At 47.3% G+C, this 288,358-nt stretch overlaps 1 protein-coding gene, 1 long non-coding RNA gene and 1 pseudogene across 6 annotated transcripts; 2 read left to right on the top strand and 1 right to left on the bottom strand.

The window, feature by feature from the left end:
• The first annotated feature begins 23,364 nt into the window (after window positions 1–23,364).
• LOC134928591 (uncharacterized) lies at window positions 23,365–205,151 on the top strand. Its single transcript, XR_010177953.1, has 3 exons — window positions 23,365–23,459; window positions 101,237–101,509; window positions 202,585–205,151. It is a non-coding gene; the product is annotated as an uncharacterized LOC134928591 (long non-coding RNA).
• LOC134930186 (5S ribosomal RNA) lies at window positions 166,943–167,061 on the bottom strand (annotated as a pseudogene).
• Window positions 205,152–221,924: 16,773 nt separating the features above from the next.
• SYBU (syntabulin) lies at window positions 221,925–275,646 on the top strand. Of its 5 annotated transcripts, none has more exons than XM_063924492.1 (9): window positions 221,925–221,977; window positions 222,736–222,797; window positions 239,860–240,040; window positions 245,078–245,275; window positions 261,596–261,701; window positions 264,420–264,473; window positions 268,733–268,930; window positions 271,895–272,044; window positions 272,767–275,646. In XM_063924492.1, exons 2-9 carry the CDS (start codon window positions 222,774–222,776, stop codon window positions 273,860–273,862), a joined length of 2,007 nt encoding a protein of 668 aa, XP_063780562.1. In that variant the 5' UTR covers window positions 221,925–221,977; window positions 222,736–222,773; the 3' UTR covers window positions 273,863–275,646. The 5 variants fall into 5 exon arrangements, with proteins under 5 accessions (XP_063780562.1, XP_063780564.1, XP_063780565.1 ...); XM_063924494.1 differs by lacking the exon at window positions 221,925–221,977 and adding an exon at window positions 221,988–222,042; XM_063924495.1 differs by lacking the exon at window positions 221,925–221,977 and adding an exon at window positions 222,313–222,390.
• The last annotated feature ends 12,712 nt before the right edge of the window (window positions 275,647–288,358 follow it).

Genomic DNA, 288,358 nt, shown 5'->3' on the forward strand with positions numbered 1-288,358 from the left:
TATATCGTTGGTGTAAAGAGAAGGGAGTAGATCCCTTGTGCAGTTTTGGGTTAGGAGGAAATTTAATTGCCGTTCGGGATGAACTGGTATTAAAGGAAATAAAAAAACTATATGATGTGATACAACCATACATTGTGGATCGGTGGAGGGGACAAGTTGGGGATACCTTTGCTTTTCTCATCAGCAATAATGCATTATTAGATCCCATACTACTTCCTGGCATGATCGTCGTGGAGAATGTCCCCGGAAGAAAATTTCAACTGCTGTGGCCCGATGATAGTAAGGATGATGGGGAGGAAGGGGCTACCCCAGTTGATAGCAATGATAACCGACCACCCTTTTCTGGGGGAGATTCCCACAATAACCATTTAGGACAAGAGCCACCCTGTGATAAAGAACCCACAATAGCTTCACATGCCGAAGCAGTAGTAGATAAAGTTGTAAGTCATTTGGAGAGGTGGCACTTTGAAGGAGGATACCGTCAACTACGGATATTCTCAGGAATAACACCTGTTCCGGCGGGAGAGGAGACCTATGAATTATGGAGGGAGGCTGCCATCCAGCATTCGGAAGAATGGCAGTGTCCTGAGCACATAAAACGGCAACGTGTTGTGGAAAGTTTGAGGGGTCCAGCCATGGGAGTGATACAAGCCACCAGGAGGAGCAATACCCAGGCCACTCTAACCGACTACATAGATGCTCTAGACTTCTCGTATGGAACATTGGAAGATGTGGGAGACCTGTTAGCTAGACTAAATAGCACGTATCAGGAGTATGGAGAAACACTAACGCACTACATTTACCGAGTAGATAGATTAATATACAAGATTGTCGATAAAGGGAGTATTGATAAAGAGCAAGTGGATGAGAGACGGATTAAACAAGTGCTCAAAGGGGCCCTTACTAATAGCCCTATTGCGCAGAAGTTACGATGCATCTTGTCAAAGACTACCCCACCGACTTTAAATGAACTAGTAAGGGAGGTTAAACTGGAGGAAGTACAGATTGAAAATCGTGAGAAGACCATAAAAAGGGTAAAGGTGGTGTTACCTGCTACTGATAAAACCACCCTGGATGAAAGGTTATTAAAGTTATTAGAAGAACAAAATAAAAAAATCGACCAGCTGATAGCTCTTCAGGAGGATCGTAGTAGTGGTATTAGGTCAGATCTGCCTTCAGGTATGGGACGGGGAGTGAATCGACGAGTGGGAAATAGGTCTCCTATTATCTGCTATTCGTGTGGACAGCCCGGTCATCACTCTTTTGAATGTCCAGTAAATAGTAATAGTCGAGGAGGGAATTATACTTATACTCGCTGGAGAACAGAACCGGTGGAAAACTCCCAACGGGAGCGCAGTGACCCCCTCACAGGCTCCCCAATCATAAATGTCCATGCTATGGGGAGTGCTCTGTGGTCTGATAACATTCCAGGCAGTCTAATGGGTCCCGCCCCATTGGTATAAGCCCTGGTTAACGGGCATGAATGTACAGTACTGATAGATAGTGGATCTCAGGTGTCTATTATCTTTGAATCCTGGTACCAATCCCGTCTGACTGATGTTCCTATCCAACCCCTCAGTGGACTCACCATCTGGGGTCTCAGTGAGCAGAAGTATCCCTATTTGGGGTATGTAGTTACCCGAATAACATTCGAACCTGGGTTGATCACTCCGAATGAGACTGTTCTTTTGGTTGCCCTCGTTTGTCCTGATTCCCCTGGGGACAATGGCAAGTTACCAGTGATAGTAGGTACTAACACCAATATGTTTAAAAATCTCAGTAATTGGTGTGATAAGCAGGGTGTGGACAAAGGCCATGGGAACTCCTTCAACGGTGATTACATATGCCAGAAAATTGATAGTATACTAGAAGCATCGGGGAGTGAGGCAACCCCTGGCGAGGGTATAGATCAAGGATCCCCTGCTCTGGACACATGCTTTCATGGTAGTGACATTTGACCATGATAGTAAAATAAAGTTGCTTGCCCAGCTACAAGTACGAGAATCGGTATTCTCTAAAGGAGACTGGGACCTAGGAACAGCCTCGGGGGTGGAACATAATATTAAACTGATGGATGATACCCCTTTTAGAGAAAGGTCGAGACGGCTAGCTCCTGCTGATTTTGAAGATGTGAGGAAACATCTAAAGGGCTTGCTAGAGAATCATGTAATTGCGGATTCAGAAAGCCCCTATGCATCCCCTATTGCAGTCGCTCGGAAGAAGAATGGAGAGATCAGGCTTTGTATTGACTATTGGACCTTGAATAACCGTACAATACCTGATCAGTATACAGTGCCCAAAATTGATGAAGCTCTGGATTGTCTGCAGGGAAGCCAGTGGTTTTCTGTGTTAGACTTAAGAAGCGGATATTACCAAATACCCATGAGTGCTGATGATAGAGCCAAGACCGCTTTCATCTGTCCGATAGGATTTTTTGAATTCCTCAAGATGCCCCAAGGTATAAAAGGAGCTCCAGCTACTTTTGAGAGAATGATGGAGAAAACCGTGGGGGACATGTGTTACCGCGAGGTACTTGTATATCTTGATGATATAATTGTATTTGGAAACACCCTGGAAGAACATAATAAGAGGTTATTAAAGGTATTAGATCGTCTTCAAGCCAGAGGGTTGAAATTGTCGGTGGAGAAATGTCAGTTGTGTCAATCCGTTGTGAAGTATTTGGGACACATTGTTAGTAGGCAAGGAATTTCTACAGATCCAGACAAGGTTACTGCTGTAGTGAACTTGCCTCGACCCAACAGCTTGAAAGATCTGAGGTCTTTCCTAGGGTTTTGCGGCTATTACCGAAAATTTGTTCCACTCTTCTCTAAGATTGTTCAGCCTCTGACCGAACTGACTAAGGGTTATCCACCCAATAATAATAAGATAACATCAAAGCAGATGGGTGAGCACAGATATTTTAGGCCACATGAACCCTTTGGAGAAAGATGGAATATCCAATGTGAAGACGCTTTCCAAAAATTAAAACAGAGTTTAACTGAAGCCCCTGTACTAGCATATGCCGACCCATCGCTCCCATATACCGTTCATATAGATGCGTCCTATGAGTTCTTTATCAAGCCCCGGATAATAGGTTGAAGCCTATCTCCTATGTCAGCCGTGGATTATCTGGCAGTGAAAAGAACTACCCTGTCCATAAACTTGAGTTTTTGGCATTAAAGTGGGCCATTGTGGACAAATTTCATGATTACTTGTATGGTGTTCCTTTTACTGTTCATACGGACAATAACCCATTGACCTATATTCAGACAACAGCTAAGCTTGATGCTACTGGGCACTGTTGGCTGGCAGCCCTGTCAAATTACAACTTTACCATTAAATACAAGCCGGGGGTCAGTAACCAGGATGCCGATGCGTTATCCCGAATGCCACACCGGGAAGTGCATATCGTCAGTGAGGAATGGGTTGAAGTTCCTGCAGCTACTGTCAAGGGGTTATGCAATCAGATCAATATCATTCATGGTTCATCAACTCCCGCCATTGTGACTATGGGAGTGTCAAATGCCACACTCCCTAACATGTACTGCTGGTTGAATAAATCTGCCTTTGGAGGTTTAGAGATAGTGGATCCCGAACAAATGATCCGGGAACAGCAGGCTGATAATGATATATTTCCAATTATTCGGATGTTGGGGCATCCTCATCTGCCTGTTTCGAAAGATGAATTGTCCACTAAGTCTAAGGTCTTATCCAAGCAAGTAAAGAAATTGATCATACATAAGGGGATATTGTACAGGAGGTCGAGACGAATGGATGGCACTTATAAGATACAATTGGTTCTGCCAGAAAAGTACAAATTAATGGTATTACAAGCCCTACACGATGGGCATGGACACTTGGGGTATGATAAAACCCAGGGATTGGTCTCTGAAAGATTCTATTGGCCTTTCATGAATAAAGAAATAGATCAATACTGTAAAACGTGTGGAAATTGTATAGTTCGAAAAAAATTGCCTGAGAAGTCGGCTCCGTTAGTGAACATTACCAGTACGGGTCCCATGGAATAAGTTTGTATCGACTTTCTGGCCCTTGAGGATCCTGGAGGACGACATAGTAATATATTGGTTGTAACCGACCACTTTACTCGATACGCACAGGCCTATGTGACGAGTAATCAAAGGGCAGTGACCGTAGCAAAGACTCTATGGGATAGGTTTTTCATACATTATGGCCTCCCAGCAAGGATACATTCCGATCAGGGACGGGATTTTGAGGGTCGATTAATTCGGGAACTGTGCAACTGCTGTGGTATCAAGAAATCCAGAACAACACCATACCATCCTCAGGGAGACCCTCAGCCTGAACGTTTCAACCGAACACTTTTAAATATGTTAGGTACATTGAGTCTTAGAAGAAAACCTTGTTGGAAACAATACATATCACACTTAGTGCATGCGTACAATTGCATGAAGAATGAAGCTACTGGATACACACCCTATTTACTAATGTTTGGGCGAGAAGCTCGATTACCCATAGACGTGAGCTTAGGAACACAGGTTAGCTCGTCATCTGGAACTTCACACAGTCAATATATCAAGCAATTACGACAGCAGCTGAACGAGGCATTTCAACTGGCTCAACGTGAAGCTAAGAAATTAGGGGAGCGGAACAAATTGCGGTATGATAGTCACGTAAAGGAACATCGATTACTTCCTGGGGATAAGGTACTAGTTAAACTTCTAGGATTACCCCGTCGTCAGAAATTAAATAACCGATGGAAGTCCAAACCTTACATTGTCGTAAAACAACTTAATGACCTTCCAGTATATCAGCTGATACCAGAGAATGAACAAGGGCCTTTAGTAACTTATCATCGGCACCATCTGTTGCCAATAGCACAAGATATTAGGTGGGAAGAAACAGAAGAAGAAGTGAAGGAAGATAGCCAATTGGTAATGCTACCAAAAGATGCTCCTTCCCATCTAGATGATGACAGGAGAGGAGGAGAGATGGATATGGAACTCGATGAGCAATATGGTTCAGGGAGTTATTATAAAGACTCTAACCTGTTAGGACCTGTCAGCGAAATGGTTACTCCCGTGAATCCCCCAGAGCCGTCATTAAATAACCCTAATGATGAGTGGGGGAGGGGAGATAGTAGCGTATTTTCTGAGAGAGGATGGGACCATTCTTGTGATCCTCCCTTGGGAGGGAGTGTCATCGATGAGTATAATGTCGAGGAAGCCGCACATGCGGCCCTCCCAAGGCCCCAACGGATTCGTAGGCCCCCACAAATATTCACATATGATACGCTAGGGACCCCTACTGAAGTTCCGTTGGTATTACACCCCTATGCACTGATGCCTTGGCCTTATTTTAACCATGACTAGTAAGTTTGACTAATATAAAGTTATAGTTGTAATAGCTATGTTCATGTAATGGTGATCTCCACCTTCTATGAAGTTGGAATCCCCAGGGGGAGAATGTAATCCATGGTTACTATTAGGGAGCTATATTAGTATATGTGTATGTGTAATGTTAATAATGCTCATTTGTATGCTATAATACAGTGGAGGGGGAAGAAGCTGCTAGACTGTCCCCACGGATGCAATAGCCGGGGAGCAGGAGTCACGAGCAGTTAGAGAGGAGGTTATAAAAGGGGCTGCTGGTGCGGCAGTTGAAAAAGAGCCGGTAGCCTGTGAAACAGTGAGGAGCAGTGACGGAGGACAGGGGGATCTCTTACCAGTAAAGGAGGTGACCCCCGTCGAAATCAGTTCGGTGAAGTGTGGGAATCGCTGACACCGGGAGCTGCCGCGGTGGTAGACGCGTGAGTAAGGAGAGACTACAGTCCAGGATGGACAGCGCCTTACCTCTCTCTGCCAGTACTGATTGCATAGGAGGCCAGGAGAGTGAAAGTGTGGAGGGCTGGAGCACTGGTCAGGCAAGTCGATCCTCCAAATTCAGCGGCTGGTAGAAGTAGGGACAGCCTCCCTGAGGAATCGAAGGGGCTAGGCTACAGCACAGACCCATAGACCCAAATTCGGTGTGGTATGATTGGGTGAGTGACCATCCCTCTGGAGCAGCCATTCAGCATAGAGTTGGGGGAGTGGCCTAGTCACAGAGGGAGCACAGCAGCTGAGAAGTGGGGTTAAGTAAACTCCCACTATGCACTATACAACCCCAGCTGCATGACATTTATCAATGTAGCTACAGGAGTTGGACATATAACCTTAGCTACAGGCATTGCTTATAGCAGGATCAGTTATATAGCTGCTGAATTCAATTATACAGTATTATGAAATGATGCTGATATTTAGTGAAAGGATTGAATACATTAATAGTAACCGTTATATAGCATATTGGCCGAGATACCATACAAGGGACTGCTGAAGCCTTTGCTATACGTGACATACTGGACAATTGTAAGACATATTAAAGGTTACAGCTTCCCATATAGATACTACTGCATATGTTATTTATATCATCTGTTGGAGGCTGCATAGTACAGAAAAGGACATCTGCTGCAGTCACCAGTCTGTGAGAAACAATTTGGTTACTAGTTAGACAGAAGACTTTGTTACATATGAAAAAACTTCCCTTTGGACAGCTAGAAAGGAAACATAAGTAGCAGTCGCAGTCTAGCAGACACTGAATTCTACATAGCTGCAAGTCATAATTTATTGGACACAAAATGCTACAACAGTAAACAAAGGCTCGTATTATCCTTTCTGTACCAGAGAAAACTGATACTTCAAAGACAGTGCCGGAAATTATTAAGGGGAAGTATCTACAGATTATTCAGTCCACAGTTAGAGCAACAGATGGGAATATCGGCCCCATGGACCCCATTAATATTCAGTAGAGACTACCTGATTTGCTATTTATATCAGGATTGCAACATTGTAATAAAAATATATCCTTCCAGATACTACTATAACTCTAACTCAGGAACCCCAGGGCCCCAACGAGTGCACTAACAGGACAAGGGTACCCGGGTTATTTGTTGCCTAAGAGAAGGCGGAGAGTTTTTTTTTTTTTTGTGGTGCATGCATTTATAATTGTATAGGCACACTAAGGCAAATAGTTTAGAAAAGGAAAAAGGAGTATATTAAGAAATATATTTATATATTCATATATGGCTATGTAATCTTATTAAATATTTATTACTGTGACATTAAAATTACTATACTTACCATTCTTCCTGGTGTTGCTGGAAGTCGTACAGAGAGAGCTGGAAAAGAGAACAGGTATATTAAAGTCAAAGGGAAGTTGTATTTACATGCAGATGAATATATATTGAAGAATCACCTTATAAGGGGATAGGGTTTACCCAAGCAAGCCCAACCAAAATAATCTCATAGCTTGGGTGGAGGCACATTTAGGGTAATCAATCAATAGATTAGTGTGAAAAGAGGGTTACAATACATACATACATACATCTATTCCACACACTGCCTCTCATACATACTGTATATACATACATCTATTCCACACACTGCCTCTCATACATACTGTACATACATACATCTATTCCACACACTGCCTCTCATACACACTGTACATACATACATCTATTCCACACACTGCCTCTCATACATACTTTACATACATACATCTATTCCACACACTGCCTCTCATACATACTGTACATACATACATACATACATACATACATCTATTCCACACACTGCCTATCATACATACTTTACATACATACATCTATTCCACACACTGTCTCTTATACACACTGTACATACATACATACATACATACATACATACATACATCTATTCCACACACTGCCTATCATACATACTGTACATACATACATACATACATACATCTATTCCACACACTGCCTCTCATACATACTGTACATACATACATACATACATACATACATACATACATCTATTCCACACACTGCCTCTCATACACACTGTACGTACATACATACATACATACATACATACATACATACATCTATTCCACACACTGCCTCTCATACATACTGTACATACATACATCTATTCCACACACTGCCTCTCATACACACTGTTCATACATACATCTATTCCACACACTGCCTCTCATACATACTCTACATACATACATACATACATACATACATACATACATACATCTATTCCACATGCTGCCTCTCATACACACTGTACATACATACATACATACATACATCTATTCCACACACTGCCTCTCATACACACTGTACGTACGTACGTACGTACATACATACATACATACATACATCTATTCCACACACTGCCTCTCATACATACTGTACATACATACATACATACATACATCTATTCCACACACTGCCTCTCATACATACTGTACATACATACATACATCTATTCCACACATTGTCTTTCATACATACTGTACATACATACATCTATTCCACACACTGCCTCTCATACATACTCTGCATACATACATACATACATACATTCCACACACTGCCTCTCATACATACATCTATTCCACACACTGCCTCTCATACATACTGTACATACATACACCTATTCCACACACTGCCTCTCATACATACTGTACATACATACATCTATTCCACACACTGCCTCTCATACATACTGTACATACATCTATTCCACACACTGCCTCTCATACATACTGTACATACATACATCTATTCCACACACTGCCTCTCATACATACTGTATATACATCTATTCCACACACTGCCTCTTATACATACTGTACATACATACATCTATTCCACACACTGCCTCTCATACATACTGTATATACATCTATTCCACACACTGCCTCTCATACATACTGTACATACATACATCTATTCCACACACTGCCTCTCATACATACTGTATATACATCTATTCCTCACACTGCCTCTCATACATACTGTACATACATACATCTATTCCACACACTGCCTCTCATACATACTGTACATACATACATACATACATACATACATACATATATTCCACACACTGCCTCTCATACATACTGTACATACATACATCTATTCCACACACTGCCTCTCATACATACTGTACATACTGTACATACATCTATTCCACACACTGCCTCTCATACACACTGTACATACATACATCTATTCCACACACTTCCTCTCATACATACTCTACATACATATATCTATTCCACACACTGCCTCTCATACATACTGTACATACATCTATTCCACACACTACCTCTCATACATACTGTACATACATACATATATTCCACACACTGCCTCTCATACATACTGTACATACTGTACATACATACATCTATTCCACACACTGCCTCTCATACATACTGTACATACATCTATTCCACACACTGCCTCTCATACATACTGTACATACATACATCTATTCCACACACTACCTCTCATACATACTGTACATACATACATCTATTCCACACACTGCCTCTCATACATACTGTACATACGTACGTACGTACGTACGTACGTACGTACGTACGTACATACATCTATTCCACACGCTGCCTCTCATACATACTGTACATACATCTATTCCACACACTGCCTCTCATACATACTGTACATACATACATCTATTCCACACACTGCCTCTCATACATACTGTACATACATACATCTATTCCACACACTGCCTCTCATACATACTGTACATACATCTATTCCACACACTGCCTCTCATACATACTGTACATACATACATATATTCCACACACTGCCTCTCATACATACTGTACATACATACATCTATTCCACACACTGCCTCTCATACATACGGTACATACTGTACATACATCTATTCCACACACTGCCTCTCATACACACTATACATACATACATCTATTCCACACACTTCCTCTCATACATATTCTACATACATACATCTATTCCACACACTGCCTCTCATACATACTGTACATACTGTACATACATCTATTCCACACACTGCCTCTCATACACACTATACATACATACATCTATTCCACACACTTCCTCTCATACATATTCTACATACATACATCTATTCCACACACTGCCTCTCATACATACTGTACATACATCTATTCCACACACTGCCTCTCATACACACTATACATACATACATCTATTCCACACACTTCCTCTCATACATATTCTACATACATACATCTATTCCACACACTGCCTCTCATACATACTGTACATACATACATCTATTCCACACACTGCCTCTCATACATACTGTACATACATACATCTATTCCACACACTGCCTCTCATACATACTGTACATACTATACATACATCTATTCCACACACTGCCTCTCATACACACTATACATACATACATCTATTCCACACACTTCCTCTCATACATACTCTACATACATACATCTATTCCACACACTGCCTCTCATACATACTGTACATACATACATCTATTCCACACACTGCCTCTCATACATACTGTACATCAGTGATGTGCGGTTAGGTGAGGCAGGTGAGGCAGATCCTTTCCTGTCATACTAATGTATTCGCTAAAGTTTTGACTATATAAAGTATATGAAAAATACAAAGAATATATTAAAAATATCAACTTTGTATTATTCTAATCATTTTTATAGTCAAAACTCTGGAGTAAAAAGTCTGACAGGTGAGGCAGTTTCACCCCTAAATACCTTTTTTGTACATCTCTGATCAAACCTCATCAGATTTCCAGGAGTTTATACTGCTGCACCTGTGTATAATGCCCACAAGTATATGTTGCTGCACCTGTGTATAATGCCCACATGTATATACTGCTGCTCCTGTGTATAATGCCCACATGTATATATACTGCTGCACCTGTGTGTAATACCCACATGTATTTACTGCTGCACCTGTGTAAAATGCTCACATGTATATACTGCTGCACCGGTGTATAATGGGCACATGTATATACTGCTGCACCTGTGTATAATGCCCACATGTGTATACTGCAGCACCTGTGTATAATGCCCACATGTATATACTGCTGCACCTGTGTATAATGCCCACATGTATATAGTGCTGCACCTGTGTATAATGCCCACATGTATATAGTGCTGCACCTGTGTATAATGCCCACATCAACCCTCAGGCTCATTTATTGTGTGTATATATACATGAGCCTGAGCACCGAAAAAGAGGCGTGACCAATCCAAAGGGGAGAGTGCTGGGTTCTCTGTATATGTGTATATACAGTGGTCGAAGTGGGAATTTTGAAGTGGGGGTATAGAAAATTTAAAGGGCTGTAGTGTCCACTCCAGGGCGTACTGTTGCGCAGGCCTCTGGCCTGCGCACCGAAAAAGAGGTGTGGCCAATCACAAGGGGCGTTTCCTTAAGAGGCACTGGATGAGAGAGGACACATGGTGGAGGAAGTACTGAGAGGGATGGGGGCATTGGGTGAGAGGGGGATGCAGGATGGCAGGAGGACATGATGGGGAGAGGGACAGAGGAACGGGGGATGATAAATGGGAGAGGATGCATGGTTGGAGAGGACATATTGGGGATTGGGATACTGGATGGGAGAGGGAGAGGGTTGCAGGGTGGGAGAGGGGCACCAGGTGAGAGAGAGGATGCAGGGTGAGAGTAGGACATGTTGGGTAGAGGGACAGAGGAAGAGGGGGGATGCATGATGGGAGAGGGGCACCAGGTGAGAGAGGGGATGCATGGTGGGATGAGGATATATTGAGGGGAGAAGTAGAGGGGGATGCTGGGTGGGAGAGGACGCAGTGTGAGAGAGGATGTCTGCAGGGAGGGAGAGGACGCAGGGTGGGAGAGGATGCAGGGTGAGAGAGGGGGTGTGCAGGGTGGGAGAGGATGCAGGAAGAGAGGAGATTGTTCAAGGTGGGAGAGGACGCAGGGTGAGAGAGGGGTTGTGCCGGGTGGGACAGGACGCAGGAAGAGAGGGGAGTGTTCAGGGCGGGAGAGGACGCAGGGTGAGAGAGGGGGTGTGCAGGGTGGGAGAGGATGCAGGGTAAGAGGGGGGTGTGCAGGGTGGGAGAGGACGCAGGGTGAGAGAAAGGGTGTTCAGGGTGGGAAAGGACGCAGGGTGAGAGTGGGGGTGTGCAGGGTGGGAGAGGACACAGGAAGAGAGGGGGGTGTTCAGGGTGGGAGAGGATGCAGGAAGAGAGGAGGGTGTTCAGGGTGGGAGAGGGCACAGGGTGAGAGTTGGGGTGTGCAGGGTGGGAGAGGACACAGGAAGAGAGAAGGGTGTTCAGGGTGGGAGAGGACACAGGGTGCGAGTGGGGGTGTGCAGGGTGGGAGAGGACACAGGAAGAGAGAAGGGTGTTCAGGGTGGCAGAGGACACAGGGTGAGAGGGGGGTATGCAGGGTGGGAGAGGACGCAGGGTGAGAGAAGGGGTCTGCAGGGTGGGAGAGGACGCAGAAAGAGTTTATGCAGGGTGGGAGCGGACGCAGGGTTTGAGGGGGGGGTGCAGGGTGGGAGAGGATGCAGGGTGAGAGAGGGGGTGTGCAGGGTGGGAGAGGACGCAGGGTGAGAGAGGGGGGTGTTCAGGGTGGGAGAGGACGCAGGGTGAGAGAGGGGGTGTGCAGGGAGGGAGAAGATGCAGGAAGAGAGGGGGTGTTGAGGGTGGGAGAGGACGCAGGGTGAGAGAGGGGGTGTGCAGGGTGGGAGAGGATGCAGGGTGAGAGATGGGGTGTGCAGGGTGGGAGAGGACGCATGGTGAGAGAAGGGGTGTGCAGGGTGGGAGAGGACGCAGGGTGAGAGAAAGGGTGTTCAGGGTGGGAAAGGACGCAGGGTGAGAGTGGGGGTGTGCAGGGTGGGAGAGGACACAGGAAGAGAGGGGGTTGTTCAGGGTGGGAGAGGATGCAGGAAGAGAGGAGGGTGTTCAGGGTGGGAGAGGGCACAGGGTGAGAGTTGGGGTGTGCAGGGTGGGAGAGGACACAGGAAGAGAGAAGGGTGTTCAGGGTGGCAGAGGACACAGGGTGAGAGGGGGGTATGCAGGGTGGGAGAGGACGCAGGGTGAGAGAAGGGGTCTGCAGGGTGGGAGAGGACGCAGAAAGAGTTTATGCAGGGTGGGAGCGGACGCAGGGTTTGAGGGGGGGGTGCAGGGTGGGAGAGGATGCAGGGTGAGAGAGGGGGTGTGCAGGGTGGGAGAGGACGCAGGGTGAGAAAGGGGGGTGTTCAGGGTGAGAGAGGGGGTGTGCAGGGAGGGAGAAGATGCAGGAAGAGAGGGGGTGTTGAGGGTGGGAGAGGACGCAGGGTGAGAGAGGGGGTGTGCAGGGTGGGAGAGGATGCAGGGTGAGAGATGGGGTGTGCAGGGTGGGAGAGGACGCATGGTGAGAGAAGGGGTGTGCAGGGTGGGAGAGGACGCAGGGTGAGAGAGGGGGTGTGCAGGGTGGGAGAGGACGCAGGGTGAGAGAGGGGGTGTCCAGGGTGGGAGAGGACGCAGGGTGAGAGAGGGGGTGTGCAGGGTGGGAGAGGACGCAGGGTGAGATAGGGGGTGAGCAGGGTAGGAGAGGACGCAGGGTGAGAGAAGGGGTGTGCAGGGTTGGAGAGGACGCAGGGTGAGAGAGGGGGTGTGCAGGGTGGGAGAGGACGCAGGGTGAGAGGGGGTGTGCAGGGTGGGAGAGGACGCAGGGTATGCAGGGTGGGAGAGGACACAGGGTGAGATAGGGGATGTGCAGGGTGGGAGAGGACGCAGGGTGAGAGAGGGGGTGTGCAGGGTGAGAGAGAGGGTGTGCAGGGTGGGAGAGGACGCAGGGTGGGAGAGGACGCAGAAAGTGTGTGCAGGGTGAGAGGGGGTGTGCAGGGTGGGAGAGGACGCAGGGTGAGATAGGGGGTGTGCAGGGTGGGAGAGGACGCAGGGTGAGAGAAGGGGTGTGCAGGGTTGGAGAGGACGCAGGGTGAGATAGGGGTGTGCAGGGTGGGAGAGGACGATGGGTGAGAGAAGGGGTGTGCAGGGTGGGAGAGGACGCAGGGTGAGAGAGGGGGTGTGCAGGGTGGGAGAGGACGCAGGGTGAGAGAGGGGGTGTGCAGGGTGAGAGAGAGGGTGTGCAGGGTGGGAGAGGACGCAGGGTGGGAGAGGACGCAGGGTGGGAGAGGACGCAGAAAGTGTGTGCAGGGTGAGAGAGGGACATATTGGGGATTTTGATTATATATTAAAGCCTACCGGTGGGCACACTGCGTGGCTCCAGCGGCTGCAGTTACAGGAAGAGGGCGCACCTCACGTGGGCGACCGATGGGGCTCCGGCAGCGCCAGGGATGAGAGCCAGGTGCATTACACGTGGGCACCTGGTGGGGCTCCGACAGGGACGGGATCCGCATCCTGTAAGTGCAGCAGGCTGGCCACTTCGTCCACCACCTGCTGCACTCTTTTTTATTCAATAAAAACTAGAGATGAGCTGGTTTGGTTCTCAGAGACCCGAATGCTACCGGACTTTGCCTTCCAAATTCGGTTACGAGTCAGGCTCGGGTTTTCCCGCCTGACTCGGAAACCCGAACGCGGCATAACGTCATCATCCCGCTGTCGGATTCTCGCAGGGTTTGGATTCCTTATAAGGAGCCGCGCGTCGCGGCCATTTTCACTCCAGTCTCGGAGAGTGTATAGAGAGGACATGTCCTCAGTGTTCAGTGTCTGTGTGGGGGCGGGAAAGTGGGGTGGCGAGTCTTGTGCTGTGTTGTGCTGCTCAGTCCAGTCCAGTGTAGTCAGTGTATTGTGCTGCATCAGTCCAGCCAGTCACAGTGTTGGTGTCCTCTGCTGCTCTATGTCCCCAGTGCTGCTGGCTGCTGTATAAGTCCCTTGCATTTTTGCTGTGTTGTCTTGCATCAGACCAGGAGTAGTGTCTTGTGCAGCATCAGTCCAGTGACCAGTCACAGTGTTGGTGTCCTCTGTTGCCATATATCCAGTGTAGCTGTATAAAATGGTGTTGTGTTGTGCTGCATCAGACCAGTGGTAGTGTCCTGTCCATCAGTCATTCCAGTCACGATATACGCTGCTGCTATATGTCCACTGCTACCATATAACAATTATAACAACAACCACAAGTCCCTTACAGTGTTGTTGTGTTGTGCTGCATCAGACCAGTGGTAGTGTCCTGTCCATCAGTCATTCCAGTGACGAGGCAGACACAGTGGTATACGCTGCTACTATATGTCCACTGCTACCATATAACAATTATAACAACAACCACAAGTCCCTTACAGTGTTGTTGTGTTGTGCTGCATCAGACCAGTGGTAGTGTCCTGTCCATCAGTCATTCCAGTGACGAGGCAGACACAGTGGTATACGCTGCTGCTATATGTCCACTGCTGCCGTATAATAATAATAACAAGTCCCTTACAGTGTTGCTGTGTTGTGCTGCATCAGACCAGTGGTAGTGTCCTGTCTCATTAGTCATTCCAGTGATCAGGCAGTCACAGTGGTATACACTGCTGCTATATGTCCACTGCTGCCGTATTATAATAATAATAATAATAATAATAATAACAACAAGTTGCCTTACGTATGTCAGGCAATTCAGGGCTGCATGTGACAGGGGCAGTGACATGATGTGAGGAGGGGAATGGAGGTAGCACAAACCTACACACTGATAGTTATATAGTGGAAGTAGCAGGGTCCCCCAGCAGCACAGAGTATATCAGGAGATAGATAATGTGCTGCACTATATATGAAACTGTAAATAAATTGATAATTTCACAGGGGCACTGACATGATGAGAGGAGAGGAATGGAGGCAGCAGGAAGCCACAGACTGAGAGTTATATAGTGAAAGGAGCAGTGTCCCCAGCAGCACAGAGTATATCAGGAGATGAGTGATGTGTCAGTGAGGACAGGGCTGCATGTGACAGGGGCAGTGACATGATGTGAGGAGGGGAATGGAGGCAGCAGGAAGCCACAGACTGAGGTTATATAGTGGAAGGAGCAGGGTCCCCAGCAGCACAGAGTATATCAGGAGATGAGTGATGTGTCAGTGAGGACAGGGCTGCATGTGACAGGGGCAGTGATATGATGTGAGGAGGGGAATGGAGGCAGCAGGAAGCCACAGACTGAGAGTTATATAGTGGGAGGAGCAGGGTCCCCAGCAGCACAGAGTATATCAGGAGATGAGTGATGTGTCAGTGAGGACAGGGCTGCATGTGACAGGGGCAGTGACATGATGTGAGGAGGGGAATGGAGGCAGCAGGAAGCCACAGACTGAGAGTTATATAGTGGGAGGAGCAGGGACCCCAGCAGCACAGAGTATATCAGGAGATGAGTGATGTGTCAGTGAGGACAGGGCTGCATGTGACAGGGGCAGTGACATGATGAGAGGAGGGGAATGGAGGCAGCAGGAAGCCACAGACTGAGAGTTATATAGTGGAAGGAGCAGGATCCCCAGCAGCACAGAGTATATCAGGAGATGAGTGATGTGTCAGTGAGGACAGGACTGCATGTGGCAGGGGCAGTGACATGATGTGGGGAGGGGAATGGAGGCAGCAGGAAGCCACAGACTGAGAGTTATATAGTGGGAGGAGCAGTGTCCCCAGCAGCACAGAGTATATCAGGAGATGAGTGATGTGTCAGTGAGGACAGGGCTGCATGTGACAGGGGCAGTGACATGATGTGAGGAAGGGAATAGAGGCAGCAGGAAGCCACAGACTGAGAGTTATATAGTGGAAGGAGCAGGGTCCCCAACAGCACAGAGTATATCAGGAGATGAGTGATGTGTCAGTGAGGACAGGGCTGCATGTGACAGGGGCAGTGACATGATGTGAGGAGGGGAATGGAGGCAGCAGAAAGCCACAGACTGAGAGTTATATAGTGGGAGGAGCAGGGTCCCTTGGGGGACCAAAAAGTGTTGTGGTCACTACACTGCGTCAGGGAAGGAAGATATGCCTATATACTAGATCTCCAACCAACGTAAATTAACGAACAACTATAATTCTAATTTACCATCCTCATCCCGTAACGAAGCACGGATATTCAGCTAGTTACTTATATATTTCTCTATCGTCCTAGTGGATGCTGGGGTTCCTGAAAGGACCATGGGGAATAGCGGCTCCGCAGGAGACAGGGCACAAAAAGTAAAGCTTTAGGATCAGGTGGTGTGCACTGGCTCCTCCCCCTATGACCCTCCTCCAAGCCAGTTAGATTTTTGTGCCCGGCCGAGAAGGGTGCAATCTAGGTGGCTCTCCTAAAGAGCTGCTTAGAAAAGTTTAGCTTAGGTTTTTTATTTTACAGTGAGTCCTGCTGGCAACAGGATCACTGCAACGAGGGACTTAGGGGAGAAGAAGTGAACTCACCTGCGTGCAGGATGGATTGGCTTCTTGGCTACTGGACATCAGCTCCAGAGGGACGATCACAGGTACAGCCTGGATGGTCACCGGAGCCTTGCCGCCGGCCCCCTTGCAGATGCTTAAGTAAGAAGAGGTCCAGAATCGGCGGCAGAAGACTCCTCAGTCTTCTAAAGGTAGCGCACAGCACTGCAGCTGTGCGCCATTTTCCTCTCAGCACACTTCACACGGCAGTCACTGAGGGTGCAGGGCGCTGGGAGGGGGGCGCCCTGGGAGGCAAATGAAAACCTATTTTGGCTAAAAATACCTCACATATAGCCTCCGGAGGCTATATGGAGATATTTAACCCCTGCCAGAATCCGTTAAAAGCGGGAGACGAGGCCGCCGAAAAAGGGGCGGGGCCTATCTCCTCAGCACACAGCGCCATTTTCCCTCACAGAAAGGCTGGAGGGAAGGCTCCCAGGCTCTCCCCTGCACTGCACTACAGAAACAGGGTTAAAACAGAGAGGGGGGGCACTAATTTGGCGTTAGAAATATATAAAACAGATGCTATAAGGGAAAACACTTATATAAGGTTGTCCCTATATAATTATAGCGTTTTTGGTGTGTGCTGGCAAACTCTCCCTCTGTCTCTCCAAAGGGCTAGTGGGTCCTGTCCTCTATCAGAGCATTCCCTGTGTGTGTGCTGTGTGTCGGTACGTGTGTGTCGACATGTATGAGGACGATGTTGGTGAGGAGGCGGAGCAATTGCCTGTAATGGTGATGTCACTCTCTAGGGAGTCGACACCGGAATGGATGGCTTATTTAGGGAATTACGTGATAATGTCAACACGCTGCAAGGTCGGTTGACGACATGAGACGGCCGACAAACAATTAGTACCGGTCCAGACGTCTCAAAAACACCGTCAGGGGTTTTAAAACGCCCGTTTACTTTAGTCGGTCGACACAGACACAGACAGGGACACTGAATCCAGTGTCGACGGTAAATAAACAAACGTATTCCTTATTAGGGCCACACGTTAAAGGCAATGAAGGAGGTGTTACATATTTCTGATACTACAAGTACCACAAAAGAGGGTATTATGTGGGATGTGAAAAAACTACAGTAGTTTTTCCTGAATCAGATAAATTAAATAAAGTGTGTGATGATGCGTGGGTTCCCCCCCGATAGAAAATTATGGGCGGTATACCCTTTCCCGCCAGAAGTTAGGGCGCGTTGGGAAACACCCCTTAGGGTGGATAAGGCGCTCACACGCTTATCAAAACAAGTGGCGGTACCGTCTATAGATAGGGCCGTCCTCAAGGACCAGCTGACAGGAGGCTGGAAAATATCATAAAAAGTATATACACACATACTGGTGTTATACTGCGACCAGCGATCGCCTCAGCCTGGATGTGCAGAGCTGGGGTGGCTTGGTCGGATTCCCTGACTAAAAATATTGATACCCTTGACAGGGACAGTATTTTATTGACTATAGAGCATTTAAAGGATGCATTTCTATATATGCGAGATGCACAGAGGGATATTTGCACTCTGGCATCAAGAGTAAATGCGATGTCCATATCTGCCAGAAGATGTTATGGACACGACAGTGGTCAGGTGATGCAGATTCCAAACGGCAAAAAAGGTGTATTGCCGTATAAAGGAAGAGGAGTTTTTTGGGGTCGGTCCATCGGACCTGGTGGCCACGGCAACTGCTGGAAAATCCACCGTTTTTACCCTAAGTCACATCTCTGCAGAAAAAGACACCGTCTTTTCAACCTCAGTCTTTTCGTCCCTATAAGATCATATCTGCCCAGGGATAGAGGAAAGGGAAGAAGACTGCAGCAGGCAGCCCATTCCCAGGAACAGAAGCGCTCCACCGCTTCTGACAAGTTCTCAGCATGGCGCTGAGACCGTACAGGACCCCTGGATCCTACAAGTAGTATCCCAGGGGTACAGATTGGAATGTAGAGACGTTTCCTCTTCGCAGGCTCCTGAAGTCTGCTTTACCAAGGTCTCCCTCCGACAAGGAGGCAGTATGGGAAAATATTCACAAGCTGTATTCCCAGCAGGTGATAATTAAATTACCCCTTCTACTACAAGGAAAAGGGGTATTATTCCACACTATATTGTGGTACTGAAGCCAGAAGGCTAGGTGAGACTTATTCTAAAAAAAAAAAATTTTTTGAACACTTACAAAGGTTCAAATCAAGATGGAGTCACTCAGAGCAGTGATAACGAACCAGGAAGAAGGGGACTATATAGTGTCCGGGGACATCAGGGATGCTTACCTCTATGTCCCAAATTTGCCCTTCTCACTAAGGGTACCTCAGGTTCGTGGTGCAGAACTGTCACTATCAGTTTTAGACGCTGCCGTTTGGATTGTCCACGGCACCCCGGGTCTTTACCAAGGTAATGGCCGAAATGATGATTCTTCTTCGAAGAAAAGGCGTCTTAATTATCCCTTACTTGGACGATCTCCTGATAAGGGCATAGTCCAGGGAACAGTTGGAGGTCGGAGTAGCACTATCTCGGATACTGCTACAACAGCACGGGTGGATTCTAAATATTCCAAAATCGCAGCTGATCCCGACGACACGTCTGCTGTGCCTAGGGATGATTCTGGACACAGTCCAGAAAAAGGTGTTTCTCCCGGAAGAGAAAAACAGGGAGTTATCCGAGCTAGTCAGGAACCTCCTAAAAACAGTGCATCATTGCACAAGGGTCCTGGTAAAAATGGTGGCTTCCTACGAAGCAATTCCATTCGGCAGATTTCACGCAAGAACTTTTCAGTGGGATCTGCTGGACAAATGGTCCGGATCGCATCTTCAGATGCATCAGCGGATAACCCTATATCCAAGGACAAGGGTGTCTCTCCTGTGGTGGTTATGGAGTGCCCATCTTCTAGAGGGCCGCAGATTTGGCATTCAGGATTGGATGCTGGTGACCACGGAGCCCAGCCCGAGAGGCTGGGGAGCAGTCACACAAGGAAAAAATTTCCAGGGAGTGTGATCAAGTCTGGAGACTTTTCTCCACATAAATATACTGGAGCTAAGGGTAAATTTATAATACTCTAAGCTTAGCAAGACCTCTGCTTCAAGGTCAGCCGGTATTGATCCAGTGGGAAAAACATCACGGCAGTCGCCCACGTAAACAGACAGGGCGACACAAGAAGCAGGAGGGCAATGGCAAAAACTGCAAGGACTTTTCGCTGGGCGGAAAATCATGTGATAGCACTGTCAGCAGTGTTTCATCCCGGGAATGGAAACTGGGAAGCAGACTTCCTCAGCAGGCACGACCTCCACCCGGGAGAGTGGAAACTTCATCGGGAAGTTTTTTCCACATGATTGTAAACCGTTGGGAAATACCAAAGGTGGACATGATGGCGTCCCGTCTGAACAAAAAACGGGACAGGTATTGCGCCAGGTCAAGAGACCCTCAGGCAATAGCTGTGGACGTTCTGGTAACACCGTGGGTGTACCAGTCGGTGTATGTGTTCCCTCCTCTGCTTCTCATACCTAAGGTGCTGAGAATTATAAGACGTAGAGGAGTAAGAACTATACTCATGGCTCCGGATTGGCCAAGAAGGACTTGGTACCCGGAACTTCAAGAGATGCTTACAGAGGTTTTATGGCCTCTGCCGCTAAGAAGGGACTTGCTTCAGCAAGTACCATGTCTGTTCCAAGACTTACCGCAGCTGCGTTTGTCGGCATGGCGGTGGAACGCCGGATCCTAAGGGAAAAAGGCATTCCGGAAGAGGTCATTCCTACCCTGGTCAAAGCCAGAAAGGAGGTGACCGCACAACATTATCACCACATGTGGCGAAAATATGTTGCGTGGTGTGAGGCCAGGAAGGCCCCACAAAGAAATTTCAACTCGGTCGTTTCCTGCATTTCCTGAAAACAGGAGTGTCTATGGGCCTCAAATTGGGGTCCATTAAGGTTCAAATTTCGGCCCTGTCGATTTTCTTCCAGAAAGAATTGGCTTCAGTTCCTGAAGTCCAGAATTTTGGCAAGGGAGTATTGCATATACAACCCCCTTTTGTGCCTCCAGTGGCACTGTGGGATCTCAACGTAGTTCTGGGATTCCTCAAATCACATTGGTTTAAAACCAGTCAAATCTGTGGATTTGAAGCATCTCACATGAAAAGTGACCATGATCTTGGCCCTGGCCTGGACCAGGCGAGTGTCAAATTGGTGGTTTTTTCTCAAAAAAGCCCATATCTGTTTGTCCATTCGGACAGGGCAGAGCTGCGGACTCGTCCCCAGTTCTCTCCCTAAGGTGGTGTCAGTGTTTCACCTGAACCAGCTTATTGTGGTGCCTTGCACCTACTAGGGACTTGGAGGACTCCAAGTTGCTAGATGTTGTCAGGGCCCTGAAAATATATTCCAGGACGGCTGGAGTCAGGAAAACTGACTTGCTGTTATCCTGTATGCACCCAACAAACTGGGTGCTTTTGCTTCTAAGCAGACTATTGCTAGTTGGATGTGTAATACAATTCAGCTTGCACATTCTGTGGCAGGCCTGCCACAGCCAAAATATGTAAATGCCCATTCCACAAGGAAGGTGGGCTCATCTTGGGCGGCTGCCCGAGGGGTCTCGGCTTTTACAACTTTGCCGAGCGGTTATTTAGTCAGGGGCAAACACGTTTGTAAAATCCTACAAATTTGATACCCTGGCTAAGGAGGACCTGGAGTTCTCTCATTCGGTGCTGCAGAGTCATCCGCACTCTCCCGCCCGTTTGGGAGCTTTGGTATTATCCCCATGGTCCTTTCAGGAACCCCAGCATCCACTAGGACGATAGAGAAAATAAGAATTTACTTACCGATAATTCTATTTCTCGGAGTCCGTAGTGGATGCTGGGCGCCCATCCCAAGTGCGGATTATCTGCAATACTTGTACATAGTTACAAAAATCGGGTTATTATTGTTGTGAGCCATCTTTTCAGAGGCTCCGCTGTTATCATACTGTTAACTGGGTTCAGATCACAGGTTGTACAGTGTGATTGGTGTGGCTGGTATGAGTCTTACCCGGGATTCAAAATCCTTCCTTATTATGTACGCTCGTCCGGGCACAGTATCTAACTGGCTTGGAGGAGGGTCATAGGGGGAGGAGCCAGTGCACACCACCTGATCCTAAAGCTTTACTTTTTGTGCCCTGTCTCCTGCGGAGCCGCTATTCCCCATGGTCCTTTCAGGAACCCCAGCATCCACTACGGACTCCGAGAAATAGAATTATCGGTAAGTAAATTCTTATTTTTAGTACATTTTAGTTTAATCGCATAAATCTCATCTTGTTGCCGGTAGAATGATTGTAATGACTGTTTGCTGCAATATTCTGCAGTTTTGTTTTGTTTGTTTTTTGTTCTTTTACAGGGACATTAAAATATAATAACTTTTACAAGGACATTTTTATATGAAAACATTGGTTTCCTGTTTGTTGCTATAGCTACATGTTCAAGAGCATTTGATCATTCCCTTGTGCTGCATTGTTAAATGAAATATGCAATGATTATAATCTTCTAAGGATAATATACCATAATTATAAGAAGGATCTAATTCCCTTTTATTTACTTTGTTTAAATGTTGATTACAAAGTACTTTGCTGAAAGTAACACTCTGCAGCGTTCTACGGTTCTGCACATTATCCAGGTGTAACATTTCAATTTACTCTGTCACGATTTCTCTATAATTAGTATATTCTAGTCTATGAATTAGGATTAATGTTACCTGTGACAGGTGCGTAGGGTCTAACGGTCTCATCAGGGACCCTGCAATTATGTTTGGGCTTAGCTGTGCCCAATGGGTTGGGACCCCAACTGCCCTGGTTGGTAATGTGATACGTGATGCAAGGAGCGGTCAGCAATCTGAGGTCTGGCGCACGAGTTAGTAAAGGCTTATTAGAATCTTTGAAGAAGTAATCCCAGGATGAACAGTGCCATGCGCCCACCCTTATAGGACAGGATGCCAGCACATAGGGTGCATGGTGTTATCTATTGGGTGGCATATAGTATTGGAATTAGGGTGGGCAATACCGGCATCCCAGCCTAAAATTGTCCGGGATTTAATTCCGAGATTGGAGCTTCCAAACGCTTCTTGGCTGCCTCTGCTCACCTCTCCCGGCTCCGGCGGTGAGATCTGGTGGCTGCGCTGCGTGACCTCTGACTTTTAGTCACACTTTGCAGCTGCAGGACCTCACCACCGCAATGTCCGCCCAGCCGCCAGAACGCGACGGAAGTGTCCAGCCCGTCCGGTGAGATTGTTGTGATTTATCTGACCTGGGCAGGGCGGAGGTGGGAGTGGGACACTAAAATGCAGCCAATCCCGGGGTATCCCGGGAACCCTGGGATTGAACATTTTTAAATCCCGATTCTCGGGATTGAAAAAATGCCCCTTGATTGGCCACCCTAATTGGAATGCCCAGGCCTGGCGACAGGGGGGGGGGGGGGTACAACGGGTACACCTGTGCCAGGTCCTGAGGATCTGAGGGGCTCCAAAGCTGTGAGGGGTACTAAATATGGTTGCGACGCCTGTTAGTGCATAAAATAACAGAACGGCGGGCATCCGCGTCCAGTGCTGCAACAGTTAGGCAATCACATTGTTAATAAGGCGCACCCACCCTCCGGTAAGGGAAACCCCACGGTCACCTGGTCCGGTCCCCGTACTGTGTGTATGTGGGAATGACGTCAAGAAGCGCTGCGCCCGTCCATCCGCCCACCCTTCCCTGTTCTGTCCCTGCAGTCTAAGAGAGGAGCAGGGGAACAGGCCTGACTGCCTGGAGCCGGTGGCGGCAGCATATCGGCGCTACCAGGCTGCTGATGGTAACAACTTGGTACAGTGTGTTATATTATATTTAATTATATAGTCATTTTAAAATATATTTTTTATAGCTATTAAATAGATAATTAAATCATATATTAGTATTTATTGGCACATTCATGGGGAATTTGTGGGACTGGGGTCATGGGGTCAAGAGGATGGGGTCAAGAGGGAGAGGGGAGGGGGCCAGACGTGTCAGTGTGCCGTGCCCCAAGATTTCTGTTGCCGGCCCTGGGAATGCCAAGACCAGTAGCAGCGCAGCAGCCTCTGGCATCTGCCATGTCTACTGTACCAGGGGAGTTCAGGAGGCGCAAAGAGAAGACCAGGGACAAACACAGTAAGCGCGGGTTGAGCCCCAATGTATTGGGATACCCCCTTTCTCGTTGACCACTAGACCTCATATTATGGCTACAGCCAGATCATTTCGAATCATAGTAATTAATTGTTACTGTTTTGAGTTATCATCTTACTCAGCCAGTTGGCGGATTAATTTATGGAACCACAGGGGCTGTGGCTCCAAAAATATTTCTGGAATGACATCTTGTGAGTACAATGAGTGTAATTGCTGCATTCACAATAGATTTTAGGGGTGAAAAGTCTGTTTAGGGGAAGACCAGAATGACGGCTATAGCATTAGTCACTGCAGAAGATAATGACTTAATGAAGAAGATGTTTTGCAGTGTCTTGTGTGAGATACTTTATGGGTGTATTCACCCTCCTGAGATACGAATAGAAAGCCACAGGGCAGGATGCATGACGCATCGCATTTTGCATACGTTGACAGTCATCACAAGCATTTATTAACGCCGCATGCTTGAAGAAAATCACACAGGACGGCTCTCGCGGTAAGAGATATCCTCTCCAGTTTAGGACCCGGAAGTCCTTCCGCGCATGCGTCAGGTGACGCACGCGCTGTGGAGGGTGTTGGGAGGGATCCCTCTCAAGGGGTTATGCGATAGAAGCCACTATGCTTCTATAAGGTAACACCATCTAAAGATGGCGTTGCCCACTGCATCCAAACCCTGGAATGTATCCGAGCTTGGTGCACATGAGAAAAATGGCCAAACCTCAAGAAACTGCATTTTTGCAGGTTTTAGCATTGCTGCATCCTGCCCATAGTGAGTACAGCTGTCGAAGCTTACCGCCAGTGGTGAATTTGCCATTAGGCACGTGAGGCACATGCCTAGGGGCAGCAATTAAAGAGGGGGGGGGGGGGGTGGCACTTGGATGCTTGTGTTGGTGCTGTCAGCCCAAAAGGTACCAGACCAGTAAATGCTAAATATTTCCACTGTACTGTAAGGTACCAAGGCCCTCATTCCGAGTTGTTCGCTCGCTAGCTGCTTTTAGCAGCACTGCAAACGCTAAGCCGTATCTTAGCTTAGCAGAAGTGTGAATGAAAGGTTAGCAGTTCTGCTACTAAATATTTTCCTGCAGTTTCAGAGTAGCTCGAAACTTACTCCTACCTTGCGATCACTGCAGACTGTTTAGTTCCTGGTTTGACGTCACAAACACGCCCTGCGTTCGTCCAGCCACTCCCCCGTTTTTCCAGGCATGCCTGCGTTATCTGCTGACACGCCTGCGTTTTTTAGCACACTCCCGGAAAACGCTCAGTTACCACCCAGAAACACCCACTTCCTGTCAATCATTCTCCGATCACTGGAGCGATGGAAAAGAGTCATTCGGCATTGCAACTATTATGCAGTGTTTACTGTTGCTGGGCAACATACTAGAAGCACTGATTTCCGGATATGACATTACGGCATGGCTGGTTACCATGGTAGCGTCGGAAGGTAAGCCTGGGTTACTAGACTTACGGCTGCTTTTCCACCTCCGGAAGTGCCCCCATGGTAAGGAATGTGCCGTAGTTATATCGTTACGGTACGAGCAATCACCATGGTAACGTCGGAAGGGGTATGAGGATGAGCGGATACGCCGCTGCTCATGACCCCCGGAAGTGATGTCGCGGCACAGGTCGTTGCCGTGACAACGATAAAGGAGAGGCCAGCTAAGGAATTACCATTATCTGCCGCCCCCGGATATGACGTCGCGGCGCTAATGGTTGCCATGGAGATGGAGGAGCACTGTGATCAGCGGGTCTCCGCTGACGTATTTATTAGTTTTATTTTTATCAATTCAGAGTTAATTACTGAAGAGGTCTCCATCAGTGTTGGGGTAACTGGAATTTGACTAGAGTTTGGGTCTGTTCTTAGCACTGGTAAAACATGGTTACTATGGTAACAGGTATCAACATATAGGAGCAGCCATGTTTACACAGGTGTTGTTAATTGAGGATTTGTTTTTTTATTGGTGTATATAAGGGTATTTAAGGCCCCTTTGGAACACAAGAAAGCACACTTACCTTGAAAAAGAACCTGGAATAGGTTTGAAACGCGTTGGTATGGTACAGAGATCTCCGGTGCGGCGTGTGAGTGACCTGTTTACCTTCGGCAGGGCTGTGCCTCCCGGGTGGCCAACTGACTGCATAAACATCTATTTGAAAACGAATGTTCTCGAATGAGCTGGTAATTATTTCATTCACACTAAGTCTGGATTTTTCTCTACCCAAAAGTGTGCTAGTTTGGAATTTTATGTATGTTTTATATATTGGATTTTTAATATACAAAGATTAAAGACGTATTGCATGAGATATTGGCACTCCTTTCTTTTGCATGAAAATCTCTATTGGATACCGAGAGGAGAACTACTGTGAGGAGGAGAAGAGAGGAAAAGACATTATTGCATGCAAGCTGACAAGTTTAGTACAGGAACGTAACTATGATATCATCATCCCTATGAACTTGTGACTATTTGAGTTTCCTATTGTTACTGCCCTAGCGCTTTTACGTGATCTGTATCTTTTTCTTGCAAATTTGTTCTATTGTGGGTGTGGGGACACCCTATATATTGTACAGATCTGTGTAGGCAGCTTTGGTATTGATTGCGCACTTGGAACGAACCCATAATTTTCTTGTAAAGACTGTCTATGTATACATTGGGACCCCTTTAATTACATCTGCTCTTTATAGCCACCAACTCATCACGTCAGAAGTATTTAAACACTGTTGCCCTTATTTATCAATGAGTGATACATTTCACTGTGAGTGATAAATTGCACCAACCAATCAGCTCCTAACTTCCATGTCACAGGCTAGGTTTGAAAAATGACAGTTAGGAACTGATTGGCTGGTGCAATTTTTCACTCAGTAAAATGTATCACTCATTGATAAATAAGGGCATATATCTGAAGAAATTTAAATCGGCTCATTAGCTAACTAATTGCGGTGATGTGGTAATGGATGCGGCTTTCACAAGCACAGCTGGGAAATACTGTATGAGAAATGATGGTGATTCCGTCTCAGTCACTGTAATTAGCTTTCTTTGTTAGGGAAATAAAACCTGGAAACAAAGAGGAAATAGTAACTCAGTTCTCATAAATCATTTCACTTTAATCATTAAGCAATTTCCCAATATAAATCTTTATTGCTATGGGCAAAACCCATCTTAAATAGAACTCCCATCTTAGTAAATTTACCCCAATGAATTACTGTAAGAATCTAATTTATGTTCTTAAAATTATTCTATTGCAATACATGATTATATGTTACTTGTGGTCCCCTTCTGACATGCAGTAAAACTATATTGTCCACACGGAATACATACCATATCCCGGCGGACTGAGATGCCAGCGGTCACATGCAGTGTCGGACTGGGACATGAAGGGCCCACCGGGGGAATGCAGTGATAGGGACCCATACTTAGGGGAGTGGCCAACCTACAAAGGGGGTGTGGCCAGCCTCCACAGATGCTTGAAATACACAATAGTTTCGTGCACTGTAATGCAACATATCTACCATGTATAATACAAGTGCACAGTCTGGAACCTGATCCCTAGAGGAAGGATTGGTCCCTCAGGCAGTGGGGCCTACCGGTGGTTTCCTTGGTACCACTGTGGGCCAGTCCGACCCTGGTCACATCATTGACCGCAGCATCCCGATTTTGAAGATCCCGACATCAGGGGGGGTAAGTATCTCCCCTGTCCCCTACCCTAACCCCTGGGTTGTGGCAGGTAGGGCTAACCCCCCCCCACCCCAGTGCCTAACACTAACCCCCTCCCCAGGCCCTAACCTATACCCTGATACTCACCTTCAGAGTGTCAGCTCTCAGTGATCCGACGCCGGGGTCCTGAGTGGTGTCGGGATTCGCATCCCACCCACACACTGTATAATCATATCATTAACATTAAAGTTAAATTATACCTATTAGCTGTAATTATCAGGGCACATTGGGAGGAGTTTCACTGTAAATCTTTAACTGAGAATGTTTTTTGTTTATCCTAGACACTAGATGTATCTATATTTAAGTTACTGTATATAAAAAAACTACCAACAGTATTTACAAATAAATATATATATATATATATATATATAGAAACTCGGCGGCGCGGCACTCAGCAGAATCAGAAAGAAAAACACGGAAAGCTTCTTGCTTATCAACGTTTCAATGTATTTTTCATGAAAAATACATTGAAACGTTGATAAGCAAGAAGCTTTCCGTGTTTTTCTTTCTGATTCTGCTGAGTGCCGCGCCGCCGAGTTTCTACATGCATTTACCTTTGCGAGGGCACCAGCGACTATTGTATTGACCTAAAGGGAGTGCCAGACCCCGGAGCATACTATATATATATATATATATATATATATATATTTCTCTGACGTCCTAGTGGATGCTGGGACTCCGTAAGGACCATGGGGATATAGCGGCTCCGCAGGAGACAGGGCACAATAATAAAAGCTTTAGGATCAGGTGGTGTGCACTGGCTCCTCCCCCCATGACCCTCCTCCAAGCCTCAGTTAGATTTTTGTGCCCGACGAGAAGGGTGCAATCTAGGTGGCTCTCCTGAGCTGCTTAGAATAAAAGTTTAAGTTAGGTTTTTTATTTTCAGTGAGTCCTGCTGGCAACAGGCTCACTGCTACGAGGGACTTAGGGGAGAGAAGTAAACTCACCTGCGTGCAGGATGGATTTGCTTCTTAGGCTACTGGACACCATTAGCTCCAGAGGGATCGAACACAGGCCCAGCCATGGAGTCCGGTCCCGGAGCCGTGCCGCCGACCCCCCTTGCAGATGCCGAAGTTGAAGAGGTCCAGAGGTCCAGAAACAGGCGGCAGAAGACTTTCAGTCTTCATAAGGTAGCGCACAGCACTGCAGCTGTGCGCCATTGTTGTCAGCACACTTCACCAACAGTCACCAACTGTCACTGAGGGTGCAGGGCGCTGGGGGGGGCGCCCTGGGCAGCAATGTATAATACCTTTTATGGCTAAAATACATCACATGTAGCCCTTGAGGCTATATGGATGTATTTAACCCCTGCCAGATCTCACAAACTCCGGGAGAAGAGCCCGCCGAAAAGGGGGCGGGGCCTATTCTCCTCAGCACACGGCGCCATTTTCCTGCTCAGCTCTGCTGTGAGGAAGGCTCCCAGGCTCTCCCCTGCACTGCACTACAGAAACAGGGTTAAAACAGAGAGGGGGGGCACTTATTTGGCGATATGATTACATATATAAAAATGCTATAAGGGAAAACACTTGTATAAGGGGTTGTCCCTGTATAATTATAGCGTTTTTGGTGTGTGCTGGCAAACTCTCCCTCTGTCTCCCCAAAGGGCTAGTGGGGTCCTGTCCTCTATCAGAGCATTCGATGTGTGTCGGTACGTGTGTGTCGACATGTAGGAGGACGATGTTGGTGAGGAGGCGGAGCAAATTGCCTGTATTGGTGATGTCACTCTCTAGGGAGTCGACACTGGAATGGATGGCTTATTTAGGAATTACGTGATAATGTCAACACGCTGCAAGGTCGGTTGACGACATGAGACGGCCGGCAAACAAATTAGTACCTGTCCAGGCGTCTCAGACACCGTCAGGGGCTTGTAAAAACGCCCATTTACCTCAGTCGGTCGACACAGACACAGACACGGACACTGACTCCAGTGTCGACGGTGAAGAAACAAACGTATTTTCCTTTAGGGCCACACGTTTCATGTTAAGGGCAATGAAGGAGGTGTTACATATTTCTGATACTACAAGTACCACAAATAAGGGTATTATGTAGGGTGTGAATAAACTACTTGTAGTTTTTCCTGAATCAGATAAATTAAATGAAGTGAGTGATGATACGTGGGTTTCCTCCGATAGAAAATTATTGGCGGTATACCCTTTCCCGCCAGAAGTTAGGGCGAGTTGGGAAACACACCTTAGGGTGGATAAGGCGCTCACACGCTTATAAAAACAAGGGGCGTTACCGTCTCCAGATACGGCAGCCCTCAAGGAGCCAGCTGATAGAAAGCTGAAAAATATCCTAAAAGTATATACACACATACTGGTGTTATACTACGACCAGCAATCGCCTCAGCCTGGATGTGCAGCGCTGAGGGGGCTTGGTCGGATTTCCTGACTGAAAATATTGATACCCTTGACAGGGACAAGATTTTATTGACTATAGATGCATTTCTATATATGCGAGATGCGCAGAGGGATATTTGCATTCTGGCATCAAGAGTAAATGTGATGTCCATATCTGCCAGACGAAGACACGACAGTGGTCAGGTGATGCAGATTCCAGACGGCACATGGAAGTATTGCCGTATAAAGGGGCGGTCCATCGGACCTGGTGACCATGGCAACAGCTGAAAAATCCACCTTTTGTTACCCCAAGTCACATCTCAGCAGAAAAGGACACAGTCTTTTCAGTCTCAGTCCTTTCGTCCCCATAAGGGCAGGCGGGCAAAAGGGCCAGTCATATCTGCCCAGGGGTAGAGGAAAGGGAAGAAGACTGCAGCAGGCAGCCCATTCCCAGGAACAGAAGCCCTCCACAGCTTCTGCCAAGTCCGCAGCATGACGCTGGGGCCGTACAAGCGGACTCAGGTGCGGTAGGGGGTCATCTCAAGAGTTTCAGCACGCAGGGGGCTCACTCACAAGTGGACTCCTGGATCCTACACGTAGTATCCCAGGTGTACATTGGAAATTCGAGACGTCTCCCCCTCACAAGTTCCTGAAGTCTGCTTTACCAACGTCTCCCTCCGACAGGGAGGCAGTATTGGGAACAATTCACAGGCTGTATTCCCAGCAGGTGATAATCAAAGTACCCCTTCTACAACAAGGGAAGGGGTATTATTCCACACTATATTGTGGTACTGAAGCCAGACGGCTCGGTGAGATCTGAAATATTTGAACACTTACATACAAGCGTTCAAATCAAGATGGAGTCACTCAGAGTAGTGATAGCGAACCAGGAAGAAGGGGACGATATGGTGTCACTGGATATCAGGGACGCTTACCTACATGTCCAAATTTGCCTTCTCACCAAGGGTACCTCAGGTTCGTGGTACAGAACTGTCACTATCAGTTCAGACGCTGCCGTTTGGATTGTCCACGGCACCCCGGGTCTTTACCAAGGTAATGGCCGAAATGATGATTCTTCTTAAAAGAAATATGGACGCTTTCCTGATAAGGGCAAGGTCCAGAGAACAGTTGGAGGTCGGAGTAGCACTATCTTAAGTAGTTCTACGACAGCACGAGTGGATTCTAAATATTCCAAAATCGCAGTTTTTTCCGACGACACGTCTACTGTTCCTAGGGATGATTCTGGACACAGTCCAGAAAAGGATGTTTTCTCCCGGAGAAGAAAGCCAGGGAGTTATCCGAGCTAGTCAGGAACCTCCTAAAACCAGGAAAAGTATCAGTGCATCATTGCACAAGGATCCTGTGAAAAATGGTGGTTTCTTACAAAGCGATCCCATTCGGTAGATTTCACGCAAGAACCTTTCCGTGGGATCTGCTGGAAAAATGGTCCGGATCGCATCTTCAGATGCATCAGCGGATAACCCTGTCTCCAAGGACAAGGGTGTTTCTTCTGCGGTGGCTGCAGAGTGCTCATCTATGAAAGGGCCGCAGATTCGGCATTCAGGACTGGGTCCTGGTGACCACGGATGCCAGCCTGAGTGGCTGGGGAGCAGTCACACAAGGAAAAAATTTCCAGAGAGTGTGATCAAGTCTGGAGACTTCTCTCCACATAAATATACTGGAGCTAAGGGCAATTTACAATGCTCTAAGCTTAGCAAGACCTCTGCTTCAAGGTCAGCCGGTATTGATCCAGTGGGACAACATCACGGCAGTCGCCCACGTAAACAGACAGGGCGGCACAAGAAGCAGGAGGGAAATGGCAGAAACTACAAGGATTCTTCGCTGGGCGAAAAATCATGTGATAACACTCTCAGCAGTGTTCATTCCGGGAGTGGAAAACTGGGAAGCAGACTTCCTCAGCAGGCATGACCTCCACCCGGGAGAGTGGGGACTTCATCGGGAAGTCTTCCACATGATTGTAAACCGTTGGGAAAAACCAAAGGTGGACATGATGGCGTCCCGCCTGAACAAAAAACTAGACCGATATTGCGCCAGGTCAAGGGACCCTCAGGCAATAGCGGTGGACGCTCTGGTAACACTGTGGGTGTACCAGTCAGAGTATGTGTTCCCTCCTATGCCTCTCATACCAAAAGTACTGAGAATCATAAGAGGGAGATGAGTAAGAACGATACTCGTGGTTCCGGATTGGCCAAGAAGGACTTGGTACCCGAAACTTCAAGAGATGTTCACGGAAGACCCGTGGCCTCTACCTTTAAGAAAGGACCTGCTCCAGCAGGGGCCTTGTCTGTTCCAAGACTTACCGCGGCCGCGTTTGACGGCATGGCGGTTGAACGCCGGATCCTGAAAGGGCATTCCAGATGAAGTCATCCCTACCCTGGTCGAAGACAGGAAGGATGTAACCGCAAAACATTTTCACCGCATTTGGTGAAGATATGTTGCGTGGTGTGAGGCCAAGAAGGCCCCTACAGAGGAATTCCAACTGGGTCGTTTTCCTACATTTCCTGAAAACAGGACTGTCTATGGGCCTAAAATTAGGGTCCATTAAGGTTCAAATTTCGGCCCTGTCGAATTTCTTCCAGAAAGAACTGGCTTTAGTGCCTGACGTTCAGATGTTGGTAAAAGGGGTACTGCATATACAGCCTCCTTTTGTGCCCCAGTGGCACCTTGGGATCTCAATGTTGTTTTGAGTTTCCTAAAGTCACATTGGTTTGAACCACTCACCACTGTGGACTTAGCATCGTCACCTTCCATGTGAGATATTTTATTAGCCCTGGCTTCAGCCAGGCGTGTGTCAGAATTGGCGGCTTTATCATATATAAAGCCCTTACTTAATTTTTCATTCTCACAGGGCAGAATTGAGGACTCGTCCTCAATTTCTCCTTAAGGTGTTTTCTGTTTTTCACATGAACCAACCTATTGTGGTACCTGCGGGTACTAGGGACTTGGAGGACTCCAAGTTACTTGACGTTGTCAGGGCCCTGAAAAATATGTTTCCAGGACGGCTGGAGTCAGAAAATCTGACTCGCTGTTTAGCCTGTATGCACCCATCAAGATGGGTGCTCCTGCTTCTAAGCAGACGATTGCTCGCTGGATTTGTAATACAATTCAGTTTACACATTCTGTGGCAGGCCTGCCACAGCCAAAATCTGTAAAAGCCCATTCCAAAAGGAAGGGGGCTCATCTTGGGCGACTGCCCGAGGGGTCTCGGCTTTACAACTTTGCCGAGCAGTTACTTGGTCAGGGGCAAACACGTTTGCTAAATTCTACAAATTTGATACCCTGGCTGAGGAGGACATGGAGTTCTCTCATTCGGTGCTGCAGGGTCATCCGCACTCTCCCGCCCGTTTGGGAGCTTTGGTATAATCCCCATGGTCCTTACGGAGTCCCAGCATCCACTAGGACGTCAGAGAAAATAAGATTTTACTTACCGATAAATCTATTTCTCGTAGTCCGTAGTGGATGCTGGGCGCCCATCCCAAGTGCGGATTGTCTGCAATACTTGTACATAGTTATTGTTACAAAAATCGGGTTATTCTTGTTGTGAGCCGTCTTTTCAGAGGCTCCTTCGTTGTTATCATACTGTTAACTGGGTTCAGATCACAGGTTGTACGGTGTGATTGGTGTGGCTGGTATGAGTCTTACCCGGGATTCAATATCCTTCCTTATTATGCACGCTCGTCCGGGCACAGTATCCTAACTGAGGCTTGGAGGAGGGTCATGGGGGGAGGAGCCAGTGCACACCACCTGATCCTAAAGCTTTTATTATTGTGCCCTGTCTCCTGCGGAGCCGCTATATCCCCATGGTCCTTACGGAGTCCCAGCATCCACTACGGACTACGAGAAATAGATTTATCGGTAAGTAAAATCTTATTATATAGTGAACATGGAGACTGCGGCACTCGGTTTTCAAAAGTAGAAAAGTTTTTACTGAAGCATGTTTAAGAAATTATATTTGCTGTACTGTGCAGTAAAAGTACTTGCTATCACATCAGTTAAATTTGCAAAAAGTTGGTTAAAAGAAGGTGATTGCAGTGTCCTTGGTTGAGATTACTGACTTCTGACTTTGGATAAAATCCTGAAACTTGAAATACATATTTGTTGGGGTTTTTTTTTTTTTTTTTGCGTCCTTCACAAAGTTATAAAATGTAAAATCAAATTCTAAGTTGGGAGTAAAGCAAAACAAGAGTAGGTACAGGCAACATATTGCCGCTATTTGTCCAATCCGGGCATCGGGGGATCGGCAATCTGGACTATAAAACATGTTTAAAAATCCTGATTCCCTGATCCCAACTGAAAACGGTCTGGATTGGCAAATCAGAGATTTTTAATTTGTTCAATTTCCCAGAATCCCCAACAGACTGCCGTTCATCAATGGATCCAGTCAGTGGATCAGCGGTGCCGTCGGATGGGGGAATTGGGAAAAAGGCTTCCTGATGTACTGCAGCTGGGGGGGGGGGGGGGGATGTAGAATGTTCATGTGATTTAGAGTGATTTAAATGTGAGAGGACCATGTCCTACCGGGATGCAGTTAAAATACCTGCTCCCGGTATACCATCGTTCAGGAGACCGACGCCCGGAATCCCGACTGCTGCAGGTTTTTCCCATTTGGTTGGTAAGGGGGGCTGTGGCACTTAAGGCAAGTCAATTTAATGGTGTTGACCTATTGACTGTCAACCTAATTACTAAGAGTAATAAAGTCAAGCCGTAAGTATAAGTATACACACCTGCTGCCTGATTTATACATAGCATAAACACTAATGTTTCTTAGCCGGATGCATCTTGAGATGAGTCCGACACAATACATGAAGACATAGCGATTATTTATTGGCAGTTTTCCTACGTACGATTGAAGCATAAACGCATTCACTTGTAATTATATCCCAATGTGTGTACAAATATGAAATATACTATTTTTTCCAGTGACGGGCATGCATGATATGTGCCATCATAGGTGCTGGAATGGGGGGAGCAAGGGAGCGACTTGCCTCTTCCCCCAAACATTTAGAGGCGGCAGTCAATGTACTGGGTGCAGGCACGGTGCAGGCAACATCTAGGGTTTCCATGGGGAACATTTAGGAGGGAGATAAACCTTTTTACGTCTGCTCTTCTCCTCCCTCCCCACAGCCCCTCTCCACCCGCCTCCAGGGCCCTCCTGCCCCCTGTACCCAACTCCAGCCCCAACAGTGTATGGCTAGTTACTGTGGGCTGGTCACTTCTCTAGGACCAGATCTGCGCCCTACCCACCTCCCACATCATATGTTCTCCCCTCATCCCCTTTGGCTCCACCCTCCATCGTTTCTCTCCCATCCTTGGACCCAAACCACCCTCATCCCCCACCCCAACCCAAATTCACCCCTGATCACTCCCTCACGGTATTCAGCAATTTAGGTGCACCAAAATGAAATTATACCTTTGTACACCCCCCCCCCCCCCCTCTTCCCCCAACCTAAAAACATTGTGGTGCCCCCAGGTGCCCTGACATCTCCAGTCTAGTGATATTATTATTCATGACGAATAGTGATGTCAGAGGTTTATAAAGATACTGTACCAGAAATATATTTGGCAGCTGTTAGTATTCTGCAAACAAAAAAGTATAGAGTAGATTATTTTAAAAAATCCATTGGATTTTTTAATGAGTTCTACTGGATTGGTGCTCACATTACAAATATATGAAAATTCTGTATAAGGCGTTAGGCAGAACCAGTCAGGTGTACTCATCTCATCAAATACTGAGGGCCTAATATATCAGCCTGGGATTTACTGCAATGCTATTATGTGCTGTGTAATTGGAATTTTAAAGTTAGGATTCTGCATTACCTGCTCATAGCTATGAGAGAAATCCATTTAATGATCAGAATGTATAATATACACAATTTGCATGCAGTGCCATTTACACTTAGAAATGATATAAATACTTGAGTAATATAATTCCATGCCAGTCTCTTTTATATCACAGAACCTCTTCTTATTGTGGTTCAGAAATTGATTCCGAGGTACCAGGATGGGTTTGTGATCTGCAGAAAATGATATTTGTGCTGTAGATTTAGAAGTGTGCTCTTCCGTTCTCTCCTGGTTCTGTATTTCCCTTTAAATATCTTTTATGCTTCATCTCTACAAAATATGACATTTTATCTACAAGATAGAGCTGACAACCAAACAATTCTAATTGTACAATTAATTAAATGTCAGATCTAACATGCTTTTAATCTGGAAAATATCATGTAAACAATGACTCTCTTTCAGTCTCTGCACTTAAGCTCTAGATGGACATTAATTGTGTAGATGTAGCGTTTCCACTGATTGATTATAAAGATAATCGCTACTCTGAAACTTAAAAGTGCACTCCCCCCCCCCCCACTCCCCCAGCGCAACATAACACTTTTTTGTAAATGTTAAAGCTCTTTTCTTACTGTCTGTTGTCACTAGGGGTCATTCCGAATTGATCGCTCGCTAGCTACTTTTTGCAGCGCTGCAATCAGATAGTCGCCGCCTATGGGGGAGTGTATTTTAGCTGTGCAAGTGTGCGAACGCTTTTGCAGCCGAGCGCTACAAAAAAGTTTTGTGCTGTTTCTGAGTAGCTCAGAACTTACTCAGCCGCTGCTATCACTTCATCTTGTCCGGTCCCGGAATTGATGTCAGACACCCGTCCTGCAAACGCTCGGACACGCCTGCATTTTTCCAACCACTCCCTGAAAACAGTCACACACCCACAAACGCCTTCTTCCTGTCAATCTTCTTGCAATCGGCTGTGCAAATGGATTCTTCGTTAAATCCATCGCCCAGCACCGATCCATTTTGTACCCGTACGACGCGCCTGCGCATTGCAGTGCATACGCATGCGCAGTTTTGCCTAGTTTTGACCTGATTACACACTAGCAATTTTTTGCAGCACTGCAATCAGGTCGGAATGACCCCCACTGTCCCCTACTGAAACACAAATATGCACGTAATTAACTCTTTCTAATCATGCAGGATTTTATTGCAGGGATGCAGTCAGCATACCGACGGACCGGATCCCGCCGCTCAAAATACCGACGCCGGAATCCCGTCCGCACCAAGAACACCGGCGTCAAAATCCAGAAAGGACTCAGGATCCAGGTGTCTAAATAGGTTGTGGTTGGGCACCTAGCAGGAAGGGTTAGGTTTAGGCAGCAGGGGAGGGAGGGTTAGGGTTATGCACCAAGCGGGGAGGGTTACGGTTAGGCACCCACAAAGGAGGGTTAGGGTAGGGAAAAGGTGAGGGTTAGCCGGGCTTAATGGGGGGCTGGCGGGATTCTGATGGACGGGATGCAGCTGTCTGTATACTGACAGCCAGCAATCCGTTTATCGGCAAATCATACTGAACCCCCAACTTCTTCTTCGGCCTGATCACAATTAACCATGGTCCATCAATATCCACCGACAGTTCATGCTTGCCTTCATTAAGGTAATTGACCGACCTTTGTGAACGCAACCTAAGGCATAAACCAGCTCAACAAAAATTATATAATTTAGTAATTTTATAAAGACGAGATAAGTGCAGTAAGGGTTCATTATGATCAGGCCGAAGCAGTAGTAGAGAGGCCTCCACCAACCAGGGCCATTGAGACAGCCACAGGGCCGGGACACGGGAGGAAGCATGGCCATATTTGGGATGCCTGGCCACGTCCCTTCAAGGAAAGGAAAATCAATGTAAAAAAAAAATATGCGTCACAACTTTCACGGTGCCGTCAGCTGCAAAGGGGTACATTTGCCAGGGCCGAAACTAGGGGTTTTGACACCCAGGGCAAGGTAGTGACGTCCGACCTACATTGTATGTGTACACACATATATATATATATATAGTAACTAACATATACACTTTTTATACGAGTAAAAGCTCACATACATCTTAATAAAAGATCACCGGCTCAGTGTTCTCCGTTAATGCTGCCTCCGGACAACGCACATCAACAGGTCACAGTGCCACATGTATCAGGTGCCGATGGTCAAAACTCCCGGGCACAGGGACAAACAGATTGACCTTCACCGCAAATGCTGCTTCACTGCCCTCCTACTCACATCTGGCCTGGCCACTGTGGCACCAGGTGTCACATCATGCTTTGTTTACTTGATATAAATTTTTATTATTTTATATATATATATATATATATATATATATCAGGGGGCCGGGCAGCCAGTGCTTGCTTACACTTCCTACCTCACACAAATACAGACTGGGTCCCTAGCTCCTCAATGCAATCCTCACTCATGGCACACGTAAGTCTGTACAGTGCAGGGTGAGAAGATAGAGCCACTAACCAGTGCCGCTCACGTCCACCCCACTCGCAATGATCGCTTTAACTAAAGTAACTGTTGCAGCCCTGTCTCTTAATCTCCCCTCCTCCTGTCTCCACTCTCTTCCGTAACGTTTGGGCACTGCTGCTGCCTATGGGTTAAAACACACTACCCGGCTTATGTGGATCTCCTCCTCCCGGCTCCCACACAATCCACCTGTTTTGGCGGCTCTACAATCCAAAGTAGCAGGGGCCGGTCACCAGGGGCAGTGACGATGCTGCAGGTACCGGGACAGGGGGGGAGAGGCCACACAACAGCCGCACAGTCTCCTCTAGCATTGCGGGACCCGTCGGGGGACACATAAAAAAAAAAAACTTCATTGGTGAGCCATATGTGTACTTTGGCCGGGGGCCCCCCTGGTAGGGGGGCCCGGGGTACTGAACCCCCGAGCCCCCCCCCCCATAATCCGGCTCTGCCTGTCCCTCCATCTTACATCTTGGCGATACTAAATATTGACTGGGTACCCCCAAAAATGGGTGTTTTGGGGGGTTATGGTGTAATTATTCTTTAATAAATAGACCCCTTAGTGAGGTGAGAGATTGGAGTGATCAGTTGTCTGTACGAGTTTAGGACAGACGTAACTGATTTCCCTTTCATCAGCACAATGTAACATAGGGGTAAATTTTGGTTGCTATGGACAACATCCCATCTTAAATATAACTCCCATCTTAGTAAATATACCCCCTAGAATCCAGACAAAATCTACATTTAAACACATTTTTATGTTTTGGGTGTAATGCAGGATGTGTGATTTTGTAAAGGTGTCGCTGGTTTATGTACAAGGTTTATTGCAAGGCGTTCCGATCACAGTGAAATACTGGATATACTGACTGCAGAAAAAATGGATCTCTAGGTAAGGATAAAATAACATAATAGGACGCTACTCTGGTTTCTTTCACATCACGTCCTTGCTCAGTAAGAGGGAACACAGAGCACTGCTGCAGCATCAGGCATTACAATGGCACAACAGCTGCTTAGGGATGAACTTGAACACACTTGAAGTCTCCCATGGTTTCCTTGTAGCTATATGAAGTGTGTTAAGTCACAGAGGCCAGAGCCATGTAATTTATATCGGGCATGCTAATGGCAGTTGTACAGGAGGATGGATGACATTCTGTCCTATGCTTAAGGGGTTTTGTCTGTGTGTAAAGGACGATCCGTTCAGTGTCTCACGGTCCGTCTTATGTAAGACGCGTGGACTTGAAGAATACTTATATTTATTGATTCTGTTTAGGTGCTTTTGTCATCAGAAACATGGATATAAAATCTTACCCTATGGGGTAGATTTACCAAAGTTTCTAAAAATGAAAAGTGGTGGGTGTTGTCGCCCCTAAACTTGTGACATCATGATGTCACACCTAAGGGGCCTGGTCAGTCAGCTCTGGGGAGTAGAATACTGTCTGGGCGCTCCAAGTGTCTCTGCAGTAGCGCTACTGGCTGCACAGTGCTTCCCCCATAGTAGGGATGAACATCAGTGGGTTATCCATCAATGGTCACCATTGATGGTAACATTGATGGATAACCACTGATGGTCACCCCTGCTTTAGTGTTCAATGAACTGCAGGCCAATAAGAGCCAGGGGACGGGGCTTTGCAGGTGTCAGGGGGTGGAGCTTGGCTCCATGTCCCGGCATCCTGGAGTAGAAAATAAAAAATCGGTAGCTCTGCATCATCGATGGCAGGAAACCATCTGGTTCTTCCCCATCGATGGTAAAAGTAGTCACCATTGGTCACAGATTGTTGATGATTTCAAATCATTGATGATCGATTATCATCCCTACCCCATAGCACTAGTCCTTGTGTGACAGCACGGCTTGCACACCCCTAGTTACGACCTTGTATGGTGGCCCTGCTCTTTGCTTCTCTGACCCTTAAAACTCAGAATAAAATACCACTGGAAATTATTTTGTAGATTGCACTAAACAAAAAAAACAATATGATTGGTCAGTCTGTATGATGCAGTACCTGCTTAAAAAAGATTTTAAAAGACTTAATTAAAACAGTATTTGTTTAGAATAAATAATACAAGGGGGAGGCTGGCCAGCTGGGGCCAGGGAGCTCTGTAGCGATAAAGGACAAGAAATTCAGGTTAAGGGGGCAAAAATAAATGACTATGTAGGACATCAACCATCTATACCGGTAGGGTCTGACTCTTAACAGAAAATAGTCCGCATTTCTCAGCCTGTCTGCTTCAGGTCTGGTGTCATTGGAGATGACACAACGATAGACAACTCCGACCTAGAAATCTAGAACATTAACACGTCCTGGCTACTGAGTTCTGGGGACATGCTGAAGCACTTATTGGGTGTTTGATATTACAAGGCTGTTGTTGAAGTTGGTAATATAAAAACCAGTATATTGTGACATATATCAGACATATTTCTCCGTTTGACCTGACCGAGTGAAAACGGTCAGGAAATAATCTGCTGGATGCATTTCTCTTCTTGATGACTGTTCTTATAGGAGGAAAACTTCTGAAGGCAGCAAATGATTCTTCAAGCCCTTCATAAGCAGAGGGACAGGTCAGACTAGAAATCAGAGAAGTCGCTCTATTACCTGTCTGCAGAGCCGGCCCTGGGCATAGGCAAACTAGGCAATTGCCTAGGGCATTTGGTATGCCTAGGGGCACCAACAGCTTCTGCTGATTAAAATGATATGTGGCATGCCTATATTCTGTGTGTAGCATTTTGTATGCAGATACAGCCACAGTTGCACACAGAATATAGACATGATGCATATAATTTCAATTAGCAAAAGCTGCTTGTGCGTCCTAGTCACACAGTAATACAAATAAGATGCATTTTCATAAAAAAAGGTGCCCAACATAATAAGAGCTGCAAGCTGACTCACGCCAGGCATCTCCTGCTGCATGGCGTATTGAGGCAAGATGTATGAGGACGCATCTGTATCCAAGCAGAGGCAGAGGTCACAGTGCAAGAAATGTAAGCCCTTTCTACACACTCAGCGCAACATAAAAATATATAAATATATATATATGTCCCTTTATTTTCTTCCTTGGACGTCAGTGTTTCTTCTTGCAAATCTTCTGACAGCTAGTCTCTAGTCCGTTGACTCCAGAATGTGAAAATAAAAACAGAAATAACAACCACCAATGTGTAGTTCTTTCTTATTTGTAAATAGTCTCTATATCAGTTGTCTCTATATCGAGATTAACTCCAGCGTACCAAGACTCACACAAAATAAGGTTAATATGTGCTCATAAAGGTATCTTTATCCTCTCTTTCCAATCATCCAGTGCTCCTTTCACCAAAGAATGTGGAAGTAAAAATAAAATGTTTAGGTGAAGGGTAGTCTGATTGGGAGCGTACCCTGTGGCTCACACAGAGGATGCAAGCTGTAAACACATCTAGGTATCTTTGGGGTATAGCACACTGCGTACCCAAACTCACAATGCACGACGTAAGATGACTCCTATAAAGGTATCTTTCAGGAGTTGTGATTCGTCGGTCCTTTCTCCAACCAGATGTCTTGTGTTCAGTGTTAACGTGAAAAACAAAATATACAATAATGTGTGGTACACTCTCATAGGTCAATTCATATATTAAACAAATAGGATTTAGACCAACTCGTACCTATACACAGCAAACATAACATGTGCCAAAAAATGTGTCCTAAGCCTTTCCCTTTAACTCCTTTGTGTAATAGAAATACACCACAGAGTGTAGAGGGGAGAAAGAAGGGAGTTTTGTCAGAAATAGAGAGAGAGCTGCATGGAATGCGTACCCTAAAACTCACAGAAAAAATGCAGATAGTAAGCACATCTAGGTATCTTTGGGGTAAATTGTACAGCGTACCCGAACTCACACTAGAGGATGTGTGGTAACTCCTGTAAAGGTATCTTTTAAACTGTTTATTCTCATCCATACGTCTCCGACCATACAGCTTTGTAAGCTCAGAAAGGAGATAGGAAAAAAAGTAGAAAAAAATGTGTAGTAGGTTCTGAAGTAAGCTGGTAAACTTAACAACAATATTCAGGTCGAAGCGTACCCCCACTCACACAGATAGGGAATAGTGTACATATATCAAGGTATCTTTAGATGTTCTCGTATTAGCAGATGTATAGACAGAAATAAGGGCCCAAGAAGAAAACTGATCACTGAAGGATGCGTACCACAACACTCACAGGAACGGTGCAGAGATCAAACACATCACGGTATCTTTAACATGTGCAATATCCACATATATCTCGTACCCTGACTCACACTCTGAAATGGAATGCCGCTCCCATCAAGGTATCTTTTCTAGGCGCTCAGTGAAATGTCCCTTTCTCCAACTTATATCCACCAAAATCGCATGTGTCCACAGGTTTTTTCCATAAAAAACGAATTTATTTGTACACAGCAGTTAAAAACCGTCCATATTAAAAAAACATCCACATGGGAAAAATGACAAAAAGTGTCCACAAGAAAAAAAGTATATACAGAGGTAAAAACTTTCACAGATGAAAAAAATAATGTTGACTACTCACAATCCTGATGGCAATATCAACGCGTTTCGGTCATGTGACCTTTATCAAGATAATGTTGAGTGTGCAGGAGCAAGATATTTAAAGAAGGAGTAGCCAATGAAATTACAACAGGAAATGACATCATGCAATTAGTGAAAAACATACAGGTATCACTTATACAGAACCAAAAAGTAGATTTATTACAAACTTCAGTAGTTGAATTCAAGGTGTTAACCGTCCTAATATCAGTAGCGCTTTTAGGCAGCTTTCCGTACTTAAAATACAGCCTAATAACAAAATCGCGCTGGCCGGAAGTGCCCGGCCACCGAGACTGCTGGGAAATGTAGTTTATTTCTGAATTTTCAATGTAGTCCAAGAGATGCTATGCCCGGAAGTGACATCGTGCAGATGGATGGAAATGACCGACTCCCGGGGCTGATGGGAAGTGTAGTTCGTTCCTTGCTTTCCTGTGTAGTTCCATAAACATGATGTCCGGAAGTGATGTCGCGCATATCAGCGGAAATGACGATCATCAGACTTGTGGGAAATGTAGTGCGGACCATGCAGAAGATGTAGTTCAAACAAAACAGGCTAAATGACCCGTTCTGATCACATGACATTTTGTGGGCCTGAACGGGAAGCATCATGGGATGTGTAGTTTATTAGCATTTTCTAAAAATGAAACAAACCATCAGTGTCATGCCAAACTACTGTTTTAGGATAAAATACTACTCCTCCCATTAGTTACATAGCCTATATCGTTACCGGAATTACTAGAGATGCTGTCCATCTTAATATTTTAAAGCAATGCAATATTCCAATATATTAGATGGTAAATAGACCTAGATTCCAATACTGAATACAAACTTATATGGAGACAAGCCTAAACAAGTATATGTCAGATATGGATATCAATACAAGATACAAACACACATCTAGAAATACAGGACCAGGTATATCTTATAGGTACCACTTTAGTTCAAAGTCACTGTTTAGTCCATTTGGACTAAGGGTATTATAATTGAATATACAGTTCATTTCCATTTTCGCTAGACTGCTTGCTGTATCTCTATTTCTCAATGTGTTTTGAACATGTCTTATGCCGTAAAAACCAGTAATGCCCGAAATTAATGAGTCATGTTTATTTTTGAAGTGGAGAGACAAAGAATATGTCTCCAGCCCTTTCTTTACATTCCTAATGTGTTCTCCCATTCGTACCTTAAGGGGACGGGATGTCCTCCCAATGTAGAATAGGTTACACTTGCATCTTATGGCGTAAATTACATTTTTGGTGTCACATGTGATAAAAATTTTAATATCCACATCTATACCATTAATGGAAACTTTTTTGATGTTACTAATGCCATCCCCTTTCACGTTCCTGCATCCAATACAGCACCCACATCTAAAAAAAAACCTTGCGAGGTGATTCTTATCGGTGGGAGAGATGGTTGAAAGACACTGGAAACTAGCTTAGTTTTTAGATTGGGGGCTTTACGATAAATATGGACCGGATTATTAGGTATCAGGGTACCAATCACTGGATCTTTTTTCAAAAGTTCCCAGTGCTTTTTTAAGACCCGTTCGATTGATTTATGTTGTACATTGTATTCCGTAATGAAAGCCCATTCAAATTTTTTGTCTTTCTTTTTATGTTGTCCTGTTTTTGATAATAAATCCTTACGTTCTAACGCACTACTATTGTCCATTGCCTGGTTCACTCTATCTATGTTGTAACCACATACCTCAAATTTCTTAGACAATTCTACCGCCTGAATGCGGAAGGTTTCATCTTTACTGCAATTCCTTTTAAGCCTAGTGAATTGGCTCACCGGAATCGAGTTTAGCCAATTCCCATGGTGACAGCTTGTGGCCATGATGTAAGTGCCACAATCCGTAGGTTTGGAAAAGGTTTTAGTATTGATCCTTTGGTCCTCTACATATACTGTGATGTCCAAAACATCAACAGTTTGTTTATCACTGACAAAGATAAGTTTTATATTCCTATTGCTGGTATTCAAAAGTGTACAAAAACTTTTTAACGAGTCGTCATCGCCTCTCCAAATAAAGAAGATATCGTCTATATAACGGGCATATGACACCAATTAGACAAAGTGGGTTCAGTGGGATTATTCCTCAACTTTCTATATGTTACGGGGTCATTTAATTGTCGCATTACTTCACTTTCATATTTATCCTGGTCCATCACCACCACTCGCCCGCATTTATCGGCTGGTTTGATTGTGATGGTTTTATTCTTTTTTAATTCCCCCAAAGCCTTCCTTTCCTTTGATGTCATATTGAACTTCTTTTTTGTATTTGATTGTAATGATTTTAGATCATCTAGCACCAATGCTGAGAAAGATTCAATGAAAGGGCCTTGTATGTGTTTGGGGAAGAAAATGGATTTGGGTCTAAATGGAGTTATGGAATTGCATTCTGGTTGTTCCTGATCCGTTTGATTAGCAATTAATTTTTTTATGGTGAGTTTTCTTGTAAATCTCTGTATGTCTAGGTACAGTTGGAATGGGTTAATGAAATTCGTGGGCGCATATTTTAAACCCTTTTGTAGAACCGAAATTTCACTTATGGACAGGTTATGGGAGCTAAGGTTGAATATTTTCACCTCTCCTGATAAATTTTTGTTGGCCTCTTTTTGTGGGTCAGGGAGTTTGATGTTTCCATCACCCTCTATAGCTGCCATAGAATTTGTCCGAATAGACTTCCTTGTTTTTTTTGTTTTCTTTACAAGTCTTTTTCTAATTTTAGGTCTGCCTCCCCTCTTCCCTCTTTTGGTCTTATGTACATTTATCTGTAATTTGTCCGGTGTGTATGATCGTCTAAAAAACACGGTGTCCTCTCTACATTTCTGAGTGGTAAAAATCTATTTGCGATAGCCAGGGGATCCCTCCTTATTTGGTACCTGTCTCGGGGGGACTTCTCTCCATTCTGGGGTCCTATCCCTATAGTTGTCATTCTCAAAGTACCTTCTACCTGGAATTCTCTGATTGGATCTCGGAGTAAAAGGTGTTACTGATCTCCGACGGGGGCTATTCCTTTTCAATTTCCTGCCATTATGGCCCCAGTAACCTTGTGTCCTTATTTGTCCCAATTCCTGGGGTTTTCTATTGTATGTTCTGGGTTTATTTCTATATCTCCCTCTCATATTCTCATCCCTTTCTATTTCTGGGGGACTTTCAGAGTCAGATTTGTCTCTATTAAACTTCTTTCAATTTTTTTCCATTAATTGTCTCTGTGTTCTTTTTAGTCTCACCTCAATGTCTTTTTCTAAATCCTTGTACTCCTCCGAATTTACGTATGGAGATACTAGGGATTTGTACACTGATATTTCCTCGTCTAATTTGGTTAATTCTCTTCTTTCCTTAATGATCAGACGCATTAGGGAAAAAGAACAGGCATCAATAATTGTCTCCCATTCCTTTTTGAAATCCTCCCTTGAGGTTTCAAATGTTGAGGTTTTTAGGCTTTTTAGGCCCCGTGGGATCATCTCATGAGTTAGCTCATGTGACCTCCTACCATAGCTTATTTTCCTTAGTGAGTGTGGATTCTAGTTTATCCATCATACCCTGTAGATCTCCATCTAATAGTTCTGTCTGATCAGTGTCCCCTCTAAAATGCTTCTCAAACATAGAATGTCTTTGTTCCCAACAAGCAAACATTTTAGCTGCCCTACTGGTCCTCTCTCCACTGGTGAAAAAATACGTGCAAATTTGGTTGGGTCTGGAGAGCTGACCAAACAGGCGCAATGCAGCTAAGGTGTTAAAGGCTTGGATAAATGTCACCACATTTAAAACAAGAAATACAATACAAGAAATGTAAGCCCTTTCTACACACTCAGCGCAACATAAAAATATATAAATATATATATATACGTCCCTTTATTTTCTTCCTTGGACGTCAGTGTTTCTACTTGCAAATCTTCTGACAGCTAGTCTCTAGTCCGTTGACTCCAGAATGTGAAAATAAAAACAGAAATAACAACCACCAATGTGTAGTTCTTTCTTATTTGTAAATAGTCTCTATATCAGTAGTCTCTATATCGAGATTAACTCCAGCGTACCAAGACTCACACAAAATAAGGTTAATATGTGCTCATAAAGGTATCTTTATCCTCTCTTTACAATCATCCAGTGCTCCATTCACCAAAGAATGTGGAAGTAGAAATAAAATGTTTAGGTGAAGGGTAGTCTGATTGGAAGCGTACCCTGGGACTCACACAGGGAATGCAAGCTGTAAACACATCTAGGTATCTTTGGGGTATAGCACACTGCGTACCCAAACTCACAATGTCCATAAGTGAAATTTCGGTACTACAAAAGGGTTTAAAATATGCGCCCATGAATTTCATTAACCCATTCCAACTGTACCTAGACGTACAGAGATTTACAAGAAAACTCACCATAAAAAAATTCTTTGCTAATCAAACGGATCAGGAACAACCAGAATGCAATTCCATAACTCCATTTAGACCCAAATCCATTTTCTTCCCCAAACACATACAAGGCCCTTTCATTGAATCTTTCTCAGCATTGGTGCTAGATGATCTAAAATCATTACAGTCAAATACAAAAAAGAAGTTCAATATGACATCAAAGGAAAGGAAGGCTTTGGGGGAATTAAAAAAGAATAAAACCATCACAATCAAACCAGACGATAAAGGCGGGGGAGTGGTGGTGATGGACCAGGATAAATATGAAAGTGAAGTAATGCGACAATTAAATGACCCCGTAACATATAGAAAGTTGAGGAATAATCCCACTGAACCCACTTTGTCTAAATTAAAAAACCTGATAGAGAAGTATGAGAAAAAGGGGACGATAAGTGAAAAGGAAGCAAAATTCATTATAACTGAAAATCCGACAGTCCCGGTCATTTACGTGCATCCTAAAGTGTATAAGAGTCTCACCGATCCTCCCGGGAGACCAATAATATCGGGAGTAGGTTCGATTACAGCTAACCTTTCACAGTTTATAGATTTCATCTTACAGCCTATGGTACTAACGAATAGATCACACCTAAAGGACACAAAAGAATTCCTCCTGATATTAGAGACAGTGAAATGGGAGGAGGGTCACTGGTTAGTAACTGCCGATGTGAGCTCCCTTTATACAATAATTGATCACAAACAGGGGTTGGATGCCATTCGATATTTTCTCAATCAATCAGGGATGCCAGGAGATATGAAAGATCTGGTTATTGATGGGATACAGTTTATCCTTGAAAATAACTTTTTTCTGTTTAAAGAACAGTTCTACGTACAAAAGACGGGCACTGCTATGGGCACCAGGTTCGCTCCAAGCTACGCAAATGGGGTTGTGGGAGGCCGAAACTATCTGGTCCAATGATGGGCTCGGAGCGAGCCTGGTGTCATATGCCCGTTATATAGACGATATCTTCTTTATTTGGAGAGGCGATGATGACTCGTTAAAAAGTTTTTGTACACTTTTGAATACCAACAATAGGAATATAAAACTTATCTTTGTCAGTGATAAGCAAACTGTTGATTTTTTGGACATCACAGTATATGTAGAGGACCAAAGGATCAATACTAAAACCTTTTCCAAACCTACGGATTGTGGGACTTACATCATGGCCACAAGCTGTCACCATGGGAATTGGCTAAACTCGATTCCGGTGAGCCAATTCACTAGGCTTAAAAGGAATTGCAGTAAAGATGAAACCTTCCGCATTCAGGCGGTAGAATTGTCTAAGAAATTTGAGGTATGTGGTTACAACATAGATAGAGTGAACCAGGCAATGGACAATAGTAGTGCGTTACAACGAAAGGATTTATTATCAAAAACAGGACAACATAAAAAGAAAGACAAAAAATTTGAATGGGCTTTCATTACAGAATACAATGTACAACATAAATCAATCGAACGGATCTTAAAAAAGCACTGGGAACTTTTGAAAAAAGATCCAGTGATTGGTACCCTGATACCTAATAATCCGGTCCATATTTATCGTAAAGCCCCCAATCTAAAAACTAAGCTAGTTTCCAGTGTCTTTCAACCATCTCTCCCACCGATAAGAATCACCTCGCAAGGTTTTTTTTAGATGTGGGTGCTGTATTGGATGCAGGAACGTGAAAGGGGATGGCATTAGTAACATCAAAAAAGTTTCCATTAATGGTATAGATGTGGATATTAAAAACTTTATCACATGTGACACCAAAAATGTCATTTACGCCATAAGATGCAAGTGTAACCTATTCTACATTGGGAGGACATCCCGTCCCCTTAAGGTACGAATGGGAGAACACATTAGGAATGTAAAGAAAGGGCTGGAGACACATTCTTTGTCTCTCCACTTCAAAAATAAACATGACTCATTAATTTCGGGCATTACTGGTTTTTACGGCATAAGACATGTTCAAAACACATTGAGAAATAGAGATACAGCAAGCAGTCTAGTGAAAATGGAAATGAACTGTATATTCAATTATAATACCCTTAGTCCAAATGGACTAAACAGTGACTTTGAACTAAAGTGGTACCTATAAGATATACCTGGTCCTGTATTTCTAGATGTGTGTTTGTATCTTGTATTGATATCCATATCTGACATATACTTGTTTAGGCTTGTCTCCATATAAGTTTGTATTCAGTATTGGAATCTAGGTCTATTTACCATCTAATATATTGGAATATTGCATTGCTTTAAAATATTAAGATGGACAGCATCTCTAGTAATTCCGGTAACGATATAGGCTATGTAACTAATGGGAGGTGTAGTATTTTATCCTAAAACAGTAGTTTGGCATGACACTGATGGTTTGTTTCATTTTTAGAAAATGCTAATAAACTACACATCCCATGATGCTTCCCGTTCAGGCCCACAAAATGTCATGTGATCAGAACGGGTCATCTAGCCTGTTTTGTTTGAACTACATCTTCTGCATGGTCCGCACTACATTTCCCACAAGTCTGATGATCGTCATTTCCGCTGATATGCGCGACATCACTTCCGGACATCATGTTTATGGAACTACACAGGAAAGCAAGGAACGAAAATGAAAAATATCATGCTACACGTTGCCATATATTCACCTCATGCGCGTGCCTGCTGCACGTGCACATTCTCTCCCGTGCGTGCGGATATACGCAGCCGCGTGATGGCGCCTCGGCCATGCGCTCGAGCGCGTGGTATGTGCATTTACGGTAGAGTTTGTGTGCGTCTAGCGGGCGACTCAATCGTTTAATAATAGAACCAAATAGCATGTTTTATAGATAATGTTCCCCTTAATAGTGACTGTAAGTTTGTTTAATGTAAATGGTCGCTGGACAGAGGAATTCCTCTTTGTATGGTACGAAGGGTCAGACAGGGTTTGAACAGCTGTGTCTGGTACCTAACTAAAGAACATTTTAATAGCAACAATCCGGTGTTGGTTAGGTAAAGATTAATCGCTCCTGCGTATAGTTATGGCCATTAGTAGATTCTGGACATTTCATATATTTGCGATTCATTACCCATGCGGCGGGAATCTTCAGATTCCCACCCACCTGAGCAATTTGATATAGTCACAGCCCACCTGTTCAAACTAACCTATGACCTTTTGTTATGATGCGAGGAGACATTCCTGTGTCCTGTCAAAGTCAGAAAAATATCACGATGCACACTGCCATATTTGCACCTCATACAGGTCCGCGCTGCGCATGCGTGCGCTCTCCCGTGCGTGCGCATACTCGCTGTTGCGGGCACCCGCGGGCGCGCAGTATGTGCATTTACGGTAGAGTTCATGTGTTCGTAGCGTGCAACTCAATCGTTACATATTTTCACTATATAATGTATTTTGTAGATTATGGTCCCTTTGATAGAATCTGAAAGTTTAGTTAATGTAGCATGTTCATAGACAGAGAAATCCCTCTTTGTTTGATACGAAGGGTCAGACAGGAGTAATACAGTGGTGTTTAGTATCCATCGGAAGAGTATTTAATTAGCAATATTCCGGTGTTGGTTTGAAGCGGATTAATCGCTCGTGCGAATAGTTATGGACATAAGAAGTTTATGTCCATTTACTATTATTTGCACTTACTTATCCATGCGGCGGGAAACCCAGTTTCCCACCCACCTGAGCAGTTGGAAATCGTCACAGTCCACCTGTATGAATCAACCTATGACCTTTTGTTATAATGCGAGGAGGAATTCCTGTGTCCAATGAACAATGAGATTGTAGGGACCATTGAATTGTATTGTGTGTGGGGCATAAATAGACAAGCCGATCACATCCAGCTCACTCTTCAACGGTTCTCATTGCTGAAAATCGGGAGCTGGATGTCCAGAGGCGCATGCGATCGTTCCCCTTGTGCGTAAGTTTTCTCCGCAATCATATTGATCTTACTGTTATTGTGAGCCATTTCTCTCTCTCTCTTCTCCTCTTTCTCTCTTATTTTCCCTTAAAACGTAATTGTATTGTATTGTATTTCCTGTGTAGTTATCTGGTTAGTTAGTCTATGTTATATTGTAGTGTATGACTTGTATTGTATTAATTCTTTTGCAAGTATAACATTCATAATATATATATAAGGCGTTGGACCCTAAGCACGGTATCTGTGTATTTCTTATAGTGTTAAGTATTCTCAGAGCGTCGGTGACGCTCGAACAGCTTTTAAGTTAATAAGGTTATACTGTGCTGCATTTACACTCTATCACTACACTAAGGTCTTACTGCATAATACACTGTTTATGGTTTAGATATAAAGGTTTAACATTGTGAGCGTCAGCGCCGCTGGTGATCTCCTCGTGGTCCCGAGCATCCGCTACGCTATAGCGAATCATTACGTTAGTCGGCAGCCAATAGCGTGCCTGCCTGCCTGTGATCTCTTGGCCGTGAGCGAACGTGACGCTTGAGCGTCTCGACTACGGCTAAACGATTGTTACGCAACGTGCGTACCCTTACGGTACTCCATACGTAAATAGCGTACAGTGTTCTTAGACCTCATAAAGGGTATTATATAAGATAAATATTTAGCTTTATCAATTGGCTGTTCGTCCAGTCCTTCACATATCTCTGCTAGGTAATTTCAGCAGACATTATCCATCAGCAAAGGGCGGGAGATCATATTCTTCGCAGTGCTGACGGGATAAGCGTCTGCTTCGCTTAGTAAAGGGTGCTGAAGGAATCCGGGAACCGGAGGTAAGAACAACACACTAGTGTCTTTTAAAAATGTTTATTTCTGTTTTGTATACACACGCATATATCTGCATTCCTTTTTCGTGTATATTCATATCACTCTCCTGTTTGCCATTGTATAATTGATAAACGTGCTAAGAGAGATTTGTCGCTATTTAAATAGTTAAAGTGTAAAAGTTATACACTAAGGGGTAATTTGTAAAATACACACACAGCTTTACCTGAGATACAAGAAAGACCTGTGTGGGGCTTGGTAGATGATTACAGTTAAAAGATTCATCTACGTTAATAAACGTGCTAATTGTATTTTGTGGCCAGCGTACACGTGTCTCTAACAAAAGGCTGAGACTCGCGAACACAACCCAAAGGCCGACGCACGCAGCGTATATTACGCAACGGAGCGTCTGGGTACGCCCACCGAAACTCAAATCGCACAATAGCATTGTTTTAGTGGGGGCGGTATAGCATAGCCACGTGATAATAGCACAAATTGATTTCAGTTTTTCCAAAACTTAGTTTAAATACCTTACTTTACTGTAATGCCTCTGGGGACAGCTATCAGACTACGGGAAATGATTTTTCTGATCAGAAAACTATAAGAATGATAGTGGGTTGAAAACGGTATGAGTGTATTGAATCCCGCTTTGTGAACTGAGTGATCTGGGTGATCTTTGGTGGAACGCGATGAGCACGGTCTGAGTGAAAACGTGCAACAGAGTGTGATAAAGTTTTCGTTGTATTACGCTCTGGCTGTTTTGGAGCACAGTAGGGAGACTCCAATGATCCTACCATTTATGGGCAACAAGTGTTTATAAGTGGTACGATTGGACCGCACGGTTGTAGGTGTGACCAAAAACGCAACGTGATACGAGGTAAATTGCCCTCATACGTGTTGTGGGAAGCACATGCAAGCGTTATTTGTGTAAAGAAAAAGGAAGGGAATTTTCACTGGTCACAGGAAAATCTCTAGAGATAGGGCCTGCAACGGTTACACGTGTCTGCTAGAAGGCGGACCGGAGATACCCGGAGCAGAAGAAGCTGGTGGAAGAGCTTGGAAAACTCCCACCGTAGACTGTGTTTGGTGCATTTTAGGAAGTTTTTCTGTGTAAGGTCCACAATGGAAGCCAAGTGCACAACACAGGGACGTTCAGCAGTCAGGGTTCAGACTGCAGAGGCTTGCAGACCCCGAGGGTCTGCTCGGTTAGTAATGTGGAGGAGGTATGGTCCCCACACTGAGACCTTTTGTGATGAATGGACACGAATGACTGCGGGGGATAAGGCACCATTTCCCGGGATAGGTAGTTTTGACTTAGAGGTATTGCATAATTTAAGGCAAAGGATCTGTCTCATAAAATCCTGGAAACAACGAGTTAAACATGATGATTGTTTGCAGATATGGCTACAGGAAAGTGACATGCAAAGAAATGTAACTTACATACCTAACTTTCATCTTGAGAGGAGAGACATGGCAATGGAGAGGATTATGGTTGCGGAGAAAGGCACAATGGGGTGCGATAAAAGTGCACTTAGTAACTATATTAAGAATGAATGTAACAAACGTAATAAGGTTTATAAAAATGAAAGTGTTAAATGGACAACTATTAACCCATGCAAGTCGCACCCCTTGTTAAACTTTCCTCAGGAACACCAACAAGAAAGTGAGCCCAGCACAATGTCGGAGCCTTTTCCAGCAGCCATCACACAAGACATCCAGGTGGACGCGACCAAATCGGTAAAGACTGTAATCAAACCCCCTAACGGAGGGTCAGGTGAGGTCGTGTCCACAGGTACGTATGGTATTATACATCACGCACAAACAAATGTACCTCATATCGTGGAATCAATTCAGAATGACGTTACTGGACTTAATCCTGTCAGGGTAATTGCAGTACCAAATGGGAAAACTGACTCTTCAGGAGTCACTCCTGTCAGGAACATCGCCATGTACTGCCCCTTTTCCCGAACAGAATAAAGAACAATTCTGTCTGAATTTCCTGATCCCAGGAAAGACTTAGTTGCTTGTCAAAAATACATTAGAGTGCTAGGAAACACTGCAGAGCCAAATAACAAAGATTGGAGGACAGTTTTGAGGGCATGTTTACCCCCCGATGTTGATTCATTGAAATTTATCGCTGATTGTAAGCTAGATGAGGAAGTACCACTAACAGACAAGTATAACCAAGATAATGTAAAAAGAATCAATCTACAGTTGAAAGAATATTTTCCTGCAGTAGTAAAGTGGAATAAAATCTTTACAATAAAACAAAAAGAAGGTGAATCCGCATCAGAGTATTTTCACCGGGCTCTGCAGGATATGGCTAGGTACACTGGTATAGATGACATTGAAACTAACGTACACCACAGAGAGGTAGCTGTGTCTGTATTAATGGACAGCTTAAAAGACACACTAAAAATTAGGGTACAAACCTCTATACCTCATTGGAGAGGTATCTCGGTGGCTGCATTAAGAGAGTCCGCTATCGAGCATGACCAAAATATCCAAAGAACCAGGGAAGCACACGGAGAGCGGTTGATGGTACTGAGCATCCAAGCACTAGAGGAGGCATCAAGTCGACCGGAACCCCAGGCCCCTAGCACATGGAGAAAGCCAAGGATTTGTTATCATTGTAGAAGAGAAGGGCATTATGCCAGCAACTGTAATAACCCACATAAAGTCAGACCCCCTAGACCAAGAAATGAGCAAAATTATAACACACACAATTATAATCAGGGATCTTTTAGGAAGAATTTTGGGCCACACCCATGATATGTAGTCAGGAAAGGTGATCATTAGGACTGATGGTAAGCCTGAGGTAACGGTTAATAAATTGGGAGGTCATTCACTGAAGACACAGGAATGACAAGGTGAAACGTTGTAAATGTATTTGTGAAAAATGTTTTTTTTTTCTCTCTCTCTCCCCATCTCTGACGATTATTGATAGGACTCAAACATTGCATATCTACTTGGTCTTTGCAGAAGTCTACCAAACCCCAGCATGACCTATCCGCATCAATGTATCCTGGCCAGATACAGACAGTGGAGTAATGCAGGTGCTGGTGGGGAGGGACTGCGCAAGGAAACCATTGGACATGTAGATATGACAGCCTGATGATCTGACAATGTTTTAAAAAAAAAATGTTCGAAAAATGTTTTTTTCTCTTTTCCTATTGCTGGTTATTGTTGATTTATGTAATATATATATGCATATGAATTGTTCTCTCTCTTTTGTTTTTTTATTTTCCTCTCTTCTCACTCATGTTTTCATGGTTTAAAGATGGTATGTCATACATCAGCTAGACAAATGGTAATGCAAGATTTTTGCTCCTTACAGAAAGATCGCTGGTTTGGAAGAAATATTGCATCACCGGAATGTTCGTTTGGAAGACTGAGAGACAGCACCTTTGAGATGACAGCAGAAAAAGAAGAACAACAAGACTAGAGAACTTAATTATCGTAACAAGTTTCTCTCCCCCTCAAACTGTTTTTCTGTACCCCATTACAAATTTCTTCTTTTCTCCTCCTGTAAGATGGACTTGCCACAAGAGACTGTGATATGGATTTTCCTGTTGACCCTGATGTTGACCAGAGCAGTCTGTTTCGGTGAGAGTACCAGTGAGGTCGAGAAAGAAGTTTTGACACCAGAAAGGTTCCAATGACTAAGACGGAGGTGTAAATTTCCAATAGCAACACAAGCACCGAACAAAGGCGAGTACCGGAAACAATCTAACAGCCATGTTATTTGTAAACATTTTTTTTTTGGATTGTTAGCTGAAGAAAACTGTATCTGTAGGCTCTGTGACAACGTAGTTGAGGATGGGTGCATTAAGAAATGCCAATCCAGTTTTAATATCCACATGGACCGGCATCCATTGAGTGACTATCACTCCTTAGTGGGTAGTGTGTGTTAAATCAAACAGATTGTTGGGTATGCTCTCAAGTACCTCAAGGTCATAGCAAATCAGGACTAGTACCATTTCCTTTAACGGTAGGGGAGGTACTTGAGCTAAAGGGTGGGAGACCGGTGGACAGGAGGTTTAATATCTCCAGTCCTCCTAGTTTGAAGCTCCACCAATATCATGTGGATAGATCCCTAATATGTTTTAACATTACCAATCCCCGAAAGCCGGGAAGTTGGGAAGTGTCATGGAGCAACCAAACCATGACCTTTTCATATAGAGCAGATAGAATGCCTACAGATACAGAACTTATACGCCACATAGCCAGTAGAGAAAAATCTTTCCGATATAGGTATACCCTAGGAAGTAGGATTACGAGAGTTGGAGAGGTATCACCAGGATACTGCGCACATATCGTACAAACTGATACGTGTACTAAACAAATGGGAGAATTAGGGGTAGGAGATTTCACATGGAGGATGTGTAATATGGTTATGTCTTACTCCGTCCCATATGTTCTCCCCGATGATGCATATTTCATATGCGGGAGGAAGGCGTATAAGTGGCTTGCCCCAAACTCTGAAGGATTGTGTTATATTGGAAAAGTACTGCCTGAAGTAATGACTGTATCACATGACAAAATGAAAGACATACACCGTGGTGCCCAAGCTCCTTATACTCACACCCATTACGAGCACGTAGTTAAAAGGCAACTGACAGAAAGGACAGAGCATCCGGCCTCTGATCTGATCCATGAATCCACCGGGATTCAGGTTCTACGTGCGCTAGATTTCATCCGCACCGCTCGAGGAGTGATGAACTATAGATACATCTCTGCGCTTGCAAATTTGTTAGATAATATCACTGAAATGTATGATGACACGTTTAGGTATACTGGAAGAGAACTTCAAGCTTATAAAACAGAACTGGTACAGCATAGAATGGTTCTTAATTACCTCACAGTAGTGACAGGTGGATATTGTGTCACACTGGCAACGCAGTACGGCGTGAAATGTTGCACATATATTACAAATAGTACCGAGGACCCGGTCGTGGTCATAGACCAAAAGATGGACGATATTCTCCAACTGAAGTGGGAATTTCGCAGGAGACACAATCTCACTCTTGCTGCTGTAGGTAATGAGCTGACTGGTTGGGTGTCATGGTTGAACCCGCGAAATTGGTTCTCTGGTTTAGGAGAATGGGCTCAAGGAGTCATAATGAATGTTGGGAAGTTTCTCCTATGTATCTTAGGTGTTATCATAACGATTGGCTTGATATTTAGATGCGGTCAGGCTTTAACGAAGTGTAAACGAAGTACCAGGGTGATGAGTTTAAGGAGTGAGGAAATTGTAATTCCAATGGATTTGATTTATGACCAAAATGTAGAAACAATGATGTGATGAAAATGCGATTTCTACGGTCCATTTCTTTCACCTGTTTTTCCGTTTTCTCCAAGGTAAAAAGACCCACTTGGACGAGGAATTTGATGATCCTGTATACAGACAACTGATGGATTAAAGAAGAAGTTTTGACAACTTTATACACAGATATTTGATGAACTTTGCCATAGACCCCCAGTTTCCCTAGAAATTTTAAAATTACGCTAGCCCAACATTTTTGTAAGTCTATGGACATTGACAAAGCTTTTTGCCCACACGCCTTTTGGCAAAAGCACAAAGAAGACTGCATTCAACAGACACCGAACAAGACTTCAACCGACAAATGTTCATTTACCTGACATAGAATACCACTGCATTTACCGTAATTATGTCTTTTCTTCATCTCTACAACCTTCAGGTAATTACACACATAGTCGATAGGGAATACAGGCACAGATATCAGCAACCACATATTCCCCCATTCATGTATCATCAACTAAAATGTGCTCCCCATTTTGTTACAACCACAGCCGAAAATAGCTCGGTAAAGTTTGACAGCCCATCCACAGACCCGTACCACGGGATAAGAAGGAATCCAAATGTATACTTCGCAATGCCTCGAAGCTTGATTTAAAACACGTACGGCACGATGATACATGACCCCCAAACACGGATTCATACACACATGCTTCTGCTATCTCACTAGGTCATACCCTTTTCCTACCTTCTCCTCTCCTCCCCTACCCAACCATGTAAATGTATTAACCCCTGACATATATTTTTCTCTTTTTGAAATGTTTTAGGAAGTGGCAGTTATTGTTGACTGCCAAAGGGTGGACTGTCAAAGTCAGAAAAATATCACGATGCACACTGCCATATTTGCACCTCATACAGGTCCGCGCTGCGCATGCGTGCGCTCTCCCGTGCGTGCGCATACTCGCTGTTGCGGGCACCCGCGGGCGCGCAGTATGTGCATTTACGGTAGAGTTCATGTGTTCGTAGCGTGCGACTCAATCGTTACATATTTTCACTATATAATGTATTTTGTAGATTATGGTCCCTTTGATAGAATCTGAAAGTTTAGTTAATGTAGCATGTTCATAGACAGAGAAATCCCTCTTTGTTTGATACGAAGGGTCAGACAGGAGTAATACAGTGGTGTTTAGTATCCATCGGAAGAGTATTTAATTAGCAATATTCCGGTGTTGGTTTGAAGCGGATTAATCGCTCGTGCGAATAGTTATGGACATAAGAAATTTATGTCCATTTACTATTATTTGCACTTACTTATCCATGCGGCGGGAAACCCAGTTTCCCACCCACCTGAGCAGTTGGAAATCGTCACAGCCCACCTGTATGAATCAACCTATGACCTTTTGTTATAATGCGAGGAGGAATTCCTGTGTCCAATGAACAATGAGATTGTAGGGACCATTGAATTGTATTGTGTGTGGGGCATAAATAGACAAGCCGATCACATCCAGCTCACTCTTCAACGGTTCTCATTGCTGAAAATCGGGAGCTGGATGTCCAGAGGCGCATGCGATCGTTCCCCTTGTGCGTAAGTTTTCTCCGCAATCATATTGATCTTACTGTTATTGTGAGCCATTTCTCTCTCTCTCTCTCTTCTCTTTCTCTCTTATTTTCCCTTAAAACGTAATTGTATTGTATTGTATTTCCCGTGTAGTTATCTGGTTAGTTAGTCTATGTTATATTGTAATGTATGACTTGTATTGTATTAATTCTTTTGCAAGTATAACATTCATAATATATATATAAGGCGTTGGACCCTAAGCACGGTATCTGTGTATTTCTTATAGTGTTAAGTATTCTCAGAGCGTCGGTGACGCTCGAACAGCTTTTAAGTTAATAAGGTTATACTGTGCTGCATTTACACTCTATCACTACACTAAGGTCTTACTGCATAATACACTGTTTATGGTTTAGATATAAAGGTTTAACATTGTGAGCGTCAGCGCCGCTGGTGATCTCCTCGTGGTCCCGAGCGTCCGCTACGCTATAGCGAATCATTACGTTAGTCGGCAGCCAATAGCGTGCCTGCCTGTGATCTCTTGGCCGTGAGCGAACGTGACGCTTGAGCGTCTCGACTACGGCTAAGCGATTGTTACGCAACGTGCGTACCCTTACGGTACTCCATACGTAAATAGCGTACAGTGTTCTTAGACCTCATAAAGGGTATTATATAAGATAAATATTTAGCTTTATCAGTCCAATGAACAATGAGATTATAGGTCCCTTTGTAGTATACTGTACTCAATGTATATAAGATCAGCCAGCCTGGGCAGCTCTCTCACTCTCCACAAACGGTTTTCATATTGACTAACTCGGAGCTGGTACCAGGCTGCGCAGCGATCATTCCCAGTGTGTGTAAGTAATTCTCTGTAATCATCTCGCTCTTTGTTTGTATTGGCCACATTCTCTCTCTCTCTGTTTAGTATAAGATTGTAACGTTATTGTATATTTCTGTCTAGATAATCTGTTAGAATTATATGTTAGTCTGTAGTGTATGACTTGTAACTGTTTACCTTTTTCAATATAACTAAAAGCTTGTTAGTAAAGGTGTTGGATCCTTAGCACGGTATCGTGTGTTCATTACATTGCAGTGGGTAATAGGAGCGTCTCGATCGCTCAAACAGCTTTAGTGTTAATCAGGTTAAGCAGCGTTATATCGCTACAGTGTTTCAGTACAAGGTTTACAGTATAAGAGTATCCTTTCTGTGTGTTACATTCAAGGTTTACTGATTGTCATCTTGTAAGCGTCTGCGCCGCTCATGATCTCCTCGTGGTCTCGAGCGTCCGCTACGCTGGTAGCGTAGCATTACGGTAGTCGCTCGCCTATAGCGTGCTCGACACCACGCATTAAGCTGTGAGCGAGCGTGCCGCATGTGCGTCTCGATCACGGCCGAGCGTATGCTACGTACCCCATACGCCAATTGCGTACTGTGTCTCTTACCCATTATTGTGAAGGTTATAAGGTAATCAAATCAGCATTATCAATTGAGGGATCGTCCGTCCTCCACATATCCGCACTAACGAAAACAAACGTTATCTGCCAGCAAGGGCGGGAAGGCAGTAGTGCTGGCTAGATAAGCGTCTGTTTCGCTACGCTGTAGGAGTGCTGGGGTGGAATCGGGAACCGGAAGGTAGAAAAGGTAAGAACAATACGCTATTGTCTTTTAAAACTGTTTATTCCTGTTTTGTGTATACACACGCACACATCTACATTGTTGCAGCTCACTTTCTTGTTGCCATTAGAATTGATTATTAGACACGTGCTGAAGAAATCTGGTGCTATTTAGTTGAGATTAAATAGGATAATTGTTAAGGGAATAATTGTAAAGGACACGCACACAGCATAGCAAATACTGTGTGGTGTACGGTAAGCGATTATAGTTGAATATCGTTTACATTGATAGAAGCGTAGTTGCTGGCCCAAAGGGTCCGCAAGGTATCAGGTATTCAAAGAATGGGAACGAATGACAGAGGATGATGGGGAACAGTCTCCCCGGGTAGGCAGTCTGAACCCTGAGGTATTACAGAACCTACGAAAAAGGATAGGTCTAATAAAATCTGCCAAGCAGAGGATTAGACAAAATGATTGTTTACAGTTATGGCAACGGGAAAGTGAAATACAAGGAGAATTAGCTCATACAGCTGACTCTCACCTTGGTGAGAGAAATGTGGCAATGGGAGAGAAGGTGGTTACAGAGAATGGCACACTGGTGTATGATAAAAATGCACTTAGCAACTGTATTATAGACGATAAGAATAATTGTAATAAATGTAACAATGATAATTGTAATACTGTTAAATGTACAACTATTAACCCATGCAAGTCGCACCCCATGTTAAACTTCCCTCAGGATTACCAGCAAGAAAGTGAGCCCAGCACGATGTTGGCACCTTTTCCAGCAGCCACCACACAAGACATCCAGGTGGACGCGACCAATTCGGTAAAGGCAATAATCAAACCCCCTAACGGAGGGTCAGGTGAGGTCGTGTCCACAGGTACGTACGGTGTTATATATCACGCACAAACAAATGTACCTCATATTGAAGAACCAACACAAGATGATGTAATTGAATTTAGTCCTGTCAGGGTGATCACAGTCCCCAATGGGAAGACTGACGCTCAGGGAATCATTCCCGTCAAGGACAGTGCAATGCGCCGTCCCTGGTCCCGGATGGAATTGAGAGCAATTATGTCTGAATTTCCTGATCCTAGGAAAGATCTAGTTGCATGTCAGAGATTTATTAAAGAACTAGGAAACTCCACAGAACCCACCAACAAAGGTTGGCGGACAGTGCTGAGGGCATGTTTGCCCTCCAGTGTTGACCCTGCGAAATTTATTGCTGATTGTAAAATAGACACAGGAATACCTCAAACGGAGGAACACAATCAGGAATGTATTAAGCAGATCAACCGACAGTTAGGAGTATATTTCCCAGCCGTTGTCGAGTGGAACGAAATCTTCTCCATAAGACAAAACGAAGGGGAAAGTACTTCTAATTATTTCCATCGGGCATTGCAGGACATGACTAGGTATACCGGTATAGCAAACATTAAAACAAATGTGAAGCATAGAGAAGTAGCGGTTAAGGTATTAATGAATGGTTTAAAGGAAGTGTTGAGAACAAGGGTACAGACCACCAACCCAAACTGGAGAAATATCTCGGTGGCTGCACTAAGAAAGTCCGCTGTTGGGCATGAGCAAAACATCAGCAAGCACAGGGAAACACAGAGACGTAGGGAGCCTCAGATCCCTGTGGGTAAGTCCAAGGTGATAAGGTGTTATAATTGCCAGAAGGAAGGTCATTATGCAAGAGATTGTAGATCAAGAAATTTACAGAAGGTATATCAACCCCCTAGACAACAACATAACCATGGTATCCAAGGAATCAGGGAAGTACAGGGAAAGCGGTTGATGGTGATGAGCATCCAAGCGTTTGAGGAGGCATCAAATCAACCAAGACCTCAGGTCACTGGCACTTGGAGGAAGCCCAGGGCTTGTTATCATTGTAAAAGAGAAGGGCATTATGCCAGTAACTGCAACAGCCCACATAAAGTCAGACCCCCTAGACAAGAACACGGGCAGAGTTACGACACTCGGAAGTATAATCAGGTATCACACATGTCAAATTTTGGTCCACACATATAATTTATGATTAGGAAAGTTGATCATTAACCTTGATAAAGCCTGAGGTAACAGTTAACAAATTGGGATGTCATTCCTTGAAGACACAGGAATGACCGGGTAAGAATTGTAATGTATCTGTAAAATGTTTATTTTTCCCCATCTCTGATGTTCACCACAACAGCTCCAACATCACCTGACTACCTGACCTTTTCAGAAGTCTACCAAACCCCAGTATGACCTACCAGCATCGATGTATCCTGGCCAGATACAAAGGGTGGAGTATGGAAATACTGGTGGGAGAGACTATGCAAAGATACCATTGGACATGTAGATGTGACAGCCTGATGGTGAACGGAAGATCTGACAACGTTTCATTGTTTATTGTTGGTTTATGTAACATATATATATATATGAATTGTTCTCTCTCTCTTTTGTTTTTTTTTCTTCTTTCTCTTTCTCATGTTTTAAAGATGGTATGTCACACATCAGTTAGACAAATGGTAATGCAAGATTTTTGCTCCTTACAGAGAGATCGCTGATTTGGAAGGAATATTGTATCACCGGAGTGTTCGTTTGGAAGACTGAGAGACAGCACCTTTGAGATGACAACAGAACAAGAAGAACAACAAGACTAGAGAACTAATTATCGTAACAAGTTTCTCTCCCCCTCAAACTGTTTTTCTGTGCCCCCATTACAAATCTCCCCTTTTCTCCTCCTGTAAGATGGACTCGCCTCAAGAGACTGTGATCCAGATTTTCCTGTTGACCATGATGTTGACCAGAGCAGTCTGTTTCGGTGAGAGTACCAGTGAGGTCGAGAAAGGACCCAGAAAGTTTCTGATGACTGAGACGGAGGCGTAAATTTCCAATAGAAACACAATCACCGAGCAAAGGCGAGTACCAGAAAATGATCTAGCAGCCATGTTATTTATAGACATTGTGAAGGATTGTTAGCTGAAGAAAATTGCATCTGTAGGCATTGTAATAACTTAGTCGAGCACGGGTGCATAAAGAAATGTCAGTCCAGTTTTAATGTCCACATGGACCGGCATCCATTGAGTGACTATCACTCCTTAGTGGGTAAAGTGTTAAACCAGACAGACTGTTGGGTATGCTCTCAAGTACCTCAAGGTCATAGCAAATCAGGACTAGTACCATTCCCATTAACGATAGGGGAGGTACTTGAGTTAAGTAGTGGGAGGCCGGTGGACAAGAGGTTTAATATCTCTAGTCTTCCTAGTTTGAAGCTCCACCAATATCATGTGGATAGGTCCTTAGTGTGCTTTAACATTTCCAATCCCCGAAAGCCGGGAAATTGGGAAGTGTCATGGAATAACAAAACCATGACCTTTTCACAAAGAGCCGATAGAATGCCTACAGATACAGAGCTCATACGCCACAGTGGAAAATATTTCCGATATAGGTATACCCTAGGAAGTAGGACAATGAGAGTTGGAGAAGTATCACCAGGATACTGTGCACAGATCGTACAAACTGATACGTGTACTAAACAGATGGGAGAATTAGGGTTAGGAGAGTTCACATGGAAAATTTGTAACACGATAATGACATATTCAGTCCCATATGTTCTCCCCGATGATGCATATTTCATATGCGGGAGAAAGGCGTATGAGTGGCTTGCCCCAAACTCAGAGGGATTGTGTTATATTGGAAAGGTACCGCCTGAAGTAATGACTGTATCACATAACAAAATTGATTTGATTTACGACCCAACCATTGAGACCACACTGTGATAAAATGTGATTCCAAGATCCGTTTCTTTCACCCGTTTCTCCTTTGTTTTTCTTCAAGGTACAAAGACTCGCTTGGAAGAAGGATTTGAAGACCACATTTATACAAAGATTTTTTTATGGACTATGTTGCCGGCCCCCAATATCCCTAGTGACTTTAATGAAAACGCTAGCCCAGAACTTTAGTGATTTAAAATTTTATGGACATTGAAACGGCTTTGCTCGCATTATAGCAAAAGCCCAAAGAGACTACAGTCAACATGTACATCGAGACAAGACGCAAGACAAGACCTCAATCAACAAATGTATATTAAACTCACATAGTTTATGACTGCATTTACCATAATTGCTTCTTATCTTCATTTCTACAACCTTCAGGTAATGACACACATAGTCGATAGGGAACATAGGCACAGATATCAGCACTCGCATATTCCCCCCATCCATGTATCATCAACTAAAATGTGCTCCCCCATTTTGTTGCAACCAAAAGCCGAAACGAGCTCGGTAAAGTTTGACAGCACATCCACAGGCCCGTAATACGGGATAAGAAGGAATTCAAATGTATACTTCGCAATACCTCGAAGCTTGATTTAAAACACGTACGGCACGATGATACATGACCCTTCAAACATGGATTCATACACACATGCTTCTACTATCTCACTAGGTCACACCTTTTTCCCACCTTCCTCTCTTCTCCCTTACCTAATCATAGAAATGTATTTATACATGACATATATTTTTCTCTTTTTGAACTGTTTTAGGAAGTGGCAGTTATTGGTGACTGCCAAAGGGTGGACTGTCAAAGTCAGAAAAATATCATGCTACACGTTGCCATATATTCACCTCATGCGCGTGCCTGCTGCACGTGCACATTCTCTCCCGTGCGTGCGGATATACGCAGCCGCGTGATGGCGCCTCGGCCATGCGCTCGAGCGCGTGGTATGTGCATTTACGGTAGAGTTTGTGTGCGTCTAGCGGGCGACTCAATCGTTTAATAATAGAACCAAATAGCATGTTTTATAGATAATGTTCCCCTTAATAGTGACTGTAAGTTTGTTTAATGTAAATGGTCGCTGGACAGAGGAATTCCTCTTTGTATGGTACGAAGGGTCAGACAGGGTTTGAACAGCTGTGTCTGGTACCTAACTAAAGAACATTTTAATAGCAACAATCCGGTGTTGGTTAGGTAAAGATTAATCGCTCCTGCGTATAGTTATGGCCATTAGTAGATTCTGGACATTTCATATATTTGCGATTCATTACCCATGCGGCGGGAATCTTCAGATTCCCACCCACCTGAGCAGTTTGATATAGTCACAGCCCACCTGTTCAAACTAACCTATGACCTTTTGTTATGATGCGAGGAGACATTCCTGTGTCCAATGAACAATGAGATTATAGGTCCCTTTGTAGTTTACTGTACTCAATGTATATAAGATCAGCCAGCCTGGGCAGCTCTCTCACTCTCCACAAACGGTTTTCATATTGACTAACTCGGAGCTGGTACCAGGCTGCGCAGCGATCATTCCCAGTGTGTGTAAGTAATTCTCTGTAATCATCTCGCTCTTTGTTTGTATTGGCCACATTCTCTCTCTCTCTTTTTAGTATAAGATTGTAACGTTATTGTATATTTCTGTCTAGATAATCTGTTAGAATTATATGTTAGTCTGTAGTGTATGACTTGTAACTGTTTACCTTTTTCAATATAACTAAAAGCTTGTTAGTAAAGGTGTTGGATCCTTAGCACGGTATCGTGTGTTCATTACATTGCAGTGGGTAATAGGAGCGTCTTGATCGCTCAAACAGCTTTAGTGTTAATCAGGTTAAGCAGCGTTATATCGCTACAGTGTTTCAGTACAAGGTTTACAGTATAAGAGTATCCTTTCTGTGTGTTACATTCAAGGTTTACTGATTGTCATCTTGTAAGCGTCTGCGCCGCTCGTGATCTCCTCGTGGTCTCCAGCGTCCGCTACGCTGGTAGCATAGCATTACGGTAGTCGCTCGCCTATAGCGTGCTCGAAACCACGCATTAAGCTGTGAGCGAGCGTGCCGCATGTGCGTCTCGATCACGGCCGAGCGTATGCTACGCACCCCATACGCCAATTGCGTACTGTGTCTCTTACCCATTATTGTGAAGGTTATAAGGTAATCAAATCAGCATTATCAGTCATTTCCATCCATCTGCACGATGTCACTTCCGGGCATTGCATCCGTTGGACTACATTGAATATTCAGAAATAAACTACATTTCCCAGCAGTCTCGGCGGCCGGGCACTTCCGGCCGGCGCGATTTTGTTATTAGGCTGTATTTTAAGTACGGAAAGCTGCCTAAAAGCGCTAATGATATTAGGACGGTTAACACCTTGAATTCAACTACTGAAGTTTGTAATAAATCTACTTTTTGGTTCTGTATAAGTGATACCTGTATGTTTTTCACTAATTGCATGATGTCATTTCCTGTTGTAATTTCATTGGCTACTCCTTCTTTAAATATCTTGCTCCTGCACACTCCACATTATCTTGATAAAGGTCACATGACCGAAACGCGTTGATATTGCCATCAGGATTGTGAGTAGTCAACATTATTTTTTTCATCTGTGAAAGTTTTTACCTCTGTATATACTTTTTTTCTTGTGGACACTTTTTGTCATTTTTCCCATGTGGATGGTTTTTTAATATGGACGGTTTTTAACTGCTGTGTACAAATAAATTCGTTTTTTATGGAAAAAACCTGTGGACACATGCGATTTTGGTGGATATAAGTTGGAGAAAGGGACATTTCACTGAGCGCCTAGAAAAGATACCTTGATGGGAGCGGCATTCCATTTCAGAGTGTGAGTCAGGGTACGAGATATATGTGGATATTGCACATGTTAAAGATACCGTGATGTGTTTGATCTCTGCACCGTTCCTGTGAGTGTTGTGGTACGCATCCTTCAGTGATCAGTTTTCTTCTTGGGCCCTTATTTCTGTCTATACATCTGCTAATACGAGAACATCTAAAGTAGTGATGAGCGGGTTCGGTTCCTCGGAAACCGAACCCCCCCGAACTTCACCCATTTTACACGGGTCCGAGGCATACTCGGATTCTCCCGTATGGCTCGGTTAACCCGAGCGTGCACAAACGTCATCATCCCGCTGTCGGATTCTCGCGAGATTCGGATTCCATATAAGCAGCCGCGCGTCGCCGCCATTTTCACTCGTGCATTGGAAATGTTAGGGAGAGGACGTGGCTGGTGTCCTCTCCGTTTATTCATTGTTGATGCAAATATTTGTGCTTGCTTATATCTTAATTGTGGGGACTGGGGAGCAGCTGTATTATTAATATAGGAGGAGTACAGTGCAGAGTTTTGCTGATCAGTGACCACCAGTTTTATCCGTTCTCTGCCTGAAAAAAAATGCTCCTTATCTGTGCTCAGTGTGCTGCATATATCTGTGCTCACACTGCTTAATTGTGGGGACTGGGGAGCAGCTGTATTATATAGGAGGAGTACAGTGCAGAGTTTTGCTGACAGTGACCACCAGTATACAGATGTGTCCACATACATCTTTGCTATATCCCGCCATGTATGGCACAGTTTTGCATGCAATATGCTCAGAGATTTAGCCATGCCTTGTGATTTTTCTTAATTTACTTCTTTAATATGTTTCTTAATACATATTCTATTATGGCAAACAAATTTTTTTAAATTCATCCACTCGCTACTCGTGAAAAACAGCTTAGCCATGTTTTGCATGTTGTGCCACATTTGTAAAAAAGCAAAGATGTAAGTGGACACATCTGTACGTTGTCTGCTTGAAAAACACTCCATATCTGTGCTCAGTGTGCTGCTTTATTGTGGGGACTGGGGACCACCAGTATAATATTATATAGGAGGAGTACAGTGCAGAGTTTTGCTGACCAGTGACCACCAGTATACGTTGTCTGCCTGAAAAACACTCCATATCTGTGCTGCATTGTAGACAGTATATAGTAGGAGTACAGTGCATAATTTTGCTGACCACCAGTATATAATATATAGGAGTACGGTACAGAAGGCCACTGCTGTACCTACCTCTGTGTCGTCAAGTATACTATCCATCCATACCTGTGGTGCATTTCAGTTTTGCACAGTTTGCTGACCACCAGTATATAATATATAGCATTACGGTACAGTAGGCCACTGCTGTACCTACCTCTGTGTCGTCAAGTATACTATCCATCCATACCTGTGGTGCATTTCAGTTTTGCACAGTTTGCTGACCACCAGTATATAATATATAGCAGTACGGTACAGTAGGCCACTGCTGTACCTACCTCTGTGTCGTCAAGTATACTATCCATCCATACCTGTGGTGCATTTCAGTTTTGCACAGTTTGCTGACCACCAGTATATAATATATAGCATTACGGTACAGTAGGCCACTGCTGTACCTACCTCTGTGTCGTCAAGTATACTATCCATCCATACCTGTGGTGCATTTCAGTTTTGCACAGTTTGCTGACCACCAGTATATAATATATAGCAGTACGGTACAGTAGGCCACTGCTGTACCTACCTCTGTGTCGTCAAGTATACTATCCATCCATACCTGTGGTGCATTTCAGTTTTGCACAGTTTGCTGACCACCAGTATATAATATATAGCATTACGGTACAGTAGGCCACTGCTGTACCTACCTCTGTGTCGTCAAGTATACTATTCATCCATACCTGTGGTGCATTTCAGTTGTGCGCAGTATATATAGTAGTAGGCCATTGCTATTGATACTGGCATATAATTGCACACATCAAAAAATGGAGAACAAAAATGTGGAGGTTAAAATAGGGAAAGATCAAGATCCACTTCCACCTCGTGCTGAAGCTGCTGCCACTAGTCATGGCCGAGACGATGAAATGCCATCAACGTCGTCTGCCAAGGCCGATGCCCAATGTCATAGTAGAGAGCATGTAAAATCCAAAAAACAAAAGTTCAGTAAAATGACCCAAAAATCAAAATTGAAAGCGTCTGATAAGAAGCGTAAACTTGCCAATATGCCATTTACGACACGGAGTGGCAAGGAACGGCTGAGGCCCTGGCCTATGTTCATGGCTAGTGGTTCAGATTCACATGAGGATGGAAGCACTCATCCTCTCGCTAGAAAAATGAAAAGACTTAAGCTGTCAAAAGCACAGCAAAGAACTGTGCGTTCTTCTAAATCACAAATCCCCAAGGAGAGTCCAATTGTGTCGGTTGCGATGCCTGACCTTCCCAACACTGGACGGGAAGAGCTTGCGCCTACCACCATTTGCACGCCCCCTGCAAGTGCTGGAAGGAGCACCCGCAGTCCAGTTCCTGATAGTCAAATTGAAGATGTCACTGTTGAAGTATACTAGGATGAGGATATGGGTGTTGCTGGTGCTGCGGAGGAAATTGACAAGGAGGATTCTGATGGTGAGGTGGTTTGTTTAAGTCAGGCACCCGGGGAGACACCTGTTGTCCGTGGGACGAATATGGCCATTGACATGCCTGGTCAAAATACAGAAAAAATCAGCTCTTCGGTGTGGAATTATTTCAACACAAATGCGGACAACAGGTGTCAAGCCATGTGTTGCCTTTGTCAAGCTGTAATAAGTAGGGGTAAGGACGTTAACCACCTAGGAACATCCTCCCTTATACGTCACCTGGACCGCATTCATCAGAAGTCAGTGACAAGTTCAAAAACTTTGGGTGACAGCGGAAGGAGTCCACTGACCACTAAATCCCTTCCTCTTGTAACCAAGCTCCTGCAAACCACACCACCAACTCCCTCAGTGTCAATTTCCACCTTACACAGGAAAGCCAATAGTCCTGCAGGCCATGTCACTGGCAAGTCTGACGAGTCCTCTCCTGCCTGGGATTCCTCTGATGCATCCTTGAGTGTAACGCCTACTGCTGCTGGCGCTGCTGTTGTTGCTGCTGGGAGTCGATCGTCATCCCAGAGGGGAAGTCGGAAGACCACTTGTACTACTTCCAGTAAGCAATTGACTGTCCAACAGTCCTTTGCGAGGAAGATGAATATCACAGCAGTCATCCTGCTGCAAAGCAGATAACTCAGGCCTTGGCAGCCTGGGTTGTGAGAAACGTGGTTCCGGTATCCAACGTTAATTCAGAGGCAACTAGAGACTTGATTGAGGTACTGTGTCCCCGGTACCAAATACCATCTAGGTTCCATTTCTCTAGGCAGGCGATACCGAAAATGTACACAGACGTCAGAAAAAGAGTCACCAGTGTCCTAAAAAATGCAGTTGTACCCAATGTCCACTTAACCATGGACATGTGGACAAGTGGAGCAGGGCAGACTCAGGACTATATGACTGTGACAGCCCACTGTGTAGATGTATTGCCTCCCGCAGCAAGAACAGCAGCGGCGGCACCAGTAGTAGCATCTCGCAAACTCGTTCCTAGGCAGGCTACGCTTTGTATCACCGCTTTCCAGAAGAGGCACACAGCTGACAACCTCTTACGGAAACTGAGGAACATCATCGCAGAATGGCTTACGCCAATTGGACTCTCCTAGGGATTTGTGACATCGGACAACGCCACCAATATTGTGCGTGCATTACATCTGGGCAAATTCCAGCACATCCCATGTTTTGCACATACATTGAATTTGGTGGTGCAGAATTATTTAAAAAACGACAGGGGCGTGCAAGAGATGCTGTCAGTGGCCCGAAGAATTGCGGGCCACTTTCGGCATTCAGCCACCGCGTGCCGAAGACTGGAGCACCACCAAACATTCCTGAACCTGCCCTGCCATCATCTGAAGCAAGAGGTGGTAACGAGGTGGAATTCAACCCTCTATATGCTTCAGAGGATGGAGGAGCAGCAAAAGGCCATTCAAGCCTATACATCTGCCCACGATATAGGTAAAGGAGGGGGAATGCACCTGACTCAAGCGCAGTGGAGAATGATTTCAACGTTGTGCAAGGTTCTGCAACCCTTTGAACTTGCCACACGTGAAGTCAGTTCAGACACTGCCAGCCTGAGTCAGGTCATTCCCCTCACCAGGCTTTTGCAGAAGAAGCTGGAGACATTGAAGGAGGAGCTAAAACAGAGTGATTCCGCTAGGCATGTGGGACTTGTGGATGGAGCCCTTAATTCGCTTAACCAGGATTCACGGGTGGTCAATCTGTTGAAATCAGAGCACTACATTTTGGCCACCGTGCTCGATCCTAGATTTAAAACCTACGTTGTATCTCTCTTTCCAGCAGACACAAGTCTGCAGAGGTTCAAAGACCTGCTGGTGAGAAAATTGTCAAGTCAAGCGGAACGTGACCCGTCAACATCTCCTCCTTCACATTCTCCCGCAACTGGGGGTGCGAGGAATAGGCTAAGAATTCCGAGCCCACCCGCTGGCGGTGATGCAGGGCAGTCTGGAGCGAGTGCTGACATCTGGTCCGGACTGAAGGACCTGCCAACGATTACTGACATGTCGTCTACTGTCACTGCATATGATTCTCTCACCATTGAAAGAACGGTGGAGGATTATATGAGTGACCGCATCCAAGTAGGCACGTCAGACAGTCCGTACGTATACTGGCAGGAAAAAGAGGCAATTTGGAGGCCCTTGCACAAACTGGCTTTATTCTACCTAAGTTGCCCTCCCTCCAGTGTGTACTCTGAAAGAGTGTTTAGTTCAGCCGCTCACCTTGTCAGCAATCGGCGTACGAGGTTACTTCCAGAAAATGTGGAGAAGATGATGTTCATCAAAATGAATTATAATCAATTCTTCCGTGGAGACATTCACCAGCAGCAATTGCCTCCAGAAAGTACACAGGGACCTGAGATGGTGGATTCCAGTGGGGACGAATTAATAATCTGTGAGGAGGGGGATGTACACAGTGAAAGGCGTGAGGAATCGGATGATGATGATGAGGTGGACATCTTGCCTCTGTAGAGCCAGTTTGTGCAAGGAGATATTGATTGCTTCTTTTTTTGGTGGGGGCCCAAACCAACCAGTCATTTCAGTCACAGTCGTGTGGCAGACCCTGTCGCTGAAATGATGGGTTCGTTAAAGTGTGCATGTCCTGTTTATACAACATAAGGGTGGGTGGGAGGGCCCAAGGACAATTCCATCTTGCACCTCTTTCTTCTTTCCTTTTTCTTTGCATCATGTGCTGTTTGGGGACAATTTTTTTGAAGTGCCATCCTGCCTGACACTGCAGTGCCACTCCTAGATGGGCCAGGTGTTTGTGTCGGCCACTTGTGTCGCTTAGCTTAGTCACACAGCGACCTTGGTGCGCCTCTTTTTTTTCTTTGCATCATGTGCTGTTTGGGGACAATTTTTTTGAAGTGCCATCCTGCCTGACACTGCAGTGCCACTCCTAGATGGGCCAGGTGTTTGTGTCGGCCACTTGTGTCCCTTAGCTTAGTCACACTGCGACCTTGGTGCGCCTCTTTTTTTCTTTGCATCATGTGCTGTTTGGGGACAATTTTTTTGAAGTGCCATCCTGCCTGACACTGCAGTGCCACTCCTAGATGGGCCAGGTGTTTGAGTCGGCCACTTGGGTCGCTTAGCTTAGTCACACAGCGACCTTGGTGCGCCTCTTTTTTTCTTCGCATCATGTGCTGTTTGGGGACAATTCTTTTGAAGTGCCATCCTGCCTGACACTGCAGTGCCACTCCTAGATGGGCCAGGTGTTTGTGTCGAACACTTGTGTCGCTTAGCTTAGTCACACAGCGACCTTGGTGCGCCTCTTTTTTTCTTTGCATCATGTGCTGTTTGGGGACTATTTTTTTGAAGTGCCATCCTGCCTGACACTGCAGTGCCACTCCTAGATGGACCAGGTGTTTGTGTCAGCCACTTGTGTCGCTTACTGTAGCTTAGCCATCCAGGGACCTCGGTGCAAATTTTAGGACTAAAAATAATATTGTGAGGTGTGAGGTGTTCAGAATAGACTGAAAATGAGTGGAAATTATGGTTATTGAGGTTAATAACACTATGGGATCAAAATGACCCCCAAATTCTATGATTTAAGCTGTTTTTGAGGGTTTTTTATAAAAAAAACACCCGAATCCAAAACACACATTGGTGGTTGTTATTTCTGTTTTTATTTTCACATTCTGGAGTCAACGGACTAGAGACTAGCTGTCAGAAGATTTGCAAGAAGAAACACTGACGTCCAAGGAAGAAAATAAAGGGACATATATATATATATATATATATATATATTTATATATTTTTATGTTGCGCTGAGTGTGTAGAAAGGGCTTACATTTCTTGTATTGTATTTCTTGTTTCAAATGTGGTGACATTTATCCAAGCCTTTAACACCTTAGCTGCATTGCGCCTGTTTGGTCAGCTCTCCAGACCCAACCAAATTTGCAGAGGTCACAGTATTAGCGGCCGTGTGAATGCTGTGTGCCGGTTGGTTGGTTGTGCAGTAGTGTTTGGCATATGTGTAAGGGGCATTAAGTGTGTCATGTGTTTAAATGCATTAATAATGTGCAGCAAATGTGTGTGGGGCACTATGTGTGTCATCATGTGTATAAGGGCATTAATAATGTGCAGCATGCAGTATGTGTAAAGGGCACTATGTGTGTCATTATGTGCATAAGGGCATTAATGATGTGCGCCATGCAGTATGTGTAAGGGGAACTACATGTGTCATTATGTGTAAAAGGGCATTAATAAAGGTTGGCATAATTTGCAAGGTACATTATGTTTATAAGGACATCAATAATGTGTGACATATGTGTAAGGGGCATTACTGTGTGGTATTATGTGTATAAAGGCATTACTAATATGTGGTATTATGTGTATAAGGTGATCTACTGTGTGGTGTTATGTATAGAAAGGGCACACTACTGTGTGGTCTAATGTGAATAAAGAGCAATATGGTATGGGTAATGTGAATAAGGGTCAACTCAGTGTGATGTAATGTGAATAATGGGCATTACTGTGAGGAGTAATGTATATGAGGTAAAGTGGTACTGCTGTGCGATATAATGTGAATAAGGGACACTATTGCATTATAAAATGTGAATAAAGTTGCCCTACTGTGTGGAGTAATTTGAATTGGGGGTACTATTGTGTGTCCATGTGTCTCCCCAGCAAAAACACCCCCCTTTTTGGGCTGTGCGCCAAATGTGCGCACTGTTTCTATTTAAAAAATAGAGGGTAGTAACACCAAAATAAGGACTGCTATGGGTGAGGGGTGATGGTGCTGGGAAAGGGGTGCAGGGTCAGAGGTGGAACTAGTGGTGGTGCTAGGGGGCACCAGCCAAAATCTTGCCTAGGGCATCATATTGGTTAGGGCCGGCTCTGCCTGTCTGGCCTGTAATCCTGGTCAGCGAAGTACTGTGTATTTACAGTTACTACACTCCACTGTGCGCCTGTGCTGTCTGTAAGTAATCTGATGATAACACAACAGAGACATCTTTCAGTGAGTTTCTATCCTACACAAAATACATTTAATCTTATTTTTTCTTGATAAGTGCTTACGGCATTGTTTCACCTTGTAAGGTAAAAGTTATGTATTAAATATAGTAACATTTTGCAGTTGTCTATTCTAGACCAATAGACGCACCATTCCTTCATTATGGGTAGTTACATTACAGCTCGTGACTTATGAGAATCACTGCCCAGTAACTATATTGTGGTACTGTGTTGACACCAAATGTCTGCGGACAAACACTTGCGGTCACATTGATGAGGCTACCTAGGTTAATCTTCTCTTGCTCTGTTTTATATTCCTTTGTTGATTTGTATTTTTTAATATTTAATATATTTATATATGGAACCCATAGCCAGGATCTCAAACCAAAAGGCAAGGCCAGGGTAATTTGAGGAGAGCCTTCCCTGATGTTGGAAGGTTGCCCCTCCCGAGGGTTACTATGAGTGTGTAGCTGAGCCGATTGGAGACTGCAATCCCATCCCAATCCTAACGTGTAGTTACAGACATAATGATTATACCACACCATAAACATCAGCTGGAAGCTGCAGCTCACGGTCCTTAACTGCAGTCAGTGACCACACATGGCGCCATGTTAGACCCATAATGGATGTGACATCCTGCTCTCACTCCTTAGTGGAATCTTACTGCAAATCTGACAAGAGTAAAACTCATCGGTGGTCATCCCGAGTTGATCGCTCGTTAGCTGTTTTTAGCAGCCGTGCAAACGCTATGCCGCCTCCCACTGGGAGTGTATTTTAGCTTTACAGAAGTGCGAACGCATGTATCGCAGAGCGGCTACAAAGTTTTTTTGTGCAGTTTTAGAGTAGCTCAAAACCTACTCAGCGCTTGCGATGACTTCAGACTGTTCAGTTCCTGTTTTGACGTCACAAACACACCCTGCGTTCACCCAGCCACGCCTGCGTTTTTCCTGGCACGCCTGTGTTTTTTCGAACACTCCCTAAAAACGGTCAGTTGACACCCAGAAACGCCCACTTCATGTCAATCACTCTGCGGCCAGCAGTGCGACTGAAAAGCTTTGCTAGACCTTGTGTGAAACTACATCGTTTGTTGTAATAGTACGACGCGCGTGCGCATTGCGCCGCATACGCATGCGCAGAAGTACCATTTTTTTGCCTCAACGCTGCACAGCGAACGAATGCAGCTAGCGATCAACTCGGAATGACCACCACCACAAGCAACATGTAAGATAAGCAGAAATACAAGGCAAGCCAAGGGGTCTGGGAAGGTGGCACTAAGGCATATTTTCAGCGGGTTGAATTCTAGGCAGGGTGATATCAAGCAAAGGTGGGAAGCATAGGTGAAGTCAGGAAACAGCAAGGAAAGGTATATGCAGTTTTGTACAGCAATATATTCTGTTGCACAGACAAGGGGTGTGTGAGGGTAAGGGGTTTATATAGCCGGTGATCTCCCTTAAGGGCCCTACACACTGGGCGATTTTAACGACCAACAATATTATCGTTGGTCAATTTTTCACCAACGATGTTTGCATACACACTGGACGATATCTGATATCTATGGCCCATTTGGACGATATGACAGTACATTACATCTACATTGGCCAAATTGGCTTGCATGTATATACAAGGATAGACCAAAGATGGACAAAACTGAATGGACGCGCATCGTTCATTGTTGGTACATCCACGCTGGTCGATATGAATGATTTATCATTCATTTGTGAACGATAATGTTCATATCTACCATCGTTATCTATAAGTGTGTAGGGCCCTTTAGTTAGTTGTACACACAAAAGACTGAGCACAAGACAAACAGCAAAAGATGTCTAAAATGCACAAATCTGCACTGCACATTCCCACAAAGTATTATACGCCTACGTCCTTACGCAGATTGCTTACATCTAGGGAAGGCGGAAAGGTGAAGGGAAGGGCGCGCAAACACAGACCAAGTACAGTAAGAGTATGCGTGTGCAATTGCTTACTGAGGAAGACCCGTAAGGAGACACAGCTACAGCTGTCAGTGGCTGTATCAATAGTGGGTCCCTGAGGCAGTGGCGGAACTTGTCAGTGGTGGGTCCAGGTGCAAAAATATAATTTGGGCTCCCCTCCCCAACCCCAAGTTCACAATATGACACATGGCAATGGGTGACAGGCAGAGGGAGATGGTGACAGCAGAAGGCAGGGGGAGGCAGAGGGTGACAATGGAAGGCAGAGGGTGACAGGGAAAGGCAGTGAGTGACAGGGGGAGGCAGTGGGTGACAGGGAGAGGCATTGGGTGACGGGTACAAGCCCAATGTCCTGTGTGGTGTGGAGAATAGGGGGGATGTACCTTGGTGTGTGCAAGAACACTGCACCCTCTGTTCTATGACAGGAGCCCCCGCACATTGTGCTTTCCTCAGTTTGGCACTCAGTCAGGCAGACACTGACAGGGCCAGTTACACCGGGTGTGAGCTGCCTTTAATGCACAGACAGCAGTGAATTAGAAATAATGTACAGCTCTCTGTTACTTAGAGGCAGCATGTGGCTGTGATCATCAGCGCTGATAGGTGGCAGGACGGCACACACAAGGGCAGTCCTGTTTCTCTCAGGTAAGGGGCAGGTCCCTCATGCAATGGGGCCCACTCTGCTCTTTGTACTGGGTCATTCATACAACATTGCTCAAAATGGTCTGAGGGGGGGGGGGGGGGGCAGGGGATAACTCATTGCTAGTCTGGGCAGCAGTGGGCCCCTTAGTCCTCAGGGGCCCCGGTGCAATGTACCTGCTGCACCAATGGAAGTTCTGCCTCTGTCCTGAGGCCTGATACAATCACACACTGATGACAATGATGGCTGCCTGCACTAACTAACTGCTTCTGATGGATTGATTGCAAATTGGTCTCTGGAACCAGGGCCGCAGCAGTTTGGTATTCTGCCCTGTGTATGTGGCTTCTTATCACAGCAGGCACGCCCTGTCAGCTCTCCATGGAACCAGAGCCGACCCTAATCAATATGGTGCCCTAGGCAAGATTTTGGCTGGTGCCCCCTAACACCGCTGCTAGCTCCGCCTCTGACCCTGCACCCCTTTCCCAGCACCATCACCCCTCACCCATAGCAGTCCTTATTTTGGTGCTCCTACCCCCCATATTTTAAATAGGAACAGTGTGCACATTCGGTGCACAGCCCGAAACTGGGCGTGTTCTTGCTGGGAAGGGGCATGGCCACACAATAGTGCCCCCAATTCAAATAACGCCACACAGTAGTGCAACTTTATTCACATTATATCATGCGATAGTGTCCCTTATTCACGTTCCATCACACAGTAGTACCACTTTACCTTATATACTTACACCTCACAGTAGTGCCCCTTATTCACATTACATCACACCATATTGCTCTTTATTCACATTAGACCACACAGCAGTGCCCTTTCTATACGTTACGCCACATAGTAGAGCATCTTATACACATAATGCCACACATTTGTAATGCATTTATACACATAATACAACACAGTAATGCCCCTTACACTATGACACACACTATTAAAGTCCTTATAAACACAGTGCGCCTTACACATAATGCCAACCTTTATTAATGCCCTTATACACATAATGTCCCTTACACATATGCTGCACATTATTAATGCCCTTATACACGACACACATAATGCCCCTTACATTTATGCCAAACACTACTGCACAACCAACCCACCCGCACACAGCACTCACACAGCTTTCTCATGGCCACTAACACTGTGACGTCTGCCTCTGCTTGGATACAGATGTGTCCTCATACATCTTGCCTCAATACGCCATGCAGCAGGAGATGCCTGGCGTGAGTCAACTGGCAGCTCTGCTAACGTCGGGCACCTTTTTGATAAAAATGTGCCTTATTTGCATTACTAAGTGGCTAGGATGCACAAGCAGCTTCTGCTGATTAAAATGATATGCGGCATGATTATATTCTGTGTGTGACTGTGGCTGTATCTGCATACGAAATGCTACATTACAGTGATTTCCAGGAATACACTGTAACATAGCATTTCATGTGCAGATACAGCCACAGTCACACACACAATATAGGCATGCAGCATATCCTTTCAATCAGCAGAAGCTGCTTGTGCCCCTAGGCATACCAAATGTCCTAGGCATTTGCCTAGTTTGCCTATGCCTAGGGCCGGCTCTGATTGAAACCCAGTGGCTTCAGTCAAGGGCATAACTTTGTGGGCCCCATAGCAACATTTTAAAGGGCCACCACCATAATGCTTCTAGAGGGTCACCTTCTTTGCAGCGGCTGTGTATTTTATGCCGCTTTGCAATGTCAAAGTTCATTGTATGCCACATAGTAGTGTCCTAGTTAGGAATCTGCCATAGTGTAGTGCTACCAGTACACATTATCCCACACAGTGCCCCCAATTCACATTATGCCCTACAGTGTCCCCAGAACATATTACATTGACATGTCCCCAGTACATGTAATGCCACAGTGCAGTGCACCAAGTTCATATTATGGCACACTGTGATGCCCACAGTTTATACAGTGCAACATTTCAGTACCCCCAATTTATATGATACCACATCACAGTGCCCCCAGACCATATTATGCCTCATTACAGTATGCTCCAGTTCATATTATGGCAAATTAATGTCCCCTGTTCATATTAGGCCATACAATTGTTACTTCAGTTCATATTGTGCCACATTGCAGTGCTCTACTTCATATTATATTATGTACCATAAAAGTGCCCTCCTGTTCATATTTATACCACATTATAGTGTCCGGTTCAGATTATGCCACTTTACCTGCCTACCGTGTTGTGTGGATACCTTGTTGTCCATATATTGTATTGTGTATCTCCCAGACATGCTATTATATTCCCATGAATTGCTTATATCCACCTATTGGTGGTCATTCCGAGTTGTTCGCTCGGTATTTTTCTTCGCATCGCAGCGATTTTCCGCTAACTGCGCATGCGCAATGTTCGCACTGCGACTGCGCCAAGTAAATTTGCTATGCAGTTAGGTATTTTACTCACGGCATTACGAGGTTTTTTCTTCGTTCTGGTGATCGGAGTGTGATTGACAGGAAGTGGGTGTTTCTGGGCGTAAACAGGCCGTTTTATGGGAGTGTGTGAAAAAACGCTACCGTTTCTGGGAAAAACGCGGGAGTGGCTGGAGAAACGGAGGAGTGTCTGGGCGAACGCTGGGTGTGTTTATGACGTCAAACCAGGAACGACAGGCACTGAACTGATCGCAGATGCCGAGTAAGTTTGAAGCTACTCAGAAACTGCTAAGAAGTGTCTATTCGCAATTTTGCTAATCTTTCGTTCGCAATTTTGATAAGCTAAGATTCACTCCCAGTAGGCGGCGGCTTAGCGTGTGCAAAGCTGCTAAAAGCAGCTTGCGAGCGAACAACTCGGAATGACCACCATTGTGTGTTATGGAGAGGGCGCAAAATGGCTCTGGGTGGGAGGAACAATCTGTGGAACTGATGACACTTTGGACATCTTATATATTGTATTTTATTGTTTGCATTCACCAGCCGTAACCATGGTAATGTCCAACATGGCTGCCTCCTGTAATATGGCTTATTTCCTCCAAATCTAAAGCACTTTATATAATAACAATTATTATTATTATTATTATTATTATTATTATTATCATCTTGAAACTCAGTATATGGGTATAAATATGCAATTTATAAATAAATGTGCGTAATGTTTTTGTGTTTTTATTTTTGTTTTTTTACACATAAGCATCAGCCTCCAAGTGTATCTTTAGCTGCCAGATGAGCTAAGTCTTTGCTGTCCTATAATTCTGTGCATTATTTTATGTTCAACATAGTAAACATATCCTTTTTGATGCAAAAAGCGAATGTTTTATAATTATTGTGCTTTTGATAACCACTCTGAAAAAATAAACACGTCAGCTGCCGCTACCCTAAATAATGTGCAATGCAGTTTACGCCAGGGATGGTCAGAAATCCAGAAATCCGGGGTATTGATATTTTGGGTTCAATCAGTACAATGTGAACAACCTGGTGTACATCCATGCAGACAAATGTGTAAGGACTGAGACGTCCACCAATACCGATTGGTTCTCCTTAGATGCCACCAACGCTTGCACCATTGAAACTTGCAGGGCCATATGGAGGCAGGTGCAGTTTCTCTGTCCAAGTATGGCCCCCTATGAGAGTAGTTGATCATCTATGTACGCACCCGCTATCACTGACACATGTGCGGCACTCCCATACCAGGCCCATAAGGCGGACCATCGCCCGGTCACCACTCAGGAGCACACAGTACACTTCACTGTGCGTGTATCTGAAATCACAACTGCGATTCTATACAGAGAGAATCAAGATGCACGTGCGGTGTGACTTAGACGGGACTGGCATTGTGTCCACCACCTAATCACGTCCAAAGTGGCCTTTCCATGTTCCGTAAACAAACAAATTATCGATATGACTGTATGGAATTTCCCCCTGACAATAATCACACCATATTTATATGCCAGTAGCGATAAAAAAATCAATCTGTCTGTACTTTGTGCACCCACCCCCCGTCTGGCTCCTCCCAGGCCTCACATTCATCAAAAACTTTCCATATTCCATCTAACCTACACATTTTCGCAAAAGTTCTATTCAAACTTGTCCCCAGTTTCATATTTTTCTCAGTGTGACACCTTTATTACTCTTTTTGATTTCTTTCTAGTTTTCTTTTTCTGCATGAGCCGTAATTGCTTTTCCCTGGTTCCTTTGCCTATATTTCTTCTTCTCCTAACAGGTCTGTTCTGTATTACTTTATACGTAACCACGTCTCAGAGTCACTCTGTTTCCCAGCCTGTAGGGCACAGGGGATCTTTTCCTGAACATAAAAACATTTTCCAGCACTGAATCGCTATGCATACTCTATACAACATAATAATTATTATCTTTAGTCGTTTTTCACCCGTCCCCCACACATACGGCCAAAAAAGAAACCTTTTAAAATTGGTCTTTAAAAATAAAATAATCCTGCAATATAGTATTGGCTTTTTCTTGAACTTTTCTTGAAGATTTCATGCCCCATCCATTCTGTCATTGTGACAATGCCATTACTGAGTCCATCAATTCCATGTACTCACCTTGAGACAGTATAAGGTTAGGCGCTGATTTTTGACTGTCTGTGACAGGTTGGGTTAATGGAATTCTTACAAACCGGCAAGCACCATCACTTTGTTCAGCACTGTACATAAGCGCATGCTACTCGCCAATATATGTGATTGTGTGCTTTCCTTCATGTTACTCATATATGATCTACTTCTACACTGCACAATGAAACATTACTGGTATTGATTCAGAAGATATTATTAAAGGCTCTTTGCAGTGTTAGATTCGTTATCATCACTGCCACTGGCTCCGCCTTTCCAGACATATCACGCAGAAAATTGCACCGCCAACAGATTGAATTGAGGGAGGAGAACTACTGCAAGCACACCATGTCATGCAAGATGGGTGTTCGGAATCCGACAACTGAAGTTGTGCTTGGGAGACTGGTGCCTGAAGAGGGGAAAGACGAGGAGGCTGAATGTAGTTCCTTCTCATGTGATGGGGAGTACAAGGAAAGACTCAAGTCTATGAGGAAGATATAATTATGTGGTTTAATGAAATAACGATGATTCACAAAGACTGGGGTTATCCAATAGCAGATCTTTAAAATGATGTTGATGAGACTGAAGATCACTGATTAAAGAACTGTGAAAAGTAAAGTAAAAGTAAAGGCTGTGGCTGTGACTTTAAGACGAGGCTGAAGAATACTGAATGAAGAACTGAAGAATGTGGCTGGGACTTTAAGACGAGGCTGAAGAATACCGAATGAACAACTGAAGACTGTGGCTGTGACTTTAAGATGAGGCTGAAGAATACCGAATGAAGAACTGAAAAATGTGGTTGTGACTTTAAGACGAGGCTGAGGAATGCTGAGTGAAGAATTGAAGACTGAGGCTGTGACTTTAAGACGAGGCTGAAGGATACTGAATGAAGAATAGAAGACTGTGGCTGTTACTTTAAGACAAGGCTAAAGAATACTGAACACTTCCTGGATCCCTTCTACAGTCAGGGACCCCAAGGTTGCCCCACTTGCGGAGACAGGCTGTTGGCAAAAAGCAGCTGCAGCGAAGAGGTAACCACTGGCCAATAGCAGATGAGAACAGGAGTAACCTGGGAGCTCAGAGCTAAGCACCTTTACCTGTGAAAGTAACTTGAAGCACTGGCACCATCACTCTAAATCAACCCCCTTTTATAAGGGAAGACTGCCACGCATTGGCTGAACACAGAGAGTGAACACAATTGGCCTGGCTTTGGTCTCCAACATGGCAGCCCCCTGCACTCAATAGTCAGCACACTGGGCTCTGGACAATGAGCTCTGGCAACCGAGCACTACACCAAGGACTCACTGCATCAGCTTCCTACTGATGCACCCTGATTACCCAGGCCCCATCCTCCAGCACCGGGACGCCACATCCTCTGCCCGGAGGCCCCTGGTGCTGCAGCCCTTTGTCGCCGCAGACCCGCCAGCCACTGAGACGGCGAACCCCACAGCCAAGCTCCGGAGGTAAGACTCCGGAGTGTGACACACCGTGGCCAATGTTCTGAGTGTAGTGTGTGCATCTATTACACAGCCCGGCAAAAAATAAAATTGTCTTGTTGCTAAGAATATTTGGCCAGATTTAGGGTTTTTTGAATTGGCTCAAGTTCTTGAGATATTGGATACCCATAAATAATGCGTACATATGGGAATCTTTTGAAAAACATTCTAGAAGGTGAGATGCATGAGTATTCTAAGGGCCGGATTCAAATGTTAATGCATCCCCTATCTCCCGTCTAAAGTGCAGGGAGATGGAGGGGCGATATTCAAATGTCCCCCGTTTCCACCCCTATCATGCCCAGTACAGCAGTTTAGGAGCGCAAAGCACCTAAACCCGACAAAACTAATGAGCATGATCGTGGGCGCCCAAACGGGTCTTTATACATGCATATCAGGTGCACCTCTGGGGGTAGCGAGGTGAAATGATCTTGTCATGCCCATCAGCAGTAACATTAGAATACCGCCGGTGGGGGCGATCGCGGGCGGGAGGTTGAGAGCACATTTGAATCCAGCACTAGGTGTTCACTGCGCGATCATTACAGACAGGGCTGCCATCAGAAATTGTGGGGCCGGGGATTGACAAAATAGGCAGCCCCCCCCCACTAAAATATAAATATATACATACATATAAATATATATATATATATTGTAACACTGTAGGGGAACAAGGTGCCTTTTCCTGGTGTAAATGGCAGCAAGCAGCAGCTGAGAAATCATACAAGTCCAGTTTGTGGTGCAACTGGCCGCAACCAGTTTTGTTAAGCAGAAAATAAAACGAACATCAAAAGAAAATACCTTGCCTGTCCGGCACTAATTAAACACAAGACATTCCTAACTATCTCTAAACAAAAACACAGAGTTCACCAGTAAACACTGTATAGCTCACTTGCATAAGGAAGCGTGTTTCTCCCCAGACAAGGTTTGCTGCAGTCTCCCCAGGCAGTCTGCACACACTGATCAGGCTAGCAGCCCTATAACACTCTTACACAGCTGAAACCCTGATTAGCCCTCTGTGAGGCCAAAGACCCGAACTGGGCCCAATGTCTGGAACTTGCCCTCTCTCTTTGAGGGCCCTTATCCAGCTTTTCCAACAAACTGAAAAGGTTCTAACAAAACAAAACAATTTCCTAGAAGTTTTCATTTTTCTTATACATGTAAGACAAGAACCTGGGACAAACATACCTGCCCTCAAACACTATTCCAGTGTTCTTGTCACATATCCCCCTCCCCTGTTTCGATCTAGGGGCTGGAACACTTGTAGCCCCCAAACAGAAGATGCGGGACAATGCATCTGCGTTGGCCAATTGTGTACCCGGTCTATGGGGGTCATTCCGAGTTGTTCGCTCGTTATGTTTTTGTCGAAACAGAGCGAATAGTCGCTAATGCGCATGCGCAATGTCTGCAGTGCGACTGCGCCAAGTAAATTTGCTATGCAGTTAGGAATTTTACTCATGGCATTACGAGGTTTTTTCTTCGTTCTGGTGATCGTAATGTGATTGACAGGAAGTGGGTGTTTCTGGGTGGAAACTGGCCGTTTTATGGGAGTGTGTGAAAAAACGCTACCGTTTCTGGGAAAAACGCGGGAGTGGCTGGAGAAACGGAGGAGTGTCTGGGCGAACGCTGGGTGTGTTTGTGACGTCAAACCAGGAACGACAAGCACTGAACTGATCGCAGATGCCGAGTAAGTCTGGAGCTACTCAGAAACTGCTAAGAAGTGTCTATTCGCAATTCTGCTAATCTTTCGTTCGCAATTTTAATATGCTAAGATTCACTCCCAGTAGGCGGCGGCTTAGCGTGTGCAAAGCTGCTAAAAGCAGCTTGCGAGCGAACAACTCGGAATGACCCCCTATGTTCGACAGTAAACTTAAAATCCTGCAATGCTAGAAACCATCTAGTTACACGAGCATTCTGACCTCTATTTACATCCATCCATTTTAAAGGGGCGTGATCTGTCACTAGTCTGAATTGTCTACCCAAGAGGTAATATCTCAAGGTATCTAGTGCCCACTTAATGGCCAAAGCCTCCTTTTCCACAATGGCATACCTTTTTTCATGCTAATTGAGTTTCCTACTCAAATAAATGATAGGGTGTTCGTCCCCATCTCTGGTTTGGGACAACACAGCCCCTATCCCTACCTCTGAGGCATCCGTCTGTACAACAAATTATTTAGAAAAATCTGGTGTTATCAATACAGGTTGTGAACACAAAGCCACTTTTAACGCTTGGAACGCATTTTCTGCATCAGGGTTCCATTTCACCATATTTGACTGCTTCCTTTTGGTAAGGTCTGACAACGGCACTGCTGTGGTCGCAAAATTGGGAATAAACCGTCTATAGTACCCAGTTATTCCCAAAAAAGCCCTTACCTGTTTTTTATTCACTGGACGAGGCCAGTTTTGAATAGCATCAATTTTATTCAATTGGGGCCTAATCAGACCTCTGTCTATGGTGAAGCCCAATTATTTAACCTCCTCCATTGCGAGGCAGCACTTCTTTGGGTTAGCAGTTAACCCTGCTTCTCTGATTGAGTCCAATACTGCTTGGACTTTAACCAAATGGGACCCCCAGTCCATACTGTGAATTACCACATCATCCAAATAGGCAGCAGCATATTTTCTATGGTGTCTCAAAATTTTATCCATCGCACTTTGAAAGGTTGCTGGAGCCCCATGCAACCCAACGGGTAACATCTTTTATACTGGTATAGCCCCTCCGGAACCGAAAAGGCTGTTTTTTCTTTTGCGCTATCAGTTAAAGCGCAACCTTTGGTCAGGTCCAACGTGGTGAGAAACCTGGCTGTTCCCAGCCTTTCTATAAGCTCATCCACATGGGGCATGGGGTATGCGTCAAATTTGGAAACCTCATTTAACTTACGAAAGTCATTACAGAAGCGTATGCTGCCGTCTGGCTTCGGGATGAGAACTATGGGACTGGACCACTCACTGTTAGATTCCTCTATGACTCCAAGTTCTAACATGTTTTTAACTTCTTTAGAAACAGCTTTTCGCTGAGCTTCAGGAATCCTATATGGCTTTAAATGGACCCTGACCACTGGTTCTGTGACAATGTTATGTTTTATTATGGTCGTTCGGCCAGGCAGCTCTGAAAATATCTCCCTATTTTGGATGAGAAATTCTTTAACCTGATTGTTCTGACCAGCTGATAAGGTCTCTGACACCTTTACTGCGGGAAGCAACTGAGGTGAAGACACCGAAGAGTAAGGCTCCGCTTACAGAGACAACCTATCTTTCCAGGGTTTGATTAAGTTAACATGGTAGATTTGTTCGGGTTTTCTCTTTCCAGGCTGGTATACTTTGTAATTAACCTCATTCATTTAGCTAGGAGCTTGCTTTCCACAGTGGGTACCAAAACAAGAACTCTATCTCCAGGAGCAAATTCCTGTATCTTGGCACTCCGGTTATATACCCTCTGTTGAGCACTTTGGGCCTGTTCCATGTGCTCTCTGACAATAGGTACCACGGCTACCATCCTATCCTGCATTTGTGTTACATGTTCAATAATGCTTCTATAAGGAGTGGGCTGTCCTTCCCACGTCTCTTTGGCAATGTCCAACAGCCCTCTGGGGTGTCTACCATACAACAAATCAAATGGTGAAAACCCCGTAGAGGACTGAGGAATTTCTCTGATGGCCATTAACAAGTAGGGCAACAAACAATCCCAGTTTTTCCCATCTCTATCAACAACCTTTTTTAACATACTTTTTAATGTTTTATTAAACCTTTCCACCAACCCATCAGTTTGGGGATGGTAGATGGACGTCCGGAGGTGAGTGACCTTAAATAATTTGCACAATTCTTTCATGACCCTTGACATAAATGGAGTACCTTGGTCAGTCAAAATTTCTTTTGGTATTCCCACTCTACTAAAAACCTGCACCAGCTCCCTAGCTATCGCCTTGGTTGTGATAGTGCGTAAAGAGACAACCTCAGGATATCGAGTGGCATAGTCCATTATTACCAGGATATACTGATGGCCCTGAGTGGACTTTAACAAGGGCCCCACGAGATCCATGACTATTCTGCCAAACGGGACATCTATAATAGGCATGGGAACTAGTGGGCTCCTGAAATGGGGTCTAGGGGCATGATACTGGCATTCAGGACAGGAATAACAATATTCAGACACTTCTTTATAAACCCCTGGACAAAAGAACCTTTGTAAAACTTTCAGTGATTTTTTCTGCCCCTAAATGTCCTGCTGTAATGTGACTATGAGCTGAATCTAGTACCGTTCTCCGATAAGGCTGGGGAACTACCAGCTGTTCCACCACATCCTCACCCCTTTTGACAATGTGGTACAAGAGCTCATTACAGATGGCCATGTGGGGATACGTAACCCTTGTCACCTGGTACCACAGGTTCCCCATTAATAATCTTAACATTCTCTCTAGCCTTTATTAAGGTAGGATCCTTTAACTGTTCAGACGCAAACAGATCCTTCTTTACCTCCAGGTCAGGCACGGTTTCAGTTCTAACTACTATGTCTCTGTTCCCAGCAAGAGGGTCCTCACTGGACTCCCCATCTGTCACTTCCCCAGCCAAAGTAGCAAAAGGCAAAGGGTCAGAAAGTTCTGAAGACACACGTACATCCATAAAATCACCGGTATTATCAACTGGCTCTTTACTTTTCACCTCTGTTGATAAACGTGCTTCCCACAGTTTCCAAAAATGAGGAAACTCCCTCCCTATTATGGCCTCATGCACCAAGGTGGGGACCAGTCCTACTTTAACAATTGCTGACCCACAACAAGTTTCTATATTCACTTCAGCAGTGACATAATGTTGGGTATCCCCATGTATGCAAGTTACCCCGATAGGTATTTGCTGGACCTTTAAGGGGTTCACTAACCCAGCTTTCACGAGGGTAACTAAACTACCTGATTCTAGCAAGGCCTCTACCCGGTTACCCTCTAAGAACACATCACACATTTGTTTTTCCAGCTCAGGTGAAGGTACCACAGTACAGGCTAACCTAGCAAAGAAAGGCATTCTGCGACATTCAAAGGCAGCATTACATTGCATGGGTTCTTGCGTGACTGGGCAATTGGCAGTAACATGACCTGGCATACCACACTTAAAACATTTAACCACACGATTATCAACACGTTTGGGCAGCATAGCCCTTTCTAGCCCCATTGGCCTGTCTCCAGGGCCAGTGTTTACAGTCTCTCCAGCCTTGCGTTCTCTTAACCGCCCATCAACGTTTTCCCACGGAACAGTCTTACTAGTCTTTACTGAAGGGCGCTGTTGAGGATCTATGGGTTGCTGGGTGGTCACCAGTAGTTCCTCTGCTGCCAAATACCCCTCTACCATGTCCACTAATTGGTCAGCAGTATCCGGGTTTCCATGGCTCACCCACTTGCGCAGGACCACGGGCAAAGATCTCAAATAGCGGTCCATGACGACTCTTTCAACCATCTGGGGACCAGTTAATGTCTCTGGCTGTAACCATTTTTTTGTTAGCTGAATAAGGTCATGCATCTGGGAGCAAGGGGGCTTCTCTATGGCATACACCCAACGGTGCACCCGTTGTGCTCATACTGACAGCGTGAATCCCAGGCGGGTCAGGATCTCAGTTTTTAGCTTGTCATAGTCCCGAGCCTCGGCAGGGCTTAAATCAAAGTACGCTTTTTGGGGCTCACCTGAAAGAAAAGGTGCTAGCAGTCTGGCCCACTGTGCTTTCGGACAGTTCTCACGCTCGGAAGTCCTTTCAAACGTGGTCAGATAGGCCTCCACATCATCAGCCTCTGTCATTTTCTGCAGGAAGTGACTGGCCCGTATAGAACTAGAGCTGGTCGGACGGAACACTGACAGCCACATCTCCAATCCGGTTCTGCAAGTCTCTGCACCACTTCTGCTAAGGCCTCTCTATCCTGACGCTGTTGTCTGTAAAGTTCGTCAATAGCCACCTGCTGCTGTCTCCTATTTTCCTCCATTGCCACCTGCTGCTGTCTGTTGGCCTCCTGCTGAGCCGCTGTAGCTTGCAGCAAGGCTTTAAGCAGTTCCTCCATGTCAACAGATTTTTCAGTCGGCTTTGCAGCTGCTTTCATCGAGGACATATATCAAATCCTCAGGGGTGAGTCTCAGCAACTTCACACTGGGCTGTATCTGCATACACCACTGTTTTCTGCAGGCCTCATAAAGCTGCTGTTTTCACTTATGCGCAGAATGGAATGCTCGCATTCTCCACCAAGTTGTAACACTGTAGGGGATCAAGGTGCCTTTTCCTGGGGTAAATGGCAGCAAGCAGCAGCTGAGAAATCATACAAGTCCAGTTTGTGGTGTAACTGGCCGCAACCAGTTTTATTAAGCAGAAAATAAAACAAACATCAAAAGAAAATACCTTGCCTGACCGGCACTAATTAAACACAGGGCATTCCTAACTATCTCTAAACAAAAACACAGAGTTCACCAGTAAACACTGTATAGCTCACTTGCATAAGGAAGCGTGTTTCTCCCCAGACAAGGTTTGCTGCAGTCTCCCCAGGCAGTCTGCACACACTGATCAGGCCAGCAGCCCTATAACACTCTTACACAGCTGAAACCCTGATTAGCCCTCTGTGAGGCCAAAGACCCGAACTGGGCTCAATGCCTGGAACTTGCCCCATCTCTCTTTGAGGGCCCTTGTCCAGCTTTTCCAACAAACTGAAAAGGTTCTAACAAAACAAAACAATTTCCTAGAAGTTTTCATTTTTCTAATACATGTAAGACAAGAACCTGGGACAAACATACCTGCCCTCAGACACTATTCCAGTGTTCTTGTCACAATATATATATATATATATATATATATGTATGTATGTATGTATGTATGTATGTATGTATGTATGTGGATGCTGCTGTCTGGCACTCCCTGTAAGCCTTTAACCTCCTGTCGCTGGTGCCATCTCAGTAAAAAATGAATGATGTCCCATAGGTGCGGCACTCATGCTTATCTCATTCAAATAAAGGACAGCCGTCCTATCTGCTTCTTCAATGTTTCAATTTATTTATCAAATTGTCGTCAGGAAATAACAAAAACATAAACGAGTACCTTTATATAGATATACCGTGCAGGAATATGAGACCAGTCAGGCGGGAGAAGCACCGACGTCGCCAATGTGTGAGTCACACTGACGTCACTAACAATTGACCACCAGGAGTCACCGCAATCTCAACATGAATGAGGTTACTATGACAACCATGGTAATCAATCTATCCCAAAAGAACGTGCTCAAAAAACTTACCCGAAATTACAAACATTAAAAACACATTGTGCGGTCAGAACATAAACTTTAAAAACAATGCATATTGATCTGGATCAGGGCACGAGCAGTGGTTATTACAGATAATGATCATTAGCTGTTACGAATAAACCCACACAGTCTGCTGAGGGTTATGAAACAGATGAAATGAAACATTTGTATCCAAAAAACTGTTACATTATTCTACATAAACAAAGCTGGAATTATTCTCAAGAGCGCTTCTTCCAGACTATACCCTCAGAGCACACCATGTTTTCATCATTTAAACAGTTGCCAAAGGAGGTCTATCCTAAACAGGAATGTGTAATATATTCATTTAACCCTTAAGGTACAATAACATTTGGGTGACTCATCCAATTAGCCTTTAGAATATATAAATATAGTCCAAATGTTTCCCACAAGAGCTTATTCTAAACCGTAAACTCATAATATAGCTGATTATACAATCCTATATTATTATCATGATAAGTCTACCATAAGCAGGAGTATATTATACATTCATTTAACCCCTTAGGTGAAATAACATTTAACCGATGTATCCAATTTGCCTCCAAACGCAACAGTTTTAATGATCTATTACCACCTCGTATATATGGTAGAACCGTGTCAATCATTCAATATCTCAGACTCGCCAGTGTGTGATGACATTCAGCAAAATGTCTGGCTACGGGCTGATCCCTGGTACCTGTGGCAATTGCAGGACAGATTGCTGCCCTGTGGTTTCCCATACGCTCCATGAATTTTGATTCGGTCTTACCTATATACAGTAGCTAAGACCACAAGGGCAGACTATCTGATAGATTACAAAGCTGGAATTACACGTGAAGTGGTGTCTGATTTTGTATGGTGTACCCGTGTGGGGATGATAGAATACATCCCCCATCAGTAAAAACTGACAGGTTACACAGGTGCACTTAAAACATTCATTCCTACTATGGGCAAAAATTCCTGGTCTATTAACCGTGTATGTTGTTTCTGTTTTGACCAATATATCCTTCAAGCTGCGAGCGCGTTTCTAGCAAGGCATCAATCTATGATCATGTAAACCTAGAGTCGGATCACTCTGTATAATCTGCCAGTTGTTTTTAGCTACTTTTTTTATTTTTTCTGATAAATTAAATGTATTAACCCATGCTAGGGTATTCAATTATCCGCAAATTCGCGGCAATTTTTCGCCCGAAAATTTTTCGCGGCAATCGGCCAAAAATTGCCGCGAAAACGCTACGTTTTTCGACCTATTCAATTCCGACCGGGTTTCACGTGAAAATTCTTGCAGTGAAAAGTGCAGGTGAAAATGGGGAAATCAGCCTGTACCCCAAAAAATGCTAAACTAACATAGGAAAACAGAAGAGAAGTGTGTTAGAGATCACATTAGAGAATTTTTGGGGACTTAAATTGTGTGAAATGGCTGTTATATGCATTTTTTTTAAAATGCAAAAAAATGATAGAAAGCAAGTTTTTTTGAGCAAAATAAATGCTCTCATTAAATTTGGGGTACATGAAAATGGGTATAAGTATATATTTGGGTCATTTTAGGGTACTTTAAAAAAAAAAGTGGAAACAGACCGATTGCTCCCATCTGCAAGCCTAAAAACACCTGTCCCACTCATAAAACACCCCAATATACCTGTCCCATACCTTGAACCCCAATTTCCATCACTTTTTACTTTTTCACCCCAAAATTGACATGTCATTATTTGCCAATTAAAAATAATTAAAAACTTCAACGTGCCTAATTAGTCATTAAGGGGGGTGTCCCAGGAGTTCTGTACCATATCCAAACATTTTTACCTTAAAATAGTGACTTTTCCCAACTTTTCACCTGCTTCAGAGAAGTGAAATTAGTGAAAAAATGATCACCGATAAATTTCCCAGGATAATTGAATAGGCTGTAATTGCGTTTCACGTGAAAAGTCAGTTTTTTCACCCGAAAACCGGACTTTTCACGTGAAAAGTCCGTTATCACTGCTAATTGAATATACCCCATGGTATGCATTTCGACTGACTATTCTTATTGGTGACCTTATGCAACAAAGATAATCTATCCAAAGCCAGTACTCTCTCTTTAAGGGATATCCAATTAGCCCCGTTTTTTTAACGGGGCTAATTGTCCCGCCGGGGGCTATCTAATTAGCCCCGATAAGACGCGGCACGCGCCGGCTTATCGGGGATTTTGTTTCACCTGCCTCCGGCAGGCGAAGCAGAATCCCCGGAAACAGCCCCATTTTCGGCCGAAAACGGGGCTGTTTCACCCGAAAACACACAGGTTTCACTGAACCTGTGTGTTTTCGGGAGAAAAGATTTTTTTTTACACCCGATTTAATAGGATAGGCTGTAAAAAAAAAAAAAATCGGTGAAACATCGGAAATAAAGTCTGATAAACGGCCGAAAATGGCCGTTTTTCGGACCCGATGTTTTAACGGGGATAATTGGATATCCCCCTTTGTCCCTTAAAAGGGTTTTTTTTTTATTATACCCTCGTTCTAGGACTCTCTCAATTAATGAGTCAATTTCTCGTTCTGCAGCTCCAGAAACGCTATTAATTCTGTGAATCCGAATCATCTGGGAATACGGTAGACTGTTAATCATAGCACGAGGATGACAACTTTGTGCTTTTAAAAAAGTATTTCTATCCATCGGTTTTACGAAGAGACTAGTCTGGATGCATTTACCTACTAGAGACACCTTAACGTCTAGAAAATTAACTGTACTCTGAGATATTATGTGTAAACTTACTGTAATAGGGCTCAAAGACAAATTATGCGTATCTATCAATGACAATAAAACAGTAATGTCACCATGCCAAATAAGAAACAAATCATCTATAAATCGTGAGAACAGTACGATATGTTGGCTAATGTTTCCATCAGAAAAAAACAAACCATTTTCCACCATAAACATAACAATATTGGCATACACCGGAGCCATCGAGCTCCCCATTGCTCAACCTTTTACCTGTAAATAAAATTCATTGTTGTACAAGAAAAAATTGTTATGTAAAATCAAATCAAATAGTCGCAAAATGATGGTTATTTTATCTGCAGAAAAATCACTTTTTATATTCAAAAATATTATCAAAGCTTCTAATCCCGGAGTATGAGGTATAGATGCAGGGCCGGTTCTTGCCCTTGTGGTACCCTGGGCAAAACGATAGGGGAGTGGCTTCATATGGGGGCGTGGTCAGTTACGCCCCCATTTGTGCCCCCTGTAGCGCCGCTGGAAGAGAAAGAAAAAAAAAGAAAAATGTATACTTACTATCCTCGCTCCTGATTCCAGACCGCTACAGACAGCCGCCGGCGCCACTCCTCTCCTCGGATCTGCATAGACACTAGAGGTCAATTATGACCCCTAGCATCTATGCCACAATGCTGTGCGGTGCGCGATGACGTCATCGCGTACTGCACAGCAAAGGTCCGCTCCACGAAGGGAAGCTAGACTCGTAGCGTCTGGTTCCCTTCACAGCGGGGGGACCAGCGGGGAGCACAGCGGGGAGGTCACTGCGGGGGGCACAGCGGCAGGGGGCACAGTAGCAGATCTTGCCATGGTGTGGCGCCCTCCAGACGGCGACGGCGCCCACCGGAAGGCGGCGCCCCGGGCAAAAGTCCTGCTTGCCCGTGGCAAGATCCGCTACTGTATAGATGTATACACATTTACCACATCCAAACAAACCAACGGGATCAGTACTAAATGCCGCCGGTCGGAATCCCGGCGGTCGAAATACCGACGCCGGAATCCCGACCACACAATCCCGACAGGGGTGGTGAGCGGAACGAAGCCCCTTGCGGGCTCGCTTCGCTCGCCACGCTGCGGGCACGGTACCTCGCTACGCTCGGCACACTATTATATTCTCCCTCTATAGGTGTCGTGGACACCCACGCAAGGGGCTTCGTTCCGCTCACCACCCCTGTCGGGATTGTGTGGTCGGGATTCCGGCGTCGGTATTTCGACCGTCGGGATTCCGACCGGCGGCATTTAGTACTGATCCCGTATCAAGTAAGAAAGAATTTTCTTTTTGGATCAGTGGCTGTAAAAGAGCATCTAGTAAGGTTGCCAATGGTTGAAACAAAGAGTCTAGTGCCGATACTATTGGGCATTCAGGAGGCGGGTTTAACCCTTTATGGACTTTCGGAATTGTATAGAATGTGGGAATTACTGGATGGGTAGGAATAAGTAGCTCTTTTACTTCCCCTGATATTAAACCAGAATCTAAAGCCATATATAATAAATCAATCAATTATTGTTTACATGTGGCTAAAGGATTCCTACTCAATTTACTATACACCTCTGCCAAGCTGGCGGAGTATTCCAGAATTATAGTCCTGCCAATCCTGCATGCAGGACTATAGCCCCGCCTTTATCAGCTTGTCTAAATATGAGGTTATGATTTTGTGCCATAGATTTAAGGGCCTCCCTTTCCATTGGTGTCAAATTTGGATGACTGTTACTCTTCTTTACTTTAATATCAGCCCGAGTCTCATGTTCTAACAAACACATGTAGGTTTTTATACTATGATTGTTAGATAAAGGATCAAATTTAGACTTTTGTCTGAATTTTTTCAGTTAATGTGGAATCCTTAAAGAGGAATCCTCGCCTGGTCCAAAATATTCCTTTAATCGCAAATTTCTTGCTAAGTCATATTTCTCAATGTTCCATTGTAGTTCATCTAAATCATTACTTGGAACTGATTTCACTTTTACTCAAAGAATAGGATGAAAGATTAAAGATTAAATTCTCTTGTTCGTCGGGGGTCTGCCGCGACGCTTGATATTGCCTTTTGTATTGTCCACCACGTCTGGTTCTGCTCCTTTTGATTTTCCCAAAGGGGCTGAAGCGGCTGCTCGAGGACGGGTGTCTAAAGGGGTAACTGGCTTTCTACGCTGTTGTGGTTGCCAATCCTCACTATTGGAACCCTCGTTTTCCAAAGATGAGTCGGTATCAAAACGTGTAGTTTTGGTATTAGAAATCTTTTTGTTACGTCTAAAGAAGGGGCGCTGTGGTTCATTATGCGGTTTACCACTTAACCACCTATAGACCGTATACGTGTCATAGTCATTCTCTACTTTTGTGCGCTTCTCTTTCTTGAACTGTAACAAATCACATTTATAGGTAGCTATTTGTTGTTTAAGGCGATCTAACCAATCTATACTTTGATCCATAGTGAGTGTGTCTAAATTCACAGTCTCAAATGTTGAAATTTTATCTTTAACGAGCTGCAACTCTTCAGTGGACTGTTCCACAACCAGGTGTGGTGGCCGCTGTCAATGAGAGTCAGCTGTTGCCATGGAGATACCCCTGCTATATGGATTGCAGCCACGTCAGGGAGCCGACGATGCGGAAGCGGTATAGGGCGCTGGAGTGTGACGGACAGTGTAGCAAGTCCCAGTGACTTCAGTCTGTTTGAGGCTGTTACCATGGGGACTGAGGCGCGGCTAGTCGCGCCCGGACATCAGCAAACTGCGACGTGGAAGCGGATGCCGGTAATGGGCGGGCAGGCACGATGTTGAGCAGGTGAGTATGTTTAAGCACTTTATGTTCATTATGGTTTGGTATATAAGTATGTTGGTTATTGGCTGATTCACTTCTGTCTGGCCCTGAGGACGGGGTACGTCCCCGAAACATGTCGGCTTCACGGCACCAATAAATGGATTTTCTTCACCTTTGAACCAAATCTGATGAGTGCCGCCGTTCATCCTGCATTTTGCATTGTGACTAATCATCACTTGGATGGCACCACAGCAATTTATTGAGGGGATTTAGGAGTGCCGGACTTGTTTTGGACTTATATCATTGGTATATATGTGTAAAGATGTGAGACAGAGGGTAAAACTGTATTTATGGCATTGCAATCTTTATAGCGTTTAATGTACTTTTTATTCCTTCTGTTCCCATGTCTCTCTGGCTTGTGTCACTATTACCCCATGTGTGTGTTCATCCATTACCCTATATATTCTGTACTATAATCTTACCCAGGTAAATACAGGTGTGCTGTGACCTGGCACCTAGTGCTGTCATGTTGTGTTCTTGTAGGAGAATGCCAGTCTGGTATGAGGTTACTACAGGTTATCATTGCCATGCCTATTGAGTCCATCTATGATCCTTATATGGTCACACAGGAAATACATTTGAGGACCAGGTAATGTCTCTTTGAAGCTTCTCCACAGGGGACAATCAGGACTTAAACCAATTTCCCTGTCATTGTTCCTTCTGTTTACTGTCCCCTGTCCCATCCTGGTCTCTCACAGACAACTCGGAGCCTGACCCAGCATGTGGTCAGCAGGAGAAGGCCAGCTGTGGGAGGGAGTAGGGAAATACCTGAGGTGGGATACCACCAATCAGGAACCTGCGTCTCCTCCCCAGGTGAGCGTGGCATGATGGGCATTTGGAAGGTTTTAAAAGAGGTTGCGCAGGTCAGCTCCTCGTGGTAGTCGCAGGACTCTGGCTAAGGGGTGATTCTCTGCCAGGGTACCTTGTGGAACGCATCAACAGTGCTGTGTGGAGTTATATGTACTTACTATTGCAGGGACTAATCTGCTATCACTGATGTGTGGACTCAGTGATAGTTCTGCTGTGTGGACCTGTTTATCTGGAACTTCTGTGTGGAATTACTGTGGACCTAAATCATCTACTGGGACTTACTATCTGGACTGCTACCTGTATACTGTTTCTGGGCTATATTTACGTCTGTTTCCTGTGAATTATCTATTCCTGTGTGCTGTGAGAAATAAACCACCACTTTGGTTTCATCGGCTCTGTGTCTGAGTGATTAGAAGAACCTCGTATCTTCACAATATGCAAGGAGGTTTGTTTGCCTAGAAGCTTTATCCCTACCAAGGCAACCCCCCCCCCTCACCCCCCCCCCCCCCCCCGCAGTTGTTATCCTCAATACCGGACCAGGACATATGTACAGCCCAGTGAGGCTGTTGCTTTTAACAACATATACTAGATTGGTTGAACCTACTCAGATTTGGGCGGACTTTACAATTATTTGTTTTAGAACCAAACAAGTTTTGAGATGTCTGACGCTGAGATGCTTCTAGATGAGGCTCAGGGACTGATACACAAAGATGCAAGTGAGCGTTTAAGCTTCTCAGATGTGGAAGCCAAAGCCATACTGGTAGGAAGTGGCATGGAGGATGAACCAACCAAATGCTCAAATGATGAACTCTTTCGATCATGGTTAAGAATGAAATATAGGGAATGTGATTATGAATATCATGGCATTTCCTTGTCAGACTATTATCACAGTAACTTGATCCCACGGGGGCTTTAGGATACGCAACTCACCGACTATAGGCAGATATAAAACACAGTTCTGCCATCGGTGGGTTGCGGTCCTTAACAAATGTTCTATGGACCTCCTACTATTGGTGGTGGAGGAATCGACAAGAGAGCTGAATCTTGTTAAGGAACAAATCACAACGTTTGAATTACAGCACAAGCCCTCTGTCAGGACAAACAGACAGACTGGATCAACAAATTGTCAACCCGTACGGACCAATATCGACATGATCTGATACGTTTCAAACAAGATAAATTAACCAGGGTCAAGAGAGATTATGAGCAATGGCAGGTTTATCCGTGGTTGGGAAGTGCGAGACCGGTTCAAGACTATAGACAACCACATAGACGACAGCAATCACGCAGATGGAAGGGAAGACAAGATACAAGTACATCAGCTTGTGATTCTGAATATACATCCTCCCATATGACATCAGTTGAGTAACAGCTCCCTTTAGGACAACTCCCTTTAGGGGTACGACTACACTCCAATCGTACACCAACGGCAGGCTGCGGATGAGGGCGAGGAGGAAGGGGCAGAACCAAAGGATCCTACGCTCCAAGACCTCCACGACCTTGAAAGAATTAGTGTTTAATTTGTCGTCAACACCATTAACAGATTCGGAACATTGTCTTTTAGCTAAAGGACTTTCCTTTGTCCCGACAACCTTACAGGACCCGCTTGAATGGAAAATAGATGTACACCGATTGAACAGGATGTTAAGGAGAAAAGAATTCTTTAACAACAAACCAGCTTCTGTAACAAAACCTGGACTTCCGGCACAGTTATACAAAGTAGCTCAGAAATCGCAATTTGACCCCCCCTCGCTTAATCCCTCTATTCGGACATTTACTAGAATGCTGGAAGAAGAGGGTAATAAGGCCTCTAGGGATCCAGTTTTCTTTAATTTAACTAAACAGGAGAAATTAACCCTTAACATTTTGTCTGATAGGGAAGATATTATCATACGAAAAGCTGACAAGGGGGATCCATAGTGGTACAAGATACAACATCTTATATCAATGAATGTGTACGCCAGTTGAATGATGTTATTGCTTATCAGAAGCTTGTGGTAGATCCAACCAGGGAGTATAAAATAGAATTGGATGCTTTAATATCTCAAGCCAGAGATTCAGGAATTATTTCGTTAGAAATAAGTAACACCTTAATGGTAGAATACCCTAGGGTACCTTTATTCTACACGGTACCAAAGGTACATAAAACCTTAGTTGACCCACCTGGCCGCCCTATAGTATCGGCCAGGGGATCACTATACCATCCAATCTCAATATATCTAGATGCTTTTTTGAATACCTGTGTGCAGACTTTGCCTTCTTATTTGAAGGATACAACATCGTTATTAATACAATTGCAACAATTGAGACCTTTGCCTGAGGATCTGATACTGTGTAGTGCTGACGTCACGAGCCTCTACACCTGCATCCCTCACGAGGCGGGTGTGGAGGAAGTGAGGTCATTAATAGAAGATAATGTAAACTATAACGGCCCAGAACAAGCCTTTTTTTTTTTTTTTTTTTTTTTTTTTTTTTGCAACTATTGAACAAGGTCCTACACAGGAACTATTTCCTCTTTAATGGTTTGTTTTATCTACAAATAGCGGGGTGTGCGATGGGGTCGGCTGTGGCCCCATCGTACGCCAACGCTTTTATGTATCAAATCGAAAAACATATGTTTCAATTGAATACTACCATCTCAGATCATTTATTGTACTATAGGAGGTACATAGATGATTTGTTGGTTTTATGGCAAGGCTCTAAGGAAACACTCATTTCATTATGGGATAAACATAATGCCACTGAACACGTAGGGAAGTTCACTTATGTTATAGATGAGACGTCTATTAACTTTTTAGATGTCACCATTACTAACACAGCACAGGTGACACTTTGAAAACATCTGTATATGTAAAACCCACGGATAGGAACACCCTACTTAACCATCAAAGTTTCCATCCTTTGTCCCTCCGTAAGGGATTACCATTTTCCCAATTCTTAAGGGTAAGATGAATTACATCAGACCTTGATGAAACTAATATAGCATTAAACAACACGTTGTGCAAGTTCGCAGAACGAGGGTACCCCATTAAAGAATTGGAGGCTTCCAAACAAAAGGTGCTAAAATTGACCAGAGAACAAGCACTTGGAGCTAGTACTAAAGGTTGCTTGAATAAAAGGCTACCTTGGGTAAATAAGTTTACTACAGCTTCTACACGGATAGTTAAAAAGGTCAAACAACTATGGCCAATAATTCTAACTGATGCTGCTCTATCTGAATTAGCAGACACTAAGATTATGCCAAGCCACACGAGAGGTCGCAATATAGGTGACCAATATAGGACCAATATAGGTGACCATGTGGTTAAGTTGGATGTTACGAGTCCTATGAAGAATTCACAGGCACATTTTCTAAGACCTAAGTTAGGCTGCTTTAGATATCTGGGCTGTGCAACCTGCAATTCTCTTATTACAGCCTGGTACTACTTTCAACCACCCACATTTAGGTGAATGACATGTACTACTACGCATGTAACTTATCTCCTTACCTGCCCGTGTGGTCTTGCCTATGTGGGCAAGACCATTAGGCAGTTTCGAAAGAGAATGGCTTTGCACCGAAGTGCCATTAAAAAGGCTCACAAGAAGGGCATTAGTGAACAGCCCTTTGCGTGCCATTGTATTAAGACCAAACATGGAGTAGCCAGCATCAGATGCATTTTGATAGACCATGTTCCTCTCTCGCTGAGGGGTGGTAACAGAGCTAAGACACTGTTACAGAGAGAAACAAGATGGATATATTCCTTGGGTACACTCTCACCGGGGGGTTTAAATGAAAACTTGGGACTTCAGTGTTTCCTTTAGCTATTATCAGTTAGGTCCTTAGAGTTGGATAATGAGGGGATCTTATATTATTACTAGCTATGAATATTGTCTAGCCTATAAACATATATTTAAATAACCTATGGAATAGGTAGTTAATATTATAGAATAAGTGGCTATAGAGTTAGGAAGATAACCAGGTGATCTAGTATTTTTAACTTTATATGTACTGTTTTCACGTATGTTGTTTATGTACAATATGAAATTTTTAATGTTGTTGTTCTTTTGTTTACACTTAGAAACTACACCTGTGGCGGTCGCTGTCAATGAGTGTCAGCTGTTGCCATGGAGATACCCCTGCAATACGGAGTGCAGCCACGTCAGGTACCGACGATGCGGAAGCGGTATAGGGCGCTGGAGTGTGACGGACAGCGCAGCAAGTCCCAGTGAGTTCAGTCTGTTTGAGGCTGTTACCATGGGGACGGAGGCGTGGCTAGTCGTGCCCAGACGTCAGCAAACTGCGAAGCGGAAGCGGATGCCGGTAATGGGCGGGCAGGCGCGACGTTGAGCAGGTGAGTATGTTTAAGCACTTTATGTTCATTATGGTTTGGTATATAAGTATGTTGGTTATTGGCTGATTCACTTCTGTCTGGCCCTGAGGACGGGGTACGTCCCCGAAACATGTCGGCTTCACGGCACCAATAAATGGATTTTCTTCACCTTTGAACTAAATCTGATGAGTGCCGCCGTTCATCCTACATTTTGCATTGTGACTAATCATCACTTGGATGGCACCACAGCAATTTATTGAGGGGATTTAGGAGTGCCGGGCTTGTGTTGGACTTCATATATATATATATATATATATACATATATATATATATAAAAACACCCTTTTGTGGCTGGCACTTGGAAGACCTCCAAGGGTTAACGGTCTCTGGTGCCCTCCAATGAGGTTTACACCTTCATGTACACAGCAGACATAAAAGGCGGCACTCAGAGACTTAACTAGTGCAAAAAAACTTTTAGTGCAAAACCAGCAAGGTTACAACATCAACGCCCCGAGACGTTGATGTTGTAACCTTGCTGGTTTTGCACTAAAAGTTTTTTTGCACTAGTGCCGCCTTTTATGTCTGCTGTATATATGTATATATATATATATATATATATATATAGGCAGACAGTGGAAGCATGCAGCGGCACTCAGAGACTGATTCCAAAAAGTTTTAAGGTGCAACAATAGATAGTTTAATCCATGAAAACAGCAACACAAAGGTGAACCAACGTTTCGGGGCACTGACGCCCCTTTGTCAAGGTGATATATATATACTATATATATATATATATATATATATATATATACTATATATATATATATATATATATATATATATATATATAGTTAAAAAAAATATATATATATTCTAAAAATAAATACATAAATCCTGTGAACAGTGGCGGTGGCGCTTATACATGCCTCCAATAGTAGTGCCGCACCGCTTATACATAATGACCACACAAACACACTCAGATACACACATACCCATGGCATACACACACACTCAGATACACACATACCCATACACCATACTTGCCTACCTGACCCTCTCCATGAGGGAGAAAATGCTCTGTTCCTGGACTTTCCTGGTAATGTATGATTGCCATCACCTGTGGTGAAACACCTTTCTTATCAATTAACTAGCTCACCACAGGTGATGGCAATCATACATTACCAGGAAAGTCCAGGAACAGAGCATTTTCTTCCTCATGGAGAGGGTCAGGTAGGCAAGTATGCCATACACACACACACACACACACACACACACACACATACACACACACACACAGTGCCGTAACTAGGCATTTTAGCGCTGTGTGCAAGAAACGACAGTGGCGCCCCCCCCCATGTAAGATAGGTGCCCGCAGCACCCCCCTGATGTCGGGCCTGATTATAGAATACTAGGTGATTCATCGCGCCCAACGGGCGCTCTTCACACCGTCATAAGGGGCTACGGTATTATATGGAGTATTACCTCCAATCATAATTGTGTGAGTGGTTAAATATTGCACAGACAAAGGGCGTGCGATGGTTAAGGGGCCGTAGCCCCTTGCAACGACGTGAACAGCGCACGCAGAGCCTGATGAATCATCTAGTAGGTGCTGTGGTTGCGGGAGTGGCGGGTGCAGGGGAGACGCAGAAGGGGGAGGTGGTCCAGGGTGCCGTGGGTGGGGAAAGGGTGGTTGCGGGGGTTCTGTGGGTGGGGAGGGGCTGGTGCAGTGGTGCCGCGGGTGGGGGAGGGGCGGGTGCTGTGGGTGGGGGTCATGAGCCACCGTGGATTCAGAGGTGCCGTGGGTGGGGGAGGGGCGATGACTTGGTGCCGTGGGTGGGGGAGGGATGGGTGCGGGGGTGCTGTGGGTGGGGGCGGGAGTTAGTAGCCACAGCGGGTGGTGGAGGGGGGGTGTGGGGGTGCTGTGGATGGGGCCCGGAGATACTGCGAGTGGGGGGGGGGGGTAATGCTTCTCCTGCTTCTCCTCCTGTCAGCAGCTAAGCTGCTGTCCTCCCTTTGGCAGTGGCTCTCCCGGAGACTCGCACAGCAGCCAGTCACTATTGTTAGTGCCGGTGTCCCAACGTGCTGCATTACAGGGAAGAAGATGCAATCGATAAACTGCCGCTCCCAGCAGCACTAAGGGCCGAAATGCTTCAATGCTAAGGGCTGCTGGGAGCTGTAGTTAATTTAGTGCGTCTACTTCCCTGTAATGCGGCGCGTTGGGACACCGGTGCTAACAATAGTGACTGGCTGGTAGAACTGACTGACCCGCTGAATCAATGTAAAAGGTGAGAGTGCTGTGCAGTGTCAGTGACACTGCACCAGTGCCGTTTCTAGGGGCGGGCGAGCCGTGCAACCGCACGGGGCGCCCGCCGCGGCACTATGTTACTCCTTCTCGCCTCTCCCGAGCGCTCCTGCTCGGGGGGCGGAGTTTCGCGGAATGACGCGTTGCGTCGTGACGTCACGACGCAACCGCGTCATTCCGCAAAGCCCCGCCCCCCGAGCAGGAGTGCTCGGGAGAGGCGAGAAGGAGAAGCAAGAAGAAGGAGGAGGCGGCCGGCGCGAGGGACGTGAGGTGGCGGGACCGAAGAGCGGGAAGACGTAAGTATTCTCTCTCTCTCCCCCCCCTCTCCCCCTTCCTTCTCCTCAGCTTGAAACCTGCCTGCCGCTGCCGCACTGTGTAAAATGGGGGCACCTGCTTATGGGGATACCTGCCTGCCACACTGTGTAATATGGGGGCACCTGCCTATGGGGATACCTGCCTGCCACACTGTGTAATATGGGGGCACCTGCCTATGGGGATACCTGCCTGCCACACTGTGTAATATGGGGGCACCTGCCTATGGGGATACCTGCCTGCCACACTGTGTAATATGGGGGCACCTGCCTGCGTACTGTGTAATATGGGGGCACCTGCCTGCGTACTGTGTAATATGGGGGCATCTGCCTGCGTACTGTGTAATATGGGGGCACCTGCCTGCGTACTGTGTAATATGGGGGCACCTGCCTGCCACACTGTGTAATATGGGGGCACCTGCCTGCGTACTGTGTAATATGGGGGCACCTGCCTGCCACACTGTGTAATATGGGGGCACCTGCATGCGTACTGTGTAATATGGGGGCACCTGCCTGCCACACTGTGTAATATGGGGGCACCTGCCTGCCACACTGTGTAATATGGGGGCACCTGCCTGCGTACTGTGTAATATGGGGGCACCTGCCTGCGTACTGTGTAAAATGGGGATATCTGCCTGCCGTGCTGTGTAAAATGGGGATATCTGCCTGCCGTGCTGTGTAAAATGGGGATACCTGCCTGCTGTACTTTGTAAAATGGGGATACCTGCCTGCGTACTGTGTAAAATGGGGGCACCTGCCTGCGTACTGTGTAAAATGGGGGCACCTGCCTGCGTACTGTGTAAAATGGGGATACCAGCCTTCCGCGCTGTGTAAAATGGGGACACCTGCCTGCCGCGCTGTGTAAAATGGGGACACCTGCCTGCCGCGCTGTGTAATATGGGGACACTTGCCTGCTGTAATGTGTAAAAAGGGGACTTTTTTATTTTTATTTTTTCCCCACTGTGGTGGGTGTGATGATATCAGATGAGGCCATGCCCACTTTAATGAGACCACGCCCATTTTAATCAGGCCACACACCCTTGTCGGGAGCGCGCGCATGCTTTTTCTTTTTATGGCTATATGGGGGGGGGGGCACACTTTTTTTTTTTTAGAGCAATAGGGGGGGGGGGGGCGCATTTTGAAATCTCGCACTGGGAGCCAAATTGTCTAGAAACGGCCCTGCACTGCACACCCACTGCACTGCACAGCACTGTCACCTTTTACATTGATTCAGCATCCAGACATGACCCTCCACGATATCACCAACTCTATCCGTTACATTAGCCATCTCGGGGCTTCCAGGCCCGCAGCCCAGGTGCTGAGTTGCGGAGTCAGGGCCTCTGGGGATCTGGGCGTGGCTGTGGCGGGGAGGCACTTCTGTGACATCACATGCAGTGGAGTCTCCAGGGCTCAGAGAGTATGCGGCGCAGGGAGGGCTATGAAAGCCTTCCACTGCGCCACTTTTATACACATATATGCCGGTGGCCGCAGCAGCTTTTGTTCCACCTGCGCCGTGGCTTGGTAGTGGGGATTGTTGATGGTGGAGGGGGCAGGTGGACTGGCAGCAGGACATAGGACGCTGCAGTAAAAGGATTTCTCTGACGTCCTAGTGGATGCTGGGAACTCCGTAAGGACCATGGGGAATAGCGGGCTCCGAAGGAGGCTGGGCACTCTAGAAAGATTTATGACTACCTGGTGTGCACTGGCTCCTCCCACTATGACCCTCCTCCAAGCCTCAGTTAGATTTTGTGCCCGGCCGAGGTTGGATGCACACTAGGGGCTCTCCTGAGCCCTTAGAAAGAAAGTATAGTTTAGGGTTTTTATTTTCAGTGAGACCTGCTGGCAAGAGGCTCACTGCAGCGAGGGAGTAAGGGGAGAAGAAGCGAACTCGCCTGCTTGCAGCCGGATTGGGCTTCTTAGGCTACTGGACACCATTAGCTCCAGAGGGATCGACCGCAGGCCCAGTCCTTGGTGTTCGGTCCCGGAGCCGCGCCGCCGTCCCCCTTACAGAGCCAGAAGCAAGAAGAGGTCCGGAAAAACGGCGGCAGAAGACATCAGTCTTCACCAAGGTAGCGCACAGCACTGCAGCTGTGCGCCATTGCTCCTCATACACACTTCATACTCCGGTCACTGAGGGTGCAGGGCGCTGGGGGGGGGGCGCCCTGAGAAGCAATAATAACACCTTGGCTGGCAAAAACTCCACAATATATAGTCCCAGAGGCTATATATGTGGAAAATACCCCTGCCAGAATATGGAAAAAAGCGGGAGAATAGTCCGCGGAAAAGGGGCGGAGCTATCTCTCACATCACACTGGCGCCATTTCTCCTTCACAGATCCGCTGGAAGGAAGCTCCCTGGCTCTCCCCTGCAGTCTACACTACAGAACAGGGTAAAAACAGAGAGGGGGGGCACTAAATTTAGGCGCAGTATATATTATATAGAAAAAGCAGCTATAGGGGACATAACTCAGTTAGTCCCTGCATTATATAGCGCTCTGGTGTGTGCTGGCATACTCTCACTCTGTCCCCCCAAAGGGCTTTTGTGGGTCCTGTCCTCATTCGGAGCATTCCTTGTGTGTGTGCGGTGTGTCGGTACGGCTGTGTCGACATGTTTGATGAGGATAATGATGTGGAGGCGGTGCAGATGCCTTTAGAAGGGATGTCACCCCCTGCGGGGCAGACACCTGAGTGGATGGGCTTATGGAAAGTAATGAGTGCACGTATAGACTCCTTACATAAGAAAATTGACGACATGCCAAATGTGGGACAGCCGACTTCTCAGCTCGTGCCTGCCCAGGCGTCGCATGGGTCGTCAGGGGCTCTAAAACGCCCGCTACCTCATGCTACCTACCTGATACTGACACCAGTGTCGACGACGATGAGTCTAACCTGATGCCCACTAAGGCCATTCACTGCATGATTGAGGCAATGAAAGAGGTGTTACACATTTCTGATATAACTACAGGTACCACTAAAAAGGGTATTATGTTTGGAGAGAAAAAACTACCCGTAGTTTTTCCCCCATCAGATGAATTAAATGAAGTGTGTGAAGAAGCGTGGGCTTTCCCTGATAAAAAATTGGTAATTCCTAAGAAGGTACTAATGGCGTTCCCTTTCCCGCCAGAGGATAGGTCACGTTGGGAAACACCCCCTAGAGTGGATAAAGCGCTCACACGTTTGTCTAAAAAGGTGGCACTACCGTCTCCGGATACGGCCGCCCTCAAGGAACCTGCTGATAGAAAGCAGGAGGCGATCCTGAAGTCTGTATATACACACACAGGCATTATACTTAGGCCAGCTATTGCGTCAGCTTGGATGTGCAGTGCTGCCGCTGCGTGGTCGGATAAACTGTCAGAAAATATTGACACATTAGACAGAGACACGATCCTGTTAACCATAGACCATATAAAAGACTCAGTCTTATATATGAGAGATGCACAGAGGGAAATCTGCCGACTGGCATCTAAAGTAAGTGCATTGTCCATTTCTGCTAGGAGAGGCTTATGGACTCGCCAGTGGACAGGAGATGCAGATTCAAAAAAGCACATGGAAGTGTTGCCATATAAGGGTGAGGAATTATTTGGGGATGGTCTCTCGGACCTAGTTTCCACAGCAACGTCTGGGAAGTCAGCATTTTTACCCCATGTCCCCTCACAGCCTAAGAAGGCGCCGTTTTATCAGGTTCAGTCCTTTCGGACCCAGAAAAACAGGCGTGGAAAAGGCGGGTCCTTTCTGTCCAGAGGCAGAGGTAGGGGAAAAAGGCTGCAACAAACAGCAGGTTCCCAGGAGCAAAAGTCCTCCCCCGCTTCTTCTTCCAAGTCCGCCGCATGACGGTGGGGCTCCACAGGCGGAGCCAGGTACGGTGGGGGGTCGCCTCAAAAACTTCAGCGATCAGTGGGCTCGCTCACAGGTGGATCCCTGGATCCTGCAAATAGTATCTCAGGGGTACAAGCTGGAATTCGAGGCGTCCCCACCCCAGCGGTTCCTAAAATCTGCCTTGCCGATTGCTCCCTCAGACAGGGAGGCGGTGCTAGCGGCAATTCACAAGCTGTATTCCCAGCAGGTGATAATCAAGGTACCCCTACTTCAACAAGGCCGGGGTTATTATTCCACACTATTTGTGGTACCGAAACCGGATGGTTTGGTGAGACCCATTCTAAATTTAAAATCCTTGAACACGTACATAAAGAAATTCAAGTTCAAGATGGAATCGCTCAGGGCGGTTATTGCAAGCCTAGACGAGGGGGATTACATGGTATCCCTGGACATCAAGGATGCTTACTTGCATGTCCCCATTTACCATCCTCACCAGGAGTACCTCAGATTTGTGGTACAGGATTGCCATTACCAATTCCAGACGCTGCCGTTTGGACTGTCCACGGCACCGAGGGTATTTACCAAGGTTATGGCGGAAATGATGATACTCCTTCGAAGAAAGGGAGTTTTAATTATCCCGTACTTGGACGATCTCCTAATAAAAGCGAGGTCCAAGGAACAGTTGTTGGTGGGAGTAGCTCTATCTCAGGAGGTGCTGCATCAGCACGGCTGGATTCTGAATATCCCAAAGTCACAGCTGGTTCCGACGACACGGCTACTGTTCCTGGGTATGATTCTGGATACAGTACAGAAGAAAGTGTTTCTCCCGGAGGAGAAAGCCAGGGAGTTGTCATCTCTAGTCAGAGACCTCCTGAAACCAAAACAGGTATCAGTGCATCGCTGCACACGGGTCCTGGGAAAGATGGTGGCTTCTTACGAAGCAATTCCCTTCGGCAGGTTCCATGCCAGAATCTTTCAGTGGGACCTGTTGGACCAGTGGTCCGGATCGCATCTTCAGATGCATCGCTTAATAACCCTGTCTCCAAGAACCAGGGTGTCTCTACTGTGGTGGCTGCAGAGTGCCCATCTTCTAGAGGGCCGCAGGTTCGGCATACAGGACTGGGTCCTGGTGACCACGGATGCCAGCCTTCGAGGCTGGGGGGCAGTCATACAGGGAAGAAACTTCCAAGGACTATGGTCGAGTCAGGAGACTTCCCTTCACATAAATATTCTGGAACTAAGGGCCATCTACAATGCCCTAAGTCAAGCAAGATCCCTGCTCCTACACCAGCCGGTGCTGATCCAGTCAGACAACATCACGGAAGTCGCCCATGTAAATCGACAGGGCGGCACAAGAAGCAGGATGGCGATGGCAGAAGCCACAAGAATTCTCCGATGGGCGGAGAATCATGTACTAGCACTGTCAGCAGTGTTCATTCCGGGAGTGGACAACTGGGAAGCAGACTTCCTCAGCAGACACGACCTTCACCCGAGAGAGTGGGGACTTCACCCAGAAGTCTTCCAGATGCTGGTAAACCGTTGGGAAAAACCACAGGTGGACATGATGGCGTCCCGTCTCAACAAAAAGTTAAAAAGATATTGCGCCAGGTCAAGGGACCCTCAGGCGATAGCTGTGGACGCTCTAGTGACACCGTGGGTGTACCAGTCGGTTTATGTGTTCCCTCCTCTGCCTCTCATTCCAAAGGTATTGAGAATAATAAGAAAGCGAGGAGTAAACACAATTCTCGTGGTTCCGGATTGGCCAAGACGAGCGTGGTACCCGGAACTTCAAGAGATGCTCTCAGAGGACCCGTGGCCTCTACCGCTCAGACAGGACCTGATACAGTAGGGGCCCTGTCTGTTCCAAGACTTACCGCGGCTGCGTTTGACGGCATGGCGGTTGAACACCGGATCCTAAAGGAAAAGGGTATTCCGGAAGAAGTCATTCCTACGCTTATTAAGGCCAGGAAAGATGTTACGGCAACGCATTATCACCGCATATGGCGAAAATATGTTGCATGGTGCGAGGTCAATAAGGCCCCAACAGAGGAATTTCAACTAGGTCGATTTCTGCATTTCCTGCAAGCAGGAGTGGATATGGGCCTAAAACTAGGCTCCATTAAAGTACAGATCTCGGCTCTGTCGATTTTCTTTCAAAAAGAACTAGCTTCAGTACCTGAAGTTCAGACATTTGTGAAAGGAGTGCTGCATATTCAGCCCCCGTTTGTGCCTCCTGTGGCACCTTGGGATCTCAACGTGATGTTGAGTTTCTTAAAATCACATTGGTTGAGCCACTAAAAACCGTGGATCTGAAATATCTCACGTGGAAAGTGGTCATGTTATTAGCCTTGGCTTCAGCCAGGCGAGTGTCAGAATTGGTGGCTTTATCATGTAAAAGCCCTTATCTGATTTTCCATATGGATAGGGCAGAGTTGAGGACTCGTCCCCAATTTCTCCCTAAGGTGGTGTCAGCGTTTCACCTGAACCAGCCTATTGTGGTGCCGGCGGCTACTAGTGAATTGGAGGACTCCAAGTTGCTAGACGTTGTCAGGGCCCTAAAAATATATGTTTCCAGGACGGCTGGAGTCAGAAAATCTGACTCGCTGTTTATCCTGTATGCACCCAACAAGCTGGGTGCTCCTGCTTCTAAGCAGTCTATTGCTCGCTGGATTTGGAGTACAATTCAGCTTGCACATTCTGTGGCAGGCATACCACAGCCAAAATCTGTAAATGCCCATTCCACAAGGAAGGTGGGCTCATCTTGGGCGGCTGCCCGAGGGGTCTCGGCTTTACAACTTTGCCGAGCAGCTACTTGGTCAGGGGCAAACACGTTTGCAAAATTCTACAAATTTGATACCCTGGCTGAGGAGGACCTGGAGTTCTCTCATTCGGTGCTACAGAGTCATCCGCACTCTCCCGCCCGTTTGGGAGCTTTGGTATAATCCCCATGGTCCTTACGGAGTTCCCAGCATCCACTAGGACGTCAGAGAAAATAAGAATTTACTCACCGGTAATTCTATTTCTCGTAGTCCGTAGTGGATGCTGGGCGCCCATCCCAAGTGCGGATTGTCTGCAATACTTGTAAATAGTTATTGTTAACTAAAGGGTTATTGTTGAGCCATCTGTTGAGAGGCTCAGTTGTTTTCATACTGTCAAACTGGATATAGTATCACGAGTTATACGGTGTGATTGGTGTGGCTGGTAAGAGTCTTACCCGGGATTCTAAATCCTTCCTTATTATGTCTGCTCGTCCGGGCACAGTGTCCTAACTGAGGCTTGGAGGAGGGTCATAGTGGGAGGAGCCAGTGCACACCAGGTAGTCATAAATCTTTCTAGAGTGCCCAGCCTCCTTCGGAGCCCGCTATTCCCCATGGTCCTTACGGAGTTCCCAGCATCCACTACGGACTACGAGAAATAGAATTACCGGTGAGTAAATTCTTATTTTTTTTCCCCCCCTATCTACAGCACAGAGACTTGCTGCAGATGCAGTGGCATACCCTCCAGCTGTACCTTTGTGGCAGGTACAGGACCTGTTTTTTATGGTCTATACCAATTATTGGCTCTCCAAACTTTCGTTGAAAGTATAGGAAAAGGGGCGTGGCCACACCACTTTACCGTGGCCACGCCCCTTTTTTATTTTGTACCAATTTTTATGTGTAAATTGTTGGAGTGTATGTTGCTGCAGATGCAGTGGGCCTATTTTGGGGTGTGGGCCTGGACCTGCAGCTCCATCAGTCCCATTGTTAATCCTGCTCTGGGAACACACAGCAGCCAAAGGGCAGACCCTCCCATTGGATGTAAACTGTGTGGGAGGGCATTTCTCGCCCAATCAGCTGTGGACTGGGTGTGATAGACCTGCTGCTAACCCAATGAGAGCTCCTAGCCACGCCCAGCATTATACACACAGGCACTCTGGGCTATTATATAGGAGATTCAGTTGACTATTGGAAGTTGGTATATTTTACAGTGGGGTACCAATTTGCTAAAAAAATAATAAAGCCAAGCTAGCAAAACCAATATGATATTCAGAATAAGCGCCACAAAGATACTCGAATATCCCCATTATATGATTGCCAATAAAATGAGTGTTGACCAGTGTTATAGATAATCTCCAGTTGAGTCCCAGCTTTCTGCCAGGATCCATTGCTTAAAATAATGGTTTTACTCCGGGAAGACAGTATAGTACATAACATGCACATTCATAAACCCGGAGAAGCACTGGGGCATAGGAGCCAGGGCAGACAGGACTAGTAGAGACTACAAAAGGGCAGCATTAATATTGGATAATGACTTGGGAAAAACTGAGAAGTTCTGATATTATTTGGGACAGGCAGGGCTGCCGTCTGGGCCCAGGACTGCCAGTACAGACAGCCCCCCCCCCCCCCTCCCTCCATTCCACCTGCAGGCACCACAGTAAATATGGAGTTTGCATAAGGATATAAAGTCCAATACAGGGACAGAACACTTGAACTCACTCTCAAGCGCCCCTCCTGCAATTAAACGTACCCTTCTTCTGTTCCACGCTGCTTTTCAGGCACAGCAGCTCCTTTCTCTTTCGGTGGGGTGGCGTGACATCATAACGCCTCATACAGCTTGGAGTTTGTATATTCTCCCCGTACTTGCGTGGGTTTCCTCCGGGTACTCCGGTTTTCTCCCGCAATCCAAAAATATACTGGTAGGTTAATTGGCTTCAAACAAATTAACCATAGTATGAATGTCTGTGTGTACATGTGGTAGGGAATATAGATTGTAAGCTCCACTGGGGCAGGGACTGATGTGAATGGCCAAATATTCTCTGTAAAGCGCTGCGGAAAATGTGTGCGCTATATAAATAACGGGTAATAAATAAATAAATACAGCGGCCGGCCGGAGCCTAATTTTTTGGTGAGCAGATACACATTTTGGCACCCCTTGGTGGAACAAACTCTCACATTTACTAGCAGATAATTTTTTTAAAATCCTTTAAAAAACAATATATGTTAGTAAATGTGGTATTTAGGGGTATTTTTACTAAAAAATCGTTCTGGATCGATTTTTGATCGATGTTTGGTTGATGTTTGGTCGATTTGTTTTGCAGGGTCTAAATTCCACATTTACTAACAGATGATTTTTGACATTTGTTTTTAAACAATGTCAAAAATCATCTGTTATTAAATGTGTGATTTAGACCCTTAAACACAAAATTGATCAAAAATCAAACAAACATCGACCAAAATCGACTTTTAGTAAATATACCCCTGTGTGTCATAGTATTGTGAACTTGGGAAAGTGTGAAGCATATCAATGTGAACTGGAGCGGAGAGGCAATTGATCATGCCTTACTTATACCTACATATAAGGGACCTGAATTGGGAAACGTTAAGAAAGGAACGAGGAGACCAGCAGTCATAGACATATTCCTTTGAAGTGGTGCACATCTGCCTTGTAGTATGGGACTGAACGGTTCATAATTTTAGGTTTGAATGATGCTTTGGATGTAATTTCAGCATTGTGTAGACTCAGGAGCGTAGCCAGAACTTTGTGGGCCCTATAGCAACATTTTGAAGGGGCTTGTGTCCCAATGCTTCTAAAGAGACATCTCTCCACATTCGTTGTTAATTATATTTTTGGGCACCCAGTACATAATTAGCACAGTTACCCCCAATTCACATTATGGTATACAGTGACCAGTTTCTTATTATGCCACAATATAGTGCCTCCACTTCATATTGTGCCACCTTACAGTGACCCAGTGCATATTATGTAACATTATAATGTCCTCCAGTTCATTTTATATCACATTACAATGAGAAGGTCAAGGGGCATAACTATATATATTGTAGACAACAAGGCAAAAGTTTGAACCACCCAATATAATTTTGACAGGGAAGGTGGGCCCCTTTCAACTCTGGGCCCCATAGCAGTTGCACTCCCTGCACCTATGGTAGCTACACCCTTTATATAACATATGTAACTGTGACAGGGAAGATGGCCCCTCTCAACTCTGGGCCCCATAGCAGCTGCACTCCCTGCACCTATGGTAGCTACACCCTTTATATAACATATGTAACTGTGACAGGGAAGGTGGCCCCTCTCATCTCTGGGCCCCATAGCAGCTGTACTCCCTGCACCTATGGTAGCTACACCCTGTATATAACACATGTAACTGTGACAGGGAAGGTGGCCCCTCTCAACTCTGGGCCCCATAGCAGCTGCACTCCCTGCACCTATGGTAGCTACACCCTTTATATAACATATGTAACTGTGACAGGGAAGGTGGCCCCTCTCATCTCTGGGCCCCATAGCAGCTGTACTCCCTGCACCTATGGTAGCTACACCCTGTATATAACACATGTAACTGTGACAGGGAAGGTGGCCCCTCTCAACTCTGGGCCCCATAGCAGCTGCACTCCCTGCACCTATGGTAGCTACACCCTTTATATAACATATGTAACTGTGACAGGGAAGGTGGCCCCTCTCATCTCTGGGCCCCATAGCAGCTGTACTCCCTGCACCTATGGTAGCTACACCCTGTATATAACACATGTAACTGTGACAGGGAAGGTGGGCCCCTCTCAACTCTGGGCCCCATAGCAGCTGCACTCCCTGCACCTATGGTAGCTAAACCCTGTATGTAACACATGTAACTGTGACAGGGAAGGTGGCCCCTCTCAACTCTGGGCCCCATAGCAGCTGCACGCCCTGCATCTATGGTATCTACACCCTGTATATAACACATGTAACTGTGACAGGGAAGGTGGCTCCTCTCAGCTCTGGGCCCCATAGCAGCTGCACTGCCTGCATTTATGGTAGCTACACCCTGTATATAACACATGTAACTGTGACAGGGAAGATGGCCCTCTCAGCTCTGGGCCCCATAGCAGCTGCACTACCTGCACCTATGGTAGCTACACCCCTTTATATAACACATGTAACTGTGACAGGGAAGGTGGCCCCTCTCAGCTCTGGGACCCATAGCAGCTGTACTCCCTGCACCTGTGGTAGCAACGCCCCTGTATATAACACATGTAACTGTGACAGGGAAGGTGGCCCCTCTCAACTCTGGGCCCCATAGCAGCTGCACGCCCTGCACCTATGGTATCTACACCCTTTATATAACGCATGTAACTGTGACAGAGAAGGTGGCCCCTCTCAACTCTGGGCCCCATAGCAGCTGCACTCCCTGCACCTATGGTAGCTACACCCTGTATGTAACACATGTAACTGTGACAGGGAAGGTGGCCCCTCTCAGCTCTGGGCCCCATAGCAGCTGCACTCCCTGCACCTATGGTAGCTACACCCTGTATATAACACATGTAACTGTGACAGGGAAGGTGGCTCCTCTCAGCTCTGGGCCCCATAGCAGCTGCACTCCCTGCACCTATGGTAGCTACACCCTGTATATAACACATGTAACTGTGACAGGGAAGGTGGCCCCTCTCAGCTCTGGGACCCATAGCAGCTGCACTCCCTGCACCTGTGGTAGCAACGCCCCTGTGTAGACTAGAGGACCACCAGGTGAATTACAAATACCACTTCTGAAGTTTTCTCACTTCTTTGTTCCATTGAAGTTTTACAAGCATGTATTCAATATCTCTGCACTCAGGAGATGGTCAGAATGCCGGTGATCAAAATGGTATGTTCTGGGGCTAGGGTTAGGCACTAGGAGGAAGTTAGGGTTAGGCCGTGGGAGGAAACGGTTGGTGTTAGGCAATGATGTGCAGTGAGCTGAGGCAAAGCCTCTCCTGTCTTACTCCAGTATGCTCCAGAGTTTTGACTATAAAAATCATATGAAAAATATAAAGAAAATATTATACATAGGCTACGGTTGAGGTCGGTTAGGGTCAGGCTGCAGGATGGGTCGGTTAGGGTCAGGCTGCAGGATGGGTCGGTTAGGGTCAGGCTGCGGGACGGGTCGGTTAGGGTTAGGCTACGGATGGGGGTCGGTTAGGGTCAGGCTGCAGGTTGGGGTCGGTTAGGGTTAGGCTACGGTAGGGGGTCGGTTAGGGTTAGGCTGTGGGAAAAGATGGTTAGTGTTAGGATGCGGGAGGGGAGGTTAGCAGGGCTGGTCTAGGGTGTTTGTTGCCCCCCCGCAAACTATACATTTGCGCCTTCCTTCATACCTTACTGCACGCGCCGAAGGCATTGCAAAAAAGGTATTTGTTCTCACAAGGAAGGGGCATGGCCACACAATAGTACCCGCATTTCAAATTACACCACACAGTAGCACAATCTTATTCACATTACACCACATGTAGTGCCCCTGATTCATCTTACACCACACAGTAGTGTCCCTAATTCACATTACAAAAACACACAATAGTGCCCCTTATTCATGTTACGCTACACATTAGTGCCTCTCATACACAATGCCAACAGTAGTGCCCCTTATACACAATGCCCACAGCAGTGCCCCTTATACACAATGCCCACAGTAGCGCCCCCTATACACAATGCCCACGGTAGCGCCCCTTATATACAATGCCCACAGTAGTACCTCTCATACACAATGCCCACAGTAGTGCCTCTCATACACAATGCCCACAGTAGTGCCCCTTATACACAATGCCCACAGTAGTGCCTCTCATACACAATGCCCACGGTAGCGCCCCTATACACAATGCCCACAGTAGTGCCTCTCATACACAATGCCCACAGTAATGCCTCTCATACACAATGCCCACAGTAGTGCCCCTATACAGAATGCCCACAGTAATGCCTCTCATACACAATGCCCACAGTAGCGCCCCTATACACAATGCCCACAGTTGTGCCTCCCATACACAATGCCCACAGTAGTGCCCCTTATACACAATGCCCACAGTAGCGCCCCTATACACAATGCCCACAGTAGTAATGCCCCTTATACACAATGCCAACAGTAGTAGTGCCGCTTATACACATAATGCCCAAAGGAGGGGAGGGGAGAAATGGAGGAGTGCGGTGCGTACACGGGAGATCAGCGGGTGGATTGGAGACTGCAGATCCACAGCTTCAAACTGCGGGCGCCACTCCCTGTCATACATCTTGGCGGGTGCAGCGGGGAGGAGAAAGGAAAAAGGGAGCTGACATAGGCAGCTGCACTTCACGCTGCCTGCGTCATGCAGTTTGACAGGCACAGCAGCAGCCAGCAAAACCAGCAAAACCAGCAAGCTAGCAGGACGGGGAGAGTGCCTCTCCAGCCCAGCTGAGTGGGCTACGCTGGCCCTGGTTTCCATTTACCAGAATATTACTGGCAGTGGCGCCGAGAGAGTGGAAGGGGGAGGGTACAAATTACCTGGACCCAGGTCTGATGGAGGGGCCCAGTTGGGGCCTAGGTCCACGCCTCCTGTGATTAGGCCACACCCCCTGAAAAGTACCTGGGCCCAGCCAGGCTCTCTACTGCCCTGGCTGGGAGGCATGCCATGCCCCTGTGAATGGATGCTTCCCATCTGCTAGACACGCCCCCAAAGAGGTGTGGTCATGTCCATAGCATGCTGTGGTCACACCCCGTCCAGGTGGGGTGGGGACACCCATTAAATTGTTGTACTGGGGCCCAGGAATTCTCTTGGCAGCCCTGATTACTGGAATACTTCTTTCTGCCATTATACAGCACACCTGGCTCCTGCTCTCCTGTCACCTCTCTCCCTCCGGCTGAAACCTTTTCAGCCCGCACCTCTCCCCTTCTGTGACAGGATAGGTGCTGCCTCTCACTTCTGTCACTTATCCTGCTCTCCCCTCCTGTCACTTCTACTGCCCCTCCTCCTGTCCCCACTCCTGATCCCCCCTCCTGTCATTTCTTTTGTCCCTCCTCCTGTAACCTCTCCTGCCACCATATTACTTATCCTGCCCCTCTCTCCTGTCACTTCACCTGCTCTCACCTCCTGTCACCTCTCCTGTCACCAATCCTGCCCTCCCCCCTCCTGTCACCTCTCCTGCCCTCCTCTCCTGCCCTTCCCTCCTGTCACCACTACTGCTCTCCCCTCCTGTCCCCTCTGTAACCTCTACTGAGCTTCCCCTACTGTCACCTCTCTTGCTCTCCCCTCCTGTCACTACCATAAGACCTGCAGGGTCGGGGGTGGGGCTGTTACACTTGCGGGTGACTACTCCAAGGTGTGCTCGGCCAGGCATCACTGTTTAGCAGGCTGCACGCTGCAGCAGGTCCGGGTCACACGGAGCGGGTATGGCTGTGTGTGCGAGTTCCACAGCCCCACCACCCAGCTACTTTCCAGCAGGGAGCTGTGCTCCACGCTGCCAGCGCTACTGTTGCGTGTTATAGACATACAGTTAGACAGGCGCAGCGGCTGCCGGCAGCAACAGCAGGGATGCAGAACGGTGCGAGCATCTTTCCATCCTGGCACCTCCCTGCTTTGCATACCCTTGCTGTGAGGGTTGCACCATCACCGAAGGTTAGGGTTAGGTTGCAGGAGGGGACAGTTAGGGTTAGGCTGCGGGAAGGGACGGTTAGGGTTAGGCTGCAGGGAAGGGTAGGTTAGGGTTAGTCTGCGGGAGGGGTTGTATAGGGTTAGGCTGCGGGAAGGGACGGTTAAGGTTAGGCTGCGGGGAAGGGTAGGTTAGGGCTAGGCTGTCATAGGCAAACGCGCGGGGGGGGGGGGGGGGGTTCTAGTTGCCCGGAAACCCCTCTCCTCTTGCCAAGTGGCTTAAATTATGACAATAGCAATGATATATAATACAAATAATAGAGCTGCTGTCACATTATGCAGTGTAAGGTACAGAGCAGAGCTGCTGCGCATGCCCAGTGTAGCAGCTTTATCTACCAAGTTTGCTGGGAGTGGAGCTGAGTCTTCAATCAATGCAATAGACCAGAGAGCAGCTACCAGGTAGAAGAGACAGGAGCCTTATCATGATATGGGAGAATGTGTGCTTAGAAAGTGCAGGACTGGTTCTATTATGTTTGTGTATTTGTTATGGTTTGTTTTTCCTTTTCCTTTTTCAGCAAGGTCTTATAGCTCAGTGTGTATGCACTCTTTGGGTGAAAGATATATCTTTCAGAGATGTTGTCAAAGTCTTTTGAAATGAAAATCTCCTAGTGTGTATGGACCTTTAGGTTTAGGCTGCAGGGAAGGGTAGTGTAACGCCCCCAAATCTGGTGCCGGAACTTAAAAACTGAGTGTGGGGTACAAAATAAACTAGGTTCAGTAGGATCAGAGAGGCAGACCTGACTTTACCCCTTAGACACATGATTACACTGAAAGCTGGATCCAACTCCATTTTATTGTTACAAAATTGAACAGTGTAAAGAGTAACAATTGCAAGGATACATGTGTGAACCATGGGGGCAGTGCCAGATTAAGGTCCGCATGGGCCTGGAGCTGAAATTTATGAAGGGCCTATTGTGTACCTTTGAAGTGTGGTGTGGTCTAAATAGGGGGTGTGGCCTGTGCCATGGGTGTGGCTATCTCCATGAAGATCATAGCTAGTATTTACATATTACCACTTCATAGTTAACTATAACAAGAAAAAGTTTGTGACCACCATATAATACAGAACTTCCGTGACCACAATATCAAGCATGGAGCATCACAGTGATCGCCATATAATACATAGAGCTGCATCAACATGCAAAGAAGGATGAAGGGCAATGATGGGGCAAAACAGAGCAGATGTGGAAAGATTAGAAAAGATGGGGGCAATACAGAGTAGACAGGGAACTGAGGGCTCCTGGGACACACTTATCAACACAGACAACACTTACTGACATACAACCCCTACTGACACAAACACACTGATATAGACACACACACACACACACCCCAACATATACTGACATACAGTACATTACTGACAAACACATACTGATACACACATTTATTGATACAGACACCACTTACTGACAAATACTGTACCCATTGTGGACACAGACATCACTTATTGGCACATACTTAATGACAGACACCCCTTACTGACACAGATACAACTTACTGACACAAACGCACCTTACTGTCAGATGCCACTTACTGACACAGACACCCCTTACTAAAACAAATTCCACTTACTGACACAGACACCCCTTACGAAAAAAGATTCCACTTACTGACACAGACACTCCTTACTAAAACAGATTCCACTTACTGACACAGACACCCCTTACTAAAACAGATTCCACTTACTGACACAGATACCCATTACTAAAATAGATTCCACTTACTGACATGGTGCACTGATACATACACACTTACTGACAAACACACTTACTGACACAAACACCCCTTACGGATACCACTTACTAACACAGACACCCCTTACTGACACAGATTCCAGCTACTGACAAACATACTAACAGTCAAACTTACTGACACACTGATGCACACACTTATTGATGCAGAGACCCCTTACTGACAGATACCACTTACTGACACACATACCCCTTACTGACACACATGACAGACATCACTTACTGACACAGATACCATTTACTGAGACAGACGCCATTAAATGATCGATACCCCTTACTGACACACACATACTTACTCAGATACCACTTACTGACACAAAAAAACACAGATAAACTTACTGACACAGACACCACTTAAATATGGGAGAGGAGACCTCCGAGCCTGGTGTGTTTGCAGGGATGCTAACGTCTCTGCCTGATTGACAGGCAGGGGCATTCAGAGGGAGTGGCGAGGCCAAGGGCTATGTCCCAGACGCAGTTTCCTTGGCCACACAAGCCGCACAGCGTCTGCTAGTCTGGGTAAACTCAGGCTTACTAGCCTGCAGTCACAGATGAACATCGCGACCAAAGGAAATACACACAAGTATGGGGAGAATATACAAACACCACACAACCATTGTAGAAATCAAACCCACAACCTCAGTGCTGTGAATAAGTTGAGTCATCTGTAACTTTATTATACATAAATGACCTTTGATATGAGAGAACTCCACCCCTCTATAATACATTTTCAGATTATTGACACAAGTTCCATTCTATGACATGAGAGCAATACCAAGCACAGGTGTAGTATGGTATGCCGGCGGACGGGATCCAGGCAGCCAGCATACTGGCGCCGGGATCCCGAACGCCGGCATACCGACAGCTGGGCGGGCGCAAATGAACCCCTTGTAGGCTCACCACGCTGCGGGCACACGCGCCACACTATTTATTCTCCCTTCAGGGGGGTTGTGAACCCCTCCTAAGAGGGAGAATAGTTGTCGGTATGCCGGGGTGTCGGGATTCCAGTGCCGGTATACTGAGCGCCAGGATCCCAACAGCCGGCATACTGAATACCACCCTCAAGCACATCCTACATTAAGTTAGACTCATACCAAAACTCTGCCAATACCTGGGGTTAAATAACATGAACCATTTTCATTTTTGTGTAATTTCCCTATAAATAAATATTTAGACAGTATTTAATTCTTATATGCCACCTGCCTTCACTCCTTATATAGGCATGGATTCAGCTTGTGCTGTAGTCTTGCGAAAAATCGCAAAATTAAACCTTTCTCTAGCATGCGGTGGGCCGACCAGCACAGGGCAAGGCTGCCCGAGTCCTTCGCTAATCGCATTTTAAGGGAAGCCCCTTGCCAGTTTCCAGGCCACCATGTTATGGATCGCAGTGGCTGCATTTAACATTACGCAGCCACCACAGCCTGCCCCACAAACGGTCCGGACCCACGACCCCAAAACGCCGCCCACACCGAGACTTAGATTGCGTACGATCGCAATCTAACTCCTCACGCATGCCCACAGCGATGTGCATTCTCAGAAGTGCGGAAATCGCCAAATAGCGATTTCCGCACTTCTGCTAAAGATACTGAATCGGGCCCATAATGTCTCATTAATGTGTGCAACCTGTTCCTTTTTATGCTTAATTAATGTGTACTTTATTTATGTCACATGCCCTCCCCTTACATATTTATATATATATATATATATATATATATATATATATATATATATATATTTAAGTTGTAGCCCCGGTCTCCTCTTACATATTCAATTTGTGTCCCCTGCACACCCATATATTTTTATCGTGAGCTTCCAGTTCTCTCTTATTTATACCCCTTTTCCAGTAGCTCAAAAAAACAGGTTTTTGCATGGGGGCACACATTGACCTGGGTGTTTTGGTAGTGGAAACGGCTCCCTCTGAAAAAACCCGGATCAAGTGACTCGGGAATCCAACCCGGGTAGCTACCTGGGTTGGACTCGGGAATGACACGGGTAAGGGTATAGTGTAAACGGGTTACCCGGGTCATCCGACCCAGGACCCGTTTACAGCATGTTGAGCCCATTCCTCCCTGACTGCAGTGTCCCGCAGGCGGTTGGGAGGTTAGGGGGGAAGAGTATGCTATCAGTGCTGCTGTCTGTCCTGCTATGCAGACAGCAGCGCTGGCTGGGAGCAGAGGCTGGGGGCAGCCCATCAGCTTCCAAAGTGCTGGGCTTTCCCCCAGCGTGACAGTGGGCAGCATCACATTGGGGGCATGGCCTAATGGGACCGAGGCCATGCACCAAGGGTCTCGATCTGCTGGTTTTCCCGGCGCTTGGAGATGACGTCATCTCCAAGCACCGGCCAGAAGACACTGTCCCCGGGTGCAGTGTAAACGTGTTCCAGATCCCGGGTCAGACCGAAGACTTCTAGTGGAAAAGGGGTAATAGTTAACTTATGCCATTGTCCCAGTGTTAGATAATATTGTTCTGTCACCTGCGTCCCCGTCCCCCCATTTATTTTTAAGTTGTGTCTTCTGTCCCCAATGATATATAAATTTAACTTGTGCCCATCCTCCTCTTATATATTTAACTTATGCCGCTACCTCATCTTAAATAATATATTAAGATATGATTTTATTAATTTATGCCACATGCCCCCTTACATACAGTATTTATATTGTCACCTGCCTCGCGATATATATTTACTTTGTACCCATATCCGCCCTTTTATATTTAAGTTGTGCTTCCTGAGTGACTCCCTTTATATTAAAATTGTGGCCCTGTTCCTCCTTATATTTAACTTATGCCCACTAACCTCCCTTTTATATATTTGTGTAACTTGAACTTCCTGTCCCACCTTTTATTACAATATAATTATTTAACTTATGCCCCCTGGTCTCTAATATATGTACTGAAGTTATGACACACCACCCCACCACCTACCTTGCATTTCTGCTGTCCTACTGTTCTACTTATTATGTGCAGCAGCCGCACACCAGACAGGGCAAACTGAAGAGGTTTCCTATGTGCTGCCAGTGCCACATCGACTGCGGGGGCGGAGCTTCGGGCGGAATGGAGGCGGAGCCTCGGACGGGACAGGGGGCGGAGCCTCAGGCAGATACAGACAGGGGAAGCAGCCCCTTCTGGACAATCCCTGGGGTTGTCGGGAGTCGGACTTTGGCTAGCCGATCAGGGGTGGAGGTGAGTGAGATGCTGGTGATGACAGGATGTTTTTTTCTCCTGTCAGCGCTGGCTGCACTGCAGGGGATCTGTGGGCCTATTTTCAATGGGAGGCTTGGAGCTGCAGCTCCATCCGCCCCATTGTTAATCCGGCCCTGCATGGGGGTCATTCCGAGTTGATCGCTCGCTAGCTGTTTTTAGCAGCCGTGCAAACGCTATGTCGCCTCCCACCGGGAGTGTATTTTAGCTTAGAAGAAGTGCGAACGAAAGGATCGCACAGCGGCTACCAAAATTTTTTTTTGCAGTTTCAGAGTAGCTTCAGACCTACTCAGCGCTTGCGATCACTTCAGACTGTTCAGTTCCTGTTTTGACGTCACGAACGTGCCCTGCTTTCGCCCAGCCACGCCTGCATTTTTCCGGGCACGCCTGCGTTTTTTCGAACACTCCCTGAAAACGGTCACTTGACACCGAGAAACGCCCCCTTCCTGTCAATCACTCTGCAGCCAGCAGTGCGACTGAAAAGCTTCGCTAGACCTTGTGTAAAATCATATCGGCCGTTGTGAAAGTATGTCGCATGTGCGCATTGTGCCGCATACGCATGCGCAAAAGTGACTATTTTTGCCTCATCGCTGCGCAGTGAACATTTTCAGCTAACGATCAACTCGGAATGACCCCCCATATGCAACAGTTTACACAAACAGTTCCATCCCTTGACCTTTGTTCAATTGAAAGCAGAAAAGTGAAAATTACATAAAAGCAGGCTGGTTTTGGCTTAATGACTCACTTCCCCAGCTGTAGCAGTAGAATATTGCCCAGGTGAGCTTTGAAGCAGGTAGCAGACAGGTGAATAAACAAGCAGGATGGTCTTGGTTCAATAACACAGTCACTATGGGGGTCATTCCGACCCATTCGCACACAGCAGTTCATCGCTGCGGTGCGAACGGGTCGGAAATGAGCATGTGCGGCGGCCGCATTGCGCACGCGCATCATTGCCCGGCAACAGTAGCGGCCAGAATAAAGAAGAAAATAATTGTTAGCGCGATCGCAAGAAGATTGACAGCGGGGAGGTGTTCCGGGGCGTCTACTCACCGTTTTCGGGCGTGGAGATCTTAACGCAGGCGTGTCCAGGCAGTTGGAAGGCGGATGTCTGACGTCAAATCCGGCACCTTCATCGCTGGATCGATTGCACAGGGTAACTACAGGGCTGGTCTTGTTTTACACAAAACTTTTTTAGCATAGCAGGGCTGCACAAACAATCGCAGCCTTGTTATGCTAAAATACACTCCCCCGTAGGCGGCGTCAAGTTGACCGCACGAGCAGCAAAAAGTTGTTACGTGCGATCAACTCGAAATGACCCCCTATACCCGCTGTTGCAATGGGATATCACAGGTGAGCTTCGAAGCAGGTAGCAAACAGGTGAATCAACAAAGCAGACTGGTTTTGGCTTTTTATAACTCAGTCACTATACCAGCTGCAGCAGTAGAGTAGCACACAGGTGAGATATGAAGCAGGTGCACAATTTAAACAGGCTGGCTATAGCTGTCATATCACAGTCTTGGTAACTGGCCTTAGCGTAAAACAGAAAGCATCACCTCTACCATATCCCTCAATGACCAGAATTAGCATAAACCACGCCCCTTATCGGTTCACCTGACTGCACTGGCCGAGTCACTTTAATAAGAAGATTAACATTACTAAAGTACCCTTGCATCAATACAATAAGCATCCAAAGACACACATCTACTTATAACTTCCCAACATAAGATTTCTTTAGCGTAATAGCATTGGCATACTGTAGGAAAGTCAGTATTAAGTACACTTAGGCATAAACATTGACATAAGCTAAGCATGTTACCATAATAAAATTCTTGATTTACTCACAGCATCAACGGGGCACTAGGGAACCCATTCCTTTGTAAATACTGCACCGTTTAAGGGGAGCCCCCCATTCTTTTAGGATGTGCAGGGTGCTGATTTAAGGGGAGCCCACCCCCTTTTCTTATGTGTGGTGCACTGAGTGATGGGGGACCAATGCCCTTTTCCCATAACACTGGGAACAGTGGGAACGAGAGGAACCTATGCTCTTATTTTTATGCCCGAAAGGGGAGCCTACCCCCTTTATTTAACTTGTCCTGCGGGGCACTGCAGTAATGAGGGGATCCTACCCGCTTTTTAACTTGTAATGTGGGACAAAGCGGTAATGAGGGGACCCTACCCCATTTTTAACTATGGTAAACCGGGGCATAGAGAAGTGGGGAGCTTATCCCTTAAGTGTCTCTTTTAGAGATCTGGCAGCGGAAGGGTACAAGGGCAGAGTTCTGGCATCGGAAGGGTACAAGGGCAGTGTCTCTCCCCAAGCTGAGGTGCTTCTACCACCTCTGACCGGCTCCACATCTTCAACACCGCCCGGAATGCTGCACACTGGGGAGCACCCTTTGTCCAGGAGTCCGTCTGTCCTAACATCCCCCCTTTTCCAGCCATTGCCATTCACTCTGCTGCCGCTCCAGCCAGGGTCCTCCTCTACCCGGCGGGTGTCTGCTGTCTTCAGGTGGTGGTGACTTCTCTCCTCCAATCGAGGTCTCTGGTCCACACCATCCTCTCTTATGTGAAGCCAGGGGTCCTTGCTGGGGTCTTCTCAGCTGGGGTCATCCTCCACCATGCCTGCGCGCCCAGTCTCCACTGCTGGGTCCCACGTTTTCTTGGAGCAGCACCCTGGGAAGTTCTCCAGGGGGCCCGTCTCCCCACATGCTCCTCTTCAGTCTGGACCTGCACCGGACTTCTCCAGCCGTTCCCGCGATCTGCTCCTCACTGACAGGCAGTGGCGTAGACGGCTCCACCTCCACAGGGGTCCTCACTCCCGGTCAGGTCTCCGGCTCTGCTCCCAGCCTCTACGCCCTCTTCCGTAGACTCGGGATCCTCCACTCCCGATGTCCAGCTTCCCAGGTTCATCTGGCCGCAATCCACACGGCACTGCACACTCCAGTCTCCTGGCTCTGGACACTACATGGCTCCACTTCTCCAGGTACACATTCCCATTCCTCAAGGGGGTCTCCCTTTCTCCCACCTGCAGTCCTGATATAGGTCCCAGCTCCCCAGGACCTCCTTCTCCTCCAAGTCCTAACTGATTCCTGTGACCCCAGTAATAGACCACTCCCTGGTCAGTCTCCCTGCGACCCAAGGGACCTAATAGTAGGGGCCCATTTTCCCAGGCTAACTTGTTGCTAGCCAGAGGGGGGAACACTTCTTCAAGCTACTGGCGCCAAATCTTCCTGTCAGGGAAGGCAGGTTCACTAAAAGTTCAAGCCCTAACTTGACACAGGGCTATACAGGCTGTTGGGAATGACTGAACTTGTGGGGGGACAATTAAATAAAAAAAAACCCAGTGGGGTCTCTTTTAAATTAAACAATGTGGGTATTACAGTAGGTTAGGGTTAGGCTGTGAGAATGATAGGTTAGGGTTATGCTGTGAGAATGATAGGTTAGGGTTAGGCTGCAGGGAAGGGTAGGTTAGGGTTAGGCAGCAGGAATCATGGGTTTGGAGGATAAGGGTTAGGGTTACTTACCAAAATCTTTCATGATTTACGCAAATAGAAATGTTCTGCTCGTTTGTACATTCGGAAATGACCTTTTGTATGTTTCATGTATTTTCAATACATATTGCAATTACATTTTGTACCAGTAGATGGCAGCCCAAGGCAAATGCATTTGTATATGGAACTCATTGATAACCTATGAAAACCTTACCAATCATGACTAATGAGGATTAATATATGTCTACTAGATTACATACTGCAGAAATGTTTCTCTGCATTACACACGAGGCATCAATAATGTTCTAGAGTAGTCTTAGACAGAGTTCAGCTGTGCAGATGTTGTGGAGCTATTAGTGCCAGCATGCTGTGCCAGCAATATGTAGCATCTCTATATTTATCTGAAACGTTTTTAAAAAAGAGTCCCAACAGTGATTTTTACACCTACGTGCAATGAAGAAGAGTCCTCTGGCGCTGCTCTGTATCTGGAATAAATAACACTTTTTGCGTCATTTTAGCCCTGCCCCCTCCCCGCAGACCCGCGATTGCCAGTGATTATCTCTCCATCCTGCCCGCTTCACTAGGATACAGGATATCTGCCTGTTTTTGCGGGAATTACCAGATTTTTGCACTGCCGCTGCATACTGGATTGGTGCACAGCTATGAATTAGGTGCAGAGATATTTTCGGGAACTTAGACTGTAAGATCCAATGGGACAACGACTGATATGAATGACAAATATTCTGTGTACAGCACTGTGTAAATTAGTGGCATTATAAAATAAACAATAATAATAAAAACTAGTTGATGTGCCTGGTTTCAACCGGGCAAAGAATTGCATTTTACCCCTTTTAACCCCCTTAGTCGAATTTGGAAAAATCCCTTCTTAGTGGGTCACTGCAAATAACTGTCACAGTGTCAGACTTGGTTTTGTCTGTGTCCCCGGAGGGGGCGCTAGTGGGTCAGTGGAGGTGGATGGGAGAAAACGAGGAGGCTGGATTATGTTTCTGCGCATAAGCGCAATGATATTTATTAGACAGATGGTTCACAAAACGGCAGCAGAAAATAACAGTAGGAAATGCAAATGTCAATTGTACAGCGTGGCAGCTGAAAGTCTATGGTAACAGAATGAATGGTGACTGATGAAATGATAACCGGTAGTGATGATAACAGATGAGTGATAACTTGGCAGAGAATATTCTGGTATGGGAACCAGAGCAGATTAAAACATGGAACCAGCAGAGATGGTGTTGTATGGCAAACCTGGTAGCAGAGGCAGGAGTCTGACTATGTCCACAGTGCAGGTGATGAGGCACTGGCAGCATGCAAGCTGCATCACAGGTGGAGAGATGGAACACACCTGGAGTCAGTCTCTACTGCTAGGCTGAAGCACACAGAGATGGTGGTGAGTGTGAAGCCTGTAGATGGAAGCAGGTATTGCTGGGGCTTGTAGTTCCACGGAGCTGTAAGAAGTAACCAGGAGTACAGAGTCTTAAGTAGATAGCCAGGAACACGGAACAGCAGGTAGGTATCCAGGTACACGGAGGAAACAGGAACCAGATCCTTACACATGAGTCGCAGGAGTGACACAAAGTTCAGGATGCCTGCAGACTGATCCTGCAGCTTCATATATACCCCTTGTTACACAGTCATTGGTGGAGTGAGGAAAAGTGGGTGCGGCCAAGCACCGGATTGGCCGCCGTATGCTGACTGCTGGAGGCTGTCATGGCGGCGCCCATGCCGCGGCCTAGCGGGAACGCGGCGTGCTACACGCCCGCTATCACAGGAGCGCTCCCAGGCCCAGGATGGCGTCTGATGGCAGAGACGCGGATGACAGATGAACGCAGGGACCCAGGACGGAGTCCGCAGCGGCGGACAGATGTCACCGTGGTGAGTCGATTCCTGACAGTACCCCCTCCTTTAAGGGTGGGCACCGAACACCCACGTGGCTTGGAAGGATGAGTGTTATGGAAGACACGGACCAACCTTGGAGCATGGACATCCAACGAATTTACCCAACTTCTCTCCTCTGGGCCATAACCGGACCAATCGACAAGGTATTGAAGACGTCCATACCGGCAACGGGAAACCAGAATCTTGCCAATCTCGAACTCCACGCCCCGCTGAGTTCGAACTTTGGGACCAACTGGAAGAGCTCTTTGGAAACGATTCAGGACTAAAGGTCTGAGGAGAGAAACATGAAAAGCATTAGGTATTCGCAGAGAAGGTGGTAACTTCAGCTTGTAGGCCACAGGGTTGATGACTCTTTCGACAGGAAAGGGACCAATGAAACGTGGTGCAAATTTCATAGACGGGACCCTAAGACGGAGGTTCCGGGTAGACAGCCAAACCTTGTCCCCAGGTTTCAGGCTAGGAACTGCACGTCTTTTGCGATCAGCAAAGTATTTATACCGGCTGGAGGCCTTTTTGAGAGAAGTGTGAATCTTCCTCCAGATTGAAGAAAACTGACTCAGGGCAGTAGTGGCAGCAGGAACATCCATGTGAGGGAGTTCTTGGAAATCTGGAACACGAGGATGTTGCCCATACACTGCGAAGAATGGAGTTGTCTCAGTAGCAGTGTGGTAGCGGAAGTTGTGGGCAAACTCGGCCCATGGGAGCAGATCAAACCAGTCATCCTGAGAAGATGAAACATACAACCTTAAAAATGTCTCTAGTTCTTGATTTACCCTCTCTGTCTGCCCATTCGTCTGAGGGTGGTAAGATGACGAGAACTTCAGTTTAACCTGCATGGCAGAACAGAGAGCCCTCCAAAACCTCGCTACAAACTGTACACCTCGGTCGGATATTATTTCTGAGGGTAGACCATGTAAGCGGAAAATCTCCCGTAGGAAGATTTGGGCGAGTTTTGGGGCAGAAGGGAGACCCTGGAGAGGAACAAAATGGGCCATCTTGGTAAATCTGTCCACTACAACCCAGATGGTATTGTATCCTTGAGAAGGAGGAAGGTCGGAGATAAAGTCCATGGACAGGTGTGACCAAGGGCGACTAGGAACAGACAATGGTTGTAACTGGCCTGCTGGAGACTGACGAGGAGTCTTGTGCTGCACACACTTAGGACAGGATGCCACGAAATCCTTGATGTCAGCTTTCATCTTTGGCCACCAGTATGTCTCTGAGAGGAACTTGAAGGTTTTCAGAACACCGGGATGACCAGTGAACTTGGATTGATGGGCCCAAGACAGCAACTTGGGACGGAGTTCTGGGGAAACAAAAGTCTTACCAGGAGGAGGAGCTGGGGAGACTTGAGATGCAGCAAATACCACTGGACTCAGGATGGAATGTGGAACTGAGTCAGGCGTTTCCTCTTCGGATTCCATAGATCGGGATAAGGCGTCAGCTTTAACATTCTGCGAACCTGGGCGGAAATGAAGCTTAAAAGTTAAAACGTGAGAAAAACATAGCCCACCTGGACTGGCGAGGATTAAGGCACTGGGCTGCCTTTAAATATAGCAGATTTTTATGATCCGTGTAGATGTTGAACGGATGTTTGGCCCCTTCCAGGAGATACCTCCATTCCTCGAGGGCCAGCTTAATCGCCAGTAGTTCTTGATCTCCAACGGAATAGTTAGCTTCTGCAGGGAGGAATTTACGAGAATAAAATCCACAGGGGTGGATTTTCCCATCAGTTCCCTTCTGGGAGAGAACAGCTCCAACTCCAACTGTAGAGGCATCCACCTCCAACTCGAACGGTCTGTTTACATCTGGCTGGGACAGAACTGGAGCAGACATAAAGGCCAGCTTGATTTTCTGGAAGGCCGCTAAAGCCTCTTCTGACCAGTTGGAATGGTCTGCCCCTTTCCGAGTTAAGTTGGTAATAGGAGCGATGAGAGTGGAGAATCCCCGAATAAATTTCCTATAGTAGTTGGCAAATCCCAGGAACCGCTGAATAGACTTGAGAGAATTTGGAATGGACCAATTGGCAATGGCTTCCAACTTTGTCGGGTCCATCTGGAGATCCGATCCGGAAATTATATATCCCAGGAAGGGTATAGAGGAAACTTCAAAGGTACACTTGGATAGTTTACCGTAGAGCCGGTTCTCACGAAGACGTCGGAGGACTTCATGGACTTGTAGACGATGAGAGGGAAGATCTTGGGAGAAGATGAGGATATCATCCAGATAAACAACGAGGTATTTAAACAGAACGTCACGGAAGAGTTCGTTCACAAAGTGTTGGAACACTGCTGGGGCATTACTCAACCCGAATGGCATTACCAGGTACTCGTAATGACCATCTCGAGTGTTAAAAGCTGTCTTCCATTCGTCACCACTCCGGATTCTGATGAGGTTGTAGGCACCGCGGAGATCTAGCTTGGTGAAGATGCGGGCTCCTTTAACTCTGTCAAATAATTCGGTAATGAGTGGTAATGGATAACTATTTTTAATGGTAATGTCATTGAGACCCCGGTAGTCAATGCATGGACGCAGTCCTCCATCCTTCTTTTTAACAAAGAAGAAGCCTGCACCAGCGGGTGATGATGAAGGACGAATGAATCCCTTCTGTAAATTCTCCCTGATGTAGTCGCTCATCGCTTCAGTTTCGGGAACAGATAACGGGTAGGTACGCCCCCTAGGTGGCTTCTTGCCAGGAAGGAGATCGATGGGACAATCCCATTCTCTATGGGGCGGCAGGACATCCGCGGCTTTTTCACTGAAGACATCAGAGAAATCTTGATAAGCCGCAGGAAGACTTGACTGGGTTTTTACTTCAGTAGACTTAATTGGACAAACTTGGGCTAAACAGGACTGATGGCAATGTGAACCCCATGAAGTAAGTTGTAACGTTGACCAGTCAAACTGTGGATTGTGTAGCTGGAGCCAGGGCATGCCCAAAACGATCTCCTGGGTGGCTTGAGGAATGACTAAGAACTTTATTAATTCTGAGTGTAGGAACCCAACTCCCAAAACCACTGGTGCAGTTTGGTGAGAAATATTCCCCTTGGAGATTCGGCTACCATCCACGGCGGTAATGTAGACTGGGTAAGAAAGTTCACATACAGGCAAGCAAAATTTATTTACCGCAGCTTGGGTGATGAAATTTCCTGCGGCTCCACAGTCCACTAATGCTGATGCAGACTGAAGCCCAACTGAAGTCTCTAAAGTCACAGGAAGGATAAGGTCTTGATTAGAAGGAGCTTGTCTAGAAGATCCCAACTTGACTCCTCCTTTACAAGTCAGGATCTGGCGTTTCCCGAACGCACTGTGCAGGAATTAATCTGGTGACCTGCAGCCGCACAATAAAGACAAAGTCTCTCACGAAGTCTTCTTGACCGCTCCTCAGGAGTTAGGCGGGACCTATTTATTTGCATAGGCTCATCAGAAGGTGGAGACTGGAACTGTACGGAAGGAATCATCCTTGATCTGCGTGGCTCACACCGAGCACGTTCATTGTTGCGTTCGCGGATGCGAGAGTCCAACTTGATGCACAAGGAAATTAAATCGGACAATTGTACAGGAAGATCGCGGGTTGCCAGTTCGTCCTTGATCCGATCAGAGAGTCCATGCCAGAAAGCTGCTACCAGGGCTTGATTGTTCCACTGAATCTCTGCGGCCAACGTCTGGAACTGGATGACATATTGTCCCATACTACGGGTACCTTGACGAAGTTGGATTAGGTCGGCAGAAGCTGATGTTGCACGACCAGGCTCGTCAAAGATCCGTCTGAAGGTTGACACGAATTCTGCATAGTTGTTAATCAGAGGGTCGGCACGTTCCCACAGAGGAGACACCCAACTCAAAGCAGATCCAGAAAGTAGAGAGATGATGTAGGCAACCTTGGATCTTGACGTGGGGAAATTATGTGACAACAATTCAAACTGGATTTCACATTGGTTGAGAAACCCGCGACATAACTTTGGGCTGCCATCATACTTGCTTGGCACGGGCAGGTGCAGACGTGACACTGGAGCTGATGCAGCCGGCATAGAAGGACTCACAGTACTGGCAGGTGCTGGAGTAACAGGAACTGTAGGAGTGTGTACACTAGGCAGGGATTGCTGTAGTGTATCTATCCGGGAGGACATCCCTTGCAGGAACTGGAACATCTGCTGCTGCGCAGCCTCTTGACCATCCAAACGGGAGACCAGATTTTGCAAGGCCTCTGACCCCACACTCCGTCCACCGTCCGAGTCCATCGATCCTGAACTTACTGTCAGACTTGGTTTTGTCTGTGTCCCCGGAGGGGGCGCTAGTGGGTCAGTGGAGGTGGATGGGAGAAAACGAGGAGGCTGGATTATGTTTCTGCGCATAAGCGCAATGATATTTATTAGACAGATGGTTCACAAAACGGCAGCAGAAAATAACAGTAGGAAATGCAAATGTCAATTGTACAGCGTGGCAGCTGAAAGTCTATGGTAACAGAATGAATGGTGACTGATGAAATGATAACCGGTAGTGATGATAACAGATGAGTGATAACTTGGCAGAGAATATTCTGGTATGGGAACCAGAGCAGATTAAAACATGGAACCAGCAGAGATGGTGTTGTATGGCAAACCTGGTAGCAGAGGCAGGAGTCTGACTATGTCCACAGTGCAGGTGATGAGGCACTGGCAGCATGCAAGCTGCATCACAGGTGGAGAGATGGAACACACCTGGAGTCAGTCTCTACTGCTAGGCTGAAGCACACAGAGATGGTGGTGAGTGTGAAGCCTGTAGATGGAAGCAGGTATTGCTGGGGCTTGTAGTTCCACGGAGCTGTAAGAAGTAACCAGGAGTACAGAGTCTTAAGTAGATAGCCAGGAACACGGAACAGCAGGTAGGTATCCAGGTACACGGAGGAAACAGGAACCAGATCCTTACACATGAGTCGCAGGAGTGACACAAAGTTCAGGATGCCTGCAGACTGATCCTGCAGCTTCATATATACCCCTGGTTACACAGTCATTGGTGGAGTGAGGAAAAGTGGGTGCGGCCAAGCACCGGATTGGCCGCCGTATGCTGACTGCTGGAGGCTGTCATGGCGGCGCCCATGCCGCGGCCTAGCGGGAACGCGGCGTGCTACACGCCCGCTATCACAGGAGCGCTCCCAGGCCCAGGATGGCGTCTGATGGCAGAGACGCGGATGACAGATGAACGCAGGGACCCAGGACGGAGTCCGCAGCGGCGGACAGATGTCACCGTGGTGAGTCGATTCCTGACACACAGTTTCCAGACCACTTATTCAGGTCACATGTTCCAGGTCAGCCAGCGGGTGCACAGGGAGAGTTCTCCAACTGTCACATTTTCCAGAGCACAATGGGGTTAAGTATAGGCAGAGACGGATTAACGGCGGGCGGAAGGGGCGGTCGTCCCAGTCCCCCACACAAGTGGGGCCCCACACACTGTCCTCATAACTGTGGAAAAACATTGGAGTAGGAGTACAGCATTTACCTGTCTCCTCTCTGTCCTCCTCGGCAGCTGAGACGTTCCATTACAGCTGCGGCCGCCGAGGAGCTTCACTCACTGCAGTGTGAAGTCTCGCAAGATTTGACATTGTCTCGCGAGACTTCACACTGCTGTGAGTGAAGCTCCTCGGCGGCCGCAGCTGTACTGGTACATCTCAGCTGCCGAGGAGGAAGGAGAGGAGACAGGTAAATGCTGTACTCCTACTTCGTTGTATTTTTGCAGTTGTGAGGACAGTGTGTGGGGGCCCCACAAATTTGTTGCCCAGGGGCCCCCCACAGACCTTAATCCGGCCCTGAGTATAGGCACCCTTGGGGAGGGTTAGGCTGCGGGGGGAGGGAGGGTTAGGTTTAGGCTGCGGGAAGGAGGGGTTAGGCATATCATACTCTGTACTGTATATAATATGATGTACCCTGCTCAAACAACGGCATCATAGAAATATATCACTCATTAAAGTCGTCCTTCTGCTATTAATATACAGACGAGAGACCAGTCCTGTCCCACGTCTGTGATGTTTATATCACTGAGCAGAATACAGGTATAAGGTAGTCAATGAGGAATAATATTTTGAAAAAAACTCTTTTCTCTGACGTCCTAGTGGATGCTGGGGACTCCGTAAGGACCATGGGGAATAGCGGCTCCGCAGGAGACTGGGCACAACTAAGAAAGATTTAGGACTACCTGGTGTGCACTGGCTCCTCCCTCTATGCCCCTCCTCCAGACCTCAGTTAGAATTTTGTGCCCGGCCGAGCTGGTTGCACACAAGGGGCTCTCCTGAGCTCTTAGAAAAGAAAGCATATTTAGGTTTTTTATTTTCAGTGAGATCTGCTGGCAACAGACTCACTGCTACGAGGGACTGAGGGGAGAAGAAGCGAACCTACCTGCTTGCAGCCAGCTTGGGCTTCTTAGGCTACTGGACACCATTAGCTCCAGAGGGATCGAACACAGGCCTAGCCTCGGTCGTCCGGTCCCGGAGCCGCGCCGCCGTCCCCCTTGCAGAGCCAGAAACAAGAAGAACTTCCAGGAAATCGGCGGCTGAAGACTCCGGTCTTCATTAAGGTAGCGCACAGCACTGCAGCTGTGCGCCATTGCTCCCCATGCACACCACACACTCCGGTCACTGATGGGTGCAGGGCGCTGGGGGGGGGCGCCCTGGGCTGCAATAAGAGTACCTTAGCTTGGCAAAAAAACACATAATATAGTCAGTAAGACTATATATGTGTAAAATCCCCTGCCAAAAATATCCTGAAAAAAGCGGGAGAAGTCCGCCGAGAAGGGGGCGGGGCTATCTCCCTCAGCACACTGGCGCCATTTCCTCTCCCAGCTCCGCTGGAAGGACGCTCCCAAGGCTCTCCCCTGCAGTTTCCAGACTCAATAGGGTAAAAAAGAGAGGGGAGGCACTAAATTTAGGTGCAAATTGTGTATTATAGCAGCTATAGGGGAAAAATCACTGTGTGTAGTGTGTATCCCTGCATTATATAGCGCTCTGGTGTGTGCTGGCATACTCTCTCTCTGTCTCCCCAAAGGACTTTGTGGGGTCCTGTCCTCAGTCAGAGCATTCCCTGTGTGTGTGCGGTGTGTCGGTACGGCTGTGTCGACATGTTTGATGAGGAGGCTTATGTGGAGGCGGAGCAGGTGCCGATAAATGTGATGTCACCCCCTGCGGGGTCGACACCTGAATGGATGGACATGTGGAAGGAATTACGCGACAGTGTCAACTCCTTACATAAAAGGTTTGACGACATAGCAGATGTGGGACAGCCGGCTTCTCAGCCCGTGCCTGCCCAGGCGTCTCAAAAGCCATCGGGGGCTCTAAAACGCCCACTACCTCAGATGGCAGACACAGATGTCGACACGGATACTGACTCCAGTGTCGACGACGATGAGACTAGTGTACATTCCAATAAAGCCACTCGTTATATGATTACGGCAATGAAAAAATGTGTTGCACATTTCTGATATTACCCCAGGTACCACAAAAAAGGGTATTATGTTTGGGGAGAAAAGCTACCAGTGGTTTTTCCCCCATCTGATGAATTAAATGAAGTGTGTGAAGAAGCGTGGGCTTCCCCCGATAAGAAACTGGTAATTTCTAAAAAGTTACTAATGGCGTACCCTTTCCCGCCAGAGGACAGGTCACGTTGGGAGACATCCCCTAGGGTGGATAAAGTGCTCACACGTCTGTCAAAAAAGGTGGCACTACCGTCTCCGGACACGGCCGCCCTAAAGGAGCCTGCGGATAGAAAGCAGGAGGCTATCCTGAAGTCTGTATATACACACTCAGGAATTATACTGAGACCGGCTATTGCTTCAGCATGGATGTGCAGTGCTGCAGCTGCGTGGTCAGATTCCCTGTCGGAAAACATTGATACCCTAGACAGGGACACTATATTGCTAACCGTAGAGCATATTAAAGACGCTGTCTTATACATGAGAGATGCACAGAGGGATATTTGCCGGCTGGCATCTAAAATAAACGCAATGTCCATTTCTGCCAGGAGAGGATTGTGGACTCGGCAGTGGACAGGAGATACAGATTCTAAAAGGCACATGGAAGTTTTGCCTTACAAGGGTGAGGAGTTGTTTGGGGATGGTCTCTCGGACCTCGTTTCCACAGTGACAGCTGGGAAGTCAGCGTTTTTACCCAATGTTCCCTCACAGCCAAAGAAAGCACCGTATTATCAGGTACAGTCCTTTCGGCCCAATAGGGGCAAGCGGGTTAGGGGCGCGTCCTTCCTGCCCAGAGGTTGAGGTAGAGGGAAAAAGCTGCAGCATACAGCCAGTTCCCAGGAACAAAAGTCCTCCCCCGCTCCCTGTAAGTCCACCGCATGACGCTGGGGCTCAACAGGCGGAGCCAGGTACGGTGGGGGCCCGTCTCAAGAACTTCAGCGACCAGTAGGCTCGCTCACGGGTGGATCCCTGGATTCTACAAGTAGTATCTCAGGGGTACAAGCTGGAATTCGAGACGTCTCCCCCTCGCCGTTTCCTCAAATCTGCCTTGACGACAACTCCCCCGGACAGGGAGGCAGTGCTGGAGGCGATTCACAAGCTGTATTCTCAGCAGGTGATAATCAAGGTACCCCTCCTTCAACAAGGACGGGGTTACTATTCCACAATGTTTGTGGTACCGAAACCGGACGGTTCGGTGAGACCCATTTTAAATTTAAAATCCTTGAACACTTATATAAGAAGGTTCAAGTTCAAGATGGAATCGCTCAGGGCGGTGATTGCAAGCCTGGACGAGGGGGATTACATGGTATCACTGGACATCAAGGATGCTTACCTGCATGTCCCCATTTACCCTCCTCACCAGGAGTACCTCAGATTTGTGGTACAGGACTGTCATTACCAATTCCAGACGTTGCCGTTTGGTCTGTCCACGGCACCGAGGGTATTTACCAAGGTAATGGCCGAAATGATGATACTCCTTCGGAAAAAGGGAGTTTTAATTATCCCGTACTTGGACGATCTCCTTATAAAGGCGAGGTCCAGGGAACAGTTGTTGATCGGAGTAGCACTAGCTCGGGAAGTGCTACAACAGCACGGCTGGATCCTGAATATTCCAAAGTCGCAGCTGGTTCCTACAACGCGTCTACTGTTCCTGGGGATGGTTCTGGACACAGAACAGAAAAAAGTGTTTCTCCCGGAGTAGAAGGCCAAGGAGTTGTCATCTCTAGTCAGAGACCTCCTAAAACCAAAACAGGTGTCGGTGCACCACTGCACGCGAGTCCTGGGAAAGATGGTGGCTTCTTACGAAGCAATTCCATTCGGAAGGTTCCATGCAAGGATCTTTCAGTGGGATCTGTTGGACAAGTGGTCCGGATCGCATCTTCAGATGCATCGGCTGATAACCCTGTCTCCAAGGGCCAGGGTGTCGCTGCTGTGGTGGCTGCAGAGTGCTCATCTTCTAGAGGGCCGCAGATTCGGCATACAGGACTGGATCCTGGTGACCACGGATGCCAGCCTTCGAGGTTGGGGGGCAGTCACACAGGGAAGAAACTTCCAGGGACAATGGTCGAGTCAGGAGACTTCCCTACACATAAATATTCTGGAACTAAGGGCCATTTACAATGCCCTAAGTCAGGCAAGACCCCTGCTTCAACACCAGCCGGTGCTGATCCAGTCAGACAACATCACGGCGGTCGCCCATGTAAACCGACAGGGCGGCACAAGAAGCAGGATGGCGATGGCAGAAGCCACAAGGATTCTCCGATGGGGCGGAAAATCATGTGTTAGCACTGTCAGCAGTGTTCATTCCCGGAGTGGACAACTGGGAAGCAGACTTTCTCAGCAGACACGACCTCCACCCGGGAGAGTGGGGACTTCATCCAGAAGTCTTCCAAATGGTTGTACACCGGTGGGAAAGGCCACAGGTGGACATGATGGCGTCCCGCCTCAACAAAAAGCTAAAAAGATATTGCGCCAGGTCAAGGGACCCTCAGGCGATAGCTGTGGACGCTTTAGTGACACCGTGGGTGTACCAGTCGGTTTATGTGTTCCCTCCTCTTCCTCTCATACCCAAGGTACTGAGGATAATAAGAAGGAGAAGAGTAAGAACTATAATCATTGTTCCGGATTGGCCAAGAAGAGCTTGGCACCCAGAACTTCAAGAAATGATATCAGAGGAACCATGGACTCTGCCGCTCAGACAGGACCTGCTGCAGCAGGGACCCTGTCTGTTCCAAGACTTACCGCGACTGCGTTTGACGGCATGGCGGTTGAACGCCGGATCCTGAAGGAAAAGGGCATTCCGGAGGAAGTCATCCCTACGCTGATTAAAGCTAGGAAGGAGGTGACCGCAAACCATTATCACCGCATATGGCGAAAATATGTTGCGTGGTGTGAGGCCAGAAGGGCCCCAACGGAGGAATTTCAGCTGGGTCGATTTCTGCACTTCCTACAGTCAGGGGTGACTATGGGCCTCAAATTAGGTTCCATTAAGGTCCAGATTTCGGCTCTGTCGATTTTCTTCCAAAAAGAACTGGCTTCACTGCCTGAAGTTCAGACGTTTGTTAAAGGAGTGCTGCATATTCAGCCCCCTTTTGTGCCTCCAGTGGCACCTTGGGATCTCAACGTGGTGTTGGATTTCCTTAAGTCACATTGGTTTGAGCCACTTAAAACCGTGGAACTAAAATATCTCACGTGGAAAGTGGTCATGCTGTTGGCCTTGGCTTCGGCCAGGCGTGTGTCAGAATTGGCGGCTTTGTCATGTAAAAGCCCTTATCTGATTTTCCATATGGATAGGGCGGAATTGAGGACTCGTCCCCAATTTCTTCCTAAGGTGGTATCAGCTTTTCATTTGAACCAACCTATTGTGGGGCCTGCGGCTACTAAGGACTTGGAGGATTCCAAGTTGCTGGACGTAGTCAGGGCCCTGAAAATCTATGTTTCCAGGACGGCTGGAGTCAGGAAAACTGACTCGCTATTTATCCTGTATGCGCCCAACAAGCTGGGTGCTCCTGCTTCAAAGCAGTCTATTGCTCTCTGGATCTGTAGTACGATTCAACTTGCACATTCTGCGGCTGGACTGCCGCATCCTAAATCTGTAAAAGCCCATTCCACGAGGAAAGTGGGCTCTTCTTGGGCGGCTGCCCGAGGGGTCTCGGCTTTACAACTTTGCCGAGCTGCTACTTGGTCGGGTTCAAACACATTTGCTAAATTCTACAAGTTTGATACCCTGGCTGAGGAGGACCTTGAGTTTGCTCATTCGGTGCTGCAGAGTCATCCGCACTCTCCCGCCCGTTTGGGAGCTTTGGTATAATCCCCATGGTCCTTACGGAGTCCCCAGCATCCACTAGGACGTCAGAGAAAATAAGAATTTACTCACCGGTAATTCTATTTCTCGTAGTCCGTAGTGGATGCTGGGCGCCCATCCCAAGTGCGGATTGTCTGCAATACTTGTATATAGTTATTGCCTAACTAAAGGGTTATTGTTTGGAGCCATCTGTTTAAGAGGCTCAGTTGTTATTCATACTGTTCACTGGGTATAGTATCACGAGTTGTACGGTGTGATTGGTGTGGCTGGTATGAGTCTTACCCGGGATTCCAAATCCTTTCCTTATTCTGTCAGCTCTTCCGGGCACAGTTTCCTAACTGAGGTCTGGAGGAGGGGCATAGAGGGAGGAGCCAGTGCACACCAGGTAGTCCTAAATCTTTCTTAGTTGTGCCCAGTCTCCCGCGGAGCCGCTATTCCCCATGGTCCTTACGGAGTCCCCAGCATCCACTACGGACTACGAGAAATAGAATTACCGGTGAGTAAATTCTTATTTTCTGCAATCAGTGGTAAATCAAATGCTCTTTATCAAAGTGTAAAAATAATATTATCATAGCGCCATCTGCACAAAAGGAACTGACAATAAATAAATGAATATGCCTTCCGACTGCACACTTGCTCAATGTGTTTCCTTGCCTACCTTTCTGGATGTCCCCCACCCCCCAGCATGGATGTTCTATGCGACAGCTGGTACATAAATGAAAGTTTTTGTCCTGATTAATGTTGTCTGACTTTTCTGAATCCTTGGATGTTTTCCATTCTTTCAGCCTTTGTATAAACCCACAGAAGTTGGCAGGAAGCGCGCACTGGCTTGTTTGTGCCAAGCATTATGATTTAGCAATAAAGAGCGGATTTGTTCTGTCCTATTGTTATAAATATCTAGACTACAATCCTTCAGCGGTGACAGTGCTGTAGATGCCCCATATACAATGTCACCAGGGTCTGAATAAACAAACCACATGCTTCATTACAGCATAAGTCCAGGCACATAGTATATTTTAGTGATGAGCGGGACGGGTTCTCGGAAACCGAACCCCCCCGAACTTCACCCTTTTAACACGGGTCCGAGCCATACTCGGATTCTCCTGTATGGCTCGGTTAACCCGTGCGCGCCCGAACGTCATCATCCCGCTGTCGGATTCTCGCGAGATTCGGATTCTATATAAGCAGCCGCGCGTCGCCGCCATTTTCACTCGTGCATTGGAAATGTTAGGGAGAGGACGTGGCTGACGTCCTCTCCGTTATTGTTGAACTTGATTGTGCTGTGCACTATTGCTTAATTGTGGGGAGGGCTGGGGAGCAGCTGTATAATATAGGAGGAGTACAGTGCAGAGTTTTGCTGATCAGTGACCACCAGTTATCCGTTCTCTGCCTGAAAAAAACGCTCCATATATGTGCTCACAGTGTGCTGCATATATCTGTGCTCACACTGCTTAATTGTGGGGACTGGGGAGCAGCTGTATTATATAGCAGGAGTACAGTGCAGAGTTTTGCTGACCAGTGACCACCAGTATATAATATATAGCATTACGGTACAGTAGGCCACTGCTGTGCCTACCTCTGTGTCGTCATTAAGTATACTATCCATCTACATTCTATACCTGTGGTGCATTTTAGTTTTGCAGTTTGCTGACACAGTGACCACCAGTATACTATATATAGCAGTACGGAAGGCCACTGCTGTACCTACCTCTGTGTCGTCATTAAGTATACTATCCATCTACATTCTATACCTGTGGTGCATTTTAGTTTTGCAGTTTGCTGACACAGTGACCACCAGTATACTATATATAGCAGTACGGAAGGCCACTGCTGTACCTACCTCTGTGTCGTCATTAAGTATACTATCCATCTACATTCTATACCTGTGGTGCATTTTAGTTTTGCAGTTTGCTGACACAGTGACCACCAGTATACTATATATAGCAGTACGGAAGGCCACTGCTGTACCTACCTCTGTGTCATCATTAAGTATACTATCCATCTACATTCTATACCTGTGGTGCATTTTAGTTTGCAGTTTGCTGACACAGTGACCACCAGTATACTATATATAGCAGTACGGAAGGCCACTGCTGTACCTACCTCTGTGTCGTCATTAAGTATACTATCCATCTACATTCTATACCTGTGGTGCATTTTAGTTTTGCAGTTTGCTGACACAGTGACCACCAGTATATATAGCAGTACGGTACGGAAGGCCACTGCTGTACCTACCTCTGTGTCGTCATTAAGTATACTATCCATCTACATTCTATACCTGTGGTGCATTTTAGTTTTGCAGTTTGCTGACACAGTGACCACCAGTATACTATATATAGCAGTACGGAAGGCCACTGCTGTACCTACCTCTGTGTCATCATTAAGTATACTATCCATCTACATTCTATACCTGTGGTGCATTTTAGTTTGCAGTTTGCTGACACAGTGACCACCAGTATACTATATATAGCAGTACGGAAGGCCACTGCTGTACCTACCTCTGTGTCGTCATTAAGTATACTATCCATCTACATTCTATACCTGTGGTGCATTTTAGTTTTGCAGTTTGCTGACACAGTGACCACCAGTATATATAGCAGTACGGTACGGAAGGCCACTGCTGTACCTACCTCTGTGTCGTCATTAAGTATACTATACATCTACATTCTATACCTGTGGTGCATTTTAGTTTTGCAGTTTGCTGACACAGTGACCACCAGTATACTATATATAGCAGTACGGAAGGCCACTGCTGTACCTACCTCTGTGTCATCATTCATTAAGTATACTATCCATCTACATTCTATACCTGTGGTGCATTTTAGTTTTGCAGTTTGCTGACACAGTGACCACCAGTATACTATGTATAGCAGTACGGAAGGCCACTGCTGTACCTACCTCTTTGTCGTCATTAAGTATACTATCCATCTACATTCTATACCTGTGGTGCATTTTAGTTTTGCAGTTTGCTGACACAGTGACCACCAGTATATATCGCAGTACGGTACGGAAGGCCACTGCTGTACCTACCTCTGTGTCGTCATTAAGTATACTATCCATCTACATTCTATACCTGTGGTGCATTTTAGTTTTGCAGTTTGCTGACACAGTGACCACCAGTATACTATATATAGCAGTACGGAAGGCCACTGCTGTACCTACCTCTGTGTCATCATTCATTAAGTATACTATCCATCTACATTCTATACCTGTGGTGCATTTTTGTTTTGCAGTTTGCTGACACAGTGACCACCAGTATACTATATATAGCAGTACGGAAGGCCACTGCTGTACCTACCTCTGTGTCGTCATTAAGTATACTATCCATCTACATTCTATACCTCTGGTGCATTTTAGTTTTGCAGTTTGCTGACACAGTGACCACCAGTATACTATATATAGCAGTATGGAAGGCCACTGCTGTACCTACCTCTGTGTCGTCATTAAGTATACTATCCATCTACATTCTATACCTGTGGTGCATTTTAGTTTTGCAGTTTGCTGACACAGTGACCACCAGTATACTATATATAGCAGTACGGAAGGCCACTGCTGTACTTACCTCTGTGTCGTCATTAAGTATACTATCCATCTACATTCTATACCTGTGGTGCGCCTCTTTTTTTCTTTGCATCATGTGCTGTTTGGGGACAATTTTTTTGAAGTGCCATCCTGCCTGACACTGCAGTGCCACTCCTAGATGGGCCAGGTGTTTGTGTCGGCCACTTGTGTCGCTTAGCTTAGTCACACAGCGACCTTAGTGCGCCTCTTCTTTTCTTTGCATCATGTGCTGTTTGGGGACTATTTTTTTGAAGTGCCTTCCTGCCTGACACTGCAGTGCCACTCCTAGATGGGCCAGGTGTTTGTGTCAGCCACTTGTGTCGCTTAGCTTAGCCATCCAGCGACCTCGGTGCAAATTTTAGGACTAAAAATAATATTGTGAGGTGTGAGGTGTTCAGAATAGACTGGAAATGAGTGGAAATTATGGTTATTGAGGTTAATAAAACTATGGGATCAAAATGACCCCCAAATTCTATGATTTAAGCTGTTTTTTAGGGTTTTTGTGAAAAACACCCGAATCCAAAACACACCCGAATCCGACAAAAAAATTTCGGTGAGGTTTTACCAAAACGCGTCCGAATCCAAAACACGGCCGCGGAACCGAATCCAAAACCAAAACACAAAACCCGAAAAATGTCCGGTGCACATCACTAGTATATTTAAATCAATACTCCTAAGGGCAGGGGTTAAAGTGAAGGGGAACGAGGTAGAACTGAGTTCCACCACCTGTAATGGTAGGGGGAACTAGTTCCACCACCACCATTGTCCAGCACAGTAATTACAACAGAAAAACCTGCCCCATCACCTACATCATTAGATGATGCAGGCAGCGCTAGTGTTTCTGATGAGCTGCAGCCACCTAGCTCTTCCTCAGGTCCTGGTGGCTCCATGGTCCTGCTCCATTTACAATCACCCCTCCTGGAACTCAAACACGCTGTGTCTGTTGGACAGCATTCATCCTCTCCTCATGTCCCAGTGGATTCCTTTTCCAGCACGGTGTATGTGATGTCACGCTCTCACCGCTGCTGAAGTGAAGAGGAGCAGGCTCCGTGCATGCTGAAGACAAGATGAGAGGGGGCTGGAGAGACAAGAGAGGTGGGGAAGCTTCTGGAGGGATACAGGACATGGAGCTGCTGGAGAGACACAGGGAGCTGCTAGATTGACAGAGGCAGAGATGTGTATAAGCGGCACTACTGTGGGCATTATGTGTATAAGCGCCACTACTGTAGGCTTTATGTGTAAGTGACACTACTAATGTGGGAATTGTGTGTATAGAGGGCACTACTACTGTGGCATTCTGTATATAAGCGGTACTACTACTGTGGGCATTTTGTGTATAAGCGGCACTTCTGTGGGTAATATGTGTATAATCGGCACTGCTGTGGTCATTATGTGTAAGGGGCACTACAACTGTGGGCATTATGTGTAAGGGGCACTACTGTGGGAATTGTGTATAAGGGGTACTACTGTGGGTACTGTATATAAAGGATACTACTGTGTGGCATAACATGTACAGAGGGTACCATTGTGTAGTGTAAAGGGCACTACTGAGTGATGTAACCTGAATAAGGGTTATTACTATGTGGTGTAATATGAACCATGCTTGCAGTGTAATGTGAATAAGATTGTGTTACTGTGTGATGTTATTTGAATTGGGGATACTATTATGTGACCACGCTGCTTCATTCTGAGAGCAATGTCCCTTTATAAATTATGGGAAGTAGGGCACTCATTTATAGTTTGCAGTGGGGGCTGAAAACACTACACTGGCCCTGGCTCCACTTAATGTGAATGGGGGGGGAATGGTGGCGGGATAAATGAGTTCCACCACCTCTCCAGGACCACTCTAAGCCCTGCCTAAAGGGATGCAGTCAGGATCCCGGCAGTCAGAAAACCAATAGAGGAATCCCAACGGTCAGAATTCCGCCGGTCAGTACTGGGGTTAGGTTTAGGCACTAGGGGGAGGGTTAGGTTTAGGCACTAGGGGGAGGGTTAGGCTACAGGCAGGGCCGGATCTAGACCTTGCGGTGCCCCGGGTGAAAAAATAGGGGCGTGGCTTCATGTAGCTGTGCCCCCAGTAGTATTGCCTCCAGTACTGTGCCCCCAGTAGTATTGCCCCCAGTACTGTGCCCCCAGTAGTATTGCCCCAGTACTGTGCCCCCTGTAGAATTGCCCCCAGTACTGTGCCCCCAGTAGTATTGCCCCCAGTACTGTGCCCCCTGTAGAGTAGAAAATAAAAAAAATTAAAAAATAATACTTACAATCCCCGCTCCTGCTTCCTGACCGCTGCTGCCCTCCGTCTCCGGCCGCCGGCGCCGCTCCTTGGATCTATGGGAGAGACGTCATGACGTCTCTCCCATAGCACCGCATAGACACTAGAGGTCAATCATGACCTCTAACGTCTATGTGCCGCTCCCACAATGCAGTGCGGTGTGCGATGACTTTATTGTGCACCGCACAGCAACGGGCATCTAAACAGCACCGGGCGGCACCAGTAGCGGATCTTGCCACGGCGACGGCGGCGTCCTCCGGATGGCGGCGCCCCGGGTAAAAATTAAATCCCGCTTGCCCGTAGCAAGATCCGCTACTGGCTGCGGGAAGGGTGGTGGTGGGGGGGGGGGGGGGGGTTGTAGGGTAGGGTTAGGCTACAGGAGGTGATACTTAGGCTATGCAGTGGGAGGACTGCCTGGATTTTGTACCAAATCCTCCTAAAGCCATTATAATAAAAGCTTAGTTGCCACAATCAGACACAATTTCTAGTGGGCAACCATGAAGTAAAAAAATATATTTGATGAACAGGGAAACCAAAGAAGCCGCTAAGGACAAGGCTTCTAGAAGTACAGTACAAGCTGATCCATTCTAGGGAACCAGTAAACCAGAACCCAGGCTGTGTCATGCCCACTAGAGGACAGGAGATCAGTAATAAAATCCATGCATAGGGGAGTCCAGGGCTTATCGGGGACAGGAAGGAGATGATAAGAGCCAATGGCTTTGAGGTGAACCACTTGTGCTGGGAACAGGTAGGGCAAGCAGAAATAAATTCTTTCACATCTTCGGAAACAGAAGACCGTGGACTATGGTGCGGAGATCCCATTAGCGCTATATGGGAATCCCCATAAGGCTTGTGTTTCACCGGGAGGTTTGGTCACTATCAAGACCAAACTGTTAGGGTCTCCTGCCCTGTGCTGCCACGTCGTCAAGGCAACCGGGAGACAAGTGCTAGCAGAGTAACCTGAGCGCAGCTGATACTCCGGTTCGGGTCTTTTGCTGTGCAGTGGTTACAGGCTCTGTGCACGGCAGGGGATCCGGTGCTGGTTTTTGTGCTCACAGTCTGTGAGGTCTGAGTGGGGCGTGGACAGCACCTGCTATATAAGGCCTCTTCTCAGGTTAAGCAGATGCTGCTGAATCTTTGTTGGTTAGTCAGTTCCTGAAAGTTAGCCAGTACTGTGTAGCTTTGTATTTGTTGTTGCTTACTGCAAATAGGCCTGGGGATTTGGTACTACACTCTGCCAATCCAGACCTAGCAGTAAGACTGGAGTCAGTCGTTTAACTTGCTGGGGTTCTTTTGCTACTCTGTGAACTTAGCAAGTTTGCGGCTGTATTCTCAGATTTGCCTGCCTAAATCCTGTCTCACTGTGCAAGGTGTTCAGGTGTCAGTTTAGTGGCAGTAAGCTGAACCTGTGCACTGCAAGTGAGGATTAGGATTGTGGAGACTCTCCTTGTGTCTATCATTCCATCTCTGACCAAGGAGTTTACTGCCACACCCGTTGGTAACCCTTTAGGGTTTTGCTGTTGCCCTTAGCAACAGCATTTCGGGTTCTCTACGTATTAAAACACAACATCTTGCTTTTTCCATCTGAGCATTACTAATACTAGGGAGACACCCAGTTTCTTAGCCTCTGGGCTTCTCTGTTCACTTTGTGTTTATTTTGTTACCCTATCACCTTCTGTGTACGTTATGTCATATTCCCCAGTCTGTCTGTAAGTTCATTTGTTTTGCATACCTATCCGTTCAGACACCAGTACATTCCTGCAGGCACTGGTGTGCATAACAGTTCAAACACCAGTACATTCCTGCAGGCACTGGTGTGCATAACAGTTCAGACACCAGTACATTCCTGCAGGCACTGGTGTGCATAACACAAACCTCCCGGTGAAACACAAGCCTTATGGGGATTCCCATATAGCGCTAATGGGATCTCTGCACCATAGTCCACGGTCTTCTGTTTCCCATACAACAAAATTATAAATGAATGAGACCCGGTCACATTCATGGTGGGATCCTGCAAGTGGACAAATCTGCCGGTTTTTGTTTTCAAAAGACCTATAGATGCGACACGGACCGAAGAGGATTTAGTGAGTATGAAAGTGGAGATCAAGGGCTGTGTGGGGAAGGACTGCAATATTCAGTGCGTGTCTTGTTTTTTCTTAATATCTTCTTTACAGGCAGACTGCAGACACCAGCAGGCCCTTAATGGCACTTGTGGTTGTACAAATGACATCATGCCGGTACAGGCTTGTTGTAGGCTGCATGTAAAGAATAATGGGGGTGATTCCGAGTTGTTCGCTCGCTAGCTGCTTTTACCAGCATTGCACACGCTAAGCCGCCGCCCTCTGGGAGTGTATCTTAGCTTAGCAGAATAGCGAACGAAAGATTAGCAGAATAGCGAAAATAAATTTCTTAGCAGTTTCTGAGTAGCTCCAGACCTACTCACAAATAGCGATCAGTTCAGTCAGTTTCGTTCCTGGGTTGACGTCACACACACGCCCAGCGTTCGCCCAGCCACTCCCCCGTTTCTCCAGACACTCCCGGGTTTCTCCCTGACACGCCTGCGTTTTTCCGCACACTCTTAGAAAACGGCCAGTTTCCGCCCAGAAACACCCACTTCCTGCCAATCACACTACGATCACTTCAACGATGAAAAATCTTCGTTCGGGCGTGAGTAAATCTACTAAGTTTTGTGGTAAAATACTAACCGCATGCGCACTGCGTACCATGCGCATGCGCATTTTTGCCTTAATCGCTCTGTTGCGAAAATCGGCAACGAGCAAACAACTCGGAATGACCCCCAATATTATTAACTCTTTTATTAGCATTAGCCCCACACCCACTGCCCAGTGGGAGCTGGTCCCAATTGTATGTTTGGGGTCCTGACTTTTTGAGGGATTCCAGGCCTGGGCTGACCAGTTTGCGGTTGGCTGATGCTATAGCAGAGCTGGCTATAGGAGTTTCCACCAAATACAAGTGCAGTTTCAAATGGCCTAGGTCTGGTTATTATTTTTTGTTGTTGTAGTTTGTTTGTTTTTAGGGTTGTTGTTGTTTTTTTTGTTTTTGTTTTTTTTGGGGGGGGGGCAATGCTTGTTTTCATTCTTAAATGTAACTCTTTTGCAGCTCCTGAACTGCCGGATTTCGGAGGCATCTAAGATGCCGGCTTATAGGGCCTAATTCAGACCTGATCACTCCTCTGTCAATTTGTAGAGATCTGCGATCGGATAGTCGCTGCCCAGGCAGAGTGAAAATCCGCCCATTGCAAGTCCGCATACGCCGTGCGAAAATCTGTGCAAATGCCGGTCAGCTGCAAATCCGTTCACAACTCACTCACCATTAAAATATTTTTCTAGTTTGTGCGGTCTGTACGTAGCCCAGGACTTACTCCTACAGTGTGATACAAACAGGCTGATCGGGCCGGAGCAGACGTCACACACCCGCCCTGAAAACGCTTGGGAACGCCTGTGTTTTTCCTGACACTCCCAGAAAATAGCCAGTTACCACCTCCGAACGTCCTCTTCCTGTCAATCAGCCTGCGTTCCCCTAGTGATCAAGAAAGACGCAGGATTTTTTAGCAGTTTGGCCTCGCGTCTGCGCATTACGATCCGTACGCATGCGCAGTCATTCGATAATCGGCTGCTGTGTGATTTTGCACAACAGTGATCAGGTGTGAATTAGGCTCATAGATCGAACAGGTGTGTACCAGCTTTACTCCAGGTAAGTTATAAAATCACCCGTATATGGGGTCTTCATTTGTCTCTGCAATCCCTAACGGTAAATAGAGCTTTCAATTCCTCTCTCCAGTAACCAGCAACCAATGTGCCCCTAATGGTGGTCAATCCGAGTTGATCGCTAGCTGCATTCGTTCGCTGTGCAGCGATGAGGCAAAAAAAAATGGAACTTCTGCGCATGCGTATGCGGCGCAATGCGCACGCGCAACGTACTTTTACAACGGGCGATGTAGTTTCACACAAGGTCTAGCGAAGCTTTTCAGTCGCACTGCTAGCCACAGAGTGACTGACATGAAGTGGGCGTTTCTGGGTGTCAACTGACCGTTTTCAGGGAGTGTTCGAAAAAACACAGGCGTGCCAGGAAAAACGCAGGCGTGGCTGATCGAACGCAGGGCGTGTTTGTGACGTCAAAACAGGAACTGAACAGTCTGAAGTGATCGCAAGCTCTGAGTAGGTATTGAGCTACTCTAAAACTGCACAAAAAAATGATGCCGCCGCTCTGTAATCCTTTCGTTCGCACTTCTGCTAAGCTAAAATACACTCCCAGTGGGAGGCGGCATAGCATTGGCACGGCTGCTAAAAACAGCTAGCGAGCGAACAACTCGGAATGACCACCATTGTCATAAAAGAATAAAATAGAGTGCAACACTGTTAAAATATATAGAACCTTTAATAAAAAAAATTGTACTTATAGAACAAATAATAAATAGGGGGAAATCACAACTGACAGCAGCATACTGCACTCCTACCAAAACTCAGAACAAAGGGGGTCATTCCGACCCGATCGCACGCTGCACTTTTTCGCAGCCGTGCGATCGGGTCGGAACTGTGCATGTGCTGCGGCCGCAATGCGCAGGTGCATCATTACCCGGTGACGGCCGTCACTGGGCAACGACAAGAACTACGAAGAAAGAGTTTGCGGCTGCGAACGCAAGAAGATTGATAGGCAGAAGGCGGACCCGGGCGTCAACTGACCGTTTTCAGGGAGTTGTGAGTCCAACGCAGGCGTGTCGAGGCGTTTGGAGGGCGGATGTCTGACGTCAATTCCGGGACCTGACAGACTGAAGTGATCGCAGTGGGTAAGTAACTCCAGACCTACTCCTAAACTGCACAAAATTTTTTTTTGCATAGCTCGGCTGCACAAGCGAACGCAGCCTTGCTGTTCAAAAATACACTTCCCCATAGGCGGCGACTATCTGATCGCACGGCAGCTAAAAGCAGCTACCGTGCGATCAACTCGGAATGAGGGCCAAACAGCGCTAAACTCTACACCGTCATGTTGGTTCCAGATCCCAGTCAAGGATGGAGCTGCTTGCTGCAAAGTTCATCCTCCGGTAGTGGGTCCGTTCCGCTATAGTGCAAAATATATATACTTTGTTTTAATAAATAATAATAAGAGGTTATATTTTATTAATAATACAACCAATGCATTAATCCCTGATGGAATAATACAGTAGTGGCCCTTTAAACTCCGAGTTTCTGTTTCAGTGTTTTAAAAATATGGGTAGCAAAGTTTTGGGTTGTGTATGGACAACAAAGTGCTTTTTGGGCCACATTAAAATGGCACAAATACTCCACTCTGCATCACAGACGGACACAGAGAACAGACGTACAGCAGAAGAGACACACTGTACCACAACACCTACTCCCATAGCCCAGGGCATGAGGAGCAGAAACTATGAACTTCAAGTCTTTGTGTCTCTAGCAGTCAGCATGTGGCCCGTGTATGTGACTCTCACATCCCATCACTTGTTCCCTGTCCTCTGCTGTAAAGCCGGAGCTTAGAGATAGGACTGACGTAACAAGGTCAATGTGGCCTTGGGTTATAGACAACCTGTCTGCCCATGTTACCATCACATCGCCTATTGTGGAGATCTGCCCTTTCTATGCCCTGCTCACTGCAGCTGCTATTCATGTATAGGGAAGCTGATCTACAAACCTAGGAGAAATAATAGCATTAATATATAAATACAAACAGTGGTACAAACAGTATAAGTTGTGGTACAAACAGTATATCCTTGTTATGCTGCATTTATTAACTGTATACTGTACTCTATACGCATATGGGGTCTGATGTGGTTGAAGTCACCACCGTTTGGGGGAGAGAAGAGGCCAGGGACCTCCGTGGTTGAATAGAGATTTCCCAGCCTCTGCAACAGGCGGCTTGTCAGTCCCCGTGGTTGCCGCAAGCCGCCCGATGGTGACTCAGTGATCCAATGCTGCATCCTAGGACCATACAGCGCTATCACTGCTGCTTCCAAGGAACTCCAAACTCATCTGAATTAGTCCCGTTGTATAGTGGTATCCAGTGTCGGACTGGGACATGAAGGGCCCGCAGGGGGGATGCAGTGATAGGGGCCCATACTTAGGGGTGTGGCCATCCTACAAAGGGGGTGTGGCCAGCCTCCACTGAGGCTTGAAATGCACAGTAGTTTAGTGCAGTGTAATGCAACATATCTACCATGTATAATACAAGTGCACAGTCTGGAACCTGATCCCTAGAGAAAGGAGTGGGCCCTCAGGCAGTGGGGCCTACCGGTGGTTTCCCTGGTACCCCTGTGGGCCAGTCCGACCCTGGTGGTATATATAAATGTGTGCTATATTCAGAACCAGATTAATGCAAAAATGGGAACCTCAAGGTCAAAATATTGGGGGCCCCTTCTCTAGTATCTAGCCATATATACTGTTTACTGGCAATGACAATACCTCGCCCAGCTGATTATGTGGTGGTTCCAGCACTTCCCAGGCTGTACACGCCTCTCTGCGTCATGCTTTACAGTACTAATGGCCTTATTCACCGGCACGAGCATCCGTGATGCAATCGCAATATGCCGTTGTAACGTCCAGTGCACACGCGCAGTGCCTGTTCTGCACGTGTGGGCCGGTCAATGCGATTGATGCGAATGCCTCTGCCTGACTAACAGAGGCGTTTGCAGGGTGGTCGGGGGCAGCGGCGCAGTGATGGGTGGCCCCCAGCATGCGATTGCAAGCAGTTTTGCTCATTCTGAAGCTGAATCAGGTCCTAAATCAATGGGGCTATTGCTCACCCCTCTGGATTGGAGTAGATATAGAATAACATATTTATTAAGAAATACGAGGGTAGTTCAGCAAGTAAGGTAACAAGACCTTTTACAAGACTATCCACATTTTAACTGTCCACCTTATGACCCTGTGGAAGCAGAGTCAAATACCATCCGGATGTATGACAAGCTCATTTGCTGAAGAGGAAGAGTGTTAACCCACTTGTCTGGCGAATTGCGCTCGTCCTCTTGCAGCCGCTTTGACCAGAGATGGAAGGGAGTCTGCGCATGCACCAGATAAAACTTCCCAGCAGCACCCACGGATGTTTGAGTAGAAAAACGTTCTCATTTCTCTGTAAACCCAATCCCTGGATGCAAATTCCGACAGCCAGAGACAGTGCCGTGTGTGCTGCACCGGCAGCTGGAGTTGTTGAAGATGTCGAAATCAATGGCGGCAGTTGACCCATTCTAACACCATTAGCACGCCCACTCCCGCCCCGCGACCACCTCTGCCTTTCAGCATCTCAGGTGCGCACTCCACATATGGATTCAGATTGTGATCGCTGCCACTGCAGTGATCCAGTCTGAATTAGGCCCCATGTGCACTGCAGGTGGGGCAGATGCAACATGTGCAGAGAGAATTAGATTTGGGTGGGGTGTATTCAAACTGAAATCTAAATTGCATTGTAAAAATAAAGCAGCCAGCATTTACCCTGCACAGAAACAATATAACCCACCCAAATCTAAAGGGCCCTACACACTGGCCGATCCGCCGCCGAGCTGCCCGACGGCGGAGACGGCTGACGAGCGACCCGGCGGGGGGGGGGGGGGGCAGTGACGGGGGGAGTGAAGTTTCTTCACTCCCCCCGTCACGCGGCTCCATTGAAGTGCAGGCAAATATGGACGAGATCGTCCATATTGGCCTGCATGCACAGCTGACGGGGGACCAGCGATGAACGAGCGCGGGGCCGCGCATCGTTCATCGCTGGAGCCTCCACACTGAAAGATATGAACGAGTTCTCTTTCATTTATGAACGAGATCGTTCATATCTTTCAAACAAATCGGCATGTGTGTAGGGCCTATAACTCTCTCTGCACATGTTACATCTTCCCCACCTGCAGTGCAGCATGGTTTTGACCATTAAGGAAAGATTGCAATCAGGTCTGAATTAGGCCCATGGTTGCAACCGATGGTTGCTTCTAAAGACGGATAGTAGCGGCTGCAGCACACAGATGTGCACAACTCTGCATATACAATAGGTGACTATATGGATTTATTTATTAAAGCCACAAAAGGTACATGCGTCCAACTCTGATTGGCCCTATAATACACCTGTATATGTTGCATGGCTGCATTGGAATTACTGCCGTTGCATATATTTGGTAATATCTGAATGGAGTGTCCGGGAACATGTTGCTGTTTGGCAGAGAACTTCCAAGTCCAGGACGGACAGCTTTGTAGCTTACATACCAAAAAAGAAAAAAATAGATCTAAATTCCAAAGTGGCCCGTCAAAGTCATGACCCCAATCTCACGGAGAATCTGCGGAGTGACCTGGAACTGCTGCTCCAAGAAGACCTAATCTGACGGGACTGGGAGAATATTGCTGAGAAAACGGAGCGAGAATTGCAGTGTCTGGATGTACAAAGGTGACGGGGACTCACTCACATAGACTCACAGCAACCGCAGATAAAGGTGCTTTAACCAGGTACTAAAATATGGGGGTGCAATTATTTCTCAATGTAATGTAATTATCCCCCCCCCCCCATAAAAAAAAATGTAAAAAAAAAAACCTAAGAGTCCGCTCTATCGCCCAAGTGGGTAAATATCTTAGGGTAAATTTACTAAGATGGGAGTTCTATTTAAGATGAGGTGTTGCCCATAGCAACCAATCAGATTCCAGGTATTATATTCTAGAATGTGCTAGATAAATGAGAAGTAGAATCTGATTGGTTGCTATGGGTAACATCTCATCTTAAATAGAACTCCCATCTTAGTAAATTTACCCCCTAGTGTGAAGACAAGAGATATATTATAACAAAGCTTCTGACAGTTTCCCAGTGTATGTTCAATTCCCAATCATTTTATTTCATATCACCAATATGCGGCAGTGGGAACGTAATGGTGAAACCAAGGACATTTTAAGAGAGGAGGGGGCCCGTGTGCAGACTCTGAGTGGCCCCCGTTCCTCTCCAAGCGCAGGTCTCTGGCAACATGGCACATGCCATGGTCCAGAGACAAATTTTGTAACAAGTGGTTAATGTTCATTTCACACAGTACCACCGCAGATTCAAGATAAAAAAATCCATAATAAATCCATAATCCTACGAGAATGATTTTGTGTTGGGAATAAAGCAAAAAAGAGCCATGCTGCACTGCGGGTGGGGGACAGATGTAACATGTGCAGAGAGAGGGAGGGGGCGTGTCTAATTTAAAATCTAAATTTAGTGCTGGATACACTCTCTAATATTATCTGTCCAATCTGGCTGGCTGGAAAGAAAATCTGGTAATGTCTGGGAGCCAATGAAAATCAACCATTTGTTCCCAAGATCCAGAAAAGGATAAATTGTTTCAATCAAATGGATTTAACCAGTTTGTCTGAATGACCATTTTTGTCTGTTTTCCAGAGTTTGGGAGCAAATGGTCAATTTGCTCCCAGACATTACCAGATTTTCGTTCCAACCAGAAAGATTAGACAGATTGGGGGTCATTCCGACCCGTTCGCACGCTGCGGTTCATCGCAGCGGTGCAAACGGGTCGGAACTGCGCATGCACGGCGGCCGCATTGCGCAGGTGCGTCATTGCCATCGCCGGGCAGCAATGCCGCGTACCAAGAAAGCGGTCGCAGCGGCGACTGCAATAAGATTGACAGGAGGAAGGCGTTCTGGGGCGTCAACTCACTGTTTTCCGGCCGTGGAGATCCGAACGCAGGCGTGTCCAGGTGTTTGGAGGGCGGATGTCTGACGTCAATTCCGGGACCTTCATCGCTGGATCCATCGCACAGGGTAAGTAGGTATAGGGCTGGTCTTGTTTTGCAGGAAACTTTTTTAGCATAGCAAGGCTGCACAAGCGATCGCAGCCCTGCTATGCTAAAATACACTCCCCCATAGGCGGCGTCTAGTTGATCGCACCAGCAGCAAAAAGTTGCTACATGCGATCAACTCGGAATGACCACCATATTCTTATAGTGTGTATCCAGTCTAAATAAAGCTGCCAAGCATGTGTGGGGAAAGATCTATTGAAATTATAATGAGCACAAATAGGACTCTAACACTTACACATCAAAATATAAATCCCTCACTTAAAATGGGAATTTAGCGTTGGTGCACTTGAAAACTAGAAACAAACTCAGGTTTCTATAATGTGAATAGGTGATGAAGAATTAAGCAGATGTCCAGTATTCTTAGTCCTGGGGTCTTCCTCAGAATAGCTGATACAGTAACTCCGCTTTCTGTACAATAAGCCTACTATGCTTTTCTGTAGGCTGGTTATTTCCTCGGGAGGCATTCAAGTTGCCGGCGGTCAGGATACCGATGCCGGAATACCGACACCCGTTGAAATACTGATGGTCGCAATCCCGAGGGGGATTATAACCCTGTGCCCACCGGGCCCGAAACGTGGCAAGCTCAGCAAGGCCGCGACATGCTGCGCTCGCCATACTGAATCCATTTCCTCAATTAGCCTTTGGGCGCTGGCATCAGCAGCGTATCAGCAATATCCATACGTGGGTGGTGACCAGTCTGAGAGGGGGGGAATTGATTTAGGGGTATAATAAGCACTGTAGGTGTGGTGAGCTGCTGTAATTATCATAGGGTGCTACTGCACTTTTATCCTGCATCATAATGGATACGGGGGTCATTCCGAGTTGATCGCTAGCTGCCGTTGTTCGCAGCACAGCGATCAGTGGAAAAAACGGCTAATCTGCGCATGCGTATGCACCGCAATGCGCACGCGCAATGAATGGTAACAAAGTCCTTTGTGGTTTTGCACAGGTTCTAGCGAAGCTTTCATTCGCACGGCAGGAAGATTGACATGAAGTGGGCGTTTCTGGGTGTCAACCGACCATTTTCAGGGAGTGCTTAGAAAAACGCAGGTGTGTCGGGGAAAACGCAGGCGTGGCTGGGCGAATGCTGGGCGGGTGTGTGATGTCAAAAGCCGTCCCTCCATCGTTAGAATCAACGCACAAGAAGAGTAACTACAGGGCTGGTCTTGTTTTGCACAAAATGATTTTGCAGAGCTCGGCTGCACAGGCGTTCGCACTCCTGCAAAGCAAAAATACACTCCCCGGTGGGCGGCGACAATGCGTTTGCACGGCTGCTAAAAACTGCTAGCGAGCGATCAACTCAGAATGACCCCCATGGTCTCCTTGTCCTCAGCCTAATTGTAATACACAAATGCATTATCTTGTTATAAATAGTAACTCCTCTGTAAGTATTAATGTGGTAATTGCAGTGGTGGTAAGAGCACTCTAACTGCTACTGTGTGGTTGAATTTAATGAGCAGCAACTGCCTTAATGAGCTTCTGCCTGACGGTGTTGTGAGGGGGTGTCTAAACTCAGGGCAGCCATCAGGGGGGGACTGCAGGAACTGGTGTCCTGCGCCCTTACAGAAAGGGGGCCCACCCCAGGCTCCTACCGCCAATACCTGGACAGCTGCACCAGGCTGTAAAACAACAGTTGGCTGATGCACAGGGAGGATTTCTTCAAACAAGCCTTCCCTGTGCATCAGCTCTCTATGTGAACCGTTCCTGTAGGTCCGCAATGCTCCACCTATATGTAACATCACACTGTATGACATCACGTAGGGGTGGAGAGGTGCAGATTTTAAAATTTTTGGGGGGAGGGGCCCTGTCTATTTTGTCAGTCCCGGCCCCACAATTCTTCATAGCAGCCCTGAGTCTATACCTACCTCTCAGGTATTTGAACTTGGTCTCCCACATTATGTGCTGTAGTTACCATTTCTCTGCATGTATGAATACAGGGAAGTGACCTGAATGACGGAGCTACTATACCTAGATAGGGTGCCCATCTGGTTTGGTAATTATGAACGGTCGGTGGCACGTTCCATTCTGACAACCAGGGCCGGATTAAGGCTTGTGGGGCTCTGGGGCAACAAAGTTGTGATCGGGATAATAAATGTCCATTAGGATGATAAGTTCCAAAGCTGTCCGGGTACCATACAAATTCCTCCGAGGAAAGAGAGTTACTTTGCTGTTGGACTGGTCACCTATTAGGCTCTGCTGTATCCCGTGGTTATCCTTCTGCGCATTCGGCGCTCTGCAGTCGGCTGCAGTGACAATCACCAGGCCCGGAATGGGCAGGCCAGATGTATTGGCTGGCAGGGTTTCAGTGTGTGCAGCGGACAGTGCTCCTTGGCGTGCCGCTGGTATATGTAAAGGATAATAATAACTGAAGTGACAGGTCAGCGGTCACTCATAGGAGCTGTCCATGCCCCCAACGCAGATGCTAAGGTGCAGGCACTTCCACGAGTCTGACGGGGGATACGATCTTTAAGTCGACCTTACTTAGGTCGACACTCAATAGGTTGACCACTATTGGTCGACATGCATTAGGTCGACACTTGCAAAAGGTCTACATGAGCAATAGATCGACATGCCAAAGGTCGACACATGAAAAGGTCGACATGACTTTTAAAAAAAAACTTTTTCATACTTTACGATTCACGTGGATTACGATTGGGAATAGTAACCTGTGCAGCGCAGCGAGGAACCTTTGGGGTCATTCCGACCTGATCGCACCCTGCAGTTTTTCGCAGCGCAGCAATCAGGTCACTACTGCGCATGCGTATGCACTGCAATGCACAGGCGCGTCGTACGGGTACAAAGCGGATCATTGCAGAGCGATGGATTTAACAAAGAATCCATTCGCACAGCCGACCACAAGGAGAGTGACAGGAAAAGGGCGTTTGTGGGTGGCAACTGACCGTTTTCTGGCAGTGTTTGGAAAAACGCAGGCGTGTCCAAGCGTTTGCAGGGCGGGTGTCTGACGTCAATTCCGGGACAAAAAAGACTGAAGCGATTGCAGCGGCTGAGTAAGTTCAGACCTACTCAGAAACCGCACAAAATGTTTTTGCAGAGCTCCGCTGCACAGGCGTTTAATACATTCCCCTGTGGGCGGCGACTATGCGTTTGCATGGCTGCTAAAAACAGCTGGTGAGCGATCAACTCGGAATGACCCCCCTTGCCCGAAGCAACAGGGTGCACTGATTGGGGTTCCCGGTTGCTTTACGGAGAAAACAACACTAAAAAAAACTCAAGTCGACCTTTTTCCATGTGTCACGTCGACATTTTCCATGTGTCGACATACTGTCTGTCGCCTAATGGTGGTCGACCTACTGAGTGTCGACCTAAATAGCATACACCCAACAAACCCATTCGGGACATTTGGACGGCAATGCGTCCAATTCTAAATGACCTTCTAGGGGTCAATTCAATGTCTGCCGGACCCTCTCCGCCGGAGAGGCTCCAACAGGTCAGTATTGAAATAACGGGCATGCCCATTTTCGACAATGCTGATCCGACTTTTTTTGAAGTGGGATCAGCATTGTCGAAAACGGGCAAAAAATCTGTCGGAATTGGCCGCTAATTCAACAAAACACGTGGATCCGCGGCTAATCGGCCGATCCACGTGTTTTACCGTCAAGTCAGAATTTCCGACAAGTCGGAAAAACGGCAAACCATTTGAATAGTTCGAATGCTGATTCGACCTAAAAAAGTCGGAAACTGCCGTCTTACCGACTTGACGGCAATTCCGACAGGCATTGAATAGACCCCTTAATGGTAAATCTCCACTATGAACTCTAAGAACGGTATTTACTTTTACAGAGTTCATGATTTAGAGCCTGATTCAGCGGTGGACACAAATGCCGTCTCCACGCAGTGGATCTGCGAAAATATGCCGCAGTAATGCCGCAGCACACAAATCCACTACGTCTCTGATTCTACACTTGCATTACCTCCCCCAAACACTCAGAACCTTTCACTGTGCAAATAAATCCTGACAGCGTCTAATCAATCGCCGCGCATGTGCAGTGAAACTGCGACAATCGCTCAACTGTGCAAACATTGGCATTATTGATTCCCCTCTGAACCAGGTCCTCATCAGTGCTGAGCACGTTTAGTGGTGACATGTCCCACACAGCAGAAAATCATTCTACGTTACACCACGCTTTTGCAGCGGGTCTTATAGTGCGTCGCTTGCAGGCATAAAGGCTTCTGTCGGACACCAGCTATCCAATCAGTGTCAGATGACTGAATACAGTATGAGCTGTATGGAGAGCAGAACTGCTCAGTGATCTATAATAACACAGATCACCCCAGCGGCCACCCAGCAGTAGCCCATGATGTACAGAAGTCCTAGGGGCACCTCCAAGTCAGCAGTGACACTTTCCTGATGGTAAAATCTAGAAAAGATAAAAAAAAACACCACAGATCAATGTGATCCCAGGCAACAGAGAGAGGAGTGAGCGCAACAGTTCAGATGACATGTAGGCCCTCATTCCGAGTTGATCGCTAGCTGCTGTTGTCGCAGTGCAGTGATCAGGCTAAAAACCGGCACTTCTGCGCATGCGTATGGGCCGCAGTGTGCATGCGCGACGTACTTTCACAAAAAACTATGCAGCTTCAAACAAGGTCGAATGATTCTTCAGTCGCTCTGCTGATCGGTGAGTGATTGACAGGAATAGGGCGTTTCTGGGAGGTAACTGACCGTTTTCCGGGAGTGTGCTAAAAAACGCAGGCGTGCCTGGGAAAACGGGGGAGTGGCTGGCCGAACGCAGGGCGTGTTTGTGACGTCAAAACAGGAACTAAATAGTCTGAAGTGATCGCAAGGTAGGAGTAGGTCTGCAGCTACTCAGAAACTGCATGAAAATATTTTGGAGCAGTTCTGAGAATCTTTCGTTCGCACTTCTGCTAAGCTAAGATACACTCCCAGAGGGCGGCGGCTTAGCGTTTGCATTGCAGCTAAAAGCAGCTAGCGAGCGATCAACTCGGAATGAGGGCCGTAGACCCTTTAGGTCAAAGCATTGACAGTACACGGACCATCTACGGGAATACATGCAGCTAGCAAATACAAAATGGACCCCTGATATTGTAGATAAGTAAATAAGATCCTATAACTAACATCGTATAATGTATTCTGAAAACATAAAACACTTTTACATCATTACAGGCAAATGTAACTGTCAGAGATGTATGGAACATGTATTTTTGTTGCTCCTTGATACAAAAGCAAATGCAATATACTCATTGATTCCCTCTGGATGTATTACTACCCGCTAAGTTCTAGTAATTGTAGTACTGCAAGTACCAGCATGCACAAACTATTTAAAGGGGACCAGGGTGTGTATGGATCAGAAGCATCATGTCAAAATGCGTCAATCTTACTTTATTATTTTTTCATTACCCGACAGACTTAGGCTCGCAGCTTATCATACTGTTGTGTGCAATTTACTTACTCTGCAGCCCTGCAAGTATGTTAGATACCTGTGACCCTTACCTGCTACACAAATTGTACATTGTGTTCTGACGGCATTTCTCCCCACCTGCCTAATTTTATTATTCTTATTGGTTGGTTATAAGCCTTCATTCGACGAAAGCCAACTTAATAGAATAATAAAAATAATTTTAAAAAAGCCACTATGACTTTTTTATTTTGAATTATGTGTACATATTTACTAAGTAGCACAGCTTACAGGGGAGTATGTGCATGTCCCAGGGCCGGATTAAGCCTTGGGGGTACCCAGGGCATTTAAAACAGGGGGGCCCCGATGGAAGGTGGGAGATGTATATTAAATTGTGCATACCTCCCAAGTCCCAACATGTGCCATTCTAGGAGTGACAAAATGCTCTCTACCTGGACTTCCCACTTAATATATGATTGGCGTCACCTGTGTTGAACAATTTAATTGATAAGAAAGGTGTTTCTACACAGGTGATTGCAATCATAAATTAAGAGGGAAGTCCAGGTAGAGATCATTTTGTCCCTCCTGGAATTGGTCATGGTGGGAGGTATTGATTGTGTATATCAAATTTAAACCAATGGTGTATATTAGTTTTAACTAATAGTTTGATAATGCCTGGGTGCTGTTTATAGCTCCACCTAACTGAAAGACAGCTATTTTATAAACTTTTCTTGTAGTAGAACAAAGACAACTTAACCTTAAAATACACATAGAAAAATCAAATAATTTATCTTGTCACATGCAAGAATAGCAGCAGCCTCTGTACTACTTACACACTGGGACAGGACTCAGGAGGACTCTGTGTGTGTCTCTATCTCTAAACCCAAATGGTTTAGTTGCACAATAGTTTACACAGGACCCAGACACCCAGGCAGGAAGGAGGAGAAGCTGGGATACCTGTGTCACTTACAGCTCTCTCCACCCTCCTATCTCTCCTCTGGTCAGAAAGCTCTGCCGGTAGCTCATGAAACATGATATTCCTGTGTCTCTGCCTGCACTGCATACTGTCCTGCTCGCATTCTGCCTGCTGGTTCTGCTGCTGCTTAAGAGGGAAAGCTAGTGATGTGACTGTGCTCAGGCCAGGGGGCCCCCTGACAAAGGGGGCCCGGGGTACAGTACGCCCTGCATCCCCCCCTTAATCTGGCTATGGCATGTCCTACCCATTTACACTCCATTCAACATGGCAGTGGATATATTTTGCAGTTACTGGCATCCAAGTGCCGCCCCCCAGCGCCCAGTGCCGGTAACACATTTAAAAAATGGTGCCTATTGCCTATATAGCCGTTTAAAGAACCATGGCTAACCTGTTCAGTGCTGCCATCTTGGCCACGTGGGGAGCAGGGCAAGCTGGCACCGGGACTGGGACCCAGACATAACCCCAGACAGGAGACGAGGGACAAGATCCCGGACAGTTTCTGCCTGTGTCCTGGGCACCTGAATCCTATTTCCAGCGGTCAATCCTGTGTGGTTCCGCAGATGACTCTAGCATCCTGCCTCCTGGCAGGTGAGTTATGTGATCTCTCCTTGGGCTTGCCCCATACAGTATATCCCACTGATAAGTAATCTACCTGGTCAGTGTTACTCACCAATAAAGGGAACAATGCAGAGTTGGCACAAGTCCATTTTGTAGACAGATCATGAGTGGTTTCACACTGTGCATGCTCACCAGCTATATACTGTAAGTTATCATGAGGGTGGGGTTGTACTAAAGACCTGTTCTGAAGCACCCTAGCTTCCTGTTTATACATAATGCCAGCAGATGGCAGCAAAGAGTTATAATCGCATGAAACTTGCAAAGGACACGCTATGGACCCTATTGCAGATTCTGCTTTTTAAGTAGAATCTGCAATCCTTTCAAACGAATGCTAGGGGTCGCCCATCGCAGTATGTTACCAGCCGCCCACCCACTGCGATCACGCTGTATTTGCGATCGCACCACAATTAGAGCATGATTGCAGAAACTGTGGATGCCTCCTGTCGGCGCAGCCACCATTTTTTCGATGGGAGCGATTGCACATGATGACACACAGATGTCCTGAAAACGCAGCCGACGCGTCCGTTTCCCCGAAAACGCATGGTTGCCGCCCCTCGAACGCCTCTGTCTGTCAATCAGACAGAGGCGTTCGCAGTTGATGTCACCCAGTCGCATTAACTGCACGCGCACTCACAGGATGGGACCTGGGCATGCGCAGTGCTGCCGCCGGGGTTATTGCGGACGCATCAATTAGCGATGCGACCTGAATAACCCCCTATATCCACATTCCTTTTGCAAGTTTGCACCCTGAGGTTGGTTACTGTTACTCCTCTTTCCTAAGCAGCTACTGTCAGCTTTAGGTTGGTCATTGCCCTGCTTCCCTTCCAAGACCTCCTGCAATAACCACATCTTAAGGGCCCTACAAATTCGGCGACCCGCCATCGAGCTGACCGACGGCCAATACGGCAGACGGGCGACCCAACGGCGCGGGGAGGTGACGGGGGGAGTGAAGTTTCTTTACTCCCCCCGTCACCCGGCTCCATGGCAGTGCATGCTAATATGGATGAGATTGTCCATATTGGCTTGCATGCTTAAGCGACCCGGCACCAACGATGAATGAGCGCGGGGCCGCACATCGTTCATCATTGGTGCCTACACACTGAACGATATAAATGAGTTCTCGTTCATCAATGAACGAGAACGTTCATATCGTTCACTTATATCGCCTAATGTGTAGGGCCTATTAGTGTTCTGATTTTGCTGCTGAAGTACAAATTCCAATGTAAAATCCTATTCGTAAGAGGTGATTATGCCAGAGCCGTGCCAGGGCACCTGGGCTGGCCATCCTGCAAGTATGAGGCATTGACAACACCAAGAGGAGGCCAGGAGCAGGAAGATAAGCACTGGCGGCTCCCTAAGCACTCACCAGGCGACTCTCCATACTGCAGGGTCTGTTCTGGGCACTCTGCAAGCCAAATACCGGCGCCACCAGGACAGCGACACCCACTCGGATCGTGCCCTGGACGGCAGCATCAGTGGCACACCCTTTGACGCTGCCCTGTCTTGTGCTTCTATTGCGTCTAAGGGCCTGATGCAGATATGGACGATAATGCAATTGCGGTTTTCTCCGCATCGCAACTGCTGACATCAGCAAGAGAAGCTGCCGCCCAGAAATGAAAAGAGACGCCCACCAGCATAACAGTACCGCAACTCATTCCCAACTGCATACACATACACTGCCTATACACAGGAACAAGGAACACCGGGCTTAACCCCTTCAGCGGTGAATTTTCAATTTAAAAACACAGCCTGGGGGGGGGGGGGTTCAAATTGGCATGGGAGCGGGGGAGAGGTGCAGGAGGGGCGAGTGACGGGACAGGGCGAGGTTATTGCCCGGCGATCGCCTGCGGCACCCAGGAATCAGCATAAGCCATTTTACAGCTAAGCCCGCCCCCCGGCCAATAGGAGTTCAGGGGGTGGGCTAAACTCCATAATGGAGTATGCTGATTCCCGGGCACCGTGCACGCTGCATGGCTGTCCCCAGGGAATCAGGAGGCAGTATGCACGGAAATCTTCCGGGGATTTTCTGGGGAATCTTCCGGGGATTTCCACCAAAGGGATTAAGGGTAGCCCTGTGGCAGTAACGATGCAGGTGCCATATTTTTGTACATAATAGCTCACAGTTGACGGTAGATACACGCCCTGAAAATGGCCACGACATGCCTGCCTTTTTCCAACCACTCCCCGTTACCTCCTTCAAGCAGTCCTGTCCTGTCAATCATTATGCGATGAAATCCTCATTGCGAGTGGGATTGCAGCGGTACCTGGACGCATGTGAAGTCTGCTGAAAAACCTTCAGTTGCAATTGGCATTGCGTCCACTTCTGACTTTGCAGCCACTGTCAGCGATGCGTTCAGGACACTCCCATTGCATGTCCACAAGACAGGCCATCTCCATGCATCTGCAGAGCCGCCTCCCAGTCACCGCTCAGGAACGCCCAGTACATTCCCAGTGCACTTCTGAGACCGTGTGTCTCCACTGGTACCGCGACTCTGTATGCACTAGAGATGTGCACCAGAAATTTTTCGGGTTTTGTGTTTTGGTTTTGGGTTCGGTTCCGCGGCCGTGTTTTGGATTCGGACGCGTTTTGGCAAAACCTCCCTGAAAAATTTTTGTCGGATTCGGGTGTGTTTTGGATTCGGGTGTTTTTTTTTCAAAAACCCCTCAAAAACCGCTTAAATCATAGAATTTGGGGGTCATTTGATGCCATAGTATTATTAACCTCAATAACCATAATTTCCACTCATTTTCAGTCTATTCTGAACACCTCACACCTCACAATATTATTTTTAGTCCTAAAATTTGCACCGAGGTCGCTGGATGACTAAGCTAAGCAACCCAAGTGGGCGGCACAAACACCTGGCCCATCTAGGAGTGGCACTGCAGTGTCAGACAGGATGGCACTTCAAAAAATAGTCCCCAAACAGCACATGATGCAAAGAAAAACAGAGGTGGACCAAGGTCGCTGGATGGCGGTCGCTGGATGGCTAAGCTAAGCGACCCAAGTGGCCGGCACAAATACCTGGCCCATCTAGGAGTGGCACTGCAGTGTCAGACAGAATGGCACTTAAAAAAATTGGCCCCAAACAGCACATGATACAAAGATAAATAAATAAAAAAAAGAGGTGCAAGATGGAATTGTCCTTGGGTCCTCCCACCCACCCTTATGTTGTATAAACAGGACATGCACACTTTAACAAACCCATCATTTCAGCGACAGGGTCTGCCACACGACTGTGACTGAAATGACTGGTTGGTTTGGGCCCCCACCAAAAAAAGAAGCAATCAATCTCTCCTTGCACAAACTGGCTCTACAGAGGCAAGATGTCCACCTCATCATCATCCTCCGATTCCTCACCCCTTTCACTGTGAACATCCCCCTCCTTACAGTGTATTAATTCGTCCCCACTGGAATCCACCATCACAGGTCCCTGTGTACTTTCTGGAGGCAATTGCTGGTAAATGTTTCCACGGAGGAATTGATTATAATTCATTTTGATGAACATCATCTTCTCCACATTTTGTGGAAGTAACCTCGTACGCCGATCGCTGACAAGGTGACCGGCTGCACTAAACACTCTTTCGGAGTACATACTGGAGGGGTGGCAACTTAGGTAAAATAAAGCCAGTTTGTGCAAGGGCCTCCAAATTGCCTCTTTTTCCTGCCAGTATACGTACGGACTGTGTGATGTGCCTAATTGGATGCTGTCACTCATATAATCCTCCACCATTCTTTCAATGGTGACAGAATCATAAGCAGTGACAGTAGACGACATGTCAGTAATCGTTGGCAGGTCCTTCAGTCCGGACCAGATGTCAGTTTTCGCTCCTGACTGCCCTGCATCACCCGTCAAAAATGGGAGAAGAAAGGAAGGCTCTTGTGTGGGCGCACTCTTGATTAATTGAAATAAAGTTCAGTAGTTTTAATTATTCATGAAGGATAATGAAATATAACTTTTATTGGATATACATTACAAAGAAGAATATCTCATGATTACCCATTGAGCAACATAGGATCCAAAAAATGAATGTGATTTAAAATGCATATTAAATTGAAAAATTTGAAAAACAAAGGAATGTTCTGGTCCTGTCTTACAGGATGTGATAAGAAAGGCTGTAGACACTTTACTGTTCTACACCCGTTTCAGCCCGACCAGTACAGAAAATCTGTGTTGATAAGACCAGAATATGGTCAATTGTCAAATATGAAAATGTTGGACAGGTCCGGCGATAGATAGTGAGACATTACCCACTTCCCACCGGTCACCAACCAAATGCACAGTGTAATTTATTTATAAAGAGCTCAGAGGGTCTTGAGCGATTATATAAACAGAGTATGCATTCGTAGGGTAAGGATATTGTAGGAGGAATAGAGACAAGTGGTGATACTGCTGTTGGTGTCAGATAACGCACATCATAAAGATGAAATGTCTACTATACTGGGTATTCCCTGTGAGTCTCCCCCTCAGGTACTGACCCAGCCCAACACTGTATAGCTTCCAAGATCGGACGAGATCGGGCACTGGCAGTGTGGTATGGTAGTAGACAGATGGGTGGGTTAGACGCCAATGAGAGTGCACCTATATAAGAAGATGTGACAATTGGTCACAAAAGATGTGGACTGCTTCCTACGTTAGGCTGGATGCAGCAGGTCCCACATTGGTGGTATTGCGTATCCTGGATCATAGATGAGAGTCCACGGAAAAAAGAATCAGAATAGGAGCAGAAGGCATCAATAATTATATGCAAAGTGTCCCGCTAGCAAACATTTGCTGACATCAAGCATATGCGCCAAAAATAATTCATATTGGATATAAACATTGGTAATGCTGTAAATGAATTTTCCCAACAAATGAAAAAAACAAGAAGTATAGGTATATATATATATATATATATATATATATATATATATACATATATGAAAATAGAGGAAGAAACAACAGAGCGCCTATAGTGTAGTATCCTTTAAAATAGTTTTTGTCACATGCAAGAAAAATATTGCGTACCGGATTACGGCTTGACTCAGTGCCTATCGATCCCCTGGTCTTTTGGTCCACGTCTCTGTCGAAATCTAGATAGAGTCAGGAGACAGGGAATCGCTAAATAGCGTAGTAATTATTCAGAAAATATGGTCAAATTTTACGTCTCACATAAAATTACATGCGTACCAGATAAAGTAATAATTTGTGCATATCAGTATAGGTACTTGTATCCTGGTCCTCATCAGAGGGTGGTGGTCATATGGAAACCTTTGGATAATATAGCAATGCTCCGATCAACAATTCATATAAAAAAGGTTCAAATTTATTAAGTAGACAAAAAATATATATATATAAAAATATATGGCTTAGCTTAAATGACATAAATGTCGGCAAAGGTAGGTCGGCAAGTCGGCAGTTCAGTTTCTCAACGCGTTTCGCCCGGCTTTGTGCTTCATCAGGAGATATTGTGTATATATATATATAAAAATGCTAGTGTGGGGGCTTAGATATCAGATAGATAAATTAACTCAATGTAACTCAGAAATAGAGGATTATACCGTATTCCTTGATTATAAGGCAATAATAATAATAGCCTAGAATGCTGGTTGGAATATCCCCTAGGTGATTATATGCATACAAAGATGATGCTGCTGACACAGGAGGAAAAAAGATAAGCATATATGTAATTATAAAGTAGACATTGTCTTATCACATTTGTCAGTGAGAAAGAATACACCGGTAGAATTGGGTCACTTGTGCAATTACTAACAAAAATAATTAATGCTCAACATTACCAACACAGGCACTGCCTGTGTCCATGACCTGTGTAGGATCAGCAGCAAAGATACCCTCAAGTGGCGTGGTTGATGCCGGTGGACCCGCTGGCTCGGAAAACACGCTTCACCCCGCAGGGCTTGTTCACTTCCTGGATGCCCTGCATCACCGCCAGCGGGTGGTTTTGGAAATCTGATCCTTTTCCTGGCAGCTCCAGTGGTGGGAGAAAATGAAGGAGGAGCTGTTGGCGGGTCACGTTCCGCTTGACTTGACAAGTGTCTCACCAGCAGGTCTTTGAACATCTGCAGACTTGTGTCTGCCGGAAAGAGAGATACAACGTAGCCTTTAAACCTAGGATCGAGCACGGTGGCCAAAATGTAGTGCTCTGATTTCAACAGATTGACCACCCGTGAATCCTGGTTAAGCAAATGAAGGGCTCCATCCACAAGTCCCACATGCCTAGCGGAATCGCTCCATTTTAGCTCCTCCTTCAATCTCTCCAGCTGCTTCTGCAAAAGCCTTATGAGGGGAATGACCTGACTCAGGCTGGCAGTGTCTGAACTGACTTCACGTGTGGCAAGTTCAAAGGGTTACAGAACCTTGCACAACGTTGAAATCATTCTCCACTGCGCTTGAGTCAGGTGCATTCCCCCTCCTTTGCCTATATCGTAGGCAGATGTATAGGCTGGAATGGCCTTTTGCTGCTCCTCCATCCTCTGATTCATATAGAGGGTTGAATTCCACCTTGTTACCACCTCTTGCTTCAGATGATGGCGGGGCAGGTTCAGGAGTGTTTGCTGGTGCTCCAGTCTTCGGCACGTGGTGGCTGAATGCCGAAAGTGGCCCGCAATTCTTCGGGCCACCGACAGCATCTCTTACACGCCCCTGTCGTTTTTTTAAAAATTCTGCACCACCAAATTCATTGTATGTGCAAAACATGGGACGTGCTGGAATTTACCCACATGTAATGCACGCACAATATTGGTGGCGTTGTCCGATGTCACAAATCCCCAGGAGAGCCCAATAGGGGTAAGCCAATCTGCGATAATGTTCCTCCGTTTCCGTAAGAGGTTGTCAGCTGTGTGCCTCTTATGGAAAGCGGTGATACAAAGCGAAGCCTGCCTAGGAATGAGTTGGCGTTTGCGAGATGCTGCTACTGGTGCCACCGCTGCTGTTCTTGCTGCGGGAGGCAATACATCTACCCAGTGGGCTGTCACAGTCATATAGTCCTGAGTCTGCCCTGATCCACTTGTCCACATGTCCGTGGTTAAGTGGACATTGGGTACAACTGCATTTTTTAGGACACTGGTGACTCTTTTTCTGACGTCTGTGTACATTCTCGGTATCGCCTGCCTAGAGAAGTGTAATCTAGATGGCATTTGGTACCGGGGACACACTACCTCAAGAAATTCTCTAAGTCCCTGTGAACTAACGGCGGATACCGGACGCACGTCTAACACCAACACAGCTGCCAAGGCCTGAGTTATCCGCTTTGCAACAGGATGACTGCTGTGATATTTCACCTTCCTTGCAAAGGACTGCTGGACAGTCAATTGTTTACTGGAAGTAGTACAAGTGGTCTCCGACTTCCCCTCTGGGATGATGATCGACTCCCAGCAGCAACAACAGCAGAGCCAGGAGCAGTAGGCGTTACACTCAAGGATCCATTGGAGGAATCCCAGTCAGGAGAGGACTCGTCAGACTTGCCAGTGACATGGCCTGCAGGACTATTGGCTTTCCTGTCTAAGGAGGAAATTGACACTGAGGGAGTTGGTGGTGTGGTTTGCAGGAGCTTGGGTACAAGAGGAAGGGATTTAGTTGTCAGTGGACTGCTTCCGCTGTCACCCAAAGTTTTTGAACTTGTCAATGACTTCTGATGAATGCGCTCCAGGTGACGTATAAGGGAGGATGTTCCTAGGTGATTAACGTCCTTACCCCTACTTATTACAGCTTGACAAAGTCAACACACGGCTTGACACCACTTGTCCGCATTTCTGTTGAAATAATTCCACACCGAAGAGGTGATTTTTTTTTTGTATTTTGACCAGGCATGTCAATGGCCTTATTCATCCCACGGGCAACAGGTGTCTCCCCGGGTGCATGACTTAAACAAACCACCTCTCCATCAGATTCCTCCTTTTCAATTTCCTCCTCAGCGCCAGCAACACCCATATCCTCATCCTGGTGTACTTCAACAGTGACATCTTCAATTTGACTATCAGGAACTGGACTGTGGGTGCTCCTTCCAGCACTTGCAGGGGGCGTGCAAATGGTAGAAGGAGCCACCTCTTCCCGTCCATTGTTGGGAAGGTCAGGCATCGCAACCGACACAATTGGACTCTCCTTGGAGATTTGTGATTTAGAAGAATGCACAGTTCTTTGCTGTGCTTTTGCCAGCTTAACTCTTTTCCTTTTTCTAGCGGGAGGATGAGAGTTTCCATCCTCATGTGAAGCTGAACCACTAGCCATGAACATAGGCCAGGGCCTCAGCCGTTCCTTGCCACTCCGTGTCGTAAATGGCAAATTGGCAAGTTTACGCTTCTCCTCAGACGCTTTTAATTTAGATTTTTGGGTCATTTTACTGAACTTTTGTTTTTTGGATTTTACACGCTCTCTACTATGACATTGGGCATCGGCCTTGGCAGACGACGTTGATGGCATTGAATCATCTCTGCCATGACTAGTGATGAGCGGGTTCGGATCCTCGGAATCCGACCCGCCCGAACTTCACTTTTTTTTTACACGGGTCCGAGCGACTCGGATCCTCCCGCCTTGCTCGGTTAACCCGAGCGCGCCCGAACGTCATCATCCCGCTGTCGGATTCTCGCGAGACTCGGATTCTATATAAGGAGCCGCGCGTCGCCGCCATTTTCACACGTGCATTGAGATTGATAGGGAGAGGACGTGGCTGGCGTCCTCTCCGTTATAGTAGAACACAGAGTGACTTAGTTAGTTATAATTGTGGGGAGGATTGGGGACGGGGAGCAGCTGTTAGGGAGTACAGTGCAGGGTTTTGATTATACCACCAGTGAGTTTAATCCTTTGTTTCTCTGCCTGAAAAAAACGCTCTGACCACCATATCTGTGCTCACTCAGTGTGCTGCACTGCTGCATGATATATCTGTGCTGAGTGCACTGCTCTGCTCACACTGCCTAATTGTGGGGACTGGGGAGCAGTTATAGCAGGAGTACAGTGCACAGTTTTGCTGACAGTGACCACCAGTCCAGTATATGTTTGTCTGCCTGAAAAACACTCCTGTGTTTTTTTTTTCTTCATACTAGTTTAGCAGTCTGCTGACAGTGTCCACCAGGTCCGTTATACAGTATATTATATATATAAGCAGCAGTACGGTAGGCCACGGCTGTACCTACCTCTGTGTCGTCAGTGCACTCGTCGTCCATAAGTAATATAATACTATACTATCCATCCATCTACATTGTATACCTGTGTTGTTGTTTTTTTCTTCATACTAGTTTAGCAGTCTGCTGACAGTGTCCACCAGGTCCGTTATACAGTATATTATATATATAAGCAGCAGTACGGTAGGCCACGGCTGTACCTACCTCTGTGTCGTCACTGGTCGTCCATAAGTAATATAATACTATACTATCCACCCATCTACATTGTATACCTGTGGTGGCTTTTAGTTGTGCGCAAAATATGGAGAACAAAAATGTGGAGGTTAAAAAAATAGGGAAAGATCAAGATCCACTTCCACCTCGTGCTGAAGCTGCTGCCACTAGTCATGGCCGAGACGATGAAATGCCATCAACGTCGTCTGCCAAGGCCGATGCCCAATGTCATAGTACAGAGCATGTAAAATCCAAAACACAAAAGATCAGTAAAAAAATGACCCAAAAATCAAAATTAAAAGCGTCTGAGGAGAAGCGTAAACTTGCCAATATGCCATTTACGACACGGAGTGGCAAGGAACGGCTGAGGCCCTGGCCTATGTTCATGGCTAGTGGTTCAGCTTCACATGAGGATGGAAGCACTCATCCTCTCGCTAGAAAAAAGAAAAGACTTGCGGCAAAAGCACAGCAAAGAACTGTGCGTTCTTCGAAATCACAAATCCCAAAGGAGAGTCCAATTGTGTCGGTTGCGAAGCCTGACCTTCCCAACACTGGACGGGAAGAGCTTGCGCCTCTTTTTTTCTTTGCGTCATGTGCTGTTTGGGGAGTATTTTTTGGAAGGGCCATCCTGCGTGAGATGGGCCAGGTGTTTGTGCCGGCCACTAGGGTCGCTTAGCTTACTCACACAGCTACCTCATTGCGCCTCTTTTTTTCTTTGCGTCATGTGCTGTTTGGGGAGTATTTTTTGGAAGGGCCATCCTGCCTGACACTGCAGTGCCACTCCTAGATGGGCCAGGTGTTTGTGTCGGGCAGTAGGGTCGCTTAGCTTACTCACACAGCTACCTCATTGCGCCTCTTTTTTTCTTTGCGTCATGTGCTGTTTGGGGAGTATTTTTTGGAAGGGCCATCCTGCCTGACACTGCAGTGCCACTCCTAGATGGGCCAGGTGTTTGTGTCGGCCACTAGGGTCGCTTAGCTTACTCACACAGCTACCTCATTGCTCCTCTTTTTTTCTTTGCGTCATGTGCTGTTTGGGGAGTATTTTTTGGAAGGGCCATCCTGCGTGACACTGCAGTGACACTCCTAGATGGGCCAGGTGTTTGTGTCGGCCACTAGGGTCGCTTAGCTTACTCACACAGCTACCTCATTGCGCCTCTTTTTTTCTTTGCGTCATGTGCTGTTTGGGGAGTATTTTTTGGAAGGGCCATCCTGCCTGACACTGCAGTGCCGCTCCTAGATGGGCCAGGTGTTTGTGTCGGCCACTTGTGTCGCTTAGCTTAGCCATCCAGCGACCTCGGTGCAAATTTTAGGACTAAAAATAATATTGTGAGGTGTGAGGTGTTCAGAATAGACTGGAAATGAGTGTAAATTATGGTTATTGAGGTTAATAATACTATGGGATCAAAATGACCCCCAAATTCAATGATTTAAGCTGTTTTTTAGGGTTTTTTTAAAAAAACACCCGAATCCAAAACACACCCGAATCCGACAAAAAAAATTCGGTGAGGTTTTGCCAAAACGCGTTCGAACCCAAAACACGGCCGCGGAACCGAACCCAAAACCAAAACACAAAACCCGAAAAATTTCCGGTGCACATCACTAGCCATGACTAGTGGCAGCAGCTTCAGCACAAGGCGGAAGTGGATCTTGATCTTTCCCTATTTTACCCTCCAAATTTTTGTTCTCCATTTTTTAATGTGTGAAATTATGTGCCAGTAATATATCAATAGCAATGGCCTACTGTACTGTACTACTATATACTGGTGGTCACCAAAATGCTGCACTGTACTACTATATACTGCTCACAACAATGCAGCACAGATATGGATACTTGAATTGACACGAGCTGCAAGATACAGCAATGGACTACTGTACTGTACAACTATAAATACTGGTGGTCACCAAAATGCTGCACTGTACTACTATATATACTGCTCACAACAATGCAGCACAGATATGGATACTTGAAGTGACACGGAGCTGCAAGGTACAGCAATGGCCTACTGTACTGTACTACTATATATACTGGTGGTCACCAAAATGCTGCACTGTACTACTATATACTGCTCACAACAATGCAGCACAGATATGGATACTTGAAGTGACACGGAGCTGCAAGGTACAGCAATGGCCTACTGTACTGTACAACTATATATACTGGTGGTCACCAAAATGCTGCACTGTACTACTATATATACTGCTCACAACAATGCAGCACAGATATGGATACTTGAAGTGACACGGAGCTGCAAGGTACAGCAATGGCCTACTGTACTATACTACTGTATACTGGTGGTCACCAAAATGCTGCACTGTACTACTATATAGTATATACTGGTCACACAACAATGCAGCAGATATTGAGCACTGATCAGGATACTGTCTAGAACTGAGTCTGACACGGAGCTGCAAGATACAGCAATGGCCTACTGTACTGTACTACTATAATATACTGGTGGTCACCACAATGCAGCACACTGAGCACAGATATTTGCAGCACACTGAGCACAGATATTGAGCTTTTCAGGCAGAGAACGTAGCCACGTCCTCTCCGCTCAATCTCCAATGCACGAGTGAAAATGGCGGCGACGCGCGGCTATTTATATGGAATATGAATCTCGCGAGAATCCAACAGCGGGATGATGACGTTCAGCCTCGTTCGGGTTAACCGAGCAAGACGGGAAGATCCGAGGCTGCCTCGGACCCGTGTAAAACACGTGAAGTTCGGGGAGGTTCGGATCTCGACGAACCGTACCCGCTCATCTCTAGTATGCACACAGTCTGGACACATGCTCAGTGCACTTCTGAGACCGTGTTTCTCCACTGGTACCGCGACTCTGTATGCACACAGTCTGGTCACATGCTCAGTGCACTTCTGAGACCGTGTGTCTCCACTGGTACTGCCACTCCGTATGCAAACAGGCTGGTCACATGGTCAGTGCACTTCTGAGACCGTGTGTCTCCACTGGTACTGCCACTCTGTATGCAAACAGGCTGGTCACATGCTCAGTGCACTTCTGAGACCGTGTGTCTCCACTGGTACTGCCACTCTGTATGCAAACAGGCTGGTCACATGCTCAGTGCACTTCTGAGACCGTGTGTCTCCACTGGTACTGCCACTCTGTATGCAAACAGGCTGGTCACATGCTCAGTGCACTTCTGAGACCGTGTGTCTCCACTGGTACTGCCACTCCGTATGCAAACAGGCTGGTCACATGGTCAGTGCACTTCTGAGACCGTGTGTCTCCACTGGTACTGCCACTCTGTATGCAAACAGGCTGATCACATGCTCAGTGCACTTCTGAGACCGTGTGTCTCCACTGGTACTGCGACTCTGTATGCACACAGGCTGGTCACATGCTCAGTGCACTTCTGAGACCGTGTGTCTCCACTGGTACTGCCACTCCGTATGCAAACAGGCTGGTCACATGCTCAGTGCACTTCTGAGACCGTGTGTCTCCACTGGTACTGCCACTCTGTATGCAAACAGGCTGGTCACATGCTCAGTGCACTTCTGAGACCGTGTGTCTCCACTGGTACTGCCACTCTGTATGCAAACAGGCTGGTCACATGCTCAGTGCACTTCTGAGACCGTGTGTCTCCACTGCTACTGCGACTCTGTATACACACAGTCTGGTCACATGCTCAGTGCACTTCTGAGACCGTGTGTCTCCACTGGTACTGCGACTCTGTATGCACACAGGCTGGTCACATGCTCAGTGCACTTCTGAGACCATGTGTCTCCACTGGTACTGTACTCCGTATGCACACAGGCTGGTCACATGCTCAGTGCACTTCTGAGACCGTGTGTCTCCACTGGTACTGCCACTCTGTATGCAAACAGGCTGGTCACATGCCCAGTGCACTTCTGAGACCGTGTGTCTCCACTGGTACTGCCACTCTGTATGCAAACAGGCTGGTCACATGCTCAGTGCACTTCTGAGACCGTGTGTCTCCACTGGTACTGCCACTCCGTATGCACACAGGCTGGTCACATGCTCAGTGCACTTCTGAGACCGTGTGTCTCCACTGGTACTGCCACTCTGTATGCAAACAGGCTGGTCATATGCTCAGTGCACTTCTGAGACCGTGGGGTATATTTACTAAGGTCCCGATTTTGACCGAGATGCCGTTTTTTCATCAAAGTGTCATCTCGGTAATTTACTAAGCAATAATCACGGCAGTGATGAGGGCATTCGTAATTTTTTGGAAGTTCAACAAAAAAAATACGAATGAATACACCATCGGTCAAAACGCGGCTGTTTAAGTATGAATCTCGGTAATTTACTAAGAAGTGCAAAGCAAAAAACAAACAAACACTGCCGTGAAAAATTACAACTCGTAAAAAAGTGCTAAAAAAAAACAGACCTGCTTTTTTAATCCGTGATTGTATAGGCATGCAGGGATCCATGAGATCCGTGCATGTATATCAGTGGGAAGGGGTGGGAAAGTGGTTATTTTCTTTAAAAAAATTGCGTGGGGTCCCCCCTCCTAAGCATAACCAGCCTCGGGCTCTTTGAGCCGATCCTGGTTGCAGAAATATGGGGGAAAAATTGACAGGGGTTCCCCCATATTTAAGCAACCAGCATCGGGCTCTGCGCCTGGTCCTGGTTCCAAAAATACGGGGGACAAAAAGAGTAGGGGTCCCCCGTATTTTTAAAACCAGCACCGGGCTCCACTAGCTGGACAGATAATGCCACAGCCGGGGGTCACTTTTATATAGTGCCCTGCGGCCGTGGCATCAAAAATCCAACTAGTCACCCCTGGCCGGGGTACCCTGGGGGAGTGGGGACCCCTTCAATCAAGGGGTCCCCCCCCCCAGCCACCCAAGGGCCAGGGGTGAAGCCCGAGGCTGTCCCCCCCATCCAATTGGCTGCGGATGGGGGGCTGATAGCCTTTTGTGAAAATGAAAAGATATTGTTTTTAGTAGCAGTACTACAAGGCCCAGCAAGCCTCCCCCGCATGCTGGTACTTGGAGAACCACAAGTACCAGCATGCGGCGGAAAAACGGGCCCGCTGGTACCTGTAGTACTACTACTAAAAAAATACCCAAAAAAAGACAATACACACACACCTTGAAAGTAAAGTTTTATTACATGCATCCACACAAACATACATACATACTTACCTTATGTTCACACGAGGGTTGGTCCTCTTCTCCAGTAGAATCCATGGGGTGCCTGTTGAATAAATTCTACTCACCAGATCCAGGGTCCCAGGCTCCTCGTAGCATCCATTTGTAATCCACGTACTTGAATAAAATAAAAAAACGGAGAGCCGAGCCACGCACTGAAAGGGGACCCATGTTTGCACATGGGCCCCCTTTCCCCGAATGCCAGAAACCCACTCTGACTGATGTCTAAGTGGGTTTCTTCAGCCAATCAGGGAGCGCCACGTTGTAGCACCCTCCTGATCGGCTGTGTGCTCCTGTACTGTCTGACAGGCGGCACACGGCAGTGTTACAATGTAGCGCCTATGCGCTCCATTGTAACCAATGGTGGGAACTTTCTGCCCTGCGGTTGACCGAAAGTGACCTCACCGCTGAGCAGAAAGTTCCCACCATTGGTTACAATGGAGCGCATAGGCGCTACATTGTAACACTGCCGTGTGCTGCCTGTCAGACAGTACAGGAGCACACAGCCGATCAGGAGGGTGCTACAACGTGGCGCTCCCTGATTGGCTGAAGAAACCCACTTAGACATCAGTCAGAGTGGGTTTCTGGCATTCGGGGAAAGGGGGCCCATGTGCAAACATGGGTCCCCTTTCAGTGCGTGGCTCGGCTCTCCGTTTTTTTATTTTATTCAAGTACGTGGATTACAAATGGATGCTACGAGGAGCCTGGGACCCTGGATCTGGTGAGTAGAATTTATTCAACAGGTACCCCATGGATTCTACTGGAGAAGAGGACCGACCCTCGTGTGAACATAAGGTAAGTATGTATGTATGTTTGTGTGGATGCATGTAATAAAACTTTACTTTCAAGGTGTGTGTGTATTGTCTTTTTTTGGGTATTTTTTTAGTAGTAGTACTACAGGTACCAGCGGGCCCGTTTTTCCGCCGCATGCTGGTACTTGTGGTTCTCCAAGTACCAGCATGCGGGGGAGGCTTGCTGGGCCTTGTAGTACTGCTACTAAAAACAATATCTTTTCATTTTCACAAAAGGCTATCAGCCCCCCATCCGCAGCCAATTGGATGGGGGGGACAGCCTCGGGCTTCACCCCTGGCCCTTGGGTGGCTGGGGGGGACCCCTTGATTGAAGGGGTCCCCACTCCCCCAGGGTACCCCGGCCAGGGGTGACTAGTTGGATTTTTGATGCCACGGCCGCAGGGCACTATATAAAAGTGACCCCCGGCTGTGGCATTATCTGTCCAGCTAGTGGAGCCCGGTGCTGGTTTTAGAAATACGGGGGACCCCTACTCTTTTTGTCCCCCGTATTTTTGGAACCAGGACCAGGCGCAGAGCCCGATGCTGGTTGCTTAAATATGGGGGAACCCCTGTCATTTTTTTCCCCATATTTCTGCACCCAGGGTCGGCTCAAAGAGCCCGAGGCTGGTTATGCTTAGGAGGGGGGACCCCACGCATTTTTTTTCTCCGTTTTACAGTGTTTATTTAAAAAAAAAAAAAAATGAACCCCAGCACGGATCACACAGATCCGGCCGAGATTCATTGTGATAAAGTCGGCAGTGTTTTGCTAATCACTGCCGTAAAAAACGGGAAAAAAACACGAATGACATCGACATCGGAACAAATGAAAAATCCGAATACGACAGCTTAGTAAATTAGGAGTAATAAATTCAAAAAGTTGCAGTTTTACACTTTCGATGTCATTCGTGATTGAACTTTGACCTTTTTCCGAAAATTACGAATGTTAGTAAATATACCCCAGTGTGTCTCCACTGGTACTGCGACTCTGTATGCAAACAGGCTGGTCACATGCTTAGTGCACTTCTGAGACCGTGTGTCTCCACTGGTACTGCCACTCTGTATGCAAACAGGCTGGTCACATGCTCAGTGCACTTCTGAGACCGTGTGTCTCCACTGGTACTGCGACTCTGAATGCACACAGGCTGGTCACATGCTCAGTGCGACTTTTTTGCGACTTAGATGCATACGTAGTAGAATAAAATTGCTCAACTGAGTGATCACCAGCATTGCCTCTAATTTTATATACTGTAGACCATGAAGAGTTACTAGTATATTTCTTTACGTACAGTATTTAACTTTTTTTTTTTTTTACTTTAAATCAAAATACATTGTATATGTTGATGTCTTTCTTCTTTAAATTACTTGGCCTAATTCAGACCTGATCGCTCCTCTGAGAATTTGAAAAGGTCTGCGATCTAATAGTCGCCGCCCAGACAGAGTGAAAATCTGCCCTGTGCAAGTCTGCGTACGCCGTGCAAAAATCTGTGCAAACACCAGTCAGCTGCAAATCCGTTCACAACTCACTCACCAACAAATGATTTTTCCAGTTTGTGTGTAGCCCAGGACTTACTCCTACAGAGTGATACAAACAGGCTGAACGGGGCCGGAGCTGACATCACGCACCCTCCCTGATAACGCTTGGGAACGCCTGCGTTTTTCCAGACACTCCCAGAAAACGGGCAGTTACCGCCCCCAAATGCCCACTTCCTGTCAATCAGCCTGTGTACGCCTAGCGATTATAAAAGACGCAGGATTTTGTTGCAGTTTGGCCTCGCGCCTGCGCATTACGATCAGTACCTATGCGCAGTCATTCGATAATCGTCCGCCTTACGATTTCACACAACAGTGATCAGGTCTGAATTAGGCCCACTGTACTGTAGGTAAGATACATCCAGACTGACCTGTTTAGGAGAGTATCTACCGTACTGTCCGATAAAATCCTCACATACCCTTCATTCATTTAAACTGATTTCTAATAATAGTGCATTAATGAAGGTATTTTAGTACAATCCCCCTCGTCCCCTCCACTCCTGGATACGGCAGAGAGAGGGGGATAAGAATTTCTGTGACATCGTGCAGCACCAGTTTCCAGCAGGTGGTGATCAAGTTCTTCCAAAACTCTTTTCTCTCTTCCGGTAAAAAGTATTTTATCTATGTTTATATAATGTAAATAGTATCATGTACTTCACGTGCATTTTGTGATCAACTCTGCAACCGGAATAACAAATGCGACACGTATGTTGCCAAAGTGACAACAAAATAAAGTATGTTCAGACTGAAAAAGGCATCTTGTTCTTTATGGGGCTTATGCAGAGCTGGACCCAAATACGTTTACCGAGTAGATCTTGTGGTTTCCTGCATGCGCCAGGACCAAGCCTCCGCATCTTGGAGACCTGCTCATGCGCAGTAGACTTTGTACCACAAGCTAGAGAAGAGGGGGCCTAGATGGAGACTGCAAACGGAGCCCTTACTCTCTTAATATGCCCCTGCACCCAGGCTCTAGCATGGGGAAGGGGCACCTTAGAGAAATACCAACAAGGCAGTAGTGCAGCTTTAAAGTGAAGCAGTTAGCTTACCAACATACGGGATCCCGGCGGTCAATATACCGACGCTGGAATCCCGAGGGAAGGCGTCAGATTACCAACAGCCGGCATCCCGATCATCCTGACAGCGGGACGCTCTGCCGTCCTGCCGCAGGGGGGAGGGGTTAGGTTTAGACTGCAGAAGGGGTGTTAGGGTTAGGGACCGGAGAGGGAGGGTTAGGGACCTGGGAGTGAGGGTTAGGCTTAGGCACATAAAAGGGGAGGCTTAGGGTTAGGGATCGGGGAGAGAGGGTTAGGGTAGGCTGATGAAATGGGAGGTTAGGGACTGGGGAGGGAGGGTTAGGGTTAGGCACATAGAAGGGGAGGTTAGGGACTGGGGAGGGGGGGTTAGGGTTAGGCACATAGAAGGGGAGGTTATGGTTAGGGACTGGGGAGGGAGGGTTAGGGTTAGTCACATAGAAGGGGAGGTAAAGGGACTGGGGAGGGGGGGTTAGGGTTAGGCACATAAAAGGGGAGGATTAGGGATCGGGGAGGGAGGGTTAGGGTAGGCTGATGGAATGGGAGGTTAGGGACTGGGGAGGGAGGGTTAGGGTCAGGCACATAGAAGGGGAGGTTAGGGACTGGGGAGGGAGGGTTAGGGTCAGGCACATAGAAGGGGAGGTTAGGGACTGGGGAGGGAGGGTTAGGCTGCAGGGCAGGGAAGGTTAGGGACTGGGGAGGGAGGGTTAGGCTGCAGGGAAGGTTAGGGTTAGGGACCAGGGAAGGAGGGATAGGCACATAAAAGGGGAGGTTAGGCATCAAGCAGGGAGGGTTAAGTTTAGGCAACGTGGAAGGGAGGGTTAGGGTTAGGCACCAAGCAGGGAGGGTTAGGTTTAGGCAACGGGGAAGGGAGGGTTAGGCACCAAGTGGCGAGGGTTAGGGTTAGGCACCCACAAAGGAGGGTTAGGTTGGGGGAAGAAGAGGCTTAGGGGCTGTCGAGATTATGATGGACGGGATGCCACTGTCGGTATACTGACTGTCGGCATTCCATCCATTGGTAAATCATACTGATCCCGCTTTTATACCCGTCTCCACACACATACTAGCAGCCCTGGCCTGTATATAGTAAGGGCAGTATCATTTCTCATTTAGCAATTACAACGTACAGATGTCCTCTGCTAGCTGCTCGTACAGGGGGCACCTGGGTCTCAGATGACGAGCAATTGTATAAAAATGCCCCTTATTCTCTGGGAAAACTGTCTTAATGGGACAATAAACTGTATATTTAATGCATCACTGTGACCCGGAGTTTGTAAAGGAATATAAGTTATTGATATGATTACTAGTTTTGTTTATTCATACATAACCATGGTCTTGTGGCAGCAAACAGTGGAGAACAATGGAGGATAGATAAAATGTACAAGACGTACAAGGTGCACAAAACAAGAGGACGTGAAAACAAAGAGCATAGTGGGCTCTGCTCATGAGATCCAACAATCTAGGGGTAAAATAGGATATTATAATAGTGATAAGACCATACCCTGGAGCTATTCAATAAAATAGCCTTTTCCCCACACAGTAAACCCTGAGTTAATGGTGGTCATTCCGAGTTGTTCGCTCGCTGCTATTTTTAGCAGACTTGCTAATAGGCTAAAATCCGGCAGTTCTGCGCATGCGTATGCACAGCAGGGCGCACGCGCTAAGCAATTTTACACAAAACTATGCTATTTTACTCACGGGCGAACAAAGCTTTTCAATCGCTCTGTTGATCGGAGTGTGATTGACAGGAAGTGGGTGTTTCTGGGCGGAAACTGGCCGTTTTCAGGGAGTGTGCTAAAAAACGCAGGCGTGCCAGGATAAAACGCGAGAGTTTCTGGAGAAACGGGGGAGTGGCTGGCCGAACGCAGGGCGTGTTTGTGACGTCAAACCAGGAACGAAACGGCCTGAGCTGATCGCAGTGTAGGAGTAAGTCTGGAGCTACTCAGAAACTGCTAAGAATTTTCTATTCGCAATTCTGCTAATCTTTCGTTCGCTATTCTGCTAAGCGAAGATACACTCCCAGAGGGCGGCGGCCTAGCGTGTGCAATGCTGCTAAAAGCAGCTAGCGAACAACTCAGAATCACCCCCAGTTCATATTATGCCACACTACACTGCCTCCACTTCATAATGTGCTATTTTTCAGTGCCCCAGTACATATTATGCCCTCCAGTTCATTTTATAGCACATTACAATGAGCAGGTCCAGGAGCATACCTAGATACAGTAACATAACAACAGTCCCAGAAGACCCCAAGGTGGCTTGGAGGCACTGGGTGGTGGCTTGGAGGTGCTGGGTGGCTTGTGGGAGCTGGGGGTAGTATAGGGACAACTGTCCCATGCCGGTGCAGCAGAGAGGAGCCGCACCGTGGGAGAGATGTCCTTCACAAAATGGCCGCCACCTCAGAGGAAACAGTTATTAAGGATGCTAGAGAAGGCAGAGGCGATTTTGGGGTGGACATTTTCAATAGTATAAAGGGGGCAAGTGCGAACAGCGTCCCCCGCGGGGACCGTAGACTCAAGGCGACAGTGGTGGGAGATCCCTGTCAACAAGCACAGCTCCTGACAACAAGCAGGTACCATGGGAAGGGAGGCTCAAAATGTATAGTAATTCCGCTGCCTCGATAAACTGTAGGCCGCAAGGCAAAAGTTTGGAAGGACCCCTGTGACCGCCGAAGCTGAAAAATGTATATAATACATGGAACTGTGACAGAAAAGGTGGCCCCTCTGAGTTCTGGACCCCATAACAGCTGCACTCCCTGCACCTATGGTAGCTACACCCCTGTATATAACACATGTAACTGTGACAGGGAAGGTGGCTCCTCTCAGCTCTGGGCCCCATAGCAGCTGCACTCCCTGCACCTATGGTAGCTACACCCTGTATATAACACATGTAACTGTGACAGGGAAGGTGGCCCCTCTGAGTTCTGAACCCCATAACACGTACCTCCCAACTGTCCCGCTTTCAGCGGGACAGTCCCGCTATTTGGACCCTGTACCGCTGTCCCACCCGCGGGCAGCAGTGTCCCGCGGGTGGGGGGGCAGTTAGGGGAGGCTTTGATCACACGCTGCTCTGCTCTGCAAAGCAGCCGGTGATCACTGAATACATGCTGTGCGCACGCGCACGGCATGTATTCAGAGCTAGGAGGGGAGCGGAGGCTGCCCAGCTGCTGGGAGAGCGTTGGGCACGCCCCCAAAATAAAAAAACGGACCATTTGGCGAGGCCACGCCCACTCGAGTGTGACCACGCCCATCACGATCGAGGCCACGCCTCCTTGTCGGTTCGCCGCGCTATCAGCATCCTAAAAGTTGGGAGGTATGCATAACAGCTGCACTCCCTGCACCTATGGTAGCTACACCCTGTATATAGCACATGTAACTGTGACAGGGAAGGTGGCCCCTCTCAGCTCTGGACCCCATAACAGCTGCACTCCCTGCACCTATGGTAGCTACACCCTGTATATATAACTAGAGATGAGCGCCTGAAATTTTTCGGGTTTTGTGTTTTGGTTTTGGGTTCGGTTCCGCGGCCGTGTTTTGGGTTCGAACGCGTTTTGGCAAAACCTCACCGAATTATTTTTGTCGGATTCGGGTGTGTTTTGGATTCGGGTGTTTTTTTCCAAAAACACTAAAAAACAGCTTAAATCATAGAATTTGGGGGTCATTTTGATCCCAAAGTATTATTAACCTCAAAAACCATAATTTACACTCATTTTCAGTCTATTCTGAATACCTCACACCTCACAATATTATTTTTAGTCCTAAAATTTGCACCGAGGTCGCTGTGTGAGTAAGATAAGCGACCCTAGTGGCCGACACAAACACCGGGCCCATCTAGGAGTGGCACTGCAGTGTCACGCAGGATGTCCCTTCCAAAAAACCCTCCCCAAACAGCACATGACGCAAAGAAAAAAAGAGGCGCAATGAGGTAGCTGTGTGAGTAAGATTAGCGACCCTAGTGGCCGACACAAACACCGGGCCCATCTAGGAGTGGCACTGCAGTGTCACGCAGGATGGCCCTTCCAAAAAACCCTCCCCAAACAGCACATGACGCAAAGAAAAAAAGAGGCGCAATGAGGTAGCTGACTGTGTGAGTAAGATTAGCGACCCTAGTGGCCGACACAAACACCGGGCACATCTAGGAGTGGCACTGCAGTGTCACGCAGGATGTCCCTTCCAAAAAACCCTCCCCAAACAGCACATGACGCAAAGAAAAAAAGAGGCGCAATGAGGTAGCTGTGTGAGTAAGATTAGCGACCCTAGTGGCCGACACAAACACCGGGCCCATCTAGGAGTGGCACTGCAGTGTCACGCAGGATGTCCCTTCCAAAAAACCCTCCCCAATCAGCACATGATGCAAAGAAAAAGAAAAGAAAAAAGAGGTGCAAGATGGAATTATCCTTGGGCCCTCCCACCCACCCTTATGTTGTATAAACAAAACAGGACATGCACACTTTAACCAACCCATCATTTCAGTGACAGGGTCTGCCACACGACTGTGACTGATATGACGGGTTGGTTTGGACCCCCCCCCAAAAAAGAAGCAATTAATCTCTCCTTGCACAAACTGGCTCTACAGAGGCAAGATGTCCACCTCATCTTCACCCTCCGATATATCACCGTGTACATCCCCCTCCTCACAGATTATCAATTCGTCCCCACTGGAATCCACCATCTCAGCTCCCTGTGTACTTTGTGGAGGCAATTGCTGCTGGTCAATGTCTCCGCGGAGGAATTGATTATAATTCATTTTAATGAACATCATCTTCTCCACATTTTCTGGATGTAACCTCGTACGCCGATTGCTGACAAGGTGAGCGGCGGCACTAAACACTCTTTCGGAGTACACACTTGTGGGAGGGCAACTTAGGTAGAATAAAGCCAGTTTGTGCAAGGGCCTCCAAATTGCCTCTTTTTCCTGCCAGTATAAGTACGGACTGTGTGACGTGCCTACTTGGATGCGGTCACTCATATAATCCTCCACCATTCTATCAATGTTGAGAGAATCATATGCAGTGACAGTAGACGACATGTCCGTAATCGTTGTCAGGTCCTTCAGTCCGGACCAGATGTCAGCATCAGCAGTCGCTCCAGACTGCCCTGCATCACCGCCAGCGGGTGGGCTCGGAATTCTGAGCCTTTTCCTCGCACCCCCAGTTGCGGGAGAATGTGAAGGAGGAGATGTTGACAGGTCGCGTTCCGCTTGACTTGACAATTTTGTCACCAGCAGGTCTTTCAACCCCAGCAGACCTGTGTCTGCCGGAAAGAGAGATCCAAGGTAGGCTTTAAATCTAGGATCGAGCACGGTGGCCAAAATGTAGTGCTCTGATTTCAACAGATTGACCACCCGTGAATCCTTGTTAAGCGAATTAAGGGCTGCATCCACAAGTCCCACATGCCTAGCGGAATCGCTCCGTGTTAGCTCCTTCTTCAATGCCTCCAGCTTCTTCTGCAAAAGCCTGATGAGGGGAATGACCTGACTCAGGCTGGCAGTGTCTGAACTGACTTCACGTGTGGCAAGTTCAAAGGGCATCAGAACCTTGCACAACGTTGAAATCATTCTCCACTGCACTTGAGACAGGTGCATTCCATCTCCTATATCGTGCTCAATTGTATAGGCTTGAATGGCCTTTTGCTGCTCCTCCAACCTCTGAAGCATATAGAGGGTTGAATTCCACCTCGTTACCACTTCTTGCTTCAGATGATGGCAGGGCAGGTTCAGTAGTTTTTGGTGGTGCTCCAGTCTTCTGTACGTGGTGCCTGTACGCCGAAAGTGTCCCGCAATTTTTCTGGCCACCGACAGCATCTCTTGCACGCCCCTGTCGTTTTTTAAAAAATTCTGCACCACCAAATTCAAGGTATGTGCAAAACATGGGACGTGCTGGAATTTGCCCATATTTAATGCACACACAATATTGCTGGCGTTGTCCGATGCCACAAATCCACAGGAGAGTCCAATTGGGGTAAGCCATTCCGCGATGATCTTCCTCAGTTGCCGTAAGAGGTTTTCAGCTGTGTGCGTATTCTGGAAAGCGGTGATACAAAGCGTAGCCTGCCTAGGAAAGAGTTGGCGTTTGCGAGATGCTGCTACTGGTGCCGCCGCTGCTGTTCTTGCGGCGGGAGTCCATACATCTACCCAGTGGGCAGTCACAGTCATATAGTCCTGACCCTGCCCTGCTCCACTTGTCCACATGTCCGTGGTTAAGTGGACATTGGGTACAACTGCATTTTTTAGGACACTGGTGAGTCTTTTTCTGACGTCCGTGTACATTCTCGGTATCGCCTGCCTAGAGAAGTGGAACCTAGATGGTATTTGGTAACGGGGGCACACTGCCTCAATAAATTGTCTAGTTCCCTGTGAACTAACGGCGGATACCGGACGCACGTCTAACACCAACATAGTTGTCAAGGACTCAGTTATCCGCTTTGCAGTAGGATGACTGCTGTGATATTTCATCTTCCTCGCAAAGGACTGTTGAACAGTCAATTGCTTACTGGAAGTAGTACAAGTGGGCTTACGACTTCCCCTCTGGGATGACCATCGACTCCCAGCGGCAACAACAGCAGCGCCAGCAGCAGTAGGCGTTACACGCAAGGATGCATCGGAGGAATCCCAGGCAGGAGAGGACTCGTCAGACTTGCCAGTGACATGGCCTGCAGGACTATTGGCATTCCTGGGGAAGGAGGAAATTGACACTGAGGGAGTTGGTGGGGTGGTTTGCGTGAGCTTGGTTACAAGAGGAAGGGATTTACTGGTCAGTGGACTGCTTCCGCTGTCACCCAAAGTTTTTGAACTTGTCACTGACTTATTATGAATGCGCTGCAGGTGACGTATAAGGGAGGATGTTCCGAGGTGGTTAACGTCCTTACCCCTACTTATTACAGCTTGACAAAGGGAACACACGGCTTGACACCTGTTGTCCGCATTTCTGGTGAAATACCTCCACACCGAAGAGCTGATTTTTTTGGTATTTTCACCTGGCATGTCAACGGCCATATTCCTCCCACGGACAACAGGTGTCTCCCCGGGTGCCTGACTTAAACAAACCACCTCACCATCAGAATCCTTCTGGTCAATTTCCTCCCCAGCGCCAGCAACACCCATATCCTCCTCATCCTGGTGTACTTCAACACTGACATCTTCAATCTGACTATCAGGAACTGGACTGCGGGTGCTCCTTCCAGCACTTGCAGGGGGCATGCAAATAGTGGAAGGCGCATGCTCTTCACGTCCAGTGTTGGGAAGGTCAGGCATCGCAAACGACACAATTGGACTCTCCTTGTGGATTTGGGATTTCAAAGAACGCACAGTTCTTTGCGGTGCTTTTGCCAGCTTGAGTCTTTTCAGTTTTCTAGCGAGAGGCTGAGTGCTTCCATCCTCATGTGAAGCTGAACCACTAGCCATGAACATAGGCCAGGGCCTCAGCCGTTCCTTGCCACTCCGTGTGGTAAATGGCATATTGGCAAGTTTACGCTTCTCCTCCGACAATTTTATTTTAGGTTTTGGAGTCCTTTTTTTTCTGATATTTGGTGTTTTGGATTTGACATGCTCTGTACTATGACATTGGGCATCGGCCTTGGCAGACGACGTTGCTGGCATTTCATCGTCTCGGCCATGACTAGTGGCAGCAGCTTCAGCACGAGGTGGAAGTGGATCTTGATCTTTCCCTAATTTTGGAACCTCAACTTTTTTGTTCTCCATATTTTATAGGCAGAACTAAAAGGCACCTCAGGTAAACAATGGAGATGGATGGATTGGATACTAGTATACAATTATGGACGGACTGCCACGGTTAGGTGGTATAAAAAAACCACGGTTAGGTGGTATATATTGTAATACAATTATGGATGGACGGACTGCCTGCCGAGTGCCGACACAGAGGTAGCCACAGCCGTGAACTACCGCACTGTACACTGGTTGATAAAGAGATAGTAGTATACTCGTAACAACTAGTATGACTGACTATGACGGTATAAAGAATGAAAAAAAAACCACGGTTAGGTGGTATATATTGTAATACAATTATGGATGGACGGACTGCCTGCCGAGTTCCGACACAGAGGTAGCCACAGCCGTGAACTACCGCACTGTACACTGGTTGATAAAGAGATAGTAGTATACTCGTAACAACTAGTATGACACTATGACGGTATAAAGAATGAAAAAAAAACCACGGTTAGGTGGTATATATTATAATAATACAATTATGGATGGACGGACTGCCTGCCGAGTTCCGACACAGAGGTAGCCACAGCCGTGAACTACCGCACTGTACACTGGTTGATAAAGAGATAGTAGTATACTCGTAACAACTAGTATGACTGACTATGACGGTATAAAGAATGAAAAAAAAACCACGGTTAGGTGGTATATATTGTAATACAATTATGGATGGACGGACTGCCTGCCGAGTTCCGACACAGAGGTAGCCACAGCCGTGAACTACCGCACTGTACACTGGTTGATAAAGAGATAGTAGTATACTCGTAACAACTAGTATGACTGACTATGACGGTATAAAGAATGAAAAAAAAACCACGGTTAGGTGGTATATATTGTAATACAATTATGGATGGACGGACTGCCTGCCGAGTTCCGACACAGAGGTAGCCACAGCCGTGAACTACCGCACTGTACACTGGTTGATAAAGAGATAGTAGTATACTCGTAACAACTAGTATGACTGACTATGACGGTATAAAGAATGAAAAAAAAACCACGGTTAGGTGGTATATATTATAATACAATTATGGATGGACGGACTGCCTGCCGAGTGCCGACACAGAGGTAGCCACAGCCGTGAACTACCGCACTGTACACTGGTTGATAAAGAGATAGTAGTATACTCGTAACAACTAGTATGACTGACTATGACGGTATAAAGAATGAAAAAAAAACCACGGTTAGGTGGTATATATTATAATACAATTATGGATGGACGGACTGCCTGCCGACTGCCGACACAGAGGTAGCCACAGCCGTGAACTACCGCACTGTACACTGGTTGATAAAGAGATAGTAGTATACTCGTAACAACTAGTATGACACTATGACGGTATAAAGAATGAAAAAAAAACCACGGTTAGGTGGTATATATTATAATACAATTATGGATGGACGGACTGCCTGCCGAGTGCCGACACAGAGGTAGCCACAGCCGTGAACTACCGCACTGTACACTGGTTGATAAAGAGATAGTAGTATACTCGTAACAACTAGTATGACTGACTATGACGGTATAAAGAATGAAAAAAAAACCACGGTTAGGTGGTATATATTATAATACAATTATGGATGGACGGACTGCCTGCCGACTGCCGACACAGAGGTAGCCACAGCCGTGAACTACCGCACTGTACACTGGTTGATAAAGAGATAGTAGTATACTCGTAACAACTAGTATGACACTATGACGGTATAAAGAATGAAAAAAAAACCACGGTTAGGTGGTATATATTATAATACAATTATGGATGGACGGACTGCCTGCCGACTGCCGACACAGAGGTAGCCACAGCCGTGAACTACCGCACTGTACACTGGTTGATAAAGAGATAGTAGTATACTCGTAACAACTAGTATGACACTATGACGGTATAAAGAATGAAAAAAAAAACCACGGTTAGGTGGTATATATTATAATAATACAATTATGGATGGACGGACTGCCTGCCGACTGCCGACACAGAGGTAGCCACAGCCGTGAACTACCGCACTGTACACTGGTTGATAAAGAGATAGTAGTATACTCGTAACAACTAGTATGACACTATGACGGTATAAAGAATGAAAAAAAAACCACGGTTAGGTGGTATATATTATAATACAATTATGGATGGACGGACTGCCTGCCGAGTGCCGACACAGAGGTAGCCACAGCCGTGAACTACCGCACTGTACACTGGTTGATAAAGAGATAGTAGTATACTCGTAACAACTAGTATGACTGACTATGACGGTATAAAGAATGAAAAAAAAACCACGGTTAGGTGGTATATATTATAATACAATTATGGATGGACGGACTGCCTGCCGACTGCCGACACAGAGGTAGCCACAGCCGTGAACTACCGCACTGTACACTGGTTGATAAAGAGATAGTAGTATACTCGTAACAACTAGTATGACACTATGACGGTATAAAGAATGAAAAAAAAACCACGGTTAGGTGGTATATATTATAATACAATTATGGATGGACGGACTGCCTGCCGACTGCCGACACAGAGGTAGCCACAGCCGTGAACTACCGCACTGTACACTGGTTGATAAAGAGATAGTAGTATACTCGTAACAACTAGTATGACACTATGACGGTATAAAGAATGAAAAAAAAACCACGGTTAGGTGGTATATATTATAATAATACAATTATGGATGGACGGACTGCCTGCCGACTGCCGACACAGAGGTAGCCACAGCCGTGAACTACCGCACTGTACACTGGTTGATAAAGAGATAGTAGTATACTCGTAACAACTAGTATGACTATGACGACGGTATAAAGAAAGAAAAAAAAATACCACGGTTAGGTGGTATATAATTATACAATTATGGATGGACGGACTGCCTGCCGAGTGCCGACTGCCGACACAGAGGTAGCCACAGCCGTGAACTACCGCACTGTACTGTGTCTGCTGCTAATATAGACTGGTTGATAAAGAGATAGTATACAACAATATACTACTATACTGGTGGTCAGGCACTGGTCACCACTAGTCACACTGGCAGTGGCACTCCTGCAGCAAAAGTGTGCACTGTTTAATTTTAAATTAATATAATATTATGTACTCCTGGCTCCTGCTATAACAACCTGCAGTGCTCCCCAGTCTCCCCCACAATTATTATAAGCTTTTATACATTGATGTGCAGCACACTGGGCTGAGCTGAGTGCACACAGACTGAGTCACACTGTGTGACTGCTGTGTATCGTTTTTTTCAGGCAGAGAACGGATATAGCAGAGAACGGATATATTAAATAAAAGTTAACTTAACAACAACTGCACTGGTCACTGTGGTAAACTCTGTCTGCACAATCTCTCTCTCTCTCTCTCTCTTCTAATCTATTCTAATGGAGAGGACGCCAGCCACGTCCTCTCCCTATCAATCTCAATGCACGTGTGAAAATGGCGGCGACGCGCGGCTCCTTATATAGAATCCGAGTCTCGCGAGAATCCGACAGCGTCATGATGACGTTCGGGCGCGCTCGGGTTAACCGAGCAAGGCGGGAAGATCCGAGTCGCTCGGACCCGTGAAAAAAAAAGTGAAGTTCGTGCGGGTTCGGATTCAAAGAAACCGAACCCGCTCATCTCTATATATAACACATGTAACTGTGACAGGGAAGGTGGCCCCTCTCAGCTCTGGACCCCATAGCAGCTGCACTCCCTGCACCTATGGTAGCTACACCCTGTATATAACACATGTAACTGTGACAGGGAAGGTGGCCCCTCTCAGCTCTGGACCCCATAGCAGCTGCACTCCCTGCACCTATGGTAGCTACACCCTGTATATAACACATGTAACTGTGACAGGGAAGGTGGCCCCTCTCAGCTCTGGTCCCATAGCAGCTGCACTCCCTGCACCTATGGTAGCTACACCCTGTATATAACACATGTAACTGTGACAGGGAAGGTGGCCCCTCTGAGTTCTGGACCCCATAACAGCTGCACTGTCTGCACTATTGGTAGCTACACCCTGTATATAACACATGTAACTGTGACAGGGAAGGTGGCCCCTCTGAGTTCTGGACCCCATAACAGCTGCACTCCCTGCACCTATGGTAGCTACACACCCTTTATATAACACATGTAACCGACAGGGAAGGTGGCCCCTCTCAGCTCTGGGTCCCATAGCAGCTGCACTCTCTGCACCTATGGTAGTTACACCCTGTATATAACATATGTAACTGTGACAGGGAAGGTGGCCCCTCTCAGCTCTGGGCCCCATAGCAGCTGTACTTCCTGCACCTATGGCAGCTACACCCTGTATACAACACATGTAACTGTGACAGGGACGGTGGCCTCTCTCAGCTCTGGTCCCCATGGCAGCTGCACTACCTGCACCTATGGTAGCTACACCCTTGTATATAACACACATAACTGTGACAGAGAAGGTGGCTCCTCTCAGCTCTGGGCCCCATAGCAGCTGCACTCCCTGCACCTATGGTACACCCTGTATATAACACATGTAACTGTGAAAGGGAAGGTGGCCCCTCTCTGCTCTGGGCCCCATAGCAGCTGCACTCCCAGCGCCTATGGTAGCTACACCCTGTATATAACACATGTAACTCTGACAGAGAAGGTGGCCCTCTTAGCTCTTAGCCCCATAGCAGCTGCACTCCCTGCGCCTATGGTAGCTACACCCCTGTATATAACACATGTAACTGTGACAGGGAAGGTGGCCCCTCTCAGCTCTGGGCTCCATAGCAGCTGCACTCCCTGCACCTATGGTAGCTACACCCCTGTATATAACACATGTAACTGTGACAGGGAAGGTGGCCCGTCTCATCTCTGGGCCCCATAGCAGCTGCACTGCCTGCACCTATACCAGGCATGTATATAACACATGTAACTGTGACAGGGAAGGTGGCCCCTCTCAGCTCTGTGTCCCATAGCAGCTGCGCTCCCTGCACCTATGGTAGCTACACCCTGTATATAACACATGTTACTGTGACAGGGAAGGTGGCTCCTCTCAGCTCTGGGCCCCATAGCAGCTGCACTCCCTGCACCTATGGTAGCTACACCCCTGTATATAACACATGCAACTGTGACAGGGAAGGTGACCCCTCTCAGCTCTGTGTCCCATAGCAGCTGCGCTCCCTGCACCTATGGTAGCTACACCCTGTATATAACACATGTAACTGTGACAGGGAAGATGGCCCGTCTCAGCTCTGGCCCCATAGCATCTGCACTCCCTGCACCTATGGTAGCTACACCCTGTATATAACACATGTAACTGTGACAGGGAAGGTGGCTCCTCTCAGCTCTGGGCCCCATAGCAGCTGCACTCCCTGCACCTATGGTAGCTACACCCCTTTATATAACACATGTAACTGTGACAGGGAAGGTGGCCCCTCTCAGCTCTGGGCCCCAGTGGCGGATTTGCCGCTAGGCAACCAAAGTGGTTGCCTAGGGCCAGAGGCGTAACTAGGGTTTTTGGAGCCCAGGGCAAGACCAAAAATGGCGCCCCTCCCCCCCCCCCCCGCCACACACACACACACGCACGCACACAAAAAATACCCAAACAAAAAAACAAAACAAAAGGAAAGTATGTACGCACACCACCGGTGTCACTGTATATAAAGATGTCAGGGTGTGTATGTATAGATGTAGGTACAGTAGTTGAAGTGGTATTTTTGAAGAGGGAATGAAAGAGTGAAGGTTGTAATTATACGCGCGCCAAAGGCGCGCACGGCGGGAAAAGGGGGCGTGGTCACTCAAAAGGGGCATGTCCTTCAGTGTAGTAGGTCCCCTTCCACATTATAGCACACGGTATGAGCCGAAATTCACATTATAGCACATGGTATGAGCCAAAATTCACATTATAGCACATGGTATGAGCCAAAATTCACATTATAGAGTGAGGGGATCCTACCCCTTAATTAACTGTGTGGCACTGTGGTGAGGGGAGCCTACCCCCTTAATTGACTAATTGCAGAGTTTAGCAGCGGAAGGGTTGCAGCGGTTTCTCACCCCAAGCTGCGGCGCTTCTGCCACCTCGGACACTTCACGTCTTCGGCGCCACCCGGGATGCAGAGCACCGCACTGGGGATGCACCCTTTTCAGTGTGGTCTGCTGCACTCCGAATCTTCTCTCCTGCTGCAGGATCCTGATGTGTGCCGTCCTCCCCGCTGTTCCGCGCCATCTTCTTTAAGCCAGCCAGGATCTTCTGCGGGTCCTTGCTCCGGTAAGCGGGTGTCCTCCGCGATGCCGGTGTTCCCGTCGCTGGTCAGTCTCCTCCCTTGCTGCAGGGTCCCGGTCCACTGAAGGTTGGATGTCCTTCCCCGGTCTGCGGCTGGCTGGATTCCTCCTCTTCTGCAGCGTCTTCTCCACTCAGCGTGGGCGGCTCTGGTCGCTCTGGTGACAGGCAGCTCCTCCCTGGCATTGGTCCCCTCCTGTCCCTCGTGTCTCTTCAGCTGGTGCACATGTCTCCGCTCCTCCTCTGGTCTTCGGCGAGTCCTCCAGGGCTCCTTCCTACATGCTGCTGCTGGTTAAAAAAAAATATGTATACTTCCGGGTCTGTGGAAAAGTGCCGCTACTTTGACTATATATATATATATATATATATATGCACACACCCACCCAAATAAAACACACACATGAAACACACGCATACTCCTGCTTACCCCTCCAGGTAGTACACACACACACACACACACACACACACACACACACACACACGTGTACACAGGCACACTCATCCTTACCCCACCAGTGCTGGACACACAAACAGACACAGGCACACACACACACACCTGCTTACCCCTCCAGCGACATACATACACACACACACACACACACACACCTGCTTACCCCTCCAGTAACATACACACACACACACACCTGCTTACCCCTCCAGTAACACACACACACACACACACCTGCTTACCCCTGCAGTAACATACACACACACACACACACACACACCTGCTTACCCCTCCAGCGACATACATACACACACACCTGCTTACCCCTCCAGTAACATACACACACACACACCTGCTTACCCCTCCAGCGACATACATACACACACACACCTGCTTACCCCTCCAGCGACATACATACACACACACACACACCTGCTTACCCCTCCAGTAACATACACACACACACACACACCTGCTTACCCCTCCAGTAACATACACACACACACCTGCTTACCCCTCCAGTAACATACACACACACACACACACACACCTGCTTACCCCTCCAGCGACATACACACACACACACCTGCTTACCCCTCCAGTAACATACACACACACACCTGCTTACCCCTCCAGCGACATACATACACACACACACCTGCTTACCCCTCCAGCGACATACATACACACACACCTGCTTACCCCTCCAGTAACATACACACACCTGCTTACCCCTCCAGCGACATACATACACACACACACACACACACCTGCTTACCCCTCCAGTAACATACATACACACACACACCTGCTTACCCCTCCAGCGACATACATACACACACACACACACCTGCTTACCCCTCCAGTAACATACACACACACACACACACACACACACACCTGCTTACCCCTCCAGCGACATACATACACACACACACACACACCTGCTTACCCCTCCAGCGACATACACACACACACACACCTGCTTACCCCTCCAGTAACATACACACACACACACACACCTGCTTACCCCTCCAGCGACATACACACACACACACCTGCTTACCCCTCCAGTAACATACACACACACACCTGCTTACCCCTCCAGCGACATACATACACACACACACCTGCTTACCCCTCCAGTAACATACACACACACACCTGCTTACCCCTCCAGCGACATACATACACACACACACCTGCTTACCCCTCCAGTAACATACACACACACACACACACACACACACACCTGCTTACCCCTCCAGTAACATACACACACACACCTGCTTACCCCTCCAGTAACATACACACACACACCTGCTTACCCCTCCAGTAACATACACACACACACCTGCTTACCCCTCCAGCGACATACATACACACACACCTGCTTACCCCTCCAGTAACATACACACACACACACACACACACACACACACACACACACACACACCTGCTTACCCCTCCAGTAACATACACACACACACCTGCTTACCCCTCCAGTAACATACACACACACACACACACACACACACCTGCTTACCCCTCCAGCGACATACACACACACACACACCTGCTTACCCCTCCAGTAACATACACACACACACCTGCTTACCCCTCCAGCGACATACATACACACACACACCTGCTTACCCCTCCAGCGACATACATACACACACACCTGCTTACCCCTCCAGTAACATACACACACACACCTGCTTACCCCTCCAGTAACATACACACACACACCTGCTTACCCCTCCAGTAACATACACACACACACCTGCTTACCCCTCCAGCGACATACATACACACACACACCTGCTTACCCCTCCAGTAACATACACACACACACCTGCTTACCCCTCCAGCGACATACATACACACACACCTGCTTACCCCTCCAGTAACATACACACACACACACACACACACACACACACACACACACACACACCTGCTTACCCCTCCAGTAACATACACACACACACCTGCTTACCCCTCCAGTAACATACACACACACACACACCTGCTTACCCCTCCAGCGACATACATACACACACACCTGCTTACCCCTCCAGTAACATACACACACACACCTGCTTACCCCTCCAGCGACATACATACACACACACACCTGCTTACCCCTCCAGTAACATACACACACACACACACACACACACACACCTGCTTACCCCTCCAGTAACATACACACACACACCTGCTTACCCCTCCAGCGACATACATACACACACACACCTGCTTACCCCTCCAGCGACATACATACACACACACCTGCTTACCCCTCCAGTAACATACACACACACACCTGCTTACCCCTCCAGCGACATACATACACACACACACCTGCTTACCCCTCCAGCGACATACATACACACACACACCTGCTTACCCCTCCAGTAACATACACACACACACACACCTGCTTACCCCTCCAGTAACATACACACACACACCTGCTTACCCCTCCAGCGACATACATACACACACACACCTGCTTACCCCTCCAGCGACATACATACACACACACCTGCTTACCCCTCCAGTAACATACACACACACACCTGCTTACCCCTCCAGCGACATACATACACACACACACACCTGCTTACCCCTCCAGCGACATACATACACACACACACACACCTGCTTACCCCTCCAGTAACATACATACACACACACACCTGCTTACCCCTCCAGTAACATACACACACACACACACACACACACCTGCTTACCCCTCCAGTAACATACACACACACACACACACACACACACCTGCTTACCCCTCCAGTAACATACACACACACACACACACACACACCTGCTTACCCCTCCAGTAACATACACACACACACACACACACACACACACACACACACACACCTGCTTACCCCTCCAGCAACATACATACACACACATCCCTGCTTACCCCTCCATTGCTGGACACAATACAGTATATATATTATACCCCTTTTACACTCGCAGTGAAAGATCATTCCCGGGGATGACCCTTTCACATTAGCAGGCCGACCCGGCATATTGCCGGGTGGGTGACGTCACCGCCGACTCTTGCAGAGGCGGTGCTCGGAGATAATCTTCTCCAAGCACCGCCTCCTCCTATGCAGAGAACGGGATGCTCGTCCCGGGAAATTGTCCCTGTACCCATTCACACTCACAAAAATCCCGGGATGATGCGCGTTCACGTGTAATATCCGGGGATTTTTCTGCGAGTGTAAAAGGGGTATAAGTTAGCATTAGCACATGTGTACATATACAGTATATTAGTGTTAGCACGTGTGTGTGTGTGTGTGTGTGTGTGTGTGTGTGTGTGTGTGTGTGTGTGTGAGTGTCTGTGTGTGCATATATATATACATATATATATATATATATATATACACACATATATACAGTATATATATAGGAGTTACTAGTTATTAGCTCATGTGTATGTCGTGGTATATATATATATATATATATATATATTTATAATTTTTAGCAGCACAGTATATATACATAGTCAGTGGCACACATCACCTGAGCAGGAAGACCGCCAGCAGCAGCAGGGACAAGGCGGCCAGTCTCCGGCGCTGCTCCCGCCTCAATCGCTCCGGCTCCAGCTGCCGCCCCAGCACTGATGAGTGACCGGGATCAGGGCCGCCTGGTTACCGCGGCAACGCCGCGCTGTCTCCTTCCGCCCCTCCCCGCACAGCAATGCCGGGCACTGATTGGCTGCTTCACAGGGAGACACGACGTAGCTCCGCCCCCAAAATCTCAGCTGCTGCTGCTGTGTCCATCTCCCGACCAAGTGTCACAGCGGCGGTCGGCTGGCTGACAGCAGATCCTGGGCTCATCCACGTCTGGAGGAGTAGTAGCGGCAGGCAGCATGGGGCGAGCGGGCCGTGCCGGTGGCGCCCCCTTCTGCTGGGGCTGCCACGGCGGCCAGGGCACATGCCCTGCTCGCCCCATGCTAGTTACGCCTCTGCCTAGGGCCCGCCGGGTCAGGGGGCCCGAAGCGGGCCCCCCCCGCTTGTGTCACTGAGACACGCTGCCGCTCAGTCCGGCGGCAGCGTGTCTCAACTGTCAGGAGAGGAGAGCGCCCGCCAGGGTGGCTGTGTCTCGCCCGGCGGCGTATAGCGGACTTCAAACCAGCCGCCGGTTCGTGAGCCAACCAGAGCTCGCGGACCGGCAGCCAATCAGAAGCCGCCGGTCCACGAGCTCTGATTGGCTCACGATCCGGCGGCTGGTTTGAACGAAGTCCGCTATACGCCGTCGCGCCAGACAAAGCCGCGCTGGCGGGCACTCTCCTCTCCTGACTCACCCGTCCCTCACAGCCGGAGCCCGGAGGAGGAGCAGCAGCAGCAGTGCAGCAGCGGTAAGCAGCTGCAGCACTGGCTGCTGTGGGGGCAATTGTATACCTGGCACTGAGGGGGCAATTGGTTGGCACTGTGGAGCAATTGTATACCTGGCACTGTGGGGGCAATTGTTTACCTGGCACTGTGGGGGCATTTGTATACCTGTCAGGTATACAATTGCCCCCACAGTGTCAGATCCACAATTGCCCCCACAGTGTCAGGTATTACCTGACACTGTGGGGGCAATTGTGGATCTGACACTGTGGGGGCAATTGTGGATCTGGCACTGTGGGGGCATTTGTATACCTGGCACTGTGGGGGCATTTGTATACCTGGGGCACTGTGGGGGCATTTGTGGATCTGGCACTGTGGGGGCATTTGTGGATCTGGCACTGTGGGGGCATTTGTATACCTGGCACTGTGGGGGCATTTGTGGATCTGGCACTGTGGGGGCATTTGTATACCTGGCACTGTGGGGGCATTTGTGGATCTGGCACTGTGGGGGCATTTGTTGATCTGGCACTGTGGGGGCATTTGTATACCTGGCACTGTGGGGGCATTTGTAGATCTGGCACTGTGGGGGCATTTGTATACCTGGCACTGTGGGGGCATTTGTATACCTGGCACTGTGGGGTCAATTGTGGATCTGGCACTGCACTATTGGGGGCATATGTCTGTGTTTCACGTCCCATTTTAATTGGCCACACCCATTTTTTTGGCGCGCGCGCCGTGGGGCACAGTACCTCTATGGGGCAATCTCTGTCTGATTGGTCGCCGCTTAGCCCCACCGGGAGTGCACACCGACGCTCTCATTCCAGTGAATGGGGCGCGTGCATGTCACGGACACGTGCGCGCCCCAGACGCGGTGATAGGCCCAGGCACAGACGGAACTCCATCTATAATGTAAGGGGGCATAAGTCAGAACAAAAATATAGTGCTATGGATTGTTTGAGTTAGGGGGGCCCCAAATTGGTATTTCGCTTAGGGCCCCATGAGGTCTAAATCCGCCTCTGCTGGGCCCCATAGCAGCTGCACTCCCTGCACCTATGGTAGCTACACCCCTGTATATAACACATGTAACTGTGACAGGGAAAGTGGCCCCTCTCAGCTCTGGGCCCCATAGCAGCTGCACTCCCTGCACCTATGGTAGCTACACCCTGTATATAACACATGTAATGGTGACAGGGAAGGTGGCCCCTCTCATCTCTGGGCCCCATAGCAGCTGCACTCCCTGCACCTATGGTAGCTACACCCTGTATATAACACATGTAACTGTGTCAAGGAAGGTGGCCTCTCTCAGCTCTGGGCCCCAGAGCAGCTGCACTCCCTGCACCTATGGTAGCTACACCCTGTATATAACACATGTAACTGTGACAGGGAAGGTGGCCCCTCTCAGCTCTGGGCCCCATAGCAGCTGCGCTTTCTGCACCTATGGTAGCTACACCCTTGTATATAACAAATGTAACTGTGACAGGGAAGGTCGCCCCTCTCATCTCTGGGCCCCATAGCAGCTGCACTCCCTGCACCTATGGTAGCTACACCCTTGTATATAACAAATGTAACTGTGACAGGGAAGATGGCCTCTCTCAGCTCTGGGCCCCAGAGCAGCTGCACTCCCTGCACCTATGGTAGCTACACCCTGTATATAACACATGTAACTGTGTCAGGGAAGGTGGCCTCTCTCACCTCTGGGCCCCATAGCAGCTGCACTGCCTGCACCTATGGTAGCTACACCTTGTATATAACACATGTAACTTTGACAGGGAAGATGGCCCCTCTCAGCTCTGGGCCCCATAGCAGCTGCACTCCCTGCACCTATGGTAGCTTCACCCTGTATATAACACATGTAACTGTGACAGGGAAGATGGCCCCTCTCAGCTCTGGGCCCCATAGCAGCTGCTCTCCCTGTACCTATGGTAGCTACACCCTTGATTGCTTTCATTATAATGTATGCTGCCAGGCCTGCACCCAGTAGCAGTCCAGCTGTAGCCATCCCTCCTTCTAATCCCATTGCTCATGATGCCATATCATTGTATGACCTGATCTGTTTATTTAGAATTCAGGCATGTATATTATATAATACATTTGTATTAGAACTACTTATCGCTGTCTGCCTTAGCTCTTTTCAAAAAGCACTATTCCACGGCACTCACCATTCCTAGATTTGCGGTGCAACACGGTTTGTGACCACATTGTTTGAATAGAAATCACAGGAGCTCTGCGCTCACTATATTAACTGACAATAATAAACAGTGGAGTTTTAGTTCATGTGATGATCAATACATTTAAGCCTGCAGCCCCCGACAAGGGACCCCACTGTACTGCAGGTCCAGTGGTGCAAGTAGAAAAAATGTCTTACGGGTACTGTGTGCGCGCGCCGAAGGTGCGCGTGCAAAAAAATGGGTGTGGCCAAATGTCACATGGGGCGTGGCCAATGAAAATGGGGGCGTGATACACATATGGGGGGAGGGGCAGATACACGTATGACCCCAATAGTGCCAGATACACGTTGCCACACAGTGCCAGATATACATTGCCCTACAGTGCCAGATATACATTGCCCCCACAGTGCTAGATAGAAAATGCCCCCACAGTGCCAGATTTACAATGCCCCACTGTGCCAGATATACATTGCCCCCACAGTGCTAGATATACATTGCCCCCACAGTGCTAGATATACAATGCCCCCACAGTGCCAGATTTACAATGCCCCCACAGTGCCAGATATACATTGCCCCCACAGTGCTAGATATACATTGCCCCCTCAGTGCTAGATATACAATGCCCCCACAGTGCCAGATTTACAATGCCCCCACAGTGCCAGATTTACATTGCCCCCACAGTGCTAGATATACATTGACCCCACAGTGCTAGATATACAATGCCCCCACAGTGCCAGATTTACAATGCCCCACTGTGCCAGATATACATTGCCCCCACAGTGCCAGATATACATTGCCCCCACAGTGCTAGATATACATTGCCTCACTCAGGCTGCTCCACGTCCCCTCCAACTGATGTGCTCCCTGCTCCGCCTCCTCCTAACGCGCGCGGCTCAAGGAGCCTCAGCAGCCAGCCCCACTCTGCGCCCACTGCCGCGGGAGCGTGATGACATCACAATCACGCTCCCTGCACACTGGGAAGGGGAGGAGCAGCAGCGGCAGTAGCAGAACCCGGCCGGCCACAGCAACTGGTGTGCGCTGCGTACATCAACGCTGTGAGCAGCGGCCCGGCGGAGTGGGTACGGCGTACCCGCGGCTAAACTCTTAAGGGTACGCCGTACCTGCCCGTACCCGCCCACTTGCAGCACTGTGCAGGTCCTACTCTATTGCTCACAGTAATTATCATAAAAGTAGCTTTATTCAAGCAAACTCCTTCTGCACCTCAGGTTCTCTAAGACTTCAGATGTATAATGTTTTAAGGTTAAAGCTATATACGTATGTTAGAATATGGATACACTACATGGTTAAATGTATGTGGACACCCTTTCTAATTAGTGAATTTTGTCATTTCAGCCTCACTCATTGGTACCAGAGAATATGACACATTCAACTTTGATCCTGAACAATGTCAACCGCAAAAAGGAAGTGATGCGTATAAAGACCACAGACAGGGTCATCAGAGTGGTAGCTACCAGAAGATGGCAAAATGCGTTGGTGACCCATACCTACATATGAGACATCACCACACTCACCTGCCCAGTACAACCTGACAGTGCCGTAACTAGACATTTTAGCGCTGTGTGCAAGAAATGGCATCGGCGCCCCCCTCCTCCATTATGCAAAATAGGGGCAGTGCGCGGCGTAAGCGCGCGCAAAAATATATAGGGGCGTGGCTTCACAGGGAAGGGGTGTGGCCACACAATAATACCAATTCAGATTACGGTGCACAGTAGTCTCCATTATTCAAATTATGCCACACAGTAGCGCCACTACACCAGGTAACATTACGGCAGACAGTGTCCACTTTTTACACATCACGGCAGACAGCGTCCACTGTTTACACTTTCCGTCAGAGAGCGTCCACTTTTTACACATTACGGCAGACAGCGTCCCCCTTTTTACACATCACGGCAGACAGCGTCCACCTTTTACACTTTACGGCAGACAGCGTCCACTTTTTACACATTACGGCAGACAGCGTCCCCTTTTTACACATTACGGCAGACAGCGTCCCCCTTTTTACAGATCACGGCAGACAGCGTCCCCAGCGTCAAGTTAGGGTATATATATACATATACATATATATATATATATATATATATATACATATATACACATATATATATATATATATATATATATATAAACACAGCAGAGGAAGGGATTCATATTCTCTATACAGCCCTATGCAGTGCCGCCCAAGTCCACCCCAGCCGGTAAACTGTGTAGCCCTGTCTCTTTTTTTACCTCCCCACCTCCTGGCTCTTCGTCTTCTGTATCGTTTGGGCAGCTCCTGCTGCCGCTGCCTCCGTGGATCTCCTCCGCCCGGCTCCCGCACACACAGTCCCCGTTTTGGCGCTGAGCCGCTGACGATGCTGCAGGCACTGGGGGAGAGGGAGGGGGCGCACAGTCGCACAGTGGAAGGAGAGGGACGGCTCTGAGCAGCGCCACCACCAATTAGTGCGCTGCTGCGGCTCCCTCCTCCCCCCTCCCTCCACGTCCTTCTCTCCTGCCTCCGGCGCTGCTGCTCCTCTCTGGCGGCTTGTAATGAGTCAGTTTGACTCATTACAATGCCGCTGAGTAAATTAACGGGGATGCGGCCAGTTGCGCCCCCAGGGCGACTGCGCTGTGTGCCAGGCACACCTGGCACACACGTAGGTACGGCTCTGCAACCTGACAGCGCACAGCTTTGCAGCCTGAGGAAGGGCATGTGCTGCAACACAGATCAACACCAGTGATCACCACTCGCACACACTGTGCTCCCAGCACCACGGAGGAACTAACATCAGGACAGATGTGGAACACCATTAAAGATGCCATGGACATATGAGTAACTTTTGGTGCCCCTTCCCCCTACAAAATGCAGCCTAGCTGAATGTTTTGTGACTTGCAGCAGGGAAAGGGTTAAAGATATATTCCGTGCTGCAGCTGGCAAGTGCTGGGGAGAGTTAACTGCCCGTGGTGACCATTGGTGCATAATGGAGGTGGTAATATTAGGAGGGTGAGCTACATAGCAGAGAGACCAGCACAACAGTATTTCCCCTGGTACAGTACCTGAGAAGTGATCAGCAGGTAGTGCAGTACAGCGTTGGTGATCCCATACTTTGCCACTGTCCACTGTCCTCCAGAGACCCTGTGAGTGTACTGTCGGCAGCTAAAGTGACGGAGAGCGCAGGCGCGGCCTACGTGGGATGAGTGGAGCATCCCTGTAGGCAGAGGGTTGCGTGCAGAAATAGGTAGCTGTCAGGTGTAGTCCATGCTGGTTATTAATAATCAATTGCCTGACACCTGGCCGCAAAACAGTCAGAAGTGCATGATCTCTGGTCAGATCTATAACTGCAGCTCACATAACAGAAGGCCTGGTGACCCCTGATGGTGGTGTATCATACTGCTTGGAAGCACAGCAAAACAGAACCGTACAACTTTGAGCATCTTTAAATGCTGAAATACCGCTGAATAGCGACCTTTCAGTCACCACCCAGGAACACCTAATACATTTGCAATACATTTAGGAGAACGTGCATCTCAATTGCAGCTGCCCCTCTGCATGCACAGAATGGGACGCATTTGCAGCGTGACTTATTTGCAACTCCAACACATGCGCAGTTGAAAAACTTCGACCATTTGTGCAAATATCAGCATTGCCATAAACAACATTGCTGCAAAACTGTCTAAAATTATTCTTACTTGCAATAAACAGTATAAATTGACTCTTAACAACTATATAATTGCTAAAATACATACGGTATACGTGTGTTACATTTATACTAAAATATACTTATTTATTGGGATACAATTCTCGTGGAATGGATCACTGGGAATGCCCACTTCTACTGTCACCAAGGATAAGCCGTCTTAAAAGAAGTTTTATGTGGTTGTTCTTATTCATCCTAATCTAATAAAAAGAGTTTTAAATACAACAGCATTATGGTTTGGTGTTCTGCACGTTTCTGTCTCCCAGGATTAAGGCTCCTCCATTATCCACCACTGATAAATTATAGATGTGTTCCATTTGCTGTACATTGATGTATTATGGATGTTCTATACCAGGAGAAATGGCGGATACCTCTGAGGTTTCCTATACCTGATTCTTTGCTTATCTATCCACGTTATTGGCCTTTATTAAGTATTCATCTGATGCATGTACATATTATGATAAAGGCGGCTGTATAGACCTAAAATACTTCACCATAGCGGCCAATTTAGATGCACAGTAGCAGAAATGTGAGCAGAACTCCTGGACAGTGACAGAGGGATGGCACAGAGATGTTGCGTCTCATTGTAGTGCCACAGGCATGTTGCAGAAAGCGACGGAGTAAATGCTGAACCGCTTACATATGGCATGTGACATAGGCGCAAGTTGCAATGGTGCGTCTAAAGACCAACCAAGCATCAAGCAGCATTTCAGCGCCTATGGGTGCTGGCAGTGGGCATCCTAGACCTTGAACATTCGGACGGACAGGTGTACAACAGGGAAAGCTTTTGTAGCGCCATTAACATAAAGTCACAGATGCAACTGTAGTAAAAGCCGCATCTGCCTCAAATTCAGAATCAGGTCCTTTGGGCGGGATGTACTAACAGTGATGGTGGGCCATTGCCGGTCATCGCAACGATGATGATCGCATATGTACTAACATATGAGAATAGTATCGCAATGTGATGACAGGGGACCCCTGCGATCCCTGTTGGTGACGCGACTTGAGGTGACGTGTGCTGGGAGACCCTGGAGCCAAGAGGAGGTGGGAGATCATGGAGCCGATCAAGCAGGCTGCCAGGACACAGGTGAGGGGTGGTCAACGTGAGCGGCGGGTGTGGCACTGGGCGGCAGGTGCGACGGGTTGTGGAAAGAAGCCCATAGGCTTCTATAGGGTATCGCCATAAAAAAGGATACATGGCCAGGTCTTAGTACATTTGAAAATGCGGTAAAACCCCTGAAAACGGGGGGTTTACCGCATTGTTCCCTTAGTACATCCCACCATTAATCTGCTCCTGCTCCTCACAGATTTACATTTGTCAGTCAGCCGACAGTAAAATCCCAGCGGCTGCCCACCGTCATCACACTAACAGGCCAGATTCACCAAGCTCATTACTCATTCTTCTTCCCTGGTAGAATAACACATTTATAGCTGGAAACAAGCAAAAACAAATGAACGTGTGTTAGTTACACAGAGAGCAATAAGATTCCGCTGAGCAGATCGTTCTCTCAGGGCACATTCCTTCCTCCTTGGTAGTTACACAAGTCTCATATATTCAGAGTAACCCTGAACTTGGACCATTCTGCATGTAATAGACCTATTCTCTCATTTCTTCACATAAGATATATCTGATTACGCATAATCCCTTACGCAGCCACATCATTTCTTAAGTTATTACCACTCTTAGTGAAATCCGTTTAACACTTAAAGGTCAGACAACTAATAAATATATATATATATATATATATTTATATATATATAAACCTAGCTTGTTCTTGCTTGCACCCCATAGAGGACCCCCCAATGTTGAGGCTCATGGTAATAATACACAGCGAGTCTCTTATCTGAAGTTCACATTTTCTCATATTAAGGTTGTACTGATGCACTTGCACCTCTGGGCTTGACCGCAGTGGTCTATACCACAGGGCCATCTTAACAGCAATGTAGGCCCCCGGGCAAAGCAATGCACTGGGCCCCCTACCCATCCTCCAGCGGTAGGGGTGAGGGGTGCTGTCTGTGGCAGCTTTGATGTCCCGCGGGCGGTAGGGGGTGTTCTATCTTCTGCTCAGCATGTAGGACCTGGAGCAGTAATTTCTGCTAATTACTGAGATGGTGGGAGATGGGGTGGGAGGGAGAACACTAAACTGTAGAAGACGGCATTGGGCTGAATGAAGGGGCCCCAGTACATGACTTCCAGGGTGGCAGGGGGTGTTTAATATGTGGGGGAGAGGCAGATAGTGGAGTGGGCTTATTATTCATCATTTTCTGGTGGGGGGACAGCTTACTTAACTGCAGAGATCTCCAGTTTCTGGACATAGATTTCTTAGCTTTCAATTGGATAAAACACAAGAGAGTCCCACCTTTCAGGAGGTACTGGGGACACCTTTCAGAAGGTACTGGGGACTTGGAGATCAGCATTTAGGAACCAGAGCAATCCACTGAGGAAAATATAAAACTGCATACCAGGCTGATATCTGGGGTTCTGAGCACAGTAGAGACATGCTGGCAGTGTTCACCGAAAGGGGAAAGTCCCAGCTTTTGGAGTATACCCTCAGTAAAACTCTAAGTCAGACACAACCCGAGATAGCTGGCTGGAAATGGCAATTAACATGCTCGGATGGGGACCACTGCTTTGCAGTTGGATATCTGCGGTTCCCCAGGGCCGATTTTCAAAAATCTGGTACCCCTGGAAAAAAGGGGACCCTCAGCTATCAGCCTAGGGCCCTTTATACTACTGGGACCCTTGGGAAACTGCCCGTTGAGCCCATACAAAAAGACGGCCCTGCTATACCATGTTGCACATCATCTCCTGGGCCGGTCACATTTGAAATGCCTTGGGCTAGTGCTAACCAACTGTCTAGGCTGCATGGGCCTCCAAAAGAAACCAAAAGTGTAACCCAATCCCTCCCGTTTTATTATTTTTCCTTCAAGGTTAAGTGTTGTGTTCTTAAGGACATCACTGTACTAGTCTTAAAAGTCCCATCTGCCACATCAAATAGATTACCATGAAAAAGTTCATATAAAAACACAATTTATTAAATATATGAATCACAGTCACAAGACTACTTTAAAATAATGCTATATAATAAATGGCTAAGGTTGCTCCTCACCTCTGTTATGTGCGCCGGCGGCCACTAGAGGCCGCCACATGGACTAAATGACTCACAGCTGAGTGTAAAAGTGATACTGCAGGGAGATGTTACAGCCTCCTACCCTTCTGCTGCTAATGGAGAGAGGGGGCTGGGGAGAGAGAAAGAGAGAGAGGGGGGGTAGGGACAGATGTGGACTGGAGGGGTGGAGAGTGGGGTAGGTGCAGATAGGGACTGGGTTAGAGAGAGGGTGGGAGTGTTGGGGCATTTAGGGACTGGGGAGAGAGGGGGGGAGGTGCAGCTAGAGACTGGAGGGGTTGAGAATGGGGTAGGGGCAGATAGGAACTGGGGGAGAAAGAGATGGTGGGAGAGTTGGGGCAGATAGGGACTGGGGAGAGAGAAAGGGTAAAGGCATATAGGGCTGGGATAGAGAGAGGGTAGAGGGGTTTGGGTAGATAGAGACTGGGGAGAGTGAGGAGTGGTAGGGTCAGATAGGGACAGTCGAGAGAGAGATACAGATTTTTTCAATATAGTCACCTTTGTGGTACCGCCACTGAAGGTGGCCCCGCAGATCTCCGTTTGGGACAGGGACACACACACACACACACCCTATGTATACAGCACCTCCCACCATATACTGCACCTATATACACTGCACCCCCATCCTATCCCATATTCTGCCCCCCCCCCCCCCCAATCAATTCTCCATTGTGCACGACTGTTCTGCTCTGCGCTGGCAGAGTGAAAGTTCCACATGTATGATGGCAATAAGTTCCTCATTGCTGCGTTTCATGAAATCAAGAAGCGCTTTTTCAGGGGAAGCTTTGTGCATTTTTCCATCTAGCACTTGTTAATTATAGGAATGCTACTGTACCTCACCAGCGCAGCTGCTTCTTCCACTATTACATCGCTTTCATATCCCCTGCTGCATGTTTCACTGCTAATTTGAGACAGCCGTTTAAGAACCTCAATTCTCTCCTCTTTTGTCAAAGCCATCTTCACTTACCTGCAACAAAAAGTGTTGTAACTTTTGAACCATAACTGCTATTTCAAATCTGTTTGCAGCAATAAACTTTTCAGCACATTCTGATGTTGTTTGACATGTTACACAACCCTCTTTCCATTTGAAAAAAAGTGACTTAGATTCAAGATGGCAGATTTCAAGATGGCGCCCATGTTCGGTACATACCCTAAAAGATAGCCCACCTCACCCATACCTTACTGGAGTATTCAGTTTTCCCATTTCCTGCACACTTTTTAAAACAAAAGGGTGTACTGCGACTTTTGATTCACCCTGTATACTTTTTTAAAAAACAATAAAGGAAAATTATTTAAAAAAAATATTGGGCATTGAAAAAATGCTTTATTTAATTCCATTAGCTTGCCTCTGCTATAGACATCCTGAGGTAGCGGGGACTAACGACAGACAGCACTTTTAACGCCAGACTAGACCCCTTCATGTCGGGCATGGGAAAAGGCTTCTCGCACTTTAACCACTTAACTGATAAATTATTTTTCTTTTCAAAAACGTTCAGAAATTGTTGTTGTTTTTAATGAGCGAATTAGGTGAAGAACATGTATCTAAACTTATCCAAAATGATTTTCTAAAAAAAGAATCAACTTTTTTTTTATATTTGTAAAAAATATTTCCCGCCCAAACATCGGAACATTGGATCTTCACCATTGGAACATCTCTAACATTGTGACTTTCATTTTCCCCAGGCGGCAGCCACCAGGTATACACTGAGGGGGAAGGGCATTTGGAGACAGCTAATTAACATTTCCTCAGCGTCTGGCTGCTATTTTGCAGCCGCCAGGTGGGGTCCTGCTGACCAATCAGCAGTGATCAGCAACACGGCAAACACTGGGGGAGGGTGCAGGGAAGCAGAGGGACCGGGAGAAAGCTTCTCTACCCTGCAGCTGCCCACACTGTGTATCTGACTGGTCGCATCGTTTACGACCTGACCAGATAATGCACTTGCTGGTGTGGTCGCATCTGATGCAGCCATGCCAGGCAAGTGATTAATAAAAAGGGGGACATGTATCAGACCTTGGAGAGTGATAAAACGGTGATAGATTTAGGGATCTATTTACTAAGCTTTGGAGAGAGATAAAGCTACAAATATACACCTGACGCCGTCATTAATCAAAGTAATAGCAGCAGGTCCCGAGGACTTAATCCCAAATCCTCAAAAATAGACAAAGAATAAATAAATACAATGAGACCGTGCTACTACTTTGAAACAAATTTATATATCAAAAAAGTTCAACAATACAACATTAGTATACGTAAACCGGCCGGTTATAATTTATACATAATTAGAAAAAAAAATTAATTAAAACTACCTATCGCTGACTGTGAGCCATTTTCCAAACAACTAAAGTTTAGATACAAATTAATGTTAGTATATTCCTGTGTCTCCCAACACAACTTTAATTGTCAGATCTCAGACTTATTTACTCTTAACTCGTAGTTATTCCAACTTGATTTCCATGTGCATAAATTGGTAAATGGAGTTTTAGTACAGCATACAGTTATTGCCACAACGGTAAGTAATTCAGACACACATGAATAGCAGCATAAGATCCTTAATTGTATACCATGCGATATACTTATTTTAAACTATGTGCTTCATCGCGCCCTACGGGCGCTCTTCACACCGTCGCAAGGGGCTACGCCCCCTTAACCCTTGCATGCCTTTCTGGGGTTTAATATTTGTATTATATGGAGTATTACCTGCATTCCTTTGTTAGTGGTTAAATATTGCACAATGAAAGGGCGTGCGATGGTGAAGGAGGCGCAGCCCCTTGCGACGGCGTGAACAGCACCTGCAGGGCACGATGTACAGAATGTAGCGGGTGCGGGGGGGACTGCGGATGGTGTCTGTAGATGCTGCGGGTGGAGGGGGGGCAGAAGTGGGGGTGGGGCCCGGATGAGGAAGGTTCGGGAGGTGCTGCGGGTGGGGGAGGGGCAGAGGAGTACGGGATGCAGATGGGGGAGGGGTCCGGAGGCACTGCAGGCGGGGGAGGGGCAGGGGTGCCACGGGTGGGAGAGGGGCAGGTGTGGGGATGTTGTGGATGGGTGAAGGGTTCCGGAGGTGCTGTGGGATGGGAAGGGGCGGGAGTGCCGCCGGTGGGGTAGGGGACCGCAGGCACCATGGGTAGGGTAGGGGCAGGTACGGGTGGTGGGCGGATGGGAAAGGAGGTCCGGAGGTGCTGCAGGTGGTGGAGGGGCAGGTGCGGGGGTGCCATTGGTGGGGGAGGGGTGGGTGAGGGGGGGACCGCGGATGGAGGAGGGTGTCTGCAGATACTACGGGTGGAGGGGGGCAGGTGTGGGGGGAGACATATAAGGGGGGTGAATGGTGGAGGGGGCCTGGAGGTGCTGTGGGTGGTGAAGGGGCGGAGGAGTGGGAGCCGCGGGTGGTGTAGGGGGTCTGGAGGCACAGCATGTGGGGGAGGGGTGGAGTGCCGCATGTGGTGTGGTGCATTGGGGAGAGGTCTGGAGGCGCTGCGGGTACTGTACATGCCATAAAAGGTAGTTGGAGGGTATGCAGTAACAGGGCCAGGACAGGGGTGACAGGGTCAGAACAGGGTTGACGGGGCCAGGACAGGGGTGACAGGGTCAGAACAGGGGTGACGGGGCCAGGACAGGGGCGACGGGGCCAGGACAGAAATGACAGGGACAGGATAGGGGTGACAGGGCCAGGGTAGGGGCGGCAGGACCAGGACAGGGGTGACGGGGCCAGTATAGGGTTGACAGGGCAAGCACAGGGGTGACAGGGCCAGGATAGGGGTAACAGGGCCAGCATAAGGGTGACAGGGCCAGGGTAAGGGTGAAAGGGCCAGGATAAGGGTGAAAGGGCCAGGATAAGGGTGGCAGGGCAAGGCCAGGGGTGACAGGGACATGACAGAACACAGGGCACGGGAGAGATTGGTATTAGGGACAAAACAGTGGTGACAGACAGATGTGTCTTACCGGAGTCACTGCTGCTGGCTGCTGGCTGCTGCTGTTCCACTCCAACCTGTTGGGATCTGCTGCTGCTGGAGACTTGGCATGGCTGACTCTCTCAGGCTGGAGTCCTGCTTCCTCTGCCCGTCCGCATCCCTCCCCCCCTGCTCAGTCACACGCCGCAGACCTCGCGCAGCTGCCGGGCACTGTGGTAAGGTGAGACTGGAAATGATTGGTTAGCCCCCAGGAGATGCTGCGGCTGGAGGGAGGAGGGGGTCATAGCATGCACGTGGCGTGGACCTCGCGGCTGCCGGGCACTGTGGTAAGGGGAGACTGGGAGTGACTGGTTAGCTCCCAGGAGATGCTGCGGCTGGAGGGAGGAGTGGGTCGGAGCCTGCAAGCAGCTCGGATTTCTGCAGCGCTACCCGCCAGCTAAAGTGTGTGAATGAGCTGGGCGCACCTCACTGCGGGTGGCAGCGCTGCAGTATGGCGGTGGGGTTGCCGGGGCTGGAGATAACAGAGGCAGTACGGAACCTGCACAGCGGCAGGTGCCCCACAAAACTGCAGCTAAGAAGCGTGGAGTGTGCTAGAAAGTGACGCTCCTCCGCGCCAGAGAGACCCTGCTGAGTATGCCGATGTGGGGGGTCAAGCACACAGTGAGCCGGTGCCCGTCTGTCTGTATGACATACCCCTCACACACCCCCATACCTCCCAAATGTCCCGATTTTCGCGGGACAGTCCCATTTTTTGGGGTCTGTCTCGCTGTCCCACCCGCAGGTCGCAGTGTCCGGCGGTGGGGGGGGGGCAGTTGGAAAGCTCCTGTACTCGCTGTTCTGCTTAGCAGAGCAGCGGTGAATAGTGGAGACAGAGGGAGAGGGGGCATCAGGGGGTACGGATTAAGGGGGGGTTCCAGCAGCAGAGCCGGATTAAGGGGGGGGGGGGGGCAGGGGGTAAGTACCGTTGGCCCCACAGTTTTAGGGGGCCCCCTGGCTGGAGTAGCTCTGTCCCAGCTCAGAAGCTCCCCCCCCCCCGTCCTGCCAGCAACAAAGGCAGCATTGTGCTACAGTCAGCACACGCTGCTGCGTGTTGGCAGGTCTGTGGTGTTGCAGGGAGGCAGCAGTCTCCCTGCTTGCTTCTGCCTGTGCGGGTGTGTAGGGGGGAGCGAGCACCTCCTCTGGATTTAGCCCTAGCTGAGGGGCCAAAATCCCATTAAAAAATAAAAATCGGAATTTGCATAAGGGGGCGTGGCCGCGCGTAGGCCACGCCCCCAACCCACAGCAGGCACAGCAATGAGATAGGGCTCCCCTGTCTCAAGTGCCCTGGGCCCCCCGGACTCATAATCAGCCCCTAGGGGCATGCCAGCAGCTCACAGAGCGCTGGGCATGCCCCCTCACTGACGAAAACGGGGACCCTCCCGTGAAGCCACGCCCCCTTTTTGCCGAGTGTGTGTCCCTCCTTCTGCCTGAAGAAAGCTCCTGCAGAAAGCTGGGAGGTATGCACCCCTGCCTGTGCCATGCCCATACCATCTGCTTCTGCTCCTAGTCTCCTGTAGATTTGGCCAGATCTGTGACTCATTTGACTAACTCCGCCCAGTCTTGTGACTCCGCCCAGCGTTAGCAAATGAATCACAAAGTCACAGATCTGGGCTATTATATAGGAGATACCTCTCCCCCATGGCTGTGAGGGTAATGAGGACTGGTAACTTTTCTCCGGAGTCCCAAGCAGGGAATGCACTCCTGTTTATTCTCCCCATAGCACTGGGGTAGGATACGTAATAGCCGGCCGGCTCAAAGTGGTGTGTCTCCTGCAGGTGAAAGCAGCTGACTGCGACAATAGTGTCCCATCCTTATGCAGACTGCAGCAATGATGTCCCGTCCTTACAGACTGCAGCAATACTGTCCCGTCCTTACAAACGCGTTTCTCCGCCTGTGGACCCTTATCGGCGGCTTCCTCAGTGTAATCATAAAGCCAATCAGCTCCCAACCGTCAATTTTGTAGCATGGCAGTTAGGAGCTGATTGGTTGGTACTTTAGCTCCATCCACTTTATCTCTCTCCAAGGCTTAGAAAATAGACCCCAAAGTCCCTTCTGTTCCTAATATATTATTTCTCCACAGCTCTTTTGTGACATATAGTAAGGGGCACATTTATATAATGTTGTGCACAGGTGCGAAAATCCATAGCAACCAATCAGAAGCGGTCATTTTTCTAGATCCCTTTCTATGGATTACAGCAGCCATTTTGACTGTTACCTGTGCATTGGCTTCATAAATATCCCCGCTATATGTGAGACAAGCAAGACAGACAAGGAGTGGCCGGTTAGTACATAGGGCCCATAGGCGGCAGAGTGCAGTGCTAGGCTGTGGTACCACAGCTCAGCGCCATACTCCCTGCCCATTACCAAGATGGAGGACCAGCACTCAGTAGCTGCACAGGTAAGAAGCTGACTGCTCCTGCCCCTACAGGCCAGTGGCCAGGGATGAGTGTAAGGGGCCACAGTGAAACTAAAGTCATTGAATGAGTGTCATTGTGTCACTCATTCAGGGGGAGATGTATCAAACCTTAGAGAGAGATAATGTGGAGAAGTTGCCCATAGCAACCAATCAGCTTATATCTATCCTTTATCTAGCAAAGTCTATAAAAAGACAGATGCTGATTGGTTGATATGGGCAATTTCTGCACTTTTTCTATCTCCAAGATTTGATATATCTCCCCCTCAGTGTCTTAGGCACGTTACGAACCCTAGCACCCCATGTTCACCTGGTGGTAGTGTCAGTCCTCTATAGACCACGAGTATGCCGGATTTCAGTATACGTTTAATATTCTTTTCCTTTCTCTTATCTATAGTATATATTTGTGGTGCTATTTCTTTCTTGTAAGCAGGATGGTGGAAATTTCAGATAAGCTGTATAAAACCAAAGGAGAAGAGGTGCAAACTATACAATGGCTGTGCTAGGGCTGGCCCTGGGCATAGGCCATACAGGCGAATGATTAGGGCTCCATTGCTCCAAGGTGGCTCACCCCCATCTCTCCCAGCACACACTGACAGCTGCCATGACAGCTTAGCAGGACAGCTTAGTCCAGGAGGGAAACATTCCTCACAGGAAGAGAAGTAATAGGACATGAGAACATGCACTGAGACTGGAGGGGGGGAGGCTCAGGGGAAACCTGAGGAAAAATTACTTCACAGAGAGGGTAGTGGACAAGTGGAATAGCCTCCCAGCAGAGGTGGTAGAGGCTAAGGGCATACTTACCGACTTTTTGGCTGCTCTCTCCGGGAGAGAGCAGCCAGGTCGGTTCGGCAGGGGGGCGGGATGCGATGTGCGTGCAGAGGGGGGCGGGCCGGAGGCGGACCGGGGGCGTGGTGGGTGGGTTGGGGGCGTGACTACGGGGATCGTGACGTGTAAGCCCCGCCCCCCGCTGTGTAATGCCGCTATTATGGCATTATACAGCAGGGGGCGTGGCTATGATGACGCGATTCAACAAGAATCGCGTCATCACCTGCCCGGACCGTCCCCTTTACTCGCTAAGTGGGCGGCCGGGCTGGGGAGACCCCTGTAATCGGGAGACTTGCCTGCTCTTCCGGGGGGCCGGGAGGGTCACCCGATTTTCGGGAGCCTCCCGGCCATTCCGGGAGAGTAGGCAAGTCTGGCTAATGGGGACATTTACTAAGCAGTGATTAGAGCAGAGAAGTGAGCCAGTGGAGAAGTTGTCCATGGCAACCAATCAGCACTGAAGTAACATCTATAATTTGCATACTATAAAATGATACAGAGCTGCTCATTGGTTGATGGAGCCACTTCTCCACTGGCTCACTTCTCTGCTCTTATCACTGCTTAGTAAATGTCCACCTAAGTCAGTAGAGCAATGTAAACATGCATGGGATAGACATAAGGAGATCCTTACAAAGAGATAAGGATCAAATAGGGTTTGAGGTAAAAATTAGAGATCAGCGGATTCGGTTTTACTCGGTATTACTCGGTTCTCAAAACCGAATCTTATTGGCTCACGGATGTCACGTGTTTTGGATAGCCAATAAGATTCGGTTTTGAGAACCGAGTAAAACCGAGTAAAACCGAATCCGCTCATCTCTGGTTCTTGTCTGCCGTCACATTCTATGTTTCTAGCAGCTGCGCTACAGTCAGGGCTTATTATAACAGTGTTACAATGCAGGAAGAAAGCACTGACTGTAGCACCGCTGCTGGGAAAAGTTATGTCTGAGGATTCTCCTCTGTGTGTCTCCACCACCTCAGCCCCAGACGGAGCAGCCAGCAGACAGTGGGGCAGATGTATTAGCCTGGAGAAGTGATAAAGCAGTGATAAGTGCATGGTGATAACGCACCAGCCAGTCAGCTTCTATCAATTTACATATTGGAGCTGATTGGCTGGTGCATTATCACTTGCACTTATCACTGCTTTATCACTTCTCCTGACTTAATACATCTGCCCCATGTGACCTCTAGCAGCGTCACCAACTCAGCACCAGCCGCCAGTGAGATGGGGGACCGTAATTTGTGGCATAATTAATTAATTATGTGACCTGGGGGCAGTAATGTGTGGTATAATCAGGTGAGCCAGGGGCAGTAATGTGCGACATAGTCATATGATCTAGGGGCAGTAATGTGCGGCATAATCATGTGACCTGGGGGCAGTAATGCGTGACATAGTCATGTGACCTGAGGGCACTAATGCGTGACATAGTCATGTGACCTGGGGGCAGTAATGCGTGACATAGTCATGTGACCTGAGGGCAGTAATGTGTGACATAGTCATGTGACCTGAGGTCAGTAATGCGTGACATAGTCATGTGACCTGAGGGCAGTAATGTGTGACATAGTCATGTGACCTGAGGTCAGTAATGTGTGACATAGTCATGTGACCTGAGGGCAGTAATGTGCGACATAGTCATGTGACCTGGAGGCAGTAATGTGTGACATAGTCATGTGACCTGGGGGCAGCAATGACTGACACAGGGCCTAATTCAGCATGGATCGCTATTCAGGGAAATCGCAAATTGAGCGATTATTGAACGACTGTGCATGCGTAGCATTTGCACTGCGCACATGCGAAGGGTAATAGCGACACATATTGCATACAGATCTTAATCGCAATGTAGCTGCTGTTTGAGTGACGACAGGAAGCCGGCATTTCTGGATGCAATTCTTCCATTTTCTGGGTGTGACCGGAAAAAAACGCAGCCATGCCCAGGCGTTTCTGGGGGGGTCTCTGACATCAGCGAAGACCACTTCTAGCCTGTCTCAGTCGCAGACTAGTGGCAGCCTCAGACCTACTCACATTTGCTCAGACGGCAAAGATTCTTTGATGTTCCGGAAATTGCATATGCATCTGCGACTGGATAGCGATTTGCGATGCATTCACAATTTTGCCCGAGGCATTCAGGGCGTCATCTTTCTACTCGCAGACAACTGCAATGTCTCAGAATAACGATCCATGCTGAATTAGGCCCATAGTCATGTGACCTGGGGCAGTAATGTGTGACATAGTCATGTGACCCGGGGCAGTAATGTGTGACATATTGGGGTGATTCAGACCTGATCGCTGGGCTGGCATGCGCAGTTAGTACCTGATCACCCGCTGTGCGAAAACGTACAGCAACGACCAGATCTGAATGACCCCCCATAGTCATGTGAACCCGGGGCAGTAATGTGTGACATAGTCATGTGATCCGGGGGCAGTAGTGTGCAGCATAATCATGTGACGTGGGATCAGTAATGCACTGGTACATGCAGGGGAGGGTTCCTGAGTACCCAGAATCCCCTCAGTACCGACCAGTTATGGATCAATGGGTCGACAGTCAAAAGGTCAACAGTGTATAGGTCAACACCAAATAGTCGACGTGCACAAGGTCGACACGGTCAAAAGGTTGACACATGAAAAGATCGACATGAGTTTTTCATGTTTTTTTTGGGTGTAAAAATTTACCTTGCAGTACGTGGACCCCCAATTAGTGCACCGTGTCCCTTAATCGGTTCCTGTAGTGATTCACTACAGAAGCTTACCTTGAGAAAGACCCAGGAAAGGGTCGGAACGCGTGGGTGCCCCAGAGACCAGTCCTTGGAAAACGGAGACGTGGCACGAGTTACTTCCGATTCAGGGGAGCAGGGCCGGATTAAGGGCCACATGGGCCTGGAACTGAAAATTTTCAAGGGCTTATACTGAGAAGGAGAGGAGCTGTGACCAGTGCTGTGTGAATGTGGCCAGAGCCATGTTGACGTGTACACCCTATACATTATGTGCCCCAATGTCTCCCTAAATACACATACATAGAAAAATTGGATAATTTTTGTGAGAAAACGACAAAAAATGTTTAATACTTATGATTTATGATTGTTTGGCCAGCTGTGTGCCTGGTAATCATCCAGCTGCCAGCATGACGGGCCTATTTTTATGTGGAGGCCTGGAGCTGTAGCTTCATCCTCCCCATTGTTAATCTGGCCCTGCAGGGGAGCGAACGTGGACCAGAGGATATCCCTTCCTGCAGCCGGGAGAATCTGGCGATTCATATGCGCTTAACAACTGTCCGTTGTCAGTTCTCACCTAACTTGGGTAATTAGCCTCTGTCTAACGTATACCAGGATTGATCCAACTCTGAATGCCCTTTATGGTACATACCATGTTGAGGACTTATTGCTATCTGCACATTCGTGGACACTTTTGCCAATGAACCATCTGGGCAATTACTGTTTTATTCTGTGAATTTATTGTAATAAATATGTGTTTTTAAAGAGTGTTTTACGCTATGTTCTACCTATTTCTTTCTCTTCCCGGTATATTGAGATAAAATCCTCATGAGAGAAAGGACTTCAGGAGAACATCAAAAAAACTGATCCCCATACAAGAGCTGGTTGAGTGGTATTCTAAGTTTTGTTTTTTTATAATGTTTAATGTGCATTACAGTGTGTGGCATAGTATGTAATGGGCATTACGGTGTATGGCATAATGTGTAATGGGCATTACAGTGTGTGGCATAATATGTAATGGGCATTACGGTGTGTGGCATAATGTGTAATGGGCATTACAGTGTGTGGCATAATATGTAATGGGCATTACGGTGTGTGGCATAATGTGTAATGGGCATTACAGTGTGTGGCATAATATGTAATGGGCATTACGGTGTGTGGCATAATGTGTAATGGGCATTACGGTGTGTGGCATAATGTGTAATGGGCTTTAAGTTGTGTGGAATAATATGTAATGGGCATTAAGGTGTGTGGCATAACGTGTAATGGGCATTACAGTATGTGGTATAATGTGTAATGGGCATTACATTGTGTGGAATAATATGTAATGGGCATTATGGTGTGTGGCATAACGTGTAATGGCATTACTGTATGTGGCATTAGTTGTAACATGCATTACGGTGTGTGGCATAACATGTAATGGGCATTATGATGTGTGGCATAAGATGTAATAGGCAATTATGGTGTGTGGCATAACGTGTAATGGGCATTACAGTGTGTGGCATAACGTGTAATGGGCATTACGGTGTGTGGCATAATGTGTAATGGGCATTACGGTGTGTGGCATAAGTTGTAATAGGCATTACGGTGTGTGGCTTAACGTGTAATGGGCGTTACATTGTGTGGCATAATTTGTAATGGGCATTACGGTGTGTGGTGTAATGTGTAATGGGCATTACGTTGTGTGGAATAATAGATAATGGGCATTATGGTGTGTGGCATAATGTGTAATGGGCATTATGGTGTGTGGCATAAATTGTAATAGGCATTATGATGTGTGGCATAACGTATAATGGGCATTACGGTGTGTGGCATAAGGTGTAATGGGCATTACGGTGTGTGGTATAATGTGTAATGGGCATTACGTTGTGTGGAATAATATGTAATGGGCATTATGTGTGTGGCATAACGTGTAATGGGCATTACAGTGTGTGGCATAACGTGTAATGGGCATTACAGTGTGTGGCATAACGTGTAATGGGCATTACAGTGTGTGGCATAACATGTAATGGGCATTATCGTGTGTGGCATAAGTTGTAATAGGCAGTTATGGTGTGTGGCATAACTTGTAATGGGTGTTACAGTGTGTGTCATAATGTGTATTAGGGGTACTACTGTGTGGTATAATGTGACTGACGGACACTACTGAGCGGTATAATGTGAATTGGTACTATTCTGTGGCCATGCCCCTTCCCCATGAAGCCACGCCTCTATTTTTTTTACGTGCCCCTTCCGCTCGCAGTAACCCTGTTTTGAATGGGGGTGGGCGCCACAAGGTCTAGAACCAGCCCTGACACCCTGTTAGTCTGCTAGTGTGTTTGCTGCTTTTTTAAGTGTGTGTGTGTGTGTGTGTGTGTGTGTGTGTGTGTGTGTGTGTGTGTGTGTGTGTGTGTGTGTGTGGGTGTGTGTGTGTTGCATTTACCCATGTAATGTGTGGCATAATAATGTGAATTGGATGCAGTTTAGGGGGCATCAGCTTCCTATGGCACCAGATTGTTCAGGTCCAGCTCTGCATGGCATATCCAGCAGTGGACAGAAAGGGTGCCATGTAAGAACTAATACTTGTTCCTGGATTATTTGCAGCCAGTGCCACCTGCCAGTCAGCTGGGGTGTGCCTCCAACCATGCACACATCACCAGGAGAGCCTGCCAACACTAGCAGGGCAGCTGCCAGTACACAGGGAGAGTTCACCTGCAGGAATATGCTGTGCATATGAGGCAGGATCATTGCTCAGCTGGATGTAGGTGCCCTGGTGACAGCAGCCAGTGCCAGTCTGTGGCTGCTTTTGTGTTGCACGAATCATCCAGATCCTGCATTGCTCTGTCATCCCGTGTGACAGGAGCATCATGTGCACAGCAACAGCACCGTGACCAGGAGCAGCCTCAGCCCTGTGTGCAGCCAGTGAGAGGTGTGTGCTGGAGGGAGGAGGAGGAGGAGGATGACAGCTCTGTGTGCAGCCAGAGAGAGGTGTGTGCTGGAGGGAGGAGGAGGAGGAGGAGGAGGAGGAGGACAGCTCTGTGTGCAGCCAGTGAGAGGTGTGTGCTGGAGGGAGGAGGAGGAGGAGGAGGATGACAGCTCTGTGCCAGTCTGCAGCCAGAGAGAGGTGTGTGCTGGAGGGAGGAGGAGGAGGAGGAGGAGGAGGAGGACAGCTCTGTGTGCAGCCAGAGAGAGGTGTGTGCTGGAGGGAGGAGGAGGAGGAGGAGGATGACAGCTCTGTGCCAGTCTGCAGCCAGAGAGAGGTGTGTGCTGGAGGGAGGAGGAGGAGGAGGAGGATGACAGCTCTGTGTGCAGCCAGTGAGAGGTGTGTGCTGGAGGGAGGAGGAGGAGGAGGAGGATGACAGCTCTGTGTGCAGCCAGTGAGAGGTGTGTGCTGGAGGGAGGAGGAGGAGGAGGAGGATGACAGCTCTGTGCCAGTCTGCAGCCAGAGAGAGGTGTGTGCTGGAGGGAGGAGGAGGAGGAGGAGGATGACAGCTCTGTGTGCAGCCAGTGAGAGGTGTGTGCTGGAGGGAGGAGGAGGAGGAGGAGGATGACAGCTCTGTGCCAGTCTGCAGCCAGAGAGAGGTGTGTGCTGGAGGGAGGAGGAGGAGGAGGAGGAGGAGGAGGATGACAGCTCTGTGTGCAGCCAGTGAGAGGTGTGTGCTGGAGGGAGGAGGAGGAGGAGGAGGATGACAGCTCTGTGTGCAGCCAGAGAGAGGTGTGTGCTGGAGGGAGGAGGAGGAGGAGGAGGATGACAGCTCTGTGCCAGTCTGCAGCCAGAGAGAGGTGTGTGCTGGAGGGAGGAGGAGGAGGAGGAGGAGGAGGAGGAGGACAGCTCTGTGTGCAGCCAGAGAGAGGTGTGTGCTGGAGGGAGGAGGAGGAGGAGGAGGATGACAGCTCTGTGCCAGTCTGCAGCCAGAGAGAGGTGTGTGCTGGAGGGAGGAGGAGGAGGAGGAGGATGACAGCTCTGTGCCAGTCTGCAGCCAGAGAGAGGTGTGTGCTGGAGGGAGGAGGAGGAGGAGGATGACAGCTCTGTGCCAGTCTGCAGCCAGAGAGAGGTGTGTGCTGGAGGCAGGAGGAGGAGGAGAGGGACAGCCCTGTGCCAGTCTGCAGCCAGAGAGAGGTGTGTGCTGGAGTAGGAGGAGGAGAGGGGCAGCCCTGTGCCAGTCTGCAGCAAGAGAGAGGTGTGTGCTGGAGGAGGAGTAGGAGGAGGAGAGGGGCAGCCCTGTGCCAGTCTGCAGCCAGAGAGAGGTGTGTGCTGGAGTAGGAGGAGGAGAGGGGCAGCCCTGTGCCAGTCTGCTGCCAGTGAGGGGTGTGTGCTGGAGGCAGGAGGAGGAGGAGAGGGACAGCCCTGTGCCAGTCTGCTGCCAGTGAGGGGTGTGTGCTGGAGGCAGGAGGAGGAGGAGGAGGAGAGGGGCGGCATTGTGTCAGCTGCAGTGCACCACTGTCTGGAGAGGCGCCAGCAGCCCAGGTAGGTGGGGGCATGTAGTGATGGACAGGTCATGCCAGAGTATCAGGGTTGGCATGATGCAATCAGCTAATTGGCACATTCAGTAGCTCGTAGTCAGTAGATTGGGATTCAGGTAATGATGCTGATGTAACCACCTGGGAGGAATAGCAGAGAGAGAGAGAGAGAGGAGCTGAGGCATCGGAAGGACTCTGGCAGGAGGGAGTGACACTATTTCTTGGGAGGAGAGAAAGGGGAACGCCCAGATCAGCGAGGAGGTGTCAGTGGGGTATTGCTGGAAGGCAGCTCAGAGAGACCGGATCATTGCTGCTACCTTCTTACTGCCCTCCATGGTATTTGTACCTGCAGGACGTGCTATCCCTCCCCTCTCACCTGGAGTGTGGACCATGGGACCCCTGCAAGAGAGCAAGGTGAGGCTGCTGCTATTCTGGCTGTGCTATTGTGTCTATGGATTACATCATATATTACCAATTCAGGGTATAGCAGTGTGGCCGTACCATCTGCAGGCTGGGAGACAGGCGTGTGCTCCACAATATTTCCCTAACTAGTGTTTATTATTTATTATTATTATTATTATTATTATTATTATTATTATCATCATCATCATCATCAGTAGGGAGAATTATGTCATCACTGTAATAATTGAACATTGTATCACTGATTTTATTTATGTTTATTTATTTTTTCCCCATGAGATTGAATAATATGTATCTGTTCACCTCTGGGCAATGTATCATGGTCACCTGTGAATTTGGGTGGGGTCTTATCCTGATAAAAGCTGCTTTCATCTGATTTGCATTTCTATGTAGAATCAAAGCTCCCTGCTTTCTGTGCCTTGTGTAATACTTATAACAGCAGGATGAGGCTGAGCTGCCATTAAAGGAAAATGCTGTTTAATGCCAGGGAAGTAGCAGAGCTTTTCCCCAGACATGATGGTTCCTCAGCCCTAGCTGTCAGTGCGGCTCTGTGTCTTATTATTCTGGCTTCTCCATGTAGCAGCCACCTGTAACATGTCTCATACGAGAGAGAGAGAAAGAGTGAGTGTGTTAGGGAGAGGTCATTGGTGCTGCGCAGTTTCCTTGGAACATACCACTTTATTATGGTTCCATCGTTTCCTGGCTTTATTTTGTAATGAAATGATCTGCATGTTGTGCTGCCAAGATCCAGTGTAACTGTTTTAGTGCTAAAAGAAAATATCTGCTCTTTTACTGACACGTTTTACTATTTACTTAATCAGAAAGTTTGATGACCCAAATAATCAGGGACCGTGTGGATATGAAATATAATATTAATATGGCCAAAATACCCTTTGGGACCTTGAAAATGGTAGGGACATATAATAACCAATAATGTAATAGGCACCTACAAACTGGATAGTTATAAAATAAACTGTTACGGCTTTTCCAGGACTGTTTTCGGCAACCGTATTATCAGTAGTAAGATGATTATTAATAAAGTGGGTGGAAACCAGAGCACCTGGAGCATACCCATGAGAGAGGACATACAAACTCCACACCAAGTAGGGCCCTTCTGCTCCACAGGAGGGTTGTGTCCTCCCTGAGCTTGCCTTAGGACCCATGCACTACGGTTTGACAGTTGTTCTGCCCCAGTCACGAATCAAACTCATGACTACAGGGCTCTGATATAGCATTGCTATCCACCATGCTACCATGCTGTCCATAGAATAAAAAAAAAATGGATTGGGAATAGAACTTGTGGCGAGCCCACAGCATGGCGAGTGTAGCAAGCCCGCAAGGGGCTTCATTCCACTCGCCCCCCTGCCGGCATTCTGACAGTCGGGATTTCGGCGTCGGGATTTTTACCGATGTAATTCCGACCGCCAGGATCCCGTACCGAACCCCATCTGCAGGACACCCATGCAGACGCAGGTAGAACATACAGGGCCTGTTTGTAATTCAGACGCTTCAGCATCTGTCTGCATCTTTTGCCTGTATTGCTTCTGCAGCTTTAGGCTAATACGGCTACAAGCCCAGTCAGTATTTGCGTGTCGGCAGATGCTCGCATGGACTTCTTTAGATGCAGGCATTGGATGCAGCATCGAAACTCACACCAACCCCATTCTACTGCAGGTGCAGATTCTCCGTCAGAGTATGGCCTCCAATGGGAGCAACTATGCATCTGATACCCCGTTCACACTGCACCAAAAACGCCGCAAAATACTGGGTCGCAGTGCAGTGTGAACGGGTCACTGCTGAATTCCCGTGTCGCCTGACCTGGTAATTCAACCCGGGAATAAAAAAGGGTTATTCCCGGGTAATTACCGAGTCAGGCGCAGTGGGAACGGGTTACCCAGGTGGATGTGACTTGGCACCCGTTCACAGCATAGGGAGAGGTGGCGCTGGAGCTGATGTCATCTCCAGCGCCGCCTCCACCCCCGCCCCAGATGGCAACCCGACCAGGCATATTGCTGGGTCGGGAAGCCACCCCGTTCACATTGCACAGGTTCAATGCCGGGTCACACCCAAGAAGGACCCGTATCCAATTCCCGGGTGTGACCCGGCAACGGCAATGTGAACGGGGTATAAGTGTGCAACCACTGTAGCGAGACATCCACGACCCTCCATATCACGCCCAGAATAGCCACCTGCCAATCGCCGCCCAGGAGCGATGGTTTATGTGCGATGTTTACCGATTGGCACATTTTCTGATCTGTCTACAATCCTGCTCGCAGTGCCCCAAAGCCATGCTGTGGCCGCTTGTGGTGCAGCGACGGGGACTGTTTTTCAAAACCGGAGCATGTGTGCCACGTTGGGTAGTCGGGCAGAGGCCAGGGTTTGCAGCTTCTGATACAGATTTCCTGGTCCTGAAAGCCAGGAATACACAGCTATCCTGAGTAAACTGAAGTTCACCCAAATGGCTGCCTCCGCGGACGCAGAATCCAGCAACATTGTCAGATTTTTTTGCAAAGACGCTGCAGCGATGTGAACTGCACCCTTCTTCTCTGAATCGCCCCCTACGTCTGATGCTCTAACCCTGCAATCATCAACACATCCCGTTCCTGCCTCCAAGACTTCTCCCGTGTGGCTCCCACTCGATGTAATACAAATCCAGGCCAGTGAGGCTACACCTGCTTAGAAAGTTTTGAAAACTTTTTATTAATGCTCCTGTTCATCCATCTAGAGGTGTCTTGTTAAATTCCACCCTTGCTGCCCGCAAGCTCCACTGACCGAAACTTCAGTTCAATTGGAGTAAAAATTGCCTCTATATTTTTAATAAAAATACATTTGGGCTTGGAAAAAATAAGATTTTAAACCTACTGGTAAATCTTTTTCTCGTAGTCCGTAGAGGATGCTGGGGACTCCGTAAGGACCATGGGGATAGACGGGCTCCGCAGGAGACATGGGCACTTTAAGAAAGACTTTAGGTTTGGGTGTGCACTGGCTCCTCCCTCTATGCCCCTCCTCTAGACCTCAGTTAGAGAAACTGTGCCCAGAGGAGACGGACAGTACGAGGAAAGGATTTTTGTTAAACCAAGGGCAAGATTCATACCAGCCCACACCATTCACACCGTATAACTTGTGATATACTAACCAGTTAACAGTATGAAAAAACAACATAGCATCAGTCGGAGACCGATGAAACTACAACATAACCCTTATGTAAGCGAAACTATATACAAGTCTTGCAGAAGTAGTCCGCACTTGGGACGGGCGCCCAGCATCCTCTACGGACTACGAGAAAAAGATTTACCGGTAGGTTTAAATCTTATTTTCTCTTACGTCCTAGAGGATGCTGGGGACTCCGTAAGGACCATGGGGATTATACCAAAGCTCCCAAACGGGCGGGAGAGTGCGGATGACTCTGCAGCACCGATTGAGCAAACAGGAGGTCCTCCTCAGCCAGGGTTCAAACTTATAGAACTTTGCAAAGGTGTTTGAACCCGACCAAGTAGCCGCTCGGCACAGCTGTAGTGCCGAGACCCCTCGGGCAGCCGCCCAAGACGAGCCCACCTTCCTAGTGGAATGGGCCTTGACCGATTTTGGTAACGGCAATCCAGCCGTCGCACGCGCCTGCTGAATCGTGTTACAGATCCAGCGAGCAATAGTCTGCTTTGAAGCAGGATCGCCAACCTTGTTGGCTGCATACAGGACATTTTCAAAGCCCTGACCACATCAAGGGACTCAGAATCCTCCAAGTCACGTGTAGCCACAGGCACCACAATAGGTTGGTTCATATGAAAAGATGACACCACCTTAGGCAAGAATTGAGGACGGGTCCGCAATTCCGCTCTATCCATATGGAAAAACCAGATAGGGGCTTTTATGAGACAAAGCCGCCAATTCCGACACTCGCCTAGCCGAAGCCAAGGCTAACAACATGACCACCTTCCAAGTGAGATATTTTAACTCCACCATTTTAAGTGGTTCAAACCAGTGCGACTTAAGGAAATTCAACACCACGTTAAGGTCCCAAGGCGACACCGGTGGTACAAAAGGAGGCTGAATATGCAGCACTCCCTTCACAAAAGTCTGTACTTCTGGGAGAGAAGCCAATTATTTTTGAAAGAAAATGGATAAGGCCGAAATCTGAACCTTAATGGAGCCTAATTTTAGGCCCAAATTCACTCCAGTTTGTAGGAAGTGAAGGAAACGGCCCAGATGGAATTCTTCCGTAGGAGCATTCCTGGCCTCACACCAAGAAACATATTTTCGCCATATACGGTGATAATGTTTAGCTGTCACGTCTTTCCTAGCCTTTATCAGCGTAGGAATGACCTCATCCGGAATGCCCTTTTCCACTAGGATCCGGCGTTCAACCGCCATGCCGTCAAACACAGCCGCGGTAAATCTTGGAACAGACAGGGCCCCTGTTGCAACAGGTCCTGTCTTAGAGGAAGATGCCATGGATCTTCTGTGAGCATCTCCTGCAGATCCGGATACCAGGCCCTTCGTGGACAATCTGGAACAATGAGAATTGTCTGTACTCCTCTTTTTCTTATTATTCTCAACACCTTTGGGATGAGAGGAAGAGGAGGAAACACATAGACCGACTGGAACACCCACGGTGTCACTAGGGCGTCCACAGCTACCGCCTGAGGGTCTCTTGACCTGGCGCAATAACTTTTCAGCTTTTTGTTGAGGCGGAACGCCATCATGTCTATCTGGGGCAGTCCCCACTGACTTGTAATCTGTGCGAAGACTTCCTGATGAAGTCCCCACTCTCCTGGATGCAGGTCGTGTCTGCTGATGAAGTCTGCTTCCCAGTTGTCCACTTCCGGAATGAACACTGCTGACAGTGCGTTTACATGATTTTCCGCCATTGCCACTCTGCTCCTTGTGCCGCCCTGGCGGTTAATATGAGCCACTGCGGTGATGTTGTCTGACTGGATCAGAACTGGTAAGTTGCGAAGCAAGGTCTCCGCTTGACGAAGGGCATTGTATATGGCCCTCAGCTCCAGGACGTTGATGTGAAGACAAGTCTCTTGACTTGACCAAAGACCCTGGAAGTTTTTCCCTTGTGTGACTGCTCCCCAACCTCGGAAGCTCGCGTCCGTGGTCCCCAGAACCCAGTCCTGAATGCCGAACCTGCGGCCCTCTAAAAGGTGAGCACTCTGCAGCCACCACAAGAGAGATACCCTGGCCCTGGTGGACAGGGCGATCAACTGATGAATCTGTAGATGTGATTCGGACCACTTGCCAGTAGGTCCCATTGGATGGTCCTCGCATGGAACCTGTTGAAGGGAATGGCCTCGTATGATGCCACCATCTTTCCCAGGACTCGAGTGCAGTGATGCACTGACACCTGTTTTGGCTTCAATAGGTTCCTGACCAGAGTCATGAGTTCCTGAGCCTTTTCTATCTGAAGATAAACCCTTTTCTGTACCGTATCCAGTATCATGCCCAAGAAGGTCAGACCAGTTGTTGGAACCAACTGCGACTTCGGGATATTGAGAAACAGCCGTGTTGCTGTAACACCTTCAGTGAAAGTGATACGCTGTTCAGTAACTGCTCTCTTGATCTCGCTTTTATGAGGAGATCGTCCAAGTACGGGATAATTGCGACACCCTGCTTGCGCAGGAGCACCATCATTTCCGCCATTACCTTGGTGAAAATCCTCGGGGCCGTGGAAAGCCCTGGTAATGACAAACCTGTACCGCAAATCTCAGGTACGCCTGATGAGGTGGATATATGGGAACATGAAGGTATGCATCCTTTAAGTCCAGGGATACCATAAAATCTCCCCCTTTCTAGGCTGGCGATGACCACTCTGAGCGATTGCACCTCGAACTTGAACCTTTTCATGTATAGGTTCAAGGATTTTAAATGTAAAATGGGTCTGACCGAACCGTCCGGTTTCGGGACTACTAACAGGGTTGATTACTACCCCTTCTCATGTTGAAGTAGGGGAACTTTGACCACCACCTGTTGATGATACAATTTGTGAATTGCATTTAACAGTAGCTCCCTTTCTGGTGGAGAAGCTGTTAAGGCCGATTTGAAAAACCAGCGAGGAGACACCCCTTCGAATTCCAGCTTGTAACCCTGGGGAATTTCTATTGCCCCGGGATCCACCTGTGGTTGACAAGTCGAAGACGTGCCCCCCCTGGGGCGGACTCCCTCAGCGGAGTTCCCGCATCATGCTGTGGATTTTGTAGAGGCCGGGGAGGACTTCTGCTCCTGGGAACTAGCTGTGGTTGGCAGCTTGTTTCCCCTGCCCTTACCTCTGGCAAGAAAAGACGATCCTCGTACTCTCTTGTTTCTATTTAACCGAAAGGACCGCATTTGATAATGTGGTGCTTTCTTAGGCTGTGAGGAAATACATGGCAAAAAATTTTATTCAGTTGCAGTAGTTGTGGAGACCAGGTCCGAGAGACCTTCCCCAAACAATTCCTCACCCTTGAAACAAAGAAAAATAGACCCCTTGTGCGCTTAAATACTAATAGCAGCCCTTGGATACCAAGGAAATCATTCACCGTGATTCACAATAATGTAAAAACAAAATGGATGTGGCACCACGTGGCGCTATGTTTATACCCTCAAAATAAAGGACCTTACACAATGGAGTCTGGTTTGTTCTCATAGATGGTAAGGTTCATATGATGCATACAGATTTCAAGTGAATCTACGGAATCCCTGCCAGCTGTCCCACCGGAGCGCCGGTCATGTCATCAGTGTGCTGCACGGGCGAAGCGCTGATGACGTCATCCATCCGCTGCATGTACGAACGCTCCGTCCTCTCACGGGGGCGTGGCTCAGGGGATGTACATAATCACCTGTTGTGGTCTTTTCTAAATCCGGACTTCGGCACCCTTGCTCTGCATGCAGTCTAACAAATCCCGTGAGAGGACTGAGCGTTCGTACATGCAGCGGATGGATGACGTCATCAGCGCTTCGCCCGTGCAGCACACTGATGACATGACCGGCGCTCCGGTGGGACAGCTGGCAGGGATTCCGTAGATTTACTTGAAATCTGTATGCATCATATGAACCTTACCATCTATGAGAACAAACCAGACTCCATTGTGTAAGGTCCTTTATTTTGAGGGTATAAACATAGCGCCACGTGGTGCCACATCCATTTTGTTTTGTTTTTAATTCCTCACCCTTGTAAAACCTCCATATTCCTCACCCTGGTAAAACCTCCATATGCCTTTTTGAGTCGGCATCACCTGTCCATTGCCGGGTCCATAGGACTCGTCTAGCAGAAATCGACATAGCGTTGATTTCTAGAACCCAGTAGGCCAATGTCTCTTTGAGCCTTTCTCATATATAAGTCAGCATCTTTAATATGACCCAGGGTCTATAAAACGGTATCCTTATCCATGGTATTAATTTCCGTCGATAAAGTACCTATCCACGCTGCTACAGCGCTACAAACCCAAGCCGACACTATCGCCGGTTTAAGTAAGGTACTAGAATTGTGTAAATGGACTTCAAGGTAGCCTGCTGTCTGCGATCAGCAGGATCCCTGAGGGTAGCCATAATGGCAGCGCTACCTTTTTGGATAAGGGTGTCCAAGCTTTTTCCCCTCTAGGGGAAGATTCTCACCGTATCCTGTCCTTAGTCGGGAAAGGATATGCCCTAAGAATCCATTTTGGGAATCTGCAGTTTCTTGTCTGGAGATTCCCGAGCCTTTTCAATAACTCGTTCATGAGATGGGGGAAAGGTTACCTCAGGTTTCTTTACCCTATACATGAGTACCCTCGTGTCAGGGACAGGGGGTTTGATATGCAAATCATCTGTTATTACAATAATCATATATTGAATACTTTTAGCCAATTCTGGCTGTAACTTTGCATCATCGTAGTCGACACTGGAGTCAGAATATTTGGGATAGTGGGGGCTTTTGAGACCCCGAAGGTCCCTGTGACATAGGTGAAAGGCAGGGTTTGACTCCCTGTACATTCCCTAGATTCAGTGCAATAAATTCACATTAGCACTTAAACATTCCACATATCCAACCAGTCAGGTGTCGGTGTTACCGACAGAGACACCACAGTCATTTACTCCACCTCCTCCCTATGAGAGCCTTCTACCTCAGACATGCCGACACACACGTACCAACACACCCCACACTCAGGGAATCCTCTTATCTGAAGACCGTTCCCCCACAAGGCCCTTTGGAGAGACAGAGAGAGAGTATGCCAGCACACACTCAGCGCTAATGACCCAGGAAAAAACACACAATATGTTTACCCAGATAGCGCTATAATCTTTATTTTGCGCCAATTATGTGCACCCTCCCCCCCTTCTTTAAAACCCTCTTTCACTGTGGATAAGCAGGGGAGAGTTCGGGGAGCTTCCTCTCAGCGCTGTGCTGTGGAGAAAATGGCGCTGGTGAGTGCTGAGGAAGAAGCCCCGCCCCCTCAGCGGCAGGCTTCTGTTTCGCTAAAATATATAAAAACCTGGCGGGGGCTCTTTATATATACAGTGCCTAGCTGTATATATGACTTTTTGCCAGTAAAAGAGGTTAATATGCTGCCCAGGGCGCCCCCCCTGCACCCTTACAGTGACTGGTGTGTGGGAGCAATGACGCATAGCTTTACTGCTGTGCGTTACCTCAGTGAAGATCTGAAGTCTTCTGCCGCCTCTGAAGTCTTTTCTTCTCATACTCACCCGGCTTCTATCTTCCGGCTCTGTGAGGAGGACGGCGGCGCGGCTCCGGGACGAACTCCAGGGTGAGACCTGTGTTCTGACTCCCTCTGGAGCTAATGGTGTCCAGTAGCCTAAGAAACAGAGCCTGACATTAAAGTAGGTCTGTTTCTCTCCCCTCAGTCCCTCGATGCAGGGAGTCTGTTGCCAGCAGTGCTCCCTGAAAATAAAAAACCTAACAAATATACTTTTCAGGAAACTCAGGAGAGCTCCCTGTAATGCACCCAGTCTCCTCTGGGCACAGTATTAAACTGAGGTCTGGAGGAGGGGCATGGAGAGAGGAGCCAGTGCACACCCATATCTAAAGTTCTTTCTTAAAGTGCCCATGTCTCCTGCGGAGCCCGTCTATCCCCATGGTCCTTACGGAGTCCCCAGCATCCTCTAGGACGTAAGAGAAATGTTAGATTCTTTAGGCTTTAGGGGGTCATTTCGAGTTGATCGTAGCTGTGCTAAATTTAGCACAGCTACGATCATTCACACTGGCATGCGGGGGGACGCCCCTCATGTCAGTGCCGCCCCCCACCCCCGCAGAAGTGCAAGCCGCAGAAGCGGCGTCACACAGCCGCCACGGCCTGCCCCCCCCCCCCCCCCCCAACGGTCCGGCCTCGCTTGCATTGGCCGGACCGTGCCCCCTAAACGGCAGCTTAACGCCGCCATCCAGCCCCCTCCCACCCAGCGACCGCCTCTGCCTCAGAGGCGATCGCTAGGCAATGACGGCTGCCATGCGCCGGCGGCGCATGCGCAGTTCCGACCCGATCACTGCGCTGTGACAAACTGCAGCGAGCGATCGGGTCGGAATGACCCCCTTAGAGAGTTTTTTGGTTGTGGGGGTGAGGTTGCTAACCCTAATCTGAGACGTCTTCCCCTTCCCTCATCCACTTTTTTGTACCAAAATGCTTTGCTGGGGTTCTCCACCCTCTGCGGCTTATTTTGGTGTCTTGTCCAGCAAAAACAAGTATTATATTTGCATAAACTCGTTCTTGCGCTGCGCCCACTTCCAGCTGGAAAGTGTCCAATGTTCCCAGATTCTCCTTTCACTATAAACAAATTCCTTTTTTTTAATATCTCTTTCTTCATTAGCATCTTGGCACATTTATGCGTACAGACGTGCTATCATGGGATTTCCTGTATCTCCTGCATTTTTACAGCATCGATGTGAGTGGAGCGCGCTCTCGTTTTGGTGTACACATTTAGCCTGTCTTCATACTACTTGTGCCCCAGAAACAAGTGTGCACAACTACGGGTGATGCACCATTGGACGCATTTCGATAGCATCTGTACTTGCAGCTGAAGTAGGCGCAGTGGTGGATTCAGGGAAGCGATCAGGGCAGTTGCCCCCGTCCTAGTACACATGCCTTGTCCTTCAGGCAGTAGCAACCCCCCTCCCTCTCCTCTCTGACAGCGAGCTCTTGGCTGCTCCACCTCTGGGTAGGAGTGGGAGGTTGCAGCCACCTGAAAGTGTAAATTCTCCATATAATGGGCTTAATTCAGACCTGGGCAGGCAGGCAAGTAAAGTCACTCAGATAGGTATACCGTAGGGACACAAGTGAGTTACAGTGGGGATTGAAAGTTTGGACACCCCAGGCAAAAATTCATTTTAATGTGCAAAAAGAAGCCAAGGAAAGATGGAAATATCTCCAAAAGGCATCAAATTACAGATTAGACATTCTTATAACATGTCAAAAAAAGTTTGCTTTTATTTCCATCATTTACACTTTCAAAAGAACAGAAAACAAAAAATGGTGTCTTCAAAAGTTTGGACACCATGCAGAGTTAATACCTTGTACTGCCCCCTTTGGCAAGTATCACAGCTTGTAAATGCTTTTTGTAGCCAGCCAAGAGTCTTTCAATTCTTGTTTGAGGTATCTTCGCCCATTCTTCCTTACAAAAGTCTTCCAGTTCTTTGAGATTCCTGGGCTGTCTGTGACGCACTGCTCTTTTAAGGTCTATCCATAGATTTTCAATTATGTTGAGGTCAGGAGATTGTGAAGGCCATGGCAAAACCTTCAGTTTACGCCTCTTGATGTAATCCACTGTGGATTTTGAGGTGTGTTTAGGATCATTATCCATTTGTAGAAGCCAGCCTCTCTTTAACTTCAGCTTTTTCACAGATGGCATCAAGTTAGCGTCCAAAATTTGCTGGAATCTTATTGAATCATTTTTCCTTCTACTCGTGAAATGTTCCCTGTGCCACTGGCTGCACTACAACCCTAAAGCATGATTTATCCACCCCCATGCTTAACAGTTGGACAGAGGTTCTTTTCATTAAATTCTTTGCCCTTCCTTCTCCAAACGTACCTTTGCTCATTCCGGACAAAAAGTTCGATTTTAACCTCATCGGTCCACAGAACTTTATTCCAAAATGCATCAGGCTTGTTTATATGTTCATTTGCAAACTTCAAACGCTGATTTTTGTGGTGAGGACGTAGAAGAGGTTTTCTTCTGATGACTCTTCCATGAGGACCATATTTGTACAAGTATCTCTTTATAGTGGAATACTGTACCACAACTCCAGTGTCTGCCAGATCTTCCTGGAGGGATCGTGCAGTCAAACGTGGATTTTGACTTGCTTTTCTCACAATCCTGTGAGCTGTTCTGTCTGATATTTTTCTTGGTCTTCCAGATCTTGCTTTAATTTCCACTGTTCCTGATGACTGCCATTTCTGAATTACATTCCGAACAGAGGATATGGGCATCTGATAACGCTTTGCTATCTTCTTATAGCCTTCTCCTGCTTTGTGGGCGTCAACTATTCTCAGTTTCCGTGTTCTACACAACTGCTTAGAGCAGAGGTTCTCAAACTCTGTCCTCGGGAGCCCACACAGTGCATGTTTTGCAGGTCTCCTCACAGAATCACAAGTGACATAATTAGCTCCACCCGTGGACCTTTTAAAATGTGTCGGTGAGTAATTAATACACCTGTGCACCTGCTGGGTTACCTGCAAAACATGCACTGTGTGGGCCCCCGAGGACCGAGTTTGAGAACCTCTGGCTTAGAGGAACCCATGGTGCTGATTGTTGGAGCAAGGTCAGATGAGTCTGGGCTTTTAAAACCTTTGAGATTGACATCATCTGGTCTTTCCAGACGATGATTAAGAACAATCCATGACACTGCCTGGTCTCACCTGTCCAAAGGGGGCAGTACAAGGTATTAACTCTGCAGGGTGTCCAAACTTTTGAAGACGCCATTTTTTGTTTTCTGATCTTTTGAAAGTGTAAATGATGGAAATAAAATCAAACTTTTTCTAGAACTGTTATAAGAATGTCTAATCTGTAATTTGATGCCTTTTGGAGATTTTTCCATCTTTCCTTGGCTTCTTTTTGCACATTAAAATGAATTTTTGCCTGGGGAGCCCAAACTTTCAATCCCCACTGTACATGTACGTCTAGACAGTCAATGTTCAGGAGTTCAGCAGGCGGACCGCTTGGGGAAAGAAACTTTTGAGGCTTCTGGCGGGGACGGCCCTGTAACGCCTGCCCGAAGGAAGCAAGTTAAACATGTTGTGGCCAGGGTGTAGCTGGTCTTTTACGATCTTCGCTGCCTGCTTTTTGGCTCTATACAGCTCCTGGACTGAGGAAAGGTTGGCCCGATGATCTTCTCTGCGGTTCTGACCACCTTTTGGAGCCTGCATCTGTCCCTCGCGCTGGCGGAGACATACCATACCAGTATCGAGGAGCACAGTACCGACTCCACAATCGCGGAGTAGAAGAGGAGCAGAAGCTTCTGAGGGATGTTGAACTTCCTTAGTTGGCTGAGGAAGAACAACCTCTGCTGCGCTTTCCCAACAGTGGTTCAGCATTGGACCCCCATTTAAGGTCCCGGGAGATTGTGGTCCCTCGAAAAATTTGAAGGAGTCCACTAGCGATACCACACTGTCAGCAGTCGTTAGCGGAGGTGCACTAGCGGACTTCTAACTGAAGTCCACTATCATCTCGAGAGTTTTGAGGGGGTTGAGCTCAAGGATGTTGAGGCAGCCTAGGACAATGATTGTTTCCTGTACACATACAGTAAGAACTAATTAGGGGAATTATTTAGTGGCTACATAATTAATTTTCCATGCATTGCAGGTCAAAGGTCATATTTTCGCTAATTTTCTTTCTTACGGGTCACTTACTTTACAATGAGAGTATATGCTGTTTAAATACAGAGTATTACTTCCTATTCCTAGTGATAAAGTGAGGACACTGAACAATTAACTGACAGACAGTAATTGCAAGAAAATGTAACTTTATGTGCAGTGTACAGTATCTATAGTGTCCATTAAAGGAGTTTCTAGCTCCAGATGACTTTTGATGTATTGGTTTATATGTGGTATCCTGCTGTTCAAAGGTATGTATGTATGTATGTATGTATGTATGTATGTATGTATTTTTTGCCTCTTTCCTTTTATAGTCTTGTATTTTGTTTATTTGTGTTACCTAGGATATGACACAGCTCTGAATTGGAGCAGTTCTGTATCATATACAAGGGAAGCAAAACTCTGCCAGAATAGATAAATTTATGACTTGCAGTAGAAACACGGAAGGTCAAAGCAAAAGTAATGCGTTTTATTAAAGTTGCAGGGGAGTATGTTCAATCCAATAAATTGGTCAACAGAAGGTGAAAAAAAAAAAAAAAAAAAAAAAAAAAGAGCTAAAATCTATGCGCCAGATCTGGAACGGGGGAATTAAATGAATAAAACAAAATTGATTTTTTTATTGTACATCAGGTAATAATTAAGAAAAGCATCAGGTAGGGCTGGAAGAGAGAGTAGAAGTAAAAAGTCCATAAATGAGAATGCAATGAACAAATAATTGTCATGGAGAACAATACCCCCAGTCCGGCTTTTCCAACTTTTATCAGGTTCTACTGTCGCCATCAGTGGCGTAACTAGAAATTTTTCTCCCCCAAGCCAAAAAATTCTCTGGCGGCCCCCCCATAATTGGCACTAGCAAAGTGATAAATGTGCGCGCCTCAAGAAAGGGGTGTGGCCTTGCTGAAATGGGCATGGCTTTGCATATAGGGGCGTGGCATTGCAGGAAAAGACTACCTTATACCCCAGTTTTGCACCTTGAACGCCCAGGCGTTGGCCACCACAGGAAAAAAAATTATCCTGATTCATGCCCCTTACATTTTGTCATTTTTCCTCCTTATAGTAATGCCCGGTATACATTATGCCACATACTGCAATGGCCCTTAGACATTGTGCCACACACCATAATGCCCCCGACACATTATGCCACACATCGTAATGCCTGTGACACATTATTCCACACACCGTTATGCCTGTGACACATGACAGGAATCGCAATGTCCGTTATATATTATGCTACACACTGCAATGCCCCTGATACATTATAGCACATACAATGCCTGTGACACATTATGCCACACACCGCAATGTCAGTGATACATTATGCCACACACCGCAATGACCCTGAGACATTATACCACATACCACAATGTCCGTGATATAATATACCACACACCGTAATGCCTGTGACACATACCGCAATGCCCGTTATACCCTATGCCACACACCGCAATGCCCGTTATACATTATGCCACACACTGCAATGCCCCAGAGACATTATATCACAATGCCTGTGATATAGTATACCACACACCGTAATGCCTGTGACACATTATGCCACACACCGCAATGCCCATTACACATTAAGTCCTACAGTAAGGCTTCTAATTACTTTTAAATTACCTGCTCATTGCCAGGGGTTTCATGCTCTTGGTTCCATGCACGGTGCCAGGGGTTTTCATGCTCAAGGTATCATACTCATTGCCAGGGATTTCATGCAGTAGGTGTTATGCTTGTTGCCAGAGGTATCATGTGCTGGGTTTCAAGCTTGTTGCCAGGGAGTAATATACGTTGCCAGGGGTTTCATGCACTGGGTGTCATGCTCGTTGCTAGGGGGTAATGCTTGTTGCCAGGGATTTCATGAGCTGGGTGTTGTGCTTGTAACCAGGGAGTAATGCTTGTTGATAGGGCTATGCCCCCCAGTGCCAGATATTCCCCCCCAGTGCCAGGTATACATATACCCCCAGTGCCAGGTACACACATACCCCCCAGTGCCAAATATGCCCTCCCCCAGTGCCAGGTACACCATCCCCCAAACCCCCCTCCCCACCCCCCCACCGGGCTCTCCAGCTGCTGTGTGATTCGAGAAGGAGGGCACAGCGCGCGCCTCTCCTGTGTGTCCCTCTGGCGGCAGTGGAGTGTCTGTTTAATTAAGTGCCGCTGCCGCCGGAGATCCAGGAGGGACACACAGGAGAAGCGCGCGCTGTGCCCTCCGTGTCCCTCCTTCCCAGCAGAAATCAGTGGCGGCGGCTAGGGTGCCCTGCAGCCCTGCGCGCTCCCAAGTGCTCGCAGGGGCTGCGGGCCCCTAGTTACGCCACTGGTCGCCATCTGTATTAGTTTATTAAATATGTTGCCAATGAGATCTGCCAATCCTACCACTCGAAGCCTCTCTCCTGCCGTCAGGGCATGAGTAAAATTAAGGTAGTACGGAGGAGGGAATTACAGTCCCAGCAGGGAAAGTGTGCAGGGAGGCATGTGAGTAGGTAGACCAGGGCTAAAGGGAAGTGGACGGGGAGGCGGGCGTTTGGAGGTTCTGATCTTGTGAGTATAAAGAGTAAAGAAATAAAATTCCGGATTTGGCCCACCTGGGATTATTAACACTCCTGATTTCCGGGCAGTCCGGAGTTATCCCGGACGGGGGGAAACCGTTATGTCACCTCCAGCTTTTGTCATTAAATGTAAACGTAATGAAAAGTTATAGAATTTAAACAGTCGGCCTAGAGCAAAGCCTCTACTGTAATGTTCAGATGGATGAAGTCTGTATAAGCCTAATGCTGCATAAGTGGCCAGTCTTGGAAGGTGATGGGTGTTTCGTTTTGTTACGGTTCAGAGTTGGTTTAGATTGATCGATTTAGTCGGGGTCATCATTAGTCTATAGTTCAGCAGGGGAGGGTCTTAAGGAGTTTATAAGAGTGGGTCCAGTTCTGTCGCTTCTCTTCAGGATTCCCAACCCACCATTCTCTATTGGGATTTTGTTGTTTGGTATGTTGTGGTTGTTGGTTAGATAAGGAGAGGGCTGCCTAGGCACGAAATCTATATAAGGGTCTTGATTTTTTTGTGATTGGTTGAAGTTGTCATCTGTTGCTAGGCAGATCAAGGTTTGTAGTGAGTTGTAACTGGTTAGGGCCAGCCCATCAGTGAGTATAGGGGCAGTGATTATAGTGTATGTAGGGAGAAGTTTACCAGGATTCTTCCTCTTGTCGTTTTGGAAGTCCACCCACCCACCCTATTGGCTCTTTAATTTGGCTCTTTTCAATTTGGCTTACTAATATCGTTTGTTTCAGTTTTATGGCAGGAAGGCGCTACTGGCCTGCGGTCACGTGTAGCATAAGTGGTGTTGTGGGGCACTTATCCCTTTTGAAAAACGGCGAGTGTGTCCTGCCCTTGTAGGGGGGCGATGGGAGTGTCCTCACTGTGCTATAGTAAGGGGTGGTGAGACCTTCACAACACATGTTATACGTGTGTGTGTGTGTGTGTGTGTGTGTGTGTGTGTGTGTGTGTGTGTGTGTGTATATAATATAGCGTTTCAGTCGTCGCCATGTCAGTTGGGGGCGTTTAGTCGCCGCCCTTTTTGTAAGATCATGACTAGAGCTGGTTAGTGGTAGCCTCTTCCTGGCCACCGACTATGAATAAGGTCATTCCAATTAATAAATTCAATGACCATATAATCCAACGCAATTGTGTCAGTGTCTTTTTATTTTTAGTGATAAGCTAGCTTAAAGTGTATAGTTATATAGTTATAGCTCAGTTTGACGGGATAGCATTGCTTCTCAGCGGTCAGTAGGGGGCGCAGGTGGTAACTATGGAGCGCCCTCTATTTTGCAGGGTGAGCGGTCTCTGCCTAAAGAGGGGACCTGAGCTTCTCCATTATGGCTGGGCCCGGGGAGTGCTAGGAGAATAGAGAGGGGAGTGTAAGCCTTTGCAGCGCAGTTGCGTTGGGGGCGTACTGCTGAATTTCACAATGCTATCTTAGGCCACCTTTATATCAAGTTAATAAAAGCTGTGATCTCAATACTCCTGTGTCTCCTCTGTTTCCAGAATATTGGTTTTATTATATTTAGTGGTAACAAATCCTAAGGTTCCCAAACGATAGACTATTTATTGTTGATATTGATAAATGTTTTGCCGTACTTGCGTGCAGCGTGGAAGCGCATTGTCATAGAGACGGTAGCGATGTGAGTGCCTTCAATTATTTTGTCTAGTTTAGGATTTTCTGTTCTCTTCTGACTTTGACATGTTCTGTGCAGATGGAGCTAAACTGTATAAATTGCTTTTCTCATACTCAGAAAATGCAAGAAAAGGAGATTGCGCGAAGCCGCATCCCCCGCCTGGTTCTCCGCCCGTACTTGCCAAAGCAGAAAGCATCTCCTTCTTCCGATTCACCATGCTCAGAAGAGGAGAGCAAGGACTTCAACCTGACCTCAAGTCGATCTACAAGGACCATAAGTAGCAACAGCTTCTGCTCAGGTAAGAAACTCCTTTATCTTGGTTACATTTCATTACAATGCAGGTTAGCTATTGGCTGACACAATTTCCAACAGAGCTTTTATATACAAGCTGCCACGTCCCATGAGGAACCTATGAGGTAGTTCCACTTTCCCCAGTGGTGTCACTAGCCTGGTTGGGTGTAACTCCTCCAGCAGGAAGCAGGTTTGGGAATCGATATAAAAAATGTTGGTTATATAGGTTTTCTGCATTTGATAGGTGATGATTTCCTGATCGATAGTGAGTCATCGATGTTTCCTTGCTAAAATTTTTGTTTCATGTATTCTGTATTATTTGATGGGTCCCACAGCCTCCCAGCACCAGACTACCCCCTTCCCTCCAACTCACGACTTAAAGTAAACTGGCAGCAGGCAGGCGCAGGCACAGCCAGAGGCCATGAGCACACGCCGCAGGGACCAGTTTTGCGATGTCACATCTGTATCCCTGACCTTTGACACATAAGAGAAGAGACAGTCCTGTTGCTGGTTCAGATGTTTCTGCAGTATAAAAATTGTTGATTCCAGCAGTGAAACATTGATGGTGCATGACAGCTACTTTATAGCAATGATTGGTTTATTTTTATTTATTCTACTGTAAAGCTATATAAATATGTATACACCGTGTATAGTACTGTGCAAACGTTTTAGACAGGTATGGGAAAAATGCAGCAAAGTAAGAATCCTTTAAAAAATTAGAACTGTTACTAGTTTATTTTTATCCATTAACAAAATGCAAAGTACATGATCTAAATCAAATCAATATTTAATGTGACCAGCCATTGCCTTCAAAACAGCATCAATTCTTCTAGGTACACTTGCACACAGTTTTTGAAGGAACTCAGCGCGGAGTTTGTTCCAGTCATCTTGGAGAACTAACCTCAGATCTTCTGTGGATGTAGGGTTGCTCAAATCCTTCTGACTCTTTATGTAATCCCAGACAGACTCAATGATGTTGAGATCAGGGCTCTGTGGGGGCCAAATCATCACTTCAAGTATTCCTTGTTCTTCTTTATGCTGAAGGTAGTTCTTAATGACATTGGCTGTATATTTTGGGGTCATTGTCCTACTGCAGAATCCATTTGGAGCCAATCGGATGCCTCCCTGATGGTATTTCATGATGGATCAGTACCTGCTTACTTTGCAGCATATTTTTCCACACCTGCCTAAAACTTTTGCACAGTACTATGTGTGTGTGTGTGTGTGTGTGTGTGTGTGTGTATATATATATATATATATATATATATATATATATATATATATATATATATATATATATATATATATATATCTATCTATATCTATCTGTCTCTTTATCCAGTTCCCATGCTTATTGGGAAGGAAGTCCATTCCTAGTAACGTGTATATGCTTTAGGAGCTTGCTGCAGCTATGGATATTTGAGGTTTCATCTTTTGGGGGAAGAGTTTTATCTGTGTAGACACTGTACCCCACCCTAGTCTTACACCAGCATCAATGTTTTTGTTTCTCCTGATCTGCAATGGCTCCTTTGTTTTTTTTTCTGTTGACCCAACCTCCGTTTCCTTTTAATAAATTAATGACGCTACAAGTCATTTAAGGCGAGCCACTCTTTCCACTACAATCTATAAAGTTGGGGAAGTGAGAAGATGCCCTTGCAGTTAGACATGTTGCATTTAATTTGAGTGTTTTTACCCAAATGTCCTAACACACGAGCTATTCTGTGTTTGTTAAAAGGAGCCCACTAAGGAGCATAAAAAAAAAAAGTCTCTGGGGGAGATTTACTAAAGGCTGTGCGGCCATAGGTGTGCGCAGGGGGGGGTGCCTGGTGCGCACAGGCACCCCCTAATGTCTGGCACCCCTATCTCACATGCCTGATGCAGCGATCGTCGAGCAGGCTGATTACTGTCCCCTCTGCGCTGCACCCTGTCAGGACTGCATTACTGACCTGACGCCTGGGTTAATCAAAGGTGCCACTGCCACCGGCTTTCAAATTCCCAGCTCCACCTCCATGTACAAAAACTGCGTTATGTGACGTGATTACGTCATCCTGCTCGCATGCCCACCCGCCACATGCCCACCTCTCTCCTCCTATGTTATGCCAACGCCAGCCACTGATGAGGAGCAGCATGCAGCCAGCGTTCCTCTTAGGAAGACAAATTCAATACTGGCAGGCAGTCGGCAGCAGCATTGACACGTCACTCGTTTTTTCCAGCAGCAGCAGTACTAGTCTGCGACTGTCAGTGAGTGACTGACTTGTAAGTAAGCCGCTGCAGCTTGCAGAGGAAAGAGAGGGGGAGCCAGACCAGGCTGAGGAGGAGCACTGTAATTGCAGTGAGTGCCATCAGGGGTGTTTGTTTGGTGCACACCACAACATCTGACAATGTATCTGCTTTATTAGGCTTGGTACAAAGGTGGATATTTTATATGCGTTGACCATCAATAGATGGTGCTAGACACTGCCAAAAGGCGGTGCTAGACACACCCCTCCGACGGTGCACCCCCTAATAAAATGTGCTGCGCACGCCAGTGTGTGCGGCGATACCTTTAAATGGCATCACAGTAATTACCATTTAGCAACTACAGTTTTGCATATTGTCTCGAGAGATGAAATTTAAATTTTAGTACATTCATTTGGAATAACCAATACTGCATCCGTGTTCCTGCGCCAGGGAGAATCTCCTGCTAGTTCTCAGTGTTCCAATGCCTCCATCGTGTTCTTGGAACAAGACAAATATTAGTATGGAGCTAGTCAGGCTGCCGAATGTAAATAATTGACACTTTGTAACACTTGAACACACGCCCGCCACTGGTAAGCATTGTCAGGGTGTATCTGCTGCTACTAACACTGGAGACTCTGTTTGGCATTGGACACCACGACCACACCGCCTCCTTCCCTTCATCCGTGTGGTTGGACAGCAGCCACCGGGCTCAGATGTCAGGCTGTGGAAAACATTCTACCAGTCACATCTGGCTGTACAGTCAGCAACTAAATGAATGGCTTCTGCTGGAAAATCCCGAGATACATTTTTATTTATTACCACTTTGGAAAACATTGGTTGCAACTTTCAAAGTCCCTACAAAAAAATGCAAAATATTCCCTATATTTTTTTTTTATACCGAATTCTTTACTTTGAAACTGTGTAAAATGGAAGCAGGGCCCCTTTCTGCAGAGAAGCCGTGTTTCAGCTCAAGGGCGACTTTGTTTAGTTTTTCACTGCAAAATAATAAGTGTTTCTATAGACACATAATAAGCGGCGTAGTAACCAGGACAGCAGAAGTAAAAATAGCCCGTATTCTACATTAACCAGACGGCGTATATAAAACCTCTCCAGCAGGTAGGAAACACTTTGCCAATTGCCCTTCGTACAATGAATTTACTTTAGGAACTGTTTTGCTGCAGTGTATCCAGATAAATATTTTTGTCCAATTTTTGCTTTTTTGTTTGTTTCTTTTATATCCCCTACTTACTATATCGCTGGCCCAATGGATGGGCGATCCTTAGAGTGTAAGCAGTTGGGGGCACTACTTCTGTTTCTGAGGGTTGGGATTGAAATGCCAATAGGCGGGATGCCAGTGATAAGAATAAGGACAGCGGCATCCCGCTATTGAGAATACCGACAGAGGGAAAGGTAAGTATACTTCACTTACCCCAATGGCCCCCTAACACTAACCCTCCCATGCAGCAGCCTAAACCTAAACACCCACCCCTCCACACAGTATAACCCTAAACCTTCCCCGCAACCTAAACCTGCCCCTCTTCCCCTCCCCCCTTGTGGCTTACCTGTCCTGCGGCCCGGCACACGTTCATTTGGGATCCCGGCGGTCAGGATTCCGGCGCCGGGCTTGTGACCCTATTCGGAATGCTGGTGTTTGCTTTGAGTGGGGTCGGTATTCCGGCATCTGTATTTTGACTGCCAGGATCCCGACCAGATCCTGTTTATACTATGTGAGGGATACCTATCCGTGCCCATGACATTTGTCATTAATTTAATTGATCACGCAGAATATGTTCTGCTTGATCAATTCAATTTTTCTTTTAAGCAATTGCCCCTTAACCAAATAGATTTGTGGGTTATGCAAGGGGGATGTAGTTATGTGACCGGCGGTCACAGTACCGATGGCTACATCCCGTCCGCTCTAAATCCCGACAGTCGGCATGCCAACAACACCTATTGAGTGGGAAAAGAACCTGTGGCGAGTACAGCTTGTCACTGAACCCCCAGTGTGGCGAGCAAGCAAAGGGGCTTCGGGGCTCCGCCCCCCCCCCCCTCCCCTCTTTCCCCTGCGTGTGGATATCCAGCTCTTGTAGGCCATACCCAACCCATGCATGGAACCCCTGCAACTGGGAGAAATCCCCCCCCCCCCTTCCTCCCATCCCCCTCAGTTCTACAGGTGTTGACACTTTGAGATAATTTAAGTTCAAACAAGCTCTGTACAATATGTTTACATTAAAGATGAAGATTAGACAGGTCTGGGACTATGACATAGCACAGTCCACAGAGACCCCACAATCCACTTGTGAGAGAATATTCACCAACCTGTGACCAGTCCAACCAGAGCCGTAACCTCCACATAAGAACTGTCCAAGGAAGGGGAGACTGCATTTTTGTCCTTTAAGCTACCCTTCGAGGTGGCTTCAGGTGGGCAATCAATTAGCCCTTGTCCCTACCAGAGATTGGGTTTCCACTTAACCGTGGTCCCTGAGGTGTGTGGCTCCAGCATGCCTGCTAAAGGGAGAGTTCTGCTTCCTGAACAGGGATAGACCAATGACATAGGTTCTAGGTAAGGGCAGAGAGGGGAATGTTTGTCCACATTTTAGAGCGGTCTTGTCTCTGACTGTAATGTACTGTATATCATATTGTATTAAGATGTACAGTGTGCATTGGTTATATTAGTACAGAAAATAGATGTACTTTATACAACCTGCAACCATGGAGGAAAGCACATGGGGCACTTTCAAAATCCTATTTGAAGCGGCATGATGAGGATGCACTGTTTTCATGCGGGTATATATATCTTTTTATTTTTATTTTTCTCCCTAAGATGACACGGGGTGCCCCAGCAGTCAATCTGTTTCTCCGGTTAAAACTCCCTCTGATGCTGGTATGAGCCCGATGAGGTTCTGTGCGGGAAGTGATGATGATTATAGTCTCAAGACAGTTGCCGTTGACAGTTTTCCAGATGGGAACGTTCAGCCAGCCCGATACAAGAAGGAGCTGAAGACTGGACTACCGAAAACAGGTAACATTTAGAATTTTCGATTAATCCTTGGCTGAGACTTTATGTATTTAAAAAAAAAAAAATGACTGAGTTCATACCAGGTGCCTGGAGGTGAAAGAGATGATGGTGCCCTCACCCTATCGGCGCACATGCAGTAGCACAGCTGTGAGGGGAAAGGAGTAAGTAATGTACCAGTAATCCTGCCAATCGTGAATAATCTCCATCCACTTCCCCCAGTTCTCTTCAGTCTCATTCGCCCCTTGTGTCTCCCCAGCCTCTTTCCCCCATGTTTCTGCAGCTCCAGCCACCTTCTGTCTCTCCGGCTCTAGCCAGGCCCCTTCTGTCTCTGTGGCTGCAGCTTCAGCCAGGCCCCCTTCTGTCTGTCCGCCACCAGCCAGGCCCCCCTTCTGTCTGTCCGCCACCAGCCAGGCCCCCCTTCTGTCTGTCCGCCACCAGCCAGGCCCCCCTTCTGTCTGTCCGCCACCAGCCAGGCCCCCCTTCTGTCTGTCCGCCACCAGCCAGGCCCCCCTTCTGTCTGTCCGCCACCAGCCAGGCCCCCCTTCTGTCTGTCCGCCACCAGCCAGGCCCCCCTTCTGTCTGTCCGCCACCAGCCAGGCCCCCCTTCTGTCTGTCCGCCACCAGCCAGGCCCCCCTTCTGTCTGTCCGCCACCATTCTGTCTGTCCGCCACCAGCCAGGCCCCCCTTCTGTCTGTCCGCCACCAGCCAGGCCCCCCTTCTGTCTGTCCGCCACCAGCCAGGCCCCCCTTCTGTCTGTCCGCCACCAGCCAGGCCCCCCTTCTGTCTGTCCGCCACCAGCCAGGCCCCCCTTCTGTCTGTCCGCCACCAGCCAGGCCCCCCTTCTGTCTGTCCGCCACCAGCCAGGCCCCCCTTCTGTCTGTCCGCCACCAGCCAGGCCCCCCTTCTGTCTGTCCGCCACCAGCCAGGCCCCCCTTCTGTCTGTCCGCCACCAGCCAGGCCCCCCTTCTGTCTGTCCGCCACCAGCCAGGCCCCCCTTCTGTCTGTCCGCCACCAGCCAGGCCCCCTTCTGTCTGTCCGCCACCAGCCAGGCCCCCTTTTGCCTCCAGCCAGGCCCCCTTTTGCCACCAGCCAGGCCCCCTTTTGCCACCAGCCAGGCCCCCTTTTGCCACCAGCCAGGCCCCCTTTTGCCTCCAGCCAGGCCCCCTTTTTGCCTCTCTGCCTCCAGCCAGGCCCCGTGTCCCTCCAGCTGCAGCCCACAGACAATTACCTTTTTTGGTGTCTTCTGGGTGGCTGCTTCTCTTTGCAATGCAGCTCCTCTGTCATGTATCAGGATAAAAATCCACAATGAAATAGTTGGTGTGTACAAAGTGTTACTACAACATGTGTCATTGGATGCTCATCAGGGCATGAGGTGGTCTGTGCCTCTCGCCTCAATACCAGCCTTCCAGTAATACACCAGGGAGAGCTGTGGATCCTCTTACATTTTTGCCTGGACCTTTTTGATTTGCTGCTTTAAGATCTCTCATTCTGTTTTCCCCACATCTCTAATCTCCTTCATTAATATGAGCTAGCTGTAACCTGTACGCGTGATTGCTCTGTTTTCACACATATTCAGCAGAGTTCTCAGACCGTTGCCATAGTAACTGCAGTGAAGATCTGGGTAACGGGATACGGTGTGAATACAGAATATTCTCACACCTGTGTATACTGACCGATAAGATAGGAACGGCTTATTCCACAAAAGTAAACGCCATAAAAACATGTCTCCGTTTTTTAAGACTTCCAAATTTTTCACATCTATATATTTTTTATTTATATTTCATTACCCAAACCAGCCTAGGGACGTGTGAGGTAAACAGGCCACTGTCTTGCAATACCTCATTTAGGGGTCTATGTACTAAGCTTTGGAGAGAGAGAAAGTACCAGCCAATCAGCTCCTAACTGCCATGTTACCGGCTGTATTCGAAAAATGACAGCTAGGAGCTGATTGGCTGGTACTTTATCTCCATCCACTTTTTCTCTCTCCAAGTCTTAGTATATAGACCCCTTAATTGCACGCAAGAAACGTGGATGCAAGATGGGCAAACAAGAGGCTACTAATCTTATCTGAGACCTAATTGTCACCGCTTGTGGCCAACTGGTACCGCCAGCCGGTCTATGGGCTCGTTACTGACCATTCACATAGACTATCTTGCCTATGGAAGATGAGGAGTTTCTGAAAACAAGACCTGCACATGCTGTAGTAATCCGAAGGTCTGTAATGGAGAGGCATTTTCCTTTTTTGCATGAGAGCTTACAGTCTAGTCCAAAGAGGCCCCGGAACTGAAGGAAAAATGTTATGATTATTGGCCGATGCCTCCTGATCCTGGTTGATATTCTCCATGAGTAGATGTGTTGATATGAGCCCATGGTCTGTTTTTCTCTAAATAGATTATACATTTCATTCAGAGCTACATGACCACCTCCCATGCCCACTGTACAGCTGGTTTTTCCCCCATGGCATCTTTGTTCTTTATCCCAGCAGCAGGGAATAAGATCAAGCTGCTGATCCTATAATTGCAGAAACTTGGGAATATTGGCTGCATGTCGCAGCTACCCGGAGCTTCAGCCTTGCTCCTCAGAGCTTACAATCTAGCATCACAAGCACGGCTGCATTAGTCTCATGCAGGGTGGGACTGGCCCACAGGGGTACAGGGGAAACCACCGGTAGGCCCCACTGCCTGAGTGCCCACTCCTTCCTCTATGGATCAGTTTCCAGACAGTGCACTTGTATTATACATGGTAATATGTTGCATTACACTGCACTAGACTGTTGTGTATTTCAAGCCTCTGTGGAGGCTGGCCACACCCCCTTTGTAGGCTGGTCACACCCCTAAGTCTGGGCCCCTATTAAAGCATTTCCCCGGTGGGCCCTTCATGCCCCATTCCGACACTGGTCTCATGTCTGCACCTTCTTCATCAATCATGCGTGTTCCTATAAAGGGGGGGGGGGGGGGTTCTGTTGGTTTTTTATGCAGTGTCTCCAGTAGCGGATCTTGCCACGGGCATGCAGGACTTTTGCCCGGGGCGCCGCCTTCCGGAGGGCGCTGCACCATGGCAAGATCCGCTGCTGCGCCCCCTGCTGCCGCTGCCCACTGTGTAGGGAAACTAGACGCTACGCGTCTAGTTTCCCTTCCTGGAGAGGACCTTAACTGTAATGATGTGTGGTACGCGTTGACGTCATCGCGCACCACACAACAACGGTCCTCTCCACAAAGGGAACTAGACGCGTAGCGTCTAGTTTTCCTTCGTGGAGAGGACCTATGCTGTGCGGTGCGCGATGACGTCATCGCGCACCGCACATCATTACAGCGGCGCTACTACTGTACAGGGGGCGTAACTGACCACGCCCCCTGTATGAAGCCATGCCCCTATTGCCGCCCAGGGCGCAACAATACTCTGAACCGGCCCTGAGTGTCTCTTAGTGTTATCTGCAATGTGTGGCTTCAGGTGAGCATTAAACTGTGTGTGAACAAAAAATGATCTCATTATATAATTTTACAGGTAGTATATATTGTGTATATATAATATACTGTACACAACCTGCATCCTGTGTGTTTGTGTCAGTCAGCCACAGGGTCTGTCAGATGCAGCAGATTTATTTGCATGTGCCTCAGGCTTTTTGTAGGAAAGAGCTTCTGTATGTTTAATTTGTGTCACCTGTACAGTATATTGTCATGGGATGCAGTTTATTTGCTGGCCGTCGGAATCCAGGTAACCGACGCCGGAATCCCGACAGCTGGAATCCTGGTGCAAAGGGGCTATTCCCACTAGTGGGGACACTTTGATCTCGCCCCGCTGACTGTATACTGACAACCGGTTTCCTAGCCGTCGGTAGATCCTACTGATCCCATTGTCATGGTCCAAACATTCGGCATCATTCTCTCTTCTGTGCAATCCTATGTTCCTACCCTGTTGGTTTGCAGATTTCCCTTTCTGCAGTTGTGCTAATTGGGCGAATGTGCAGCCAAAGGCGATTATCTGTGGTAAAATATTCTGAGATTACCACAAACCTGGCAGCTTCCTCAGAACTCTGAATTTGTGTGATGCCGATAACTTTCTAAACGCTAATCCCTTGTAAATTGTCCTTCGGGTTTTGGGGGGAGGGGGCTAATAACATTTGTGTAAGGTACCTAAGACCACACATTTATTACAGGGGCTGTGGAGAATCCATTAATACAGTAGTTTTTGGGTATGTAGTTATTATGCCGACATGTAGAATATCGTCAACATGGATGCTAAGTTGTCATTCACACTGTCAAAATGGTGATTATGTCAACATTGTAAATGTAGGGAGTCACGTCGTCATTTTAGGTTAGGGCTATAACAGTAGATAACGTTATGTCGACATGCACTATGCCAATTTTATGATTGTCGTAAGTTGACATAAAGTCTGCAGAACCTGTTGACATTCTGAATGTTGATATTTTGTACCACACCCTAGTATATGAAAGTAACAGATGACTGTTTCCCACTAAGGGGGGGAATTCAATTACCTGTGATCTGTTTTTGCAGTAAACCGTTATTTTACCGCAATTTTGTTTGAATTACTACCCCCCACCCCTCTTTCTGCGCCCGTTTTCGCACAAACACAAAGGATCCGGGATAAGAGCTAAGTTCAGCTAAATAATGATGGAGCATAACTGAGATCAAGTCTACCAAATATTAATTGCTACTCACTGCACCAGTCATTTTTCTTATTAAGGCCCAGATTTATCAAGGCGAGTGATAAATAGCATGGTGATAAAGTACCAACCAATCAGCTCCTGTCATTTTTTTCAAACACAGCCTGTAACGTGACAGGGGCTGATTGGCTGGTATTTTATTACCGTACAATTTATTACTCTCTCCAAGGCGTGAGAAGTCTAGGCCAAAATATTAATTGCTCCTCACTCCACCAGTTTTATTCTGATCCTCACATCGTTAGCAGCCGCACACCTGTAACCCTTCTAATGAATCCGGTCACCAGAACCTACTGTGTTAGTACATCATAGGCGGGATTCAATTCTTTTCACCCCTTTCCACACCCGTTCTGTTTCTGCCCTCAGGGGCGTGGTATCATTATTTCAGCTTACTACCCCCGAAGTAGGGAGGCACTCAACCCTTCATACAGCTAAACCTGATCACTATGGGCGCAATATGCGCAATAACGGAGATCATTTTAGAAAGGAAATTGGGAGTGATATATCATTTGAATTCCACCCCATGTGTTTTCTGTTTTGCTCTCACATGGAGTTCTATTACATTTACTCATAGTCCGTGTACTGTACGTGGACTATTGCTTTGAACATAAGGGACGTAGAACAGATATACTTTGACCACAAATAATTTTTATTTTTAACTTAAACTGCTAATAATTTATTATGGAATAATGCAGCCATGACGGGGAGATTTGCTTTTATGAAGCCCAAACATGGAAATTTCCCCATATTGCCCAGTAAAATCCCCCCCAGACTACGTTTTGTTTGTTTTTGTTGTGCTGCGTAACGAGTGATAATTCTGGTTAATGAATGACACCGCACTCTGTAACAAGGTTTTACTTATTAGTCATTTGCTATGGGTTTTGTTTTACAATAGAGGTCACTTGTCTGTAACAATGCTCTCTATTCACCTATCTGTGCTGCAGTTTCGTGATTGCCTCAGTCTGCAAATTCCCGGTGCTTTGAATGGCAGCTTGTTATATCCACGTATAGAAGATGCCAGATTAGCATTGGTTACACTTTCACAATCAAACCAGTGACCGAGCCTAGTGTATAAAACGTTAGGAATTAGTTATAAATTTAGCGCTTAGACATCCTTGAGATGTAAAATTTACACAGCATTCTAGCCCCCCCCCCCTTGTGCGACGCAGTGAGTATATTAGTGATGCGCGCACACACACACGTACGTTAATAAATGTAAAAATGTATTCAGTGCTCAATAATCTAATAGGTGGTGCCTGCTTCATATAAGTGAAGAGGGGAAAGAGATGAGGTGGTTGACGGTCGGTGGTCGCAGGTATGTACTAGACACGCCTCGCTTTATAGACCACACACCCTATGTAGAACACACACCCACAGTGCTGGTCACACTCCCTGCAGCAGCACGGAATAGGCCCTTTACAAATTTCAGCTCCAGGCCCATGTGGACCTTAATCTGGCACTACCCTCATCCTACCTATGGGGGTAATTCATACCTGATCACTAGGCTGCGTTTTCGTACAGCGGGCAATCTGCGTATGCACCGCAATGCGCAGGCGCATCACATGGGAACATAGCGGATTGCCGCTCAGCGATGGATTTGTGCGAAGGATCCATTCGCACGGGCGTTCGCAAGGAGATTGCCAGGAAGAAGGCGTTTGTGGGTGGCAACTGACCGTTTTCTGGGAGTGTTTGGAAAAATGCAGGCGTGTCCATGCGTTTGCAGGGAGGGTGTCTGACGTCCATTCCGGTCCCGGACAGGCTTATGTGATGGCAGCAGCTGAGTATAAGTCCTGGGCTACTCAGAAACTGCACAAAATCTGTTTTGTGCAGCTCTGCTACACATGCGTTCGCACACTTGCATAGCTAAAATACACTCCCCTATGGGCGGCGACTATGCGAACACAGGACTGCAAAAAAAAAAAACCCTAGTGAGCGAACAGGTCTGAATTACCCCTTATATCCATTGACTATATACAGTAAACTCACCAGTATAATGTCCTTAAATTCCTGTAATCTTCCACGGACCACGCCACTGTTAGTCTTATGATGCTGGCATTGCCTTAAATAAAACACACGATGACCAGTGTAGGGCCCCCAATATCCGATGAGGGTATCATGCACAGCTCAGTAATGGCGCATAACCCTATGTCAGTATACTGTACAGAGGACATGCTGGTGACTAGTATACAGACCCTATGAATGACTCTCTGGTAAATAGTATGGCTGCTGCACCATAGGCAGAAATTTGTTCTCCAGTAGAGTCTGTTTGGTCCTCTGGTCCTTAATGACTCCGAGCGAGTTGATTGGCTGCAGGCTTATGAATACCAATAGGTTACGTGAACAAGATGGCTGCCTTCACTGTGTGTAGGTGACAAGTGAGCGCTGTGTAACAAGAGTTAATGGGCTCTCCTATCCTTTAATTAGCGTAAATCTCTGGGGGTGGGGTGGAAGAAATCCTGTTTTAAGAAATGTATTTCTGTGTGTCCTAATAAAGAGGCCTTGTGCTAGGGAAGGGTGGGGAGGGTGATCCACCTAACGTCCTGTCCTGGCACTCACGCGCTAGTGAGGAACAAATGCCGTATAAAGGAAGGGCGTGTTTGTCTTCTACAAAAATAGATGCTGAAAAAACACTATATTAGGCATAATATGAAGGGAAAATGTTTTCCGTTATAGCGATCAAGACCAAAGGATGCAAAATTAAAATGACAGAAGTGAGGAGAGAGAGCGTGTGGCTACTTACTGTGAATGGTGGGGAGCGTTAGAGCCACCTGTACCAGTCCCTGCGACAAAACTGCGATGGACATGGAGGGTCTATTTATTAAATGGGGGGGGGGGGAGTGGGGAGTGGGGGAGTTTGCATTATACAAGAAGGGGGCTGCAGGCACCACGGTCTCCTTCTGTTCTCTCAGTTTAACAGAAGGATGGTGGCACCAAAAGAAAGTGAATGAAGAAATGCTTTATCTAAGGCTAAGCCTTTGAGAATGATAAATTGGAGAGAGATAAACTACCAGCCCTGACTCCCAACTGCCATTTCTCAAATACCGCCTATAATGACAGTTAAGAGCTGATTGGCTGGTAATTCATCTCTCTCCACTTTCTCTCCCAAGTCTTAGTATATCTGCCCCTAAGACTCGATCCACCTCTCCCTGTGTCTTTTTAGAGACGTTTATTCTCATTGGTACACCCACTACTCCTTCCCTCTGTTCAGGAGACTGAGGGGGACATTTACTAAGCAGTGATAAGAGCGGAGAAGTGAGCCAGTGGAGAAGTTGCCCCATCAACCAATCATCATCTCTGTATAATTTTATAGTATGCAAATTACAGCTGTTACTTAAGTGCTGCATGGTTGCCATGGGCAACTTCTCCACTGGCTCACTTCCCCGCTCTTATCACTGCTTAGTAACTGCCCCCCCCCCCCCTCAATATCATATAAACTGTTCCCATTCGGCTCAGCAGCTGCTGATCTTTCTCCCGTGCTCAGTCTTCCCTTTCTCCTCTCTGTTGTCATGGAGCCGACTAGATTCGCTTATTTGATCTGCGAGTACAAGGATGCTTTAGTGTCTGTCTCCATGGCAACAGCAGCGTAGAATCTCTGCTCCTTCTGCAGGATATATGGATATTCGAAACACCCCTGCAGTCGGGGGGCACAGCTTTGGGTGCGCTGTCGTCAGGTCTCGCAACCTGTAAAGCAGAAAGCCTGCAGAACTGTGGGAACCGCTTGGCGGCAACGGAACATTTATAATAGGACACCTATTATTACCTCTAATTAGTGCTTATTATTTTTTTTATTAACTTTGCAGATTAAAGGGAGAGTAATTATATAGAAAACAAAGCTCACCCGTGTAAACGTATATTGTGCAAATACGGCGATATTTGATCGTGATTCACAAACACGTCCTTAAACAGAAAATTATTTCGATAAATCGGGGTGGCGACAGCAGAAGAAAATCTATTGATATATGGCTTTATTATTATCATTTTCTTTTTCTTCTATTTTCATATTCTGGCTTTCAGTTCCACTGTGCACGCGTGAGCTGGGTCATGGATGTGCGATACGTTGGATGCTGGCTTGGCGAAGTGATCAATTAACTCCAGGGCATTATCGTTCCGATGCCTCTGAGATTTGCTTGATAAATTATGGGGATAAGTAGTTTTCTATCGATGCGATAAGACGGCCAGCCCTATCGCCAGATCTTAATACATAGCTCTTACTGTCAGGCCTATACAGGTTAATATGGTATAAAATGCAGTCAGATCTTCAGAAATGCAGTTTTCCAAGGTTTGGCCGCGTTCCTTGTATGCACTAAGCTCTGGAATGCAATACATTCCGGAGATTGGACCCGTAGGCAATGCCATCTGTAGCATTACTAAGCGCCACTATGCTTGCGATGATCCTTAAAGCGAGCAAGGTTGGGACTTGGCTACCCTGATTTTATAGGCATTATTCCCCGTGTTCAGTTGCAGAAGTTTTATAAGAATTTTTGAACATTCACTTTTTTAAAGGGCTATAGGTAAAATGAATCCCTACGTTTTTTAATGGGGGGATAAAAAAAAAAGTTACAATCGCTTCTTCACATGCAAAGGTTGTGTTGCTGATGGAATAGTTGGTTGCCTCACTGAACAAAAATGTTGGGGCATGAGAGCTTTGTCCCCACGATCAGAAACGCTGTGAAAGGAAATATAGGACCTCATTCCGAGTTGTTCGCTCGGTAAATTTCATCGCATCGCATCGATTTTCCGCTTAGTGCGCATGCGCAATGTCCGCACTGCGACTGCGCCTAGTAAATTTGCTATGAAGTTAGGATTTTTACTCACGGCTTTTTCTTCGCTCAGGCGATCGTAGTGTGATTGACAGGAAATGGGTGTTACTGGGCGGAAACAGGCCGTTTTATGGGCGTGTGGGAAAAAAACGCTACCGTTTCCGGAAAAAACGCAGGAGTGGCCGGAGAAACGGAGGAGTGTCTGGGCGAACGCTGGGTGTGTTTGTGACGTCAAACCAGGAACGACAAGCACTGAACTGATCGCAGATGCCGAGTAAGTCTGAAGCTACTCAGAAACTGCTACGAGGTGTGTAATCGCAATATTGCGATTACTTCGTTCGCAATTTTAAGATGCTAAGATTCACTCCCAGTAGGCGGCGGCTTAGCGTGAGCAACTCTGCTAAAATCGCCTTGCGAGCGAACAACTCGGAATGACCTCCATAGTACGATTTGATTACGGTGGACCAGATGGAGGAAATGCCCATTTAGATGTCCAGTCGTTAATGCATTGGGGCTATATTCAGACCTGATTGCTGCTGTGCGTTTTCGCATAGGGGGCGATCATCGATAGACTGTACATGCGAATGCACCGCAATGCGCATGTGCGTCGACAAACAACGACAGGCTGGTGCGAAAATTTTAATTGTACAGCCCTTCGCATGCTGATTGATAGGAAGAGGATGTTTGTGGGCGGTAACTGACCATTTTCTGGGGGTGTCAGGAAAAAGGCAGGCGTTCCCAAGTGTTTTCAGGGAGGGTGTGTGACGTCGGCTCCGACCCCGATCAGCCTGTTCTTATTGCACTGTAGGAGTAAGTCCGGCGCTACGCAGAGACTGCACAGACTGGTAAAAACATTAAATGGCGACTGAGGTGCGAGTGGATTTGCAGCTGTCCGCTGAGCGTTGTTGTTTGTTTTTTTTTTTTTTTTTTTTTTTTTTTTCCCAGCTCTGTGTACACATGCGATTGCACACTTGCACGGCGACTATACACTTTCCTCTTAGGCGGAGATTATCCGATCGCAGCACAACCATTTAGCAGCCCAGCGATCAAGTCTGAATCACCCCCATAGTCATGAGGACCTAAGGCGGGGGTGGGGAACCTCAGGCCCGCAGAGCCACTTGATCCGGCCCGGCCAGGCTCACCTAGCCAGGCGCCCGCTGAGATTTTGTTACTAGTGGGCGCCCGGCTTCTTACCCTCAGTAGCAGCCGGAGGCAGGAGATCACTCCTGAGCTCCGGCTTCCGGCTCTGGCAGTGTGCGTGTGCTGCTGTGCTGTGTTATGGGAGAGATGTCATGACTTCTCTCCCATCGTTCTGAGGGCAACGGTCCGGAAGCAGGAGCGGGGCTGGTGAGTATTTATTTGTTTTTCTTTTAATGTGTGTGTGTGTGTGTGTGTGTAAGCGTCGCTACTAGGGGGCATATCTAATGGGGCATAACAACTGACTGGTGGCCTATCTAATGGGGCATAACAAGTGACTGGGGGCATAGCTACTGGGGGCAGGCTCATTTTTAAGTTGATAATTTTTGTATGGCCCCCGTAGGATTTTATAAATATCCAAATGGCCCTTGGTAGAAAAAAGGTTCCCCACCCCTGACCTAAGGGCAGAAGCAGATATATAGCTATGCTACCAAAGTGACCGCTTAGGGTCCGGCGGGTCCCAGGGGGCCCGCCAACAGGGTTGAATCATGGCGGACAGTGAGCATTGGGCTGGTGGAATACTCCTGGCCAGTTGTCGGTGATTACAGCTGCCGGCTCAGCCCCTACCACTCCTAAATGAACTTGCAGCCTGCCATGATTCAGCCCTGTCGGCAGGCCTCGCGTGGGGCACAGACACAGCGACTGAGCCAGCAGCCTACAGATCCTGAACGGATTCCTCTCCACAGCTCCGATCTCCTTCCCTTAGGAAGACGGTGTCGTTCCCACAGTTAAGCGCCAAATACTTTAAGTTTACGGATCTTGATGAATGAAGGTCCCCAGACTAGTGTATGAGCACCGCGGAGGGTGTTGTGGCGGCACAGTAAGCAGGAGATAGTGACAGCGGTGATGAACGGGCCTAGTCTGTATGTGTAACCAGGGCCTATTTTGCCCCCACAGTGCCAGATACGCATGATATGCCCCCACAGTGCCAGATACGCATGATATGCCCCCACAGTGCCAGATACGCATGATATGCCCCCACAGTGCCAGATACGCATGATATGCCCCCACAGTGCCAGATACGCATGATATGCCCCCACAGTGCCAGATACGCATGATATGCCCCCACAGTGCCAGATACGCATGATATGCCCCCACAGTGCCAGATACGCATGATATGCCCCCACAGTGCCAGATACGCATGATATGCCCCCACAGTGCCAGATACACACGATATGCCCCCACAGTGCCAGATACACACGATATGCCCCCACAGTGCCAGATACACACGATATGCCCCCACAGTGCCAGATACACACGATATGCCCCCACAGTGCCAGATACACACGATATGCCCCCACAGTGCCAGATACACACGATATGCCCCCACAGTGCCAGATACACACGATATGCCCCCACAGTGCCAGATACACACGATATATGCCCCCAAAGGATGCCTGGCGGGTGGGCAGGAGCGGATGGCCCCTGCATTTTCAAACAAGTCTCCAAGTCCCACCGCTGCGATGTCCGGCCCCAGCACAGTTTGCGCATGTGTAATGAGCAGCATGACATCATGACGCTCTGCTATTCATTACATATGCATGATCATGCGGCACTACACGGGAAGGGAGAGGGGGGGGGGGGGGGGGAGTACGGGCGTGTCCGCAGCATTGACTGTCAGTGAAGTCAGTGAATGGCGGGTTACGCGGCCGGAGTGCCCTCTGTGCAGCGCCTTACTCGACCGCGTACTGTGAGTATGTATATAGGGCCGCCACTGTGCGTTACCTCCTTTTTTCGAATGTCCTCTAGTACTAGGAAGCCAGATACTCCAGAATGGAGACCGGGAGACACCATCTGGCGGGATGGGTTGGGTAGAGAAATTCCAGTGGTCACATGACAGACCGCGGCAACCCGACAGTGGGAAACCTGACATCGGACGAGGGTAAGTATTTTACCGCTCCCCTACCCTAAACCTTTGCGGGTGTCGGCTAGGGTTAACCCTCTGTGGGTGCCGGCTATTGCTAAACACCCCACTTTCCCAGTGTCTACCTCGATACTCAACTTTGGGGTGTTGGTCACATGACCGCCAGCATCCCAGTGGGACAAATTTTCAACACCTTTGACACTTTTAATTGGTGTGTGTGTGTGTGTGTGTGTGTGTGTGTGTACGTGTATACTTGTGTTTGTGTGGATATGTTGTTTGTATGTGTGTAGAATAATGTATTACTTGTTTACGGATGAGAGACTGCCTCTTCCAGTACCTATTGTCTAGAACAGGGGTGGGAAACCTCCGGCCCGCGGGCCGTATAAGGCCCGCAAAGCCGTTTGCTCCGGCCCACCCACTTCTCCCAGTGAGACACGCCGCCTCTCAGTCCGGTGGCAGCGTGTCTCAGCTGTCAGTGTCAGGACAGGGAGGAGAGCGCGGCGGCGTGTCGAACTTGAAACCAGCCGCCGGTTCGTGAGCCAATCAGAGCTCGCGGACCGGCAGCCAATAAGGAGCCGGTGCTGACGGTCCGCGAGCTCTGATTGGCTCTTGAACCGGCGGCTGGTTTCCAGTTCTACACGCCGCCGCCCAACATAGCCGCGCTCTCCTCCGTGTCCCGCCGAAAGGAGCGGTAAGTAGCACGGAAGGGGGGGGGGGTCACTGTGGGGGCATCTGTATACCTGGCACTGTGGGGGGCATCTGTATACCTGGTACTGTGGGGGCATCTGTATACCTGGTACTGTGGGGGCATTTGTATACCTGGCACTGTGGGGGCATCTGTATACCTGGCACTGTGGGGGGCATCTGTATACCTGGCACTGTGGGGGGCATCTGTATACCTGGCACTGTGGGGGGCATCTGTATACCCGGCACTGCGAGGGGCATTTGTATACCTGGCACTGTGGGGGCATTTGTATACCTGGCACTGTGGGGGCATCTGTATACCTGGCACTGCGAGGGGCATTTGTATACCTGGCACTGTGGGGGCATCTGTATACCTGGCACTGTGAGGGGCATCTGTATACCTGGCACTGTGAGGGGCATCTGTATACCTGGCACTGTGAGGGGCATCTGTATACCTGGCACTGTGGGGACATCTGTATACCTGGCACTGAGGGGGCATCTGTATACCTGGCACTGAGGGGGCATCTGTATACCTGGCACTGTGGGGGCATCTGTATACCTGGCACTGTGGGGGCATCTGTATACCTGGCACTGTGGGGACATCTGTATACCTGGCACTGTGAAGGGCATTTGTACACCTGGCACTGTGAGGGGCATTTGTACACTTGGCACTGTGGGGGCATCTGTATACCTGGCACTGTGGGGGCATCTGTATACCTGGCACTGTGGGGACATCTGTATACCTGGCACTGTGAGGGGCATTTGTATACCTGGCACTGTGGGGGCAATTGTGGATCTGGCACTGCACTATTGGGGGCATATGTGTATCACGTCCCATTTTAACTGGCCACACATTTTTTGGGCGCGCGCGCCTCCGGCGCGCACACACAGTACCTCTATGGGGCAGACCTGCTGGGGGGCAGGGTAATTTTTTAAGTTGAGAATTTTTGTATGGCCCCCGAAGGATTTTATAAATATCCAAATGGCCCTCGGTAGAAAAAAGGTTCCCCACCCCTGGTCTAGAATATAACAGTACAAATACATAAATAATTGTGCTGCTTCACTGTACTTACTATGGGCAGGATGTACTAAAGCTGAAAATGAGGGTAAAATTCAGAAAATGCCATTTTCGGAGGTTTGGCTGCGTAGCTTGGACCCAGTGGGCAATGCCATGTTTAGATGCCCAACAGAAGAACATTCGTAACGGAGTGTGTGCCCCCTGCACGCTCTCATTCTACATGTGCACAGAAGGTTGAGAGCGCACTTCTTCTATCGCAAGGGCGAGCTCTTATCAGGACAGCGGTCCTCTGCGATTTTCCAGGTACACGCTGGCATTATTATTGACCGCAGGGGTTAAAGTGAGGGGGAACGAGGTGGAACTGTGTTCCACTACCTGTAATGGTAGGGGGAACTAGTTCCACCACCTCCATTGCCTTTCACAGTAATTCCAACAGAAAAGAATGCCCCATCACCTAAATCAATAGATGATGATGCATGCAGCGCTAGTGTTACTGGTGAGCTGCAGCCACCTCCGCCTTCCTCAGGTCCTGGTGGCTCCGTGGTCCTACTCCATTTACAGCCACCCCTCCTGGAACTCAAACACGCTGTGTCTGTTGGACAGCATTCATCCTCTCCTCAGGTCCCAGTGGTTTCCTTTTCTGGATAGTGTATGTGATGTCATGCTGTCACCGCTGCTGAGGGGGAAGAGGAGCCATGAAGAGGAGCAGGCTGTATGCATGCTGAAGACGAGATGAGAGGGGGCTGGAGAGACAAGAGAGGTGGGGAAGCTGCTGGAGGGATACAGGACATGGAGCTGCTGGAGAGACACAGGGAGCTGCTAGAGTGACAGAGGCAGAGATGTGTATAAGCGGCACTACTGTGGGCATTATGTGTAAAAGCGCCACTACTGTAGGCTTTATGTGTAAGTGACACTACTATTGTGGGAATTGTGTATGTATAAAGGGCACTACTACTGTGGCATTCTGTATACAAGCGGCACTACTACTGTGGGGATTTTGTGTATAAGCGGCACTACTGTGGGCAATATGTGTATAAGCGGCACTTCTGTGGGCAATATGTGTATAAGCGGCACTACTGTGGGTAAGATGTGTATAAGCGGCACTTCTGTGGGCAATATGTGTATAAGCAGCACTACTGTGGGTAAGATGTGTATAAGCGGCACTACTGTGGGGATTTTGTGTATAAGCGGCACTACTACTGTGGGGATTTTGTGTATAAGCGGTACTACTACTGTGGGTAAGATGTGTATAAGCGGCACTTCTGTGGGCAATATGTGTATAAGCAGCACTACTGTGGGTAAGATGTGTATAAGCGGCACTACTGTGGTCATTATGTGTAAGAGGCACTACTGTGGGAATGGTGTATAAGGGGCACTACTGTGGGTACTGTATATAAGGGGCACTACTGTGTGGCATAACATGTAATACAATTGTGTAGTGTAATGTGACTGAAGGGCACTACTGAGTGATGTAACGTGAATAAGGGGCATTACTATGTGGTGTAATATGAATCGGGGGGCACTACATGCTGTGTAATGTGAGTAAGATTGTGCTACTGTGATGTGCAGTTTGACTTGGGGGTACTAATATGTGACCATGCTGCTTCTTTGTGAGAGCAATGTCCCTTTATAAATTATGGGAAGTAGGGCACTCATTTATAGTTTGCAGGGGAGGAGGGGGGCTGAAAACACTACACTGGCCCTGGCTCTGCTTAATGTGAAGGAAGGGGGGATGGTGGCAGGGTAAATGAGTTCCACCACCTCTCCAGGACCACTTTAAGTCCTGATTGACCGTATATACCCGATAAGTGGCAGAATTTATTGCATTCACTATGCAATACATAGTACATCCCGATGCCCAATATGCTCCCACAGCATGTACCTGTAATATGTGTTTGTCAGGAGAAAGCTGCCTTCACGTGACCCATACACATGCCGGTGACCTTTGGCTGATATGTCCCAGATAACCGTGTTGGACACGGTGTAACATCCTATTGTGCCTAGAAAATGTTTATGTACAGAGTTGTCCCCTGAATGGATCACATTTATCCTGCAGGTGTTTGGCAGCATAATCCGCTTGTGTCTTTTTTTATTATTTTTTTTATTTTTACGATTTAGGAAGTGAAGCGGATTTCAGTTCATCCAGCAGTACCGGCAGCATATCCGCCCCAGAGGTCAACGTGAGTGCTGTGTCCGGGGGCAAGAAGACGTCATTCTCACGCAAGTAAGAGCCCACTCTTGTGCACCTGTACATAGGGCCTAATTCAGAGTTGATCGCAGCAGCAAATTTGATAGCAGTTAGGAAAAACCATGTGCACTGCAGGCGGGGCAGATGTAACATGTGCAGAGAGAGTTAGATTTGGGTGGGGTGTGTTCAAACTGAAATCTAAATTGCAGTGTAAAAATAAAGCAGCCAGTATTTACCCTGCACAGAAACAAAATAACCCACCCAAATCTAACTCTCTCTGCACATGTTACATCTGCCCCACCTGCAGTGCTCATGGTTTTGTCCAACTGCTAACAAATTTACTGCTGCGATCAACTCTGAATTACCCCCATAGTCTGCATGGGGGGTGGGGGGGTGCTCTGTGAGGGTGACACAAGACCCCTATATCCTGGTTCTAGGCCTTTAACAAAACAAATAACCTGAACCAACGACATAAGACCGGGAAATAACGCCCCCCCCTGCAAGTCCAGCCACGGAGGCTCACAGTGCTTTTGGAAAGGACCTATTTTATGTAGTGCTCATATTAAATACTATTCTGAATATTCTAGAAATCCTACAGTATGGACGTCTTACAAAAAATAATTACCGCCACAGTGTCCTGTTTGTGTACCCACTTGGACTATGTAGGAAAGATGCCCATTTTGATGTTTGAAGGGGAAAACAGATGTTTGTATATCACTTTTTTTTTCTTTGTATTTAATATGGTTTATATTGGAAATGGAATCTTAGCATTTAGCTGTCAAGAGAACGGTCTCTTTTGTTTATATGACGCATTATTGTACAAACAGGGTAATCGGCTATTAGTATAGACACTAGTTATGCCTGTAAAAGGGGTGGTCTTCAGTATGCCGGCTGTCGGGATCCCGGCGCACAGTATACCGGCGCCGGGATCCCGACAGCCGGCATGCCGACACTTATTCTCCCTCGTGGGGGTCCACGACCCCCCTGGAGGGAGAATAAAGCCACCGTGCCCGCAGCGTGGCTCATTTGCGCTCGCCACACTGTCGGTATGCCGGCGGTCGGGCTCCCGGCGCCGGTATGCTGGTCGCCGGGAGCCCGACTGCCGGCATACCATACTACACCCCTGTAAAAGTATAGGGGGAAAAAACTGAAGTTACAAAGTGTATACCCCATACTGCATTTCCTCCGCTAGGATTAAACCATCTCAACGAACTAGTCTGCCAAATAAACTGGCTAATACCTCTTTATAGCGATGTTGAAATACATTTGAATTCTAAGCTGCAATTTATCTGCCCTTTAGTACATATCCCCACCACAAAAAAAATCTGTGTGAGTACAGTCATCCGTTATAAAGTTAGTTTGAAACGCAGGCTACAACTGGCTCGGCCGTAACTAGGTGTGTGCGGAGGGGGCACTGCACATAGCGCTGCAGGGTAGGGGGCGCTGTTGGTGGCACTTGTCAATTATCTGTTTTAATTACTTTCACTTGCAGCTTCCCCCCCCCACCTTTCTGAGCCCAGCATCTCCTGACCGCCCCTGTCTCCTACCCCCACCCCTTCTGTCACTAATACCTATACAACATTCATGAACTCAACCTGAGAGCTCTTTGTTATTCAGTCACGCTGTCCTTTATTACATTTCAAGATGCTGACATACCCAGGATTCGAACCCATTGCCTGTGGCATTGCAATCACACAATCTTTTAATTGAGCGATCTGCCCTTGCATAGAAAGATAGAGAATTCTAAGCTAAAGAATTCTATATTAAGCTTACATTGTACTTTGTGAAAAAATTATCAGCATTGTGGCTGAGCAGATCTATGTAGTGTGTGGCAGCAAGAGATTGGATGTGTGGCTGCACACGACATAGGGGGTCATTCCGAGTTGATCGTAGCTGTGCTAAGACCGCTCCTCCTAAATGGCGGCTAAACGCCGCCGTTCAACCCCCTCCCGCCTAGCGACCTGCTCTGTCTCAGAGGAGATCACTAGGCAACATTGACTGCCATGCGCCGGCGCACTGCGGCGCTGGCGCAGTTCCGACCCGATCGCACGGCTGCGAAGAAGTGCAGCGTGCGATCGGGTCGGAATGACCCCCATAGATCTGCTCAATTACAATGCTGAATTAATATTTTTTTTTTTTTTTTTATTTTTTTACAAAGTACCAGTAGCTTCATATAGTGTTCATAGTTTTTATGCAGGATCAAATAGCTCAGTGAGTAGGGTGTTTGATTAGAATTCAACAGGTTACAGGTTTGAATCCTGGGTATGGCAGTATAATGAAATGTGTTATTTAATAAAGGGTATTGTAACTGGATAACAATGAGCTCTCAAGGTAAGTGCATGAATGTGGTATAAAGCGGATTTGTGTCCAAATCCATTTTCTTGCAGTGGTCTATAAATGTGTATTATGTATGTACGAGTGGGAAGGGGTATCATAGCATGGGCTTTCCCTGTGATCAATCTTGTCATGCCCCTTCCCCACGAGGCATGCATCTTATGTCTCTATTGCAAAAATTGGGGGGGTGGGGGGGCAATTCTCTCTGGCACAGGGCACCAAAAAGTCTAGTTACGGCTCTGACAACGGGCATAGTGCGGTCGGCATTGAAGAGGGTGGTATTTAAAATTAATTTTAATGTATAGATTGTACATGGCGCAAATACATGATCCGAGGCGGTATTTTCTTTCGCATTTCAATTTTTCCTATATCATGTGATGGATACTAGCAATGCTTTTCTCCTCTCTCCTGTTCCGGAAGGCTGCCTTACCGCGCAGAGCCTCAGAAACGCGTCCCCAGGATAGCCGCAGAGAGGTGACTGCATGTGTAGCACCACCATATAATTGCATCATTCTGTGAAATGTTTTTGGTGCACCTTCATATATAACACAATGTCACGGTGTCCATTCATTCAACATTGTACGCACATACTGGGGAGGAGTGTTATTACATCATCCAAACAGCCTGTAAAGTTTACTACATGAAATTGCTAATTATGTTGGTGTTGGTAAAGGTGTTATAACGTCCAGGCCCTTTTAATGGCTTGTATCTTACAGTAACCTTTTACTAGATACACAGGCTTTTCATTCTAGATGCCTCTGGTGCTTTTTAGTCATGGTTTTCATCATCTGGTGGAGCCGTTTGCCGTTAAACTGTGATATACAACACAACTTGGCAGGACTCTGTACTGGGTACATTTGGATGCAGAGAGAAGTTTTGTATTTAATCCCTGGACAATACACATGGACTGATCTGGTTTATACATGGCTGAAAAGCACAGCAATAAAAATAAATGTATTTAAGTAAAATTTGCAGAATGGAATGTTCAAATCATCCATCAGAAAGTGAAAAATGTTTAAGAATATTAACTATATTTTTATTTTTTAGCCGCCTGCTCAATTTTGTCATCTTTAAGTCATGTATGTACATAAATTCTTTTTTTTCCTTTACCCCTGCATGCTGGTACTTGTGGTTCTCCAAGTACCAGCTTGCGGGGGAGGCTTGCTGGGACTTGTAGTTCTTCTGCAAACAACAATATTCTTTTATTTTACACAAGGCTATCGGCCCCTCATCCGCCGCCCTTGGATGGGGGGGGACAGCCTCGGGCTTCACCCCTGGCCCTTGGGTGGCTGGAGGGGGGGGACCCCTTGATTTAAGGGGTCCCCACTCCTCCAGGGTACCCCGGCCAGGGGTGACTAGTTAGTGATTTAATGCCAGGGCCGCAGGGACCTATATAAAAGTGTCCCCCGGCTGTGGCATTATCTCTCTGACTAGTGGAGCCCGGTGCTGGTTCAAAAAATACGGGGGACCCCTACGCTTTTTGTCCCCCGTATTTTTTGGACCAGGCGCAGAGCCCGGTGCTGGTTTATGAAATATGGGGGAACCCCTGTCATTATTTTTCCCAAATTTTTTTTTCAACCAGGACCGGCTCAAAGAGCCCGAAGCTGGTTTTGCTTAGGAGGGGGGACCGCACGCATTTTTTCCCGTGATTTTTAACAATGTTTCATTTTTTGAAAGGTGCACAATGAAGCCCTGCACGGATCTCACAGATCCGGCCGAGATTCATTGTGTTAATGTCGGCAGTGTTTTACTATTCACTCCCGTAAAACACTGCCAGAAAATACGAATGACATCGACATCGGAAAACTCGAAAATGCAGAATACGACAGCATAGTAAATTAGTCGTAATAAATTCAAAAAGTTGCAAATTAACACATTCGATGTCATTTGTGTTTGAACTTTAATCTCACTCTGAAAAATACGAATTTTAGTAAATATACCCCATGGTTTCTCTCTTGTGGAAATAATTTGACACAATGAAAAGTGTTTTTCCATGTCTTCCCGAATTATACATAGTGCAGCTGACTCCCTCTTGTGGCCAATTGATGTATCTACAAGTGTCTAAGGGCTGTAACACACACTCCGGTTTTTCCCGGATGGCAAAAAGCCGGACAAACTTTGTCCGGCTTTTTGCCATCCGGGAGAAACCGGCAGTGTCTGTCACACAGGACGGCTTTGAGCCGTGTGTGATGCTGTGCGCATGCGCAGCATCAGACACGGCTTCAGAAAACACCGTTGTGTGTGAAAGCTCCCCTTCACACACATGGTTTACTGGCTCCAAAGACGGCCCGGCGGCCGCCCGGCCGCCGGACCTTCCAGTGGTGAGACCCGGCTGCAACCCGGCAGCCGGGCCGGGGCCGTGCAGTGTGAAGGGACCCTAGCCCTCACACTGTTAACTACAATGCCGGCACGGGAAAAAGCCGTCCGGCTTTTTCCCGGCCGGCAAAAGCCGGGTAGTGTGTTTCAGCACTAATGCTAGCAATTCACTGCCTTCTGCTGAACGGACTTCTCCCTCTGCTCGGCTCGCCGCCCCAACCCCTCTCCAGATGCACAAAAAAAAAATTACACTAATTCAGTGGTTCCCAAACTTTCTCAATTCGAGGCACCCTTTTAAGTCTCCATCATTTTTTCAAGGCAACCCTACGTCAAAATTACCTAGTGGTTCAAATTTTTTAAACAGCTGGGTCAAAATAATGTAATAAGCCCCCCTCCCTGTCTCTCCCATTGCAGCCCCTCTCCGTATCTCTCCCATTGCAGCCCCTCTCCGTGTCTCTCCCATTGCAGCCCCCCTCCGTGTCTCTCCCATTGCAGCCCCTCTCCATTTCTCTCCCATTGCAGCCCCTCTCCGTGTCTCTCCCATTGCAGCCCCCCTCCGTGTCTCTCCCATTGCAGCCCCTCTCCATTTCTCTCCCATTGCAGCCCCTCTCCATTTCTCTCCCATTGCAGCCCCCCCTCCATTTCTCTCCCACTGCAGCCCCTCTCCATTTCTCTCCCACTGCAGCCCCTCTCCATTTCTCTCCCACTGCAGCCCCTCTCCGTGTCTCTCCCACTGCAGCCCCTCTCCGTGTCTCTCCCACTGCAGCCCCCCTCCGTGTCTCCCCCATTGCAGCCCCTCTCCGTGTCTCCCCCATTGCAGCCCCTCTCCGTGTCTCCCCCATTGCAGCCCCTCTCCGTGTCTCCCCCATTGCAGCTCCCCTTCGTGTCTCTCTCATTGCAGCCCCTCTCCATTTCTCTCCCATTGCAGCCCCTCTCCCACTGCAGCCCCCCCTCCGTGTCTCTCCCACTGCAGCCCCCCCTCCGTGTCTCTCCCACTGCAGCCCCCCCTCCGTGTCTCTCCCACTGCAGCCCCCCCTCCGTGTCTCTCCCACTGCAGCCCCTCTCCGTGTCTCTCCCACTGCAGCCCCTCTCCGTGTCTCCCCCATTGCAGCCCCCCTCCGTGTCTCCCCCATTGCAGCCCCCCTTGCAGCCCCTCTCCGTGTCTCTCCCCATTGCAGCCCCCCTCCGTGTCTCCCCCATTGCAGCCCCCCTCCGTGTCTCCCCCATTGCAGCCCCCCTCCGTGTCTCTCCCATTGCAGCCCCTCTCCCACTGCAGCCCCCCTCCGTGTCTCCCCCATTGTAGCCCCCCTCCGTGTCTCCCCCATTGCAGCCCCCCTCCGTGTCTCTCCCACTGCAGGCCCCCCCTCCGTGTCTCTCCCACTGCAGGCCCCCCCTCCGTGTCTCTCCCATTGCAGCCCCTCTCCGTCTCTCCCATTGCAGCCCCCCTCCGTGTCTCTCCCACTGCAGCCCCCCTCCGTGTCTCTCCCACTGCAGCCCCCCTCCGTGTCTCTCCCACTGCAGCCCCCCTCCGTGTCTCTCCCACTGCAGCCCCTCTCTGTGTCTTTCTTTGCAGACTTCTAGCTCTCACTGCAGGTTCCCTCTATAGTTTATCAATACAGACACCCCCCCCCCCCCCCTATTTATCTATACGGCCCCACCCACCTTACTTAGCTTTTGTTGCGCTCACCAGCGCTGTTCTGCAGCACCGCTCCTCAGATCATCCAGGAAGTGGGATCAGACACATACTGTAGTGTGGCCTACAGTTCACTGCCTGTTGCTTTCCACTAAAAGGACCGCTCCCACACGCTACCCCCCCCCCCCACTCATCTACCCACCACCCTCTTCCTCATGCACAAAAAATATAAAAAAAAATACTCCAATTAATAAATGAGCCGTGGCACACCCCGGTGAGCGTGCCGCAGCACCCCAGAGAGCCGCAGCGCAGAGTTTGGGAACAACTGCCATACAAGCAATATTCTTGTCATCCATACAAAGTAACACTAGAAGATGAGTTGATGGCGGTTGTTTGTCAGACCCACTCCAAATGAATCCTTTTATTTTCCTCCCTTTTGGTGTCAATTCTAAAATCCAGCATGAATGTGGATCCAATATATAAATCCCAATCTGATGAATAACGCCTGTGTAACACAGAGCGTCCTGTGTCTTCTGCCAATCTGAGGAACTGCAGATAGATTTACTTTGACATTAATACAGTGTACCTTGATCTATAATGCATGAATAGTGTTGGCATGGCCCATTAAAATGTATTATTGGTTTTTGCTTGTGTCTTTTGATGGGATAACAATTGTCCTCCTGTTTTTTTTTTTTTTTTTGCTTTTTACTGTGAAATCCATATTTGAACTTTTTTTTTTTTGTGGTTTTCTTCTAACTTACAATCTTCCGTGTGCTTGCTCCAGCCGTGTGTCTCCTGGACAGGGTCACACGTGTTCATCAGGGAAACCGGTGCACAGTCCCCCTGCGTCCCGTGACCTCTTCTCCGTGATGTACAGGAGTCCGATGAACCCGGCGAATGCTCATGATGCATATGGAATCTCCTCTCCCAGCACCAGTAACTCGGGCTCCTACAAAGGCAGCGACACCAGCCCCACCCTGAGGTATGTACTGTCCCCAGGAGGAGAGCAATGCCTGTAATGTTCCCAGAGCTCCTTATTTCAGAAGCAGCTGTGGTCATTGGGGACAGACTTCACCTGTTGTTTAAGTGTATTCTACGATTCTATGGCCAGCCTTGTGTCTCTGGTAGCTTTCATACACTCAGTCTGATCTGTTATTGGGTATATGGCGCCCACTAGTGGTACAGTAGCTCTTCTGCGCTGCACTCGCGTCCATCCATACATTTCTGCATTACTTTTGTCTGCGCTGATTACTAGTGCTACGTTCTGGCTTACAGATACTGGGTGGTGCTCAATACAGACTCAATACAAATAGTTGATACAATTTATTAAAAGCAATAAACATACAAATAAAGGCAAAAATAAAAAATCTGTAATGAAAAAAATACAATAATCCGCTTCCATGGGAAAAGTAATTATCCGCTAAAAAGCTAAAATAATTGATCTCGGATTAAAAATCTGCAGAAAATGCTCGTCTTTTGGTAGACCTGAACGGTCCATCCCCTCCGTAGGTCACCGTAGCATCCCCAGTGAGAGGCTGGCAATGTTTCTGTGAGTGTAACAGCCAGTAGTCAGATGTGCCTTGGCTACCGGATGAATAATCCCTTTACAAACAATGGGGCAGATGTATTAACCTGGAGAAGAGATAAAGCAGTGATAAGTGCAAGGTGATAACGCACCAGCCAAACAGCTGCTAACTGTCAATTTATATATTGGAGTTGATTAGCTGGTGCGTTATCACCTTCCACTTATCACTGCTTTATTACTTCTTTATCCCTTCTCTAGGCTTAATACATCTTCCCCAGTGTGTGGGACGAGTTGACTTAACTTTTGCAATCATGAATAGTAGTAAGACTGGTCCCAGCAAGGCAGATCATAAATTGGGGGATAAGAATAGTCCTTCAGTAGCAGGAATAGAGACCCCCATGTCCTCGATGCGAGGTAGAGGCGGATGAAGCCACCTGCAGTGCGGAGAAACGCGTTGATGACATGGGGGTCCATGTTAAGTCCAGGTTTGCTAAAGCAGAGCATTTACTGCTTTTATAAGAGTAGCTACAGTAAACGTTCCGTATCAGCTTGGATACCTGTATTGGTTTTGTTAGTGGCTGCGTGGAACAGACGGGATTCACGGAGAGTCGCCGCGGACATCTCTAATACACATCTGTTTATGGAACGATTTACGGGATGTCTGACTAAGGATCATTAGTACTGACACTGGTAACCTATTCATTCGGCCCCATATTACTCTCTATAACAGCTTGGGATCTATCATTTTGCTTCTGCAATTCGGCAGTTTGGAATTCTGGGGGAATTGCAGATTTTTAATTGGAGATCAATTATTTTAGCTTTTTAACTGATAATGACTTTTTCCATGTAAGTTATTTACTGGGTTTTTTTTTTCTTTTTCTCAGTAATATTTATTATTTTGTAATTATTAATTTATTTTTACCTTTTTGTATGTTTATTGCTTTTAATAAATTGTATCAATGGTATTTTGTGTCTGTGTACCAGCGTCACCTAGTTTCTGTTTATTTATTATCAGTTATTTATATAGCGCACACATATTCCGCAGCGCTTTACAGAGAATATTTTGTCCATTCACGTCAGTCCCTGCCCCAGTGGAGCTTACAATCTATATTCCCTACCACATGTGTACACACACACACACACACACACACACACACATATATACAAACTCCCCACAGTTAGGGCCATGGTAGGAATCGAACCCATGACCTCAGTGCTGTGAGGCAGTAATGCTAACCATTACACCATCCGTACTGCCCATGTCTGTTTGCTGTTGTAATTTTGTAGCAGGAGCCAGGGATATCTTAACAGCAGTGTAGGCCCCTGGGCACAGCAATGCACTGGCCCCCCTATCCATCCTCCAGCGGTAGGGGTGGGGGGTGCTATCAGCGGCAGCTTTGATGTCCCGCGGGCGTTAGGGGGTGTTTTATCTTCCGCTCAGCATGTAGGACCTGGAGCAGTAATTTCTGCGAATTACTCCTTTACTGCACAGATGGTGGGAGATGGGGCCGAAGGGAGAACACTTAACTGTAGAAGGGGGCATTGAGCTGAATAAAGGGGTCCCGGTACATGACTTCCAGGATGGTAGGGAGTGTTCAATACGTAGGGGAGGGGTGGATAGTGGAGTGGGCTTATTATTCATTATTTTCTGGTGGGAGGGCAGCTTGCTTGCCTGCAGATATCTCAAGTTCCTAAAAATAAATTTCTTAGCTTTAATGGGATAAAAACTAAAGAGTCTCACCTTTCAGGAGGTACTGGGGACTTGGGGATCAGAGGTCAGGAGCCAGAGTAATCCACCAACGAAAATATAAAACTATATACCAGGTGTGTGGAGCTGGAGCAGGGACCAGCTGCTGGAAGGCTGATATCTCTGGTTCTGGACATAGTAGAGACAAGCTGTCAGTGTCCACCGAAAGGGGAGAGTCCCAGCTTTTTGGAGTACATCCTGACAAAAACTCTAAGTCAGACTAAACCCGAGATATCTGGCTGGGAAGAGCAATTAACAAGTCTGGATGGGGACCACTGGATGTCAGACCATGTTCACAGTCTGAATACCGACATAACTACAAAACCATAGATGGGCTTTTCAATGTTAGTCATCCTTCTAAAACACATCAGGATTTAAATAATAAAGCTTTATTTATACAGTGTCTTTCTCCCAATAGGATTGAAAGCACTTTACATGATTGCAGACAGTAAGACGGACCGACCATTAGTAATCATTCGCATCACTCCCTAAACCATTGGAGCTAAGTTCCCTACAATGCACAATCGCACACACATACCTTTTATGGGAACTGAACCCAAGACCTCAGTCTTGTGAGGTAGCAATGCTGATGGGAAAGATGCCCATTTAAGCTTCAAGCTTTTTTAAAATTGTCATTATACAGATACCAAGTCCTTCTGTCTTTTCTTCTATAGGCGTACCGTGCGGTACACCTCTTGCGGCAATAACCACGGCATCAAACCGCCTTCTCCTGAGCAGTATCTGACGCCACTACAACAGAAGGAGGTCTGCATTCGCCACCTGAACGCAAAGCTGAAAGAGTCCCGGGGTGCACTACAGGAAAGGTATCTGATGAATATTGCCTTCATGTAAAGTGTTTCTCCGCTGTAAGAAAAAAAAAAATTCTTCTGTACGATTGTGTGGCAGTAATATCTGTGAACGGATGCACTTCGCTGGGCCAGGCGATCAGATTTGTTTAATCCCACTGGGTTTGTACTATTGGGATTCCCTCTTACAGTCATTAGCTGCCTGTTGCTGACTCCACCCATTGCGCAGCGGGCAGCAACTTGCTGTTGCTAGTTTAAGTATCAAGAGTACACTGGTGTTTCTATAATGGGTGCAGTGTGTGTGGTGCACACGGGCCCCTGAGTCCAGAGGGGGGCCCCACCGCACACGCTGCACCCATTTTCTGAATACTCACCCCTCCGGAGTCCCACAGCGACGTCCACGGCGGTGTTAAAACTCAGTGAAAATGGCCCAGTGGCCATTTTCACTGAGTTCTGCGCATGCGCAGTAGAGAAATCTCAGGGAAAATGGCCGCCGCGCCATTTTCCCAGAGATCTGCGCATACGCAGTACAGTCTGAGCGCTCTAGTGCTCAGACTATCAGCGCTGCCGGCAGAGAGGCGGGGCCCCCGAATGGAGGCGGCTGCACCCGGGCCTCCTCCTCTCTTAAAACGCCCCTGCAAGAGTACTTTAAATTAAAAAAAAATGTATTTATTTTTTTAGAAGAGTTGTCCTTTTAAACTTCATATTTGGGGTTATAATTATTCTTTTTGAAATTGCAGGGAATCGGAAATAGAAGACTTGAAATCTCAGCTAGCCCGTATGAGAGAAGACTGGATTGAAGAGGAGTGCCATCGCGTTGAGGCCCAGCTTGCCCTAAAAGAAGCCCGGAAGGAAATAAAACAATTAAAGCAGTTTATCGAGACTATGAAAGACAGTTTGGTTGAGAAGGACAAAGGAATCCAGAAACATTTCGTAGACATAAATATTCAGAACCAGAAACTGGAGACCCTGCTGCGCAGGATGGAGTTGGCCCAGGATGAGGCATTCAGAGATGAACCGTGCTTGGACTACATTTGCAGATCACCAGGAGCTTCTCTGACTGAGAGTGCGATGTATGATAAAATCTCAGAAGGACTACAAATGGAAGACCAAGCCACCGAGGAAATGGCAGACTGTGATCTGCTCCTGAACGATGACTTTGCAAACCGAGACGATCTGTACGAGGACAGTATGATGGAAACCAGGAGTGACCTTGGTAGTCTGGCCAATCTGAATTCTACTTTGCTGGCCGGCATTCGTTTTGAGAAGGATGACGAAAAAGTACATTCGAAATGGGCTCAAGGTTCGCGCTGGATGGAGCAGGCAATCCAGACAGATGTTGTTCCTTACAGCCTGGATCTTGAAAACCTCATCCTCAAGATTTTTAAATCCTACAATGACAATCCAATTGGTAGATCATCCTCTTTTCTACATGGTATCCAATTCATATGTTCTGCGGGTTCCACAGGTGTAATTGACTTGACCCCCGATGATCCCAATTCAGCCATCCTTTTATCCCCAGATTCCCTTCATAGTGATCTACTTCCCGTTGCCTTCTCAAACCGTGCCATGAAAGAACTTGATTTTGACAGACCTTCACTGCGACCATCCTGTAATGGGACAGTGCAAACCGGTCTGGCCAAAACACACTGGAGCAACCATTTTTTAACTGATCTTTTAGCTGTGGCTGTGCCTATGCTCCCTACAGTTTTATGGGCATTCAATACGCAGAGAGGAAATCCCGACCCTGCTTTCAACATTGGCACTATGATGCGTGGCTGCTGCTTGATGGCTTTACATACACTACGCAAAACATCTGACGGTTCTTGTGTTTAGAACATAACATTTTCAGTGGGGGGTGGGGTGGTGGTCAGTTAGGGGCCGATTCAATTACGTGACCTGACAGTGGGACGACTTTGCGGCATGTGCGTTGCTCACTTATTTCTGCTCGCAGCCCATGCAGGAGCGAGCAGAAATGGGCTACTACCACTGCCACTTGCGCAGCACCTGTCTTTGAATTTGCCTCTTAGTGTGATAATAGACCATTATATGTAGCAATGATTGTATTTAGCGTCTGTTACATGGAATGTTCTCTTTAGAAAAGCCAAACCCTTCCAAAAGTGAGTTTCTATTATTATTATTATTATTATTATTTATTTTTTAATGAAACTGTCAATTATTATCTATATTGGGCATTAATCTATAAGGAAACACAAACGTTTCAACTCTTTTATATAGTCCCCCAGGTATGGTCTACTATCGCACCAATTTACCACCCACCCACTTACTGTAACTTTGCACCAGGATTTAATTTATTTTTACAGTTATCTCGTCCAAAAGGTAGGGATTCCCCTATTTATCGTGTCTTAAATTGGGGGCTGCGTGTTATCTGCCATTTTGATTTTTTTTTAATCTCTAATAATCTATTATAACTATATAGTTCCTAAACTATTAAATTCATTTAGACACTTGGCTTTACCCGGTGTTGCTTTTGCTAAGCACTTTCTATAGACTGCATGATGAAATTGCAATCCATAAAAGGACCCTAAAGTGGACAAATTCAGTCCTAATCTAGGCGGAGCATTGTTAGATTATAGAGTTAATAGAAATATGATACTTTCTCATTTGTATCGTTAGCGACTGCACGTAGAGCACTTATCAAATTGAGTAACTTCAATTTGACACTACTTCACCTAAGTTTTCATTTTGCACTTTATCACTGAACCCTCTCAAAGCTTCTTTGAAGCAACCAAAAAAGGAAAAAAAAATGATATATAGCTTTTCTTCTCCCCTCTATATAAATTGCACTAAAATACTAAAATAAAGTTATTGAATTTAAAATGTTTATTTACAAATTTTTATTTTCAAAGGTTTGAATTTAAAATCTTTATTTAAAATCTATTTGACTTTCAAAGGTTTGAATTTAAAATCTTTATTTAAAGGTCATTGAATTTCAACTGTTGCACTTTAGTTAAATCTTTATTTAAAATCTATTTGACTTTCAAAGATTTGAATTTAAAATCTTTATTTAAAAGTCATTGAATTTAAAATGTTGTACTTCAGTTCTAAAACCGATTTATAGTGCAGCCTGGCTGCGCTTTAACGAGTTTATTAGCTAGGCTTATTGTGTGATTTTTCCTCATTGTCCTGCACTAGTTCATCAGCACTGGGAAGATTATCTTACCTCAAAGTACTCTTGTATAATGTAGTCTACTCTTTTGTGTGTTTGTAATGTATATGAAAACGTTTCAAATACTCCTAGCAAAGCTGCTGTTCTCCGCGTCATTTCATAGGGCCCCAGTTTCCGCTGTAGGTATGCTTGGCTATCTGTGAAGTATTTATTGTTACCTATGGTAATGTGTTTTATTGGTAACTGCATTGTATCAGAGCATGTTTGTACTGAAAGATGTGCCTGTATTTAAGAGGTTTATTGAAAGTGTTTACAGCATAAAACGGCATGATGAGGTGTATTTATAGACTTTAACGTGTATAGTGATTACAATAAAATTCTATAAGTGGACGTTTTTCTTATTTATTATCTATTGTGTTGCTGTATGCAAAGATTTGCTTGTCTGATGTCTGTGTACAGATCATTAAATAAACTGGCCTTGTCTACTCAACTGTATTGTTTTGGTATTTTGAGAGAACATTTCCCTTCTCATTCTGCAATTTAAACCACTGTAGGTAGTATAAAGCTATTACAGGCTTAAGAGATAAGTACCACTATTACTAACCAAATCTCAAAGCGTGGCTTGGGTAGAGATCCATACGGGGGAAATTCAGTTGTGTGCGGGAGATTTTATTTAAAAAAAAATGCAACGCAGGGTTCTCCCGCAACCGCTGGGTTTTCCGATTCAATTAAAGAGAAAATGAGATACGCGATTTTTATAGACCTCACTGGGGGAGATTCAAATGTTTGAAAAGTCAGTTGGGAGTCTGATTTTTCCGATCTAATAGACAGGAGGAAACAGACACCCAACCGACTTTTCAAACATTTGAATTCCACCCACTTTGTCTTTTTTTTTTTTTTTTTTTCTTTTTCTTCACACAACCCCAGAATGAGTCTGATTTTGTTTCCTAAAATCCTTACTTTTAGGAAATATCAGTGGCACCGTGCCGGTAGTCGTCCCTACCGCCCTTAAGAACTAATTAAGCAATTTGACGTTTCCAAATATCTCAATTAGTCCTTAACTCACCTTTCCGAAGCGGTGTTTTCTTTCTCCAGAATCGGGATCCGATCCTCTGCAGCAGGTGTGTGTGTGTGTGTGTATTTTGTAAGTATGTGTGTGACCCACCCAGAAGCAGCAGCAGCAAGAACTACAAATCCCAGTAGCCACCTTCTGTCCCAGCATCCACCTCCCCAATGCACAGAGGGAGGGGAGATGACCGGGAGCCGCAGAAACCACTGGACTGGTTTCGCTGGTTTCTTCAAGCTGTGGGGTTTTCGAAGCTGAAAACTCTGCATGTTGTTTTTTTTTTTTTTGTTAGAATTGGATGGCGAAGGTAATCCAGAATTGGGCACAAGGTTTTATTGCGGTGAAAACTTCACGCCCAATGGAATTCGCCCCGTAGCGTACAATCTACCATGCCTACAGCATTTTATGGAAAATATGGACAGTCTACTCTTTTTTTACAATACTGGACGGACTCCTGTTCTTGGCCATGCAGGGAGAATCACGGCACGTACAAATCACATAGCAGGGCAACATATATATGTATGTAAAGGATCCGTGACCAAAAACAGGGCTTTGTGTTTTTTTCTTTGTTGTTCTTAAACCAGTTGTTACCAGCAGGGGCGGATTGAGTTTGAAAAACAGCCCGGGAAATTTCTGGTAGCAGCCCTAAAAGGGGGGGGGGTCTATTGAACAGGTGGGGTCTGTCACGGGGGGCACGATCCCTCCTCATAGGGTCTAATTCTGATACAGTTGCGGCCTTCCTTGCGTTTTTTGCTGCAGCTGTGTCTGCGAGTTTAGGCTAATGCCGCTACAATGCCCTTCCCTGGTGTTAATCCAAATATACAAGGACTAAGACGCCCCCCTGTCGGTGTCACACCATTGAAACTTTCACCAGTCCTATGCTAGGTGCAGATCATCCGTCTGAGTATGGCCTCCAATGTGAGCGATTCAGCATCTCTATAAGCAACACTCCCATACTATGTTACATCTGCATCTGATTAGCCAACCCCCTGTAACACCCAACATATTTCTAATACATTACTTTGTGTGTACGTCTGATCTGTACAAACACCATAGAGATGTATGTGTGGTGCAACTCGGATGAAAAACCAAATCCAACTACATTATAAACAATAGCATCACTCGGAGACGCTGCTTACTGACAGGGACACATCCCCGCCTCACTGACAGGGGGAGCACATCCCCCCTTGGCGCTGCTGGACCGCGAGCTCTGATTGGCTCACGGACCAGCGCCAGAATCTGATCTATGGGACGCCGCTGCTGCCGCAGGAGGAGACCGGACTGAGGGCAGGGGAGGTGCGTGCTGCGCTCTCCTCTCCCTTCCCCAACAGCAGCAGCAGACCGTGCCGGCCCCAGGCAGCAGCAGCAACAACGGGGAGTTGCGCTGCTGGGGGCATGTGTATCTGGCAATGTGGGGGGTGGGGCATACCTAGCAACGTGGGGGAATATGTGTATCTAGCACCGTGGGGGCTTGTGTATCTGGCATTGTGGGGGCATATCTGGTAACGTGGGGGAATATGTGTATTTAGCACTGTGGGGGCATGTGTATCTATCAATGTGGGGGCATATCTGGCAATGTGGGGCATTATGTTTATCTGGCGATGTGGGGGCATATCTGGTAACGTGGGGGAATATGTGTATCTAGCACTGTGGGGGCATGTGTATCTATCAATGTGGGGGCATATCTGGCAATGTGGGGCATTATGTTTATCTGGCAATGTGGGGGCATATCTGGCACCGTGGGAGCATGTGTATCTGGTATTGTGGGGGCATATCTGGTAATGTGGGGGAATATGTGTATCTAGCACTGTGAGGGCATGTGTATCTGGCAATGTGGGGGCATGTGTATCTGGCAACATGGGGGAATATATGTATATGGCACTATGGTGGCATATCTGACATTGTGGGGGCATATCTGGCACCACAGGGGCATGTGTATCTGACAATGTGGGGCATATCTGCCAATCTGGGGGAATATGTGTACCTGGCACTGTGGGGGCATGTGTGTATCCGGCACTATGGGGGCATGTGTGTATCTGGCACTGTGCGAGTATATCTGGCACTGTGGGGGCATATATGTATCTGGCACTGTGGGGTCATATGTGTATCTGGCACTGCACTGGGGTCATGTGTATCATTGCCCCCATTTTAATTGGCCATGCCCCATATGGCATGTGGCCACACCCATTTTTTCATGTGCACACGCCTTTTTCTACTTGCACCACTGATTGAAGCTATTGTAGCTGTTCCTTCATTTAAAGTCCATGAAGTGCTGCCGGTTTCCCATACTTCCCAACTGTCCCGAATACAGCGGGACAGTCACGCTAATTGGACACTGTCCTGCGTGCTGGGGGGCAGATTGGAAGAGCTAGTGATCACCGCTGCTCTCCTCTACAAAGCAGCCGGTGATCCCTGAATAGATGCCGTGCGCACGCAGCGCTGAGCATGCCCCTAAAATGACATAAAAGGGGTTGCATAGCTAGGCTATGCCCACTCCTCCGAGGCCACACCCATGCCTCCTTTTCAGCTGCAGTCACATCTCTGTCACAGCAGGTCCCACGTTACTACCAGCAAAAATTAGGAGGTATGCGTTTGCTCTATCTGTATCATGGCTCCATTGGTCTGTGGGAGGGCACCCAGGGGAGTAAAGTGTCTGAAGTGGAGTGCCGGTCAAACTGGATATAGACATACATACATACATACATACATACATACATACATACATACATACATACATACAGGGATAGAGTCAAACTGGAGATATATATATATATATACACATGCAACATAGAGGTGCATCACTTAATTCAGAAACGGTGATGCATTTTCATCAGGTCAAAAGTGTCCACCCCAAAGTGCCCAACACTTCTGGAAGTCTGATCACACGCCCGCTTCCTTTGGCGCATTCCAATGACGTTGCGTTATTCAGTGGTGACCATCACCATGACATGTGCATATACAGTGGCGTCATGCGGGGGGTGCGGCCCGCACCCGGGTGTCACCCTTCAATGGGGTGACACCAAATAGAGCCGCGCGCCCGCATCCCATTCCCATCCAGCAATCTGAGAGGCGAGACACATATCTGCAGGCTGCGGCGCTGTCCACACCCCCTTCTCCCCGCTGTCACTGTCAGACAGTACAGACCTGTGTCGGAGTGTTGCAGGCGGGGAAGTGTAGCTTTGGTTGGTTCTATATCGGAGGGGCTGAAGGGACCTTGTGACGTATTGAGGGGAGGAGCAACGTCACCAGCGGGAGGAGCTATGGGCGAACAGGGTACCCGAAAAGTACCCTCGCGGGCTCGCTTCGCTCGTCACGCTTCGGGCACGGTGGCTCGCTCCGCTCACCACCTAATTACTAAAGGTAATAGTTGGTGGCGTGGATAGTAGAGGAACTATCCCGCTGGCCTAGCTCCTCCCCCTTGCGTTGTAACTCCTCCCCCTTACGGAAAAGGTCCCCTAGCCCACTTGATTCTAGCATCTACCGTGTAGCTTTGTCAGCAGGGGGGCGATCGTAACTTCAGTGCTTGGTTCCGGTCCCCGAGAGGCTCAGAGCTGGAGAGAAGCCAGGAAGCCCCGCCTCCTGTCCGCACAGCTCAGTCTCATTGATGGTGGATTCCTGACGCTGGGGCTGGGCACTACACTGCGTATTCTCCTCCCACCGCGCCGCGCCGCCAGCGTGAGGCAGTGATCCCTGGCAGCCACCTCACAAACAGCAGGCTGCCAGATCCCAGGAGCAGCCGGAGTGGAGGGACTGCTCAGCTGGCTGCTGTGTATTAGTGCAGTGCTGCAGCCACTGTGTGGGGCCAAGCTTTGACAGGAGCAGCAACCCAAGGTCAGTGCTCTCTGCCCACTGTCCCCCACAATTACTGCCCATCATCCCAGTGTCTCCCCCCATCCCAGTGTCTCCCACCCTGCCAAGTGTCCCCCACCATAACTGCCCCCCATCCCAGTGTCTCCCACCCTGTCCAGTGCCCCCCACCATTACTGCCCCCCATCCCAGTGTCTCCCACCCTGCCAAGTGTCCCCCACCATAACTGCCCCCCCATCCCAGTGTCTCCCATCCTGCCCAGTGCCCCCCACCATTACTGCCCCCCCATCCCAGTGTCTCCCACCCTGTCCAGTACCCCCCACCATTACTACCCCCCATCCCAGTGTCTCCCACCCTGTCCAGTGCCCCCCACCATTACTGCCCCCCATCCCAGTGTCTCCCACCCTGCCAAGTGTCCCCCACCATAACTGCCCCCCCATCCCAGTGTCTCCCATCCTGCCCAGTGCCCCCCACCATTACTGCCCCCCCATCCCAGTGTCTCCCACCCTGTCCAGTACCCCCCACCATTACTGCCCCCCATCCCAGTGTCTCCCACCCTGTCCAGTGCCCCCCACCATTACTGCCCCCCATCCCAGTGTCTCCCACCCTGTCCAGTGCCCCCCACCATTACTGCCCCCCATCCCAGTGTCTCCCACCCTGCCAAGTGTCCCCCACCATAACTGCCCCCCCATCCCAGTGTCTCCCATCCTGCCCAGTGCCCCCCACCATTACTGCCCCCCCATCCCAGTGTCTCCCACCCTGTCCAGTACCCCCCACCATTACTGCCCCCCATCCCAGTGTCTCCCACCCTGTCCAGTGCCCCCCACCATTACTGCCCCCCATCCCAGTGTCTCCCACCCTGCCAAGTGTCCCCCACCATAACTGCCCCCCCATCCCAGTGTCTCCCATCCTGCCCAGTGCCCCCCACCATTACTGCCCCCCCATCCCAGTGTCTCCCACCCTGTCCAGTACCCCCCACCATTACTGCCCCCCATCCCAGTGTCTCCCACCCTGTCCAGTGCCCCCCACCATTACTGCCCCCCATCCCAGTGTCTCCCACCCTGTCCAGTGTCCCCCACCATAACTGCCCCCCCATCCCAGTGTCTCCCATCCTGCCCAGTGCCCCCCACCATTACTGCCCCCCATCCCAGTGTCTCCCACCCTGTCCAGTGCCCCCCACCATTACTGCCCCCCATCCCAGTGTCTCCCACCCTGCCAAGTGTCCCCCACCATAACTGCCCCCCCATCCCAGTGTCTCCCATCCTGCCCAGTGCCCCCCACCATTACTGCCCCCCCATCCCAGTGTCTCCCACCCTGTCCAGTACCCCCCACCATTACTGCCCCCCATCCCAGTGTCTCCCACCCTGTCCAGTGCCCCCCACCATTACTGCCCCCCATCCCAGTGTCTCCCACCCTGCCAAGTGTCCCCCACCATAACTGCCCCCCCATCCCAGTGTCTCCCATCCTGCCCAGTGCCCCCCACCATTACTGCCCCCCCCATCCCAGTGTCCGCCACCCTGTCCAGTACCCCCCACCATTACTGCCCCCCATCCCAGTGTCTCCCACCCTGTCCAGTGCCCCCCACCATTACTGCCCCCCATCCCAGTGTCTCCCACCCTGTCCAGTGTCCCCCACCATAACTGCCCCCCCATCCCAGTGTCTCCCATCCTGCCCAGTGCCCCCCACCATTACTTCCCCCCATCCCAGTGTCTCCCACCCTGTCTAATGTCCCCCACCATTACTGCCCCCCCATCCCAGTGACTCCCACCCTGCCAAGCCAGTGTCTCCTCCTTTCCCTCCCCAACCAGCCCACTGCACTCCTCTCACTGCTCCTGCACCTAGAAAGTCCCCTGCCAGTATAGTCAGTGTCCCCTTCTCATGCACATTAGTGTCCCCCCTCTCACCACCATCTCACTCCCTCTCCTTCCCATAGAGCCTTATTTCCCCCCTACCCTTCCCAACCTGCCGACTGCCCGTCTTAACTGCTTACCTGCTAGAACCCCCAGCCAGTCCAATCACAGTGCCTCCCTCATTCAGCATAGTGTATTGCTGCCATCACCATTTCACTGCCCACCTTCCCATCCAGCCAAGTGTCTCCACATCGCACTGTCCACCCATCCAGCCCAGTGTCCCCACATCGCACTGTCCACCCATCCAGCCCAGTGTCCCCACATCGCACTGTCCACCCATCCAGCCCAGTGTCCCCACATCGCACTGTCCAACCACCCAGCCCAGTGTCCCCACATCGCACTGCTCCCCCCATCCAGCCCAGTGTCCCCACATCGCACTGCTCCCCCCATCCAGCCCAGTGTCCCCACATCGCACTGCTCCCCCCATCCAGCCCAGTGTCCCCACATCGCACTGCTCCCCCCATCCAGCCCAGTGTCCCCACATCGTACTGCTCCCCCCATCCAGCCCAGTGTCCCCACATCGCACTGCTCCCCCCATCCAGCCCAGTGTCCCCACATCGCACTGTCCACCCATCCAACCCATTGTCCACCTGTATTGTATTATACTCTCCCTGTCATATACAGTATATTAGTGTATGTATTGGGATTGGGGCTGATATGCCGGTGGTCAGGATCCCAGAAGTCATCATATCAACCCTGAGATCCCGGACACCAGAATGCCAGCAGGGGAGAGGGGCGCGAGTGCACTCGCCACACAGCGGGCTCGTTGGCTCTCTGCACTCGCCGCAGGTTCTTTTCACACTCAATGGGTGTTGTGGACACCCACAAGTGGGAATAGGCCCTGTTATCCGGCATTCCGGCGGTGGCATTGTCAGCGGTCAGGATTCCGGTGTCGGTATCCTGACTGCCGGGATCCCGACCGCCGACATATCAACTGCATTCCTATGTATTCCTGTGTTGTGTGGGCCTTCTCCTCACTGCCGCCACCCTCCTCTGCACTGCCGCTGCCCATGGCCTTCTCCTCCTCACCACCACCGACTACAGCACCCTCCGCTGCTCATTAGGTACTGTTACCCTGCTTCCCTATGTCCCTCTTTCTGTCCCTCTGTCACTCTCTGTCACTGCTGTCACTCTTCCAGTCCCTATGCCCCTGCTGCCACTCCCTGTCACTCTCCCTATGTCCCTGCTGTCACTTTCTGTCACTCTCCCTGTCCCTGAATTTTGGCTCATACTGTGTGGCGTAATGTGAATTTCGGCTCATACTGTGTGGAGTAATGTGAATTTCGGCTCATACTGTGTGGCGTAATGTGAATTTTGGCTCATACGGTGTGGCGTAATGTGAATTTTGGCTCATACTGTGTGGCGTAATGTGAATTTTGGCTCATACTGTGTGGCATAATGTGAATTTTGGCAAATTCTGTGTGGCATAATGTGAATTTTGGCACATTCCGTGTGGCATAATGTGAATTTCGGCTCATACTGTGTGGCATATTGTGAATTTTGGCTTATACTATGTGGCATATTGTGCATTTTGGATCATACTGTGTAGCATAATGTGAATTGTGGATCATACTGTGTGGCATAACGTGAATATAGGATCATACTTTGTGGCATCGTGGGAATTTTGGCTCATTCAGTGGCATAATGTGTAAAGGGCACCAGTACTAGATAGAATAAGGGTAGAATAGGCTAGATAGTATAGACTAGATAGAATAGGCGGCACTTGGAGACTGAGAATTAATGAAAACCAAAACCCCGCAGGGGTTTATCCAAACAGTGACGTTTCGGGGAGAGTTTCCCCTTCTTTGGACTCTCCCCGAAACGTCACCAATTGAATAAACACACCTTGAGGGGTTTTTCATTAATTCTCAGTCTCCAAGTGCCGCCTATTCTATGGACTCTGCATATGTGGGATATCTTACCCACCAGGAGGGCACTGGAGCCAGTAACAAATAGGTCTGGAGTGCCGGGGATTATTGACGTTATATATATATATATATATATAATTAGTAAAACTAGTACAAAAAGGGTTCCTGTGTGGTGTGATACGGAAGGAGGTCCGTGGGGTGACACCATGAGTTACCATACCGGGTGACACCAACCCTAGTGACGCCTCTGTGCATATACACTGAAAAACATAGTAAAAACAACATTATAGAAATGCATACCGGCCACTAGTTAAATCAACAAAATAACATCACAGCTCTAATAGGCTAATCCTAACAATATAGAGTTGGCAGCAACCATTAAGAGATGATATATACTCGATATCATCAGACAGCATAACAGCTCTAAATACCAAATATATTTGGACATACATAGGCGGACAGATTATGCTACAACAATGGACATGATGAGATTGTAAATTAGATAAAACAATTTAAACCCAACTGCTCATTAGGGCCCCTAGGCTGAATAGTTCCCAATCGATGTATCCATCGGGTTTCTAACTGCAAAAGTTTCAGACCACGGTCTCCACTTCGCATCGTTGTGGGTAACTGGTCTATCATGCGATATCGCAGTGAAACCAACGGATGCCGTGCTTGGCAGAAGTGCCTGGCTACAGGCTGGTCACTAGTACCCTTACTGATAGCTGCTTTAATAGCAGACCTGTGTGCTGCCATGCGTTCTTTAAACATCCGTTCCGTTTTGCCTATATATGACAGCCCACAGGGGCATAAAAGTTGGTACACTACGTATCTAGAATTGCAAGTGAGTGTAAAATGTATATTCATTGTGCGTCCAGATAGTGGATGCTGAAATGTATTTCTACTAATAAGAAACTGACAAGTGGTACATGTACATCTAATGCAACCCTTGGGTTTGGAATTAGTTAAAGCGATGGGGTCCCTCGTAATGTCAGTTCTAACTAAAATATCTCTAAGGTTTTTGCACCTTGCGTAGCAAGACATAAGCTTAGTTTGACCCAGCCCCAACTCAAGGTCGCTCTGCACTATATGCTACAGTTTTTTGGAGATAGTGTTAATGCCAGTGCTAACTGGGCTAAATTGTCCTACCCAAGGGATAGTAGCTGATTGAACTACAGGTTTAGGCTTACTAGCTAATAATTGTGCTCAATCTATCTTTAATGCTTTACTTTTGGCTTCCCCTAATGCTTGTAGTGGGTATCCTCGTGCCTGAAGCTTAGCAATCATCTCGTTCATCTGAGTTTCTGCCAGGATAGGGTCTGACGTGATTCTACGGATTCAAATTAGTTGGGAATATGGCAACCCCAGTTTAAGAGAAGAGGGATTAGCCTATCAGAGCTGTGATGTTAGTTATTTTGTTGATTTAACTAGTGGCCGGTATGCATTTCTATAATGTTGTTTTTACTATGCCTTTCAGTGTATATGCGCATGTTGTCATGGTGATGGTCACCACTGAATGACGCAACGTCATTGGAATGCGCCAAAGGAAGCGGGCGTGTGATCCGACTTCCGGAAGCGTTGGGCACTTTGGGGTGGACACTTGGTATATAGGCAAGTTGATTTCATCTGTTATTTTGACCTGATGAAAATGCCAAAATAAAGGCATTGAAACGTTGTCTTCATTAATGCATCACCGTTTCTGAATTATGTGACGCTTGGAGTGCCACACCTATATGTTGCTTATAATATCCCACTAGTGAGGGCACCCGGCGCAGTACTGAGTCGCTAATGGGAGAGCCGGACGTTCCGATGCATATGTAAGAGTTGCCGCATAACACTATGTGAGCATTCCCTGTCAAGGCTCCCTATATTTGACTTGACTAGCACCATTTGTCCAACTACGTATGTCCAAATATATTTGGTATTTAGAGCTGTCATGCAACCTGATGATATCGAGTATATATCATCTCTTAATGGTTGCTGCCAACTCTATATTGTTAAGATTAGCCTATTAGAGCTGTAATGTTAGTTATTTTGTTGATTTAACTAGTGGTTGGTATGCATTTCTATAATGTTGTTTTTACTATGCCTTTCAGTGTATATGCACGTTGTCATGGTGATGGTCACCACTCAATGAACTCTGCACTCAATGATGAAACATGAGTCAACAACTTGCCCGGTGCCTTCCAGATGAGATTCAAACAAATGTATTGGGTATAGGCGGCACTCATGGACTAACAATAGACCGAACACAGAGTCGTCCCGCTACAGTTTACAACGTTACGCTATTTATTTACCTTCGTCAGGATTAAGCTTAATAATGAAAAATCTTACCTTTTAAATACAGAAATAATCACCCTGTGCACGGTGCTTCTCGTGTGCATAACTCCGGATATCCGCTGACATCATCATCTGCAGACCACACTGCTGGCGTGACATCAGTGGCTGGGGTTGGTCTAACCATTACCACAGCAACTGATATAAACAGACTCGTACTTCAAAAATAGCTATAAGTTAAACTCTAATGACGGTATATACATAAACAATAAAAGTGGGATCACAGGAAGCAATTTAGTGACATTTCATTTAACGCATAGGGAGAAATGGTGTTTAATTTATGAATCCAGTATGTCTCCCTTTGTAAGTCTACCTCTATCTTCCCCCTTGTTGGTATCTGGTATACAATCTATCATTTTGTAACTAAGTGTAGACAAATTATGGTTGTGGGACTTAAAATGTTTAGCAACCGGTTGGTCACAATTTTTGATTCCAATGCCTGCTTGATAGCACTACGGTGTTGCGCCATCCTTTCACGGAATTGGCAAACAGTTTTCCCTATATAATAGAGACCGCGCGGGCATCTGATACAATATACAACATACTTTGATGTACACGTTAAAGGAAGTTTCATTTTATTGCCCGTATGAGGATGTATAATGTAATTGCCAGTTTCCAAGTAAGAACATGTGGTACAGCCTAAGCACATATAATTGCCAGGCTTCTATGAAAGAAAATGGTGTACAGTATAACCTGTTTATCAAGACCAGAGATATCCGTATGTACCACGTAATCACGGATGTTTTTACCCCGTTTATAACACGGGAGAAGGGACTTATATGACAGCATTGTTAAATCCGAGTCAGTTTGAATTACTGTCCAGACTCTCTTAGCTGTATTAACCAGCTGTTTACTTTTAGTGGTATAGTTATTTACCCAAATCAATGAATGATCACTTTTATTTGACTTAGAAATTAAGTTGAGGTTTCTAGGTTGTGCTAGCGCCCTGTTCCTGGCTTGTAAGAGATCTTTCCTTCGGTTCCCCCTCTGCATGAACTTATTAGCTAGTCCTCAATGTCCTGCTGTCTATACTGACTACCCTCCCCCTGTGTCTGACCGTCACTCATGCGGCCCCGTTGTAACTTATTCTGGCAGTCTGCACAGTTGGCTATGGGGGTAATTCAGACATGTTCGCTCGCTAGGTTTTTTTTGCACAGCTGCAAACAGATAGTTGCTGCCCATAGGGGAGTGTATTTTTGCTTTGCAAGTGTGCGAACGCATGTGCAACCAAGCACTACAAAACAACTTTGTGCAGTTTCTGAGTTGCCCAGGACTTACTCAGCCGCTGCGATCACTTCAGCCTGTCCGGGACCGGATTTGACGTCAGGAACCCTCCCTGCAAACGCCTAGACACGCCTGCGTTTTTTCAACCACTCCCAGAAAACGGTCAGTTGACACCCACAAACGTCAATCACCTTGCGATCGGAAGTGCGAATGGATTCTTCGTAAAAGCCATTGCACAGCAACGAACCGCTTTGTAACTGTGCGACGTGCATTTGCATTGCGGTGCATACGCATGTGCAGTTCTGAACCGATCGCAGCGCTGCAAAAAAAACGCTAGCGAGTGATCAGGTCTGAATTAGGCCCAATGTTCAGATATTAGATCGACATGAACAAGGCAGACATGAGTTTTTTTTATTTTTTGGTGTCGTTTTCTCTGTAAAGTGACCACGAACCCCATTTAGTGCCCCGTGTCCCCTCACATGGCTCTCTTCGCTCAGCACAGGTTACTATTCCCAATCATAGTCCACATGGATCGTAAAGTATGAAAAACTAAAAAAAAATTAATTTTTTGGGGGAAAAGCTCATGTTGACCTTTTTCAATGTTGACCTAGTGACCATGTCGACCTAATGCATGTGGACCAATAGTGGTCGACCTAATGACGGTTGACCTAAGTGTGGTCGACCTAGAGACCAGATACCGTAGCGGTCTACATCCCTTGCTAAACCTAACCACAGGAAATGCTGCCTGAGCCGGGCTCTGGGTCTCTGTTTTCCCCAGTGACTGGTACCTGCCCTATAGGCCTGAGCTAGGAACCTTCCCCGATATTCGGGTGGGACTACCAGTCTGTACTTATGATTCAGATTGAACACTGTATGCAGTAATCCATCCACCCAAACACATTCTTCTGGCATCCCTGTCTCATATGCCTTATCTGCTATTGCCCTCATCCCTAGTTCTGGATCTAGTAATTAGGCTTCTTGCAGTCTAGC

This window comes from Pseudophryne corroboree, chromosome 5 (genome assembly GCF_028390025.1).
Source record: "Pseudophryne corroboree isolate aPseCor3 chromosome 5, aPseCor3.hap2, whole genome shotgun sequence".
Lineage (NCBI taxonomy): Eukaryota > Metazoa > Chordata > Amphibia > Anura > Myobatrachidae > Pseudophryne > Pseudophryne corroboree.

Bases quoted from the DNA above. Each gene is read 5' to 3' on its own strand.
- SYBU (XM_063924490.1), top strand. From the start codon at position 222,717: ATGGTATTTGTACCTGCAGGACGTGCTATCCCTCCCCTCTCACCTGGA. The intron at 222,798-239,859 runs GTGAGGCTGCTG...TCTCATACTCAG, and splicing joins GACCCCTGCAAGAGAGCAAG to AAAATGCAAGAAAAGGAGAT. The intron at 272,045-272,766 runs GTATCTGATGAA...TTGAAATTGCAG, and splicing joins CGGGGTGCACTACAGGAAAG to GGAATCGGAAATAGAAGACT.